Source organism: Plectropomus leopardus, chromosome 6 (genome assembly GCF_026936395.1).
Source record: "Plectropomus leopardus strain MGB_pleo_1.0 chromosome 6, ASM2693639v1, whole genome shotgun sequence".
Classification (NCBI taxonomy): Eukaryota; Metazoa; Chordata; class Actinopteri; order Perciformes; family Serranidae; genus Plectropomus; species Plectropomus leopardus.
Window position 1 is genome coordinate 3,042,316 of NC_142181.1, and position 263,930 is coordinate 3,306,245.

A 263,930-nucleotide genomic window follows, 5' to 3' on the forward strand; every position below is an offset into this window, starting at 1 on the left:
TGACGAGAGGTGAGGGTAGGAACGAAGATCGACCAGTAAATCGAGAGCTTTGCCTTTTGGCTCAGCTCCCTCTTCACCACGACAGACCAGTGTAGAGTCCGCATTCCTGCAGACGCTGCACCAATCCACCTGTCGATCTCCCGCTCCATCCTTCCCTCACTTGTGAACAAGACCCCGAGGTACTTAAACTCCTCCACTTGGGGCAGGACTTCGCCCCCGATCCGGAGGGGGCACGCCACCCTTTTCTGGCTGAGAACCATGCCCTCGGATTTGGAGGTGCTGATTCTCATCCTGGCCGCTTCACACTCGGCTGCGAACCGATCCAGTGAGAGCTGGAGGTCACGGCCCGATGAAGCCAACAGGACCACATCATCTGCAAAGAGCAGAGACCCAATCCTGAGGTCACCAAACCGGACCCCCTCAACACCCTGGCTGTGCCTAGAAATTCTGTACATAAAAGTTATGAACAGAATCGGTGACAAAGGGCAGCCCTGGTGGAGTCCAACCCTCACCGGAAACGAGTTTGACTTACTGCCGGCAATGCAGACGATGCTCTGGCACCGGTCATACAGGAAACGGACAGCCTGTATCAGGGGGTCCAAAACCCCATATTCCCGGAAATCCCCCACAGGACCCCCCGAGGGATACAGTCGAATGCTTCTCCAAGTTCACAAAGCACATGTGGACTGGTTGGGCAAACTCCCATGCACCCTCAAGGACCCTGCCAAAGGTCCAGAGCTGGTCCACAGTTTTACGACCGGGTGGAAATTGCATTGCTCCTCCTGAATCCGGGGTTCCACTATCTGGCAGACCCTCCTCTCTAGTACCCCCGAATAGACCTTACCAGGGAGGCTAAGGAGTGTGATCCCCTGTAGTTGAAACACACCCTCCGGTCCCCCTTCTTAAAAAGTGGGACCACCGCCCCAGTCTGCCAGTCCAAGGGCACTGCCCCCAATGTCCACACAATGTTGCAGAGTCGTGTCAACCACGACAGCCCCACAACATCCAGGGCCTTGAGGAACTCTGGGCGGACCTCGTCCGCCCCTGGGGCCCTGCCACTGAGGAGCTTTTTAACCACCTCGGCAACCTCAGCCCCAGAGATAGAGGAGCCCACCCCCGAGTCCCCAGGCCCTGCTTCCTCACCGGAAGGCGTGTCGGTAGTATTGAGGAGGTCTTCGAAGTATTCCTTCCACCGGAAGGCGTGTCGGTAGTATTGAGGAGGTCTTCGAAGTATTCCTTCCACCAATCCACAACGTCCCGAGTTGAGGTCAGCAGCGCCCCGTCCCCACCATACACAGTGTTGACAGAGAACTGTTTCTCCCTCCTGAGACGCCGGATGGTGGTCCAGAACCTCTTGGAAGCCATCCGGGAGTTGTTCTTTATGGCCTCACCAAACTCCTCCCACGCCCGGGTTTTTGCCTCGGTGACCACCACAGCCGCATTCCGCTTGGCCTGTCAGTACCTGTCTGCTGGAGTCCCACAGGCCAAGAAGGCCTGATATGACTCCTTCTTCAGCTTGACAGCACCCCTTACCGCCAGTATCCACCGGCGGGTTCGGGTGTTGCTGTACCGACAGGCACCGACCACCTTACGGTCACAGCACCGTTCGGCCGCCTCAGCAATGGAGGCACAGAACATGGCCCACATGGACTCAATGTACCCCGCCTCCCCCGGGTCATGGTTGAAGCTCTCCCGGAGGTGGGAGTTGAAGCTCCTTCTGATGGGAGACTCTGCCAGGGGGCGTCCTCCCCCACCATCAGAGCCAGCTCACCACCAGGTGGTGATCGGTTGACAGCTCCGCCCCTCTCTTCACCCGAGTGTCCAAGACATACGGCTGCAAGTCCAAAGATACGACTACAAAGTCGATCATTGAATTGCGGCCTAGGGTGTCCTGATGCCAAGTGCGCATATGGCCACCCTTATGCTTGAACATGGTGTTTGTTATGGACAATCTGTGGCGAGCACAGAAGTCCAATAACAAATAACAATACGGTGCCCCCATACCGTACGAGGTACCCATATCCCGAGAACGCCATTTCATCATGGTCTTGGTCTGGCCCCTCCCCTGAGACCCAGGCAACACAGCTCCCAGGGTCACAGGGGCACACAAACCCCTCAACCATGGTAAGGTGGCGATTCACGGTTAAATAAAATACAATAAATAAATCCCAAGTCATAACATATTGCTACTCTACAGTGAACCACTATGTCTACATTTTACGCTCCAGGTATCCTTCTGTGTCTGCATCTCATGGGCCCCCCTTGGCCTTGGGGCGGGGTCATCTGTACCCTCTAATCCCACCCTGTTGGCGGGTCTGAGCTGCTGTCCTGAGAGGGGGAGTTACACGTTTAGGGGGAGTTTTAGATGTCTTTGATGGCTTTGTTTCCTTTTGAAGAAGCAGTTTAGTTTCTTTGAGCTCTTCTTTCAGCTTGCGGATCTCCACCCTCTGCTCATTGACGGTTTCAATGATCGAACTTGCACTGCAGTCAAGTTTAATCATTTCCTTCTGAAAATGCACATCCTGATGTCTCAACGCTCTGAAGTCCCTCTCGTGGATCCTTTTATAATCACTGAGCTCTTTCTCGTAACGAGCGATTTTGAGCCGAAGTGCCGATTCAGTATCTTCATCTATCTGCACGTTGATATCGTTATCTAAGTAGCGTCTTTTGAGCTTTATGATACTGCTTTTTAGTTTTTTGTAGTCAGAGAGATGAGGCATGCAGGCTTGCAGATCCTCTTTCATGCGCAGCAGATTGATGCCCTGTTTCCTGGTCTCATCCCTTTGCCTAGCCATCGCTGGTGCTGTGCCCCTCTTTTCATACTCTAGTGTATTCTTCTTTTCAGTCAGGATGCGATTTTCTCGGAGGGCCTCATTCAGATTATCCTTTGTTTCATTGAACTTTAACTGCGTCATTTTGTGTGTGAGCTGTAGATCCTTGTAGTTGTCCTCCAATAGCTTTAATCTAACATCGAGAACAGCATTAATGTCCCTTACGTTTGACGACTCTTCTACCATGTCCCTCAGGTCCTTCCTTAAATCTGCTATCTCCACATTTTTACCCCTAATTAGTCTGTCTTTACTCTCCACAGTCTCCTCTAATGAAGATATCTGCTCAGTGAGACCCTTCCTCTCCCAAGCTGTTACTTCCTGCTTCAGTTTCCAGATCTCATACGACATGTCCTTGGACTTCAACCAGTGTGCATGACTTAGAGCCTCCTTTCTTTTTTGTACCTCAGCAATGGCTATTTCTTTTTCCCTTAGCTCTTGCTGTAATTTGCGCACTTCCCCATTAATCTGCTTCACCTCAGTGAGCTGTTGCTCCCTAAGTTCTTTCACATTGGCAGCGTGTTTTGCTTCCAGATCTTTAAGTAGCTGCTGTGTTTCTTGTTTTTGCTTCTCCCGCTCCTCCGCCAGCTTCCTGTCACAGATGGCTTGCAGTCTCAAGCAATCAGACTCAAGCTTCTGTGTCAGTTTTGTTACACCTTTTTCATGTCTATCCTGACTGTCACTTATCTTCTTTCGGAATCGTTCATCGGTTTTTGATTGTTTTTTATAACAGTCTTCCAATTGTTTCTCTAACTTGGCGTTGTCTTGTGCTTGTTTCTTATTTTTATCCTCACTAGTCTTTAGTTTGTTTCTCACCTCAACCTCCTTTTGGCTAGCAGTTTTCAGGTCTGCCTTGAGAGTCTTGTTTTCACTTTGCAGAGTCTCTATTTTACTGAGTTGGGTTTTAAAGACCTTCTGCCATTGCTCTCTTTCTAGTTCATATTTCTCAGTGAGCCGGCTCATCTTCCGCTTCAGGTACTCTGCTGTATCCTGTCTTTTTGGACGTGGTTGTGCCATTATGATGGGTCTATGTTAAAATTTGCACAAATTTAACAGATAATTCACTTAATTAGACAACCTAAAAATGCTATGTTGCTGCAATGGAAAACTATATCAAGATGGTTAAGTGTGATATGTGACTTGACAGTGAACATGACACACATCAAAGCCCTTAGAACTTCATTACATCATCACATTCCATGCATCTGTATGCTGTGGTGTGACATCATCGCATTCCATGCATCTGTATGCTGTGGTGTGACATCATCACATTCCATGCATCTGTGTGTGTGTGTGTGTGTGTGTGCGTGTGTGTGTGTGCATGTGTGTGAATGTGTGTGCATGTGTGTTTACTTAAATCCACTCATGTACTTCCATTGGCTGAAGATTTTCTTCTAGCACAGCATTAAAGTCACTGACAGGACGAAAATATTGCACTTTGCAGGACTCTACATTTGTTTAACAGCTGTATCCATTGTAGGTTGTTAGTCGCAAACACCTGGTTGGCCCTTACATTGTGATATATTATAAAGCAGAATAAGTATTTTGACTTTGTCACCACCTGAACGGGCTACAACATTAAACTACTGCTTTCATATTGATAAATTTTTTTATAATGCATATTTTTACTTTGAAATTTTGAGTGCTGGACTGGAAGTTCAGAGACCCAAAGTATTTACGATAAAATAAATTTGACATTATCAAATAATCACATCAGTAAACCTAGACAATATACATACAACAAAACAAAACAACAAGAAAGCAACAAATGTGGGGAAAAAGAAAAAAACAAAACAAAAACAAAATTGCTTAAAAAATACAACAATTATGTAAAAATGTTTTTTAAATATATAGTAATATTCCTTCTATTTCAAAAGGGCCTTCACGACCATTGTGGTCAATACTCGGACCCTAATAATTTATGACAATAAAATGTCTTTGGACATTTTTCCCTAGTTTTTCTTAAAATTATTTTCTAAACCTACTGACTTCTTGCGATTTGCAGGAAATGTCTTTTAATAATCAAACCAATTTGCTCAGGTTTCAAGGTTTAATCCTTTGAAACCTGGAGTAATATCATTTTTACAAGTTTATGTCGAGTTTGTTCGCTCGGCTCTGATGACTGTATGACCTGAAATATTTTTGAAATCTTCTCAATCATCGTGTGTCAGTCTTCTGAAGGCGCATGATTGAAGCATGCAGCCACAGCAGAATGACACCGTCAGAAACAAGAAAATAAAAATAAAGAACAACATAAATTTGATTTTTTTCCCCCTTGTTTATTTGATTTTGACTTTTAAGCAGATTACAAGAAAATATATATAAAGATTTGGTTTAAATAAATAAACAAAATTCTCACTCGTTTTTTTTGTTTTTCAGTTTTCCAGTTGGATGGTCCAATGAACGGATGATGGACCTAGAAGGGTGATAAGACACCACCATAAACAAACGGGACCTTGGTTCCCTGTAAAAATCCAAAGCAATTATTGGAGAGCAGTGAATCTTTGCAATCTAATAGTGCTCTCTGTGTTCTTTTCGAGCTTTTAAACTAATTCGTGATTGATCGCTAATTATCGGTGACGGAGTCCCTGGAGACAGCCGAACCCCTCCTTCCTTTTCACAGCGTGAAAGCGGCTATAACTTTCAAACAGTCGACTCTGCGCCTTGTTCTGGCAGCTCAATAGTCTTCAAGACGTTTGAATAATCATCTTGGCCTTTTTGCCAATAAAGAAGGTGGAGCCTCCCAACAATAAAGCACTGGAAACCCAATTGTGGACGTTGTGATGGTGTGAGGCGCAGGTAAATAGTGTCATGATCAGAAGTTCTTTGATTGTATCGTAATTTCCAGAAATATGTCCAGACCGATCGACTGTTGAACTTCAATCCTCAGCATGTACTTGTTGAGGCGTCGGATTGATAACCTCCGGTAATGACAGGAGGGTCTCTTAATAGCGCACCGATTGATGTTGGCTGTTTGGATGTGTATCACTCCTTGGCCCCGCCAACAAAAGCATCAACATGGAGCATCATCGATGGCAATGTATTTATTTTTTTCAAGGTCGGATCAATTGAGGGGCAGGTTTTGTCTTGGAAATCTATCCCCTCAGTTTGCACTGTGCTGCAGGATCCAGACTATAAAAGTGGAGCTGGTGTGCTGATGCTGCTCAGAGCTGCTGTGTTGCTCCAACAAGAGGAACTTCTGCTCGACCACACGGACCTGGTCCCAGCTGAGCAGGTAGGTCATGACCGCTCTGACTAATTAGTTCACTTAACCCCCTGCGGTATGCATTATTATGACGCATTATGATGCCAATTGGTAAAAAACAAATCATTGTAATATATGTTTTTTGTCAAAAAATAGACAAGACAATAGACAGATAAACATAATTTGAAGAAATTTTCAAAAAATATTTTTTGGGGATAGACTTTCTTACTTGAGCAGATTGGTGAGGACTGCTCCAACTAATAATTTCACTTAACCCTCTGTGGAGCACATTATCATGCCAGTTGGTAAGAATATATATATATATATATATATATATATATATATATATATATATATATATATATATATATATATATATATATATATATATATATATATGTTTATGGCTGTTTTCAGTTTGTTTATATTATTATTATTTTATTTTTTATATATAATATTTTTTAAATACATTTTTATATTTAATCTTGGTCACACTTCATGGACAGCAGTTAACATTAATACCTTAATACACTTTACATGTGATCAAAAATTGATATTTAATAGGTGAATTAATAAAAAAGTGTCTTTCCAAGGACCAGACATTAACTTCTGCTGGCCACGTTTAAGTTGGCAACTAGTGTTTTACAATAACGTGTTTATCCATGTAAGTATACTCCCCTGGCGTGCTTTATAGTTAAACATTTGCTTGCTTGCTACAGCTAATAAATGTGCAATTACTAAAAGTAAATGATCGCTGATAGGAACAAAATAACGAAATATATAGTTTTTAACCATCAATTGTTGTTTCCATGCTTTCCACCGTTTCCGTTTCCCTGAAACGTCACGCAAACGTCACAACTCGGCAACTCCAAATGTCCCAATGTCTCCTAATTACGACTTTGGAGGGCGGTCCGTGTGCTCGTAACTGCTTAATACGGTAAAAACGACGTTTCCGAGGAGCACGTGATAACAACCACAGACAGAGCACGCGTCATTTGGAAGTAATGACGTAATGGGATTAACGACGTGAACATGCCTGGGCGCGTTCTCGGGATGCTAACTTGTGTTAGCAGCATTAGCTGTTCAGTTTCAACAATGTTTGGATAAAAACGTGCGTGCAGGCTGGGATTAAACCGCGCCGTTGTGTCGGGAGATGCAGTCACTTAAACCAGCGGTGAGTAAGAGAAAACAGACGATAAAATATATATGTAAAGTGTTAAGCTAAACTCCGTTAGCCGTTAAGCTAGGCTAATTTATGCAGGTAAAGGTGCTTTTGGCCTCATACTGCCTGACTAGCGAAGAGCAAGTGTTTTGTCTGCGCACCTTGACGATGATTATTGAGCCGAATTTGATTCATTTGGTAAATTTTCTTGTTGATAATCATTGTTATGTGGCTGTTGTTCAATAGTCCTGAAGATTTAGCCAAAAGGAGAAGATATCTGACAGGATATAACAATGCATCTGATCAATAACACATACCGAAATCAGTATATCCACTTTTTTTTAATGATCATTAAGTCTCTTCTGTAGTGGAATTACCTGCATATTATACAAAGGCCTACTTTTAGCAGTAGCTATCTATGTATTTATCTATCTATGTATCTATCTATCTATATAAACTGACATGTACAAAACATCTACTTAAAATATTATTCTTATTGTCACAAAAAATTATTATATATAAATGTGTGTGTGTGTGTGTAAGCTAGGCAATAAGATATGGCTCCAAACAATAGCAAGAAAATAGTAAGAATAAGATACAATTAAATAATGGGAATAAATATTATGCATATTTTTCTGTAATAATTTTGAATATAGTTTCCTTGAACTTTTTCCTTTTTAATTTCCCCCCCTTTTTAAAATGTACTAATTTAGGCTACCAATTTCCTGCAATTTTTTTTTTTTTTTTTTTAAAGAAATCAAACCACATTTCTCAGGTTTCAGAGGTTCAGTGCTTGTGAATAGGGCCTGAATGCAGCACAAAAACATTGATGTCAATCCAGGTGTTAAAGGGTTAAAGCCAATATCAGCTGATTTAGGTTAAAGAAAAATCGTTTCCTCCAGAAAGATTTTTCTGACGGAAAGCTCTAAAGTTATCCCATGTGCTGTTTGATGTGAGTCAGTGGAGTAAATGTTACTGCACTTAACCAGTTACAATTATTTATGTGATGTTTTAATCTTTAATGACTAAAAGCAAAAACCCCCGAATCAAAATGATGTCATGGCAGACTTAATAATATTGGCATATGTGGTATATTGTTATCCAAAGACTTCATATAATATTGTATCGTGATGAAACTGGCAAAAGAGGATGCTGATTTGGTCAGTGTCTAAAATGATTCAGTGATGCGTGTTGCTGGAAAGCGCTATAGAAATAAATTATCTTGCCTGTGCTTTTCCTGCCATCACAACTCAAAAGCTAATCCAAATTACGACTTCATAATTGTGTACAATATTAACTATTTACTTTTGTCACAGAAAACCGTATTTGCAGTTAATGAACAAATAATCAATGTACTCAAGTGTTTTTTTTCACAAGGAAATTATGCAGTATTGATATGCAGCAATTAAATTTTACACAAACTAAAAGAAAGCTAAATGTTTCTCTAAGATTTTATTCTTTTTTTGTTGACTCTTTAAATTTTATTGTCAAGAGCTCCCATTCCAGCTGTTTGAATTACCCACATTTTTTAAAAATTGTTTGCTGTTCCCCACATTTCCTTTTTCCTTTGCTCTGTTGGATACTGGTTTACTTTATTTGCAAAATAAAAAGTAAATTAAATCCTTAATTTTCCCACTTTTCCACCGTTAAACACTATAAAACCTGCTTAGAATTACAATGTAGTATGGAAACAGCCTCCTGTGAAAAAAATATGCAGGAGGATTTCAGAAACCTTTCACAAAGGTTTTTGGAAGTGATTCTCTCGACAGACTGACTGCAATATGAGTTTAGTCCAAAGGGTGGTACTAGAGCTCCATGTGTGGGTTTACTTTATATGTACAGGCTGTTAAACAGCCACTGCAAAGAACAAGAGGGAAATCTTCAGCCCTATGTCTCTCTGTCTTGTACTTTATAGCACTCAAAGTCTGCAGTTTTAGCCCAAACACGCTTTATATCCAAAAGTTTGACATGTAACATGAAGAGAGCACTGATCTCTGTGTTATGTGCCACTATAGTGTGCAGTCGAGGTGAAAAACAGAACATGTTCAGACATTTGTTTATAATGATGTTTGGAGCATTTTGCCAATATGATAGCCTATAACCACGTCCATCAATGCCTGGCAACAAGAGATCAATACTTTCACAAAATCAATAAATTGTTTTATCAATGGGTGAAAGTGTTTCAGGGGGAGTATTAAAATTTCACGTCTGCTCACAATTAGTCAAACTTGGACACTGAAATTGATCTTTTTCCACCCTTTACTCGCCCAGCCTGCTGAGGAGATGCCGTATAAAGAGTGAAATTATGTTGTTCTTATCATTGTCCCAAGATAATGGAGTTAATTTAAGAAACAGTCCACTAAATCTATTGATTATTAGTTGGACAGCCAGGTTGGTGTTGCTTTCACTACGTTAGTCTTTTTGTGTGCCATCATTGCAAAACCCGGGGACACATATTGTTTCGGGAACTACCATAGAAGCAGTTTTGAGTATTTTGCAATGTGTTTAGGTTTCTTTTTGCGCGTTTGTTTGTGGACACATTTTCACCACAATATCATCATGATAGTGCAAATTGTCGTCATGAAACTTTACAGATGTGTTGTTGAGAACAAAATGAAGGCCGAGTATGAAGATGGGTATAGTCGGAGCAAGGACATGGAAGTAGACGTCAATGAAGTAGGGAAGGGGCCATCGGTCCCCCCATATTACGCCCTTGACCCACATTAACTGTGAGCGTCTGGTGCGATCCTGCTGCAAGATTGTCTCTAGTAGTTCAAATATGCAGCAAGTGCTGCTCATGATTGGAATTGTTGGATTATTGTAAATTTAAGGGTATGGTCGAGACCTGCTCCATATGAAAAGAAAAAAAAAATGTCCTGAGTAGAGCTACAAGAAATAGCCAGTCAATCGATTAGTTAACAGCTATTAAATTAATTACCATCTAGTAGGACTATCAATTTACTGCTTGAAACCTGAGCAAACTGGCTTAATCTCAAATCAAAAAACATAAAAGTTAGTACACAAGAAAAGAAAAATGGGTAAAAACAAAATAAGCCAACCAACCAACCAAACAAGGAAATGGCTTGAAAAAGTGCAAAAATGTAAAAGTAATTAACACAAAGTACATAACCATAAATACATCATTATTTTCTAAGAATTATTTTCGGGACATCTCTTGCCAAGTTGCTCATTGCCTTTTAAGTTTTCAGTCATGAGTTTCAAATGTTTAAACGCTTGTGAAAGGCGTTCAAACGTAACACAAGAAACTGATGTCAATCCAGGTTTCAAAGGGTTAATCATTTTAAGTAGTAAAAGTAGAAATTATTTCCTTGAAGCTTCTTAACTGTGAATATTTTCTGATTTCTTTTCTATTCTATGACAGTAATATAAATATATTTGTGTTGTGGCCAAAACAAAATATCTGAGGACGTCATCTTAGGCTTTTGGAAACACAATTTTCCTAATTTTCTGACATGTTATAGATCAAACAACTAATCAATCAGGAGAATAATTGACAGATTCAGATTCATTGACAGATAATTGTTAGTTGCAGCCATAGTCCTGAGATCACATTTGTTATGATTTCTCACTGTACAAATTTAAGTGAGTTGGTATGTGGTGATGTTTTTTTTAATGATATCCTACTTTATCAAAAGTGATCCTAAGGGCTTAAAGACAGGCACATTTTAAACCATTAGAGCGCAAATACACAGCACGTTACAACTTGAAGAGCCTCTTGGGAAACATGCAAGACATAAAACCCACAACATTTCTTGTATTTTAAGTGATATTTATTGCTTTATGTGTTCATAATTATTAGAAATGAGATCACAGTGAGCTAATTCTCAACATTGTGTTTGGAATTAATTTCTTATTATGCACTCTTGTGATAGGATCAATATAAGGTAGCGCCATACTTGAACACAGGCACCACACTGCTTAGCAAGTTCAACATGTCTGTTTGTTCTTTAGCTTCTTGTTATTGGTTTATTGACTGAGAGAACGAGAAAACAAACAACTGTCTTGCCACCATTATTGCTTTCCTACCCCCCTCCTTTGTGCAGTTAGGATTGGCTATATATCCCACACATCTGTGTTTGCACAGAGCAGGTTGATGGACACTGTTCCTTGGCGGCCCTGCCCTCCTCAGATGGCGTATGTGGTCGGCTGGTGGTCGTCAGGGAGGGTTAAGGTTGATGAACAGTTCGCCGTGTTTGTCTGACCCACTTCATTTCATCCCAGACAGGCTGTGGGGGCTGCAAGGTTGCGGCCGAGGGGGCAGCCGAGCCGGAGTCAATAACAGGGCTTTGTTCGGCGCTGGGGCTTTCTTCAGGATAGGCCCGAGCCAGACAATAGCTGGGGTCACAGGTCCTCGGAGACCCAGGGTGAAAGGGCTAATGAGTCAGTATTGAGCTAAGAGGAGCAGGCCAGTGTGGTCTGCAGCCGCAGGCTCAGATGCCTCTGACACGGCTGAGGCTAATTTGTCTCTTTTGTTCCTGACAGACTGCAGAGCCGGTTCGTTACAGTCTTATCAACGAGCATTTGGCTCATAACACCCCAAGTGTTGACTTCTCGGTGGCTATTCTTTGCAGTTACAAAGAGTTAACTAAAGAGTTGTTTAGTCATCCCAGAGCTGGAAGGCTTTTCATGGCTTTGTGGAAGCAGGAGCTTGACGTCATCCAAAGTCTGACAGTGTCCAGTTTCAAAAAGGACCTTTGCAAAACCCTATAGATATTAGTCAGTTACAAAATAGATGCAGACACTGGCAGCAGCAGGATGTTCCCCAAATTTACCTGCATTTGTGGTAAAAAAGAGCCTGAAGGCAAAGTTTCTCTTAGGGTTGGGCAAAATATTGATATTATATCAATATTGTGATATGAGAGTAGATATCGCCTTAGATTTTGGATATAGCAATAATGTAGTTGTTGTCCTCTGTTTTGGTTCAAAGGCTGCCCAGCCCATTTTTCTCCCCAAAGATTTGGATTTACCATGTTACCATGTGGGTTACTGGTCCGCATGGATCCACTGAGTATAAGATAATATTGACACCGAACCCTGGACTCTTGTCAAAACAGTCAGATTATTCCCGATCGGGGTAGATTATTTATTGTTTGGCCTTTGCCTGACTTGTGTCCTGGAACTGGTCTTGGGTGCTGTGACCCATGAAGAACTTGTGCATAACTGTGAATCGGAGAAGTTAGCACGTTTATTTTCTGTTAAACTTATTAAAATAAGCTAAGGTATCTATTTTGACCCCTACAATACAATCAGACTTTTCTCAATTGGATTAGATTAGATTTCATTTGGACCAAGCCTGACAGGGGTCCTGGGTCAAGTCTTGGGTACTCTTACCCATGAGGATCTTGTGCGCGACTATATTTTGGAGAACTTAATGCGGCTATTTTCTTTCAAACTTGTTAAAATAAACAAATGTATCCACTTTGACCCCCTACGTTACAATCAGACTCTTTTCAATTAGAATAGACTGAATATAGTTAGAACTGAGTCTGACTTAGGTCCTGGATCAAGTCTTGCGTACTCTTACCCCTGAAGAACTTGTGCAGGATTGTCAGTCAGAGAAGTTAGCGCGACTATTTTCTGTCAGTTATTAAAATAAGCTAATGTATCCATTTGTTTTGACCCCAACAATACAATCAGACCCTTCTTAGTTGGATTAGGCTGAATATAGTTAAGATCTAGCCTGACTTGGGTTCTGGATCGAGTCTTGGGTACTATGACCCATGAAAAACTTGTGCATGATTGTCGTTTGTAGAAGTTGTTCGGCTGTTTTCTTAAATACTTGTTAAAACGTAAAGCTAACGTATCAATTTTGACCCCGACTGGCGAAAGGAAGTTGAATCAAAGTGCTTGTTTGAAAGACAGGGCCACACAACATGTTGAGATTTGGGAAGTCGTGGCGTCAGCTCCTTTGCTAGCTTCTGCAACCCCAGATGTACCATAGATCCACACGGATATTGACATGTAACTTTGCAAAAGTCTAAAGGCCTGAGTGCACTTCAAAGAAAGTGCTTGTGTGATTGTCTGGAAACGATGCTGGAATTTCTTTCAAGTTCTGTCTTTTCATTCTCAACACAACTGCCTCCGTCACTTCTGGTGTGCACAACCTCGTGTAACGCCACGAACGCCTTTGAAGACAAGACTGTCCGAAAGCGTGTTCCCTTATCCCCTGTGAAGGATTCATCTCTTGGAGACTACAAAGACAGACAAAAGACACAGAGTTCTAGAGAGAGATCAGAGGAGGGGGAGGAGGTTATGACGGCAGACTTACTTCCTCGAGAGCAGTTTGGAACACTTTTGCCTTTAGATGTGATTCGGCAACATGTTGTACTACTTTGTCTCAAGCATGTTGAACCCTTAAATCCGGTGTAGTAAACTCTCCCGCATTTCCAGTGGTGGATGAAGTACCTTAAAGCCTGAGTAAAAGTGCAGATATCTTACCAAAAAAAGACTTTGGTAGAATTTAAAGTCACCTATTAGGATATTACTCGGGTAAAAGTCTTAAAGTATCTGATGTTTAAAGTGCGTAAGTAACAAAAGTAATTGATTAGATTAAAGATTTTGTTACTTCTACGTAACATATAGCTACTTAACCGAAACCTTTGAAACCTGTTTTTCTCGTGCTGCATTCAGATGCCTTTCTCAGGTGTTTTACCTTTGCAAATAGGTTGAATTCTCTTCAGAAACTTGAACTTGGTGAAAAAGTGACGAGAAAATGTTAAAAATTGGAGTGAGTGAGAAAAAGAGAGAAAAAAAGAACATTAGAAAATTGTGTGAAATGTTCAGAAATTATATATTGATGATTATTAAGATTATGTATTCAAAAATATGAGATTATATATCATTTTTAATTTTAGGGAGTTTCCTTGTTTTTTTACTTTCCTTTTCTGGTTAAATTTTAGGTAATTTTCTTGTAAATTTTTACTTATTTCTTGCTAATTTTCTGGGTAATGTCTTGTTAAGCTGCTAATATCCTTCCTCCAATGTTTTTGGAAGAAATCAAGCCAATTTGCTTTGGTTTCTAAGGGTTAAATGTGGACCCTATACTATAAGGAAAATTAGGTAATTTTTTTGTTTTGTTTTACAACTTAGAGGATTTAAAGAACAAAATCCCATTTTTCCATTCCTTCATTTCTCCATCCATCCATCCCCTCATCCTTATCGATGTGTTAGTAAGTAACTGAAATGCTTAGTGGAAATGTAATAGAGTAGGTACACATTTTATTTTAAGTGATGGTTGACAGAAATTTAAAACTCAAGTAAAGTAGATAAACTCTTAAAAATACTGCAGTACTGTACCAACTATTATTACTTTGTTCCAGGGATGATAACAATGAACTGAGGATCGATTAATGGGTCACAAAGACTTTAATTTGTTGATAGGCTTTGCAAAGCTGTCAAAGTATGGGCAATATGCTGCTGTTAACTCTTTGAAATAAGCAAAGTTTTTATGTTTATTTTTTTCTCTTTTTTGACCCGTAATCAATTATGGAAAATGCTTAGGATTTAAAACCCTTCCTTGTTACATTACAACACTGACTATTTCCTCCATGTTTACACTCCCAGAGCTAAATCTGACAGTCTTTCTGTGCGTGAGGCGCGACTGTGACTCCTTCAGGCCTGACCGGCCCCTCTCTTCCTTTGTTTGGCTTTGCGGCTTTTTAATTTTGATCCCCCCCCCCCCACCTCCCCATCACTCCATCAACCGGCTTCGACCCGGACACATGCGGCTCTGGCTTATCCAGCCGTGGCATTGACCTCTCATCTTCATACTGACCCGCTGTTTCCCATGACCTCTGACCTCTCGGGGTGAAGCCTGCAGCCGCCGTCTGGACCTCCTCCTCCACCTGGCCCCTATCTTCACCCTTCAGATGGTCCAGATGGATTACTCTCTGCTCAGGACGGGATTACATTGTTGACTCAACAAAGAGAATTCCCAAATTTCTCCAGGTCTGAGCAGCAGCCCTGACGACAGAATTATTTTTCATGTTTGCATTTTTTCCATTGAGCTCCAACTTGGCAGGCTTTGTGTTATTCCAGAGCATTTCTTTGAATTCAAATAGTAACTTCAGATGGTGTTTTTGTTTTTTTTTTCTTCAGAGTAGCACAATGCAGATGCCGGGGGAACTTTTCTCTGCCCGTCTCTCTTTCTTTCTCTCTCTGTCTGTCTGTCGCTCCGTGAACTCGCTGTCCTCATTCCATAGCCTGGTTTTCATACATAGTGTCCTGATAGTTTTTGCTGGGGAGAATCTGGGTCAGCGTGGGGAGCCTGAGATAGCTCAGGCAACAAGGCTGACTCGCTAAAAGAAAATACGTCACTCTCGGGCGTACAAAGACGGGAGAAATCAATGCGGCTCTGCCGCTTCAAAAACAGCAAATTCCACATTCCTGACATATCTGTCGGAAGAGTTTGAGCAACATCACTATGCATATCGGTGGGATCAGGAGCAACGTAGAGCCAAGCTTAGTTTAAAGAGGATGCTGTAAACTGCAGGTCCAGATGATATTTTTATCTCATGCAGAAAAGAAGCAGGAAATTGTTCACATAAACACATTTTATTTTGAAAACTGACTATCTGATTGCATTTGGAGTGACATGTTTTGGATTAGGTGTTACATCACTGAAGTCTAGACAAACATCTGACGGGCAGCAGCAAGCCTATTGTTTTGAGTAAGTTAATATTGAAATTATAGTCCTCAGCATACAATTTTCTTCACATTTTAAAAAAAGGTGTCAATTTTTACTCTGCTTTTCTGTCTCTTTTGTTCAGTGGATTGTTTTTTTTTTTTTCGTGCAAAGTGGTGCTTGCTCCGTGGACTTTGGTCCGAGCAGCATTCCTGATCCACGCTGAACCGAGAGTGAAGGGAGGGGAAGAGAGAAAGCTGCGAGGGAGGAGAGGAGGTAGACGGGGGGGGAGGCAAGAACAAGAGAGGAAGTGAGTGTTCATTACAAAGTGTGCCTCTCGGTTATGGGCATGCCCAGTAGAGTTCGCCTTGCAGCCTGAAATCCAGCCTCTAAATTTGAACAGGAGGGAGACGAGGTGACTGAGCACACTTTTGTTGCTGCTCTCTCTCTCTCCGGCTCTCTCTCTCTCTCTCGCAGTGTTATTTTCCCCTCCTCTCCCAGTAGTGGAGAGAGATTTTTTTTTTTTTTTTTGCTTTGGAAGAGCAAGAGGAGATTCACATTTTACCAAGTGCAAAATACAAGAGGGGAAGTAAAGACACTAAGAAGAAGAAGAGGAGAAAAAGAGTGACAGAATTCACCCGTCTTCTCTCCCTCATTCCCTCCTCAGCCAACGACTTTCACTTCAGAAATAGCGGAGGGACCAACTTCAAAAGGCAGTCAGGAAGGAGCTGGAGTGTGAAATCTGAGAAGAGAAGCAAGATGAGAGGCTGACCGGCGCTGTGTTTGCTATGCTGTCCAGGTCAGTGCCCAGGAAAACACCGCACAACTCCTCTTTTTCTCTCTTTCTCTTCCTTTACCTGCTTTTTACAAACTGTTTATTGTGTTAACAGCGCTTTCACATCTGCTCGCATACTCTGCGTTTAGAAAAATAGTGGGTGTAGTGGCGAGGGATTGTGTAACAGGACTGACTGACAGACTGAATGACAGAGCGTGCAGCCGTCTCCTCTCAGCGCTATCCGACCGCTGTCACCCCCACAGCCGAGCGAAAAGTGCTCAAACTCCAGCTGCTCCCCTTCAGATGTGGGAGCTGTTTTAGCTGATTGTCTCTGATGTTCACATGCGTACACGTGTTTGAGGGGAGGACAAACTCGCCGACTGCGGCCACGTGGTTACGATAAGGGAGAAATCACGGAGACGCACTGTAGGCTGGGTGCTCCCTCTCACTCACGTAGAGAGGGGGGGGTATTGCGGCGAAGGGGTACAAAGACATTAAATTTCAAGTTTTTGGGGCGAGACTTTTAAATGCATTTGTGGCAGAACTTCTTTTTGTGTGTGCACGCGATCACAAACAGGCTGCAGATTGAATGAGGCGCTCTGCTTAGTGAAATGACAGCTGGGAGAGCGGCTGTAATGGCTCAGAAATGTATGTTTTTAATTTAAGGATTATTTGATTCAATTAATTCTCTGGAAACCCACAGTCTTTTATTTTATTTTATGAATGAAGTAGTTAATAATATCTAATTATTAAATTTATTCCCTTCGTTTTGATGACACTTTTGCTTTATCGTAGCCCCAGAATTCAGTTATTTTACCATATTTAATCAGAGTGGATTTAAAATAATTCAATAACATGAAGTCAGAGTGGTTTTTCAGCCCCTGATTTGGCATCAAAGGCGGAGAGGTTTTTATTGATGACTGTTTATTTAATAGGAGAGCTCTCTGACAGCTCACCTGTCTGGGGCTGTCCTGCGTCTGAGGCACCCCCGAGGGCCTGTCCCATTAGCTATCCCAGCATGCCTTGCCACTGACAAGGAAGTGTCAGCAGTGGCCTCCCAAGAGACTGTTGTTGACAGGTTTATTATTCGTTGCTGTGGAAGTGGGGCTCACTTCACAAACTATGACACTAGGAGAGAGAAGAGTGGCTTTTATATATTTATCATTATTATTTTTTGTTGTTTATATTACATTCATTACGGTAATACAGCTTTTTATGTGACGATTTAATTTGTTGCAGACTGTTTCACTGCAGCAATCTTGGCAAACACTGATCTAATGTATACTGTCAGTATAGTGATTATTTCACAGATAATTAATGAATTGTTTTGGCCTATTATAATTTCCCAGAGTCAAAAAGTCAAAACCTTTATCATCATCAAATAAGACCAAAATAAAATCCTCACATTTTAAATGCTGAAACTAATGACAAAAATATGATTCATTGATAACAATAATCTAACTTACATTCATGAACATTATATGACTTGACTGTTAAATGTCTACCAAATATATACAGTACTAAATATAGATTTATATATACAATCCCATTGGGGTCCCACAGAAGTAAACATTTAATAAAAAAATAAGACAAATTTAAAATCCAAGGCGAAAAAGGAACAAGAAAACAGGAAAATTTGAAAAAAACTGAACAATCAACCAACAAAAAAATAAAAGCAAAGGTTAATAATAGTGAAAATTATGCTGGCAAAGTATCCTCACTATATCTAAATAGTCAGTAAAATATTTGATACAGCTCAGAAATTGAATTTGCGCAGATAGAATGATTAATATTTGGAATTCCTGGTCAGTAATAAGCAGCACTTTCGTATGTTTACAGAAATCGTGGCTGTTGCCGTCATCTCTGACATACCAGACGTACTGAAGCTGCCCTTCTGCTCTCATACTTGTGATGAGTGTTTCCTGAAAATCCGTTTCGTACGCACTTGGGCTCACGAAATCATCCGTACATGTAAACATTTTAAGGATGGATTAGACTTAATTTCCACTTTGATTAAAGACCCTCGACTCTCAGTCTCCCCAAAGAGAGAGACTTGTAATGTGAGATTATAGAAGTCCTTTTCATGGTTTATTGTTCATTGTAAGAACATTTAAGATATTTTAGTACAATTTTTCTTCATTTCTAAGGGTTTCAGGACTTTAATATATTTATATACACATTTTTGGCAAATTGTAGCACGTTTCTTTGGGACGAAGCTACAGGAAATGTTCTTTGTCAGAACAAGTTAAGAGTTTTATTCATCTCACAGATGTTCAACTCTGAAGGAGTATTTTTGGCGTCTTTTAAGTCTGGGCTGGGCACTTGTATTTGCACGAGACGACAAATAACAAAACATAGTACTAGAGTGGAAATCTTTTAACTCTTGTATACTTGCTCAAACTTCTTCAAAAATGTTTAATAGGAAATGTATCACAATATGATTCAAGCATGAAAGTTCATTTTTTACTTTAGATACAAGAAAAAAAAACCAACGAAAATCTAACTCGAGGTGCACTTTTTGCCAAATTGCTGAAAAAAGATTTTTTTGGGTTAAATTTCAATTTGGTTTAGAAATGAAGTTCTTTTAACTTTTTAAAGAATCTTTCTTTTCATGTAGTTTCTTCGAACTAAAGCAAACATATTAGCAACAACTAATCTACAAATTTCTTTTTCTCAATTTTTGTCCAGTTTGCTTTTTTCACAAAAAATAATAATAATTTTCTCGCCACGGTTAAAACCAGATGCACGGTGTCCTCTGTGGCTCTTCAGGAGCTTTTTAAATCTACAGCTTTGACAGAAAATCTGCGTTATAAACGGGGAGCATGAAGTCTGAAAGCTGTGGGCTCAAGATTTAATATAAAATGCTGTTAAGTTGCATTATGGGAAATGTAGGATCCAGAGCTTTTAAAGCTTTCCTCATGTGAGGGAATAAAAGTCAGAATAATACCTCAGCTTTAATAAATTGTCTGAGTGCCTCTTTTAGACTTAGGCTATGGTGCCATAATATATTAATATAATATAAAGAATATAATGTGTTTCTTTTCTTGGTTTGTAGCAGAGGACAGATAGAAAGTAAAAGGTAGTAAACATTAACAATAAGAGAGCGATAAACCACAGTCCGCACCGGTGCATCGACGTTGCAGAAAATGAATATTGAAAGTATTTCAAATATTCCAATTTAATATTGGAAATATTAAATAGAAATCTCTTTAATGACCATACTGAGAAAACAGCAATGAAAAACAAGTAATCATCATTATTATTATTATTATTATTATTATTTGCATTTTTCAATTTCTGTGGGGCAATAAAAAAAAATTAATGTTGTCTTTGTTTGTTTGTTTTTAAAGACTGTTAGTGAGACAGACTTTTTTTTAAATACAGCTACCAAACAGTTTAAATGGCCTTTCATGTTAATGGTAAAACAGGAAGAAGTAAATCAAAATCTCAAACCATGTGCTGTTATAATGCTTGAAATATCTTAGTATAACAACATATATCAGTTTATGACAGTGGAATTAGTAGTATTACCAGTACTAGTGTTATTTCCACGTGTGTATTGTAGATATTTATGTTACAGTATTTTAAAAACATCTCAGAAATGTTGAAAAATCACACTGATAGAATTTTTTTCATCAAATAAAAATGGAATAACATTATTTATATATTAATACCCATACTGAATATTAATCCCTTTTTATGCCATTAAAATTGTAAATTTTTTATTTTAGCATCACTACCTTTACCCTTACTTTAAGCGTCATTTAGGGGATCTTTTTTTAGCATGACTAACTGACTAACTGAATGGTAAAGATAGCTCAAATCAGCACATTATTCATCAAGATGTAGTGACTCAAAATATCTTCAACCAAACAGCTGAGCACGATGTTTCCCCTTTGAAACCTGAAGCAACATCACTTCCCTTATGCTGCTTTCAGATGCCTTTCAAAAGTATTTAAACCTTTGAACTCTGAGCATTGGTGCGATTTCTTTCAAAGGCATGAAGCAACTTGGTTAGAAATGTTCCACAAAATACAAGAAATTAGTAGGTTTGGAAAATTATATAAAAAAAAAAGCTAAGGAAAAATGTCTAGGGAAAAAAATGAAAAAAATCATAATGACATAATTAAAATTGCATTTAAATTATTTTCAAAGCACCTTTTCCAGGTCTTGTTTTTTCTTGCTTTCTTTCTTTATTTTTTTTTACATTTTTAAATATTTCTATTTTAATTGTTTTAAAACTAATTTTCAGGTAATTTATTTGTAACTTATTACTAATTTCCTGCAAATTTTTAGGTCATTTTTTTAGGTCATTCCTTATTTATTTGCTCCTTGCGTTCTCCCAATGTTTTTGAAATAAATCAAGCCAATTTGCTTTGTTTCAAAGGGTTAAAGGGATATTTTTGACAACACTAACAGGATATGTTAGCTGTAGTCTGCGTCCACGAGTATGAGGTCTTCGTGTTTTTTGGAGGCATTATTCAGGACATTTTTTTCTCATTCTGACCTTTATACTTAGAATAAATACACGAGAAAGTAACGAATCACTGAGTTGTCAGATGCTTCAGTCTGGCCATTTCTTAGCAGCAGTATACTTTCTCCATATGGAGCATTTGTAGGTGCTTACTGTATAACTTCAAATAAAAGCCTAGCCCCAATTAGTCGCCTGGTGTGGCTTCACATTTTGACGAATAAAGGCCTGTCTCAATCAGAGGCCGGCTAACATGTTAGTCAGCTCTCTATGGACATACGACACACGACGTTAGCTTGACGAGATTCTCCACAAATCAGTTAATCAGTTGATTTTACTGAAACCATGAGCACCAAAGACGAAGGTATTACCAGCATAGTAAACAAGAGAGACACAAAAAAGAGATTAGTAGATGTAGAGGACTGTTTTGTAAAGACAGAGGAAAAATGTCCAGTGAACTATATTCATATTTATATATGTAGAATTATTTTACAGAATTACTATGAATTTTAACTTTTATTTCAGATTGTTTCTCATTATTATTATTAATATTATTATTATTATTTTTTCTTTTATTAGGTTTGTTTTGTTTGTTTGTTTTTGGCAAAATTTCAGGGATTTTTTTGTACTTTTCAGTTTTCTTGCAAACTTCTGGGTCATTTCTTCTTTTGTAGCTCATGAGCTTCTTCCCATGTTTTTGACAAAAGAAAGCAAAAACAAATTGCTTTGGTTTCAGAGGGGTTAAAAAAATAATTTGATTTCACAGTTTTGTGTGAAAGGAATTAAAAGGCTGTCCCGTATAGACGCTAATCCCAAATATACGTCTGTGGAGCTCAGTGACTGAAGCAGATAATATCCTGGTCTGTTAATTGAAGTTTTACGGTATAACAGAACCATCAGGAGTTCATTTGTCAGGTTGACTCCCTTCTTCCTGGGAGACTGGGTTCCCATGCGTTCCTCGCTGGGTCCCTCCCCTGATGGCCCATCTGAGGCTCCATGATCCATCACACAGCAGGCGGCCATGTTTCCTGAAAGGGCCGTGAACTTGTTACCTCCCTCAGCCCGCCTGCCTGAATGTCAAGCCCATTTTTCTTTCCCCGTGTCCCCTTTTCTGTGGTCTTCCCCTTCCCAGGATTCCCAGTTTATTGAAATAATTGGTCGGCATTCAGCGCGACCAGGTTGCCAGTGCGGCTTTTGAATTGAGATATCAAGTCTGGTGCCACCATTTCCCTCTGACCTCCCTTTCACAGCTCCTTCCTCCGCCTCCCTCCGAGGTCGTGATGGGTCACCATCGTGACTGCGGCCTCTCAGTACAATGCCACGACATCCACGGTACATTATCTACAGTGGGTCAGCTGGCCCGGAGCTCCGTCTGTAGACTATTCTTCCCCGCTCCGTTGTCTCGGGGATCTCTGGATCCAGCCTGTTCGACATGGCACACATTCAAAATGGCAACCTCAAGGGGGGTTTTATTCCTCCAGCAGAATTCAATCACTTTTCTCTCTCCTCTTTCTGCCTCTCTGCTGAGTTATTCAGAGTTTAATGAGGGAGGGAAGATAAAGGGAAGCTTATGGTTTGCCGGATGATGGAGAGGCTGCCTTTTTGTTTCTGTTGGAGGAGCCACACAGCGAGCGTTCATGTGAAATGAGTTTTTTTTTTTACCAGAGGGGAAGGTGATTGAGATGTCTGAGAAAGAGCCAGGGAGTCTGGAGGAGCAGGGGTCATTAAAGTGTCAAAGGAGCCGCAGCTCTTCAAATAGTCCCCTTCATTTTCAAGTTGTGGTGTTTTTTGGCAACGTATGGAGGCGTAATCTGCCGCGAGGTTGTGTGATTATTAACATCAATGCGCTGATTTCAAAATCAAATAGTGATGTGCCTCGACACCTCCAGCGCCGTGCATCATTTTTAATGACTGCGCAGGATTATCCTCTTACATAAGAGAGTGTGGGCGCTTCGGAGACGGCTCCTGACAGTGTGGGAGGGCATCAGACCGGACCGGTGGGGGGAAGCGCCGTGCTGACGCTGTGATGACGGCGCCGTTGTTGTGAGGTCCGGCTCGGGTCGAAGTCCGTACTATGCATCAGCTGTCGGAGAGCGTGTTTGGTTTACCGGCTGCACGGGCGTCAGCAGAGACGCAGGGCTCCGCTGTCTGACATCAGAAACGACACTCGGAGAGAACGCAGAGGTAGAAGAGTTCAGATGGCTCACACACTCCTCTCTGTGTCACACACACACACACACACACACACACACACACACACACACACACACACACACACAATGACTCTGTCACTGAGGTCAGCTCTGGTCTATCTCTCTGGAGCTGTTTGTTACTTTTCCCCTCGAGCGCTTGTACCAGCCAGCTGCTGTTGATGCGCAGTTCCCAGAAAAAAAAAAAAAAAAAAAAAGGCTTGTTTGCAGTATACAAGGACGGTTTTAGTACGCCCTGAAAGGGAGTTTGACAGGTGAGGCGGGTCTTTTGGGGACGTAGATTATAATCACGCTTCACTACATCGCTCCTCAGGATGTATTTTTGTGCAGCAGTTCAGTTCGGGTGAGGCGGGCCTTTGCAGCAAAAAATAGGAATCAAAACAAAGGAAAAGAAAAACATAACGGGGCCTGAGATTCGTGCAGAATTTGCAACGCTGGTCCGGAAATTTGCTCTGTGTCCCAGCATCAGCAATCAATCATCAATCAATCAGTCAGACTTAACTCGTTAATCACTTTTCATACAAACAGACTGTAACACAAAGTCTGTCACACACACACACACACACACACACACACACACACACACACAGACATGCACACAAACACATGAATAAAAGCAAGACTTTGTGATTAATTAAAGCACCAAAAACTACCAAATGTGAAGAAACACTAGAGGCAAAATAAAACCTATAAATAGAAACATAAAAATTAATTAATAAGTAAAAAAGGAAGTAATAAAGGAATAGGTAGAATGTTTATCGTAATAATAAAAGATAAATAAGTGAAATACTGTAAATAAGAGTTAAATAAGAAAGTGGAAGTAAAATAAACAAATATTTAAAAAATAATAAAATGATTTTTGAAATAGTAAAACTGTGGAACATATGAAAATCTATAAATAAATAGTCAATAGATCAGATATATGGTGACTTCAATGATAGTCCTGATCGTAAAGCATCGTCAGAAAATATTTAAAAAAAATTGATGTTGTGATGGAGATGACAGTATTTAAAATGATGGATTAAAAAAATATAAATGTTCATTTACCCCTTGAAACCTGAGCAAATTGGCTTAATCTCTCTCTGAAACATGGTAGGAAGGCACTGATTACCTGAAGAGTTTTGAATCCACAATTCCTCTGTGAATTCGTGCACCTCTCGGAAATCCTTCGTACGTGGCCGCTCCCACGTGTAAGGGGCTCGCCTTTCCATTATCGCTTGCATAACACGCCTACGTCACCTTCGATTGGAAATATTGACGCCTCGTGTGGTGGCTGCAATAGAAATAAACCTGCTGATGTTTTGAACATCCATCGCCATGGTTACTGGGATGTTATCACCAGAGGAGAAGTCGCAGAACATCATTCAGTGGAAACGCAGTCATCTTGCAATTGTATTTTATCAACATTGAGAAAATATCGCTTCATTTTTGTGCAAATCTGTAAAAGGAAACCGTATAGTGTCAGAGGAGAAAATATTTGGCTAATATTTTTCTCTCAGATTTGCAATTGTGAACCCCAAATTATAAATCTTAGCTTTCCATCACTACGCTCATGGGTTTAGTACTTAATTTATTCTCTTAAAGTAATTTCTTAATGATACGAACCTGTCTCTCTGCAGACGTATACTCTGCAATCTCAAATCACGTTGCTTATATTATATTTCGCCCGTGTGTGTCTTTTAATGAAGTGCCGCTGGAGCTGAGATTTTATGAACTGACCTCCATAGTATCATAAAAAAGCTTTTTACGGTGAAATCATTCTTATCCTAGAAAATACCTTTAAGGGAACATTAACAGCTTTGTGTTTAACAAACAAAACCTGAAGTACATTATTTCAATCCAAGATCTGATTGGTGCCATTTCTTTCAACAACATGCGGAAAAAGGCACTAAGCAATTTGGTTTGAAATGTTCCACAAATTGCAATAAATGAGTACATTTTGAAAATTATTATTATTTTTTTAATGATCACAATATTTTAAAGTATGTTACAAAATTATTATAAGAATATCATATATTATAAGTACTTTTTCCAGGTAATTTCCATTGTTTTTTCTAACTTTATTTTCCTTGTTTTTAGTCAGGATGTACAATAATATTGTCACATTATTGGTATTGGCAGATATTGGTTTTAAAATGAAACATCGGAATCGGCCAACATGCTGATTTCGGCTGATATTACAAACAGATATATTTTAGTTTTTCTGATATTACATACATTAAAAAGCTTTGTGTTTTATGTCGCCATCAGCTGATGAGCCATCATGATAAGAGTATACATAATATGATGTTAATGATTCCAAAATATATAGCGATATATATCGATATACGTATTGATTACCGGCCAAATGAGTTGCAAACCAAATATCAACAAAAAATCTTGTGCATCTCTACTTTTTAGTTATTTTTTCTTTATTTTTTTAACAAATTTTTGGGTATTTTTGTTGTGCTTTTGTTAATTCCTTGATCATTTTTGGGTCTTTTTTTTCCTGTATTTTTTTTTTAAGAAATCGAGCCAATTTGCTCAGTTTCAAAGAGTTTAAAATGATTTAAATTTCACTCAAAGTTCACATGTAAAGTCTGGATTTTTGTGACCACCCCGACCTGCGTCCTGACAACAGTGCTGGGGGTTGCGTCAATGGTTTTACTCCCTTCAGATTTGGTCACACAATTGCAGCCTTGACAAAATTGATGGGATATGTAGGAATTTGGGGGTATTACATTTGTAGGAAAAACAGTTTGTGGAGGTAGCCTAAGAAATCACCTGTCAATCAAACTACAACAGTTTTTATTATTTTTATTTTCTAGGGAGCACTCCGATCTTTGTTCAGCGATGAGAGTCGTCACTGCTCGTACTCGTCCTCGCTCCGTTTCTTGTACACAAAGCAGAAATGTTGAACAGCCACTTCCTGTGCAGCAGAGGTTTTTAAAACCAGGAAAGGCCTCCGGGCAGCAAATGTAAATACATCCGAGATAGATAGAGAGCTGTGTGAAAATGTCAGTGAAAAGCTTTTATTTGAAAGATGAATATTCTCAAACTGACCACCGGGACTGGTTATTTTCCCCTCATTCAAGCCTCGGAGCAGAACCTGATGTTTGCTCCCGCCTCACGCCGCAGCCGTGTGGCGCATGTGAGTGTGCGTGGGTGGTGCCGTGGGTGTGCGTCTATCCGACTCCTGCCCCGTCTCTTTGTAGCTCTCTTCATCTCTGCCCGTCTCTCTCCAGCCTCGCTCCACCTTTTTTTCATACCCCTTCCCCGCTCCGTCTCGGCAGGGGTGAGAGTCGCAGGTTGACAGCCTCGCAGGTCTCCTCATTACGCCGCGTCTGAGCCTGCAGAGATTTATAGAGATGATAAAAGCAGTCTGGAGGGCAATAATGACCACGGGCTCTGATGCAGGAGAGGGGGGAGGACGAGGAGGACGAGGGGTGGAGGCGGGGAGGCAGGGCTCTGTCTGGCCGCTCGCTCTCTCTGATCGCTCACCGTGCTGCTTTAAATGACTTTGCCTCGTGCAAAATGAAACAGCAGAAAAAGTTACCTTCAGTGTCGTCTGCTGAATATATTCATATATTCAAATCCACATATTCACATATCTTTTTATATCTTTTATTCCAAATCCTCTGTTTCCTCGAATCCTCCAGGCAGCCGACAGCATGAGGCAAAATCCAGTTCATATTTTTATAAAGATATTACTTAATGCATTTTTTTCTTTGTTTTTCTTACTCAGTGCTTCTTTTTATGCATGTATTTCAGATATATGTAAGCCCATAAAAGCTCGTCGTATGAATAATTGCAGGTTTAGATTTCACAGGAAATCCGTAAGTGTTCGTATGTCAATAAGTGCCTTATTTTTGTGAATACATGTTTGGAAATTTATGGAATCAGACCAGACCCAGTAGCTAAATTTCCTGCGTGATGGCCCACAGCTTGAAAAATGAAAAAAAAATTGGATGTGTCGTGAATGCAGAGCAGAGGAGCTCCGGGTCGGGTGGCAGAGTTGGCTTCATATTCGTTGGTTACTGGGCAGGGCAGATATTTCCCTGCCATTTCTTAGTCGTAATATAAATACTTCTTAATACAACATTTGTGATGACTGCAAGCCAAAGTCATTCTGAAATAGCCTTTCAGATTTGCAAAATATTGTGTATTGATGGACACAATAAAAGGCTGATTTAGATCTATGCATTTGACCTAGTCTAGATAAAACTGCTGCACATAGACTGGTCAGATCTGGACTACATTAACAGATACTCCCTAATGTCTGTTTGAAGCCGTGTTTCAGGTTTGGGAAACATTTTGTCTCTTTGTAAAAAAAGATAAAAAGCTGAGTTGAAAATGAGTTCACTATACCTAACATCTGGTATATGTAGAAAACTATATGAAAAAATAAAACCTAGAATACATATAATATAATATATAATATGATATATAAATGATCATTGTATTTAGTTATCATTTAATAAACATTAATTCAACATTCTTTGCGCCTTTGGTTTTATATGGAGCTCATCACAGAACATTGTAGTAATCAATTGTTATTTTTGTGATTCACATGCACTAAAATTCACCAGAATGCAGGAAAAGTAATATTTTCCTGTTGGGGAACCACACACCCTCTGCTTAAAAAATGCCCTGACTGGGGCTATATTTCACGCTATTTTTCCGGCCTGAATGACTTTTCTATTGTCTAAACAGGGTGTGGCAACAATTACATCATTATTTCGCAAAAACAAAATTTTTTGAGACTAGTTACGAAAAAAGGGTCTTTTTATTATTATAATATTGAAACTTGAGGTTTGTGAAGCATACGTGTAAGCTGAAGTGAAAATATGTTGCCTCATCGGTCTTTTTCTGCTCACTGAGTATGGATGGATTCATGTTAAGCCACCGCACTATCTGTTATTATTTCCAATCAAAGGTGACGTAGGCGTGTAATGGAGCCATAATGGAAAGGCGAGCCCCTTATACGTGGAATGGCCACATATGCGGGATTTCTGGGAGCTGATAGTCCAAGATTTCACAGGGGAATTGTTGAATTAAAACTCCCAGATGATCTGCTGGACTTTTGAAGAGTTATGTGATGCAATAACAGCTCTTGAAGCTCCTGCTGCATCATGAGGGAGCCAGTTCCTGCTAACAAGCACGTAGCCATAGCATCATGTGACCTAGAAAAGCAGAAAAAGTATTGCCATTGCAGTTTTGCCAAATTTGGCTTTTTTGAATTGCCTGAAATGCCACCTCATGTAAAACTTTTTTTCAATAAATGGGAGTTTTTTTGTTTTAAAAGTTGACATGTTTCCATTTGGCATATTTTATATTTGCAATTTCGATTTGCGCAATTTGAGGGTTAATGGAAACCCACCTAGTGTCTGTCCACTGTCTGTCTCAGTTATCGATCAAGTGTCCCTTTCTAGCTGTCGTCTCACACTGGAGGACAGAGCACTTCAAACAGTTTCTATAATAGTTTTAACGTGCGACTCAGAGTTTGATCTTTTATTGAAAATCCGTGACTATGTAAAGTGCAATTAATCAGGTAATTATACCCATCTTTATTTTTATTGATTTTTTTCTGCCATTGTAATAGATAAGACATTTTTCAGAAAATTTATTACCCTTTTAAACCCATAATTCATGGTCAAACCCCTGACTGGGACAACAAACTAGTCTGTTCTATACTTACCCAGGGGAAAGGTAAAAAGCCTTTTCCTAGATATAACTGAGCTCAGTACAACATGAATAAGATTTTGACTTTTTGTCATACTTATTGAATTCAGCTCTTGAGAAACAGCCTTCCTACTGTCTCAGCCTGATCCTAATTCAAGAACTGAAAATGCTTTTTTTCCTCTCTCACTACCAGTGTTTATTTGTCTTAAGTAATCCACTATTTAAATACCAGTAAAATACAAAAATTAGCCTGCACAATTTCCGAATTTTGTATCAAATTCAAGTCTCAACCTTTATTCTTTTGCTACACAAATTAGCGCGTGTACGTGGGTTTTTTAAGCATAGGTAAACCTGCGAAATATAGGTGATAGACTTCATTCTCACTGCCAGTGAACACACCACTGCAGCACATGAGTCTGCCTTTCTGTCAGCTTTTTTTTTGTTTCTGTGTGTGTGTGTGTGTGTGTGTGTGTGTTGTTTTGTTGGTGTGTCCGTGCAATGTCACAGACAGGCAGGAGAACAAGGCAACACTAGACAGCAGCAGGAACAGAGGTCTTTGAAAACTTTTCAGTGGTTTCATCTCTTTATATATCTCTTACTTATTCGGTCTCTCAAACTCGGTGCAGACTAACTGGGAATAATGTTTGAGCGCTGCTTGAGAGGAGACGGATGGTAATTAACGAAAGCACGTCACTGCATCTTGCTGGTTAAGGAGCTTGAATAAGCGTGTTCACCCGGCTGTTGTGTTCCCATGAATGCCGATCTTCGCTGGAGGAGATAAAAACCTGTCTGCTGCAAAGTCATTTGACATGGATGTAAATGCCGATCGTACGCCTTATCATTGCATTAAAAAGCCAGATGTTAGAGGGTTTTTTTGCAGTTGGAATGAGTCTTTTGTGTATTTGTTCTGTTCTCAGAGTTGAGAAACCTCCGTGGAGAAGCCTGTGAGCACAGCAAAACAACTCCTGCTGATTACTCTTTTGCTCCAGAAGGCGGAGAAACAGATCAGAATTTCGCAATCTTGCAAATAAGAAGCTGATTTGTTTCTGATGAGACAAAGAGTATTGTGAGCAGCAACATTTCCTCTGGGTTTCTTCTTGACCTTGTTCCATTTAAATGTTTTTATTAACTCTAACTGTGAGCCCTCCTTGCACTGCCCCCCGCTGAGCAGCGCTAAAGTCATGCCTTGATTCCACCAGCAGCGTGTCAAAGACATTACGTCTGCAGCGCTGTTTCGCTCCGTCCTCCACACCGCTCTATATCCCATCAGGAGCGTTTCAGGTTCTGCTTATTGGTCATTTTCCCTTGATTTTTGTGATTCTACCGTGGCTGAGTAATCTTCATATATAAATGCTTTCCTTTTCTATTTAAATTGTATTTATTGATGTTTTTACACACTTTGTTGTGCTGCAGCCTACAGTCAAAACATTTTGGCCGTGTTAGGTCAAATAACATGCTCATCTTGATAATCATCGAGATCAGTATAAAAAATCCCAGTGGAACAGATAGAAGTGTTTTGGCTGTGCCTGTTAGCTGGTGGAAGGAGAAGGTCCGGTTGATGTGAAGTTTTAGTTAAGTGAAACATGATCTCGAGTTCGTGCAAAGTGTTTTATTTCGGAAAATTGACTGGATGCACCACTGCTTGACTCTCTGTCTGGTACAGAATGATCTGTGCAGCTTGACACGACTGCTGCAGAAATAGATTCGAGTCTAGAACGTACGAGATTGTCTCTGGAGGCCGTGCCGTGGACGTAACATGCCGTTGACGGACCCGGTGGACTTTGTACTGCGGGGTTAGAGAAGGACAACACTGATGCAAACATTTAGCTTGTTGCTAAACATGAAAGTCAGCTACTCTAAAAAATGGACTAATATGAGGTTTTGGAGGGCACTAAATAGTGCAATTAACAAAAAAAATTTTTAGGGGTATTTGTCTGTATTTATGTCCGTATATCTGTCTCCCCGTCCATCCGTCCGTCTGTCCGTCTATATGTGACATAAATATATATTTTTTTCACAGCTTTTTCAGTGCATTTTCCTCTTTTTGTGTGTGCTTATATTCAGGTATTTTTCTTGTAACTTTCCTACTATTTTTTAAGGGTTAAATGCATTACTGATGCAATACCAGAGAGGAAATATACTTTACCTGGCCAAAATGACCTGTCTAATTTTAGATTTAGATGTTGAGTTTCCATAATTTGGCAGGCACTGCACCCTGAAACACTTTGCCCATATCATATTTGTTGCTCATTTGCAGTGTAATCTAGGGAGCACACTAAGAGAGAGAAACTGAAAGAACAACTTTAGTGAAAGAGAAAGATGTCCTTTTAACCAGACCCAAAGGTGCTGATGCTTGGATGAGCTGTTGGAGTTTTTCCTGTCCCTTCCCTTTGTTTGGGCCTAGAACTGTTCACGTTATGAGCTTTTGGTCGAGGATGCTCTGAACGCTCAGCCTAAGGGTAAGTCAGACTTTGCTTTAGGGTAGCGGGTTTGCTTTCAGAGCTTTAAGTCCTTGAACAGCTTCTATTATCCTCTTTGGGTGACATCTGCACATGTCCGTCTGTCTCAGAGCGACATGAAGAGACACTCTCCTACTCTCAGAGAGCGGGAAAGGTAAACCAAACGCTCTAAAAATGAGCCATTTTGCCTGGACCCACTCACTCACTCCCGTGTCTCCCTCTTTGCTCCCAGTTCCATTTTGTGCTCCATTCATATGGTAATAGGGGTCAGGAGATGAGGGGGTTCTCACGTTCAATGTGAAACTTGGCCTTTTGTGTAGCCTCGGCTCAAGCTGCCGCGACAGAGGCAAGAGGTGAAATTGAATTCAGATGAAATTCCCCAGTGAGTCTGGCCCTGGGCTGGACTGCGCCAGACTGGACTGGACTGGCTTTGGTGCAGGGTGTGAACCGTGGCTCTCTGTTCGGGGAGGTCGTTGGCATGGTAAACCAGAAGCTGAGCTCAGACTGAAGGGAACTATGCCATCTCTAGCTCTCGGCATCATTATCATTTGATTGGCATGTTTAACAAAAGCATGAAGATATATGGATTTGAAGCGACCAGTACGGGATATTTTGCACCAACAAAATCTGTCTTGATTTAGATCTTGTGTTATCCACAACACAATAATTGTTCAATCATCAATTTTTTATGCCATAACAATCTTCTAAGAAGTGGTGAAAAAAAGCCTGTTGACTTGGATTTTAGACTTTTAAAAGGAAACTGAGTCAATTGAAAACAACTCTATTGCCGGAAAAGAAAGTTTATATGAAATGATACTGCAGAACCCCAGATTTCATTAAATAAGAACATTTTTGAAATTCTTGCAATATGGTTATGGTTAAGGAAAGGTCTTACTGATGGCAAATAAATGTTGGTTTAGGTTTGTGAAAGATCATGGTTACAGTTGGGATTACACTACATGTGGTTATGTTTAGGCAACAAAACCTTACGCAACCAACACTGGGACGTCAGCAAAAGCACATGCTGGCATAGATGATTAGGACTAGGCAAAAGAGGCTCATGGTGTAGAAAAAAATCACATTTGGACAGGAACTGAAGACCGGACTACTGCATGAAAGTCCGGGGACCTTTGTACTCCTTATATGATGTTGTTAGTGGCAGCGTTTCAACCCGTCACCCTCCAGTGGTGTATCACGCTGCCGCAGGTACCATCTGGCTGCCTGGTGGCGTAATAACACCACAAAGGTTTCTGTCCCACCGCATTCTCAGCTAATGAAGCCCAATGGCGTATCATGCGGATGTGAAAGGTGGCTTTTGGGCTCATGATCTTATTCGAAAATCACTGCAAAAGTGGCGTTATTTGACAACTTTAGGATAAGAATGGGCTGAAAGTACAGCTGAACCTGGTGGGAATATCATTAGTTTCCTGTTATTTGGTCATAAACCAAAGTTTTGGACAAACTAAAGTTATGACCTGACAGTCTTGCCGAATGAAAAGTTAAGAGATTACCAAAGTACTAATCGTGATGAGGGGAAGATGAATGTCTGTACCACATGTCATGGCACTCCGACCAATAGTGTACCCCTACACTATTGGTGAGGTAGGAGTAGTACTAGGTAGATGGGTTGGGTACCAATGGGGAAGTGGGTACAATCTCCTATATATTTCAATGGCTTTTTAGTTAATACTGTAAACCGTAAACGCCCAGAAAAAGAGGTGTTTACCCTGTATATTTGCATATATCCTCCACTACACCACTGACTCCATCCCCTAGATGTTGGTGAAAAAAAATAAGTCTAGGGATAACCAAAGTCAGTATGATTCACTGCCTCAAAACCACAAACGTCTGCACGACATTTAATAGCAACTGGTCCATTGGTTATTACGATATTTTAGTCTGCACCAAAATGATGGATAAACCAACCAACATTGCAAATGCAATTGTCCGCCTGTCCCCCTCAACACTCTTATTTTGCGCCAGACGACATACTGTAAACTTTACACTGCTTTGCTCATTGGCACTGATTGCTGGCTGGATGTAAATCATGACATTCCAATATGAACTTAATTCCTAATGACATCGAGCTAATTAAAAGCAGGCTAATGAAACTGTCCTAGGTGTATTACCTTTGCCTTGAGGCCAGGTGAAACAAGCTTCACTGGAGGTTTTATAGACCTGGATCCTTTGAGGCAAAGACTCCATGTCTCTATTGACAAACCAATATATTGTGAAATTTGGGCTGACCTGAATTTCACACCACCTCAGGGCTTGCTCAGTAAACTTTAAAAGTCCCTTCAAAAACAAAAAAAAAACTGTTTTGTCCTCTACTCTGGAGTGCGATCTATTATTTTTGTGGGTATTTTTGATTTACCAAGGTTTGAAGATTACCTCGGTACCACAGCATTTGATTTGTGATGCTTGAAGTGACAAAATACATTGAAAGGGATGCTTTGATAATTTTTAACCAGCTCTGGATCACAAAACTGTGGTTAGTGTGTATATAAATTGCACCCAGATCTCCCTGCAAATTTAAAAAAGCATCATCCGGCAGATTTTCACTGCCTCTTGGGCTGTTTCCCAAACTACAGACTATACTTTGTCATCATCGTCTGCTGTTGCCATAGACACAAAGACTATAGATCAAGAACAGATCAAGAAAGAGAGATGCCCATCTCTCCTACTGTCTTTCAAACTCTGATCATACAGTAAATCTTGGATGAGCTGACCAAATATATACCAAGATTCTGTTACTGCATTGTCTTTCCCTTGCTTAAAATGTTTTCAGAAACATATTTAAGTGCGCAGAACGTGGGTGCCATACTGTGTCCTTTATTGTACAAAAAGAGTTTTAAAAAAAACAACCCAAAATGGACATTAAACAGTAATACTAAGCAATGCTGATCAAGAACCAAGATTCTGTCTTGTCTCACGTAGCTATTGTAGTGCACTGTTTGGCTGTAATATGAGATTTTGTAAACAAGTGGTGGGCACCGTGCTGTTTCCTGTATTTTGAAAAACATAGACTGAAAAAAAAATGTGATTAAACAGTAAAACTAAACAGTGCAGATAAAATATAAACCAAGATTCTGCTACTGCTTTGCGTATTTCTTGCCTTTAATCTTTTCAGAAATGTACTTTACTGCACTCTTTGACTGTAATACAAGCGTTTCTGAACAGGAACTGGGCGCAATACTGTTTTGTACAAATGGAGACTGAAAAAAACGGATTTTAAATGGTAAAACTAAGCAGCGCTGAACAATTATGAACCAAGATTCTGCCACTGCTTTGTCTTATCTCCAGTTTTTTCAGAAACATAGTTTTGTCCACTGCATGGCTGTAATATGAGAATTTGTGAAGAAGACGTGGCTGCCATACTGTTTACTGTATTGTGCAAAGTAGAGACTGAAAAATACCAGATCAAATCGTAAAACTAAGCAGCGTTTCTGAAATATAAACCGAGATCCTGTTAGTATACTGTGTATTTCTTGCCTTAAATGTTTGAGTTTGTGAACAGGGAGTGGACGCCATAGTCTTTCCTTTATTTTGGAAAATGGAGACTGAAAAAAATTTGATCAAACAGTAAAACTAAGCAGTGCTACTTATTTCTCTCCTTAAATGTTTTTAGAAAGATATATTAGTGTGCAGTTTGACTGTAATACGAGAGTATTTGTTATTGGCTGTTCTCCTTATTGTTTTAATGGTTGAGCAACTCACATTATGTCACACACTAGCGGGAATGTTTGTTGGTCAGGGATGACCCGGTGCATTTTGTTAATTTTTGGTCTTCTACTCTTGTGCCTCAGTCCATTTTCTCTATTTTCTGTGAACATTTATCACTAATTTCAAAAATATTTGTGTCTTTCTGCTGCAGAGACAACACAATTTTATGAAAAGACTTTTCAGCAGTGAAATACATCTTTGAATAACCAAACAGCTACTTTAAAACATCACAACATAATAATCTGCAGACCTTGTGGGGAACTATTTTTCTACCCAGGTTTGCCACTGAACAGCCGATGAAACAGTTTACAGCAAGATGTATTGTATGAACTGTTTCTAATGCCTGAAAAAGACAAATTCCTCTTAAAATCTCAGCGCAGTGTTTATGTGGGAGAAATCAGATCCTGAAGGTTGCGGTTAGATAACTCAAAAGTAATTTTAAGAATGACCTTGCTGAGGTAGCGATGAATTTTATGAATAGACTCCATTCTGTGTGTGTAACCTTGAGTAGCAGTGAGAGCATTTACTCTTCAGAGACGAGAATTCAAGCCTTTGCCATCCTCCTTCAAAAACAAACGCTGTCCTTCAGGCCTCCTACAAGCATGAGTCAGAGTTGCTGTTTGTCACATTTATGAAAGACATTTGCAACACAAACATTTGCTCGAAAAAACCACCTTGTGTTTCTGACATGTGGAGTGTTGAAGGAATGCAGGTTTTGGAGTGTTAATGCAGCTTCACACAACCTTGAAACCATCCAGCGATGACAAAATGTCACTACTTTGCTATTAGCAGCAAAAGTTTCCAGCCTAGATTGAGATTTACATGTTTCATAGGCAGTTACTCTTCTTAACCACGCCACGTTTTCCTGTTCAGTGTCCCGTTTCTGAAAAGACAAAGAAATGAGAGGTGCTATTTTTCAAACTGCTTTCAACATCCACCCACGGCGGTAATTCTGGGAAATAGGAGACGGCTATTTCCAGCCAAACTAATGTTGTTGAGGGCCGCGGAGAGAGCAGCAGCATGCCCTCAGACTGATAAAAAAAGACACGAGACCAAAGCGTGTTAGAAAATTCATGGGCGCCTTGCATCATAATTCAATCATATTTGTTTATTTCTTAGTGAGGGGAGTTTGCTCTGGGTAAAATCCATCAAGCCTCTCAACGCAGTACACACACACACACACACACACACACACACACACACACACACACACATTATATATTAGGTGTCGGGGGCGCGGGGGTGTGGACGGTGCATGGGGTTCAAACAAAAATCCTGTTTACAGTAGGATCCTGTGTTTTCTATATAGGAGGAGCCCGAGCAACCTGCCATTCTAATATATTTACACTTGTACAGTGCAGCTGGAGTATGGAAGCAATTACAGGGCGGTCACATGTGGCTGCGGGCGGAAAGAAATGTAAACCAGCAGTATTGTTAAATATGATTAAACTACCCTGAATCCCCAAAGTGGTGTGGGTGTTGGGCGGTGCAGGCTGGGGAGGTCAAAGGTGAGATCCCACGGGTACGGCAGGGGTCTGAGCTGCTACTCGCCACCTGCACATGCATCTTTGATGCTTTGTTGTTACTGACGTTAGCTGTTAAATGTTCCCTAGCTAGCTGCTAACTGTGCATGTCTGTTGCTTGGTGTTGGACAGGTAGAGTACAGTGGGCCTTTTAGTGGCTTTTTCACAGGAAACAGCAGCCTGCTGTTGATGAAAATGACGCAGATTAAAGCAGTGAAACGATTATGTTGCATAAGAGCCCATCAGCAGATGAAAATGTTCCCATTTTACAAACCACAAATACATTTTTACGTTTCGTATGTATCATGTCAGCGTTTCTAAAATGACGTAATACATGAGCTGACTTTGTTGGGATGGTGGATGATGCGACACTCAGATGAGACGCCTGCAGAGCTGCAGACCCCTACAGACCCCTACAGACCACTGTTTGAAACCAGTCAGCACCAGTTTTAGCACCAAACCTGGGTGTTTTTTTGCAGCACATGACCGTGTTTCCCAGCAGCGTTTTAGCCACAAAACCTAGTCATTTTTTACTGACACATCGCGGCTCTTCCCAGTGACGTTTAAGCCATCAAACCTATTTTAGGTGTCACATTGCAGTGTTTGCCAGTGGTGTTTGAGCCACATAATCAATGTTTTTTTTTTTACTAAATCTGGGTGTGTTTAGCATCACATTGCAGTTTTTCACAGTGGTGTTTGAGCCCGAGTACATGGATGTTTTTTTAAAATCAATCCTGGATGATTTAAGCGTCACATTGTGTTGTTTCCTAATGGAGTTTGAGCCACAGAATCAGGATGTATTTTACCAAATCTGTCTCTTTTAAGCATCACGTTGCGGTGTTCCCCAGTGGCGTTTGAGCCTTTGTACCTGGGTGTTTTTAATGGCACATCATGGTGTTTATCAGTGGTGTTTCAGACAGTGAACGTGGGTGTTTTTTTGCCAAATCTGGGTGTTATAAGCTTCACATTGCAATGTTTTCCAGTGGCATTTTAGCCGCAGAAACTGTGTGTTTTAAGCGTCACATTGTGGCGTTTCTTAGTGGTGTTTGAGCCATCGAACTTGACAGACGCATTGTAGCGTTTGAGGCACTGAACCGAGGTGTTTTTCCGAGGCTGTTTCTGCTTTTCCAGTGGCTCGGGCCACTGCATGTGGGTATTTTAAGCCAAAGCATGATGTTTTCCTAACCTTGTCCGAGTGGTTTTTGTGCCCAAATCTAACCACACCTTCACCACAACGTTGCTGCGAAATGTAAAGTTTCAAGGTTTGCTCAACAAAACACTGAATAAAATATACATGCAGTGATCAGAAATAGACAATATGAAGATTTTTAAGTAAAAAAAAAATAATACTGAGATAAAAGAGGCTGAAAAACTCTGCAGGGGAACTGCAGAATTGGGTGATAAGTCTCTGTAGGAGTGACGCCTCTCACATTACAAACAGTCATCTGATTAACTGTTACAGCAATATTGAAGAATGCTTCAGAGCCTCTATAAACAAACTCACAATTTTTCATGATGATAAATGCCTTTCATGCTGCTCTTTCACTTCACTGACACTGAGTTAGTCTGCCGAGAGTTTGCAGTTCTGAGCAGAGCTTTTTACCCTCAAACTGATACTGAAATACAAAAACAACAAGGTGTATTTCTGGCCTTTTTGGATTTAACAGGAGAAAAATAAGCACCTTGTGGTTAAGTTTTAACCTTTACCCCTACCCCCTTTTCCTCCAAATACCCCAGTAAGCACATTTCCTTCATTAAAAAGGTCTTGAGTCATTTCTCATTTGTCGGGTAAAATGAGACACTAAAACTCCCCTCTGCATATGGAGTTTACAGATATCTGCTCATTGGTAAATATTCTGTAATCATGTGAGGTGAGCGAGCTGTGTCTGATGTTTACTGATAGAAATGACGGGCTCTGAGCAGCAGTTTGACACGGGCTGATGAAGAGAGGAGTAGATTTATTTATTCTTTTTTTACTGGCTGTTTCTCCTTGAATGCTGGAGCGGGGCCAAGCACCACAGATAGTGTTTATTTTGTCATGAGGCGTGTGAGAGGTGCATGCGAGCTGGAATGAATGTTGTTTTCTCCTCTGCGGCTGCTCCAGACCTCCAGCCCCGTGTCCTTCAGTCAGCAGGACTCTGAGCTTTGACAGCTCGGGACGGCTGCTTTTTCAGTGTCAAATTACGCCTGACATTTGTAACGGCCAATGTGTTTTTAGGGAAACGTAATGCAGAGTGAAATACATTTTCTATAAATATAATGACTAAATGTTGTGAATGAACATACCTGACAAGCTGCAAAATGTTAAAAAAGAGATCTGCAAATACAATTATAGTCTAGGTCATCAGTGTTCATCTGCGAAAATTTAATTTAACTATAGTGAGTAGAAAAACACAGTAAACTGATCAGTTAGGACAAGTGTGAGTTCTGTTTTGTTAACATGTTTAAGAAAATACAAATATGACTAGTCTGCAACCAGCAGAAACACAGATATGTAGCACAATATACTTGATTTATTGAAGATGCTAAAACTAAAAAAAGATTTTTTACTGAACTTGTCATTTTTAAGTTGCAACAACGTCACAAAATTAAGTATGTATAACTAAAATTTAAATAAACTTAACAGTTAGATACAAGTAAACAAACAGTTAGTAATAGTAAGGTTAATGTATATAAGTAATAGATTAATTTACACACACACACGTGCACACACAGCGTCAGTTGAACTAGATGTGGATGCAGATAAAATGTCTTTTTAAGCGTGGACTTCCTGCTGTACAGACTACAGTCTGAAAGTGTGAGGTGTGTTTCACGATACACACGTGGCTGAAGGCAGTTATCTTGCCGTGTGTCCCATTTAGCTTCGAGTTCATCATACTTCTTGCCTGTAGTTGCTCGAGTGTTTCATGTGTGAGCCTGCCCGGCCGGACAGATGATTGACAGCTGGTAATGAATTGTGCAGAAATGTGAGAGACCAGCACAGCGAGAGGAAGTGCAATGAGGGCAGATAGGCGAATGAGAGTGCAGTAAATTAAAGCAGAGCGAGAGAGTGGGGATAAGACTACTATCCCCAAGACTACTTTATTTCCTGGTGTAAAAATGACTGCTTCTCACCACAAACTACCGCCTCGTGTGACAGGTAATTATTTTGGCGGCCAGCAGACCTCCCTAAAGCCTCCCTGCCAACCCGATATCTGCACCCCTCTCAGGGGACCATCTGTGCTCAGCTACCCCAGATAAGTGAGAGGAATGTGGGGCAGCCATGCTGTGATGTTGGGGGGCTTGCCTGGAGCTTAGATCCTGGAGGCGCGGCTGAACCCGGACCTCGGACATAAAGGCAGAATAGAGGGGGATGAGTTTAGGGTGTGGCAGACAGCAGGAGGTTTTTGGAGAGGTCTGATGCAGGTGGTGTTTGTGTGCGTGAGATTGCTTCCTTTGCATTTTTACACAAACAAACAACAGCGTATGATTTTAGACTGCGTGCTTGCATAAAAGAGGTGACGAGTGTGACGTTTAACACAACAGCATGGGCCTGTTGTGTGACGTGAAACATACGTGTTGGCAGCGCTTTAGAGACAATAACAAAGGCAGAACTTGTCAATAACCATCATTTCTCATCCCTGTTGTTTGGCAGCTGATCTCATCCTCTGCGTGAAGGGTAAGGACCTCCCGAATCTAATTGTTTTCCCAATTTGCAAACTTTTAGCGCTGCTGTTCTACTTTGTTGAGTTAGCTGCTAACTGCTAGCAGTCAAATCGTCACAAAAATTTCTGATTTTTTTACAGTGTCTGGCTGTGATAAATGGCATCATGTTGCCTATTTAAAAAACAAAAGGCATGATGTTTTAAAGAAAGGAAACAACAAAAGTTGCCCCCAAACAAGAAAAACAACAACATAAGTCCGTCCCCGGTGGTTAAAGAATTATTCGGCACTTCTCCCCCTTTTGTCATGCCCCCCCTCCCCTCTCATAGATAGCGAACAGTCCCTAATTATGGTAAAAAGCTCTGGATACAGCGGTCCGAGCTAAGTCAAATCCTAGAAACCCTCCTGTTGGAAACTGAAATGTTAACAAAAGTTTAATGATTTTAAAAAATAAATTTTGCTGGTGTTGTAATGAAGACACATAACCTGTATTCTCCTTTTCATTCAGCCTATCACAAAACCTGTGTGCAGAAATCAAATGAAAAACTGACTCTATATCTGACTCTATAGCAAATGTGCACATTGTTTTCACAAGTGCACGACAAATATGTTTTTTTCATTTGTGCTTGCAAGCTTGGAAATGCAGGATTTTGATGTGCACACATGCACGAGGGTTTGGTAAAGACATGCTTCAACACCTGCAGATGGCCCCTGTGTTTTTATCTTCTGGTATTGATTTTTTGGCGCAGCTAGAAGCAGGTCAGCACTGCATGGAATCAGCACTCGATGGCCACCTCAGTGGTTTCTCATGCTAATTATTGCAGTGCTTTAGTCACCTTGCTACAAGACAATAGTGTGCCAGTTTTTGATGAACAGCACAGAGCCGGGCTGAATTTTAATGGTACACGTGCAGGAATTTGAAAGAGTTAGAAAGACAAGTGTGTTGCTTTCTGCTCAAAAGTTTATCGAAACTAGAGTTAATGAAGGAATACATATTTTGACACTACTTTGTCTGAGCGTGTCACTATTTTTGTATTTGGGACAGAAGGAAAATGACTGTAGATTTGTATGAAGTTCTGTTTGGACCAAAAAATGTTGGTACAGTTTTTGAGTTTATAGCGCATATTTGCATCTATCTGATGTCCTCGCTGCTGTTTAACATGCATTGACGCCTGTTCTTTCAGTCGGCAGAAGTCATGTTTAAATGCTAATGACATATCTGAACTGACGTGCAAAGTCAAACAACAGAGGCGATCGACAAAGTCAGACAAGAAAAACACCACAGTCAAACACAACACATGCACAAAGTAAAAAAAAATTACAATTATATAACTATGACAGTGATAGATGCTGTTTTAAACTAGAAAAGTATACTTTAAGGACACGACGTAGAACTGCAAAAAGTACTACTTATCACTGTGGACAAACCAGCGCAGGTGCTTCTTATCAGTCCAGACACTGTCTCAAGAGTGAATCTTAGTCTGCGTTTGAGGATGCTAAAGGGATTGTGTTGAAGTTTCACCGTGCAAAAAAACAGAAAATAACCCTGATGCATGTTTGCTTTCCCTTCTGCCACCTCTGTCACCATCTCCTTATTTGCACATTAACCGTCCGAAACCGGAGCAAATTGGCTTGATCACTGACAAAAACATGGAAAAAAGGCAAAGAGTTACAGACCAAGAAATGACCCAAAAATTAGCAAGAAATTTGTTAAAATCTACAAGAAAATTACCTGAAACTATCACAAAAAAAGAAAAGCAAATAAATAAAAAGGAAAAGAAAAAGGTGATAAAATTAAATGAAAAATAAATAAATAAATAATAATAACAATAATAATAATAATAATATATATTGTTGTAAACTACATTTTAATATATAGAGTAATTATTATTTGTATTATGTTATACGCAAGTTATTATATGTTGATATTTTCTCTACTTATGTCATCATTTTCTTATGATTCTCTCTCTTTTTAAAAACTAATTTCAGTTCATTTTCTTGTCTTTAACTTTTTTTCTTGCCACATTGTCAGATGCTTTTTTCCCTCCATGTTTCTGACAGAAATCAATCCAATGTTCTCATGTTTTTAATGGTTTAAATGCTTGTGAAAGGCATCTGAGTGCAGCACAAGAAAACTGATGTCAATCCAGGTTTCAAAGTGTTTAGCTTTGGCTCCAGAAACCCGAGCTGCATGTGTTAAATGTTATACAATTGTACAATTGGAGTCAGAAAAGTACCTGCAATAATGATGCAAAGCGATGCGAGCTGTCCTCTTCAGCTGCGTTTTCAACACTGCTCAAAAATCCGTGCTGTAAAAGTGTTGAATGCATCGTTACACTTTAGAAGAAAAGGCACTTTTTTATACAGCCATTCCTCTGTAACTGGTACGATTCTACTAATTAGACGTCCATCAAGAGGAAAGAGCCGCGGTGTCCACAGCATGCACCACTGCCACTGATGTTCTGTCAACAAACGTTTGCACTGGACCATCACCTTCTTCCTTTCTACTCCGCGTCCTGCTTTGACATTTTTTTAACGCTGCCACGCATTTCATTAACCGTGTCTGAGAGTTAACCGTTTCTGGCCATTTCACTTCTGTTCAGAGCTGAAGAAGCTTCTTGGATGAGAGGTGAAACGTCTTCAAGGAACTGAAACAAGTCCGGTTGTCACCGAAATTGCAACCAAGGCTAAAATTTGAAGGCAGCACTGACACTTGCTTTTTAAGGTTAAAACAATTAGCTTCTTTTTATTGTGGAATCGATCAGACGATTAGTAATAAGTAAAAATTAAAATGAACTTTGTAATGTTTGCGTTATTTTTGGTCACCAAATTAGTTTGACTGAGCGGTTGGGCTGTTCACATCCTGTCACTACAGTCGGGACTATTTTTAATGACGTCGCCTTGTTTCCACATCTCAGTAATTACATTTGTGAGTACAATGTTATCACAGCTGAAATAAACTATTCTTTGGAAATGCAGCGTGAAGCATAAATAATGGACCATTACAGCCCCACAAAGGTTGTTCTGTGATTTTTGTCCGACAGTAAGAAGACACAAGCATGGTGGAAATATAACGTCCTGAAACGTCACAGATGCAGAACTCCATAAAGAAAAAGAGTTGTTTGTTAACCCCCGGTGTGTGTGTGATTGACAGAGAGCCTCCGAAGCAAACAAACACCTTTTCTTTCACTGTGAGTCAGTGTGAGGCAGAAAGGTGTTCTTACACCAACTTGCTCACACATCAGTCAGTCAGTCAGCTCGCCGTCAGGTCATCCAAGCAGTCAGCCAGCGTTTCATCTGTTCAGTCAGTAAGTTCATGATTCAGCCGAGCAAGCAGCCAGCCAGTCAGTCTGGCAGCGAGCAGCGGTAGAGAGCATAAATAAAACATACTGTACAAGTGAAGGCTTTAGAAGTATCGAGCTCCTCGGTTCCTCCGGGCACCAGACAACTCATTTTCCCTCTCTTTCTCGCCATTTTTCTTCTTCAGACAACTTACTCTCACTGCATTACTTTATCTCGGCTCCCGCGCTCTCTCCGTCTCTTTATTCTGCGCCGTATGCACAGTGTGTTTGCAGATTTACAATCAGTGTTTATGATTTCCTCTGTTGAAACGTGTTTAATGTAGCCATCAACATAACTTTACATTAGTCATTTTCTGTCGTCTCAGGTTTTACATTACATTGCAAACACTATGAAAATACTCTCAAGCCTCATTCCCGCCACAGAAAACACCCACTAACATCTGGATTTTAATGCAATGGGAAAATGGAAAACCGGCATTCACACTAGAGTCAAATGACTCTGCAGTAGTTACAAGTATTTATCGCCTCCGACTCCGATTGGCATTGACAGAAACACAACACTCAGGTGAGTACGCTAATTTTAGCCCCTTAACCGGCGAGATGCAATGACGGGTTGCCACTTATTACCATCCGTCTCCTCCGAAGCATTACTAAAACATCGATCAAATTAGTTTGCACCGAGTTTAAAAGAGCTTCTGTATAAGTAGAAGCTAAATAAAGAGAACAGTCATTTTCACAGGCCTCCATGCTGCTTTCTGCTGTTAACCTGTTTCTCCAGCCTGTCCGTGACGTCGAACAGACACGTCAAAGCAACCCACACACACAAACTCGTCTGCTGCAGAGCCGTGTACACTCTGCTCTACTGGCAATGGAAAAGCAGTGTATAGCCTTTTTTAAGCTTTTTTAAAATAAAAAGAAAAGTTAACGCACAAGTTTTGTGGGAAAAGTGGTATTAGAGAGCTCCTTCCTTTGCCTAAAATGTTAAATAAGGAGTCTTAGCTTCGGGGTAATTTAGGGTCATTTTCTGAGAAACCTTAACGTTAGTGAGTTGGTGTGGTTGACCCCGTTTCTAGGTATGATGCATTGATTTAACAGATGTGTTTGGTTGTTACAAACATGCCTTTTTGTGAGCCTGCGAGGTGTGGACACTCAGAGGAAATTAAATTAACGGCGTCACAACATGAGACTGTGAAAGCACTTTTTGTGTGATCACATTGCTGCACTGTAACATTTTTCCAGTTGCCATAAATCTTACAGTTGTGATCACTTTCTTTCTGGTGTTATAGCGTTTTTGTGTCAGGTAAAATATGTGTTCATCTAATCTAATAATGAGATCAGCCACAAACATGTTCTCTGCACCATTTAATCACTAAATCAGACAAGTTAATTTTACTTAAAGAAATCTAGGAAACTGACTGCTTTGGAGATTTTAAGTACATATGACTATTAACTTCAATTTATTGTTGAGTTTACTCAAAATTTAGTCATGTTTACTTAATTGTGTGAAGTTGTTGAAACTTAAAAATGACAAGTTTAATTAAATCAATCTTTTTAAGTTTTAGCAACTTCAGTAAACCAAGTTTACTGTGTGATATATCTGTATTCTGTAGACCGTAAACTAGATGATCATATTTGTATATTATTAAACATGTTAACAAAACAGAACTTGCTGATCTCGTGACTTCATCAAGTTCATCAAGTTAAGTCAGAATAATTTAGTTTATTGACTTTGTTAACATTTAGAAAGAACAAGCTGATTTCACTTGTCATTTTTAGGTTGCAAAATTTTAAGTAATCTTAACAGATACATATTAATTAAATATAAATCAAGATGAATTGTTATATCTACTTTACTTTTTCATGGTAATCAGTTTCAAAGATTATTTTGATTAAGATCAACCTGTCAGATTTTACAGTGTAGCATGTCATTATCTCACTGTCATCCAGCATTTGGAGAATATTTCGCCTTCGGCTTTGTCTTTTTTCCATTTTCTCCTCTGCGTAAGAAACTCTTAAGCACCCTAAAAGTCCTCCTCTTTTCACCTTAGGTGCTCTCTTAAGGGCTAAAACACTTTATGAATAACTTGTACCTCTACTCGAACCTAGTCTTCACTTAAAGAGGAAATTCTTAGAAAACAACATAATTCTAAGAATTTTCTTAGAGTTTCGTCACTCTTTGTGAAGCATTGTGGACACGGCCCCAGATCACATACTGGAAACCGCCGTTTTCCACTTTAAGTGCATCGGGTTTCATTGTGTCATTTCGTTTCCATTCTCTCGTCGGCTGCCATCAGTGGAAAAACGTCCTTTCTTGTCCTCGTTCACACACACACTTCCTCTCGGCTTCCTCTCTCTGCTGAGCCGTTAAAAAACACTAACTGCGCTGCTCTATACGTGCCCCGGCAGAAGGTGCAGTATACTGTGGCGACTATAGCAACTTATGAGTTATAGCCCTGCAAGAGAGCCTGGAGCTGGAACAAACTCAAAGGAAGGAGAGGGGAGGGGTGTTTTCCGTTGGAGGTGTACAAGAGGAGGTGACACTGCACTGTGTGTGTGTGTGTGTGTGTGTGCGTGTGGGTACATTGTGTAGTATTACCCTGTAGACCCCGTGCGTCTGTCCTCCAGTTAACATGCCCCGTAAAACAGTGCTTATTGATCTGAGAAAGTTATTGGACAGGTGAAACACGTCCCGTCTCAACTCAAAATAATGATGATTTCAGTTATACAAGACAAAGTGACACATTTAGAGGACAAAGTCGTAAAAAACCTACAGGCTAAGGCCACGTTTGCACAGAAACGATCCACAGAAAACGGTATCGTTTTTTAAAAAATTCTGTGTTTAGACGACAATGTTTTGAAAACAAACGTTGTGCACATGAATCCGAAAAAACGACTAAAACATGCCAGGCCAGTAGTTGTGATTTTGTGATGAAACAAAACATGCACGTGCACAAACGCTTCCTTCTACGGAGCAGTGACATGTAAACATACTACAACGACTAATGCACGAACATTTGTACGTGTTTGTATTTGTACCTTCGTAGGCGTAAAGGTGATTTAGTAGTTGGCGCTTGTAAGTGATGCGTCTCTGCTGATCAGAGCGATGGTGCAGTAAATCTGTACTTTGCTGGAGTAGCGCTGTTAAATGGAGGAGGGTGAGCAGCACAAACAGCAGGCGCCATTGTCGTTTCTGTCCACCTACGACTTCCCTACGATACATCCATGACCTACGCACACGGCTGTGACTGAGACCGTAATGCACGTGTGCAAAAAGTCCCCATTGTCAGAGGAAACTGTATTGCCAAGTTACATGAAAACAAAAATGTTTACACTCTGGAGCCCATTTTCAAATCTTTCTGTTTTTTTAGGCACACAAAACGGTGTTTGCGTGTAAACGAACAGCCAAAACGTTACAAAAGATTGCTGTTTTCTCCTGAAATCTGTATAGGCGTGGCCTAAGACTGCTGACCAAAATCAAGTCTTCCAAGTCACGCCTAAAAAATTCAGGTCCATGAGTGTTAAGGGTGAAAATTACAGGAGTCTGATGGCTAAAATCACACCGTGTACTGGGAAAATATGGGGCGTGTAATGTTGGATTTCTCAAATAATGAATGAAAGCTCTGTGTATCTCAGTGCATGTCAGATTTTGAATGAGAAGGCTCAAAATGAAGATGCAAAAAGCTCCATGATAATTTTTTGTCTGTTTGAAGCAGTGTTAATATTGGCAGCGATTTCAGATTTTGTCTTAGTCTTATGCTGAAAATGCTTATTAGTCAGATTTTAGTCATTTTTATCCTTCACAGTTTTAGTTTTCAGCCTCCTGCAGACTGAGATTTTTGTGAAGTTTAGTGCAGCTCCAGTCTGAATCTAAACCTAAATAAACTTGAGTAAGACATCAGGTTTAATGTAAGTAGACTGCACGATGACATCACCTACCGAAACTCAGGCTACAACGCACGTCTATCGTGCGTGCGTCATTCATCTACGCCGCTGTAGTGGTAGAAAAAAATGTAAACAAACAAATCAAGCTGTGGCTTCTATTTATGTTTGTCAGTAAAAATCTAGAGAAGAGGAGGAGGAAGAAAGTGGACGATGGTTATCTTTCGTCTGAGGGCCGAAAATCACACAGTGTACACCAGGCTTTAGTTAAAAAAAAAACACACAAAAACTGACCATAGACTCACATCGACTAAGAAAAAGCTCTGAACTGCGAACTATGATGTGTACGATGTTGAACGGTTCAGGTTTGATTAAACATTTGCTAAAAGGCATTTAAACAAAGTTTTGTGTTGGAGTTTATTATATTATAAATTCTAAATATTGACAAAGATTTTCATTTTTACTTTGATTGTAAATGCATATCGTGTCCAAATATCTGTTATCGGTGTTATTGACTACTAATAATCGGTGTTAGCATCAGCCCTGAGAAACCAGTATTGGCTGACCCCTACGATGAAGTGTAGTACTGTGGAAGTAAAAGTACATAAAACAGGAAGATGGAAATAAGGAAACTTTGGATGATGCAACTTGGTGGTAAAACACAAAAAAACGTAACATCACCTGACTCCTCTCCTCTCCTCTCGTCTCCTTTCTTTCCTCTCCTCTCCTTTCCTCTCTTTCCTCTCCTCTCCTCCTCTCCTCTCCTCTCCTCTCCCTTCCTCTCTTTCCTCTCCTCTCCTCCTCTCCTCTCCTCTCCTCTCCCTTCCTCTCTTTCCTCTCCTCTCCTCCTCTCCTCTCCTCTCCTCTCCTCCTCCTCCTCCTCCTCCCTCCTCTCCTCTCCTCTCTCCTCCTCTCCTCTCCTCTCCTCTCCTCTCTCCTCCTCTCTCCTCCTCTCCTCTTCTCTCCTCTCCTCTCCTCTCCTCCTTCTCTCGTTCTTAATGCCATTACCATCCAGGACGGGAGTGGACCGCACTGGGCACAGCAGACGGCGTTGAGGAGGAGGAGGAGGAGGAGGAGGAGGAGGGGGGTGAAAGGAAAAACACTTTGTGGTGAAAAGTAAGAATAATGAAAATATAAAATTAATAATCACGCTTTGGGTGTTCGCGACCATCACTTCAAAAAAAAAAGAAAAAGAAAAAAAAACTTTGTTGCTGGATTACCGTGCAAACATTTCGGAAAATGAATGACACAAACACACACAGAGACAGGGAGAGGGAGAGAGTGGCGGACAAAAGGTGAGCACGGTTTGCCGATCTTACCCCTTCCATTCATCCATCCCTCCCTTCATCACCCCCCTCCTCCACCTCCGCCGTCCCCTCTGTCCGCTCTGTCATTCTCTCTGTCCCCTCTGCGCTCTCGCCTTTTGTCTGCGTCCGGCCAGAGTCTGGCGGACGCAGACAAAAGAATGCTGCCTGTCATGGAGAAAGAGCAAAGGTCTTGGCTTTCCGGAGGGGTAGGTGGAGGGGCGGCCGGGTGTCAGGGTTGGAAAGGCATTGTCAAAGCCGCGGTTATCCATTGTTGTTTCTGGGCTCGCTCCTGATCCGACGCCTACCTCGCCCATCTCTTCGGTCTCTGATTTCCTCCTCCGTCCACCTCTTTCCCCGGGCCTCCGTCTTTCTTCCGTGGGATGGGAGTGTAGAAAAAAGGGCAATGCGACAGATGTCTGGTACGACGCCGTTTCCCCGTTTCGCGGCACGGCTGCTTCGGTCTCGGTGGCGTTTCGCACCGTCTGCTCCTCCTCTTGTGGCGCTGGTCGTGAATACCCCCGAGGAGGTGCTGATGCCTCCGGTGAGGGTGCAAAGTTTGGGGTAGTTCAGGGTTGTTGCCCGCAGTCACTTTTTACAGTGTGATGATGATGCAGAAAGACTGGTGGAGGATGAGGTCTTTCTGAAGTCTGTTTCTTTGGCATTTAAGTAATATAACTATTATATGCTATTGTGTGCAAGGTAACTATACTCAGGTACTGTACTCATGTACACTCAGGTACTTGAATATTTACATTGTATGTTACTTTAAACCTTTGAAACCGGAAGAAATTGGCCTGATTTCTTTTAAAAACATGGAAGAAGAAGGCGATGAGCAGAAGAAATGCCCCAAAAATTAGAAGGAAATTATTAAAAAGTACAAGAAAATTACTTGAAAATTTGTATAAAAAAACCCCCCAAAAAACCCAACCCCAACAACAACCAAAAACCAGGCAAACAAGACTTGTCAAATAGTGCTTAAAAATCAATGTATTTATAACATAATTTTAAAATTAAGGTTTTTTTTTTATGAAGGTCTTTTTATTAATGTATGAGGAAAAAAGATAATATGTATAAATTCACATTCACTGTAAAGACATATTTCTCCCTATCCTTCATCACAAACCTTCCTCATCTTTTTTTTAAAGAATAATATTCTAAATCTACTAATGTCTTACAGTTTTTGCAACATTTCCCCATGTTTTTGTAAGGATTTTTCAGGGATTTTTCAAGGATTTTTTATTGGTTTATATGATTGTAAAAGGCTGAAAGCAGTGCAAAAAAGGGATGTCTCTCCAGCTTTCAAAGGGTTAAACTTCTTCCCCATTTCAGGGAAGAGTTGTACTTTCATCACTTCATTTATGTGATAGCTCTAGAAACTAACCAGATTATGTTTTAAAAACACACTATAATCTTAAAGTAAACCAGTGGTTTCCAACCTTTCTGGCTCTGGATCCATCACATATTTCTTCAAATGTATTTTATTTTAAATTTTGTCATAATTTTATTGTTGATCTTTTATGAACACGACATCTATAGCCTCTCTGTCCGTCCTGGACGAGGGATCCCTCCTCAGGTTTCGACCATCTTTTCTTTGTTAAATTAGTTTTTCCTCGTCCGCTGTCCTTATCCAAGGACACACGGATGTCGTTGTGACGCGCTGTGATTCGTGATATTGGGCTTTAGAAATAAAATTGAATTTACTAACTAAATTAAATAACTGCTTGAGCTAAAGTATCTTATATGATATAATAATAATAAATCTTGTTATAGATAATAGAAAAGTTTGCATATTAACCTCTCCCATTAATCATCTCATGACCCCTCAGATTCATCTTGAGGCCCTTCACAGGGGCCCGACTCCTAGGTTGGGAAACACAGGACTAAACCAGCTGGATATAAACTAGTTAAAACTAGCTCCACCTCAACCAGCTGCAACAGTTCATCAATGCTTTAACATTTTCACCAAATAAAATGCTAAATAAATAATGGAATATATCATAATCTATCGGTTTACCTGCATGTCCAGTACCTTTATATTTTTGATACTTAAAGTAAATTTTGTCACTAATACTTTTATACTTTTACTGAAGTAGGGTTTTGAATGCATGACCTTAACTTGTAATATATTTTCTTCTTCTTTTTTAATTAATTAATTTATTTTAATTGGAATACCACCAACCAATCTCTGCAAAATTTTCAGCATATTTGAAACAAATCCCAAAAAATGACATTTTATTCTTTCAATTCATGTTCTAGTTTACTACTAAAAATGATGGTTTGTCCTGTACTTTTTGGTGCATTATGCTAAATTGCTTTTACTGTAATTAATTTCTATCTATTCTAACCATTTTCCAGAATCAGCCTTTAAAAAAACTGCAGGTGTCGTGTGTGTTTGATTGTAATACTTTTTTGCTTTTTTAAAAGAAAATCTTAATCCGCAGCAGATTCGAGCCCTGTGGTCTCCTAAATATATATCTATAGAAGAGCCTTTACTTTGACAAGGTTACGGCAACACGACTTCCTGCTGTCAGCGCGCATTTGTGCAACAGTCGTTGTGTTTGAAAAGTTTTGGGGAAATCTCGGTCAGATTTCCGTCAGTTTTGCTGTCAGCTGAGAGACAAAAGTTCAAACCGTGACTCAGCCTTTCTTTGATTTGACTGTCGGCTACAAACCGGAGTTGACGGCTGATGTCAAACTGCAGCTGTTTGAATGATGAGCTGAATATCGGAGCTGAAGTTGTTGCCATACATTGACGATATTCAGAAAGAAACCCCTGCTGTGTGAGCAACACGTGGATTAGAGGCCAAATGTTTCCGATTTTAATAAGATTCCCCCCGTCCCTTAACTTTGCTCTGCTGTTGTTGCTTCTGCATATTTTGTCTCCTCTGCGTGTTGCTATGCAGCAGTCTGGGGACAAATTGATTATTCAGTCCGGAGCCCAGACAGCCAATTGTCTCCTGCGCTGCTTTGATTTGCTGAAATGTCATTGTGACTGATGCCAGCGGTGATAATTTCCTCAATGGCACAGTAAACACTAAATATTTACTGAGTGTTAATAGTCGGCGGCTCAGTCGGATTCAGATGGTAATATTTGTATCAAAGTGGGACGGAAAATAAATGGTGTATCGTGGCACAGAAATGGAAAAAGCTTCTCTGTGTTTAGAAGTTTATTAATTTTATATGTATAGTAGATTTAATCTGACATAAGAGGAAGATTTAATTTATTTATTACAGATTAAAACCTTTGACAAAACTGCACATTTTCAGATTATGAGCCATAATCTGCAATTTTAGAATAAAACAGTTATTGGTACAGATACCAAATCACCCCTGTTCATTCAAAAATGTTCGTTATAAATGGCTGAGGAGTGTTTTTCAGTGATTGTGTGTCCGTGACAGTCTGCATGCTTCATACTGTAGTTTCTCTTCTGAACCAGCAGATGGGGAAAGGAAACGTCTTAATGGGACGAATCAAAGCGAGCACAGCGAGGCTGATTGCAGCCCTCAGCCTCCGCTGTGACTGCCCGCCGCTCTGCTGGTGTTTCAGCAGACAAAACTTTTGTCGATGTGGTTGATGTCAAAATTCAGGAGCTTTAAATTTTTTCAAATGCTTTTTTTTATTTTTATTTTTCTGTTTTTATAATTCAGCTGCTGTTGCAGATTACTTATTGATGTTTCTCAAGAAGAAAAAGCAGAAATGTAGATACGATTTGCTTCTGTTGCAAGTACAATAATGTGTGCTTTTTCTTTTTACATTATTTTTGTAATTTTTTTATGATAAATACTTTTTTTGCTAAATGTTATAAAACAAAACATCCCTGATTTCTAAAATGAGGAAATGTTTTTTTTTTCCTACATCTTTTTCTCTTTATTTCATTTGTAAATACAAAATGATTCAGGTCAAATATTTAAAACTTCTAAATATAAATTATCATTATGAAAAAAACTAAAACAAATTACAGAAATCTGAATAAAGTTTCCAAACATTTAAAGCAAAAGCAAAAACTTTAAAAGGTTGTTTTCTACAGTGAAGATCTGTGTGTTATTTGGTAAGAAATTGATTAAATATGATTAAAACACAATACTTAATAATGATATTCATTAATAATTTACACTAAACTTTTGCTTGTTGTGCATAATTAAATCTGAATTTGATTTTGTAAAAGTATTGTAGATTATTATTAGATTGAAACTTTGCATTAATTCTCAGGTTATTTTAAGAAAAATCAGTCTCAGTTTCTGGTGTTTCCCCTCAAAGAAAACAAAAATATATGTCACAACATAGAACAATTTTATGAATTCTATACATTTACATACATTTACATTAATATGTATTATACATTGTTATGTAATTTATTTAGTAGCCACTCAATACTTTTTATAATCTAGTAATTATTAACAATATTAACGGAGGCTGGAGTGAAACAGCACTTTCACATTTCAGCTTTAATCGTCTGATTTTCGATGACGGTCGTGCCGCACGGCCCTCCGCTGCTGTAGGTTGATGAAGTTTAAGGTTGATTTAAATAGCGTCGGATGCAGGAAGGAGTCGGGGGGGTGGGGGTGGGGGGTGCAGGGAGGGGTTTGGAATCAGGTTACTCCGGTGCTTTAGAAGCGCACCACGCAGCTACAGGATAAGCGACACACACACACACACTCTCGCTCATATGCACACACTCTCTCTGAAAGGAGTGTCTCCGGGAGATGATTTCCTTCCCTGTGCGTCGTCCCCTCGCACCCCCGCCCTCACCCCTTGGCCCCTGCCTCCCGCCCCCCCCCACCATCCTCTCTGCTACGCAGTGTAAACACAGTGTTCCAGAGGAATGTTGGACTCCCTAACCTCCACTGCAGTTCACTCGGTTCAGCCTGGCCGCGCTGTGCTCCAGCATCAGCAGCAGCAGCCCCCTCCCCGCCTCCCCCTCGCCTCCCCTCCAGAACCCCTTCACTCCGCTCTCTATTTTTCCTTGCCTCGCTCCTTCTAATTGTCTCGCCTCTTTTCTTACCCCCTTTTTTCTCCCCTGTCCTTGTCCCTCACCACCACCGCCACCCAACCTCCTTTTTCTCCTCACCATTTCTTTCTCTACCCATTTCCACTTGTGTCGTTCACCTCACATCACTCCACAGCGTAGTGGTGGATTTTCGCTCTTTTTTTTCTCCCCCATCGCCTCCTTTATGTCTGGATCAACTCGCTGCCTTGATTGGCAGCTCAGAATCCAAACTGATGCGACTCGGGCGGAAAAACTTGCAACGCCAGTAAAGCGTTCTCTAGCAAACATGATAAATGCACTCATGTCAAATCTGCACACCTTGCTCAGACGCCATTGTGTGCAGAGCCTCGCACATGCACAGCCCACCTCTGCTGTGCATGTGCGCCCTCCCTCCCCCTCTCACCTCAGCCCACGGTGGACTGCGGTTCCTAGAAACAGGATACCAAGAGCCAGAGGCTTTAGTGTCTCTGCGCCGCGAGGTGTCTGAGGGAACAGAAAACAAGGGGTTACAAGTGCATCCGGTGTGATTAGCGAGGTGACAAGATGGCCAGGGAGGACATGTGCCTCTCGCAGCTTTTTTCCCCTGACTGTGGCGTTTTCGGCGTGCAGAGGTTCAGGGGGTTTAATTGCTGCAGGATAGAGCGGATTATAAATACATGCAGACGGTCATCGCAGGTCGTGCTGAATGAGAACGTCTGGGGGGAGTCGGAGGCTGTTTGTATGTTAGTAGATGCTGCTTGTGCTGCAGGGGCTAACAGCGCCGCCATCCCAGCCGGCAAATCAGCCGGCGCAGTTTTACAGTCAGTCCATCAGTCTGAGTCTCTGTCCGTCCACCGGCTAACCTGAGCAGCAGGGTCAGCAGGCAGCCAGCAGATAAGCACAGATAGCATGAATATAGATAGATCGGAGGAGAGTGTGTGTGTGTGTGTGTGTGTGTGTGTGTGTGATGGGGGGGGGGTTCTTTGAGGTCATGGCTGGCCATTTTTAGCATGCAAACTAAATCCGCTCACACTCAAAGGCATTAGTGCAAATTCATGCATTTTACATTTGCACGGACAGTTTTACATCTTTATATTAATTGGACTTTTTCCAAATCTGCACACACAGAGAGACGCAGACCAGCGTGAGCGTCAGAGCGAGCGATGCTGGAACAAGTTTTCAGATTTAATCCTTTAAAAATGTACCCACAGCACATAAAAATACCCTATTATAAACTAGGGGGTTAAACAATATAGGTTTTTCAGGGCAGATACTGATACCAATTATTAGTAGTTAATGCATTTTATTGAAATGCCTTTAGTAAATGTTTAATGAAAACTGAAATATTCAACGTCATAAACATAAAGTTCCCTGCAACTATAAAAAAGAGTCAAGTGAAAATTTTAATGAAAAAATGAATAATTAAAAATAGCTCTCTGAGAATTTAGTGAGTGAAAGTTCCTCCCATGCTGACACTTTTTTTGCACTTTTTAATTAATTAATTGTATTGGCGATCATTAAAATAAAATATCAATACAGATAATCGGCAAAATGCAAAATAGCCCAATAATCAACCAGGCGGATGATCTGTCGACCCCTTTTATAAACTAAAGTGCAGCATTCAAAGGTTTACCTCAGTAAAAGTACAGAACTGTCAGCAAATACATGTACTTTTATGTATTACTTTTGACTGCTGCACTTTATTTAAGCCGACATTAACTTTATTTTGTGTCGGTGCTTTATTGGCTGGTTGGGTCAGGACAGAGTGACATTAGTTGTGCACAAATATGAAGACAAATAATTCTGAGAACAGCATATTTTAAAAAGTTAGGTGGAGAAAATATTCACCGTTTTTTGTTGAAAGTAGAAACCTTCCTGCTCATAGATGATGAACGACTGCACTGAAAAAAAAACCTTTGTTTCAACTTAAAAAAGGTAGTGTCTGTGCTCCCTTAAACATTTAAAGTGACTGAATTTGAGAAGACAAGTTGAATCATTTCAAAATATCATCAAACTTGTCTTTAAAAATTAGTCAACTTTTTAAAGAAAAAAAACATAGTTTTTTTTACAGCGTGTATCTTATTCTTTAATAGAAAGTTTAAATATTACATATTTTGTATTTAATTGTCTTCACAGTGTATTTCTCTGATGCATTTTTGTATCCATGAAGAGTTTCTATGATATTTTGTCAATAATATTTTTCTTTTTTTTCCTTTCTTGTTCAAAGGATGACGATATGTTTATTTTGTTACACGGTAACCATGGTGAACTGTAGGTCACATGATTAATGAGTTAAGTGTATATAAGCAAACAACCTCGCTTTGATTTGACTCATAGAAAATGAGTGCTGATTACAAAACTTGAAGGGTTATAAACGTCATTTTTTGACGAAAGCTCTTAACAGAGATTTCATTTTCTGCACTCACACTTGAGTATATTATGTCGGGTCATTCGCGGTTCAAACTCGTCCCGTTTCAGTTTCAGTGCTCCAAAAAAGAAAGGTCACACAAATCTGCATCATCATCCTGACGTTATTCTCTCTGGTGATCTCGTCTCCATTAACATTAACCTTCACTGAAACTGTCCCCTGTCCCCTGTCTCCTCGTCCTTCCTGCCTTCTCCTCAGCCAATTGAGACCATCCTCGCGTTCGCCTTAATTTGCTTACACAAACCACCAGACGCCGCGCAATCAACCGGTCTGCAATTATGCATTCACTTTCCCTTTAGCTTGTGATCCCCGCGCCGTAGCCGTGAGCACGAAAGGCATCGTCAATTACTCAGGTGGCGTAATTGTTGCACGCGGGTAATGAAAAAGGATGCTGGTGCAGGAACATGTGGTTGCTTGCTCATTATGCTGACAGGAAAGAGGAACTTGGCTGACCTCTGCTGGGCTCTGACAGGCAGTGTTGCAGATGTTGATCACGCTTAATGATTTGATCCGGGATGTATACGTGTGCTCGCGAGGCTTCCTCTGGCTCCTGTTAACCGCAGAGATCATTAGAGCTGCGTCCTGCTGTCGTGCAGCAAATGGCATCAGTTCTGCAGCAGTGAATGTGGCGTACTTTTTCTGATAAAACAGCAGAATTATGAAATATTCAGATTTTATATACACAGATCTAAATGCATTAAAGAAAGTCTATTTTTGCATGTTTTCCGATTGGTTTTGCACGTGGAACCTCCTCATTGACTTTAAGAAAGAGCAGAATCCGAAGACTTTACTGAGATGGAAAAGAAGAATGATGGAGGGAGAGCAAGCGACAGAGAGAGTGAGGGAGAGAGAGAGAGAGGGGGAAGCAGATGGCTGGAAATATAGCCTGCTAAATTATTCATCTAGGCTGGAGTCTGGAGATAGATAGATGGATAGGAGCTGGCATGGACACTTTTATTAGGATTCCAAGAGCTGTGAGGAGAGTGGTTCAAAACACCGTGATTGCCTTTTGAGACTAAGAAAAGTAATTGCATCAGGTCGGGGAACAGCTATTTGCCAGAGGAATTAAATCTCTTGTATTAAATGAAACTTTAAGGACAGATAAGTGCACGGGCGTATTATACCGAACTCGATAGATGTGGGTTTTTTTTACCTGCAGTCATTTATTTCCTCGAATGTAACAAATAAGAAAAAACCTTTAGAAATGTGCGTAACTCCTTATGAGGTGATTCGGGACGCTGTGTGTTGTCTGAAAAAAAACGCCAGGAGCCCAAACGTCCCAGCTGCCCTCGACAGTTTGGGTTTCAGAACAAGTTGTCTCAACAGTGAGGTCGAATAAAAATGAAAAATGGCCGAGAGGGGAAGCAACCCGGTTCGTAAAATAAGATTTGTGGTAGGCATCTGCGGTGAGCGTCTGCCGCGGGAAGTCCACGAGTCCTTGACTGGGTTTCAGGGAGCAAAGTGAGGAAAGGACGAAGTTTGACACTATAATTCACCAGAATGTCTTTATCCTTAAAAGGCTATGAAATGTGACTTTTCTAATCGTGGTACTGTTAGATTTTAACACTTTTTCAGACATGTAGCTAAAGCGTTTGCACTGAAAACCTTTTATTTGCCTTCAGATTTGTGTTGTTTGCTTCTTTTCCCTTTTGTCTCAACGTATACAGACAGCAAATATTTTCTTCCTCTTAGCTCTGTGCATCATGTGCATCATATATGACTCTCCCAGATTCATGGACACACACACACAGAGATGCACACACACTCCTGTGCGGAGGGCTGCGGGGAAATAGAGCAGAGAGGAAGCTACGTGCCTTCGCCAAGCGAGGGCTGTCTGGTGTCATGGCAACCGGTGCAGATTACCCCACCCTCCATCAGTCAGAGAGAGAGGAGAGGAGAGAGGGATGTGCACACACATGTACACATTGAGACACACATAAAAAAAATGTTGCACGACATCCGAAATGCACTTTATTTTAAGTTGGCATCCTAAAGAATCAGTTAAGCGGTCAGCTTTTAGAACATTTTCTGCAATAGCGACGTGCAGCAAAAACCTGAATCGACAGGCGAGGACGCGGCAGAGGGAGGAAGGAAAGCAAACGAGGAAGGGAGGGCGATGATGAGAGTGGTGCAGGGAGAGGTTGAGATGTGTGGAGGGGCCATAAACATATAGTAGAGCTAAATACGTCTTGGGGATATACTGTTATTAAAAGCAGGAAGGTTATCCAACACGCAGCTTTACTGTGGGGGTGGACAGTTTGCGACGTGCTAACGCATTTCATGCCGCCAGAGTCCTATTGATGGGAGTTTAGCGGGAGATATTATTCTCTTAAGTGTGTGTGTGTGTGTGTAGGTTAGCGCTGCAGCCGGAGAGGAGAAGGAGGGATGCTGGGGCAGGAGAGCAGAGGCAGTGATGCATGGACGGGCTGACGGGGGGGAGAAAGGGAAGAAGATAATATTAGAGCCTGCATGAGGGTAGAACAGATTTTTGTAGCAAAAAAAAAAAAAAAAGCAAGAAAGATAGGGTGTGGAGGAGATAAATGGCACCAGCGTGAGGGGAAGAGAAAAAAAGAGATGGAGGGAGGGAGGGTGAGACAGAAAAGGAGGGGAACGAGGGGAGGGAGCCGGGGCCGTTTGAGGATATCGCCTCCTAAATTGACTGCGGCACAGCCATCGTCCACAGTTACATCACAGCTGAGCTCAAACTCAGGATGAACCCCCCTCTCTCTCTCCCTCTCTCCCTCTCTCTCTTTGTTTCTGCCAACCTTAAAGCGCTTCAAAGCCAACTTTTGACCGTATGGCAATTAAGCAGAGTAGACGGAGTGTGCGAGACGGGATGTATCATATTTTAATAGGATACATTGGATTCGACTGAAAATCCCGAGCAGTCGTTTTCTCTCCCTTTGTCTTTGTGCTGCAGTCGTCGGCGGCAACACGGTTGTAATCAGCCTCATTAAGACTCTCGTACACACTGTAAACACGGCACGGCGCCCGTTTGAGAGGCTGCGTCCTCCGCTCAGGAGCAGCCTGTGATTAGAAATCAATTAGCATCAGCGCCGTGACTGCTGATTTATCAACCTGTAACTCCGTCTGAAAGGAGGCAGGCCTGCAACGTTAAAAAAAGATGGGTGACAATATTTACAACCTTTATTTATGTGAAGTCGGACTTAATGCCCCGCTCCTTTGCAGCATTGTCCTGCGTCACACACACACACACACACACACACACACGACAAAACCACAGTCTGCAGCAGCTCTGCAGGAGCCACCAGGGTTCAGCACCCCGCTGAAGGGCACCTTGATATGTGTCAAAGTGTAGAACGGCACTAATTTACCTTCCTTTTTTTCCATACATTCAGATAATTCGGTGATTGAACCGACCTCAAACATGAACGCACACAAAGAGTTATTTTCTCCGAAAGGTTGGCGCACTTTTCTTTAATTTCTGGGTGGCAGCGGAGAATGTGTTGCTTTTCCTTCGATAAGAAGCTTAAAGCGATGGTTTGGATCTTTTGAAGTGGGGTTATGTGAGGCAGCTCTCCTCAGTCTCTGTATTACAAACAGTCGACGTTGCTGCAGACGGGGACAGCTGCAAAACGTATTTTAGCCACCTAAAAAAAAAAAAAAAAATCCATAATAGTGTACGTGTAATAATAATCAATAATAATAAACTTCATTTATGCAGCACTTTTCTTAACAAGGTTACAAAGTGCTGTTCAGAGAAATAAAACAACAATAAAATAAATGCAAACAACACAGTGATCACGTACAGAGGCCGCGGAGGGTTAATAAAACAGCAACAGCAACCTATTAAATACTCATAAATGCTTTTCTATGAAAGAGTCTGGAGAAGTGATTTAAAAGATGCTAATGGTGAAGCGAGTCAGATTTCAGCGGGTAAAGAGTTCCACGTGCAGTTTGAGGGCTTTTTCGTCACAAGCCGAGAAACAACGAGCAGAGCTGCATCCATCGATCTGAGGGAGCGCCGGGTACAGAGGGGTCAATAACTCTTTCATGTAATTTGGAGAATGGCCATGCAGAGATTTAAAAGTGATCATTAAAGTTTAAAATCAGCGCGGTAAGTCACAGGCAGCAGGTGTAAATTTGCTAAAACAGGAGTAATGTGTTCATATTTTTCAGTTGTTAAAATTTGGGCGGCTGCGTTCTGGACCAGTTGGAGTCAGTGAAGTGCATTACTGTGGTCAAGGCGGGAAAAAATAAAAGCATGTATAACCTTGTTTAAGTCTGGGGAATACGAGAAACATCTAATTTTGAGAGATCTTTTTACGCTTGTAGAAGCACGAGTGAACATTTTATATTTGGACAACAAAACAAAGCTCTTCATCTAATATTATACCAACAGTTGGGCTGCTTGAGTTAGTTGGATCTGTGGCTAAAATCTCAGTTTTGACATTGATAAATTCACAGATGCAGGTGCGGAGGTGATCTGAAGACTTGCTGGACTGGAGGGGGACATATAGCTGTGTGTCATCTGCATATCGGTGATTCGGAGTTTATATTTCACGTCTCCGTCAGACAGCCCTCTCCGACGTGAAAACGGTTCGCAGCTTCAGTTCCACGTTCATGCTCTTGTCAAAGCCACCAGACGACACCGAGAAAAACAGTCACTCGCTGAACACAGGACATGCAGCCCGATCTCGTTCCAAAGTCGCCAAATACCGCTGCTGTGTCAGTAATCGAGATAGCAACGCCAAAAATCACCTATAACGGCGGTATCAGTTTGTAATGCAGCCAGAGTTGGGGTGATAACAATTAATAAACTATTGATTAATCAGTCGTGGAGAAGTGATGCCACTATGTTTTTAGATGGAAAAAAAATCAATATACTACGTGCAAAGTATTTTTGTTTTTGATTTTCACAGTCTGGGATATGTCAGAGATTAGCAGCAGCTTCGATTGTGACAGGTCACCTTGCTGAAATAGCATGTATTTCCTCCATATGCCAAATATGGTCAAAATGACCTCACCAGGTAGAAAATAGTCAAAATGACAAATTCCAAGTCAAAAGCCCAGAATGACACCCAGAAATAATACAAGTCATGTTTTTCTGCTTTGATGGCTGTGGGATCAAAAATATCAGTTTGAATGGGTTTCAATGGAGCATTTTTTTGCATTTAACATTATGAATTTAACAATTTTGTTTGCAGGATGTATTTTAGACTTTAGCTGGAAAGATTAAACAAAAATGCACAGTCTTGCCACAATTGATGCCATATGCATAAACACAGCCAAAATATAAAGAATAAAAAGTGTGTTAAACTCAGCAAACAGTCCCTAAGTGTTAAACATTGTGTAATTAATAAAATAAATAATAATGGCTGCATTCAATTCAGGTGTTTCAAAGCTCTGAGATGGTGCACAAAAGCACACCTACATGGAACAGTGCCACGATTTAAAGGTCAAAATTCAACATTTAACTTTGTCCATATAAGGACAAACCACCCGAATATTTCCTCCCAGTTGGCTCAGTCAAAATGTCTCTAATTATGTAGATATTAACATGTTTTATCTCGTCCTCTCCTCAGGAGCAGCCAGACTGGAACCAACAGACAAACACCTGCCGCTGATCTGTAAGTACCGATGTGTCATACACTTTATATAGTTGAGCAGATGAAAGCGAGCGTGTAGGAGGGAGTCTGAGGTTTTGGGAGGACAGGCTGGTAGTGGTCTGCGTTTCTTATCGCTGTACGATAGTGACACAACATGAGAGAAAAGAGGCAGTGCAGATGTCACTTTAGTCTCAGAGGAGATCCTGATATGCACACACAATGGGCTTTAAGCACACACATTGCCCAGAATGCATTCTGTGTGTGCAATACAACAGTTTTTTTTTTAACATTATTTACATTGACTCTCTTATTTACTGTGACTCTCGCGCCAGAAACTGATGCAAACGGAAATACTGTATGTGTGATTAATAAGTGATTGGAGCCGACACTATCAGGGGATTTATCAAGAAGTTGATTCACGGTAAAAAAGAAAAAACAATTTTTAGTCGTAGAGTCTCAGCTGTGAGGATGTGCTGCCTTTCTTTCTTTTACTTCACAATCAGAAATACTTTATTGATCCCGAGGGGGAATTGTGGTTTGTTACAGTCGCTCTGATGCCAGCAGAGAGAATTATCGCATGTAGAAATAAATACAAAGTATATAAAAATAGCACAGTATGTAAATATTTTTAAAAAGTCTGTATAATATGCTGAGTAATAGACAATTAGCACTAATATGTGAATATTTAAATTATAATATGGATAATGTGCTGAGTTGTAAAATATAAAACTGTGCTTTATGCTACAATGCAACGTATAAAATTAGTATGTAAGTTCAAAATAAAATAAATATAAATATTTGTACAATGCCACAATGAAAAACAGAAATATGCATGAGTAAGAATAACAACAAGAATATGCATCACATGTTAAATATAGTCTATATTCAAGAGCTGGAAGAATATCAATTAACATTTGAATAATGGCACAGAGGATTGGTTGAAATATTGCATCAAATACTGCAGTTAAGATAGTGATACAAAGAATAAGCACACCTTAAAAACCTTATAGCACATTTGAAGTATAATGAATTAATCTAAATTAATTTAAAAGTAAATGGAATATATGTAACTTCTTGTTGGACAAAATGAGCAACTTGATTTTAGACTCTTGCTTGCTCAGGCTTGCTTATACATACTGAAGGGATTTTTTTTTGCTCACCCTGTTTGGAGAAGCAGGCTGGAGTCTGACACAGGAGCTTAGCAATGTGTTGCTGTGAATGGGGTCCAAAAACAAAATGTATTTTAGCCACCTAAAAAGAGTCTCACCTAAAATCAGTATCAGTTTGAATTTCTGCTTTATTGAAAGTATTTCTACTTCTCTACCTTTTTGTCAGACAACAAGAAAGTTGTTAACGGCATTAATTGCCCGTCTACGCTCTTGTCAAAGCCACCAGACTCCATTGACAAAAACAGTAATTTTAGCTCTCTGAACACAGGAGGTCACGCTGGTGTCCTGCTGCTTTGATCAGTTAGTTAGTTTGTGTTATTGTGTGATTTTGGTGAGTCCGAACTCATTCTTTGCAACACCAATGTCACACAATAACACAAACAAACTAACTTATTGAGGCAGCAGTAGACGAGTAGCTCCTGTGTTCAGCAATGCTAAATCACTATTTTTCACAATGGAGTTTGGCTTCAAAGAAAGCAATGTAACAGCTTCATTTTCACACTGGAAATCACCGTCTGACAGCAAGGTAAAGATGTGAAAATACTCTAAATATAGCAAACATTTAAACTGATAGGGATTCTTTTAGGTGCAGTAGATGCAGCAGTACATTGCTTTGCTTCAGTGTCGGACTTCAGCCAGCTTCTCCAAACTGGGGGCGTGCTGTCCGACATCTACTCAATGTAATTCACTGTCTATGGGTAAGTACCCCATACAACCCCACTTCAAAAAAACTGAACTATGTCTTTAACTTTAATTCAGCGCTTAGATTTGTGCACTCATTTTATTGTGTTTTTTACATTTTTCACACATTGTGGTTGTAATCCATTCTTTGTTATTGCTCAAACTCAGGAAGCATACGCGGCAGGGGGATCTATTTCACAATAAAAGCCCCTTTCAGGATCAGCGGGCTCTGCCGTATATCACTCTGAGCAGTGACATTTTCCCTTTTTAAAATGTTTTATTTGCGGCCGACACTTTATCCTCCTCCGTGCTGCAGTGGTCATGTCCCTTAAGTCTCCCCTTGCTTTCTCTGCCTTTCATCTACCGTCAAGAGGCCGTTTTAAATCTTGTGCAGACGCAGAGTTCGCACAGGTCCGACAGTCATTTTGAGCAGCGGCAAAGACCGAAGAGACGTCTGTTCAGCATGTCAGGTTCCTGCGTCCTCTCACTTTCTGTCTCTGTTCCCGACTGATGCAGCTGTTAGTGTTCGCTGGTCATCACCCTATAAATACAGCAGCTGACTGATGGGCCCTGCAGCAGCTGTCTGCTGTCCCATACAATGTGGACACATAATGTACACACGGATACAAATGTGCAAAAACACATGCAGGGTCTTTGTTGTTGTGGAGGAATTTTGCAGGCTCCTCCGAGTGGGAAGAGATCCAGCATTAGTCCAAAACCAGCCTCGTGTCTTTCTTTTTTTTCTCCTGTGATACAGTTTGCATAACAATCGCAGTGTCAACTGTTGGATCATTGGCTATAATTCAGTATATAAATGAGTCAAAAGTATAATGGGATTATTCGTCCAAAAACGCTCCAGGGTTTCCCTCACATTTATTTATTTGTGGTGGTCTGCCACAGTTAACCCTTTTGAAACCTGAGCAAATTAGATTTTTTTCAAAAACACGGGGAGAAGCAACTAAAGAAGAAATGTCCTCAAATTAGCATGAAATAAGTAAAAAAAATACAAGAAAATTACTAAAGATTAGTTAAAAAACAGAACAAAACAAATAAAAAATAAGAAAAAAAACAGTAAAAACAAGGCAAATGAGACTTTGAAAAAGTGCTTAAATAATTATAATAATTCCATAATATTATATTCAATATGTAATTATGAATATTATAAATATATTTTTCCCTTTTTTCTTTTCTTTTTCCTTGACATTTTTTCTTAGCTTTTTTAAAAATATGTTTCTAAAGTTGCTAATGTCTTGCAATTTGTCAAACATTTCTTTCCAAGTTGCTCATTACCTTTTTCCCCCCATATTTTTGAAAGAAATTTCACCGATTTGCTCAAAGTTTAAAGGTTTAGATACTTGTGAAGGCATCTGAAAGGGTTAAAACATCTATTGCCACAAATAGATTTTCTAACGCTAACTAGTTGTATTGGAGCTCTGAGCATACTGTTGTCACAGACGGAGCAGCAGAACACCACATGCAGTGAAAGTGAAGTTTAACCGTTCATTGTGCTGAGTCTAAAAGTTTGTTTTCACTGACTCTGCAGTCTGCTTCTCCTCTAATCCACTGATCTGATCAGCTCTGATCGCTGCTAAAGGATGAAAACAACTATGAGATTGGCCTGGGTTGCATTTAGGAACACACGCAGACAGGATAAAAACAAAAAAAAACACTGCACTTATTTAATTAATAGCCAGTTACAATAATGTCTGTCTGAAGTCCAGTTCAATGATTTTGTAATGTTCCTTTCTTGCTTTTATTTTTTATGTTTCGGCCGGTTTTATTTCAAGAAAGTCTTAAGTATTCCTCATCAAATGTGTTCTTGTCATGGTGGAAATATGTGTAAAAAATTGATTAAATCAGATTTAAAGATAATTTTTCTGCAAGAAATGCTTGAAATCAGCATCAAAGACTGTTAAAAACTAAATACCAAGGGCGAAACTGATATCTTCTTTAAAAAACAATTACAAATATGACCCTGACATATCATTTCAAGCTAATTTTGAAATGATGTTGCCAGAAAGATCCAACAGGAGCATTTCTCTCCTCTGTCTACCACACCTGACAACGGAGAGTGGCAGTGAAACAATGATGCGGATGTTGAGGATCCCACATTTATCCTCCCTATTCAGCACCGCAGCAGCTGCACAGACATAAGGAGAGGCATCATTACAGCAAACCAAAGCCTGTTAATAGGCCCGCGACGTGGGGGGCCTGCCGGCTCTGCACGGGGCTCACGAGAGGGGAGAGGAGAAGCAGGGCGGGAGAGCAAGGAGAGGTCAGGGGTTAGGGAGTAGGACAAGACGTGGGAGGAGTGTTTGGGACAGGATGAGCCGGGTGGAGAGGGAGAAGGAGTGAAAAGGAGTTTGTGTACAGCATTGGGTGTATTTTTATCTTTCCTGAATGAAACAGAATGAATGGATATGGGATTGCGTGCCAGTTTCTGCTGTGAAATGGCATTAACCCAGCAAACATTTAGATGATGAATAGATGTTGGCAGCCACGGTAAAAACCTGCGTAGGTATAGGATAAAAAAAAAAAAAAGCTGAGGTGTCTGCGTCTTTGCAGCCAATGACAAGCAATATATTTTAACCTAATTTTAATCTTAATTGCTATAATCGATAGTTTAGGATAAGTTTTTTTTTTATTATGTGAAAACAAAATTACAGTGTTATTGGGGGGCACTGTTATTTAATTATATTATTACAGTATTTTTTATTATTTTAATTATTTTTTAATTTTCTATACATTAGTACATTTACAGTATACACCTATTAATTAATTAAATTACATTATTAACTTTAAGTCTAAATAAAATTTAAACAGGTGAGTTATTATGGCAATATTTTAAAGCTATATCGTGATACACGGTATATATCGAATTATTTTTAAATGTCCTTTAAACTAATGTTAACTACTAAAATAAAAAAAATGAATAAACTGCAGTTACAATAAAGTTAAATAAAGTAGCTACTGTCACATAATAAAGTTGAATATGCTACTGTTAAAATAATATTTATTAAAATGTGGTTATAAGGAAGTTAAATAAAGTACTTTTATAATGACATTTTCAAAGCATTGTTACAATTAAATATATCAAAGCGAGACCCATGGTCTTATTTTGAAGGCTTGTCTCAGTCTGAAAGTGTTGATGTTTTTGTTGTGGACTTGAAGCTTCTGGCCAACCGTTGGATGTTAGCGTTTGAAACAGATACCGCGGCGCCTCTAACTGCAAGGACTCATTCACTGTTAGTGTACTGGTACTCGTACTGGTGCTCCGTGGTCACAAAATGTGACTAAATAGTGGCATTCGGAGCTCTGCAGATACAAACACAAACCTCACCTGCTCACACTGCTGTCGCTACAACTAATTAGGTTACAGTGTCGCCGTTAAACGTGATGATTTATTCTCTATAAACTAAAACAAACTGCAAACAAACAGCTCTCCAGTTCATACATATTAATATTATTTGCAAATCGCAGTGGTGCTCCGTGGTCACACAATGTAACTAAATAGTTACGGTCTGGAGCTCTGCAAAAGCCCTGCTTTGTGTGTGTGAGAGAGACAGAGAGGCATTCTCTGGCTTCTAAAATCAATACGACAATTTACAACCGATGTTCAGAGTATAGTCATTTTATATATCGCACGTGGAACAAGCTGCGATACCTCAAGTATGTTCGATATACCGCCGCCCCTGTGCCAAACCAATTAATGAAAATCCGTTGAGAAAAGTCGGAATATTTTACCAAAGTTCACACTCCTCACCTCGTGTCCAAACACACAGTTTTCTCCTGCATGGTTATAACCCACCACGTCATGAGAGCTGATAGCCGGTCTGCTTGGTACTGACATTTCTCACAGGTGTGAGACCTGCAGCGATACAACAGGACCTTTCCTGATCCAATTAGACTGAAAATAATTTGGACCCAGCCTGACTTGGGTCAGGGGTCGGGGCTTGATCACCTGGAACTAAGTGGGCTCATGACATGACCTATTCCACCTTCATTACCATGAATACATCCACTGTAGTTTATTTGAGTCTGTCATACACACACACACACGTACACACACACACACACACACACACACACACACACACACACACACACACACACACCATCCTGCTGCTGTAAATACTCACTCAAGCACAGGACTTGTGGTAATCCATAGTTGAAAATAGTTCCCAACAAATGAACTACTTACTTGTATGAGTAATGTTTGCTAAAAACTACAATGCCCAGCTGTTTTAGGAATAACTGAGCCTTTTTATGGAAGTGGAACTATATACACACACACACACACACACACACACACACACACACACATATATATATATATATATATATTTTATGAACCTTTTGTAAAGATTCAAAATGACTTTGGGATCAACTAACTGCAGTACAATTTGACGTCCCCCAGGGACGCACTGCGTTGACTTGCTGAATATGTGCAAGTGCAAATTCCTGGTACATTATTTTGTAATTGAGAGTTATTCTGCTGCGTAGCATTTCATCGTGTGGTTAGACAAACACATGCATCTATTAACCCTTAGGTTCCGCTTTAATATTTCTCACACTCGTATCTGCTTTTCAAAATCAAGCTTTAAAAAATATTATACTTTCATATTATTTTCTACTTTCATTGAGTTTTTTAACCAACATCAGTCCTAATCATAAATATCAAATATTCATTAATTTTCAGAATTTTAAGTCTTTAAGTGCCAGGTTTTTGTCATGATGCCGCTATGTTTTCAGATAAAAACAAAACAACTCCAAAATTTTTTTTAGTATACTACATGCAAAGTAGATTTTTCTTTTGATTATCACAAACCTGGGATATGTTAATGATTTGCAGCAACATTAAATGTGACAGTGCAGCTAGTGGAAATAGCATGTATTTTTGTATTATGCCAAATATGGTTAAAAAGAAAAATATGTCATTAGGCAAAAAAACAGTAAAAAAAAAAAAAAAGCACTTTCAATTTTCAGTTTCAATGTAACAATTTTGTTTCCACTGTGTATTTCTGACTTTTTGTGGGGCTGACCTGGAAATCACAAGATTAAACAAAAAAGCACAATCTTGCCAAAATTTATGCCAAATGCATGAACACAGCTAAAATGATTTTAAAAAAAAGAAGAATGAAAATCCCTAAGGGTTAATCAAACTGGCCTTGGATTGTATTTACTTGTCTCACCCCTACCTGAAGCATCAATAAAAAAAAACCAAAAAAACATTTTTCATCTGAACTAGGGGTCATGAAATAAGACAACATGAAACCAGCTTTTATTCATTTTTAATTAATTTTAAAAGTCCTATCATTATTCATTGTCCTGCTTTGATTTGGAGCATAATGCTGCTCTAAATTTTTGTTCCCATAGTTTGGGGCCTTAAAGGCAATGTAAACAGGAAGTATACCATGGCAACAGCCTGGGCCCTGTTTTTTTTTTTTTAGCCTAAATTTGTTTACATCTTGGCACATATTAGCAGCATTAATTTGCCAATTAGTTACTAGCAGTTCCTGCACCTAAAGGTGTACAGACAACTATCTCTGAATTATTATGAAACCGAAGATAACGTCTTACCTCTGCAGCTGTAAGTCACACTTAATATGAAAACATGTGTCATGATTTTACGGAGCTTTTCAAAAAGCCGTTCAGAATTTGATGCAAATTACAGCAATTTGGTGCCAAGGAGTTCCTTAATATCGTCCACGAGCTGTTTGTCACAGCCACTGCTTGGCTCCAACTGTTTTGGTAAGCAGGCCAAATGAGCCAAAATACAATAACTGCCTGTTGTTTTAAGACCACTGGCACGCACCTGTTCCTTTTATCTCCACCCGACGTCTCTCCTACTTGACCCCAATACCGAGCCATCGTTAATCAAAACAGGTGTGGAGGCAATTTATGTTATTTGACAAAAACAGATTTTTTTATGCATTGTTAATGTAAAAAAATGATTATTATATGACACAGTGGTGGCTGTTACCTGCAGTCTTTTGTGTTTCCGGTACATTTCTTTAGAGCTGTTTCCAACCATCATCATCATCACTACAGATGTAACGATCCTGCATTGATACATCGATTAAATGAGCAACGCAGCTGAGAGACAGACGATGAGGAGAACGTTATTTACTTGGGAATCAACAGTTTGTTTTCGGAGAAACTCGGGGTTAACAGGCAGAGCGCATGTCAAATGTAAACAAAAGCTGTACTCAGGAAACATGACGTACGTGCCGGGTATCTCACTTTGCTAACTTCTTGCAGCGACATTAGCTACTCTGTCAATGATAGACTGAAAAAATGAGCATGAAGACTGAAACTCATCCGTGCTGTTCTGTCAGGAGATGCAGTGACTTAAACCAGCAGTGAGTAAAAGAAAGCATAAATAAAACATGTAGATTGGTGAAGTTATGAATTAAGGAAAAGTCTGCTGACCGCTAAGCTAATGTATACAATGTAAAATGCCATCGGCTTATGCTAACATTGTTAGCATGTTGTATGTGTTGGGAGAAGTTTGTCTTCAGATAGCCCTGAAGTTTTTGATCATGGTCTGGGTTAAAATGAAAACATATACATATATATATATACAGAAAGTGTTTTTTGACAGAATGAACCAGTTTTGATTATTTCCAATTATTTATATATTCGTTTTCTCTTTTTTTGGCCAAAAGTAAAGAAAGAACAGATAATATCGGCTCGAATCGATCCCAGGTGTCTAAGTTGTATCGTGGCAGACTTTGTGAAGTCGTCAAATATCGTATCGTTGTCCACAATATCATATCATGATTAAACCAGTGATTTACATGCCTAATAATAACTAAACTCAACACGTATTTTTTATTATTATTTTAATGTACACACGTTAAATCAAAGAAAGGCTGTTGTAAATTCTCGAGTTTGTTACTTTTAACGGGGTGTATAGCAGTTGTGTTTCATGCATCTGGCAGCCTCTACAGTTTGTGCTTGTTGTGTGTGTGTGTGTGTGTGTGTGTGTGTGTGTGTGTGTGCATGCATGTGTTATCTGAGCCTCTTCTTGACCTTCACAAAGTGCACCACGCCACGCTCACAGTCCCATTGTGCGAAGTTGAGCATTCGCCTCTGCAGAGGAAAGGTGGAGCTCTGGGCGTGGCCTGCAGACATTTTGGGAAAGAACGTGATTTGCAAGGAAAATATGCACAGCGTGTATTTGTGTGTGTGTGTGTGTGTGTCTATCTCCTGCTGGTCCCGGCCGTCTGAAGGTCATGCCATCCCCATGCTCAGCTTCATGGAGAGCTGCCAATGCTGACGGCTGCTGCTGCTGCTGCTGCACTGTGTCTGGCTCCTGCTTCCCCCACTGCAGGGCATTGATTAAGTGGCACAGCTATGCCTCACCTGCTGCAACCAGCCAATACCAATACAGCAGACGCTCCAGCCAGCCAATACCAAAGCGGGGAAAGGTTCGGCGAGGCTGGAGACAAACTGGCAGCCAGCAGACGAGTGTTGTTGTTTTTTTCTTTTTGTCTCTGGTGAAAAAAAAGACAGACAGTATCATGGAGGAGGAGTAGAAGAAAGAGTGATAAGATGGAGGGTGAAGAAAGGGAGGGGGTAGAAAATGATGGGAAGAGTGAAGGGTAATGAAGCACGGCGAGATGGATGACAGAGGAGAGAGGGACAATGGCTGAGAAGGAGGGAGATATTGAAAGAGAAAGATGGGAAGAAAGACGAGAAAAAAACTGCTTTTGAAAAAAGCGACGGGGATGAGCAGACTGGAGGGAAACGGGCAAGGAGACTGTATTCATGATCACACACAAACCGACACACACACACACACACACACACAAATATTTTGAGCTTTTTTCAGGGTGCTTTAATGAAGCTGTCAAGATGAAAAATGAGCTAGTCAAATCTAATAACTCGAGAAGTTAAGAAGCAAACTTTTCATGCAGAACTGTGGAGAAAAGTGGATTCTGTGCTGATGAGTCGAGCAGAGGAGACGCAGAGTATTTGTCAGGAGCTGAAACATTGATCGTATAGGTTTAGTGCAGTAAACGTATGAGAGGGAATCACAGAAAACATTTGTTGTCGATTTGTTGTTTTAGCTATCAGACGTTTGCACAAAGCTTAAGCAACATTTTCAAAATGTGAATTACGACATGACTGCGTTTACACTGAGCGATGGACGTTCAAAACATAAGCAGCTTTATTTCTATTGCAGCCACCGCACCAGCCGTTAATTTTTCCAATCAAAGGCAACGTAGGCGTGTTATGCGAGTGATCACGGAAAGGCGAGCTCCTTATGCGTGGGTCGGCAACGTACGAGGGATTTCTGGGAGGTGAAAGTCCACGATTTCACAGAGGAATTATGGATTCAAATCTTCTGTCTTAAAAATGCTCAGACATGGGAAGTAAGATTTTATGAGTTATTTTTATGGCGTTGCATCGTAAAGTCTCACAGTAATTGGTAACATCTTTTTTTTGGTTAAATTATTTAATAAATTAATTTTTTTTAACTCATCATGATGGGAATCCAAACAGTGGAATCTCACATGCAGTTTGAGAAACACAAAACCGTCCCGAAATGCCAGATATTTCCCACTTCTGTCGGTAAAAAATGATAATATAAAATGTTCATTGTCGTCCATGTGTTTCACTTTAAAAAGGGTTGTTTTCTTCAAGATTTGACATGGATATTCTAACTTTTTCTTTTCAAAAGTCCTGTTTTATGTTACAATAAACATTTGGGCAAAATAAAATTGTCCTTCAATTTTGGTTATCAGAAAACTGGCCTGAAACTCTGATATAAACATGTTATTTTTGCCAGCACAATTTAAACAGAATAAATACCAGTTTTAATCTGCAATGATACGATAATCATCCAATGATAATTAGATGGAGCTGTTTAATTTTAATGGGCAGTCTCTGTCTGTCTGACCTTCACCATCTTCCTTACGTCTCAGATGCCGGAGCTGGCTGCTGAGGCTGGAGTTAATGTGTGTGAGAGTGTAAATGTGTGTGCGCACCTTTGGTTGGATGCATATGGGTATGTTGCTTGTGTGTTTGTGTGGGCGGGTGCGAATGCATGCAAGCAAATGCCATTTACTGAGTGTCAAATAAGGTAATTACAGACTGAGAACAGCTGCCCAGAGTCTAGATTTCTGTGGATATGCACAGCCATGTTAGACTATGTTTTTATATATATAAATGTGGGCACATCCTTAAACATGCATTCATATTAGGTTGTTTCCTCTGGTTGTTATTTAGGAAAGAAAAAGAGATTGTGTGTGGATGGGGTGGGGCAGGCAGTAGAAAAATAAGAGGACCAGACAGAGTCAGACAGACAGTCAGACAGAGAGGCGTTACCTCACACTCTCGTTGTAAATGGTCTTTCTTTGATTGTCAGCAACTCACATTCCCAGATGTATTATCCCATCTATATTATTAGTAATAGCTCACAGCCGTGCTTGTGCTATTTTGATCTGCCAACAGGGAATAAAAAGCTCCAATGATTTGATTTGTGTCTCTTTCTGAAGCGCTGATATCGCTTGAATATATACAGCGTGTTTGAATAGCGGCCCAGTGGTTTGAAGCTGCACATAGACAAAATGTACTGTCTTTTGTCTTATATGCAGCATTTTTAAAAATCTGACAACTTTTAAGCCAAAATATTTTGTTCCTGTTTGGGATAAAATAGACTGTAAAAGTAGCTTTAAATGTTAAAGCTCTCCATTAAGCAAGAGGGATGATATTTTAGATTTAGCACCTCTTTAAAAGAGAATGAAGCACCTTCTCAAATGACAGTCAGAGGACCTCCGTAATAAACGATATTAGATCTTTAAATGAGTACTCTAATGAAAAAGACCTTGACTTACCTGGGTGGAGGCAGATATGTGAAGGATGATAGCTTCCTTGTGTTTTGAGTTTTAGCTGAAAACGTAAAGCCATTGACCACCGTCAAAATTCAGATGTGGTAAAATTGTAACACAAACTGAAGAATGGATCTAAAATCTTTTCCACAGCTCTGTGTGATCATCCAGCACATTCTCATACCGAAGTTGTCAAATACTGCAGCTTTTGCAGTGCTTTCGGTGTAACAATGTCATATAAGTAGCGCAAGGGTCTCTTCATGGCGGAAGGGGCGATGGATGGATCCGACTAAACCTGGACTTTCATGTGGGAGTCCAGTGTTCGCTTCTTGTCTGAATGTGAGGGTTTTTTTCTATACCTATGTGCCCTTGCTCCTTAAATCTGTGCCAGCGTGTGCGTTTGTTAATGTCCCGGCATTGGTTGCCATGTGCTTTTTTCATACCAAGACATAACCAAGTGCAGCGGTAATCCCACCATGTGTATTTGTTGACATCATGGTAATGCCATCCCGAACGCCAACAGCGTAGAGTGTAATATGTAGACATGTAAAGCGGCAACATGTGACAACTTGGGATGAGAACGTGTTGGATTATCATAGATCACCCAGTCAGTCAGTCTCCTGGTCAGTGCACATTTCAGGGACAATTGGGACATTTCCTCTGGAGTTGCACATCACCTTCCTCCCATGTTTTTGACGGAAATCAAGACAATTTACTCAGGTTTCAAGGGAATAATAGATAAATTATACACTGCATAATTTACATTTTAATGACAGATTTTGAAAAAAAGGTAACATTTTGATTTTTGTATATAGTATATACACATACACGCAATGGTATTGCACCACAGTTACACATGACTTCCTGTGATATCTCCATGTTTGCACGGTGACATCATCATGTAAGTGTGAGAAATGTAAGGGGAGGAGTGAGGCTGCCAGACTGATATACTGACACAGAGAAACATTTCTGTCCTAACAGTTCATCCTCATCTCCTGACAGAACCTGCTGTAAGGTGACCCGACACACGTACAGCATGCACTCGTACTCTCTCTATCTAGTGCGCACACACACACACACACTGACATGAAACACTAGATGCATGTACAGGATGATATGCAGTGTTGCTGCACTCTTGTGAGACAACACAGATGTGTGAGATAGATGCAACTTTCAGACTTCAACAGTCCCGACAGCCTTGAACCTGCAGACTGTCTTTGCTCTGCCTGGTATGCATGCAGCTCTCATGTTTTTGTGGTGTGTGTGTGTGTGTATACTTTCTGTGTGTGTGTGTGTGTGTGTGTGTTGCAGTAACAGAACAAAGGATCCTTTTGTACAACAGGCCTGTGGCTTTAACGTCTCCTCCACAAATACATTGTGTGCTGCATGTATTTTCATGTATGCTCATGTGTGCTGCCCACATGTGTGTGTTTTCTCACTCATTGTTTATCAGAGGAGACTCGAGCTCGAGTTCAGTGTTTGCGTCCCTGTGGAGTGCAGCTTTCGCCCCGGGCCGGGCTGACTTTAGGCCTCCTGCTTTTTGTCAGACCCCACTCGCCTTTCTCTCCTCTGGCTATGATCCACCAGACTTCTGCTGCAGCTAATGCTAATCCTTCTCCTGACAGCTCCTTAAAACAGCTCCTCCACTGTTGTCGTGAAGGCAGCATTTTCAATTGGATTCTGTAAGATGCACGAAGAAAGGATTGTTGTGAGCTGACAGATCAAAAGTTTAGTGTAAAATATACTTGTGTCTTGAACAACAAAGAAAAACATCAGTAATGAGTCCACATACTTTACATGGACTTGATTTGGCTCCTGGCACCACATTAGCTGGATCCATTTCAGGCAGCAGTGCTGTTGTCATTTTTCAGATTTGGTTCAGGTGTCCAGAGTTCCACAATCTGTTTTCTGCATAGACGCTGTTAGGTGACAAAGTGTTGGAGCACTTCTCGCACTTGGAGTGAGATGAAACTCTCATGATTGAATCATTAGTAAAAAAAAGGCAGCAACTGTATGAGAAAATATTTTGTTTTCAAGGGTTCATTGCACAGAAAAACATTCAGAGGTTCCAGTGTCCGAAGTGTCGAATTTAGCAACACATTCTCATCCCAAGTTGTCACATATCGCTGCTTTGTCAGTGGACTTCCCTGGCCATATATTACGCTCTCCGTATCCTTCTGCTTCTGCTCTTGACTTTCGGGGATGTCGCAACCAACGCCTGGACGTCAACAAAAAGCACGTGGTTAAGATTAGGCAACAGAGGCACGGATGGTGAGAATTAGGCAACAAAAGTACATGGTTAGGTTTAGGAAATAACATCATGGTTTGGTTACACATTTAGACAAGAGGTGAATACTGGGCTTGAGGATGAAAGTCCGGGTTTGTTAGACCCACTGCTGCCTACCCTACAGGGACCCTCCAGCTGCTAATATTATGTTATTACAGGCAGCATTTCAACCCGATGTTGTCCAGCAGCGTTTTAAACAGCCATGACGGGTTCCACGTATCATACTGCCGCACCAGGTGCTGTCCGGCCGATGTTACCAACTGATGCTGCCGTAGGGCATAACATACTGCCACGAAAAATGACTTTTGGCTTTGGCATCTGATACCAAAGTGTTTGACGACTTTGTAATAGGAACAGGTTGGATTAAGTGACATCTATTGGCAGAAATGGAATATAATATCTATAATTATGATTTCTTTAGCGTATAACCACCTGAAAATAATAATCGTTGTCTTTTCATGACCTTAGAATGAGCCGTTTATATCTACTTAACAGGTTTGGATTTTGAAGTATTTGCCATTTTTGATATATTATTACTCTGTTTAAAGTGGCATTGCATTTGGTGATGAGCACATTATCACTTGTTTAGGACTCAAAACTCAAAGTGAAGGATTTGGAACTTGTCAATCTTGATTTTGGACTTGAGTGCAAAGTGGAAACAAGTGCAAAATATGACTTTGTATCTACAAAACTTTAAAGTGGCCCTAATATGGTTGTTGTGTTTTTCTGTTTTCTTTATTGTTTTGTGTAGTGTTTTTGTGCTTGTAAAAGGCCTCGTAAGTAATAAAGGCCAAAGTCTAAGCTAAACTGGCTGAAACAGGTTGTTTGAGTTTCAGGCAGTTTAAGGCATGTTACCAAAAACCCATTCAAAAAAACCCAGAGACTTTAAGACAAGGGAACTGGAAGTAATAAATGCTAACAGACTTCTGCGTTTTAGACTAACTACTTCACCACTCTATACAACAGAATGAGCCAGCTGACCTATCAGAACACACTGGGCTTCCAGCTGACCAATCAGAACACACTGGGCTTCTCGGGAGGCGGGACATAAGCTCAGACAGACTGTTTCAGACAGAGGTGCTGCAGAAAGGGCAGTATGAGACACATGATGTGTTTTTTGAACATTAAAGCATGTAACCCTATTCTAGTACACCCCCTAAAATACAAATAAAATCCCCAAAATTAGCATAATAGGGCCTCTTTAAGTGCAGAGAGGAGAGAGGCCTGAAAGGGTCCTTTTGAGTCCTCTCCTCCCAAAATGATACTGGCAAGGAATTCCTTCCTTGAAGGAATATGTACTCTGAGTGTCCAGTGTTTACACCACTTGACATTGAATTCAGTCCTTTTTAACATTGCCAAATTCTGACATTTGGTGCTGAAAACTTAAAGCTGCACATGCTCAGCTGCACTCGCATACTGTACAGTACACACACATACTCCTACAGTCGTGCAGCACTGAGAGTATGCACACACACGCTATACAGCCTATGTAATCCCATCGTCTGTGACTGCCCATCCCTGTGTCTTGTGTTTGTTTGTGTTGTATCTAGTTCCCGGTGCCATATGCTATCCGTAGCCAAAGGTATCACGCTCTGCGGCAGGCCCTCAGTAGCCTGCTGTTCTCAGGGCTCGGCTCTTCTTGTCCAAACAAAGACTGCACTGACAAACACAGTAAAGTATTAGAGTTCATGATGAAAGTTTCAGAGCAGCGACTCGCATATTGTTTTACTGATTCACTTTCCACACAGCTATGCACCTCCATCACAGCAGCCCCCCGAGCTCTGCTGCAGCCACCGGCTATCAGGAGGAGAGGCTTCCTTTGAAATCAGTGTGCATGTTCCACCGCTGCAGTGCATTAGCAATGCATTTTAGAGAATGCAGTGCTAATGCATTGCAGCAGTGGAGAACTGTACACTGATTTCAGTGCATGTCACAAATACAGCACAACACATTGATGTAATGCCGCTGGTGAGAAACAATTGTGCAGGTAACGTTTTGAAACTTGGATTGACACCATTTGTCTTGTGCTGCATTCACACGTCTTTCATAAGCTGTTTGACCCTTTGAAAACTGAGCAAATTGGTTTGATTTCTTTTGAAAAAACGGGGAACGATGCAAAGGCCAGCTTGGCAGGAAATGTCCCAAAAATTGCAAAATAATTTTACTTAAAAATTTGTTTTTTAAAAAAGAGGGGAAAATCAATGGATAGTAATCCACAAAAAGGAAAAAATATCCAGAAAACTACATTTACAATTCTAATAATTATGTTTTTAAAAGTACGTTACAGAAAAAAAATCTGTACTATATATATATATATATATATATATCTCCTTATGTGTCATTCGTGAGGTCAATTGTTTCCAAATCGAGGTACGTGTAGGGCAGCAAACTGTCACAGAAAACAAATGCTTTTAACTGTCTGTATTACGGGAAGCCAGATGGATCAAATCATGTCAACATTTACAAGTTCCTCACATCAGAAACATGCTTGAATATGAATGTTTCACTGTTGGACCAGGGCCATTCTTCTCACTTGATTTCCTATCATCTGCGGTCCATATGCTGAATGATAAGAACCATATCATAGCATATTATAAGGGATCTGCGTAGTAAGAGGAATTTCTAAGCAATTGTGGATTATTTACATTATCAAGGCTTTCCTAAATTCACTTGTATCACTTTTTATCACAAAACACTGCACATCATTTTTTTTTTAAATGACCATATATAGATACTAAAATAACTGCAGATAAAATTTGAATTAATTTCTTATCATTGTGACGTCAGCAGAGGTCATAATAATGACAACGTTGATCTTTTTTTGGCATTTTTGCTGCTATTACACAGTTAATAGTGAAAATAGAGCAGGGCGAGTGACTGAATGACAGGCAATCAATCAAAGGATACTGCAGTGAAACGGTCAGGGAGCCATGGTGGGCAGCCGGTAAGAAACGCTGCTGTGTGATATATATATATATATATATATATATATATATATATATATATATATATATATATATATATATATATATATATATATATATAGTGAAATCTAGGGCACACTCTGAGCCTTGGAGATAAAGTGCCAACCATGAACTGCAATATCCCAGTTATATTAATGTATAAAGTACAAGGTACATTTATTTGTCTTATTTTTTTTTTTAAACATAGTTTCAGAAAAAAATGAATTTAAAATTTGTCCCTAAATCCTGCTACATGTCTTGGTGGCGAAGGAGGAGTTTATGAGTCCCACAGTCTGGGAAAAGATGTGTGGTAAGCGTCCTCCGTCATGTCCAAGGCTAGAGACAGCTCGCCAAGGTATATAAGACAAAGCAAAGGCTCTGCATCAGGCGATCTTAAAATAGAAGATGCACCCTCCAGTTTCAAATCTGAAGTGTGGCGGCATTTGAGTCTGCAAATATTGCAAGAGGATGAACTACACAAATAGTACAACTAACACGATGCAGCATGTGAGCCGGCATCATGGTGAGGCGCTCCGGTCAGCCCCGCCTACGCGTGTTACTCCTTATGGGAGACTACACAACCGAACCACACTGACAAGCTGAACCCTGCTAGCCCAGACGAGTACAAGAGCCAAAGAGAGAGCCCAACTTATGACCGACACGAGGGAAAAGACCGTTTTTTGTTTTTTTTTACAGCAGGGGACATTGTGGATGTCCAGAAATGCATTCATTGCATAGTTTGTGTTTTTCATTTAAACCCTACATCAGAAATAAAAAGGGATTTTGTATAAGTTTTGTTTGAAATAATTAATAAAATCATAATTTTTCTGTATTCTTATTTTATATTTAAAAAAATATTGTGAATCCAGTGTCATGAATCGTATCAAATCGTGAGTTGAATGAACCATAACATCGTTACAAGTGTATATATATTGGAAGTGTATATGTATATATTTAAATATATATACACACACACACACACACACACACACAACAATATTTACTCTAGTACGTTGCTTCTTTCCGGAAGCTGCTCATGATGGGGATGACGGTCATTTTCATGGAGCTTCTGCCGTCGTCGTGTTTTTTACACACCAACAAATTCGCTAAGACCATAGTGTCTACGCTGTATCATGGATGTGTTAAGAATCTGGATACAGCCATGGAGGCGGGGCATCGTTTATGACACATGGAGCAAAAAAAACTCTTTTTTGGGGTAAGAAATGCCCAGATCTATAAGGAATGCGCTCTGAAAACTCATGGCGTGGTCAAATGTGCCCGAGCGGCTAACTTCTTCTGCAGAGTGACTGACTTCTGGTTTAGTGCTTTGCTAGCTTGAATGGCGATCTAAAAAATGTAATCTTTCATAATGATACTGAACTGGATGGCTTAAAGGTGCATTATGTAAGATCTGGGCATTGGTGTAAGATTGGCGTCAATATCACGAGCGTAGGGGTGTGACAAAGCCTCGGCGTTTGACGACTCGGGGACGAGAACAGGCTGTCGGTTTGTAGACGTGGGTTGTTGCGGCAGTCTTTGGTTTGACGACTAAAGATTTCACCACGTTTCTCTCACAGTTGTCAACTTTCATCTCAGACAGCTCAAAAATCACACAGTGTAAAATGTTACAGAGCTGCTGGAGTTCTGAAGGCGCAGACGGAAGACAAAACAGTGCAGTAAATGTGAAGCTGAAAGATGAGCTCTGAATGTTAATATAGACGTGTTGTACATTTGGACGCAAACGCACTGCTTCCAGGTACGAAGAAAGGCCAACATGGCTGCCAGACGCTGCATTACATCACCAGGGAGCCCTCCTCGTGGCTTTGGCAGTGGCCTTGGGTGTACTCAATAACTGAGTTAAACACCCCCCCGACTTATTTTATTTGACTTGAAGACGTGATTGGCGTGGCTGCTATTTTTGACTCTCTGCGGAAGTTTTTTAAAACATCTCTTCTCAACTCTGATGATTGTCCTGAAACCAACCTGTAATCATTTAATGCACTGTACTTGTTTAGAAAAAAAAAGAAACTCCTTCACACTGCTGTCCTAGAAATTCTCTTTCAACTTCTGTTGTGTATTCTGTTTGAAGCCCGGCTTGACAGCTTCATTTGTGAAGTGTCTCAATTAGGCAGAATATTTCTGCCGACATATCTCGACGCCCAGACTGTCTCACTAGAACATGAAAGCCCGGGCTTAAGGAAGTCATCACACACCTCGGCAGAGAGAGACAGTCACACACTCATGCGCGTGCACGCACACACGTGCACGCAAACACTAAAAATAGAGGCAGCTATCCTACTAACGCTGGTTAATGCTCCTCACCCCAGACAGTTGGATTTGCATCTCTTTAATGTGCTTTTTTCTCCTCTCTCCTTCCCTTCCCTGCGTTTCTCCTTTTTTCTCGCGCGCTCTGTCTTTCTGTCTTGTGTGAAACAGTCTGGTCTCTTATAGGAATTCTCAGGAGGGCTTGCGGTGCATGTTGGGAGGGAGCTTTTTGTATTAGAAAAGCAAGAAAAAAGCAGGCTGAAAAGATTTCAACAATTGTGGTAATTAGAGATTTTGGAAAGGCGAGACACCCTCACCACCACCTACCCCACCTCTCTCTCTCTCTGTCTCTCTCTCTCTCGCTCAGGTCTTTCAGGCCACTGTAATGGTCTCCATCTGGTCTGTGAGGGGGGGTAGGAAAGGTATTGAGTCCCTGGGCTGTATAGGACGGCCATCTGGGCCGGGCCACTCCCACAGCTCTGAGGCCACTTCTCAGCTGTCCCAACCGACCAGCCGACGGGCCCGCTGGCCTTCCACTCGCCGTGACCCCGTGTCAGGAACAATAACAACAATAGGTCCTGGCCCACTTATTCCATTAAGCCCATGTGAGTCTCCTAATAAATAGTCAGCATTGCAGTGAGGTAGTCGGCCGTGTCACCCTGTTAGCATGCAGTTAGCGTATTGCCATATTGCAAAAAGCATGTTGGTGCCAGTTGGGCTCCAGCCAGTGGACTTTGAGTTTATCAAGCTCAGGGGACGTATATTTAAGCAGAACTATGACCCTGTCATCAGCTAGACATGTCCCAAAAGATACCAATGTTACTGTATCATAATACTAATAGCAGTTATTTCAGAATCAGACTTTATCGTCATTATATAACGTTAACATACAATGAAATTATCAGCAGCAACTCAGTCTGGGGCAAAACATAAAATAGTAAAGTGCCAAGTGGTAAAATAGTGCAGTTTAAAGGGCAACAGTCATAATATATAATAAATAAATAGTGCCGTTAAAAAGCAATTGTGATAATTCATAAATGACAGCAGGATAATTCTGATTAATAACTTAAGTATTACATGAAACCAGAATTCAAATCTTACTCGTCATCGTACTAATTAACTCTGACTCGGAAAAGTGCAGTGGGACGGCCTTTCAAGTCGGAATTCCACATTAGAAAGTTGGGCGAGATCCACGTGGACCGAGTCGGTCGAATTGACGCCACAGCTGTACGCCGCCGCTCACTGTAAAAAATGACCTATTCATCAGTTTCTACTTTTATGTAGAGTTTGTGTGAAATGTGCCAAAACAACTTTGTGGTGGTTTTTCCACTCAGTCGAAACTACAGTTGATACTACTACTGTAAGGTCTAAAGATTGCCAAAAAGTTTTCTACGGGAGGCGGGTGTCTGGTGCTGCGGTAGCTCATGTAGGTCCTCATCATGGTTTTGATGTTCAGACACTAGCCAAAAAAAAAGTTGGAAAAACTGACAGAATTATCGACTTCTGACTTGCCGTGGAACGCCGCATTAATACAAATTATCATAACATAATCCTAAATTATATGCACTGCCTGGATCAAATCACAACTTTAACCAGCTATCGTCGGCTCAGTATACCGTTCTCCTTCAGTTAGTTCAGTGTTGTGTCTCTGTATTTCAGTTCAGACGCTCAAATATTACAGATCCAACTAATTTCTATCAAGTAAGCAGACTCTCGAGATGAGGGTTTATAATAATATATGGTAAACGCTTGACCAGACCACTCAAATGATGTTGAACCAAACACATAACAGAATCTAAGACCCAGAGCTCCAGCTGTTTATTTATTAAATAGCCCGCAGCAGTCGAAATGTCCGATAATCTAAACACAGTTTGATTTCCTCGAGATCTCACCAAATATAAACACTCCGTCCCGTTAGAGCTAACTGTACACAGTATATTTATTCATCCCATTTTAAATAAAGTTTCCTGCTGATCGGCTGGTCATAAGTAAATAATTTGAAATAAAGCTGCGTCGGGGTGTTTGTGGCAGTAGGTCTCATCAGACTGAACCCGTTCGGATTCTCTAAGCATGCTGTGTTTAGATTTTGGGGAGAAGGGGGTTATTGAAGTGTGGCCATGGAGGAAACCTCCACCAAAACCAGAGAATGAGATTCCCTCGCTTTGGTTACACTTCCCTCTTTGGGATCACAAGGATAAATAAATCCGGCCATTATATCCAGATCCTCTGTATCCAAATACGATTAAATAAAGATTATTCACAGATTTCATGAGACTGTCTAACCAATGACTATTCCCAAAAACAAATACATTATGGTCCGTAAAATGGCACTAAGGAGTGTTAATAATGCAATAGTTGAAGCTTAACCGAACCACATTTTTTTAAATAATGATAATTTAAAAAGGATTGTTGGTAATGAAGAAGCTACAGTTTCCTACAGAGAATTTTCACCTTTTTTTAGGTGATTGATTTAATTTTCTGGCCTCCGTTCTCTCATTTTGAGACACGGCAGGCAGCTGTTTCGACTAAAAACGCTCCGCTAAACCTTCTGTGCACTGCCAGCCCAGTGCCAAACATATTTTGTAGCTTATATTGACAATAATGACAATATAAAAGGTAATTTACGATGGACTAAAAATAATAATAGATAGTATTCTCTAATTTGGGTTTTCAGTATTTCATTTTAACCAGTATAAGTGTTGTAGACTTTGTTGAATCATTTCCAAACCACATCATCACACTGGCCGACTGCCTTATACCTGAATTTAATAAAAGGCTGGTTCTGGCTGAATAATTATAGACACGAGGTCCTGACACCATTTCCGGGCGAGCTGCAGTTTCTGAACCTTCTGTAACTCAGTGAAATCTTTAATATATTCGAAAACAGCGGTTCCTAACCTTTTTGGATCGTGATCCCTTAAAATGAAACCGTGGGCCTCATGCAGGAACTTTATACGAACAAATTGTCTCCTATTTTTGCTTGTATCCACAATTTGTTCTTACTTTGTGAGTAATCACTGATTTTTGGAATTCAGTGTTTTCGTACTTTTGCTCTTCTCTTAGCTAAGAGAACATTTTCGATCAGATAACAGAAAAACATCTCATTTTTCACAGACCACAAATTGTTGCCAAGCACAAGGAAAAATAAGTTTTACATTTGGGGAACATTTAAAAAAGGCATGAATGTCATTTAATCAAATTTAGATAATGTTTTAGTAATTATAGCGACTTGATCATTAAATTTCAGGGCTTGCTTGACTGTAATTTCACTTCACTTTCACAGCGGATCATCTGCTTCCGAACTGCCTTTTGATGATCGGATGAATTTGAATCAGAAATTGTTGCATACAAGTCGATTCCTCAGAGTCAGTGCCTTTTTTTCCTCACTGCGACGGCACAAAGTGGCAAACAGAGCATCTGAAAACGCCATGGCAACACGACGCTCCTTATCTCTTTTTCTCTCTCTATTTCCTATATATCATTTTGTCATCTACTGTAATCTAATAGGTTTTTACTTCTATTGCACGTCTGTCCGTCCTGGAAGAGGGATCCGTCCTTACTCGCTCTTCCTGAGGTTTCTACCATTTTTTCCCCATTATAGGGTTTTTTGGGGGGAGTTTTTCCGTAGTCGATGTGAGGGTCAAAGGACAGAGGGATTTCGGATGCTGTAAAGCTCTCTGGGAAAATTGTGATTTGTGATAATGGGCGTTATAAATAAAACTGAATTAAATTGTAAATATAGAGGACAGTTAGCGTAAAATGCAAAATGGACAAGACATACTGTCCACGTCTTCCAAGCCATCTGTGAGTCCATATGCGCTGGCACCTCTTTTTCTTGGAAGTTTCGGCAAACAGGATTACACAGATTATCAAGGCCTTGTTAGCATTGTTGCTAATACCTGCCTCGAAGCTTTCAAACTAATCTTAATGGACAATTGTCAATGTCAGGACAGTCCACAGGGACCGTTTTTACATGCTCAGTGTGAACCCTCAGGTCATGGTTTGACCATCGGACCGTACAGCGTGAGCACATTAATTGGAGCTTTACATCACGGACAATTTACTCTTACAGTTTAAATTTGAACTAATAACATTTCTAAAATCGTACAGTGTTTGCCCAGTTTAAGCAGCTCAACCAAAAACAGATTATTTCACTTTTGATAATTTTCTTGAAGGCCTGAAGGGTTGAAATGATCAAACATCTTATAAGAACGAGGACTCAGAGTGAAAATTACACATTTGTAACGTTTAAATCCACATGTAATAATCTGCCGCATTTGCCACATTTGATTAACGATTAATTTGTTAGCATACAAAAAAACCCAAAACAACAACTCACACTGAGTTTTTTTCAGCCTGCAATACGCCATCACACCTTGAAGTTTCTCCATTATACATTGTTTCCCAGTGCTTTCAAAAATGGTCTTTTTCATTGTCATTTTTATCTTTTTTCAACATCTGTTCTTCTCTGTCCTGCCATAGTGCTTAAACCTAAGATGTCTAGGGGCGTCTTGACAATTGTGTTGGTTTAAAACAAATATTGAATATACAAAATCAGAACATTTTTTTTTTTTAAAAACCCATCCTAATCGAAACAAATGACTGAACCACATACTGTTTAGTAAGGTTATGTCCCAAGGCTCACAAGTTATGGTTTTACTTCAGCCTTTTGCAATTTCCCAACTATTAAAGCTTCAACTCTGTCGAACAAAGTGCACTTTATTTGACTTAACTCAGAACTAAAAAGCAGCACTGTGATGCTAACTTGACCTCTCAGGACTGTCTGTACTAATTAGGATAAGTATTAGACCATGAAGAACTCATATGACTGTTGGACAAGAGTTGAAATGTTTGACATTGCTGCAGTAAATCTTACTGGTTCAGTTTTCACTTAATGTGAGTCAATTGATACATGGCATACCGACCTCGGAAATCTGCATTTTCCCTCCTTTTTTCCTCTGTTTTGTTATTTCAGACTGCAGCTCAAGGCTGACTGAGCACATTTAGCATGAGATCTGCCAGAAGAGTGATATTGTAGCTTTCTTCAGAATCGCCAGACTTTTCTAACAGATTGCTTTCTCCTGGATCTCAAATGAAATCAGGGAAATGAATTGGAGCTTGTTTGCTGTGGTGATTAAATACTAAACAAAAGGGATGGATACGCTTTGACAGATAAGAAAGTGTTGAGAATGGTTCAATTTCAGAATCAGGGAATCTTACGGGCCGGCATCAGTTGAGTGCACATGGTAAAGTCGTATTTTAGCAATTTGGCTGCTCTGTGATGCCTTTTTCTTACAAAAGGACACGAGATATCAAACATCTAGCCTCGTCCGCCTTAAGTTTGATGCTGAAGGCCACGTCTGTGATTAGAGACCCGGTTCCGCTTTTATCAATACATTACATTTGATCTTATTGATACTGCTATCGAGTCCCATGAGTCCTATAACGTAACATTACACTGGAGTTGAGTCACGTCATTTAGGTCCAATCATTGGTCCAAATACACTGAATATCCAATTTAGTTTTTGAACACAATTGAATTGCCAGCAAATACGTATTAAGCGAAGAGGAACACAACCTCTGTGCATCAAATTTTACCCAAATGCAGAACCTTTGACTGTGTTCTGGTTAAAAAAAAAGCAGCAGCAGTGGTAAACACACCCAAACTTCGTAGAAAGTCCCGTCAGTTAAAATAGTAATCAGTGTTAAAACCTGATTTGAAATCAGCAGGATAAGAGATTGTTAGCTAAAAAAACAAGGCTGCATAAGGTTTCTTTGTGATGTTTTCAAGGTCAGCTCACCAAAATGACTATTACAAAAAGTTAAATAAAATATCATCATGATGTGTTCAAATGTAACATCAAGAAAAAGAAAATCTAGTTTTTGGAGAGAAATTTAAATAATTGTTTGGGTGAGAAATGTGTTTACCCGGCAATATAAAATGGATAATAGAGATCGAACAACAACGTGTTTAGCGTCCTATCACGAGCTCTGATCATCTTAATATACATAATTAAAACTACTGATGCCAAGATTTTTCTAAGTAAATATTGAAATCAAAATATGAAAAAAACAAAACAAACTAAAACGTCTCCTTTCCACCACATAACAGCAAAGCATTGCATCGTTAAGGTGTCTCAATAACGGTATCAGTATAAATAAAAACTAACCATCCCCGTCCCTGTCTGTGATACATGAATTAACTATTTAAAATGTACGTGAATTGAGTGTAGGTTATGCACTCTAAATGTACCACATCCCGCACAGTTTGTCCGTCACCGATTGTGCCCGTTTGTAAGTCATTTCCTTTGGCCTCCGTGCGTCCTGTGAGCTCGCTTCTGTCTGTCTGTCCGCGGTCTGTCTGTTTGTGTCACCCCTGACTTTCCCTCTCTGTCTCACAACAGTCATCCAAGCTATACAGCCGCTCAGCCAGTGGAAGAACGTTGGGCACGGGGCCAGCCAGCCGGGGCGCCAGTTGGGCAGTCCATCAGTAGCATTAAAGACATGTTATCCACCCGAGTGTATCCGCCTGGCTTAGAGCCCTGATCCCCTGTCCGAGCCCCCCCATGCTGCCCCTCCGCTCACTCAGGGGCCCTGGGTAAAAGTGCACAGAGTCCCCTTCTTGCTTTATCAGCATGGCACCCAGGCATGCAGCCTGCTGCTTTAGGTCTCTTAAAACACGTACACAAATAAATGAGGAGGGTGCTGGAAATAACTACTTTCTAATCTCCAGCCAAGCTGCCCTGCTAGTCAGGTCATTGTCTTTAAAGGGACAGGGGACCCGAGAAAACAAGCCGCCGCTGACCTCCACTCAGATCCTTTTTAAAGAATACAAAGTCAGCAAAGTTCATTTAGCCGTCTTGCAGAAAACATGAAAGGTTTCGCCGAGGCTTTAAAGGACTGTTTGTTTCCTGTTAGACTCAGTCAGATAATGGTCTTTTTTTTCATCACAGCTAAAAATATTGCTGTTGGTCTTTTGATTCTGAATATACAGGATTCGTACTGCGTGTTGTCCTCATTCTATCTGCTTTAATATAATGGTCCCGGTTTTATGGATCCGCTGTTATTATTGCTGCTGAGTGGTTTGAAGTGTCACTTCAGGGGTCAGCTCTGAGGCACAAAGTATCACTCGGCAACCTTGTGCACATAAACACCATATCGAGCCCTTTAGCGGTTCCATATTAGCCGGATATTCACACTAAATTGCCATTTTGTTCCCACTCCATTATTCAGTACGCCTTTGCCATTAGCCTTTTAATCGTTTTGTGTGTGTGTGTGTGTGTGTGTGTGTGTGTGTGTGTGTGATCGATGTATCCAGCCAACTATGTCATTTTCAGATTTTCAGTCGAGGCTCCAAATAGAGTGCAGATAGCATAACCAATTACAAAGACCCATTTCTGGTATTTGGGCGGCTGTGGCTCATAGGTAGAGCGGGTCGCGGTTCGATCCCCGGCTCCTCCTGACAACATGTCGAAGTATCCTCGGGTTAGACACTGAACCCCAAATTGCCCCCAATGCTGCGTCATAGGAGTGTGAGTGTGTGTGAATGGTTAATGAGTAGCAGGTAGCACCCTGTACGGGAGCCTAGGCCACCAGTGTGTGAATGTGTGAATGAGACATGTAGTGAAAACGCGCTTTGAGTGGTCAGAAGACCAGAAAAGTGCTAAACAAGTGCAGTCCATTTACCGTTTTATTTAGAATACATGTTGCTGAGGCTTTTCAAAGACCATTGCTGGTTAAGGTGTCGTGAGAGAGGCAAATAATAGCTAGTCAGTGAGGTCTAGAGTTCCTTGCTGCCATGTGACGCCGATTGGGGTAAGCAGTGGAAAATGGATGGATGGAGGGTTTTTAATTTCAGTCAATGTTGATATACCCGTCACAGTGGTGTCCTGAGTCTCCAACAGACGAGCAGGATGTTAGAAACAGGCTGGCATCTGACAAAAAACTCACGGTTCCTTGTATGCAGACTGGCTAATGCAAGCCAGGCAGGTCGACCGCATCTGTGGGATAAGGGTGGACGTCTAGAGGACAAATGTGGACTTAATGGGTCTTAAAGACATTTAAACATGCAAAAACTATTGAGTTAGAAAAGAGAAAGAGCTTAAGGTAAAGGGAGATGGAGCAGGTGTAGCCAGGACAAAAATCATCACCGTCGCCATGTCTCTTATTTGTTTTGCTTCTGTCTTCAGTCAGCTTGCTTCCTGATTGGCTGTCGTCCTGTTCCATGTGACGATCCACAGAGTGCTCGCTCGTCTGTCCTCGGTGTTCCCCACACACAACAGGATTTCCGATCGTAAATATTGAACGTGAACACTCAATATTTACGATTTCAAATCAGGGTGGCCCGATGGTCTTCTGAGCAGATCTGGGAGGGTAAAATAATTAAATTATCGTGTATTAAATTAAAGAGAAGGTGTGATTTTTGTAGCCGTAATTTAACTAACTTAGACGGTAAACTGAAATATTGAATCTTATGACGACACCAGCATTGTGTGTAGATGTTTTGATATGATGATGATGGTAAATGAATGGTGACTTTTGGTCTTGGTTACTCTTGTTAGTAATCTAGTTAGTAAGTCCATTGTTACAACACTCACCAGCTCCAGTTTGGTCAAAATAAATCCTTAATCCACTGAGTTAGAAAAAAAAGTGTCATTATTCCCCACAGTCTCTCTCTGCCTGCTGACCGCCGGCTCTTTACAGTCCTGTAACGTCTCCCTCCATCACTAGGTGTTGCTGTGTCTTTCAGCTCAGCTGCCTGATCCACCAGTAGAGAATGGTGACCGAGCTCTGGTGGTGCATGCTGTGCACTAAATACAATGAGTTTAATAGAAATAGGAGCACCCGTGTATACGACGATATTAAAAAACATGCCTTCTGGATTTCTAAATACCCTGGTATACTGTAATATCCTGGATTTTAAGGTCCATGTTATGCTCATTTTCAGTTCAAACTTGTCTTTTTGGTTTCTAGTGAAACATGTTTACATGCTTTAACATAAAAAAACACTTTATTTTTGTCATACTGTCTGCCTGATTATAGATGTGTTCACCGTCTGTCTCAAACACAGTTTTAGCTCATGTCCCTTTAAGTCCTCTCCTGAAAAATGCTGGATCGGTCAGCGTTTTCAGGTCTTCCAAAATCTGTCTATCTAACTGTTAATGGCACTGTACTGGCACCCTCTACCTTTGTAGACCTTTATTTCACTGAGCATTGAGCCTTTTGACAGTGTTTACTCGTGCTTAATAATAAAAAATGTAATTTTTTACATTATGGTACTTGGATATGGAGGATAACTTACTAGTTGTAGGTTTCAAGTGTTGTCTCTTTGGTTGCTTCAACTAAAATTGTTTCTGTTCACAGGTGAAATCTTGAAAGACTTTGCGGCTGAAGATGAGAGCCTTTGAGGAGATACAGAGAAAGTAAGGTAATTAACCTTTGCCATAGTGAATGGCTGAAAACGTCTCTGACGAGGTCTAACCTTAATAGCTAGCATCTTATCCACCAACATGTAGGTGTTCCACCTTGAAAACACAGCATTCACTGATTTTGAATACTGGCTTATGCAAACTTGAAAATCAATGGATTTCCTGCCTCCATTGAACCACCTACACATCTCTGCAGTCACTATCTGACAATGATATGCAGCAATAAAAGGGGATGATTTAAAAGGAACAACAGTATCCGCTTAAAATTCACAATTGCTCCACTCATTACAAAATGTTTCTAGCAATAATGTAAAGGGTTCAATTATTCAACAAGGCAAACATTTTCATTTGGGGCATCACGAGCATCGCAGCTTGATGTTGGAGCTCATTCAGTCATGTTTTTGCAATGAAAAGTCTGCGGCTGGAACTTTTCTTTTGGTCTACTGTTAAGAGTTAGAAATTGTTCATAATACAAACAAAGCACATTGATGCACGTGTGTGTGTATGTGTGTGTGTGTGTGTGTGTGTGTGTGTGTGTGTGCACGCGCTGTACAGGGAGACAGCTCAGACGCGGTGTTCGGTGGGGGGCATTAAGCGTCTTGGGCAATTTGGGTCGATAACGTGAGCTTTTCTTTCGGACTGTGCGCTTTGACGTTGGTGTTTCATGTTTTTTTATTCAGAGCTAGTCGACGTTATTTTTTAGGGTTTGAGGATATTTAGGGATTGGACGTGACCTCAGCAGGGGGGTCTGGGGAAAATATTTGATGTTTTTTCATGCACTCTGGCGCCTTTATTTTCATGCACAGTACGCATCTAAATCATTGAAACATTGAAATGTGTACCTCAGAAAGTGTCAGAAATGGGGGAGCTTCAAAACTGCTATCATTAAACATGTATTAACTAGAGTTATATTTATGTGAACAGTTTGGCATGTAACTAATTACTCAAGTGCTGTACCTAAGTACAGTTTTAAGGTTCATGTACTTGAATATTTACATTTTATGGTAGTTTGTGGGCTACTTCTACTCCTCTTCATTTCACTTTTTACTGCACTACATTTATGTGACAGATTTAGTTACTTTATAGATTCAGATTATCAATACAAAATAGTAATCAATTATGATGTAAGATGAATCTACCCAGCAGTAGGCTCATATTTAAAATGAGCTCCACCTTTACTGGCTGCAATATTAAAGTGATGAACACATTAATGCATCAATGATTTTAATATATATATGCTGTAGTATCGGAAATGGGCCATTCTGCATAATAACTGCTTCAGAAATACTAATGTTAATATTTAAAAAATAATTTTATACTAATAAAATTGCTTTATTTCAAGGATACTTTGATTCTAATACTTTTGATCTTATACTTGAATGATATTTTGAATGCAGGACTTCAACTGTAAACAGAGTATTTCTACACTTTTGCTGCTTTACTTTAGTAAAGGATCTGAGTACTTTTTCCACAGCTGTATGTTATATATGGGAATATTAAATGGGTTTTCTTTCACTCATAGAGCGTGTTTTCAGACTTGGTTGATGCAGTTTATTGTGTGTTCACGGTTCAGCTCTCCGTCACCTGCAGCTGTCTGTCCCTCTCTCTCTCTGCTGTCATTTCGAGGACAAAGTCCGTCAGCGCTCGGAGTTTTCACCGATAGTAAAATGGATATGTGTATTGTTTTAGCTCGTTTTGCATAACATCATGTAACTTGACTTCTGACAGTAAACGTTAGTTGGTTCAGTGTGTTTTGGCCACAGTCTAAAGAGAACAATAACAGCAGTTCACTCTTTTGTCAGTTTGTACTGATGTGTTGCAGTACTGGACAGGGAAACGGTCTTTGACCTCGGAGCCCTATAAACTCTCCAATTGTTCAGGTTTGGCCTCCGCTGCGTTCACCGACAATGCGAAATTACAAAATTCCTTTTTCTTTGTCCACAATAATTGCTCAAAGTGAGAATTATCCAGAGCTAAAGGTGCCTATGTTAGGCGCTGATGGGGCGGGCAGCGCGTTTGGGGAGCAATAAGGATACAGCATTAGTCCCTTTTAAAACATTAAACCCTCCACGCAGAGGCTGGATGGAGGCAAGAATTAGAGAAATGAGAGGAGGGAAATAATGAGAAGAAATGAAAAAATTAAAATACTCAAGAGGTTTTGGCAGGAGGAATGCGGCTCAAGTTTTCAAGTTCATCACTTTTTAGTTTCTCCTTTATCATGTCCAATACACACGTATTGAGTTTTATTTATTATAAAAAAAAGTAACACATTCTTCCTCTTACAAATAAAAAGTTGGATTTGGGAGCATTCAGACTAACTCAAATCAACTTACTCAATGGGTTTGCTTTTTTCTTGGTCTCTTAAGGTAAATGGTGAGTGGTGGTGCACTTGAATAGCGCCTTCCTAGTCGTTTGACAGCTCAAAGCGCTTTCACATCACCAGTCACATTCAGCCATTCACACGCAAACACGCACTCTCGTGATCGAGGCCACCGTACAAGGTACTACCTGCTACTCAGTTTTTAAACATTTATACACACTCAACAGCCATTAGTGCAATTTGGGGTTCAGTATCTTGCCCAAGGATAGTTCAACATGCAGACTGGAGGGGCTGGGGATCAAACCGCTGATCTTATGATTAGTGGACGACCCGCTGTACCTCGCTTTGCTATGACCAGGCGCTTATTTTATGTTTGCAAACTTGAGGTGAATATTTCTGTAAAACACAATATGAGTCATCCCACTGACATGATGACTCTTCTTGCTTTGTGCCACAGTTACAGTACCTTCGGATGTTTAGTTCTGCCGTCTGATTTTACAGCTTTAAACTGGGAAATGAAACAGGATGTTAATCAAGCACGGCAGTGTCAAAGCCAAATATGACAATCCATCACCACAACTTTGTACTGCACTACAAGACCATTATTGGACTCCCTTTACTGGTGTTTAATCACTAAAATATATACTGTTTTGCTAATCAGTTAGAAGGGGAACTATGTTTCACCAAAATCTAGCTAATTATTTATAACTTTTAGTAGCAGATCAGGTTAGAAAATGATACCTGTGTCAAGGCTTTGACTTGATCTTGTTCATGAGACACTTCAGGATGTCACCGTGGTCACTGGTGGTGGTGGTGGTGAAGAGAGTTTACTAAGTGCATGATGGGATGATGGAGCAGGACTGGGCACTGCTGTGATGCAGGCTGGAGGATTGGGTAGAGTCGGGTTGCACCTAAATGTTTGTACCTAAATGACAATAGCAGAGAGGAGAACAGTTTTAGAGTTTGAATGCAACGATACGGTCGGCTTATGGGAAGATGGTGGCACAATCTGGCTGGTTTAAGTTGGAGTGACGCTCAGTCTGCTGACGGAGAAGCCAGAGAGACTTGTGAATGAATGAGAGTTGAGAGACTGAATGTCCATCAAGTTCTCATCCCAACTCGTCTCGTGTTTTTGCAGTGGACTTCAGCATCTACATATCACGAATTAGGTGTCCCTCTGTGTCTGTTGTTTATGCTCAGTATTGTCGTAACAGACATGGCTGGAAATGTCCCGATTAGTTTTGTTCCAAATAACAAACAACAACAAACGCCCTGTCATGGTTTTTAAAAAAACTGGTTTTGTGCCAACAAATACAGCTCGAAACGTCAGTGTGTTGCAAAAAGTACCGGCTTTGAACAAGTGGCCTGTACCCGGCTGCCATCTCTCTTAGGTGTCACGCCATCCACCATCCCGCCCTCCTGACGACAGACTCAGCTCATATATGTACTTTAGACGATTCATTGCCAACATTTTATTTTGGCGCCTAGGCTTTGCAAGAAGTCTCAGATCAGAAAGCACTTTTTTTTGTAAGGCAATGAAAAATGACATGTTTTGTCATTTAGTTTGGAGGACCTTTTGAAAATAGTAACTCTTTCCTGTCCCAATTATTGGGAAAGCGATATCATGCAGCACGATGGATTGATGTCTTGTAAACTCTTCTTCAGCGTCTTGTTTCCGTGGTCTTTTCACGGGTTCTCGTCTGTCTGTTCTCACCAGCACCAATGTCCTCTCTCTTCTTGTTTAGTCTTCATGATGGCGAGATTGACACTTTGTACTCCCAATAGCTCACTTTGCCTGCCACTGTATCCGTCGCCTTGTGCATTTGTCACTTTGAATAGTCTCTCACAGTAAGCCTTTTCAGAGTTTCAATATCATTCACATATACTTGCCACCATCGTTACGTTAACCTTTACATTCATTCATTTGAAAGCCAATGGTTCTCAAGTGTTGCTGTTCGAGTGGATGGCTGCTACTTCCATGCAACGCTTTCTATGGAAGTTCATGTGTTCAGTAACACATGTGGGTATTCTTACTCCATCTTTCCTTGCCAAATACCTCTCAGGGGTATTGTGTGTTCTGGAGTGCTGCTGCAGATTCAGGGGAAGAAACCATTGTTCTTCTTGAGGGCTTAAAGAGCTGGAGGAAGTCATAGACAGCACCGCTCCCCCTCCTCCTTCCTGTCTTTGCCTTCTTCCCTCACCCGTTATCATCTGTCTATGAAACAAAGTGCATCACAATGTTCCCATATGGCCAAATGCACCAGAGAACCTCGAGTACTTTGCATGATAAATGATTCACAGTTGGAGAATAAGTACAGCTGTAGAATGCTCTTCGCTGATAAATTGTGTTTCTATAATAAAAGGCTGATATCGACCTTTTATGAAGAGGCGTGTGCACCATCCAGTCACGGTTGTCCACTTTTGAAATAGGTGTGATATGGCTTTATTGATTGCATATTTAATGTATGACTGTTTGTTTGTAGGATCAGAATGATGCATTGGATCATTTTTTTGAATTCTGTTGAACTGGTGCATTGTTTGACAGGATTACCCTAATTTACGAATATACTTGTCGTCAGCACTAAAGGCCCACGTTGTTGAAGGTACGATACTGAAGCCTTAATCTGTTATCCATTACTAATACAGTCTACAGTGAAAAAACTGTCTTGTAACCCATCAGTTTTTGGTCTAATGACGCTAAAGCCTCCACTGAGGGCCAATATTTCGGGTGGGTCAGGTGTAGCTAGTAGATTTCCATGGCCAAGAGTTCCTCTTCTGTACCTTGGCAATTTTGGCAAATGAATCAAAGGTCAACAGATTATCGGTTTGGCTGATTATTGGGGCCGATATTTGGCATTTTGCTGATCATCTGTATCAGCATTTTATTTTAGTGATCCCTGATAAAATTAATTACTTAAAAAGTGCAAAGAAATTGTCAGCATGGGAGGAACTTTTAATTTGTAAAACCTCAGGGAGCTATTTTGATTTATTCATTTTTAATTACATTTTTACTTGACTTTGTAAAAAAAAAAACGTTGCTGGGAACTTTCCGTATATAATGTTGAAAGTTTCAGTTTTTCTTAAACATTTGCTAGAGGCAATTTTTGCAATTTAGGACGTTTCTAGGATTACAGAACATTTAGTGGATTTTAGGTCATTTGTCAGATTATAGGAAATTTCCACAAATTTAGGACGTTTGTAGGATTTAATGACATTTTTAGGATTTTGGGATCTCTGTCAGGGGTTGTGGGGGATCCTCCACTGGCACTTTTTGATTAGCAAGCTCTATTTTGATGCTGTTCATGCATTTTGGCATCTTTTGCATACTAAAGTACAAACCAATCCTCAGTGTGGATCACTTTATTTTTTACTGTGTATAAGAAAATGGTTTGTGGTCCACTTGGCACCCTATCAGCGGCCTGATTTGGCCCGCGGGCCATAAGTTGAGTATCACTACTGTAAGCCATCCAAAACTACATTTCCAGGGATGCTCTCCATATTTGCATTACTCTCTACCTGCAGCGCTCCTCCCTTTCTCTTCCCCCTGCCTACCTCCTCCCCTCCTCTAGTCTCCAGGGACTCTTTTACTATTCCCTCTGTCCTCCTCCTCTGCACCTCACTTAACGGTTTGCCCTCCTCTTTCAATCTCTTTTTTCCTTTCTCTCCATTTCTGTCTTCTTTTCCGTTCATGCCAGCAGTCGTCCCTCCCCCCTTCCTTTCAGCTCCCTATACTCCGTTTTCTATAAGTAATGCAGCCTCCCACTCTGCCTGCATCTGGAGCCGCTGCTGAGCCATCTTCTGAAATTCCTGGCATGTTTCTTCACTGGGCCAGGCATCCTCCGGCTGGCTGTCTCCACTCACAATCCAGCAGCATAAATTACACTGTGTCCTCACACAACCTATGCACAGTTAAAAAAGGCAAACACTACAGTATATGCTGTGAACGTCGACCAGCTGGTATTTTTCCATGCTGAATAAAACGAGCGGTTGTGTTTCGTGACATGCGCACTTTTTAGTCTTACGTGCCGAGGCTGTGAAGACTGACAGAAGGAGTAATATCAGTATTAAATCATATATTCAAACACTAGACTTACAATATATTTCAACAAAAAGCTTTTTATTAACCCTTTGAAACCTGGATCAACTTCATTTTTTTGTTTCTTTTTTTTTTTTGCTGCATTCAGATTTCTTTCAAAAGCAGTTAAACCTTTGAAACCTGAAAAAAATGGTTCGTTTTCTTTAGAAAAGATGGGAGAAAAAGGCAATGAGCAACTTGGCAAGAAAATTACCTTAAATTTTGCATAAAAAAGGAGGAAAACTATACAGATAATTTGATATTTAGGATCATGTTATAAAAAATATATATTATTTAATTTTTTTAATTTAATTTTAAGAAATAATGCAATTTTGTTTTGGGAGAAAAAGGCAGTGAGCAACTTGGCAAGAAAATTACCTTAAATTTTGCATAAAAAAGGAGGAAAACTATACAGATAATTTGATATTTAAAATCATGTTATAAAAAATATATATTATTTAATTTTTTTTATTTAATTTTAAGAAATAATGCAATTTTGTTTGGGGGGGAAAAGGCAGTTAGCAACTTGGCAAGAAATGTCCCACAAATTAGAAGAAATAAATAAAATGAGACAAGAAAATTACCCGAAATCTTGCTTAAAAGAAGGAGGCAATGTTGAGAAAACAATATAGATCATTTTATGTTTAAAATCATGTTACATGGTTTAATTTCTAGCACTTTTTGTGGGTATTTCCTTGTTTCTTTTTTCCTTTTTTCTCTTTTTTTAATTGAAGTTAATTTTTGCTTTTTAAGTTCTTGCTAATTTTGGGGCTATTTCTTAAGTTGATCATTGCCAACTTCCCGTGTTTTCAAGCCAATTTGCTCAGGTCTCAAAGGGTTAACTAAAATCTGCGAAATCCATGTCAGAAATGATTCGAAACATCCTCGCCATGCAAAATTCTCCACAGACACATGTAGCTTTCCTTCTTTCTTTCATCCTCCTCTTCCACTGAGCCATGCAGATGTGCAGCATCTTCCCATGTGTTTCTGAACAGGCCCAGCATGCGAAGTTCATTACTAAATAAGTAGCCATCCATGTGTTATTTATCTTTTCTCTCCTTCTCCTTTGTTTAATTTAGCAAAGGCCACCCCTTCGCTGTAATGGCAGCCTCCTAGCACATCCTGTGGCTCTCTGCCATTTACATGTACAGGGAGGGCTTCCTGGCATGACTTGAGTCAGAGCTCCCGCTGTACTGAGCTGTAACGCAGTTTGATTAAAGCAAACCTGGTTTGGATAAACCAAGACGGCCGTTCGCAGAGACTGCTCTCATTATGAGAACGTTTACAGTTAATAATGCACCATTAACACTGAATTATGATTTATTCAAAACGTCACTGACAGCATCTTGCCAATTATTGTAGCAGTTTAAAAAATACCGTAAATCTTTGCCAGAAGTCACATGCTAAGTACTCAGTGTTCCCGCTGATCCTTAAAAAGTAATAATAATAATATAAATGTTTGTATAGCACCTTTCATACAAGAAATGCAGCCCAAAGAAAGCTTTGCAACAAAGACATTACATGCACCAAGTGCTTCACATCAAAAGACAGAGAAGACATAAAAACACACTAAAACATGCATTTAAAAATAAGATAAGATGAGAATTGAAAACAGAATGCATCATCATGGAAAAAAACCCACTTGATAATAAGTAAGTTAAAAATAAGGATAAAAATTGAATGCACAGAAAACATAAGATGGAAAATAAAATGAAACCCATTATCAATACTAATATAAAATAAGGATAAAAATAGAGTGTATAAAATGTATAAAATTAAGGAAAATACAACATTTCAAAGAGATGTAGCAGTGCAAAATAAAAAGTGCAAAATAAAACGCAAGCAGTAATGTCAGCGCTTATTAAAGGCTAAGGTGAAGAGATAAATCTTAAAAGGCATTGATTTAATTAATCTAAAAATAAAGCCTTAATTGGTATTAAATTGACTTAAACTAATCTTTCCAAAGTCCTAAAAATACTCAGACATGGGAAGTAGGATTTTATTAATCTTTTTTTTTTTTTGAATTGTACAATCTCAAAATGATTGGTAACTTCTATCTATTATTTTGTTGTTGTTAAATAATTTAATAAATTTGCTTCTTAAACTGGTCATGATGGGAATTAAAGCAGTTGAATCTCACATGCAGTAAAAACCACAAAATGGACAAAAGTGCCAAATATTTCCCACTTGAGCTGCTAAACCTAAAAGTTACTTTTATGATAATGTGACAAAAGGTTGATTTTCCTTTTTTTTAATCAACAACATTTGACGCAAATATTCTTTTTTCACTGGATGTAAGACATTTAATGTTTTATGTGATACAAAATATTTGGACATACTAAAATTTCCCTGAGAAAATGAGTCTTAACATTAATTCCAAGTGGCTTTAATAAAGTCTTAAAAAGTCTCAAATCTAACTTGCCTCAGGCTGCAGGAAGTGTGGTACTTGGATGCAGATTCTACATGTATTGAGATTTTTATATATTATGATTTTACAAATGTAAAAATAAAATTAACACTAGATCGTCAGGAAACATTGAATCATATACTTTTAGAGACCGAATATCATGACTCATTAGGCACATTTCCAAAAACAATGCACAGCACATTTCAGTCAGACTGTCTTTCATTTCAGCAGCACTTTATACTGCCGAGAAACGTGGTGAATAAACTAATAACTGTTTATATGGTTTTATATTTTAACAGTTTTATTCCAATAAGGCACTTTGTGACCTTGCTCAGTGAAAGGAGCTGTATTAAATAAACTTCACTCCCACACTTACAAAAATGTACATGTTGAATAGAATTATATATATATATATATATATATATATATATACATACTCTTACACTGCAGTGTTTCCTATATTCAGTATTTATTTCTGTTGGCTGCCACAATATCAGCATTGACTGCAACAAATTTATTTTCTACATTTTATTCACTATATAAAATGGGCACAATCTTTTTTGTCATTGTAGAGCTGCATGCAGCGCTTTGATTTGTTTAGCCTCTCGTCTCCGTTCATTGGACCACAAATGACACAAAACTCATCTATTGTGAGTTAGCATAACCTGTGGTCCCCTTGTTTTGCTTTCTGCAGCTAAGAGACGTTTTGTTGGGAGAATAAATGAGACAGTCCAGAGACAGTCACATTTTAAACTGAGCCCAGCACAGAGTTTTCAGTGGGCTGGATCTAACGTGTGTAACTGCAGCAACAGAAAGTTTACTGTTGCGGCGATGGCGGTTGTGCCGGCTGAATTTGAGTTCCTGCAGACAGAAGGTGTGTGTTCTTGGATTGTCCATCATTTTTTCTTTTCTCACGTTACCGTGGATTTCCATCACCACAGCTGCGGTTTTGCTCCGTGCTCCCTCATCCGTAAACTCCCGCCAGTTGCGGTTTGAGTGCGGCATGGCGCAGCGCTGCCGGAGTAGCAAGACCGAGTTTCCGCAGTAATTACAGAATCACGTGCATTATATCAGCACAGAAGCTAATTAGTAATAACTCACCATCCACTCCCAAAACTCCTGATATGGTGTTCCACGCCATTTCCTTTCTATGGTTGTGTGTGTCATAAATAATTTTGTGGTTTTCCATAATTAGCTTCTCCTCGTCCATGTTGTCAGTGACCTCTGAAAACCTCTGACCTGTTGACTCCAGGCCTGAATCTGCTCATTGTGACGTTTTATTAATGTAGTTATGTGAAATATGATCGGAGGTCAACATGCAGTGTTTTATTCTGAAAATTAACCCGATGGTTAAATGTTGCGTCACTGTCTGACTTCCTGTCTGCTCTGTGCTTCATTCGGCTGAATTGATGCAAAGTGCTCCGGCATTTGGCAAAATAGAAGCACTGGGTATCTGATCCGAAAGGGTCCGGCCTGCCGGAGCTGGGCCGGAGTCGATTTGCAGCTCAGCGGAGTCAGCGGAGGTTAACACAGAGATGAACGTGTGATCTATTTGCTCCGTCTGACGTGGCGGATCGGAGCCGGGCCGAACACGGATCTGGTGGAAATTATCCGACAACATTGTTTTTCTCGAAACAGATTTGAAATCATGTTATATTACCACAATAAAAGCGGCAACTTCTTTCCATCTCTGCATTTAAATTTTATCAATTCAGGCATTTAAAAAATATAATTTCAAAAACGGATACTTAAGTGAATAGATTTTCTTTCCTCCATCTCTGCTGGGTAATGCAGGCTGTGTACATAGTGCATCTTTGTGACGCTCCCAAACCTCGGCTCTTTCTTCAAGCTGCCATCTCTGTTTATAAAAGGTGCATCACAAAGGCAAGTTTAGGATCTATCACCAAAGTGAATGAGAAGCAGCAGATTCAGTTTTAAGTAAATAGAGTGGATGATGGATAGTATGGTCAGGACCGGGCATTACGTGTTCTGAAATAACATAAACTGTCAATGCAATTTATTTTCTGCACGCTGCAGTCTGGGTGTAAACTCTCAGCTCGGTTACTGACTCAGTAAATCGAGAAATAATGACGCTCAGCAGCCCCACAACACTACTATATGCAGCACATTTTGTCAGTGTTTGGCTTCGTCAAACTCATGCAGATGCAAACACATTTTCTTACAGATGATTCTCGATAATTTAAACAAAGGTTTGTTTGAAATGACATTTCAGAAACAAAATACCATGGAGAAAAAATGACTTCAACTAAATCAGCATGTAACCAACTTCTGCATCATTAGCTTCTCAAACGGCTACAAGTAGTACGAATGATTTAAGAGCCCAGTACTCAAACATAGTCAAAAAGGCTCACTTTCTACATCTTTGTGATGGTTGAATTGTGCTGCATCTAACAGTTTTTGTAACTCTCCGAAACGGATGATCTAAAAATCATGGCCACTCGAGGAGTGATAGCCGAGGCGTGTAAAGTTGACAAAAAAGGCATGGTTCAAGCTTGCTTTATTTATTTTTTCCACATTACTACTGAAGGGACTTTGTGTGTGCACAAATAAAGGCAACAAAAGCGTCCAGAAGTGTGTGCCGTTATCCCCGTTTGAACAGTTTTCATGTCTCCCTCTGTATGAGGCTTTTCACCTCAAACAGTTTCCATGAAAGCACTTCAGCTAGCATCAGCAGTTTAACATTTTCCTAAACTTGAAATTCGCTTTGCCCATCTCTGTTGTATTTTAATGCCCGGCGTGTCTCACACCCTGTAAAGGTGATAGGAGAGCACAAACAAGTGACTTCCATACAGATGAGGCAGTTCAAAGGACGTTGTTGGTATTGTGGTGGCACTTTGGTCTCGGACTGGAGTGCATTTCCTCGAGGAGCTGTTTTTTCGTGCACTTTTGTGATTAGCACAGCTGTTGCTGAGCAGTGTGACAGCTTATGTGGACGGCTGAGAACATAATGAGTCATCACCACACCCTGTGATCTTTACTCTCCTCCCAGCCCTTCTGTTTATTGTGCCCCTGCGCCTTTCGAAACAAAAAAACAGGTGTGTTTAATGCAGTCCATGTGCCCCAAACCTACAAATTTACCATCATCACTGTGCAATAAAATTGGGTCTCTAGTAGGGATGATAACAATTAATCATGAACGATTAATTGGTCATTAAGAATTTAATGTGTGAAATTTAATCGATTAATCAATAAGCTATGAAATGCTGTCAAAATATGTACAATATGTTGCTTTGAGCTTTGACTGAGGATGAAATGCTTTTTTTTAAATAAGCAAAGTTTTTATGTGTTTTTTTTTCAAAAGGACGATTAATCGATCATTAATTTTACCAATAAATTGCTTACAATTTGCAACCCTAGTCCTTAGGCTTAATGATTGACTTATTGATTGGTTTCTTTTAACTTTTGTGTCACGCACACAATGTACCCAACCCTCATGGGTTTATAAAACACCAAAAATTAAAGTTGCAGCAGTCAAATAATTCATTACGTTTCATTTCATTACAAAGATTACAGATTATTTTACAGCTCGGTCCTAAACAACATATTCTGCCGTCTTTTGGCAATTTTAGCAAAGAAATTTGCAACAAAAAGGTTCCCTTCCTGAAGCACAACACAAGTTTGTCATATTCATCTAACCAAGAGAAAAAGCACGAACTGACGACGTTTTACATTCCTCATGTTCGTTCCCGAACGTTACTCTGATATTTGTCCTATGTTCAAATTATACGTCACATAGGATTCGACACTGTAACCATCCTTTATAAGACAATAAGTCGGTAATTTTGGCTCATACAGACCATTTTTCTTTATACATGAGAAACATCTTGCTCCTTATCTCCTGAATATCACGAGATATCAAAGAGAAACATACAGCCATCATGTTCCAGCTGGCTATATTACACTCCAGGCATCCGACAGTGTCTGCTGCTGACGTCCCGGGACGCCAACACCGTGATGTCATCACAATTATATAGTTGCATTACATGGTTATGTTTAGGCAACACAAGCACATGGCAGCCAACGTCAAGACCTCAACAAACGCACATGCTGCCACAGATCGAGGATTAGGCAACAGGGTTTAGGCAAAAGAGGATTAAAAAAACATCACACTGAGACGGGAAGGGAACACCGGACTCCCACATGAAAGTCCAGGGTTTGTTGAACCCAATCACTACCCCTCCTGGTAGGGAACTTTGTGCACCTTATTTAATGTTGGTACTGGCAGCGTTCGAACCTGACGCCATCTGGTGGCGTATCATGCAGACGCGACGGGTTCCATCCAGCTGTGTTCTCATCAAACGCAGACTGTCTGCGATTGATGCTTCCACGCCGGGTGCCGGGTACAGTTCTACTGTTGCGCATTGCCTTCTTCCCATGTTTTTGAAAGTAATCAAACCATCATGCTCAGGTGTCAAAGGGTCGAACATGTAAATTTGATGCATTTGTGGTTTGCAGAAATGTAAAATGCCAACATTTTCTGCTGGAGACGGGGCTGCCGTCAGACACTCTGCTGATAGCCCCTGCCTCGTTCACAGCTCTCACGACGATCAGGCAAGCCTCAGCTTTTAGCTTTGGTAAATCATACAGCAGGGAGCCTCACATCTACTTAATTTTAAAGCACAGTCCCGAGAAGCCATGGAAACAACCAGGAATTGCATACCCACATAACAGGGGTCACAGTCTTCCACAGTGGAAAGAGCTCCTTGGCATTCATCTTGATCATTTTGTGGGATGATTGCATGCAAAGATTGCTTCCTTTTTCTGAAAAGCTTGTCTCCGTTTTACTTCATTCTGGCCTCGAAATAATCCCGCTCTCTCCTTTCTGACAGTCGGACATTTCTTTTTGTGTTTCTGTCTCTGGGTCAACGCCAGACTGCCTTGCTGTCGGCACTTTCTAATTTTTTGTCAGCAAACTTGTAGCGTAAATGTCACAATGTTCCTTCTGATCAATGCCAATGCCACGACTGCTGAAACTTCTGTAATAACCAACAGTAAGCGAGGAGGCTTGTAAACACCTTTTTGGGTGCGGACTGTGGCTTAAACAGGCTCTGAAGCAATAAAGGAATCTTGTCCTGAGACAGAAGATTGAACAAAAGCACAGATTTTCTCTCTTGTATTCATCTCACAACTCTGCAGCAGCAACAGCAGCACCCAGACAGTGTCTGACAAATGCATGATGGGTACTGGTGTGGCGGGTACGGAGTGGGGGGTGGGGGGAGTGGCAGAAAATCGACTGGCAGAGTAACGAATGGCAGGCAGCCAGGTTTTCAGCTCACAGTGGCTGTCCTTCATGGGGGACTGGTAAACGAAAACGACAGAAGGAGAGGAGAGAAGCAGAGAAACAGGGAAGGGTTATTTAAAGTACCCCAAATCCTGCAAACAGGGGACTTACAAAGGAAGCAGGTCAGATTCGGAGAAACAAATAGTTGTTAGAGAAAGACGATGATTTATGTCACCTCCCAGTCTTTGTCAATTTGTCCTTTTAAAGTTTGCAGCCTAAATTATAACGTTTGTAGTCGCGGTGCATTCACCTTCTCTCGGTCTGACGTAAAAAAGGATCTGATCCAAAACTTTCAAAAGTAATTATTAGTTTATTAACTTGTTTGACTGATGGCTTTTATCTTTTGGCCTCATTTTTGTTTGAAAACTCTTCAGTGCAGCAGCCAGTGACACCTGAGCTCGTTGCTAAAATAATTTCATCAGATAAAATTAAGCAAACCTCTGAAATTCAACACTGTTCATATCTCTCTGTACAAGAACTTTGCTAAGAGAAAATTTAGCATAAAATGAGAACAATTATAGTTTAAAATGGGTGTCTTTATTTTTTTTTGGTGAGAGAGACACAGCGGGGACCCCCTGTGACATATATGAAATTAACCTGCATAAACTGGGTCTGCGGTTATGTGTAGGGCAGCTTTGTGCACACCTTTATATGGTGGCTATTATAATAATAATAATAATAATTATTGATTAATTCATATGATTATACATCATGTGTCATGAGTGTTAGCAAGTCATCAATGTTGTAAATGTAATTTTTACAGTTAATTTTTACAGAATCAAAATCTGACTTTATTGTCATTATATGTAAAAAATACAACAAAATTATCAACAGCAACTCTGTCTGGTACAAAATATCAAGAAGTAAAGTGCCAAGTAATAAAAATTTAAAAGACAACAGTCATAATAAATAAATAACAGCGCAGTTAAAAAGTAAAAAAGATAAATGACAGTGAAGTAGTAGTCTAATAACTAATAACTTAACCAGAATTAAATTCTACTAATATGTTAGAGACATGTTAAAGTGTATTTTCAGTCATATTTTAATCAAAATAATAATAGTTTCAAGCAATAATTTGGCAGCCTCCCCTGCAGTAACTCTGAGAACCCCCTATGGGTCCTGGTGCCCCCATTAAAGATCTGCAATGTAAAGGCAATGAAAACCTATTTTCCCCGTCAGTTTCTATGACATTAACACAGTTTAGGGTTTTTTTTTGGCAAATTGTTTTGGTTATTGCATGTTTTCTCTGTCTTTTCAGCGTATCCATGTGGGTGGGGCTTTATTGGAATAGGAGTTCATCACATACTTTTGAGCTCCAGTCGATGTAGCAATTTAAATAACAATCTGATGACAGTTATCGGCTGTTAATTTATTGCCACTGTCATTTCCAAATAGTCCTCATGAAACACATTTGCTTTTGATTGTTAAACTCTTAATAAATAATCACTGTGGATGGTTTTTCCTAAGTTTGTCTTTGATTGTTCTTTAGTAAATCATAAATATGTAAGAGAGAAAGAAGTGCAATATTTTTTTTTCCAAATCTGCCAAATTTGACACTTGTGTCATTTTATTTATTAATTTATTTTTTTGCCTCATCTAAGCTCCTTTTCTTTTGTATTTTATTGTAACATTTAAGAAATTACATTACTTTTAGTCAAATTTTTAGTTTTGATTATAATTTTTATTCCAAAACATGAGCATTCATTTCACATATGAATGTTAGCCAATCAAGGTGCTACATTGAGCTCAGGTAAACTTTAATAAATTATGCATTGGCTAGAAAAAAAAGTCAAGTTGGCTAGTTGCAAACTGAAGAAGACGCTCGTATGACAATGCAAATTTTTTCAGGAAACTCAAGCAAGTTAAGGTTACCAGCTTAACTCTAACCCTCGATTGCCTCGAGCTTCAGACATTTAATCATAAACTTATGATTTACTGTAAAATAACATACATACCTGACCTGAAATAACTTTGACGGTCAAAGACAGCAAAACAGATTCCTATTCTTCTGATGAAGAATATAACAAGACCTGGTGAATGGAGGGGGATGAGAAAATACTGAAAGATGACAATAAGGAACTGGCTGTAGGAGAAAAAATTACAAAGCCTATGTTTCGAGGTCAAGCTTTCCTACAGTTTGAATACAAATGTTTTATTCTGTATGCAGAAGACAGCCCTCACACCTTCAGTTTTCGTGACTGTGAGCATAATCCATAACTCCCACACTAACAAATGAATTAACTGTATACACAAGTTAGCAAAATGCACACAATGTTTTATATATATATATATATATATATATATATATATATATATATATATGCCCACATTAGCTGCTTCAGCAAGTTTTGCTGATTTAATTACTTGTCATGATTGCTTAGGTTTATTTATTTCCAGCACGTTCTCACTCCAAACTCGTCACATGGCGCTGCTCTGTCGGGACCTTCTGCGTCTACCTATGACGTTTTAGGTATCCTTGTGTGTCAGCTGTTTACGCTTGGGGATACGGTGACGTCAACAAATGCACATTGTAGGAAAGTCAGTAGGTTAAAACAACAAAAGTCAGCTCTTAGTAAGCTCACTCCTTATATTAAGTGGTTGCCTGCAGCGTTATTACCCGGTGTTGTCCTTCAGCGGTTCATGCACATGGGACAGATTTCATCTGTCAATGTTGTCAAGTGACGCTGCCCGTGCACGTTGCATGTGGATGCACCTGCGGTCATCTGGCTGTCCACCGACATATGATGGCAACACCACTGGTTCTGTCCGACTGCATAAGAAGCAACCTGTCCGGTGCAGCTCTTGCTCGGGTTGATCATCTGTTGATCTGTTGCCACTGACATGGTAATTTTTTTTGTTGTTTTTACCGTTAATATTTTATTAAGCTTTTTTCACTTAAACAGTGTCACCCATGGTCATTAAATCACATGACTCATACATATAAATATGAAACAACATATCAGGTAATAGAATAATTATACATCATAATGTTTAAATGCTGCTGATGATTGTGTTTGTCCTGTTTTTTATGTGACTGTGAAACTGATTTGCCCTTCTGGGATAAACAAAGTTGTCTGAATCTGAATTGACTGATGCCGTCCGTGCGTGTTGCATGTGGACGCAGACGCTGGCTTTTGGCTCGTACGCTGAAAGCACTGACAGAGCTGCGCCGTTTGACGAGTTGGGAACGAGAACGGGTTGTTATTTCTTGCAGCCTGACATTTAGTTTACGCAGACGTTACACTCAGGTTAAACCAGCAACACTGAGGACAAGTAAGAGGTGTCATTAAGACGGCGAAATAAAACTTTGAACTTGGTTCAGGTGGAATAAAAGGAGGCGATAAAATGATAACGATATCAATTGCGATATAACTTTTCCTCGATTGAAATATGGGAGTTAGTCGATAGAATGCGGATAGAACGCACTCCAGCCATGTCGGCTCCGCTCTCAATCTCCACCGGTGTCTTCGCCAATGTCTCTGCTGCTGTCTCCGAGTGTCCTCTCCACTCTCATGGTCCGCCGGTGTCTCCGCCGGTGTCTTCGCATGTCTGCGTCGCTCTTATTGTCCTCCGGTGTCAACGCCTATGTCTCTGCGGATGTCTCTGAATGTCCTCTCCGCTCTCATTCTCCGCCAGTGTCTCCGCCGGTGTCTCTGCAGGTGTCTCCAAACGTCCGCTCTGCTCTCGTTCTTCGCTGGTGTCTCCGAATGTCCATTTCGCTCTCATTCTCTGCCGGTGTGAGCGACCGCCGTCTCCACCCTCCCTCCTTCTGCTCCGTGTGTGACGGGGACACGATGAGAGGACATGATCAGAGGACACGCTGGACGTGGTTTGAGTTCAGGTGTAGTGAGTTTCCAGCTCGGTTCTGCTGAAAGAATAAACTGATATCTGATGTTTGATGTAAATGTGCAGCGATCACAGCAGAGCCGTGACTTAGGGACGGTTCTGTAGCTGCTGCTTCCTGACAGTTTGGGGAACGTTCCTCTCTGTAGTTCCACTAGAACTCAAACACAGTATTATTTTCAGCATTATTTTTGTACAATTCAAGTTGACATAAGAAGATGAGAGGGACCCCCCCCCCCCCAATAAGTTATTGGTTATTGGTATCTTATCGACCATGAGAAGCTGGAAATTATGGGTTTATCGGTATCGGCTGAAACAATCATCACCGTGCATCACTGGTTATGATATCTTCTTATCTCACTTAGGAGTCAAAGGGAGCCTTTAAGCTTGACAGAAATAGTGATTTGATGTGTATCATGATATTTATCGATATCGACTGATATGAAAAAAATGATGGTGATAAGACTTTTTTCCATATCGCACAGCCCTATAAGAAATTAATCAGGAATTAATATTAATTCACATCCTAATCAACTAAACCGAAAGAAACGTTCTCAGACAATAAAGCGTGAGTTATAATTTGATTTGAATAAAGTGGGATGAAGTCTGGTGCGATATTTCATGGTCAGACAGAGACTTCCATCATTATTTGGAAAATAAATCCCGTGTTGGTGATATCTGTGAGGAGAATAAAGTCCAGCTGCGTACAGACAGAGCAGGTGATCTCAGGGCCTGTGTGACCTGCAGGGAAACACTGCAGCATCCATTTCATACCGTAGCACGCTCTGTGTTCGGCTGTTTTCAGGATCACTGTGAATTTCAATACCTCCATGACTACTCCATGCTGCAATTGCAAAGTTAAATTAGTCCTCGTGCCTGATTGGACGGTGGTGAGAATTCTGCCTGGCACTTGATTGGTTATGTGCCGCTGTCTGCCTCTGAAAAACTGGTCTGCATGACTCTGCTCACAGGCAGATTTGTCCGCAGGGCTTTTGGGTTTTGCCGGCCAATCCCAGTTTATAAAACACAATAAAAAACAGCCATTATTTAACCATCCAGATACTACGCAGATACTACTGCAATATTTAAATGTAAAGAGTTTTTGCAAGAGACTGCGGTTCTTCAGGCTAGAAATAAAAACATATTGTTCGACTAATTTGGATTTGCCATTTTATAATGCATGTTATTTTATTACACAGCCTGTTAATGAACCCTTAGGGGCTGTTTGGCGCTTTTCAGTCTTCATTTTTCGATCACTTTGGCTGTGTTCGTGCATATGGCAAAACATTTGGCAAGATTGTGTTTTTTTTTTTTGTTAAATCTTGGAATTTCCAGCTTAGCTCCTACAATAAGTCTAAAATACACCGTGGAAACAAAATTGCTATATTCAGACTGTTAAGTGCAAAAAATGTGCCATTGAAACCCATTCAAACTGCAATTTACGATCCTACAGTCATCATAGCATTAACAAAAACATGCATTGTATTAATCCTGCTTGTCATTCTGAGCTTTTCACTTGGAATTTGTAATTTTTACTATTTTTCACCTGATGACGTTATTTTTACTGTGCAGTCACAATCTGTGTTTCTGCAATTCAGTGACATATCCCAGGCTGTGATCATTAAAAAAAGTCTACTTAGCATGTAGTTTATTGAAAATTAAAGTTTTATTTAATCTTAAAAATATAGTGGCATCATGACAAAACTCTGGCATTTTAAAGGTTAAAATTCTAAAAAATTCATGAATATTTGATATTTTTTAATTAGGACTGATGTTGGATAAAAGAATAGAATAAAAATGAACCCAGTGAAAGTAGAAAATAATATAAATGTATTATATTATTTAAAGATACGAGTGTTTGTAATATTACAGCGGGCCCTCGGGGTTTAATATCAAACATAACTCAGTTTGTGGTCCACCGACCTGTTCTCATCTCCACGGCGTCAAATACAGAAACCTGATCAGTGGCCACGAACATCCAAAACCCAGTGCTGCAGTGGAGGGTATACGCAGGTTATAGCCAGCTCTTCACAGTACAACCACCAATACCTACCTAGTAGTACATAGACGTACCCGGTTAAACCATCAAAGGACTTTCACCTTGGTGGCGCTGTTTGTGTCCTGTGTGAAACTAAAGTTAGCGTTATTTAACAAAAAAATTTTAAAAAAACTACACAATGTAGTCAAAGTACCAAACAAACTTGTTAAGTTACTTTATTAGATGAATTTACATAACAAGAAGTTATTCGTGATTTTTTTGTAAACTTAGCCAAGTAGTTTTGTTGCCTGAAGTTACATTTCCTGTGAACACTGAGGTTTTAAAAAGAACTGAGGTGCTCAGTGTGTGTCGAGTTAATTGTGGTAAAACAAGATGCTCAGTGGTGGGTTAAATGCTTGAACAAAAACAAAACACTGAGACAAAAGGGACCGGCTTACCAAGAAGTGGTGAAGTGGTTTTTTGAAGTACTCACAGGCGAGAAGGGAGGAAAAGAAAGGCAGGAAAAAACGCAGACGTGTTTCAGCACAGCTGCCTTCGTCAGAGCGCTGTTGCAGGAGTTTACATGCATGTTGATACCAATTATGTCACAAAGAGCATCCAACATCAAATTATCAAAAAATATATGAATGTATAGAGCTATAATTTTATTATTCAGGTTGTTACGGAGTTATGGGGAAAAATAGATGGGTGAGGAAAAAAAGATGAATATTTTCCATTTTCTCCTGAAACGTTTGCACTCTCCTGAGAAATATAACTGTGATACTGCGAGCTGTGTCATGAGCCACCATGTGATGAACCTTGGTCAAGCCAGCCAGGAGCCGCATGTCTGAGGAAGTGTTATTATGCCTCTGTGAGAGGCAAAGGTCCTGAAAGATACATACACACATATTCTTACATGTCCTTTATGTATATATAGATTTTTTTCATAAGCTTATGAACTTGTGCACTTAGAAAATAGAAAACTGATCCATGAGTGGAGTTTGTCCACACTGTAACAAGTCGTAGCTCAGTGCTGCTGTCACATATCTTCTTTTTTCCTTGAGAAAGGACAAATTTAAAATGTAATATGCAGCTGATGCTATGAAAGCCTTGATGCACACGCTGAAACGACCGGGAGCTCACGCACAATGCAGCGTTGCAAAAATCATCATTTTTCGCCTCCAAACCTCCTTAAACCCCACAGCTCGTTTGATCGTCATAATAATCTAATGCGCCGTAATTTACATGCATCATTTTCATATTTTCGACATGCCATAAATAGACCTCCCACAGGCTGGAGCTGCCGATGCTCCCTGACAGGCATGGCCGAGCACCAAATGAAGACCGCCGAGTGTGGCAGCGGCTTTTATTTTCCTAGTAAATGTACGACTTCCTGTGAGAATTAAAACACTCTTCAAACATTATAATCCCATTAGGAGCGCAGATTAATGCTCTACAATCTGTATCTATGTACAAAAATGTCATTAGCTCTACACATGCCTCATTGAATATGCTATATTGTAATGTAACAATTAGCATATACTCATTGTTCTTATCGTGCCCTTCTGAGCACCGCTTCAAAAAGTGTTATCGGAGCTTCTTTTCCGGCTCTCTGCTCTGCACAGCACGCTTTGATTTTGCTCCTTTGCTTTCACTGAGCTTATCGGCAACTGGCACAAAGTGAGCCATTGCTATAGCAGCGTCCAATCAGCTGCAAACACACGCTCCCCACTTCCTGGTCTTTATCGACCCGTGACATCTGATTGGACTGAGAGGAGCACAAATGCCCCCTTCCTCTCATCCACGCTCTGTCGTCCTTTTCTGAAATGGCTGACAGGTCCATGTTTATTATTCCTACCTTGTTATGGGTTTATTTTGTATAATTTCTTCACATTTCCTGAATGGCAGAGCAAATAAGATTACATTTAAATAATCCCTCGCGGACCTTTGGGGTCATTACGGCAGGGAAATAATAATAAAGGGAGACAACACAGAAAAACGTTCAGGGGTTAGTGCAGTAAGACGGTAAGAATCGGGGAAACGGGGCTAACGTCATTATGAAGATGTGTCTCTGAGACAGACGGGCGGACGGGACAGACAGTAGACAGCGGTGGTAATGGCACTCGGCTCTCAGCGGCGGCACCAGCTGTGCCCGATCCAAATGGGCACCGACAGCGATTCAGGCCAAGCAGGGTCAGATGAGGACACAAACACCGAGGAGGGAGGGGGCGGAGGGGATGGGCGGCGGGGCGGGCAGAGAGATGGAGAGAGGAGGAAGAACGAGGAGGAAGGCGAGAGGGATTGTGAGGAAGGAGGGAGGGAGGAGGAGAGGAGAGAGTGAGGGAGCGTTTGGTACGACGAGGGAAACAAAAGAACAGCAAGAAAGGCAAACAAAAGGCTGGGCGGCAGGGTTGGACCGATGAATCTGTTTGCTGATATACGAGGCCAATAATGACTTTGTGGTGAACGCAGATGTCATGAAATCATCGTCCACCTCCCGAATGATTGATTTGATGCAGATTTCATTGTATTACATAATATAAGGAATCTGCATGTTCGGTAAAAAGCTCAAGTGTCCAGTTCGGTCGCCCAGATTTTGGTAGCAGTACGTTTTTTGTTTTTTTTTAAAATATGGAGCAAAATCATTTTTCCTCAAAAGCCCTTTTTTTTCTTTTCCTTTAGCAAAAGAAACCAAACGTCCTTCAGTGTTTTATGATGTCTGAAGAAGAGTAGCCGTGCAAAACCTTGAGCTGCTGTAAATAAAGCAGCCTTGAAGTTATTCCACATTGGACGATTCTGCAAATCGTAAATTGCGTCCAGAGCAAACGTTCAGTCCCACTTCAGGAAGTAATGCAAACTACTATTGCGATCTGAAGAGCGTGGGTGTAAGGGTTGTTATTGAACAGACCTTAATATTTGCTTTTTTATTGACTGTAACCACAATCTTTGCTTTAACAACTGTGTGCTTCCTACTTCTAACCAACCTTGAGTCTTTAACACCTGAGCAAGTTGGCTTTATTTCTTTGAAAAACGTGGCAAGAGGGCAGCTCAGCAAGACATGACTGGAAGATCAGCAAGAAATTGGTAAAAAGTTATTAGAAAATGATCTGAAATTAACAAAAAAGAGGAAGAAAAAAGAAATTCCCAGAAAAAAGTGCTAAACTCAAACTAATATATATATATATATATATATATATATATATATATATATATATAAATATTTATAATAAATATTTATAAAAACCTTATTTAAATCTATAATTTCCATAATCATAATCATATTTCTTGATACGATATAATATTTATATTTCATGATCTTTCTATAAAGATTTCATGATCTTGATATTTTTCCTAGTTATTTGATAATTTGATAACTTTCTTGTTGCCTTTTAAGTCAACCAAATGAAACCAAATGAATTTGCTCCGGTTTCAAAGGGTTAAAGCTTGTTAAGGGCATCTGAATGCGACACAAGAGACGTGATGATGAGCCAGGTTTCAAAGGGTTAACTGAAGGTTTTTGTTGCGTCTTGGCCACACTCGAACTATAGCACATTGTTTGCCATAACCGCGATTAATCCCATAATCTCCTGAATGTTACTCAGACTTTTGCATAACTGCCCATTTTTGTCTGGTGATTTGATTTGTTAAATAATCCAAAACTTGAACCAATGACCTGAACAAAGATTTGTTGGATGAAGTAACTCTGCAGATGAAGAAAAGTAAAAAGATAATTAGACATCCGATGGCCGATTTTGGTACTTGACGGTTTTTTCGTTCCTGCGGTCGTTGCCGGTAAAGTATTCCCAGCTCTGCACTGGTAGCAGTTTGAATGTTGTTTCTGAGCATTTGCCAACCTGACGGGCGTATGAGTCATCAAGAATAGAAGATTTCTACAAAATAGAAATTCGTGGGTAGTCAGTAGATGTTGTGCTTTTCTTCCCTAATTCACATAATATGAAAACAATATGTTACATTTGCATACGTATCATATCAGTGTTTCTAAAGTGACGTATATGAGGTGAGGACGGAGGTGGAGGACGTGGTGGATGGTTGGACACCTAAGCAACAGCAACAAACATCAAAAATTTGTTGTTTTTTAGTGAGTCATTGCTATGTTTCCGATGGCTTTCTAGCCCCAAAATTTGGGTGTTTTTAGCGAAATGTTGCTGTTTTATCCGGTTGGGAAAGTGGCTGTACTTCATATTGAAACAGGTAGGTATGCAGTTCAAGAATTAGAAAATGAGTATTACTTTGTTGTGTATCATCTTTTTTTTTTTTTAATATTTGTGAGGAATTTGTTTCGAAATACAAAGATTGAGGTAGAATTGATAAATATTGACGACTCGCAGTGACTGACCTGGCTGTTTGAGAAAGAGACATTTAAGATAGCTACTTATTTAGAGAAAGTTTGGGCCATGAAGAAGGGAGCATTGTTCCAGAGGGTCTACAATGTGAATTTAGGTATTTTTATTTGCCTTTTTTAATAGTTTTGTTCAGCTGTAATTATGTTCGGCCAGCCACACCGGAAGTTTTTTTGTCATGTACTGATGTATTCGTATTGTGGATTGTTGTTCTCTGTTTTGTAGAGCTGTCATATAATCCCGTGGGGGATGGGCCACTAGGTGGCATGACGCTAAAATAAAAGACCCTAACCCTAACCCTAGTCCTGTGCCAAAACAAGATCTTTTCCCAACCATAACCATAAAAGTGGTTTTAATTTATCACACATTAACCACAGCGTTGTTGAAATGTACATTTTCAACATATACGCCACATAATAACGGCCAAATGTAACAAATCTGTGGTTTGAAGAAACCTAGTAACTTAGAGAAAGATTTTCTGGTGATTAGGTTGTTTTTTCATTTTCATGCACTCACTCTTTTGCTGTTTGCATTGGCAAAAAGCATTGCTGCACAGCAAAGACTGAGTGCATTATTATCCAATACAAATTTTTAGGGATACTGAAATTTTTCCCCACCTTGCTGAGACTAGTTTTTGAAGATATGCAGGCTGTAAAAGGTAATGGCATTCAACTCTTCGGTCAACTTCTAGGGAAGTGAATATAGTTTATTAGGGTGACAGTTAGGTGGAAGTTCGCTGGTAATCAAGTCAAAATGATTTAAAACTCGTTCCTTATTAGCTCGCTCTTGGATGAATCTTTATCTACCAGAGGGACTAACTCGTTCCAATTTCTATCTGCGCTTCCAATCGTGTCTGCCTGCAGCTCCAGATTCAATCCTCTTAGCTTTGTCTTTTCCCAGCACAACAGAAACATTCCCAAGACCGGAGCCAAACGAGATCACTGATAAATGTTAAAACCCTTATGAGGAAAGCACTGTCAGAGGGGAGACTACCCGTCCAAGCCAACAGATGCTGATTAGTGGCCTTTGCAGAGGGCGCCGCTCTCTCCGAGGGGTCGATTGCCAGAGAATAAATTAGTGACCGTGCAATAAATTAGTGACTGTGCAGTACAAGAATGTTAAGGAGCCTGGGCATCCCAACGAAGATTAGCAAAACAATTGATAAATTCACTCTGCTGTGGTCCTCAGCAGGTGCTTTTATGACTGTGATCCTCGTTTGGTAAATATTTGCGTGCTTTTGTGATGGTAGTTGAATCCTAACAGCAGTTCTGGTTTTAGATTTTCAGTCTTTTATACTTGTACTCAGGTGCTCTCTTCACCACCAGGAGTCATTGGCTGTTTTTTGTATTCAAACTGGGACATTGCAAAAGGTTGGGAATTGAATTTTTTTTTTTTTTTTGAGGAAGCAACAGTACGCTAACCTGCCTCGTCTGCTTCCAAACAGAGTTTCTCATTGGCTGTAAATCCTGCAGAATAACCTGCAGAGCTTTTGTTGCTGCATCATATTCTAGTTTATTGAGGCGTCTGCGGTGGAGAGATTGATCCCTTTGCTTCCTGTATGGTGGCATTTTTATTGAAAGTCGGTGCAAAATGACTAAACATGATAAAAATTAGGGGAAAAAAACTGATTTAGGGGGAATAAGAGAACAACCAAACAAGATCCAGATGCAGACGTGCGTTGCTAAGTTCTAATTATCACAATTAGAGACTTTGGGGTTTTGCCCCGGGTTTGCACAAATCCTGATAAATGGGATCTGGGACCGTCTACTTGGGGGTCCGCGACATGAAAATGTTTGAGAATCTCAAATGCAAAACTTCAAAAAAAAAAAAAAAAAAACTGAGGCGGAGTGTAGCTCTGCTCTCCAGCGTTAGACGAGCGGTATTGGTCGGTTGCGGTGCCGCCATTTTATGTCAAATGGACTCTGGGGAAGATTAGGAGATACTTTTGTCAGACGGGCCGTGGATGAATAGAGAGAAAGAAAGGGGAAATTTAGAGAGTTTGAGAAAGAAAGAGGCAGAGCAAATGAAACTGGACGATGAAGAGCCATGGGGAGACGGAGTGAAAGAAAAGGGGCTCGAGAGGGAGGGAGAGGTAAGCGATAGAGAGAAGGCCAAATGTGTCTGGGAAAGTTTTGGAGCTGAGGTGCATTGTGGGAGAGCAGACAGTGTGTCTGGGGGGTCTGAGGTGTGGATTAATGCCAGCGATTGGAGGAGGGCTGCCGCAGTTGTGCGTGAGCAGAATATCAGACGGAGGGAGAAGAGAGAGAAGAGAGGAGAGAAGATGGAAAGGGTGCAGACACCGAATTTTGGAAAAGGGTGATATTCTACGCCTGAAGACACTAAAGACAAGCCGCTCGCACTGCATGAAAGAAAGTGCCAGTAAACTTCAACAAAAATGTAAAACAGCCCACTTATAGAGCCCTCATTTGCATGGAGTTTAGTTTATAAAGAGCTGTTTAAATTAAAAGTTGGATAAGGACTAATCCTGAAGTCTTAAAGTAGGAGGAAAACGCTCCGACTAATAATTCTATAAGATTTCAAACTGCCTGCAGAGAGCTGCTGCAGTCAGACCATCCAGCCATGCTCACAGTCCAAGATAGTAAAACTCAGGACTGGGTGCATCATGTACATTTCAGGCAGAACCCATAATCCATCATCTATGAAATGGCACCGTGCAACTTTCATTTCTGTATGAGAAGCAATTTGAAAGGATTACAAGGACTGCAGCAAACACATCTTTTGAACCCCCGACTCCAGCTAAAGGCTCGACACAGTAAAATTTCATTACAGCAAGATTATTGTGGATCTTCTCTGAGTTTAAGGCATTTATTTGTTTTTTTATTCCCTGAAGAAAACTGCATACTAGTTATCTGTGTGCTTGAGGTCGTACTGGAGTCAGTGTGTCAAGGCCAATGAAGGATGGTCTAATCTGCGTTGCACTTTGAAATCCTGTTTTGAAATGTGCTACATAAAGTTATTATGGTTATTATGATTCTTATTATGATCAGAACTACTGTTGTTAGAGATCATAAGAAAAGAGGAAATGCAGGTCAAATAGGGTTTTGCCTTCCACTCAATAAGAGGGATAACTCAATCGGATGTTTGCCTGGTTTTGTACAATTAAGACGTAAAACTTCTGTGAACAGCCCGGGCTTCAATTTGCTTGAATCATTGAACTCAACGGGCTTATATTTGTCACAGGTGTCTGTACGGGACAAGCTTTTAATTCCTTTCCCAGAAAACCTGCTCAGCAAAGATGGAAACATAATCAATATATTTAACCTTTTGAGACCTCGGCAAATCAGCTTTATTTTTTTCAAAAACATGGGAAGAAGGTAATGAGTAGTAAACGAAGAAATGACCCAGAGGTGCATAAGAAATCTGTGAAAAGCACAAGAAAATTGAAAGTTTGCCCAAAAGAATCCAAACAAACAAATACAGAATAAAACAAAAACGAGTGTTAAAAAAAAAAAGAAGAAAGAAATGACCTGCAAAGACAAGCTTAAAAATTATAATAATAATTATTATTATTACGTAATCATTATGAATATAGTTCACTGGACTTTTTTTCCTGGCTTTTTAAAAAAAATAGTCCTCTACATCTAATTTTCTGCATTTCTCTTGTTTACAATGCCAGTATTCCTGTCTTCTTTGGTGCTCATGGTTTCAGTAAAATTATCTGAATGATTGAAATGTAAAGCATTTTACTAAGCTAAAGACGTAAGCAGAATGTTCGTATAGACACAATGAACAACCAGGTTTTTTACACGTCCAAAGAACTATTATAAAAATGAACTGCGAGGTAACCAGACCGGCCTCTAATTGAGACAGGCCTTTATTTTTCAAAATGTGAAGCCACACCTGGCCAGTAGAAGGGACTGGGTGTTTAATTGGTACTGGGCTTTTATTTGAAGTTTTACTGTATTTACACCAGCAGGAGTTTGAGTCATAGGGTGGATAATTGATCAATCCGGTCAGAGCTGATTTGATCTGATCAGATCGATGGATGAAAGCAGCAGCTGCTGCAGAGGCGAGCGAAAGTTAACTTTTAGTCCCGACACAACTGATGAGCATGTGTCATTTTTACTGCGCCTGGTGTTCTGCTGCTCCGTCTTTGCCCAGAGTATGCTCTGCAGTCTGAGAGTGTGGTGCAGTTTATAACATTGCAACAATTTATAACAGTTTGCAAACTCTGTAGAGAAAAGTTTATACAGTATTCAGACTGCTCAGCTTCAGGGGACACACCACATGAGTTTGTACGTTCACCAACAGCTCATAGCGTGTTAGCTCACACAGCTTCATGTAGCATCCTCCTCATTGGCTCTTCTGTTTCCAAACAGGAAGAAAAAAGTGAAATACTCCAGACTGTTTGTTAAGCATACCCCAGGTTGACAGATGATTGCAAAAGTCGGATGCAAAACTCAGAACCCACTGGCCATCATGTGACAGTAGGAGGGTTTCCATTAGCCCTCAAATTGCGCAAAATGAAATTGGAAATATAGAAACATGTCAGTTTTGTTAGAGTTTTTACGCTCGCAAGAGGTGGTACTCCAGGCGATGATTAAAAAAAACATTTCACAAAACTGCAATAGAAGCACTTTTTGGGCTTTTCTAGGTCGCATGATGCTATGGCTTTGTGGTTGTCGGTAAGAACAGGCTCCCTCATGACTCTTCAGAAGTTGATCATGTGGAAGTCAAGTCCTCCTCTGTGCGCTGGTCATACAGAATGGATGTTTTGGCTAATTGCTATAAAAGAAAGATGAAAAAAGATTAGAAACGCCAATTAAAAGTTAAATTGCTTCAATCCTTTTGCTCTCCAAACAAAGTGTTAACCTTTATGCAACCAAAGCTCACTCAAATATAATTAGTCAAAACTACTCAAACTACAGACGGAAACTCGAATGTTTCCAATACCAAAATATTTGCCGCCCACAGGTTCTGCATCCATATGCAGATATCTGTTTATATATGTTTATAGAGAATATTGCTGCTTAGATTTGTAATCATTTACAAGCTCTGGGCCAACTATATTCGTCTGGTAGAAGATTCATGGTTCATTTTTGAGCTTCTTAAAGCTTCTATTTCTGAGTTTGAAAATTGCAAATCAAACTAAACCTTGAGAAAAGGGCAGCTTTTTTGTACATTATGGAAATTGGTACTTCTTTGTGCTTAGATTGTTCGTGCATGGAGATTCATTTTTGACCTTTTGGATAATGAATCACCAGCTCAACCTTCACTTACTAGATTATTTCTAGAGCTTTTGACCTGCTTCAGCATTTTTTGTCCTTGAAATACAGTAAAATACAGTGTGTCACCTCGACGTGGCCGACTTATTTCTGGAAATTTTGATCACATTGCACCTTTCTTCCTTACATTGAGCTTCCTTAGGTTTCACTTTCGGACGAAACTTGGAAACCTTTTGATACAAACTAGTACGTTAACACTGAGTTTAGAATATTCTGACCTTATTTTGTGAGAATGTGTAACAGCAGATTTGCCAGCAGATTTGCTGTGTTGATTTAGGCAAACTGCACATAAAATATTCCCCTTATAAATGGAATTTTAATGCAGTTTTTAACATTAATACCACACATATTGTAGTTGTTTGTTGGCAACAGTAATGGCGACCATGTTGTTTACAGAAGTTGAGTGTTAATAATCGCGGTGTCCCAGGTTGCTTTGTGTCTCATGCTTGTTATCACTTTTGTTTTGTGATTTTGTGAATTACTAATCGCTACAAGCTTTCCCAAACCTTACCTGAGTGGTTTTAGTTGCCTTCTCATAACTTACTTTATTTATTAGACAAAGATGATGGAAGATCCATCAACAGTTACGTTTTTGAAGACTTCAATCCTTTTCCCCAACACTTAATTACCAGTGAAAATAAAAAAGGAAAATCCTTGGAGAATTGCAGATAATCAAGTTTGTGCCTCCCACAATGATGTGGGAGATTTCACTTTTTTCTGTAATCTGATATTAACCGTTTGAAACCTGAGCACATTGGTTCTCCAAGGACGGCTCCAAACATGCGTCTCTTGGGCAAAGTCCGGATTTTTATGACCCATCCGCCGCCCCAAATTCCTCCTCACAAGACACCCGTGGATTGTTGCCTCGTTCCATCACCAGGGATGAGTATCGAGAACTGGTATTAATTTGAACTGGTACACGATTGGGTCGGTGCTTAAGTACCGACAATCTCCATTACAAACGGTGCTGCTGTCGGTATTTATGACATAAACTGTGTAACGTTAATTCATTCTAACGTATCTGACGTATGATGTTTATTGTTATGCTGCTTCTGGCTGTTCGGCTCATGGTAGTAGTCGTTAGGCGAAGGTCGGACACCACCGAGTGGTCGAGAGTGCGGCCTCACTTTTGTAAAAGTCACAACGGTGCAGTTAAATGAAATGTGTGCCAAAGTTTAGTTGCAAGTTCAGCATTTCATAAATATAAAGCAGTGCAGCCTGGCAAAACTAAAGATGCAGGCAGTACTCATTAACACTGATAAGGCTGTAGCTAATAGCTTTGTCACAGTTGTTGTCATGGATTCATGAAAATTATTATTTTTTCTCCAATTTTAGTAAATGCTTACACTTTCCACTTTCAGAAAACTCACTGAATTAAACTGAAAAAGAAAACTGAAAATTGAAGATTAAACTTAACTCAAATTTCTGTCATATGTTTATGGCCTGGCCATTTTTCTTCTAAATTTTGCCAATGCTCACTGACGGTGGCGTGTCTTGAGTTTCCCTTGCAAGGCTAGTTATTTACTAGAAATCCAAAAGTTTTGGAGGAAAATCGAGAATTTAACAGTGTGTGACAAGATTTGTTTTCTTTAACTGCCAACTCTAGAAAGTTAAAGTACCAAATAATCATGAATAGCCCACTGTAGAGTAGCCACATTGTGTAAAACATATTAACAAATACTAATTTAAACATGTAATGTTGATGGACTGATTTAGACTCAGTAGGCCGTGTTACGTTAACTACATGGCTCAAATATGTTTTGTGGCCCCAGACAGGTATTTTAAATTATTTTTGGGCAAGAATGGCTCTTTTGATTGTAGGTTGCTGCCCTCTGCCATGGACGATGTCAGTAAAACAGCAGCCTCTGCTCCGTTCTCAGTAGATGGAAGTCAAACCCAAGTCCCGCCCGTTTACCGTCACGAAACGAGGGGAGATGAGAGGAAAAAAAGCAGAACGTCACAGAGCTGCTGCCAAGTTTATCCTGAAAGACAGCCCTTCACTTCAGTGGAGTGAAGTTGGTTTAGGTTTGCTAGAAAGCTGCTGATAGGTATGCTGAAAATAAAGTTTAAGCTGCCCTAATAACAATCAACATTAATTAACAAGAACTATAGTGATGTTCTTCTAATTTGTTTTGTTTTTTTTTACTTGAAGAAAACTGTGAAGATTCGCATGATAAGTTATATCGTAGAGAAATCTTGCAGTTTGTGAAAGTCGGGTCAGTCAAAAAAAAAAAAAAGATAAGTTATACAGGACAGAGGAGAAACCTGCAGCTCCTGTAAGTTTGTCTAAATAATTTTCAAAGATTTAAATACCCAGTGTCACATGAGAAATTGTACAAATCATTACGAAGACCAGTTTCAGGCAAAAACAAAATAACAAGATTTTTTTTTCCCGAAGCTCTCCTATCATGTCTTTATTTTAGTATCGAGAAATATCGATAAGAGTATCAATACCAATAAGAATAAGAAGCTTTTATTATCATTGCACAGAATACAAAGGGATGAGATGTGCTACATTATTGTCTGTGCCTTTAAAATAAAGAATAACAAATATAGAAATATAAAAAAATATAGAAGTTGTAATGATAAACATGACATGAACCAGATGCAGACACTAGAAAACACTTAAACAATATAGAAGTATAAAGATATAAACCAGGTACAGACACTTATACACAGAGGACAAAAACAGAAAGAACACAGTAATCCACAGGAGGTAAAATGAGCTTGTTGTATTCTTGGTAACGGTATCGATATGGTTAAAATCTTGATGATGATCACAGCCTTTCAAATACGTGGGATACGTATGAATTTGGGTTCGTTACTTTTGGTTAGAAAACATACGAACAGTTTGTAAGAACAGCCTGAAATAGGCGATTACAGCTCTGCTGTTAGGAGTTGTTGTTGAGTCTTTTTCCCCAAAGACTGTACAGTATTTATTTCTTTTAGGAAAACTGAGCTTCAGTAATTCCAGTATTACACTCCAGTTTTGTAATAAGGATCTGTGGAAAAATTACGGATCCGACAGTAGAGGAAGTTTTGTAATAGGCCTTACTAATAAGAAGTTTAGCTTTTGGAAAAAAAAAGGTTTTAAAAAGTTCATGTTCAGTTAGAGCTTGAGGCAGTTGTGCTGAAATATGAAGCCGAATATGATACAGTCAGTTTTGCCTCGGAAAAAAAAGGTTTAGTTTAGTTAAAATTTGGTTACGAATGCAGGCGGGTCTTCGGGTCTCAGCCCATGGCTGCAGCTGAATCCATAATTACCCAGATGAGTAGATCCATTTTATTTCGGGCGATCTATTCCTTACACTCGAATAGACAGAATTCCTGTAATGTGATGTCAGCATGCAGCATGCCCCTGTTTACCAAACCAGCCAGTCGGTGACGCCTCCAACCAAAGAATACCAAAGAGATGAGGGAGGGAAAGAGCTTATTTTGGTGAGTCCAGCTTTCCGTGGAAGGAGACGGCTCGTGTTGTACTTTCAAGTTTTAATTCTGCGAAATATCTCTCCCCTCCACTCGAATTTAATTTGGGCAAACAGGGTAAACTTGCAGCACCTCACTGGAGTATGTGTATCTTTGCTCCTGCAGCTTAAATTGAAGCTGTCTCTGTGTCTCTGAGTGCTGTATTGATTCACTTGGCACCCACTTATGTCCTATAATGGAACAGAGCTCATGTGCTGTCACCAGCGTTTGGAGAACTGACCCTACCTATTAATTCTGCGACTAAAAAAACACGACAAACAAGTCCAGCCGTTCTGGTTTTGCCCGAATGTCGGCCACTCTCACGGTCCTGTTACTGGAGCGGGGAAGTTCTTAGAAAATATCAGTGACAGAGGAGGTTTTTCGCAGTATTATGATACAGTCAAATCTGGAGCTGCTCCCGAGCTGTGAAAGGCAGGCATATGGAGAAATGGTCTGTATCTGTGCCTCAGTAAACCAGAGCCAAGTCCCGAAATGACTCCTTCTTTTCTATTCGCAGCTGAGGCTAACTAAAGATTGGTATTTGTTTTTGGTGCATGGAAGCTTTCCAAGAAATGTGTGCATGTGTGTGTGTGTATTTCTGTATATGCACTTTTGTTCATGAGTGTGTACGTGCGAGCCAGTCAGTCTGCTTCTGGCTGTGTGGGACGCTCTGGGAGACGAGGATACAAGTGTGTGTGTCCAAGTGTTTATGTGTCGGAGTAGTGGGGCGTTTTGGGAAGAGAAGGACTGAGTGAGTAGTAGCTATACCTGGACTGTCTCTTGCGTTTTGGGAGGTGTTGGTGGTGGTGGGGGGGGTAAGACGAGGAAGAAGAGGAAGAAGGAGTGTGCAGGGAGGAGGAGGAGGAGGAGGGGAAAAAAAGGGATAGGAGAAGAAGGGAAGGGGAGAGGTTCAGGGGTGACAGGAGGATGGCTTCATGGCTGCATTTTCCCTTCGCCGAATTTCCACACTCCCCTTTCCCTTTTTTGTTTGCCTTATTCAGCTGAGCGAGTGAGCGAGTCAAACAGACAAGGAGAGTTTGCAGTTTGCAAGACTGAGAAAAGAGAGAAAAATCAAGCCAATTTTTTCCGATTTTTTTTTTTTTTTTAAGGCTGGGATTTTGGCTGTCTTACAAACAGATGTTGCTTGTCATTTGCTCGTAGTGCAGGGGAAGCAGCTTTTACAGGCTGAGAGATTACCTCTCGCTTATTTATAGTTATTATTACTAGCGTGCGGTGAAGCGAAATTATAAAAACACCAAAAAGAAACTAGTTTGTTTTGCTGTTATCGTTTACTTTTTCCCCCTCCGTCTCTATCCCCACACCAGCCCTCTTCCCTTTTGCTTTTTTCTTTTGTCTCTCTCTTTCCCACCCTCTCCCCGAGCTCCCTTTCGGGCTGGTTTTGTTACTGTAGTTGCATGTTTGAGCTGGGGTTTTTTTTTTTGTTGGGTTTTTTCTGATGGGCCACAGTGGACATGACTGCCTATACCTTCTGCCAAGCACCGTAGGCCCTGCAGAGTAGAGCACATTTGGAAACTTAACATAAAGGCGGTAAGTCATCGTGCTACCAATGAGCTTTTTCCACTTTGCTTGTGTCATGTTTGCTGTGTTTGTCACATGGTTTTTGCTGCGATGTTTACCGAACATTAGCTGTGGTGAAAGGGCCCCGAAACTGAACGCTACCTGTTGGGGGCTAGCCGGGGCTATCTGTTTACACTGTGTGATATTATGAAGTGCTAACGACACACCACTTCCTCACCTCTCACTTCTTCACCTCTGTTGACCCCCCCTCCCGCCCTCCTCGCTACCTCTGCACATACACACACATCACCTCTGTTGCTGGGTAGATTTGGGCGGGTAGCGCCGCTGGGTTTGGCCGCCGGTGTTGTTCAAGTGCCGAACAATGCAGGTGGCGGCCCTCTTTAGCTGGTCTCATCGGGGAGTCTTCCTCACACACACACACGGACACACACACATCGGTGCAGAGGTGGTGGCAGCGTTGGCTGGCAGGGTGCTCGCGGACCCCGCTGACCTCTTTGTTCGGGCCAATCTCAAGGTGTCTTTCAGCCTCGCTGGCAAAGACCCACTGACATACTTTAAGCAACTTGGCAACAGCTTCAAAGTCAGACGTCTCATTTAAATTCAGGCGGGGGGACGAGAGGGAGAAAGAGAACTTCAGATGGAGTCTGAAAGTTGAAATTGGACGACTCACTCTTTCTTTTCTCATCTCTGAGTTTTACAAGTTTTACTTTGTCGCTCTGAGGTGCAGAGCGACGACTCTATTCACGTTAGACAGGAATGTGCTGAAACTCTGTTTTAACATTTGAGCAAAGCTTGAAAAGCTTGTGATGTGAAGCGAGTGAAGAGAGAATTGTTTTAAAGTTCTCAAATATGTAAAATTACTTCATCACACAAAAAAGTCCAAGAGAACAGAAGGCGGTTTGTCGCCCATTTGTTTATTTTTTCTGCTGTTATTAGTTGTTTTTTAATTATAACAATTAATGGGTTCATGTATTTGAGAATCTGGGAGTGTAGTTCTGTTAAGAAATGTTTTTACAATATTACAGATTCATCACTGTAAAATCTGACAAGTTAATCTTCCTTAAAATAATCCTGGAAACCAATGGCCTTGAAAAATACAGTAAATATGACTATAAATATTGATAGTTGTTTTATATATAAGAGTTAAGTTTACTTAACTTAATTTTGTGAAGTTGTTTCAACCTAAAAATGACAAGTGAAATTACCTTGTTCTTTTTTAAGTGTCAGCAACTTCAGTAAATCAAGTTAGTCTGACTTAACCTGATCCTGACAAAGAAGATTTAGCCAATGATGACGTTAGGAGATCTACGAGTTCTGTTTCGTTAACATTTTTAAGAAAATACAAAAATGATTGACTAGTTTGTGACCAGCAGAATGCAGATATAGTAAACTTGGTTTACTAAAGTTGCTAAAACTTGGAAAGATTGATTTAATTAAACTTTTTAAATGCAACAACCTCTCAAAATCAAATAAACGTCACTGCATTTTTAGTAAACTTAAAAATGAGATAAAAATAAACAGAAATTAAGACTAGTACTTGGATTTACTTACATTTTTTCAAGGCGATTTGTTTCCTAGACTGTTTTTTAAAAGTAAAATCAACTTGTCAGATTTTACAGTGTACTTTTAGTCTTCACCTTGTCAACCTTTTATGTAACTTTAGGTTTTATTTCTAATTGAATTGAAACACAACATAAAAAAAATCTAATCAAAGGAGTCACGTAGGATCATATTTTCAGATATCACTCACAGTGTTTACTGTACAGTCAGGCGACTGTGTCATCACAAAGTCCCGTCAAATATCCACCGGCGTTAATGAAGCAAAACTCCTACACAGCCTTTTATGAGAGCAATTTTCCTGCAATTTATTTTCAGGAGTTTACATTACTTCTGTCTCGTTGAGCTCGGCCACACGCCTCTTAAAACACCACTTGAATTTTTCCACCTATCACTCAGTGAAACGACGCTCTGGCGGCGAGGGAGCGCCGTGATAAACAAGTGTTGGCACAATAATAACAACCTGTGAGCAAATAATAAAGGAGAGGTAGGAAGTTCAGTGTGTGTTGGCTTGGAAATAATGCAGTGCATTGTGGGATATGGAGAAACCGTGTGAAGACGTTGAGTGAAGTATGATCACCCAAAAAATGTCTGTTATGTGGTGAATAATATTTTGTAATTGTGGGAAATAACCTTTCTGACAGTTGTGTTTTATTTTAATTTGAACACTTTTGCTTTGTTATATTCGAAAAAAACACTAATGGGGGATTTTTTTTAGATATTAGGAGACTTCATCATTTTTGTTGAATATTAGGCAAAATAACTGCATCTAATTTTCAGCATAAGTGGTGTTAACATTTGTGTGTTAGGCTTTAAAACGACAGAGCCAAACTTGAACTGGTGCTGTAAGTATGAAAAAGCTTTGCTCGTTTCCTCCGTCCCGTCGCGCTGATGGACGTGTGAAGTCATCTGCTCACAGAACCCGAACCCGTAGATCCGAACTTGTGTTAACTGACACCACAAGCTTGTATCTACAGGTCTGCGTCTGTGCAGCTCCAACGACCCGAGCAGCATCAGCAGAAAATACAGCCGGGGCCGCTCGCCAGCTCTCACCAACTTTATTAACCATTTCCCTGTCACACATACCAGCAGCACTGCTTCGCTCTGATCAAGGAAGTAGTCATCGCTACGAATGCTCCGTCTGTCCCGGGATCAGATTTCATCTTAAAGTTTTAGGTTCTCATTCAAATCCAAAACATGTTTTCAACCTTCTGAAAAATCTCAGATATCAGTGTTTGTGTCCCAGAGTCGTGTCGAGGTTGTGCAGATTCTTTGACACTTTTTTCACACTTTGTCTTCTCCAAAAAGAGACTTTGAGGGGTTAAGAAAAGGCCGGCGACGAGTCAATTAGGAAGGAAAATATAATTATAGCTCCCGCATTTCCACGTGCACATTTCCAATGTTAGTTTGTGGCAAACTCTCGAGGAGACAGAGCTATTTCAGTCAGCAGTCAATTAGCCGAAGCGTGGCCTTTCTAGTGTTAATGAAGGAGACATCGGCCCAATTAGAGAATGCATAGTGGCGACGCTTGTTTTCTCACAAATGGCCATTACCTCCCAGATGTTAAAAGTTTAAAAATGAGCAACTGCGAGGCTTCTCTTTAAGGGAGAAAATCTGATCAGCCTTCGTGGGGTGGGGAGTCGTTTGTGTGTTTTGGGGTCAGTGATGTAAGGAGAAGATTTGGTGTTTATCTGCTTTGTGTATGCAGATCTAAGATGCAAAGTTGGAGCACTACAGCAGCTCCTAATATGTTATAATCACTATTGCGTCAGGAATTAAAGGCATCAACTTTAATTTTCAGCCTTGTTTTCAAATGTCCGCCTTTTTTTTTTTTTTAAATCCCTGACCCCCCCCGAGCCATGAAGCCCTGGTGTCCAGGTCTGCTTGCTCCCAGGTTGAGGTAGTAGGTTGTATAGTTGAGAATTACACCCCGGGAGATAACTGTACAACCTCCTAGCTTTCCCTGAGGTACGCATGGCGCTCTGCACAGCTGGATCAATACCATCAAATGTTATTACCGTATGAGTCTCACAAAAAAAAAGAAAAAAAGGCAAAAAACGAGACATAGCGTATGCTCCACATAGTCAATAACAATCCAGACTGTTTGCTGATGGAGGGTTTCTGCTTTTGGGTCTGTGACGCCAGTGTGTTAGTCCAAGTGTGTGTGTGTGTGTGTGTGTGTGTGTGTGTGTGTGTGTGTGTCTTCGTGCATCTCAGGTCTCTGCAGACTGATACTGATATTTATGGGTACATATAAAAATATAAATCTTCTTTGTCTTTTTTGTTTATCTATCTTTTACAGGACAAAATATGATCTTAAAAAAGATGCGTTGAGTGTTTTCATCTGATTTTTATTCCTGCTGGAGTTTTGATTTTTATGTATTGTTATGGCTGCAAAAACAAAACTTTTATTATTGATTAATCTGCCTGTTTTTTTTTTTTAAATAATTGATTTAATCATTTGGTCCATCAAATGTGAGGAAAACCCATCACGGTTTCCCCCAAATGATGCCTTTGAGTTGCTTATCTTGTTTGAATTTTAGCCCAAAATCAAAAGATATTAGAATTTAGTGACACAGAAAAGCTGCAATATTCACGTTCATGAAAAAAAAGTTGAGTTTTGTTTGTTTGTTTTTGTTTTTCCTGCTTGACAGTTTACTTCAACAAATAATCAATTATTGACTAAACATTTTCAGGCAACTAACTAATTGTTTTATCTCTAATTACTTCATATATATTATTACCAGTGCGTTATTAAGATGTAGTGACCATGCTGTAGAAGTGGATTGGCTGGTTAGTTTAGGGACTGTCGGTTATGAGTGAGAGGAGAGGGGGCGTAGAAGTGAAGCACTGGGGAAGGCATTATGTTTTTGATTTGGCAGTTTGACTTTAAATGGTTGTGTTTTGTATTTATTTTAAATACCTTCAGAACCCCCAAACTTGTGTGTGAAAGGTTGTTTTCTGTAAAAAATATCCCTAATCACAGCATTTATCACAGCCAGAAACTGTGAAATATGGTTATTTTCTGTAAGAGGGCGTCATGCATTTCCCCCCAGGGAGGGTGCACCATCTGCTCTCCTACTCTGATAAATTAGGAACAGTCCCTTAGCAGCAAAAGTCCAAAACTGGCATCTCTTTATGTTGTTGTTTGTGTTCAGACGAGGTCGACCGATTTAGTTTTTCAGGGCCGACACTGATTATTAGTAGTTTACGAGACCGATAAACAATATTTGGAACCGATATGCATTTACAGCAAAAATGAAAAACTTTGTGTCAATATTTAAAATTTGGAATAAAACAAAACTCTGACACAAAACTTTGTGTAAACGCCTTTAACAAAATCAAAATCAAAACTTTCAGCATCGTATACAGAAAGTTCCCTGCAACTTTTTTTGATAAAGTCAAGTGAAAATGTAAATAAAAAATGAATAAATGAAAATAGCTCCCTGAGGTTTTACTCCCTAATTCATCAGTTTTATCTGCGATTGTTAAAATAACGCTCTGACACAGGTTATCGGCAAATCGCCAAATATTGTCTCCAATAATCGGCCAGGCTGATAATCTGTGGCCCCTTACTGCAGGTGTGTGTTTATGTGTGTGTCAGTTGTCAGCAGAGCAGTGTTTATCCGGCTGATCTGACGTCAGTAAAGAGTTGCTGTGTGTGTAGCAGCCAGGTAGATCAGAAGCTGCGTATTGTTTCAGAGCTGATGGCACTGACATGTGAGAGCTTTTAACCACGATCTGCGTCTCAAACATCAGTTCGCTTCCACTCCGAGGTGACGTTTTATTCTCCGCTCACTGATAACCTCATTATCGCTGATGGTTGTGTGGAAGAAGTCCGGCAGCTTCAGCTCTTGTTGTGCGCGTGTGATGACAGAAAAGCGGCTTGTAAAAGATATCAGGCACAAAAGAGGAAAAAAGAAAAGAGTTTGAGACTGGAACAGGAGTCTCAGACAGCAGCGTCCGTTTCCACGCGGTAAAATCAGTTGTCACCGTGAACAATTCTTGTCACAATATTTCCAATCAGCAGACGCAGACTGCGTGGAAACTGCTGCTGTCAAAATGTCTGACTCGTGAAATATTGTGACAGTCAGGGAGGAATGGGAAATCTGCTGGAAATTAACAATGACATCGACGCACAGAAAATTCTTCAAATAATACAACATTTCATTGTGTTGGCTTTTTAAACACATTTATCAGATTCATTATTTGTTTATTTCCCACGTTCATTGTGAATCATTTCAAACTTTTCAGTGTAATAAAAAGTGACTTACACTGTAAAATCTGACACCTTGATTTTACTTAAAGACATCTAGGACACCCATTGCCTTTAAAAATGTCAGTAAATATGACCAACTTAATTTATGTTTACATCTAAATGTTAACTTTACTTAGATTTTAGTTAAATTGACTTAATTTTGTGAAGCAGCTTAAAAATGACAAGTTTAATTTCATCAGTCATTATAAGTTTAAGAAACTTCTATCAGTCAAGTTTAATAAGCTTTATATTTGTATTCTGCTGGTCCCAAACTAGTCAACCATATTTGTATTTTCTAAAACATTTTAACAAAACCGAACTCACAGATCTCCTTCATCATTGGCGAAATCTTCAAATTAAGTCAGATTAACTTGATTTACTGAAGTTGCTGACACTGAAAAAAGAGCGAGGTAATTTCAGATGTTATTTTTAAGTTGCAACAACTTCACAAAATTAAGTTCAGTGAACTTAACATTTAGATATAAAACATAAATTAAGATTAATAGCTGTATTTACTTAACTTTATCCAGGCAATAAGTTTCCAAGATTATTTTAAGGAAGATCAACTTGTCAGATTTTACAGAGATGAATCTGTAATATTATAAAAACATTTCCTACTACACTCCCAAATTCTCAAATGTATAAATCCACTAATCATAAAAATGACAAAAACAACTACTAACAGCAGAAAAAAGTGTGCTAAAGTAATTTTACATATTTAAGAACATTAAAACAATTCTCTCTTTTCTCACTTTACATCAGGAGCTTTTCAAGCTCCAATGTTAAAAAAGAGTTTCAGCTCAGAGCAACAAAGTAAAACGTGTTAAACACTGAAAGAAGAACAAGGTAATTTCACTTGTCATTTTAAACTTGCAACAAAGTCACAAAATTAAGTAAATACAGCTAAGAATATATAAATGTTACTTTGTAACCAGCAGCAGTTAACTTTGCTTGTTATTTTGTGTGTGTGTGTGTGTGTGTGTGTGTGTGTGTGTGTGTGTGTGTGCATGAACAGATATGTGTCTATTTAAGTATGCTTACATATATGTTTGTCTTTATGCATATATGTAGGTGTATGTATATCCATATGTTTCACTATATTCTAGAAATAAAGTTTTATTATTATTATTAATTAAATTTGTTTGAACTTAGGAGGACTGATTTAGTTAAACTTGTTGCAACCACTTTTCAAAATTAGGCAAATATGTCTAAATTTTGAGTAAACTTAACGTCAGGATATATATAAAATAAACTTAAATTAAGACTAATAGTTATTTTTACTGTCTTTTTTAAAGGCAGTCGGTTTGAAAGATTATTTTTAGTAGGATCAACTCGTATTTTACTGTGAATCTGAGCTGAAATCAATCCGAGCAGCTTCTGATGCTCTTTCTCTTTAACTCCATCTGACATTTCACCACCAAGAAGAACTCCGTCTTCAGCTCTGCTCTTAGAAATGTAGTATTTTTTAGCTGGTGGGAGTATGAGAATGAAGGTGGCCTGTCTCTGCTGGATTTACAGCCTCTAACACTCCCAGCACAGCAGCACTGTGTGTGTGTGTGTGTGTGTGTGTGTGTGTGTGTGTGTGTGTGTGTGTGTGTGTGTGTGTGTGTGTGTGTGTGTGTTAACCTTTACATGGTATATACTGAGAACATACAGAGGCCTGGCAGTCGCCCGCCTTCCCGTCTACCAGGACGTGTCTGTGCGTGTGTGTGTGTGTGTGAGTGTGTGTGTGAGTGTGTGTGTAGCCGAGGTAATAGGTAGAGGAGCAAAAGACTGCCCCCTGTTGGTTACCTCTGTGAAGTGTCCAGCTGTTGCAGGTTCATATTTGGTGACTTGGCAAATGATGGAGGATATGAAACAGGTGATTTCTTTTTATTTTATTGGTATATGCGGCAATCCTAAAGTGAGGTGCAGGACTGCTGGTTTTTAGATGTGTGTGTGTGCATGCACATGTCTGTGTGTGTGAGTGTGCGAGTGCTGCGTGATGCATTAATCCAAACCAGAGCAGAAAGTGAGGGCATCCAGCTTTGTGGGGTTCGTGCGGTCTGTCTTGTCCTTCATTTTCCTCCCTATTTTCTGCTTCTTTTTTTTTTTCCCTCCTTCCATCGATCCACAAATTGCAGCCTTCGTATTATAAGGTCAAATCTGCGTTCTGATTGGTTTGGAGATATTAGGCTTGAAAGTTTTTGCAGTCTAAATAGAGACAATGATAGGAACCTTTTGTTCTCTAAATAAAAAGTCAACAAATGTTAATAAGTTGTCACAGAATAAGAATATATGACAGTGTTCAAAATGTAAGATACAACCTCAGAAAAAAGAGGGGATGAAGTAGTTTTTTGTTGTTGTTGTTTTTTTGTTTTAGATAAAGTATACCTAAAATTAAAGTTTGAAATACTCGTAATAACATAAAACATAACAATTGTTGCAGAAATCCAGTAGTAATAAGTTTGCTGGGTGATATGGAGAAAATCAAAAACAGCTAGAACAGTCTTGATAAGTTCATAAAGTTAAAACATTCAGCCTGGCTTGATTTCTCTTAAACAATATGGGAAGAGAGCAATGAGCAACTTAACAAGAAATGGCCCAAAAAAATAGCAAACAAAATTGTAAATTTACTAGAAATTTTCCTGAAAGTAAAAAAAACAAAGTAAAACAAGAAAAGATCATCCTAAGAAAGTGCATTTTTTTTCATTTTTGTCACATAATTTTAAATATATAATAAGGGGAATTATAAATACAGTTTTCTGACATTTTTACCCTGTTTTTTGACAATAGCCCCCCCGCTAGTTAATTTTCAAATCATTTCCTCGTCCTCTACTAATTTAATTTCATTTATACATTTCTTGCCAAGTTGCTCATCATGTTTTTCTTGTGCTTTTTTAAAAGAAATCAGTGTTCACAGGTTTGAAAGGTTTGTGAAAGCCGTGTGAATGTAACACAAGAAAAATGAGGATCGCGGTGTTAAAGGGTTAAAAACCAGTAAAAGACAACACGATTTTACGATGTCCAAAAGACGATGTCTAGTCTCATATCACGATTATTGCGTAATTTAAATATATTGCCCAGCCCTCTTGCTAAATTGCATCAGCACCGTTGCCATAGCAATGACCCCGTGACCTGTGCGACGCCTCTTCCCTTCGTCCCATCGATCAGATGTGACAGCTGTCAATCACTCTGGACAAAGCGCCGATGCTTAAGCTATACAGCGAGTGTGTTCTGCTTTTCACCCTGGCCTGCTCGGTGCTCACACACACACACACACACACACGTACGCAGCATCCACAGTGTGTGTTTGTTTTGTACCTCTCCGGCTCTGCGGCCCGGTGCTGTGTGCTTATTTGCAGTGCTGCTGCTGTTTTCTGGGATGCGTGGGCTAGCGTGACAGATCTGGGTCTCTGTTGATGTACTACTTGGCTAGCCGGGGCCGATTCCCGGCCATTACCGGCAGATAACAAACACTTACAGAGAGTGAAACGGCATCGGTAAATCAGCGGCGATGAGCCGTCACTCACCTGGATGCAAAGTTTTTGCACCAAAATGAATCTTGATTATTTACATTTCACAGCATTTTTTTTTCTGTTTGTGCATAGTTGGTGTAAATCTATACCTGTGTACTTAATGTGTGTGTGCATACATTGTGCACGTGTGTGTGTGTGTGTGTGTGTGTGTGTGTGTGTGTGTGTGTGTGTGTGTGTGTGTGTGTGCAGGAGTGTGTGAGCCTTTGTCTGCCTGCTGCAGGAGCTCGTGGTTAAAGCCGGCTAATATTAGTGAAGACTGGCTCTATCTGGACACAAAGCAGGTGGTAAATGAGGATAGCTGCACTGTGTGTGTGTGTGTATGTGTGTGTGTGTGTGTGTGTGTGTTTGTACGTGTGTCAACAGGGAGATTTTAAAAGTGGTGGCGTCAGTGTTTTTCAGTGGTGCTGGTGCTGGTGGTGGGGGGAGCAGAGAGCCGTGGATCCAGATGCACGGTTTTCTCCGGCAACTGCAGCTGTATAGAGATAGAAAAACGGCACAATGCGCCGTCTGCCAGACAGCAGTCAAAGAGGATTGGAGATTAGCCGGGGTGCAGACACAGTCGGTCGATCAGTCAGTCAGTCGGGGCGGGAGGGAGCCGAAGAAAAGCAAGAGGGCAGTGTGGTCTCAGGGATTTTTCTCTCTTTTTTTTCCTCCCCTTTTCCCAGTCTCTCCGGGCCCCGTCGCTGATTTGAGCCCGCAGCCGGTTGTACGTCGTCGCTCTCCTTCTCTGCTCCATCTGTCCCTCCCCCATCATCTCTCCTCTTTCTCTCCTTCCTCCCTCCCTCTCTCTCACTACCTCTCTTTCTCTCTCTCTCTCTCTCATACCAAAGCCTGGGGGAGCCAGTGGAGATTAAATGTAGCCTCTATAAGCCAAAGCACATCATGTAGCAATGTTTCTATGGTCCCTTCTCTCTCACACTCTTTCTCTCCCCCTCTCTCCCCCTCTCTCTCTCTCTCTCTCTCTCTCTCTCTCTCTCTCTCTCTCTCGGTCGGTCTGTCTCCCCTTCCTCCTCTGAAGCGGTAGTGTGAATGATGTCGGCTCGTGTGAGACGCAGAGTAAGAGGAAAGAAAGAAAAGAGAGTGCAAGGACTGGAAAAGTGGATTTTTTTGTTTTTTGTTTTTTTCTCCTACTTGCATGCAGGAGAGAACAGAGGATTTGTTTTATGGGTGGAAAACGGACAACGGCAAGGTGGAAAAAACAACGAAAGGAGGACTACTTTCTCTCTACCTCCTTCCCTCCCTCCTCCTCCCCCCTCCTCACCTCTCTCTCTCTCCCTCTCTCCTGTCTGATACAGAGGAAAAGTGGGCCTCTGGCTGTAAGCGATTACAGCTGTGAGGCAAATTAATGGATGATATTTCTTTCCCCCTTTTTTCATTTAAAGAGAAAAAAGAAACGCAGCCGATCAACACGAGAAGAGAAAAAAGAGCCAGAGGGGGGAAAAGAAAGAGTAAAGGAAAGATTGAGAGAAAGAGGTGGAGTGCTAATATTGGGGAGAAGGAGGAGGAGGTGGGGGGTGGAGGAGGTGGTGGGGGGGGTTATGGTTTTTTCCTGTCTTCCCTCCTTTCCAGCTCTGCATGTGATTGAAAGACAGAGAAAACAATGCGAAGGAAAAAGGGCGAGGAAGAGAGAAAGCGGAGCGAGACAAGAGATCAGCAGGCGTTTTGTCCTTTAACTTGGATTTGTGCGTGTGTGTGTGTGTGAGACAGAGTGTGTGTGAGAGTGTGTGTGTGCATTTTTTCCCTCGCCAACCTGCTTCGGACCTGCAGGTTCAAGTAAAAAAAAAAAAAAAAGTAAGTATAGGCTCGGGTGTAAGGAAAGGCAAATGAGTGTGTCACTGTTTTGTGTATGCAATGCATGCCAGTGTGTGTGTGTGTGTGAGTGCACGCTGTGTGTGTGTGTGTGTGTGTGTGTGTGTGTGTGTGTGCATGGTGTGTGTGTGTGTGTGTGTGTGTGTGTGTGTGTGTGTGTGCCGCCCCCCCCCCCTCCTCTCCCTTCGGTGAGGCAGCATACTGGTATGCTTCACAGGCACTGTGGCCCCGGCTGCAAGCACTGATTCCATGGCTCGATGCTCGCTCTTTTTATTTTTTGTGGCTCTTTCTGACTCATTCGCTCTTTATGTCTCTCGCTCTCTCTCTCTCTCACACACACACACACACACACACACACACACACTCTCCCTTACCTGTTCTATCTAACCTTTAAGTATCACTTCCCCTTTCAGCGTTTTCTGGGAAGAGGAATCCTTTCGCCGACTCTGTCTCGCGACTCTCCTCCCCAGACTGCTCACTCTCGCTGTGTGTGTGTGTGTGTGTGTGTGTGTGTGTGTGTGTGTGTGTGTGTGTGAGTGTACAAGAGAGCGAAGAGATAGAGGGAGAGAGAGCATGCACATGGTTCATTCCGGCTCGGTCCTACCACCCATCCTCATGCCTTTTCTTTCTCGTCTCCGTCCGCCGCCTCTCTTGCCGTTTATTTCGCCTGACTTTGAGCAGCTCGCCGGACGAGCCGACATCTTCCTCGTGTCGCTTTTTTCTTTCTTTTTTTTAAAAAAAAAAAAAAAAAACCTTCCCCTGAGCATAACTGGAATCTCGTGCTGCGAGTAAAAAAAAAAATCTGAGCTTTCTCTTTCTCTCTGTCTCTTTTTCTCTTTCCCCTCCCGAGCAGGAAGCGAGCGAGGAGAACAACGGGCAAAGGGGGCATCCTGGATCCGAAGGGGAGGGTGAGTCGATACCAACAAATACTCTTCCTCTCCACTTCCCTCTCAGCTACCCATCTGTTTCCTAAGCTTTAGACCACCATGGTAGCATGAAGGAGCCGCCGAGCTTTGTTATCTGGCTCGTCTTTTCTCCGTGCAGCCTCTCCGGAGGATTTAGAAACCGTGCTGAACGGGGATTTGAAATGATAGAGCGTGCATCGAATGATTTTATTAACCGATGTGACAGTCGGATGTGCATGCAAGTCATCATGTCAGAGGGATTGTTTGATGCTGTGCGGTCCTACAGCTTCAGATTTCGATGCTGTGATCGATGCATCCGGGCTGTTTTTTTTTGTCTCGGCCGTCAGCAGCGATGATTAGCAATCATCGGCTGATTTCGATTTTCCCCGCGACGGCAGGAGATCTTTAGGCATCCTGTACGGCAGCAGGCTCTGTACCTGATGGCAGGAGGCATTTTTCAAAGTGCTGTATTGTTCAGATGAGGTGGGGGAGGGGGCGAGGGAGAAGCAGAGAGAGAGAGAGGGAGAGTTGGGGGGAGGCTGGCCAATGTTGTGTCTGGCTGAGGCTTGCACTTGTTGTATGTTCACGAGCAAACATGGGGGCAGTGGAGATAGCAATGCTCAATTAATGCACGTAGTTTGGGAGTGTGTGTCGGGCGCAGAGCTGCGTGCCTGTGACCGGCAGAGCTCGCCGTGTGTGATGCTCAGACGCTTCGAGTCCTCATTTGACTCGGAGACGAGTTTGGAAGCTTTCTTGCTCCGAGATTTCTTTTGAAAGCGTCCGGGGAGGTTGAAGGCAGCTCTGCGCTGCGGCGGAGGAGCCCGAGTGAAGACGCACCTCTCTCCGTCCCTGAGACCCTAACTTGTGACGTTGTGCTTTCATGTCCACGGGTTAGGCTCTCGGGAGCTGAGAGGGATGCACGGCCAGCGCGATCTCCCACACGTTGCTGCCTCGAACAATGGCGATCAGAGAGGGAAGGCCATGGCGCAGTGAGCTAAGGCGTTCACCGCACGCTCGCCATGTCACACTTTTCACTTTGGCTCACACCCTGCTGTATGTCGCTTGTCACCTGTGCCTCTCTCCGTCTGCTGCACCGTCGCAGGCGATGAAATGCAGATGAAGGAGATGGTCTGGTTTTTAGCGGTGGATCCTCTGGGGTTAGGAGGATGAGGATGTGGTGGCACGAATGCTGTTTTAAGAGTCACGTGACAAAGTTAAGGCAGGATGAGCTAAGGCATCTTGATGTACGACAGGAAATAATCACCTTTTAGCAGCAGAGCCCTCGCTGTATCAGTCTCAAACATTGACATTGAGTGCTAACCTAAATTTAACCATCAAATATCAGCCGGTCTGCGACGCCGACCTTTAAGTGATGCCACTTGTTTGCTCACATATGAGCTAAGCTAATGTAGCATTTTGATGCAGACGAATGTTTTTTACTCTGTTTTACAGTGAATCCGTTTGACGCTGCACGCTCTAAACGCTGTTTTAAATAATAATGTTTTAAATAGTTTCTGGTAACTGCTGAATTCCTGCAGCTGTCAGCATCTAGGCTAATTATGTAGCACGCAGGTAGCACAGGTGCCTTTAAAAAGCATCTGCAAAGGGAATTGATTGCAGTGCCATTGATTATCTGCATCCAGAGCTGCTGGCTGACAACAATTAATAATGCTGGTTAAAAAAAACAACATCTAAACAGCTGGTTAGCATCAGAAGCTAATGCGAGACAGTGGTAATGCTGCTGTGATAGCTTCATGCACAAGTGGAAACTGTGAAGACGCATCTGTCGGCGTGATGGCTCTTTGTTTCTGCAGCCAGCCTGTGTGCGTGCGTGTGTGTGTGTGTGTGTGTGTGTGTGAGTGTGTGTGTGTGTGTACCTTTCTGACTTGAGAGCAGCACAGACTAATGTTGAGAGCGTGACCATGACAGCTCTGTACATTATGTGCTTGACCTCAGTGAACCCTCGGCGATGTCAGAGCTCACTCGCTCATGCTAACACACATGTGAAGGTGGCAGCAGGAACAGGCTCACGGGAGGGGGGGTCAACCAGCAATGTCCAGCGTGAATAATCAGCAGCGGCGCCTTTTGCCGCCAGACGACGACACCGCCACCGTGATTCACATGTGAAGTGCTTCTTGAATGCTGTTTGATTTAGCTGCAGCCGGAGTGGCAGCTCACTTTGTCGTCCATAGTAACAACTTTGAACTGATGAATCAACTTTGAGCGAAGCAGCTCATGGCGGCTCTTTGGGGCACGTTTTCATTCGAGATTCTTTTCTTTTTTTCCCCATTTGTTGTTCAGGTTCACCACGGCGTCCTCTCCTTGTGCCTTGCAGACATTCCTCTCACAAGATTTAACAGAGAGTTTCGATACTTGACTGACGCTCATCACACCGTGGCTAATATCTGGTATTAACGGGGCGTGCCGTGAATATTGACGATAACTCGTTTTCACGGACGCTTCCCTTCATTTTGAACTCGGTGCACTTGTGGATCGAAGAATTTAGGAAGTGGATATTGGGTGTAAGACATGAGTTGTGCTGCTGTCGGCTTGACAGAGATGCATATGGAAAACATATTTGGGGGTTGGTGTTGTTCATGATGCTAGAAATGTCATCATTACATATTTATACTCACACATGCTGAAATTCAAAGATTGTGCGCACAGATTGAGCCTGTCGTCTCAAATCAACGAGGCCCTGAAGCTTTGTTTGTTTAGCTGTTTTTGACGTTACTCTTGGTCTTTATAAGTCATTTTCTCTCCATCAGCACCGTTTATTTTGTCGCACTCAAGTGATGCAAAAGACGCTTCATTGTGTTTTAATTTATCAGCCGAGATCGAACCCGGAGAAGCTTCCATCCTTAGTATGGATTTTAACTTGAACCCCCTTTGCGCTGCTAATCTGCTGCTCTAGCAATGCTCTTATGTAACGTCCCTGTCAGCCTCGTCTCGGTCTTCTCCTACCGTCTCTCCGCCACAAAATCGTTTTTTATTTGTTCAGTTCGGTGGACAAACACTGACCTGGAGCGAGTAAGTGTCTAGCCGGTAAGCTCGAAAAAGGGTCTGCAGGCTCCATTGTTCGGCTGCTCCGCAGACTGTCTGTACACTGTGTCCCCGTGGCCGAGGCAGATGTGGAGGGTAGACAGAGAGACGGGCAGACAGCTGCTTCATCGCCCCAAATGTTGATTGAATGATTTCACCGAAAAGATAAACTCCCGATCGACGTCGTCGACTCGTGACATGATGTGATGTTTGCATCTGGAGAAACTGTGCTGAGTTTTGGCCTGATCTCACATTTCGGACAGATTTAAGCATTGATTGGTTTGTCTTAACCCGCAGCAGGTGATGACACCTGCGACTCTGTGATCCTGCACCAAGAGGTGACAGATTCACCCGTTTACAGTTCCCACTGAGGTCTAAAGGCAGCTTTGTGGCTAAAAATATCCGCTATTCCCACAAAGGTTGATTCCAAAAACAGGCACTGATGATTGATTACAGTCCTCTTTAAGGTGGACTTTTTTTAAGGTGGAGCGCTGGAAGTCGATGATCTGGTCATAGAGGGAGTTTGAGTGCGTGATAGTTCATGTGAAGGGTGTGTTGGATGAGTTGCTGCAGGGTGACGCCCAAAGCGCCTCAAGAAAGCCCGTTTGGGTAAGAATCAAATTATCGATCGCGGCGATCGATTGCCACGTTGACAAAAAACCGTCGAACGTGGCGACGGCCGGCTGGCGACGAGCCGAGGCGTCTCTTTGTGGTTTCTCTCCGTGTTGAGTTTACAGTCACCATTCTGCAGTTTTTCCTGCCACTCCCTTCAACACGCCGCCTCGGCTCAGCTGCAGGCGGGTGAAGCACACTCATCAATAATCGGAGCTGGTCAGCGCGCATGTGTGTGTGTGTGTGTGTGTGTGTGTGTGTGTGTGTGTGTGCTGCCTACAGTATCTGTCAGCATGTCTGTAATGTCTGTGTGTGTGTGTGTGTGTGTGTGTGTGTGTTTAGCAGTTCTTCCCACTGCGGAGGGGTTCACTACCCATCCTTCCAGGCTGTCGCTGGAACAAGATGGCGTCGCAGCTCCACGTGGGCCCTCCCGCGCTGGTTAATGCCCATTACTATGGCACCGAAAAGCCATCGGTACACCTGGGGCGTATTTACTCGCCACATATTTGAAATTTCTGAGGCAGCTTCTCAGTTCTGTAGCTTGGCTGACTTGAAAAGATTTAGGATTTGGGGCAGATCCATCGCTTTTATTGTTTTTGCTTGTTGGTTTTTTCACTTTCTGTGTTTCAGCTGCCAAAGTTTTGTCTAAAATCTGGACGGTTTTAACAGTGCTGGTCGGGCGAACGAGTACGATTTCAGCATGACTCGTCTGTATCTGTTTGTGTGTGTGAGTGTGTGTGTGTGTGTGTGTGTGTGTGTGTGTGTGTGTGTGTGTGTCCTGACTAAGGCTAAGGCCAGTTTTAAAGAAGATCAGGAATTGTGCGCACAGCCACATCACACCAGCAGATTAACCAGACTACACACTAACCTCATTAATCTGAGAGACTGATGTCACCAACAATGTGTCAGCACTCACACACACTCACTCACACACACACACACACACTCACACACTCTCACACACACACGTATTTGAAAGTGTTGCCTTTGTCTCCACCTGATAGAAGGCCAGGTAGCGCTGCGTGGAGGTCGAGGCCGTGTCAGTGTTTGTCCCGCTGCGGATCCTGTTGGATTGAGAGACAGGCTGGAAATCCCCCTGATGAATCAACATTTAACACTTTGCTGCCACGTCAACCCAAAAGCTGCTTTTTTTTGTTGGATGTTTGAAGGAAAAATAGCTTAAGCACGCTGGCTGCGGTTAACATTTAGGATAATTTTCTGCCTCAGCAGCCTTGATACCAGGAAGCTGTGCAGATGTGATCAGCTATTGTGTCTGCAGACGCAGATTTGATTTGCAGGTTTTGGTTTCTCATCCTTTTTTCTTCAACCGAGCTGGCAAGTTTTTGGAGGGCTGCGTCTGTAATCTGTTTGATGATGATGATGATGATGACGGGCATGTCACACAGCAGCTGGATCAGGACGAGATATTATAGCACGAACAAATCCCACACAGCTCGAGACTCAGACTGAGTTCTTAAGGACGATGTTGAAACATTTACATACCTGTTTGATCATATAGATATTTATTTATTTTGAACGAACAAACAGAAAAAGATAAAAAATTAAACAAAATGGCAATAACAACATTGGATGATGACCTATACTACAAATAAGCAACGAGAAATGACATCTTACATGTTCGAAAAGAAGCAGGAGGAAGTTTAAACGTGTCGTTTCCTCAAATAATCAGGAATCATGTTAATTCATGATCTGCATCCCTAACATATATACACGTACTTAAATATTTACACACACACACTTACAGACATCCAAACATGCACACACATATACATACATACATATATATATATATATATATATGTCCCACTGACTTTACACATACACACATATTCATGTATATTAAACATACATATGTACACGTGTACCACGACATACAACCAAATACGAATCTTCGCAGTATGGAAATTACTTCTTTTTTTTCAAATTCTATAAATTTTTCTAATTTTTTTGTCTGAATCTTTATCTACGACTGCAGCAATAAGTGGATTAATCGATTGGTCGGTTAACAAAAAAACATTTGCAACTTTTTTTGAGGTATCAATCATTCATAAAGCAAAATTCAATTCAGTTTTTTTTTATTCAACATGTTCTGCATCCAGCTGCTCATATGTGAGAATCTGATGCTTTTTTTCGTCATACGTGATAGTAAACCGAATATTTTTGGGGTTTTGGAACGTTGGTCAGACAAAACAAGGCTTTTGACGTCATCACACACATTTTTGCAATTTTTGGTAATTTTATAAACAAAGCGATTAACAGAAAATGAAAATTGTTGCTCTACTCTACTTCAGTTAGCTTTTAATTTGACTATTTTGTAATCGGAACAAATGCAACACGATAAATAGTGTTTAGCTGTAGGTACGATTGTCTCTTATACAAGCAAACATGCACAGTATCTTTAAAAGGAAAACTACAATACTAAATACATCACGTGCATATGCTGCATACTACTAAACAGCATACTGTGCAATATTGACATCTGAGACCAATTTACCCTCCATCAAATTTCACTCAAGGGCTGTTTTTGTGTTGATTTGTAACCTTCGTCTCTCTTCAACTTTTCAATATGTTGTCAAAGTTTATGATTCAAGTTCAAATACGTTTATTTCATCAGCTTTGACTGTGTATTATCATCTAGTTGATCATTTGACCTTGTTCAGCTCAATGATGCTAAATTTTCTGCATATTTTATTCATACGGTGATGTAACCCTCAAGTTTATGTCACCATTGTTATACTAAGATATGGAACAATTTTGTGATTTTTTTTTTTTTATTTTTGTGGTTTGCTCATTTATCAGGTCAAATCACAAAAAACGTCTACAATGAGTGTTGACCAGATAAATCCAGGGCTGCAGTGACAGCTATGAAGAAGTGCATGAAATGAATCTATATCCTTTTATTGTGTCGGATCACGCAGAGTAACGTATGTGATTTGATTTATTTGAGGTTAGAAGATTTAGAGAAATTTCATGTTTTCTTCTGCAATTTAATTCCATTTTGTGTTGGCGGTTGTTTGCTTTATAATGTCAAGATGTTTAAAATAATGTGTAATAATACAGTTTATGCTTTTGTAATAAATATAGCAGTGACGTGAGAGCGCTACAGTTAGCCCAGTGTTCTCTTCAGAGGCCTGCCGCCGAAATAGAGACGTCTTACACTCGTGTCTAAATAAAGCCTGGATGCTGTCATTCCACATGATTGTCAATTCTTTCATCCGTCACGCTTATTAATAGAAGCTCTGAATGAGTTGTGGGAATTTTTCAAAACAGACATGTCATCTGACATGTTTTATATCTTATCTTTTGAGGTATTTTTATACCTTTATTTAAGTTCAGTCTGTTTCAGCGAGATTTAATCTTTTGGAGTGATTTTTGTTTCCGCAGAGCTGCCAAGACATATTACAACATCCAGACCACAAAGACGTCGGACAGAAAATGGACCAAAATAAAGACATTAATAAACAGTTGACAAGCAAGTTCCCAGCAGCTTCGTGCTCGCAGTCCAGTTTGATCTGATATTGGATGTATACATTTGTGTATGTTTGTTAAATGTGTTATAATATATACTTAATAATGTTTTTCATAGTAATTAGACCTACGTATATATGGTAAATATTTAATTGCAAATATTCATTTTATTTCAGGTATGCAGATATTCATACATGTGTGATGTTTTGGACATGCTGTATGTGCTGCACGCTCTGAGACGGATGTTGAATTGCTTTGTCTTTCCGTCTCTTACAGACCAGGTCAGGACATGTCGGGGAGCGGTCCGTGAACATGAGACGGCTATGAAGCAAACTGCCCGCACACACACACATTACTGAGATACTAGGATGCTTTCCATGGTCACTTAAATGTCTTATTTGTAATAAAAAAGTATTTGATGCCAATAAAAATATATATATTTTTTAAATGTCATCTTTTTGTATTATTTCAAGAAATACTGTACAAGTAACACTGTATAATCCTGAGTAAATGTTAGTATTTGCCATCTTTTAGCACTTATTCACTATGCTAAGTGATTCCAAGGTTTATGCTACTTACTTAATTCTATGTAAGTGTACTCTCCATGCTAACACTTTAGCATACATTAGCCTATTCTGTGTGAAATTACACTCCAAGCTAACACTCTAGCATAAACTAGCCTGTTCTATACGAATGTACTCTCCATGCTAACACTTTAGCATATTCTATATTGGCCTTTTCAAAGTGAATGTACTCTACATGCTAACTTTTTAGCATAAGCTACATTAGCCTTTTCAAAGTGAATGTACTCTACATGCTAACGTTTTAGCATAAGCTACATTAGCCTTTTCAATGTGGATGTACTTGACATGCTTAAACTTTAGCATACACTTTTCTTTGTGAATTTACACTTCATGCTAACACTTTAGCACACTCTATTCTGTGTGAATGTACACACAATGCTAACACTTTAGGGCACTCTATTCTGTGTAAATGTACGCTCAATGCTAACACTTTAGCATACATTAGCGTATTTAATGTGAATGTACACTCCATGGTAACACTTTAGCATACACTAATCTATGTTAATGTACTCGCCATGCTAACACTTTAGTATACTTAATTCTATGTAAATGTACTGTCCATGCTCAAACTTTAGCATACATTAGCCTTCTCTATATGAATGCACTCTCCATGCTAACACTTTAGCATACATTAGCTTTTTCAATGTGAATTTACACTCCATGCTAACATTTTAGCATATGCTACATTAACCTATTCTATGGGAATGTACTCTTTATGCTAACACTTTACGGCACACATCTTTATGTGAATGTACACTCCCTGCTAACACTTTAGCGCACTCTGTTCTGTGTGAATGTAGACTCAGTGCTAACACTAGCATACATTAGCCTATTCAATGTGAATGTACTCTCAATGCTAACACTTTAGCTCACTCTTTTCTATGTGAATGTAAACTCCATGCTAACACTTTAGCATACATTAGTCTATTCTGTTAATGTACATCCCATGCTAAAACTTTAGCATGCACAATTTCGGAGTGAATGTACACTCCGTGCTAAAACAAAAGTTTAGCCAACAGTGTGCTAAATTATATTGGTGGTAGCACTTTAGCACGCGTGGTGCTAAGTAATGGAAGGCTCAATGCTAACATTTAAGCATGTTAACATCATTAAAAAGTGATAGTGCTGGTGTATTACATGCTAAGATTTTAGGGTACACTATTGTGGGAAATGCTGCTTCATGCTAACATGTTAGCTTTGAGTGGTAAAGGCTTCACATTAAACTTTATGACATTTATAAGGGTATTGCATGATTTAGTAATATTTACACTATTCTGACTCCTTGCTGGCACTTTAATATTAGCATTAAAGATACTCATGATGTTGACATTATCAAACATCATGTCTCTATGCTAACATCCCCCCTCACGTTTTCTCAGATGCTGCAAATAATCGATCAATGACTTTCATTCCAAAAGTACTTTTTACGGCCTCCATTAAACCTCAACCTGCCTCAGTGATTCACCACATTTCCGAGAATGAATTTCGACACCCCAAGAGTTCTCGCCTGGACTTGTTAAAAGCGGCTTTTGGTTTTACATTGGATAAAGTGATAACGACAGTAAAACAAGCAAAGTACTGTCGGGTTTATGCAGAGAGAGGGTTAGAAACGGCATCAAAGTTAGATTTTCTGACTGTTAAAATGCCGTACGCCTATTTCAGAGCATACGTGTTAAAGCTGTGTTGCATTACAGGCATTGGAGTAGGCCTGCTGAAAAAACTCAGAGCTTAGATTGTGTTTTTCCAAAGATTTATCAGCATTTTATGTAAATTCATTGTTGTTGAGATGCTCTCTGTTGCAAAAACAAGGTTTTCTCATATTCCATCAGAGCTGTTTTCTCTGCAGCATCATATATCTGCAGTACATTTTGTTATATGGACGTATTTAATGGGTAAACGTAAATGCAACAGAGAAAAGTATCACTCCATTCACTACCACTCTGCAGTAAATTTTCCTGTAAAATTAAAGTAAACTAGTGGCAGCTGTAGTTGCCAGCATCCTACAGTTATTTTACAAAGTCACTACCGTAAATTACTTCAACAGTATATAACTGCTGATTTTATTGCAGTATTCTACAGTGGCATGTGAGGTTTACGGGGTAATAATGGCTCAAAAAAGCATCAAGATGTACGTCATTTTGCTATATTTTGGAAAAACTTTACATTACTACTATTTTTACAGCAATTTCACAGAAATAAATGTTCACATAAGATTACAGTAAACTACTGGCAGCTGTAGTTGCCAGCATTCAACCATAAATTGCTTCGATATTATACCACCCTTAAATTTATTACACTATTTTACAATAGAGTGTGACAGTCTTTGGGCTTACAGTATAATATTGGCTCCAAAAAGCGTCAAGATTTACGGTGATTTACTGTTTTGTTTTTTGGAAAAGCTGTACATAACTGAGAATTTTGCAGTATTTTTGCAACAATTTCACTAAAAAAAACTATCTCCGTAACATTACAGCATCCTGCAGTAGAGTATGAGGTTCTGGCTCCAAAAAGCACAAAGATTTACAGTGTTTTACTGCATTAAAAAAAAAACTGTGTAAGAATTTGCCATATTTTTACAGCAATTAATTTTAAAACCCTCCCAAGTAAACTTAACACTTTATTTCTGTTAGTGTTTCGGGTAAAGAGGTGTGTGCCTTTCTTTCGTGCCGGTTTCCTGTGTTTTCTCTCTGTGTGCTTTTCCAGGTGCCACCTCCCCTCCTCACCGTGCACACGGTGATCGAGCACACCTGTGCTGAATCTGCTGATCAGGAGCACGCAGCATTTAAGCACTGAAGAAGCCAAAGCTGCAGCCGGTGTGTCAGCGTGGCAGAGTGTGTGCTGTGTGTCAGATTGCAGACTAAAGAAACTAGTCGAAGCACGCTGCAATCTGTGATCTTTACTCCTGTTTTGGAGGGAGGGTGGTCAAATCTTTGTGTTTATTAATTCAGTCTTTTATTTAATTTAGGGACTCTTTTTTGTACACTTAATTGCAAATAATTAACATATTTATGTGCCTTTTTCCTTTTCTTTCCCTCCCAATTCATTTCCAGTGTCACTGCCCTCACCCCTGAGCCTAAACGGGAAATAAACACCCTCATTTGATTTAGACAAAACAGGACACTGAATGTTTGAGTGCTTGGTAACTTACAGACAGCAGCATGAGATCTGGGTTTGTTTTAAAAAAAAATGTAAAATGAAGAAAATTGTCCTGAAATCTTGTTAATGTGGTAATTTCAGATGGACATAATTGACTTTTATTCTTAAATGACATTCACATCAATATGCATTTAGGCTGAAGCATGAAGGATCTTTTGTTCAAATACAGCTGTAAACTGCAGATACAGAGGGGGTTATTTGTCATCTTGTTTTGTGAAATTATTTGTAGTTTTTACCTAAAAAAAGATGATAAGAAATAGATCCCAATGCATTTTCTAGTGCCTTTTTTTCACTCTTTATTATTAACGTAAGTGTGTGTTTGCTGAGGTTTATCAGGTCGTCAGTGGATTCATTTTTGTAAACTGATGCCTCCCCACAAAAAACAAAAAAATACAAGAATGAAGTAATAATCCAAAAATATCCTGAGAAGCACTTTGAAACCTGGAGTGACGTCGCTTTGCTTGTGCTGCTTTCAGATTCCTTTTACAAGTATTTTAACCTTTGAGCAAATTATCTCAGAGACATAAGAAGAAAGGGAATAAGTAACTTGGTAAGAAATGTTGAGGGATATTTAGAAAATAAAAATCAAGGGAAAAAAAGAAGAAAGACAGAAAAACTATATTCTGATACTCAGTCATTATAATTTTTTATGCACCTTTTCAGGTCTTGTTTGTTTGTGGTTTTAATGTCTTTTATTTTCTTTTGACTAATTTCTGGGGTATTTTCTTAATTTCATGCTGACTTTTGTGTTGTGTCTTTTTTTGTTGTTGTTGACTTCTGCACATGTTTTTGAAAGAAATCAAGGACTAATATAGACTTATATAGATTATATTTATTATATGTTGTGACTTCAGCTCAGTTTGGAGTGAAGTGAAAACACACACACACACACACACACACACACACACACACACACACACACACACACGGTACGTTTCTGTCTCTTTGTTTCCAAACCCTTTTGATTTCCCTCTCACCTCGACATGACTTCATCTTATCTCGTGAGCTGCCTCGGTGTGTGGTCGCCATGGAGCTCTCTGATTTTTAGAAAACAAACAGTAGGCTGTGGTTATTTAAAGCCGGAGAAAACACCACGGTTTTTTTAATAGGACGTATCGATGCAGACTTCTGAAATTAGCTGCAGTCACACATTTTAAGGAGCTGTGACGCAGATAAACTGTGTTTTCTCAATTTCAATAAGTTTCACATCAACTAAAGATGCAGATAAACATCAAATCGTGTGTTTTTACCAACAGTTTTGATTATTATTGACCAAGATAATGATTTTAACATGCAAACAGCTGTCACAAAGATCACATCTGTACAAAAAAATAAAATGTGATTGTTGGAAGAGATATGCAGAGAGAGTGTACCAACAGCACGGAGCCGAATCTCGATCTCATTTGACATGATTTTTTTTTTTTTTTTTCACTCATCGCTCTGTCTCTCGCTCTCTCTATCCCTCCATCGCTCACTCGCTCTGCCTGTAAATCCATGCTGAGATTTGGCTCACACACACTGGAGCTCTCTGCAGCCGAAAGTAGGCCAAAAGCCATCTGAGGACAGGGCTCAGAGAGGGAGAGAGAGAGGGAGGCAGGGACAGGCGGGTGAGGAAAAAACGACTGAGAGGAGCTGTCTCATAGAGGACATGAAGAAGGACATGATTTATGTCATTTGCACCTTTAAGTCCTATTTATCGCCTGAATTGTGGCTCTTTTTTTTGAGATTATGCAACACGTTTAAAGGTCTTTGTGAACAGGCTGGGACCAACACGTCTTTAAGGCCTGATCATGACGGGGTTTTTGACTTTTAATATAAGATTTTTATGAATTTATGAAAACTCTGTTGTCCACAAATGTGAAAATTTGCCTTCAGTGTCACCATAAAAGACATAAAAGACATCCCCTAAGCACATAAAAACACAAAATAAAAACAACAGCAATGCACTCCATGCAAAAAGTATAAAAATAGGCCTCAGTGATGCACATTCGAGCAGATATAATTTACAATAAATGAATATTCACGTAGAATCATCATGATGTGCAAAGACAATATTATGAAATCTGTGCAAAATACAATATTTATGACCTTTTCTGGGATGGTTCATGTCCAGAATATCACCTCCGACACTTCTGAGCAAAATCTGAAAAGATCTTTCTGTTGAAAACTAAAATAAAATGAAAAAATATTTGCTTATTTGTGTGAAATCTGATCAGTTAAGTCACATATGAAGGTCTACATTAAAGCTGTGTGTTGTGAGGGAACTCCATCACTTTGCTGGTTTAAAAATTAGGTTTGTGTGGGACATTTCGAGGGTTAAACGCTGCCTCTGTTTCATTAATAAACAAAAATAACGTGTTTTAGTTGTTGCAGTAAACAGCTAAAATAAAAGCATCTAAAACCAGCTTAGACTCTTAATGTGCTGATAAATACTTTATTGTTTTCAGCCAACATCTTTACATAAGAAACGATCTTTAGAACAGTTATTTTTCGAATATTAAAAAAGGATGTGGATTTTTATATATTTGAAAACTGCAGGGGCCTCACTGCAGGTCAATAAAGTTGACTTTTGCAAAGACATTGTTTAAAAAGACGTCAATTATTGTTTTTTCTCATTATTAATGCTCAGCACCATCACTTGTTTACGAGCTCTCACTATTTCAAGGGTACGTTCTTAAACTCGTCTGTCCGTATTTGCTCCGATGATCATTATAATACAGCAGAGAATGTGTCCTCATGTCTTTGTTGAAGACAGTCGTGTCTGTGTGTCTCTCTCTGTTACTCTCAGGCCAACACACTTTTTTCTTTTTCCCTCCGCAGCATGACAATTTCTTCACATTCAGACAGATACGAGTCCTCCACGCTGCGTTCACTGCTGCATTATGAACTTTTCCCCTTTTCATATCATTTTTATTCTCATTATATAAGCCGGCGTCGTCAGAGGAAGGTGTGAAATGTAAATAATGAAAAGTGCATGCTGTTATTCAACAATTAAGGAATGAATAAATTCTTCTTTCATAAGGATGTTGTTTTCTATAAGACTCGGCATACACAAACTATTCATTTGTTCTTCTTTTATAAAAGCTCAACGTGTTCTTTGTTCTCTCGTCGGCTGCAAACTTTTCTCAACAACTTTGACCTCCACAACGAATCTGTCAGAGTTTGTCTTCACTGCTTTTCTGTCTCAAAGCAGCTCATCCCACTTATGTAACAGGGGAACTAAGTTAACCCAAAGCTCCCAAAATGTCTCGTTTCCGAACACAAAACCTGGTTGTGACTAAAATAAAAGACGTGTTAGAATCACCTGATTTCATTAAAAGACGCAGTAAATCTGTCTCAGATTTCCAGCTCAGAAATTTAACTTAATTAAATTTCACATTATTGAATCCCTAATTCTGCACCAGACCTCGTTTATCTAAATGAGAAACAATAAATCAGGTTGTTTTCCTTCAGATTCAATCAAACTCTTTCTTTCCTCTGGAAAGTGAAAATATCTAGTTTGTCGTAGAATTCAATTAATCATATAGGAACATAATTATTATTTATTATTATTATTAGGTGGTTATTGTAGACTGCATCATTTAATCTTTAATGCTGAGAATGCTGATTATTCTCATTTCATTAGGTTAGATGAAACTGGGTGATATTCACTATTACTAAATATATTCAGCTTTTAAAAAAGATTTTATCATTCTGATGCAATAAACTAATACTGTTGTCCCCTCCCCGTATAAATATGTGGTTTTGACACCTAAACTATTTATTCAAATGTTTAGCATTACCTAAATATTAATCTGTTTAGCATAACCCAAATACGAGACTTTGATTCAATTTAAATACAAATGATACGTTTTTTTAAAAAAATATATTTGTTTGAATGTCTTTTAAGTTTATGTTGTTGTGGTTTCTTGTTTTGGATTTCTGGATTTCCAGTCTGAACAACACATTTACCCTCCGATACAAATAAAGAAACCTCAAACCTTGAACCTTGAACCTTGAATATGATATATTCATTATTACCCAAATATGCTGTACCTAAACATTTTGCATATTATAATAATACAAAACAATAATATGAAGCAAATGCAAATCTTCATTGCCAACCTCAAACCTTGAACCTTGAGCCTTGAATATAACCTGTTCAGCATTACCAAAATATGATGCTTTGATACTATTTTAATGCTAGATGATGATGTTTTATGTATTTGTTTTCACGTCTTTTAAATCTGTATTGTTGTGATATCCTGTTTTAAATTGCTGGATTTCTTGACTGAAAAACAAATTTACCCTCTGATACAAATAAAGAAACCTTAAACCTTAAACCTTAAACCTTAAACCTTGAGCCTGGAATCTAACCTGTTTATCATTACACATTTTTTGTAGCTGTTACCTAAACATCATACGCTGATACTATTTTAACACTAGTTGATGCTTTTTTATGTATTTGTTTTAACATCTTATAAATCTGTATTTTTGTTTACTCTTAGCTACAAATAAAGAAACCTTGAACCTTGAATATGATCTATTCAGCATTACCCAAATATGCTGTACCTAAACATTTTACATATTTGTAATCATTAAAAAACATTAATATGAAGCAAATGCAAAATCTTTATTGCCAACCTTGAACCTTGCACCTTGAGCCTTGAATATAACCTGTTAATCATGACCTAAATATGATACTTTGATAATATTTTAATACTAGATTATGCTTTTTTACGTATTTGTTTTAATGTCTTTAAATCTATATTGTTGTGATGTCTTGTTTTGGATTGCTGGATTTCATGTCTGCAAAACAGATTTACCCTCTGATACAAATAAAGAAACCTCAAACCTCAAACCTTGAACTTTGAATATTACCCATCAAGCATTACCCAAATGAAATTTGTTTGGCATTTCCTACAAATGACCTGTTTTGCATTATCCAAATATGATGCTTTGATACTTTTTTAATACTTGATGATACATTTTTGTGTATTTGTTTTAATGTCTTTTACGTCTGCGTTTATGTCTGTGTTGTGATGTCTTGTTTTGGATTGTTTTGGAGCACATTTACCCTCTGATACAAATAAAGAAACCTTAAACCTTGAACCTTGAACACTGAATATTACCTATTTAGCGTTACCCAAAGATGTTGTACTTAAACATTTTGCATATTTGTAATAATACAAAACATTTCTATAAAGTATTTGCAAAATCTTCATTACAAACCTTTAACCTTGAGCCTTGAATATGACCTGTTTATCATTTGTACCTGTTCAGCATTACCTAAACATGATACTTCAATACTTTTTTAATAAGAGGTGATGCTTTTATATGTATTTGTTTTAACGTATTTGTTTTCAGGTCTTTATTTTGTGATTTCTTGTTTTGGATTTCTGGATTTCCTGTCTGCACAGCAGCTTTACCCTCTGATACAAATAAAGAAACCTCAAACCTTGAACCTTGAACCTTGAATATGATCCATTTAACATTACCCAAATATGTTGGACCTAAACATTTTATACAAAACATTAATATGAAGCATTTGCAAAATCTTCATTGCCAACCTAAACCTTTTGAATTCTGTTAAAGCATTACCTAAATATGACATTTGATACTATTTTAATACTAGATGATACTTCTTTATGTATTTATTTGAATGTATTTTAAACCTGTATTGTTGTGATGTCTTGTTCTGGATTACTGGATTTCCTGTCTGTACAAATAATAAGATTTTTTTTTGGCTTTTCATGCCTTTATTAGTGCAGGACTACCTCTACTCACTGAGCTGGAGGCCGTCCCCAACCTTGAATCTTGAATATTACCCAAATAAAATGTGTTCAGCGTTACCTTAATATGTTGCATTTTTGCAATAATACAAAACATTAATATGAAGCATCTGCAAAATCTTCATTGCCAGTCTTAAACCTTGAACCTTGAGTCTTGAAAATAACCTGTTAAGCATTACCTAAATATCATATTTGATACTATTTTAACACTAGTTTATACTTCTTTATGTATTTATTTGAATGTATTTTAAATCTGTATTGTTGTGATGTCTTGTTCTGGATAACTGGATTTCCTGTCTGTACAAATAAAGAAACCTTGAACCTTGAATCTTGAATATAGCCTGTTTTGTATTACCCAAAAGAAATCTGTTCGGCGTTACCTAAACATGTTGCATTCTTTGTAATAATACAAACATTTATATCAAGTATCTGCAAAATCTTTATTGCCAGCGTTTTTTTTTTTGCAGCTCAATGTCAGTTTTTTTTCAATGTGAAGTCATGACAACAACAGCATAATTAAAGTATTCACAACCGTTTTTCATCGCGTCGGAGGCGAGAGATGTCGGGGTCACGGCGAGCACGGTCAGGTTTAAGTAAAGCAGCTACACATTTAGGAAATAGTTGAGTTTAAGGTTAAATATTTAATTATTTTCACATAAACAAAACATGCACTCAGCCCTCCGGTGTCAAAATAAGCATTTATTGAATCATATGTTTATTGTCACATTAGTACCTGCATTGTCACCGAATAATGCAACTGACAAAAATAGATTTTGTGCGTTAATGGCTGTAATTTGAAAGAGACAAATTAGGATTTTGGAGAGGTGAAAAGCTCCTGAATAGCTTCATTCAGTCTATCATGGGTTCCTTTTTGTGGCACTTTTCACTAAATATGTAATTCATAAAAAAACTTCAATAAAATGTCAAAAGTGTCACTTGTATTGTTTAATTTTTTTATCCTTTTTTCATGGTTTGCAAAGCACTTAGGTTTACAAAAAATGCTATTATTATTAGAAGTATTGAAAGCAAATTGAGTTCAACATGCAGTGCAGGATTTGTTGAAATGCAGAATGACCGAGAAAAGAAAAACACTTAAGAATATAAGGAGATTAATGGAATAATAGCAAATATTACAGTGGATTTTGAGAATTGTTGCCTATATATCTATTCATGGCCACAGTGTGTGTTAATACAGACAGTTTAAAACAACATTCATTTATTTGTCGCACTCTTGGCCTCGGGCTGATTTAAGCATTTTATTATCTTGTGTATGTTTTGTTTATTTGTTTATTGATTCGGCAAAAGATGAAATTAAATCCACACATGCGTCCTCTCATCCAGGGAGGGATTGTACATAGAAACAATATTGAATACATGTTTAAAAGTGGGGTAGGATTTGATAAATATTCACTTCCTTCTGCTTCTTTTTGGACATTAAATACATACTTTTGTTTACTGAATATATCCGGTGGGCACTCTGGTGTTGTTTTTGCTGCTCATATTTTATTTGGCGTGTTTGAAATAATCCACTGTATCTCTTTGGTCAGTCACAGCGCTGCAGTCGGTCAACAACGCCATAAATCTTACACAAACATGTCTGATATCACAGACACATCTGGGTGATCTGGCACTTCCGGCAATGTCATCAGAGCAGAGACAGTTTTAGGGTGAATTTTGAGGTGTTACAACAATAAATATGGATTTATTAATCAGTAAAATCATGTTTAACATGCAGTTATTATAAAACTTTGCTTATTTGAATGTTTTATAACTTTAAAATTCAACATTTGTTTCACATTCAGGCCTGATCTGAGCCAAATCTGGCATTTATGGCTCAGTCCTGTTATATTACTGATCATATCAGCACAGTTTTAGGGCGAGTTTTGCCATGTTGATACATTACCAGGACAAAAATAAGTGCAACCTGACATGAGGTTCAGTGGCTGAATATATAACATGTGATCAGTGTGACATATCAGACCACTTATAAGACATAAAAATACAGTGAGGTTATTTTAATGGACTTGTCTTGATCAGTATTCAGTTTTCGTGGTTATTTATGTCCACACAGGTCCTTTGTTAGATTTTTAGTGAACTTTGAGAACGAGATCTGCAGTGTCGAAGCCACAGTGTGCAGCAGGCCATCTTAACAGAGCTGACAGGAGCTGAGGGGACGTTAAAATGGAGGACTGTCTTCGTGTGTTGCACCATCTGTTTTATAAAATCAATTTTGTTTCAACAAAAATGCATCAGATGACAGCGTGACGATGTGAAAATGGGTTTCGGCTCACTGTTTAGCTGACTGGTCGGATACTTAATGGTTTTGGTTCACTCTTATTGCTCTCATGTTGTTGTTTTTGGAAGCTGTTTAATAATAATAATAATAATAATAATAATAATAATAATAATAATGATGATGATGATGATGATGATGATGATAATAATAATAATGATAACAATAACAACAATAATAAAAATCTTTATTTGAATGGCACCTTTAATAAAAGAACATGCTTTACATAGAAGACAGAAAGACAAAATAAAACCTGCATGAAAAAATAAAATAAGATCAGAATCTTCAGATGGATAAATCCAAATGATAAAACTAGTAAAATGGAGATAAAAGAATAAAAACAGTAAAACAATAGCATCTGCTACCTGACATCTAAGGACTCTTTAGGTTTTTGCATGGACAATAGCTGAATTATTATTTTTGTTGATTTATTAATTTATTTTGTACTAACCACCTTGTACATATGTACACACACACACACACACACACACACACACACATATATTGTTTTTAGTGTCTTGTCAGATGCTTTGAAATTTCTGTATGCCTGTTTGTTATAGAGTCTGAATGATCATAAAGGATTCTTGAAACTTAAATTAAAAAAATAAGTATAAAAACAGAAAGCACAGGATGCATAACATCAGATGGGAAAATAAAACCCATTGAAATAACGTTTATGAAAATAAGGGTAAAAATAGAGTTTATAAAATGCATAAAATGAAAGAAAATAAAACATTTTAAAGAAATGCAGCAAAGCAGGGCAGTTGAGTCGGAGCTTATTAAAGACGAAAGTGAAAAGATAAGTTTTTAATTTTAGTGTGTTCTGAAGTTTTGGGGCGTAACTCACGAATGCTGCATCCCCAGTTTTCTTTTGGCTGTTTTTGGGAACCTCCAAATACCAGCTGCAGATGTCACTAAGTGGTGAACACGGAGGAGCATTTGGTAGCAAAAGTTGGTGGAGACCAAAAACAGAGATAAAAGGATGTTAATGTTAGAATAACACTGAACGAGTGCAGAAACAGTATAATGTCAATGTGGCTCCACACCTGCAGGATGTGTAATTAGGCAACTGGTTGCTAAGAAATTAGCTATTCAGCTAAAAAATGTTGACATGTAGTTGTGTTACGTGTAGTTTCTACTGACCCCTAAATTTCCAATAATCAAAATATTTTTAATAAAAAATATTTTAAAATATTGCCAGTTGCCCCTGGTGTCTTAAACCACCTTTCATATTCACAAATGGGACATGGGCCAAACTAAAAATACATAAATAAAAAAACCGAAGTGCATCAAATAAATTCTGCCCAAAATTGGTGTGTGATATTTTAGGTATTTCTTATCACTCTGCTGTATGTGTTCAAGTTTGTTCTGAGTTTTGAATAAGTTATTTGATATTATACATCACTGAAAATGAGGTCTTGCTCTCAATGATTCCTTGAGATTTAAATTAAAGGTGAATGAATGAACTACAAAAAAGAGGGCTTGACCTCCTGATTGACAGCTGTGTGAGCCAATCAGCATTGTTCACAATCAATTGCGCTGCTCGTGATTGGTCGGACGGCAGGAACTTGATTCTGCTCTTGCACAGACTCGGGCTCCGAACGATGTCACCAGCAGCCGTATCCGGCATATTTCGGGGTTTTTTTTGTGCAGTGAGAGGAAATAGAGACGTGTCGTCCACCTCCTCTGTCCGAATATAAACCACTTAACAAGAGACGTGTTTATAGACAGTTATGAGCATTGATGGTACAAGTACATTTGTCCTGGTATTGTTGAAATAAACAAAGTACAATCCCAAGAACAAAATGACAAATGTTGAGTACAGAGGCTGCGTGCCTGCATATTTCCAGATTGTTAGCACATTAGCAGATGTGTTTTAACAACCTGCCCTGTGAGCAGTTTGTCTTATTGCACAAATACCACAAAAATAACACCTTGTTGTGGTTGTAGGACTAGTCAAACACCAATGGTTGGTCAGTGGCCCCGCATGTCAAATAATGAAGCTCTGGTGCCCCTCCTGCATCAGTTTTGGGCACTCAGGGACGGCGTGTCGATTTCTTTTCCTTACATGCATTGTTCCTTTTCAAAATAAACATCCGTTTTCACAAGAATTGTACAGGTTTCACTCATTAACCCCTTGAAACCTGAGCAAACTGGTGTGATTTCTTTTAAAGACATGAGAAGGGGGCAATGAGCAAGGAAAGAAGAAATGACCCCAAAATGAGCAAGACATTAATAAAAAAATTACAGAGAAATTACCAGAAAGTAAGTAAAAAAACAACAAAAACGAAAAACCCAAACAAACAGGAAAGCAGAAGTAAAACTCCAAAGTGACCTTGATTGGAGGTGCTTTAAAATTAAAATAATTCTGTAAAATAATATAAATATTTATCTATGATAATAATAATTTTATCGTTTAATAGAAATGTTCTCCTTAGCTTTAAAAAACAACAACAAACTAAATCTGTTCATTTCTTGGAATTTATGAAACATTTCTTATATAGTTGCTCATTGCCTTTTTCCTGCGTTTTCAAATAAATCAATTTGCTCTGGGGTTCAGGGGGTTAAATGCATATAGTGTCTTTTCAAAATAAACTTAGGACGTAAATAAAGTACTTTTTGTAGTTTTTTGGTTTACATCCAACTGTGATGTCAGCCAGTGGTTTGTGGACTCCTGTTCTGAGCTCTCGAGCTCAGTATTTTTAATTTTTTGACAGTATTTTGTTTTTTTAGGAGCCAGAAGTCACAAATTTGGACGAGAGGCTGGAGCTGTGGAGCGAGGGGTGGATCTGACTCGAAGCAGCAGACAGCCTGTTACTTTAAGCAGCTCCAACCTTGAATATGCGTAATTTTGGGCCTTAATAAAATGTGTGCGAGTTATTTAAAAAAAAAAAATCACTCTACAGTTGTCATGAATGTTGACATTAGCTGAGGCTTCGGGGGTTTTTTTTGTACAAGGCTCTAAACATATTTTTTCTGCTGTAAATTTGGAAAAATAACATGGAGGTCTATGGAGATTGACTCACTTTTGGAGCCAGCCTCAAGTGGCCATTAGTGGAACTGCAGTTTTTAGCGCTTCTGCATTTGCTTCATTTTTAAGCCTCGGAGGTTGATGCTTGTCCAGACTATGTCGTTTCTGAGCAACACTTTCTCATCCCAAGTTGCCACATGTTGTCGCTTTTCAGTGGACTTCTGCGTCTACATAATACTTTTTAGTATCCTTCTGCGTCTGCTGTTGGCGTTCAGGAACGGCGCTGCTGTGACGTAAACATATGCACACGGTTGGTTTTCGCTTCATGTGGTTATGTTTACAAAACGATATGATATGACATACTTTATAGTCGGGGAAATTTGTCTTGAACTCAGTGTTGCACAGATATTGCCTCCACACTTACAGTAAAATAATGCAATACAATAACTTTTAGACAACAAAAGCACAAAAGCACACGCCAGGATGTCAGCAAGAGCACCTGCTGGCACCGATAGTTAGTATCAGAAAAACGATCATGGTGCGGTGTAGAAAAAAAAACGTCACATTGAGACGGGAAGCGAACACTGGACTCCAGCATAAAAATCCTGGATTTTTTTGACCATACACGCCTCTATCGCCGCCCTACAGGTGCCCTCAAACTTATACTCCTTATATTACGTTGTTTCTCGCAGCGTTTCAACCTGACAACCATCCAGTGGCGTATTGGGCACCTGCAACAGGTTCCTTCAACACATTCTCACTCCGAGCTTATCACATGGTGACGTTCGGTCACGTTTTAGGTATCGTCAAGCTACGACGTGCCGGGATGCCGCTACAGAAATGCATGTGGTGGGATGACGCAACTCGTTAACATGATGTTAAAAAATGCACGTGTGGTGGAAAGAGGCGGCATGTATGGTCCGTGTGTTCACACAACAGTGCAGAGTGTCACAATGGTTGGGATTAGGCAACACAGATGGTTCGGTTTAGGGCACATGGTAAGGTGTATAAAACACACACACACACACACACACACACACTCAAGACATGATTGGTCAAAGTCAGTTGTTTGTGTGACCTGTCCACCTCAAAACTCACACTCCTTAATATTGTGGTTACACCACCTGTTTTCACTCTGAACTTGACTCTGAAGCGTCAAAGCTTGACGTGGCATCGATACCGAACACGTTAAAGGTTGACGTGGACGATCACTGCCCGACCGTCACCGTGTGACGACTTTGGATCGAGACTGGGTTGGTTCTGTCCGGTCACGTTTGCAGCTGACGCCGTTTATCAGTGAATCATGTGGATTCAGAAGAGGCCTTTTGGCTTCGGGATTGTCCGCCGATAACGCTGTCAAAGCGTCGATATTTGAGGACTTTCTTCACGGGTGAAAAACTGAGAGACATCTTAACAACTGGTCCCTCCAGATTTAATACCTGAAAATACGTCCCTCTCGCTCCCATCGAGACTCATTTTATCGTCTCTCTGTCTGTCTCTCCCTCCGTTTCTTTCTCTGTCTCTTTCTTCCTCTGTCTCCCTATCTGTCTCTCACTCTGTCTCTCCCTCTGTTTTCCTCTGGCTCTTGCTCGATGTCTTCTTCTGTCTCTTTCTCTGTCTCCCTCTGTCTCCTCCTCCGTCTCCTCTGTCTCGTCCTCTGTCTCTCCCTCTGTCTTTTTTCTCTGTCTCTTTCTTTGTCTTTCCCTCTGTTTCTTTCTCTTTCTATGTTTCTTCCTCTGTCTCTCTATCTGTTTATTCCTCTGTCTCTCCCTCCGTCTCTTCCTCTGTCTCTCTTTCTGTCTCTCCCTCTGTTTCTTCCTCTGTCTCTCTATCTGTCTCTCCCTCTGTCTCTGTCTCTCCCTCTGTCTCTCTGTCTGTGTCTCCCTCTGTCTCTCCCTCTGTGTCTCCCTCTGTCTCTCCCTCTGTTTCTTCCTCTGTCTCTCCCTCTGTCTCTCTATCTGTCTTTCCCTCTGTCTCTCTGTCTCTGTCTCTCCCTCTGTCTCTCCCTCTGTGTCTCCCTCTGTCTCTCCCTCTGTCTCTCCCTCTGTCTGTCTCTGTGTCTCCCTCTGTCTCTCCCTCTGTTTCTTCCTCTGTCTCTCCCTCTGTCTCTGTCTCTCCCTCTGTCTCTCTGTCTGTGTCTCCCTCTGTCTCTCCCTCTGTCTGTCTCTGTCTCTCCCCTCTAGTCTTCAAGTAGTTTCAGGGGCTCCTCAGGACGTAAAAAGCAGCTTTTATTTCAGCCAGTTCCCGCTGTAATGAAACTGTAATGATGCCCGTTCGCTGCTGCCAGAACAAACCCACTGACCTCGAGGTAGCGCATGGTATGAAGGCCCCGTCCCTCCAGCGCCGAGCGGGGCTCCAAAGAGGGCCACCTGGAGCGTCGGCTGGGCCGTCCCCCCGAACCCTGTCAGGAGCCGGCCGAGGGGAGGAGTGAGGGGAGACAGAGAGATACAGGACGGGCGAGGAGAGAGGAAAACAAGAGGGAGATATTTCCATCTCAACCCAAATACCACCCACCTCTTCATATCTTATTTCTCGTCCTCCGCCCCCTCCCATCCTCTCCATGTTTCTTTTTTTCTTTTCTCTCCTCTGCTCTTTTTCTTTTTCACAGCATACAGTAAGCTGAACATACACACGTGTGCACATGGACATGTATATTTTGCTCGTGCTGAACTATGCAAGCGGTGGTAGCAGTTAAGCGAGGGAGTGATATTTTCCGTGTACTCTACAAGGGCACGACTATCCGTTTCAAATTGGAATAGCTGCCTCCTGTTCCATAATCATTTCCACCTTGGCCACAGCAGCAGTTTCTCTGTGCTACTGTAAGGCAGAGGCTCACTCCTCCGAACGTATACATGCCACAGTATATACGGTTAAAGTCCGTTCATTCATGAAGCTGATAACGGACGACTCAGCAGCTGAGCGGACTCGGATCTCTGTTATTCGTCTTTTGATGTCGACTTACTGTTTTTAGCAATTAGCAGCTATTCTGATTTAACAAACATGTTTCTGTTGATATACACATATGACTGTTATCACCACATACATAAACTGCAGTATTTGCTTGTAACATTACACGCTATCATAAATGACATTTATTATTTTTATGTGTATTAGAATTATGTTATTGTTGCTGTGCATCTCTCCCCTCTTATCTTCCTCCCTCTCTTTCTCTTTTCTCTCTCTCTTTCTTTCTATATATCATTTTGTGATCTACTGTAGACCACAAACTGTTGCCCAGCGGAAGAAAAAATAAGTTTTACATTTGAGGAACATTTTAAAAATGCACAAATATCATTTAATCAAATTTAAATCATGTTTTAGTGTAATTATAGCAACTTGATTATTAAATTTCAGCTTGCTTGACTGTAATTTCACTTATTGTGCAGTGTGCAGGGAGGAGCGAGGGCAGATCATCTGCTCCCGAACTGCCTTTGGATGATCGGACGAATTTCTGACATCAGAAATTGTGGTCGGCCGTCGCCGGCTGTCGCACAGTTGAGCCACGAGTCGATTTCCCGAAGTCAGTGCCTTTTTATTCTCACTGCGCCGGCACAAAGTGGCAAACAGAGACGCCATGGCAACTTGATGCTCCTTATCTCTGTCTCTCTCGCTCTCCTATATATCATTTTGTCATCTACTGTAATTTAATTGTTTTTTACGACATCTATTGCACATTTGTCCGTCCTGGATGAGGGATCCGTCCTCAGTCGCTCTTCCTGAGGTTTCTACCATTTTTTCCCCATTATAGTTTTTTTCCGGGGAGTCAATGTGAGGCTCAAAGGACAGACGGATGTCTCTGTGCTGTAAATCCCTCTGAGGCAAACTGTGTTTTGTAACAATGGACTTTATAAATAAAATTGACTTGATTTGACTTCTGTTTGCCAAAATGTAGATAATAGCAGGTTATTCAGTATGATGCAGTACAACAGCCCTATAGTGTTGACAGACACTCAACATATAAAGTCTATATGATGATGTGCAATCTATTTTTTAGTCTAATTATTTAATTTGCTGTGCAAAAAGATAAATGCACTCACTGATCATTCTCCAAAAAAGAGCAACAAGAATCCTTCACAACGTCAGATTTCAGGATCACACAAACATGTTATTTTTTAAAGTCAATATTATTAAAATTCGTGGATCTTGTGCGATTCCAAACAGCACAAATAATGTTTAAGGCTAAAAATAGTTCACTGCCAGCAAATGATCAAAGAGATTTCTGTGATGGAGATGGGGGTCATAATCTAAGGGGAAAATTCAATTTTAAAATTGTGTGGACAACTGCAAAAACTTCTTGTATTTCAGGGTTAGGGTTGTTGATTTTTGTTTTTTACTTTCCTTTTTTGGTAATTTCACTACTTTACCACTTTCACTTATTCTTTATTTATAATTTTACAAATTTTTGGGTCATGTCCTCCCGTGTTATTAACCCTTGTGTTGTCTTGACTTAAATTTTAAACCCCAAATTTATTTTGCATGAAGAAACAACCTGTCATTCATCACAAACTTTGTGAATATTGAGGTTATCCCTCTTCACTGTGCAGAAAGACTGCTTTAAATTGTTTTCTTTACTAAAGTGGAGGTTTATTTATTTATTAATTATTATTATTAGGTAAAAACATATTTTTTTAGCAAGATATACCCCTTGTATAGCCTAAGAAAGTAGAAAAATGTGCACAAAGTCATTTTGAATGCATTTTATTGTAGAGAAACAGTAAGTCTTTAGCAACAAAGTATATTATACTGCACAATGAAGACTTTGACTGCAAAATAACAAAAACCTCACAACAAAATTAAACAACGACTATGAGTAAGAATAAAATGAGACAATAGATACAACACAAAAACACGAAGAACATAAATCAATCAACTCTAAGTTAACCATGTGGGACAGTTTGCAAGTTAGTGTGCATGGACTTTACAGATGTATTTCTGTGTGTGTGTGTGTGTGTGTGTGTGTATGCACGTGCGTGCCTGTGCATATGTTTTTGTGTATGCTACATAGTGAGGACTACACAAAAGTATTTTTGCAGCAGAGTGAGGACATTTTTGAAAAGTGAGGACATTTTGACCTGTCCTCACTTCTTCAGCTGTTTGAGGTTTGACTCTTGGTTTTAGGGTTCAGGATGCAATTAGGGTTAGAGTTAGGCATTTAGATGTGATGGTTGAGGACAGGGTAAATGGCGAGGGAATGCACTGTGTCAGTGAAGGTCCTCACAAAGACATAAGTACAAGGATGTGTGTGTTTGTGTGTGGTTTTTGTGGTATGAAATAAAACTGCCGGGTCAAAAATGACCCCCAGGACAAGATTTTTACCCTGCTGTTGTACAGCTTTCATGGAAATATGAACAAAGGCAATGTTTCATTGTTTTTCTCATGTTGAGGCCATTCTCGGAAAAGTAATCAAATATCAAAAAAATGAATAAATAAATAAAAGAAAAGATCATTTATGGGGTTTTCTATGCAGTTAAACATACCAGAAGACCCCTAAAATGACATAAGGGTTTAAAGAAATCGGGCTTAGGTTTCAAAGGTTTAAAGATACTGAATAATATGAATAACTAGTGAGGTATCATTGACGGCCTGCAGAAACCGGGATCAGCTGGATCCTGCAGTCATGTGATCTGAGGAGAGATTTTACCTCCGTTCATTTGACTTCACACCGCTCTCTGTTCCCAGAGGTAAACAGGAGGCCTGACCTCCCTGTACGTCCTCTCTCCCCCTCTCTTTCTCTCTCTCTCCTCCCTCGCTGAAGTCAGATCCCTTCATAATAAATGACAGTTGAGGATAATAGCCTGCTGTTGCCATAGAAACCGGAAAGCAGATCTTTGCGCTCCTCTGTTTTCTCTCTCTCTTTCTGTCTCTCTCTCTGCTGGAAAATGACAGTCGAATCTGAACTCCGTGGCCTCCCCCTCTCCCTCCCTCCCTCTCTCCTTTCTCACCCTCTCTCTCCTCCCTCTGTGATCCTGCCTTTTTTTCATACCCTCCTTCCCCATTTTTTTAAAAAAAATCTTTTGCTCTTCGTCTCTCCCCTTCCCTCCCCTCCTCTCTCCGTACTACCTCAGCCCCCACGCTGCTTCCCCTCAAAGCTTAATCTGCGCTCGCTGAGCCGCCGAGTGCTACACATGCAGAAAGCGGGGTCACGTTGAGTTTATGCTTGTGTCTGCGTGTTGTTTGCCGCCGTCATATCTGAGGAATGGGGCTGGGTTGAAATACAAGTGATTATATGACGAACGGAGCATGGAAAAATGCCCCCTTACACTCCCCGGTCCCCCCAACCCTCCAGCTGCCGATGCTATTGTCATAGACGTGGACGCTCCTTCTGCCGGTTCCCAGTTAGCACTGTTTGGTTCTAAAAACGTTCTGAGAATTGTACAATGCAATGTTTTAATAACGTTTTCTTTTAGTTTAGGTAACATTCTCTAAGTACATTACATTACATTTTAATAAAACAATGGACTGTAATCTCTGTCCTCAATAACATGTTTTTAATGTTTAAGATGTTCTTCCTTTGTTCTCATGTAACATTGTGGGAATGTTTCATGAAGAACGTTTTATGATCTGTCACCTTTTAACGTCACCAAAACATCATTAAAACATTCTTTGAACATTAGATTAAAATGGTTTCTTTAAAACAACATTGCAACGTGTATGTAACATTAGCCAATGTTGTAGGAACTAGGAAAACAGTTACCCTTCAAACTCCGAATATATCGAAACCAAGCGAGCAATTTTTGGTTCTTAAAACATTCTGAGCAACAGATTCAATGTTTAAGTAACGTTTCAGCGATGTTCTTCTTAAAGTTAGGATAACATTCTCTATTAATATAAAAATTTGGGTTTTTTTACATGTCACATTACATTACATTTTCATTTAAACTTTGATCTGTAATGTCAGTCCTCAATAACATGTTCTGAATGTTGCTTTTGAACTGTTTTTCCTTTGTTCTCATCTAACATTGTGGGAACGTTTCATAAAACAAGGTTCTATGATCTGTCACCTCTCAACGTCACCAAAACATCCTCGCAATGTTGCAGTTAAAACGTCACATCTTAGTCAACAACATTTAACCCTACAGGAACATTGTTTAAAATGATAAACATTATTAAAACGTTCTTTGTACATTGGATTAAATTGTTTTCTTTAAAACATTATTGCAACTTTAAGTTAACATTAGCCAGTGTTACGGGAATGTTCTCTGCTCACTGGGAAAACAGTTTACAGTACACAAACCCTCCAAACTCCGAATATATCCAACCCAGCGAGCAATTTTTGGTTCGTAAAACATTCTGAGAATGGTACCATGCAAGAAATTCAGTGTTTAAGTAACATTTCAGCGATGTTCTTCTTAAAGTTAGGATAACAATCTCTATTAATATAAAAATTTGGGTTTTTTTACATTTTCATTAAACTTTGTTCTGTAATGTCAGTCTTCTATAACATGTTCTGACTGTTGCTTTTAAAATGTTCATCCTTCATTCTCATGTAACATTGTGGGAACGTTTTATTAATGAGCCTTCTATGATCTGTCACCTCTCAACGTCACCAAAACATCTTCGCAATGTTGCAGTTAAGTCAACTGCAACATTTAACCTTACAGGAACATTGTTTGAAATGATAAACTTCCTTAAAACGTTCTTTGAACGTTTGAATGAAATGCTTTATTTAAAACATTATTAAAACATGTAGGTAACGTTAGTCAGTGTTGTGGGAACGTTCCCTGCTCGCTGGATTGCTCCATCCAGAACAGCCTGATGGGGTCCGTGTCACTTTTAAGTTTCGGGGGGAACTTTGAGTGTTCTTTCCAGCAGCACATAATGTATCATCAAAGCCGGGATTAAAAGGTTTTTTTTCCTCCTCTTCGTCTTTTTTTTTCATGGAGGAGCAGCTTTGGCTGCTGGAAGATTTAAGCTTATTAGCTTAAAGAGCAGGGGAAGGGAGTTTTCAACTGATGTATGGCAGACTTCAAAGATGGTTTAATCTGTCGGTACACATGCCCTGTACAGGCTGAAATACTGGGGAGCCATGTTTCTTCCAAATGACTTCCTCTAGCTACCCCACCGTCGCTCGGGGTTTTCTGTTTGTCAGTGTGTCTAGACAGCTGAGATGGCTCTTCCTGCGCGTTAACACCATTTCCCCTGGCTAACACTGAATTTTTTTAGCTGCTGCGAGTGATGAAAGTACAATGTGTTTCATGTACTCCGTTGTTTTGTAAGATGTACCGAATCTTTTCAGCTCATTGCATAATTGCCGCTTATTTTTATGCTGCTGCAAGTGGGACGTTCAAAGGCAAAAAAGGGGGGGATTGAAGCAGCTGTTTTCACACGTCTGGTAAACTTTTACCTCCCGTTCATCGCCAATTCTTTTTATTTTAACTCCAAGTGTAAGTTCAGTTGTGTTGCATAAGATCAACACGGTCGAACAAAATTTTCACTTCCCGTATTTATTCCTGATCACCACAAAGAGCAGATGTCGGCGTGATTGATAGCCGTCATTACGGATTAGAAACACACTCACAGTCACTCCCTGTTAATACACCGCACCGATTCATGTGTGCTTAGCAGGAGGCCTCTAATGATCATTTTTCATGATAGATTATGGAGTTTTACTCTGGATTAGCGTGACGATTTAGGTGAGTCTGTTTCAGGGTTCATTTGTTTTGCAAAAATGCGTGGTTACGGTTTGACGGAGGACAACGAGACATAAGAACAGCCGTGTAATGTAATGAGGTAGTTTTATTTTATAGTTTTTTATAGAGATTTTATATTTCTGTCAACTTTTACTTTTATTTCTTTTAATAAAATGTTTTCTTTTAATCCAATTTATTTCCCCCAAGGATCATAGTTATTTATTACAAAATATGGAAGAAAGGGGGAACGAACTGAAAATTAAAGAATGGGACGGATGGAAAAAAATAAAAATTTTTCTTGAAGTTGTGTAAAAAAGCCTTTTTTTCAATCATAATGCACGCTCCATTTTTAACATAGCATGTTACGACAAATAATAACTCTGACCCCTTGGTTTTTATTAAAGAACATTTAATACTTCAGTAAATTTATTTTATGATAAAATTACTTCTGATACTTAAGTACCAAAAATATCAGATACTTTAAAACTAAGTAACCATGGCGATGGATGTCCAAAACAGTGGCACATTTATTTCTATTGCAGCCACTCAATAAAGCCGATCTAATGTCGCTATAATTTCTTTGTCTCGTGTAAGAATTAAGAAGATCTCCATCTCTTCTTCTGTGTTCGAAACCATCCCCTCATTCACTCACTCACTATTCACTATGTAGTCTGTATTGAATAGTGTACTTTATAGGGAATAACCAAACGAGATTTCGGACACTACTTTTTTTCCCACGGAAATACACGACCACTTTGCACTGTGGAAGCTGGGAGTTGAATGTAGTATACATCATGTACACTCAAATTTTCTGTGCATTTTATAGTGCACTGTGTAGTGGATGAAATTAACAGCAGAGAATTCGGACACCACTACAAAATGGGCGAATACACTATATAGTGCACTAAATCCGTGATAGGGGACGGTTTCAGACACAGCTATAGAGTCATGTTTTCAATAATGTCAAGTGACTTTGTTGAACTTTGTCTTCTTCTTTGTGTTTAATGGCGGTTGGCATCCATAAAGTCACATTATCGCCACCCGGTGTTGCACATCATATGAGCTATAAAAGATACAAGAAATATGGCTTTTTTCAAATCGCCTATAATACCACCTCATAGGAGCGTTAAAAACTTTTTTACGCTAAACTGGAGTTGTTGTTTTTTTTAAATTGGCGTGTTTCCATTAGGCGTATTTTGTATTCCCGATTTCATTTCGTGCAGTTTGAGGGTTAATGGAAACGTGCCTAGTGTTTTCCCCTTTTCCTAGTATTCTTCTGCTCCTGTTCTCCCTCTGTTTGCGTGTGTGTGTGCGTGTGCATGTGTGTGTGTGTGTGTTTGTGTGTGTGTGTTTGGAGGGCATGGCCACTGCAATCAAGCACCTGGCAGTGCTTCACACCTGCAGCTCATCTCCTCCTCAGCAGCCTCAGTATAAGAGCCCACACTTCACCTCCACTTTATTCAGTCTTCTCCAGTGGCTGCTGCTGTCGGCTGCTCTAAACTATTTATTTTTCTACGTATTTAACTCCTTATCACATGATGTGGAGCGCAAAAAATACATACAAAACAACAGAACAATGGCACACGGCAGTTTAAACTACAGCTGATGTTGATTTAGCCTTTCGATTTCGCTCCTGAGAGTGTCTGCACACTTTTACAAGCAGCTCAGAGAGGACTCAGTAAGAAGAAACAGCCTGCCTGTCTTCTGTCTCCGTCCACTCTGTCTTGACCCTTCTGCTGCCAAACCAGCTCTACCAATAAACTCACTGAACTTTTACTCCGCTCGAGTCTCCTTCTGGGCTCCAAATATGACGACAAACCGAAACACACTTTTTCATGTGGTGACGTGTGTGCGTGTCCCATCTCCATTTCAAGGTTTTAAAAACTGTCCCCGCTTGATTTTTGTTATTGAATTGCGCTGTCATAACCGATGACGTATTTAAGGATGTCTAAAACTAGTTCATCATTTCAAACAGGAAATATGTCAGACTGTTCAAACATGTTACAAAGCGCCCGTCATCCTATCGTATTACAGAGCGCCCAGTCTGATGGATTATTATGTGAAGTACCTGTACGTCAGCGGCTGAATTAAAAAGCATGATACGCTCAGTCTGTGCTCCATGACTGGAAGAAAAGATTTTATTTGAAAATCTCTACGAGAAAAGATTCTGAAAAAAAACCCTGCAGCCTCTCCTCAGACAATGCTCTGGAGTCCTGGAAATCTGCTCTTGAATTGTTGTTGCAGCAAGCACGAATTTTACTTATTTAACGTTAAGTGTGACATTGTGATTTCCTGCATCTGACAGACTGTGTGTGTGTGTGTGTGTGTGTGTGTCACATGTCTATGAAGAGCTGTTAAGTGCTCTAGAAATAGAATCTCTCTCTCTTACACACACACACACACACACACACACAAGCAGAAGATTTGTTTCCCAGCACTCTATTGTGATTCCATTATCTTTTACGATCTGATTAACCTTACATCAGGATGTTGAAATAGCTAATTCCTACTTTACATTGTTGTTTTAGTCTTTCTCCAAAGCTACAGCGTCTGTCATCTCTGGCTCACAGATCATATAATGATGCTGAAGCCCGATATGTACGAGATCTATCATGACAGTGACGCCTGAGTCGCATAACCAACCCAGCAGGCAGGTTTGATTTTTAATTTTTTTTTTAATTAATCTCGTTATCTTGGGAAAACAAAGCCCGTGTTGTCGAGATAACGACATCATTTTGTGATGATTAAGAAAACAAAACATGAGGCTCGTCACTGTGATAAGCATGGGGAGGACACGCCATGCCGCGTGCTATTTTTGCTTGTTTTGTGTTTTTGCATCTCTGAAAATTGTCATTACCTTGACAAATGTGCTTTGTTTTCCCACGATTATGAGCAAAATAAGTCGTTATCAGGATAAAACAATAATCTCAAGATAATATTATATTATATTATAATAAATAAGTTGTGATCCCGAGAAAACAACCAGAATATATGTCGTTATCACGAGAAAACTGAGAAAATTAAATGCATAGAAAGATGTCCTTTTAGGGCTTCTGTACTGACCACTGCAACACTGATAAATGCTAATAGATGCTAATACTGACTTCAAGCTCTCGTTGCAAAACTGGCGTGCCGAGATGGCATTTTTTCCTCAGCCATGACCTCGACCACATTCCCTTCCTCCCCTTTTTCTCTAGATTTTTTCCAGACACACATAAATGCCGCTAAAGAGAGAGCTTTTTCTCTACCACTACAGCGGCGTAGATGGATGGTACACGCCGCCGACGTTTTGTCCGATGGACTCAGGTTGATGTCGTACCCAAGTTCATTAAGATCGATGTCGCAGAGTGTGAATGGTAAATGGACTGTACTTGTATAACGCTTTTCTAGTCTTTTCTAGTCCACTCAAAGCGCTTTCACACTACATTCTCACATTCACCTATTCACACACACATTCACACACGTGGCCGAGGCTACCGTACAAGGTGCCACCTGCTACTCAGTAATCATTCACACGCACTCACATTCTGATGATGCGGCATCGGGAGCAATTTAGGGGTTCAGTATCTTGTTCAACAATACTTCAACATGTTGCCCGGAGGAGCCAGGGATCGAACCGCTGACTTTCTGATTAGAGGACGACCTCTACCTCTGAGCCACAGCTGCCCAAAGAGTGCAGCTACACTAAAAAGTCAAAAAGTCATTTTTATTGTCAATTCTGGCGTGTTTGTTGGACGTACAGGAATTGAAATTATGAGAATAGAAAAACAAAGAGAAAAAACTAAAAATATATACATAAATTAAATAATTGAGCAATAGAAAGAAAGAAAATATAGACATACCTGCATATAAACATATGTTTGGACATATAGACATAAAACTTTTAAGACTGCAAAAATCTCGGTCTGCAGGAAGATTAAGATCCAAGATTCTCTGTTTGAAGTTTGAAGTTGAAGAAAGAAAGAAAAGGATCATAGTGCCGTGTGACATTGAATCCCAGCGGTCAGATTTAAAGATGGACAAACTGTAACATTCATCTGTTTGTTGACCTCCAGCTGAGGATCACTTGTACGCCAAGACAAGAGTCTCCTGACTGAACATTTGTTATCGTGTTTGGAAATCACATTAGCCTCTAAGTTCGATATAAAGCGTATGTTCTGTATCTGCAGTCCACATCTCATTTCCCTGAAAGGCAGAGGGAGGACTCTAACGAGCAGAGGTATACGGTGTCTCAGAAGGTGTGCGGCCAAATTTAGCTTATCTACAAATTTGGAGACTCGGGTGGAGGTTAGAGGTGTGGAAAGTGCTTTAAAGTTGGTCCAGTTTGTCTGAGGGCGGTAAGATTCAAAAGGTTCAGGTTTGGTCTCCTGTCATTCCCCATTTTTCTCTTCTGAAAAGAGTTCGAAAAGAGGAAGACATGGCAGCATCACCTGCTGAGACATTAAAAACACTCACACAGTAGACAGAGGACAGTTGGCGGTGAGAAAGGACCTGAGAAGGATCGATAAATCGATAAATCAACACGTTCTCATTCAAAGTCGTCACATCTGTCCACAGAGGACTTTTGCGTCTACATAATATGTTTCAAGTATCCTTCTGTGTCTGAATCGGGTTTTATAAAGTACATTTACATACAAGGAATTTCATTTGGCGTTTTGGTACAAAACAGTTAACACAGAGGAAGAATAAAACTTTAAATAGAATGAGATATAAGATAACATCAAAAATGTAATATGAACTATAAAATGAAAAATAGAATATAAAGAACACAAGATGCACGTACAAAAACGCCAATGGAGGAATTGTACAGTTGCGCAGACGTTAAAGTTGCAGTGCAAATATGTTCGGTCTAAATTAACCCACAGTGTGCAGTCCAGTGTGCGTTAATGTAACTTTTTCTTTTTCGTTCTGGGATGACGCTACCGTGATGTCAACAATGCACATGGTGGCGTGAAAGGTTAGGATTATATGAAGGATGTGCATAGTAAGGTGAAGAAAAAACAATTACAATCACATGGGAAGTGAACACTAGACTCCCACATGAAAGTTTGGGGTTTGTTGGACCCTCATGCTCCTTATATTACGTCATTATCAGCAGCGTTTTCACCTGATGACGTTTTGTGGTGTTTGATGGCTGCATTCTCAAGTGATATAATAATATTAATAATATTATAATAATAATAATACGACTGGTTCCATCCCGCCACGTTTTCAGCAGATGCCGTTTAGCAGCGTATCACGTGGATGCAAAAGATGCCTTTTGGCTTCAGATTTCTATGCCAAAAACACTATTAAAGCGGCGATATTTCCCGACTTTGGAATAAAAATGGGCTGTCATTTCACGCCACATTTGGGGAAAACATGCAGGATATGTGAGCTAGAACTGGACCAGATCTAAGTTACTGTCCGTAAAAATATTTTGCCTTTAGCTCTAGGAATGAGAGACTTCTTCATAACTGCTCCCTCTCAATTTAATACCTGAAAACACTCATTTTACCGTCTCTTTCTCTGTCCAGCTGTCTGTATAACAACAACACGAGCCACGCGAATGCTTTTTAGTGTCAGGATTGTACGCCAAAAGCACCGTCAAAGCCGTGATATTTGACGAGTTTGGAATGACAAAGACTGGATAAATAAGACCCTTCAAGGAAAATAGAAGTGAAAGTATGATAATCACACCTTTTATAACAGTAAACCTGCAAATAACAACTTACACGTCGTGTGCTACAGTGAGCAGTCGTCCCTGTGGTGATGTTTCCACGGTGGTAAATCAATGATAATCTCTCACTACCCGTACACGTCTACAGACTGAGGATATTAACATATGAGCAAATCTGTGGTCATAAACAGGAGTTGTGTGTGAGTGTGATTGTCGGTTAAACCAGGATCCTCAGCTTAAATATTTGTCCCATTCCCGCTCTGAGACACAGAGACTAATTGCTGTAAAAATACAGCAAAAATTCATACAGTATTATACATTTTTCTGAAAAAAAGCAGTAAAACACTGTAAATCTTTATGCATTTTGGAGCCAGTGTTACACTGTAAACCTCACACTGAATACCATAATTTTACAGGAAAAATATTTTTTTTGTGAAAGTAAAAAATACAACCAAATTCTAACAGTTATGTATGATTTTTCCAAAATACAGTAAAAACATGGTAAATCTTGATGCTTTTTTGGAGCCAATACTACACTCTAAACCTATCAACTGTCGCACTCTCATAGAATACTGTAACAAATTTAATGTTCGTATAATATTGGGGCGATTTACAGTATTGACACTAAAATAACCAAAGAATGTTTACTGTCATTTTATGCGAACATTTATTGCAGTCAAAGTGCTGTAAAAAATAGTAGTGATGTACAAAATACAGCAATACATGGCAAATTTTGATGTTTTTTTTGATGATACAAAAAAAGAAAAAAAAAATACTGTTATAAATTTAACAGTAATATACTGTTGAAGTAATTTACGGTCGTGACTCTGTAAAATAACTGTCGGATGCTGGTAACTACAGCCACTAGTAGTTTACCATAATTTTTACGGTGTAGACTTTCATGAAATAATTTTCTGTGCAGTGCAGCTGCTATTTATATAAATTATTTTTTAAAAAGCTAGGAAAAAAATCAAGAAAAACAATTTTTTTTAAAAATGTAGCATTGCTGTAATTTTAAAGATTTTTTTATGGTCATTACATTTTTTTTTTTTTTTTAACTTAACCATTTTTGGTGATTTTTTGTTTGTTGCTGCTGTTGCTAAATTCTGCATCTTCCCTCTAAATTTCTGATTGTATTTGTTAGTTGTATCATATCTTCAACATCACAAACGATGGATGTTGGAAATGAAGGGCAGGTGTGTGTGTGTGTGTGTGTGTGTGTGTGTGTGTGTGTACAGAGGCAGGCTGGGAATGCTGTGTGTGGCAACTGGCCTCCTTTGATCTCGCCCTCTCCCTTGTCCCATTTCAAAAGAATCCCCTAAGAAGAAAAGTGTGTGTGCTGGAGGGGAAGGAAAAAAGGTAGGGGGAGGAAGAAGAGGAGGAGGAGGAGGAGGGAGGGGAACGGGGCGAGGACCACTGAAGTGTGAAGAGTGTGCAACTTTCTCCCACTGTCTTTCATTGCTCTCCCACTCTAAGAATGCTATTATGTCTGTGGAAAGTGGGAGAACGAGCATGCATTTGGGCTCTCTCTCTTCCTCCTTAGTTTCTTAATATAGGAAGCTGGTTCCCACAGGCTGAACAATACGTTAGCCAAGCGGAGCAGCATTGTCTGAGGGGAGGATTTGGTGGAACTGAAACTATACGGCCATACAGGAGCTGCTTATGGCTGCAGGGGACATAGGAGCTCTATAGTGCAGACGGAGACGCGACCAATGCAGCTTTCACAAAGACAATTTTAACTGGAAGCGAACAACGTTCTAGCAAAAGTCCAAAAGATGCTGTTTGGACACATTATAGATCATAAAAACTCTGCTGTATCATTTTTAAGGTGTGTTTTTTATTAGCCAAAAACAGCCAATTTTACCTTTAAAACCTGGGCTAATTGGTTGGGAATAAAGTCATAAATATTATTTTTTAAATAGTAAAATGTACAAGAAAACTTTTTGAAAAATCCCACAAAAATCTTTCAAACAAAAAACCTTGGAAAGTTTAATTAAGAAAAAAAATGCAAAAAAAGGCAAGGAAATTACATGAAAAAGAGCTTAAAAATAACAATAATTCAGTAAAATAATATAAAATTTAATTGTGATCATTCTAAATAAAGTTCTCTTGACATTTTAAGATAGTATATAAAAAATAATATTTTTTTAAATCTTTCAAATCTTGCAGTTTGAGCAAAATTTTCTGAAAGTAGTCAAACCACTTTGCTGAAGGTTCAAAGGTTAAAAAACTTGTGCGTGTGGATGCAGCTCAAGAAAAGCGATCACAATCCAGGTGGTCCAGGGTTAATATTTTGAAAGTAAATATAAATTAAAATTACTAATAGTTAATTTTACTTTCCTTTTTCAAGGCAGTCGATTACACCAACATTTTGATCAGTAATTACATATCATTTAATTATATTAATTACATTTATTTTGTAATTCTGCCTGCGGCTTATCATTATCACTGTAATATTTGCATTACAGTGGTGGATGGAAAATCACACAGATTTGCATTTTCTGATTCAGATTTTCTGAAAATTCGGTCAAAAACTAACTTCTGTCATACACTTCATACTGTATTATTGGATTGACTCTCGAGTGAGTGTCAAGAGGACGTGTTGTGTTTGAAACCAGCTATATGATCCTCTGTAGCACACTCAAAGCTCTTTACAAAGACCTTTGTGAAGAGATGCTGTCTCTCTCTCTGTCTCTCTCTCTGTCTGTCTCTCTCTCTGTCTCTCTCTCTGTCTCTCTGAAGTCGGGCCGGCCGCTAATAAGCCAAAGGCTGACACATATAGAGGAACAGCGGAGGAGGAAATTACAGATGCTATCAGCCAAGTTCAAGAACATGATTTTTTTTTCTACTCCCTCTCCCTCTCTCTCCTTGTCTCTCCTCCTTCCTGTGATTCTTCTCCGCTCTTTCTTCTACCACGGGCTGCTGCACAAACGCCAGTCAGCAAGGTATGCAAGTCTCCATTCACAGCGGCCAGCAAGGGGTCCCTCACTTTAAATTGGCCTCACTGTTCACGGGATTTGGAGCCCCCCTCCCACTCTTCCAGCTCGCCGCCCCGCCAGTCCCTCGCCTCCACCTCAAACGCCGCCCCGCTCCACACAGCGAAACATGACTTTCAACTTGTGTGTGTGTATATGGGTTCACCGGCGTATGACGACGCCGTCCCGCCATTTCTGAGTAGTTAAAACCTTTAAAAGATGTATAAAATTTGTCCATATTTGTACAATCAGCATGTCATGTCTTTATGAGGACTATTCATCATAGATATATTAGGATATTTAAATGTCTAAGAGCAAAAAAAAAGGCATTTTTTTGCCAATTTAACCCTTTGAAACACCTTTCACAAGCAAATAAACCTTTGAAACATAAGCAAAATTGGTTTGATTTTATTTCAAAAACACTTGTGAAAAAAGCAGTCAGCAACTTGGTATGAAAAGTCCTGCAGCTGCTAAAAACTGTGTGTAAGGTGACAAGAAAATGACCTGAAGATTAGCTTTATTTGATCACTTTTTTTCAGGTCATTTCCTGTTCTTGTTTTATTAGGTTTGTTATAGGTAACTGACTTGCAGATTTTTAAATAATTTATTGCATATTTTTGTGTCATTTCTTGTTAAGTTGCTCACTGTCTATTTTGAATGTTTTAGTTTTGTGGAAAATCAAGCCAATTTGCTCAGATTTTAAAAGGGTCAGACTGATAAGACATCTCTGATATGTTCTTCTGCAATTTTGCATTTTTTTTAACCTTCCTGGGATTTTCTCCCCAGTTTGAAACCCAGATTCTTGTTAATATTAATGTGTTTGCTGGTGTCTTACTGGTTTCCAATTCAGTAAATACTGTCAACTGTATAACGGTTCCTTTTCTGAAGTATTTCTTGTGGCTCATTATATTCTTCTCAGACTTACACACTAAGACTGCAACAGTCCAGCTGAAATGAGCTGAAGTCTACATCAGCCAGTACAGGTGCTTAATGGGTACACCTGCACACAACAGAGGCACTATTTTTTTATTTTTATATTTTTTTCCTTTTACCTCTGCCAGGCGTAAACCTACATTTGGTCATGTGTGAGTGTGTGTATCTGTCTACAAATTACCTCAAAAACTACTGGAACTATCGAACTAATAATTAGTGTGCAAATTTACCTCACTGTTTTACTCACTGTTTTCTGCAGCCATTGACTGCTGACTGGATGCCCTGAAGCAGGCTCGTGAACTACAGTGATAGCATCAGGTCTATTTTTTTTTCTGCAAGCCACAAGCACATCTGACGGGAAAACACGGTAATACTCTACTCTGGACAATACAAAGGACTAATTGATGTGATATACATGATCTGATCATGATAAATAATAAAATATGCATCCAGTGCTTCCACAGTGCTTGTCAGTTGTGTCTAAACAGAGAGGGAGAGGGATGAGCAGACACACACAGACAGACAGGCACACAGAGATACACACACACACACACGCACACACAGCACTAGGTCAAAACAACTTTATAAAATAAATGAGTTTTTTTTTTTTTAAATCTTTATATCCTTACAGGTAAATTTGTCCAAACATCTTACTCTTGCATACAGTTCCCTCTGTCCTCCTCTGGGAGATTTTTTTTTTTTTTTCAGCGGGGGGGCTGACACTCCTGTGGCCCTGCAGCTGCAGTTTGGGCTTCCTCACCAGTTCTCAAGGGGCAAATAAAACCCTTTTATATCTTTGAAGGAGGGCGGCATTCAGGCTGTCATGCAGACACTCAGATGAAACGCAGCGCAGCCACACAGTCACAGGCTGCCACAGGCTGAATGAACAGCAGCCGTTAAAAAATCGCAGCCTCTCAGCCAGGTGGCTCTCGAAGTTTTTTTCTGTTTTTTTTTTACAGATGGGTGAATCTACAAATCTCCAAATTAACAGAGTCAAATGTGATAATACATGGAATAACTTAAATAAGGTTTTTTTGGGTTTTAGACTTTTTAACAAACCGCAGTCAGTCTGTCAGTCTTGGTGTCCTCATGTCTTCCACTGTGACCATAAACACCGGCGCCCCACAAGGATGCATGCTCGGTCCACTGCTGTACATCCTTTTCACACATGACTGCCCCCCCCCCCGTTATCCTTCCAACCACATCATAAAATTTGCAGATGATACTACGGTGCTTGGCCTCATCCCAAACAACGACGAGTCTGCATAAAGGAGGGAGGTACGAGAATTAGCAGCGTGGTACAGCAGCCACAATCTGGCTCTCAACATCAAAAAGACCAGAGAAATGATTGTGGACTTTCGCAGGACAGAACGCCCCACCCTCTCCCCTCTCCACAGAAATGGTGAGGCAGTGGAGCGAGTCTCCAGCAACAAGTCCCTGACTGTGACTGAGGACCTTTTCCTGGAGCAGAAACACAAATTCAGTGATCAGAAAAGCTCAACAGCGTCTGTCCTACCTCCGATAACTAAAACAAGCAAACCCACCACAGAAGCTTCTGGTAAATTTCTACCACTGTGCCATTAAGACTGTGCTGACCTGCTGTCTGTCAGTGTGGTTCACCAGCTGCACGAAAGCAGAGCAGCACGTGCTCCAAAAGGTGATAAAATCTGCGGGGAAATCATCGGGGCCCCTCGACCCGATATCGCCACAGTCTGCACCTCCAGCTGCCTGCGCCGAGCCCACAGCATCATCAGGGACCACTCCCACCCAGCTCATCACCTGTTCACCCTGCTGCCCTCAGGGGAAAGATACAGGTCCGTCCGGGCACGGTCCACCCGGATCAGAAACAGTCAGGCTGCTTAACCCTTTGAAACCTGGACTTACATCAGTTTTCTTGTGCTACGTTCAAACAAACTTTCACAAGCGTAATGTAATTTCTAACATAAACATTGGAAGAAAAGCAATCAGCAAACTGAAATGTCACCGCAAAAATTACAAAGATAATGATAATAATAATAATACTTTTAAGTACTAATATAATTTATTTAGAAATTATTTCTTTTCAATATTGATTAATGATTACTCATTTATTTAAATGTAAATTAATAATCATTTTATTTATTTAATAAAATTAAAATTATCATTATTTAATTACACATTTTTTAAATTATAATTTATTTCAAATTGTGTTGAAAAATAGTATTATAATTTCTATTTATTAATTTTATTTTATCACTTTTACCAGATCTTTTTCCTGTTTTGGTTCTTTTACTTTTTTACTTTTCTGTGCTAATTTCAGGTAATTTTCTTGCAGATTTTTTTTTCCATTTTCTTGCTAATTTGTGCGTCATTTACGTATTTTTGTGAGATATCAAGCTAATGCGCTTCAGTTTCAAAGGGTTAATAACATCCCCAGTCCATAGTCACCGCTCTTCCCACACTGCACCGCGTAGATCTCCAGATATGAACTTTTTCACTGACATTAAACAGCACACGTGCACACTCTGCACTTTTACATCTTTATGTATTTATTTATTTGAATTATCATGTGTTGTGTTATATGTTTTCACTGCCTAAGAGATGCTGCTATGTCTCGTTGTTTTATGCAATGACAATAAAGAAACTTGACTTGAACAACATCTTGTTCCTCAGATTTTATCTGAAGGCTCAGGGTCGTTAGTTTTTCAGAGCGGAGGCATCAAGCTAATTATTCCCCGTCAAGGAGGGCTGCATGGCGGCGGCGCAACAAGTTTTCCTTTAAGGATCAGCTTGAGTTTCCTCTAATTTATGACTAATGACCGTATTATTCTATGTGACACTGTAATTATTCATAGGGGAAATGTTTGATTGCCTTTAATGCACACTCTGTCATTAGAGAAATTGTTTCTTCTTTTCTTCAAGCAATTACTTGCAGCTGAAGTGAGTTGCATGAGTGTTTCTTTTTATTCTAGATCATTAAAACATGTGAGATAATGATTATATTTTAATGATTCTTTGGAAGTTATAGCTATCAGCTGCTTTTTATATTCTGTTCCCATGTCAGCTCACTCCTACATAGGAATTAGTGAGAAATCTGTCACGACTGCATATTCTTACGTCTGTAGCTAAAATCTCTTTCACACTATAATTAGCACGCAGATTTTTGAAAAACAGGTTTACCTGATTAAAATAGGCTGTAGACTGCTTTCCCATTGCCAGTAGAGCAGAGCTGTGTGCACGGCGCAGATGACCGTGTGTGTGTGTGTGTGTGTGTGTGTGTGTGTGTGTGTGTGTGTGTGTGTGTGTGTGTGTGTGTGTTTGGGGGGGGGTAAACATGATGTATGATGTAGTGTGTTTATTTTAATTACTTCACAGATTCATTATTATTTGCCATTTAAAATGTGAATTAAAGCGTCTTATTTTAAATAACAATCATTGTAATCTCACAATCTCTCTAAGTTTGTGCCGGAGTTGTGCCCACAAGCGTGCATGTGGCCCTGCAGCAGCAGCAGACTGCAGCCAGCTGCCATGCGACATGCTGCAGGCGTCTGCGCTTGGTTGCAGACACTGTTTGTTTTTCTAACAGATAGGTGCCGGGGTTGTTTAATGCTCAGATGAACCACACACCCGATACAATCACTGTGTGTGTGTGTGGTGTGTGTGTGTGTGTGTGTGTGTGTGTGCGTGTGTGTGCGCCATGTCAGCCACGTCAGGCCACGCGAATGACATACCACCACAATCACACCATAAAAGGGCTCATATTACAGACTATTTATATCCAATTGCGTGGAACTACATAAACAGTCTTGCCGTAGGTGTTTTGTAGCTTTTTTTCTTTCTTTTTTTTTTTTAGTTTTCTTTGCGCCTGCCTGACTAAATGTGCCTTTTCAACCCGCCCACATGGAGATAAGCACAATCACAGGGCACTTATCAGTCACTACAGACACTGAGGAAACCCACAGGGACTTTATCCAAACAGTCATTTGTCTACCACACTATTCACTGCAGGGACTACACACAAAAACACAAATACATACAGCGTATATACAAATATATGTATAAATATATATATATGCACATTCTGCAGCTGTAAACCTTAAACTTGATGCAGCAGATTTAAACATCACAATCAACACTGAGTTTTCTGTAAACAAACAGCACAACAAATTCATACAACATTCAGACATATGCACAGGCCTAATTAGCCTGTAATGAAGAAGACGTATAAATCACTTAAGTTCTGGAAAAATAGTAAGATAAATTTTACTGTTTGAATATTATCTGTGATAAAAACCAACAGACTGATGTATTAATGAGCTGTAATATACCAGCAGTGTAACAGACTTTGGTATGATATGAGGGAATTACACCTCACGCCTGGATTGTTTGGAGCAGTCGTTCTGAAACAGGAAGCGTTTCCCTCCTTGGCCCGGTTCGTTTGGGTGTATGTGAACACAGCAATCACTCCCTGATGCCGAACAAAACAAGTGAGTCGAGATTGCTTAAGAGAAGGTGGTCTGGCTTCCGATCGAACCCTGGAGCGGTTCGTTTGTGGTTCGAAAGAAAATGAACCAACTGCAGGATTTTATAAGAGACGTGTGACTTCATCATTTCAACAGCTAAACCAATAATAAATCCATCTACTAATGGTGAAATCTGTCCGCGATCTCATAATTGATCATGATAAAGGCCAGCGGCGCTGCTATGGTCAAGTGCATCAGCGTTACATAAATATTTATTTATTTATTTATATACAGACAGATTCCTCTGCTGAGCAAAGTTTTTCAAAATCTAAGCTTATTAAAACATCCCTGCGCTCAACAATAGGACAGAAACTTCTGACTGACCGCTCAGAAGCCGTCACATAATGACTTGATCGACCCGACAGCAGGTGATGAAGACGTGTGTCTGTCGAGACTCCAGCAGCCGCTGAAAAATGTCTTTGAGCAGAACAACGAAGCACCCACAGCGGCCCTGATTACATGATCAATTTACAGTCTGATAACAGGCGCCTTACAATGCTTAAAATTCATTTCATCATTTCTCTGTGAGCTCTTTGCAACATCAAACAACATAAATATAAACTTCTGTCATTCACCTGAATTCAGCTCCACCACGCAGGTCCTGATGATGCAGGAGGACAAACGCAGAAACACTTCAATCAACAGTTTTCTGTCCGTCAGCTGAACCTCATGTTTGGATCGTCTCAGTGAACATGAACCAAATCAGAACTTAAATGCAAAAATGTAACCCCCCCCCTCCTTTATCTGGACCACATGAACCGATCTACAGGTGTGAAAACAACCTCAGACACTCATCTGGCTTCGTGTTACGGCCCTCTGGTTAATATCTGCTTGTAGTGTAAATACTCGCCCAACCAGGGAGCAGCTAGAGGTTTTACATGATCAAAAGCTGCCTGACATTCAGGTGACCGAGCAAATCTCACCGAGGCCCTGAGCCGTTAAGTGAAGGGATACAAAACGGTAGAGAAATTTTTTTACAAAAACTCCTGCAGTACCCCCCTAACTCCAGGAACCTCTGCAGTTCCCTCTTTGTCGCGGGTCGTGGAAATCTTGGCCTGAATAACCACATCAGCCACCCTTACAAACACTGGAAACGGACAAAATGAAGGTGCTAAATTAAAGGTTGTTTATTGTCACAAAAATAAACAATATGTGGCAAAAACAGAAAAAAACAAAGCAAACAAATGCTGAAGAGAGCCGACACCCGATGGGCTGAGTCCGATCAGAGAGCGAGAGACAGTATGTCACCGCTGCGTTACTGTGATGCCTTCAGAGGAAAATACATGAACCACAAATTGCACACCAATATGGGGGTGGAGGAGTGGATAGTCCTCACAGTCTAATACCAAAACAATCAGAAGTCCTTAAAGGTCCAAGAAGAGATTGTGAAAGTGAGCAAAGAGAAAGTCTGACCCCTGTCATTATTCCTGGACCAACACTTAAAAATACCGAAGTCACACAGCAGTAACACGCACAAATAAATAAAGTGATGCGGCGGCGGTCCGGGAGTTCCCGTCACAGCTATGACGTCATAACCAGGAAACTACTATCAAACCGAGCGTCTCTCCAGGAGTCAGTCTCGAGTCGACAGCAGGCCAGAATATGTGGAGGAGACGAAGAAAACCTGAGATAAGTTTGGTAATGTAATGATTTATTTGTTTCTTAAAGGTAAATCCTGAAGGGACGGGAGTTGGAAACTGACAATAATCTCTATATGCAAAACATCAGTTACAACAGCTTGTTTTTAACAGGCTGAATTTGCACTTGCATGTTAATTTGCATTGTCCCTGTTAAAGAAACTACATTAATATATAAATAATCTGTTTGAAATATTCGGTGAACACTAACAAAGCTGCAGTAATGTAACGTACAGCCCTCTGGACGTTTAAAATCAGTAAAAGCACAAGAACTATGGTAATTACAACGCCTACATCGTATAATTGAATCTGAATGAAGCTACATTTATGGTGTTTTGGAAATCGCAATATAGACACATAGGTAAAGACGATAATTGATAATGTGGAAAGAGCATATGAAAACAAACTTCTGGGTGTGATTTAAGACCACAAAGTCTGCTGCAAAACCAACTACGAAAGAACAAAGCCGGGAAAGAGCGACATTATTCTGGGGATAATAAGGCACGTACTGGATGACAAATCACTGTGCAATCTGTATCCGTCACTACCACGTCTGAATCACCGCGTGGGAGTTTGGGGTAACACTCACAAAAACAACTGGCAATATGCACACTTCAATCAGGGGGGCACATAATGTGGGATATAAGGAGAACACGAACACTGTTTTTAAAGTCATACAGATGCATACATTTGGTCAAGTTTAAAACTGCAATAATTAGAAACGCCCTACAAATATCCTAAAAATCACAAACATCCTAAAATTTTAGTAACATCCTTAAATCCTAGAAACGTCCTGTAATCCTAAAAAACTTTCTAAAACCCTTAAAATGTCCTAAAACCTGAGACATGTCCTTAAATCCAAAAAACGTTCCAAAATCCTAAAAAACCTGCTCAAATCCAAGAAATTACCTAAAACCCTATGAAGGGTGGATTGTGGAGCGGGTTGGGTTAAAACGGTTAAAACGAAGCACAAATGTAAATCTATTAAAAAAAAAAAAAAAAAAAATATAGAAAAAATGTGACATTTTTTGGCAGGTATGGACAAGAAGAGGATGTGTTTGGGATGTTTATATTATTATATATTATTATATATATCTAACACTGGTGGATATTTGGATTGATAATAAACCTTTGATAGTTATTTATGTAATCAATTTCGTGGCAGGAAAACTAGGAATGGTTGAGTGTGCACTAACTGTAAATGAATTTGGGAATGTGTTGACATAATATATTTATGCTAAAAGAAAAACAATGAAAAAGGGGTTGGAATATAAAAGTTTCACTACTCCTTTTGGGACACTACTTTTGTTTTGTTTGGTTCAAAATAAAATCATTCATTCATTCAAGGTTAGAATAAAAGATAACAAATGCCCAAATATTCTGCGTTTCAGTATTTTAAAGTCAGACAGGAGGACGAAGCTGTGAAGGAGCTCACAGCCCTCATGGCCAATATGTCCATAAGAGGACAACCCCACAAAGACATCTCACCAGAGGACCTCTCCCTCCAAAGCGGGCTTTCCCCAAAACACTCAAATGTTGAGTCACACAGCAGCAAACCGGACGTCCAGGGGAAACGGTTAAGAAAAAGAAAGTGGTTGGATGACGCTGCAGAACAACACGACCACATGTACATGCCAGCAATTCCATGTTGATGAGTCACACGGTTATTTTAAGATTTTAGACGTTTACACGCATTTTCTTCTGCACTTTCAGCCCAAACAGAAAGAGGAGAGAGCCGGACCTGCAGGCCAACGAGGGACAGCTCTGTGTCTCTGCGGAGAACCTCACATGGGCAGAGACACAGCAGACGGCCTGAGAGGACAAAGGAAGTCAAACAGGTTCTCTAATGGCGCCTGGAATTAATTTAAATTAAATCAACTCCCCAGAAAAGTGGACAACATTTCCAACCAGCGGGAAACGTTCCCACAACATTGGCTAACCTTCAGGTTGTAATAATGTTTTAAAGGAAATACTTTAATCTAATGTTCAAAGAACGTTTTAAGGATGTTTATTATTTGAAATAATGTTCCTGTTTATAGCTGACTGAGATGTAACATTTTAACTGCAACATTATGAGGATGTTTTGGTGATGCTGAGAGGTGATAAATCATAGAACGTTCCCACAATGTTACATGAAAACAAAGGAAGAACATTTTAAAAGCAACATTCACAACATGTTGAGGGCTGAGATTACAGAGCATGTTTTAATGAAAATGTAATGTAATGTGATAGGTTAACAATGTTTTGTTTTTTTTTAATTTAAGGTTTATTGAGAGTTTTACCCTTTAAGAAGAACGTTCTGGGAACTAAAATAAAATGTTACTAAAAAGTTGTATTATACCATTCTCAGAACGTTTTTAGAACCAAAAATTGCTTGCTGGGGTAGATATATTTAGAGTTTGGAGGGTTCGTGTTGAATGTTTTGTTACGCAAGAGATTCAAACAAGAGGAGGACACAGAGAGGACAAGAGGAGGACACAGAGAGGACAAGAGGAGGACACAGAGAGGACAGAGAAGAGACAAGAGGAGGACGCGGAGACAACAGGAGGCGTGACAGGGCAGATGGAGGTCCATTCTCCGGTGGTAACACACACTTTAAATCTCTTTTTTATAGAGAAATAATGATCATAATATGTTTTGTTATCACACAGTTACAGTGTCAACCTGCTAATGTGTGCAATAAATGCTCATCGCACAGGTCAACAACAAGGGAACAGACGGACTGATGAGTCGCCGTCCCCCCAGCAGGACATCACACTCGCTACTGATGAAAAGGAACCTGTTCAAGAGGAACAGCAGAGCTTCAGCTCAGCGTCATTAAGCTGTTTAAATTAATAAAAAACACAATGATTCAGCCCGTTCTTGTTCCAAATACCACCACTTTTGCAGTGCGTTTGGCGTAAGATCCTGGGTTTTTTTGTGTTATTTTATCTAAAAACATAGTGGCATCATGACAAAAAACCTGTCATTTAAAGGGTTAAAATCCTGAAAATTTATGAATATTTAATATTTATGATTAGGACTGATGTGGTTTAAAAACCAACTTAATTAAAGTTTATATTAATAATAATGTAAAATATTTTAAATCTTGATTTTGAAAAGCACATTGTGTGTGTGTGTGCTGTTAAAGAGGGCCCTGAGGGTTAATCCTATCATGATCCTGGGTATTTTGTTTATATTTTGGATCTTGTTTTGGGGTTTTCTGTGTGTTTTTTCCTTATTTCATGTATTCATCCATGTTTCTGTTTCCTGTTTTATTTTGTAGATCCACTCCTCACGTGTCCTGTCTGATTTGACTTCCTGTCTCTGTGTTTTTTCGGCCTGTTTGCTGTCACACCTGTCTTCTATCAGGGTAATTTGTCCTCGTCTGTTACGAGAGTCTCCCCTGCACACCTGACCACGTCACTGCTTTTGTCCACCAGCTCCTGCAGCTGCGTCTTGTTCTGCTGATCAGCTCTCCGTGTATTTATTCCTGCGTCTTTCTCTTTGTCAGTTTGTCTGTGATCCTCACTGTGTTCATGATGTCCCTTTGTTATCTGTTTCCTCCTTCCTGGTTTGGTTTTGAGTCAAATTTCTTTTATATTTTGTTACCTGCTTTTTTAGAGATTTTGCACATACATTTTTCTTTAAACCACCTTTCTGCGTCCTGCTCTGCATTTCAGTCCTTTCCTGACCCGATACTTAACATAAAAACTTCAGTTCTTTATTTGTATTCATTTAACTTTTATTTTTACCAGAAAAACCTCTTGACATTAAAAATAATCCTTCTCAAGAGTGTCCTGACCGAGACAGGCTGCAACAAAAGTTACAGACAGACAATAAAACATAAAAATAAAAATAAAGTTACCACAAGAAAGGACTAAAAAGTATGTTAATAATGCTATAAATAAACCATAAAAACAAGACAGTTAAAAACAGCTGAGATGCACCCTGGCATTGACATGTAGAAGATGACATCCAAAAGTCCTGCAATAATGATTTAAAAAGGCCTCGAGGATGAAAACAGTGCAGCTGTAAGTCTGTCTGCAGAAGCTTCAACATACATGTGGAGCTGAACACATAAAGGCTCTTTTATCAAACTCTGTACTAACTCATAGACAATAAGAACAAGCTCTGAAGCATTGCCATTTTCAATTTTCTGCATAATGTAGACACATGAAATTGACTGGAAGTAGGTCAAAAATAGCTTTGTAAATCAGAGAAAACCAATAAAACGTCTACACAGTTTCAAAGATAATCACTGTGTTATTCACACTGGAGATTTCTGAGTTTGCCTCCGTCTATAGTGCATCTTATTGATCATGTTCTGAGAATATTCATCTCAGGAGGGTGCCAATATTCTGTTTTCTGAAGATACTTGTTGTGATGACAAATACGATATAAAATATATTAAGCAATTTGTTTTTAAAAGCATCACTTCTAACACTGGTGTGAGTCTGCCATTTATGAAAAATGATCAACTCATGTTTTTGTTGATTTAAAAAACAGACAAATTATCAACATTTTTACCACTGAATGATTTACTTATTCTAAATATAAATAAAAAAAACAAAATAAAATAATAAAAAGATGATATAATAATAATAATAATAATAATAATAATAATAATAACAAAATATCCTTATCATTTCCTTATGTATCCTAATTTTTTTTGCTAATGATTATGAGTGCACTTAGACTACACTTCACAATACTTTCAGTGTTTTGTGCACCTTATATTAAATATATTTCAAATTTCCTGAATGACGTCATATTCAAGTGTTTGTAATATTAGCATAATTTAACAACAAGCAAAAAACAAAGGTATTAGCTGACCTGTCCAGACCGGTATCAGTCTGAGCTCGGACTTGTTGGATTTTAGTCACAGTGAATCAGCTCTCGGCGTTCACACGCAGTCTGCCTGACAACAGGCTCTCACACTGCAGCCTACCTGTAGCTCCTGCCAGTTTTGGCATGTGTGTGTTTGTGCCCTGTGGGAAATTAACTCATGTGAGTGAAGCGTCAGTGGGAGGTGTGTGTGAGTCTGTAATAGGTGTGTAAACAATTAATTATGTTGTCCCCTGTGATGAATATCATCAGGATGTGATTGCTTCTCTACGCCTGTTCCAGACAATTACTGAACAACCTATAGATTTACTATTTATGTATTTTCAGTTATATTTCACTTTGTTTTTTTATATTCTACATTAATTTTAATAATAAGAGAATATTGCACAACTTGCTACTGATTGTGTGAGTGTTGTTTGTTTGTTTGATGTGCTCGACAGACAAATTGACTCTGCTGTGTGACCTGATTTCACTTTATCTCTCAACAGTCCAGTGATTTTCTGGGCCAAATGAAAAGCCCAGAGCAGTTTCTGAAGAACGTTGTCAAACTTTCCCAATATAGAAATACAGTTTAACAAAACACATTCTCATCCCGAGTCGTCACATGTTGCCACTCCGCAACGGACTTCTGCGTCCACATATTAACTTTTACGTTTCCTTCTGCGTCTGCTGTTGACGTGCGGCGATGCTACCATGATGTCAACAAATGTCCATGTTGGGATGACGCTGCACACGGTTATGTTTATAAAACACAAGCACATGGCAACCAGCGCCAAGACGTCAACAAAAGCACATGCTGGCACAGATAGTTAGGATGAGGGGGCACATAAGGTGTGGAAAGACACATTCACATTAACTCCCACATGAAAGTCCGTGGTATGTTGGATCCATCCACCACACGTCCTGCCCGCCCTAGAGTGACCTTCACGCCCATTTTATCACATCATTACCAGCAGCCTGATGCCATTCTGTGTGAAATCAAATGAAGGCACCCGTTCACATATCAGGCTGCCACGGCAGAGCATGGAAGAGCACGCTGATGCAAAAGGTCACTTTTTGCCAAAAGTACCGTCAAAGTGGCTGTATTTGGTGACTTCAGATTTATATGCATAAGAAGGGACTTTTGACATTTCTTACTTTCAGTTAGCGTTGTAGTCAAGACCACACTAACTGAGACCGAGACCAGAGTGTGTCGAGACTGAAACAAGACCAAGACCAAAACGATATATATATATATTTTCTATGAAGGGTGGCAGCCATTATAAGTGACGAAAAAAAGCAAACTCCAGATGGCTTACGTGTTTGGCTGGATTTGAAGAATGATGTTTTACATGCAATCACAGTAATTATGTTAACAAATATATCCGGTGTGGTCTCCACTGGTGTCGATTAAAAATCAGGAGTCTGCTATGTCCGAAGCAAAATGCGTCCAAGATGAGACCAACACCCTCTAAAAGTGGTCTCGAGACCCGTCTCAAGCACTAAAACACTACTTTCAGTGAGTTCTTGAAACAATCTTATATTTTATAGCCAACTTTTAAAGTTGTGTTAATCAATATCTTATAAACAAATAGTCACATGACTAAATCTAATGTGTTATGTTTGTTCTGCTGCCACCTAGACGCCAAAAATTGATTATTACAATTTTTAACTGTGAATTTTCACAATACGAAAAATGGTTAAAAACTTGTCAAAAATCCAAAAAAACGCTGGAAATTCAGAGTGCAAAGATCTCGGTAAAGTGTGCAGCTCTGTAGAGGCACACAGCAGTTTCTACAGTGTGAAGAATTCCAGTTGTGCAGTCAGCCAGCGATGCTCACTGTGCAGCCAGATGCAAACACAATATTTCTTTTTTCTATGATTATTTTTATCAAAATGAGCTCTCAGCAGGTACAGAAAAGCCTTACGTCTCGCTAATGGACAGAGTGGCTCAGAAAACCTCGTCTTCTGGCACAATGCAACTACTGTACAAAAACATCTCCATCTTTATAATTACACTCTTTTCACAGCTCTTTTTCAGAATAGCCTAATACATTATATTCAATCGCTCAGCTTATTTTAATCAATCATACAGCTCAGTGAAGTTAAATTGATGCTCAATTATGATTTTGTGTCGTGCAGCAGACCAGGCGCTCAGAAATACTGTCTGCTCGCACCAAGACCCCCTCAGACCCCCACCCACTGTGGTTCTCCTCGCTTTGGCCCCTTAATAACTACCAAAAAAAAAAGCGCCCTTTTCTTCACTCTTGCCATTCATACACTTCCTCCTTGTAGTTTCACCTCGATTTTTTTTTCCTCTCGGTCTGTGCGGCCCTTTCCCGCTCGCTCCTTTTATTCCTTTATTTGCCCTCACGTCCCCACCTCTCAGCCCATCTCTCGCTCTTTACGCCTCCGCCCTCTTCACTCGGCTGCCATGCTGAGCCAATCCGCCGCCGCTATCTTCTTTACATGAAGGCCCACCGATATATTTTGTGGAGTGAAGTGGCCGTTCACTGCGCAGATTAGTGAGTCTGGGCCAGACTTTTGAGTTTCCAGGGAAAACTAAATCCCTGTGAAGTCCCAAAGGAGCATCGAGTCGAGCATCACTGCACACGGCATCAGTTTCTCACACGCGGCCTTCTTATCTTTTCATAGCGCCACAGAAAACGGTTAAACACGAGGTTAAAAGTAAAGAATGAACCACTGCTGAACGGAATAATTTTTTAAATATTTGTTTATTGTTGAAGGGTGGCACCGTGGTGCAATGTTAAGCTGACAGCAAGAGGTTTTCGGATTTTAGTGTGGAGTTTGTGAAGTGTCAGCATGGTTTTTCTCCGACACGTTCTCACTCTGAAGTTGTCACGTGGTGCTTTCTGTCAGGGCCTTCCACGTCTACCTATGACGTTTAAGGTAACCTTCTGCATCAGCTGTTAATCCTCCGGGATGCCGTTAAGGTTATGGTGATGTAGACAAATGCACATGGTGGGATGAGGCAGCACAATCCTTACGCCTGATTCACATTGCATACTGAAGCATTGTGTGAGAGACTTTTTTTTTTTCCGGCAGCCATTGTAACAAGTTAGAGCATCCACTCTGCCTGCATGAGCAGCGCAGGTCAGGTGCGTCACCGCTGTGTGTCAAGGTCAAGGTCAAGGTCACTGTGACCATCTGTGTCCATCTAATTCCCATAATCACAAAATCTCAAAAAGGCCTTGAGGGAATTTCTTCTAATTTGGCACAAAAGTCCACTTGGAATTAAGAATGAACTAATTAGAACTTTGTGGTCAAAGGTCAAGGTCACTATGGACTTAAATCTTTCTCTATCTTGTAGAGGCACTGAGGGAATTTCTTCAAATTTGGCACAAAAGTCCACTTGGAATTAAGAATGAACTAATTAGAACTTTGTTGGTCAAAGTTAAAGGTCAAGGTCACTATGGACTTAAGTCTTTCTCTATCTTGTAAAGGCCCTGGGGGGATTTCTTCAAATTTGGCACAAACGTCCACTTGGAATTAAGAATGAACTGGTTAAAGTCAAAGGTCAAGGTCACTGTGGTCTCATGAAACATAAAAATTAATTTGATAATTTTGACATAATTTCATAAAAACTGTCTAAAAGGATGAAATGATGATGCACTAACGTTTTAAATTTTAAAAGTCTAAGGTCACGGTCACTGTGACATCATAATTATATGCAGAAAGGATACAGTAGAAGTAGCTAATGTAGCTTTTAGCCTCAAACAGAGATTCAGAAGATACACGAGAATGAACATGGTTGATAAACTCGCTTTTTTCTAACTCCCCAACTTTTTTTGTTTTTTCATTTCTAAACTTAGAGTCTGACATCAGATTGTCACACAACTTTTCTCACATACGGCGACACTCCCCAAGCCCTGTTCACACATCCTGATGTGTAAAAACAAGGTGAAAACTAAGAGGGAAATTATTTCTCATTAAAGAATAAAAGTCAATTTTTCCAGCCTCAAAATCACTCTGCCTTTTTTTAACCATACTTTAACCTTCCTGTTTAAAATGTATAAGCAGTATATAAACACTGTAGAGGAAAAGTACATTTATAAGTGTCTTCAACTATATATGAACAATTATTTAATGATTGGGCAGTAAAAATATCGCTGCAACTCAAGGTCTTCAGATGCCTTTTAGAAGCATTTTAACCACTGAAACTTAAGAAAATTGGTTTGATTTTTTTTTCACAACCAATGAAAGATGGCAATGGGCAAGAAATGACAAAAAATTACCTGAAACTTAATTTTTAAAAAGACAAAAGAGTAAATTATGAGAGAAAAATAAAATAAAATACAAATTAGGTCCAGAAAGGTATTTTAATATTATGTATCTAAAATAGTGTTACAGAATAAAAATAATATATATGTAAAATTATATGTTTTTTTTAGTGTTTTATTTTTCAGATCATTTCCTTGCGCATTGTGGTTTAGGTTTTTTTTTTTTTTTTTTACTTTACTCTTCTTTCTAATTTTTTAGGGTTTTTTTGGAAATGTGGGTCATTTCTCTTTCGAGGTTGCTTAATGCCTTCTTTGCATGTTTTTGAATGAAATCAAGCCCATTTGTTCACATTTCAAAGGGTTAAGAAATCTTTATCATGAGTTATAAACTATTTCTTAACAATGTATAAACTGATTATAAATGCTTAGAGGGAGATAAAATAAAGTTTTACCCCCATAATCAATCAAATGTTTTCAACTATTTTTACACTTTACTAGATATGAAGATAGAAATGTAAAATGGAGAATCAATAACTGAGAAAGAGGCTGTTTTTCTTTGATTTCAGCGTTTATACGTTGCATGTAATAAAATATCCTGTGAAATCCGCTGGGGAGGAAGTATTTCACACAAGAAAAACATGATCTCAATGATCATAATCATCACTCACAGTCATCAAATTATAAAAGTGACACACAAGAACACACAGTGTGCAGGATGCATGGTCGCACGCACACACACACACACACACCCACACACACGAACCAGGGGGGAGCTTAGTGGGGTGAATTTAGCCAGTTATGCCAGCCAGCAGTACTTTAGGAATGATTATGTTATCTATTTAGACAGATCTCCGGGGGGAAATATTTGAAGCCATAAAACTGCCAGTTCTCTGTTCTCCCCGCCCCTGTGTGTTTGTGTCCATGCATGTGTGTGTGTGTGTGTGTGTGTGTGTGTGTCTGGGCGAGTTGGGTGACATTGCTGAGCGCAATGAGCCGATGGCATCTGAAGGCTATTAGCATGGAGAGAATACATTCCGGAACTGGACGGCCAATACAAACACTCGGCTCGCCGTAATGAGGCGTGACTAGACTGCTCTGTTACCATGGAGACCCTCAACAAGCCGGTGTCGCTCTCTCTGGCTCTCTCTCTTATTTCTCACTTTAAACACCCATTTGGGTGAATCTCATTTGCAGGCCGGATTAAAGACTGTGCTTAAGTAGTCAGATGTTGGGGAAGGGGCTGCTGTCGTTCGAGTCGTTATTTTGAGGTTTTTAAAGGCTGTTAGACGCTGAGGAACATGGAAATGTTTTGCATCATTATCCAAGGTCTTTACATTTGATCTCATTAACCCTTTAACAGGCATTTTAAATGCACAAATGATTTTTGTGATCAAATTGCTTGACTAAAAGCTTGGCAACACCCACTTCTTTTATTTTATACGGATGTTTTTATATGTATGTTTGAATAGTATTTTAATTATATTGTAAGTAGTCAGTTCTATTATATTAAATTGACTTTTTTCTATCATACATTTTAAACAGATTTTGTTGCTATATTCATTATTATTTGGATTCATTTTAGTTTGTTAATGCACTTATTTTGTGAAATTATTTTTGTTTTCATATTTGTATTATATGACATTGACAATTTGTTTTATTTTTTTACCATATAGTCTTATTTTTTCTAGATTTATTTGATTTGTATCTACTCATTTTTTATGTTTATTGTAAAGAGTTTCTTATATTGTCAGATTTCTATTGTATTACATTGACTTTTGCACTTTTACAATGAATTATATTGGGAAATATTCGCCAGCGGGCAGCTGGATTGCACCTGCTGCGGCAGGTTGGTACGTGGATGTTCAGCATCAGTCGATAATGCGGCTGAATTGAACCTGTCACTTTTGCTTTTGTCAGGTTGCTGCCAGTAATGCTGTAATATAAGTAGCAACAAAACAAATCCTGGACTTTTATGCAGGAGTCCAGTGTTCACTTTCTATCTGAATGTGGTGTTTTTTTGGTTTTTTTTACACTTTACCATGTGCCCTTTTGCCTAAACATAACCATCAGTGCCAGCATGTGCGTTTGTTGGTGCTTGCATTGGTTGCCATGTGCTTGTGTTGCCTAAACATAACCACGTGCAGCATCAACCCACCATGTGCATTTGTTGACATCACGGTCGTGCCATCCTGGAACGCCAACAGCAGACGCAGAGGGATATTTAGAGCATCATATGCAGACAGGGAAGTTCACTGCAAAGTGGCAATATGTGACGACTTGAGATGAGAATGCGCTGGAGTTTTTGGAAGAAATCAAACCAAATTTCTCAGAGGTTTATTGCTGGTGAAACATGTCTGAATGCATCACAAAAAAAGATATTAAATCAGGTGTTAAAGGGGCAAAACAATACAAAAATCATATTTATCCTCTGGAAAAAAAAGATTCAAAGGGGCATGAAAAATATTTTGCATCTTAATTTGAACTTCCTGATTTCTGAACACTTTTCAATAATGAAGCTTTGCTCGCCGTCCTGATTTGCATCAGCTGATAAACAACAGTTTGGTTCTGCTGTAGTGGATTTCGGACGCATCCTAAATAAATGTTTGAAGCCGCCTTGTTTCCTCCACAGTTCGGACTTGCCTCCTCTTCTTCTTCTTGCCCTCTAGCATAACTCAGAGACCTCTCTCGAGTTCACCTGTCTGAACTCAAACAACCCAGGCCCGGACCAGGCCAGGCCAGTGAAGGATTTACTCCGTCAGGTACATTCCACCCTCTTGGCCAATCTTGTGTTTATTTCCAAGGAGGGCTCTCTTTCCCAGGTCTCTCTTGGCCTCAGAGCGAAGGCTCTTGGCTGAGGTCCACGCTGCACAAAGGGCCCGGGCATTCCAGCTGTCTGCCTTTAATCCAGTGTGTCAGCTCGTGTTAATGTTGCAGCGTGAAATCTGAGGGCGCAGAGCGGCGTGGAATATCTACAAGAAAAAAACCCACCCTAAGAATTCCTCTGGAAAAGGCCACCGAGCATCGGGCTGCGGCCAGCGGTCTGCTGGCGGTAGAGTTAATGGGTGGTGGATATAGCAGGTTGAGGTTGATTGTATATGTGTGTGTTTGTGTGTGTGTGTAGGTGCCTGACAGGCAGGTGGTGGGAAGGTAACATTTTGGGATTTCTAAACGGAGCTACCCACCATCCCACCGAGGAGGATGCTGGTCTAATCAAAAGGAAAAGCGAAGAAAAAAGAGGAGCCCATGGACTAATGTGAGACTAAATCAGCATTTCCGCTCCTCCTCAGGACCCCTGCGGTCCGCTCTGACACACAATAGAGGAATGACACGCTTCTCTGGACGGTTAATTATCTTAGACACACACACACACTGACACCACACTCGTGTACGTGCATGGACCACAGACACAAATGCAGATGAACGTATGCACGCTGCAACACACCCATCTAAATTTGTGCATGCACGCACACACACACAACATCATTCCACACCCTGTCTGTCTCGCCTCGCTCACTTCCACCCAAATCCGGCTTTATTCACCAAAACTCATTGTCTGTGATATTTGCTGCAAGCGATATCTATTCATTCAGAGTGGAACCGTGCATATAGATACTGTAACTCACACTATTGACTTCATGCGTGTGTACATAAGTGCACACTCACTGTCTTCCTCTGTCCACTTTTTTATTTAAACAAATGGGAATCCAAAACAGGACAAAAGACAGATACAGGTGACGTGCCTCTGTGCCACCCAGGACGTCCCGCTGCTCTGCCAACCTCTGCCGTAAAGAGCTTTACGCAGATTTGGATTTTATCGCTTCATAACGCAGCTTTGCAGACGTTGTTCTTTGCTCTCACCTGCTGCTGCATGAACACGCCTTCTCCGATGTTTTGGTGGCTTCAAGGTGAAACTTTTACAGTTTGTCAAAGCAGCGTAAATCTAATTATTCTCTGTTATTGTGTTTTTCCACTCAACGTCGATGACGTGCAGTGACACAGAGGTAACTGTGATTGCTAACTGAAGTCCAGTGATCCTCAGTCAGTAAAATATATTTGGCCCCCCCGTCTTTCCGCTGCCGTAAAGCTGCTGGATTTTGGACAATATTGTGCTTCTCAATGGCAGCTTGTAAGCTGTGTCAGAGGATGCTATCTGTAAATCCTCTGACAACCTTCTGTCCTCTATCACTTTTGACCTTCGGTTTGCGTCCGAACGCCTGGTGGGGTGTGGTTTGTCGAGGCTGGCTGCTGGTGCATCAGAGGCTGTGCGACCTCGGACCTCCGGGTTTGCCGCTAAATGCTTTACGTTTAGGTGATATTTCATGTTTGAAGTACTCTGATGGTATAAAAATTAATGCCACAAAGCCACTGTGGCCTTCAACGACGCACCATGGGACGCGTTCAATGCGTTTTTAAAAATTCTGTGATTAAATAATAGAAATTAACCCATTATTTTGACAGCTATATACATATATATATATATATATATATATATATATATATATATATATATATATATATATATATATATATATACATATATATATAGCATTACACTGCCAGTATAATCATGCTTGAACCCCAGAGCATCCTTATGTGTCTGAAGGGTTCCTGTTCACTTGCTTTAAGACTGATATTTAAAAGAAAAACAAACCCTGAAGTGAGTGGGAGAATAAACAGGGACGGGACAGTGTGTGAGACGCGCAGGTGTCACAGACGGAGCCTGGCAGAACTCAGCAGGCTACTTAAATGCTTCATCTACAGATACAGAGTGAGCAGACGTTGTGCACCGCGTCTTTTTTCTGATGACGCTGCAAGTTTGCAAAGGCCGAGATGTTTTTTTTGTTTTTTTTCTCTTCTCCAGGAGCCACAGGGTGAGGTTCTCATTATCACATCAGTGTCATCTTTCTCTGTTTTCATCCAAAAGCCAGGTCACACCCCTCAGAGACAGAGGAAGACACGACACACACACACACACAGAGTCCTCACATCTACACGAGTTCAGAGCCTGCTATCAGACAGACCCATCATTTATTTGTATGCGTGGTGCAGCATTGTCAGGGCAGGTGTCTACCGCTGCATTATGCCGCCGCCTAACTGTCATCGTTTGAACCCGACTCGCTCAACAGGTTGAGTGGTCGCTCATGAAGCAGAGCTCAAGTGGCCGGCGCAGAGCGACGCAGAGGGGTTTCATTTCACCCCGCAAATGCTTTATTTGAAATGTAACCGTGGCCTCATTCCAGACCGCTGAATCACCCGCCCACTTTTTAAATTCGCTCCTGCGACTCAGAGGTCTGGTGTCGCCCTTGTCGGCAGCTCGTCCCAGATTGGAGAAAACAACTGAGCCAATCAGAGCGATTGTAGGTGGGACTGAAGTCTGCGATGTTATCAGGCTTTGTCATGGACGATTATGAGTACCTCAAACTGAGCTGCAAACTGTGAAAAAAATCCATCTTTGCTACTTTAAAAAAAAAAGTATATTCAAATGTCAAGTATTATTTTAATTCATTATATATATATATATAACATTTATATATAAGATTCAACATATAACATTTATTATATATAAGATTTAACATTTAGATTCACATATAGCATTTAGATTTAGCATATAACATTTAAATTTAACATTTAACATTTAGATTCAACATATAACATTTATTATATATAAGATTTAACATTTAGATTTAACATATTTATAATATATAAGATTTAACATATAACATTTAGATTTAGCATATAACATTAGATTTAAGATTTAACATTTAGATTTAACATATACCATTTAAATGGAAGATTTCATATTTAACATGAATGAATCGATGGATGGATGGATGGATGGATGGATGGATGGATAGTGTACCTCTGTCCAAAAAAGTCTCTTTATTCCCGCCGCAACAACCTTTTTAAACAACGCAAAATACTCACTAGTAGTTTAATGTAGCTTTGCACACGTGTTTTTATTGATCTATGGAACTGATGTGTGATTTTACGTGAGTCTCATCAGTGTGATTGCTTTTATTTAAAAAAAAATGTTTCATGTTGTTTGAGCTCCTAATCAGAAATCGCTTCCTGTCCCCCATCTGCAGGTCTTGGCTTTGACGTGATGCCATGTGCAAACAACCTGTACTTTATGCCCGCTATGGTGACAGTGACATTGGGGAGACCGTGTCCTTTATTAGTGAGGAGACGTGATGGAGAAAGAAGAGAGAAAAACAAAAAGAGGGCACTGTCAGCCTGAGTGATGGTTATGACTGAATGGTAAAGAAATGGCCATTCAGCCTGATTATCAGGCTAATTGAACCAATTAAGTTTGTCATGGCAAAGTGCCAGAGCCTCTGAGGAGTCTGTAACCATGACAGCAAAGGGCTTCCTCACACTTGCAAAGCCTTTGTTCAAATGTCCTTTTTCAGTTGTATTATAATTTCCTTTCTTTAGCATGTCTCGTATTCAGGTGTGTGCGGCCGCCCTCGTGCTATCAGCTCAGATCTGATACTTTCTCATACAGCGCAGTACGTAACAAGATCTGATCTTTTTCATGGATGTCTAAACGGAAACCTGTTTTCCAAAAAAAGCAACGCAAATATGACCTCTTGAGTCCATAATGAGAGAAAGAAGTCATGCTAAAAAATACCTAAAAAACCCTAATTTTCAGTTATATTCCTTGACCTCTCATGTTGACCTTTGACATGCAGTTTGAAGAGCAACTCGGCCGAGTTTCTTTCAAGTTCATTTCACCTCTTTGTGTCCTGGATGTTGAAAGAACAGTCTCAAAGTCTGTTCTTAGACCCTCTGCTATCTGGGCCTCTCATCTGCACTCTAGATGCCGACTCCAATGCAAGCCAACCTGCTCTAAACACACACAAAAAAAGGAGGCGAGGAGGTAGAGGGACTGGGAGGGAGAGAAAGAGCCAGACAGGACAAAGCTGGGAGTGGGGAGAAACTGAACACAGTGTCTGTTGTGTGTATGAAGGGAGGACTTGGCACAAACACTGGTCGGTCTGTAAGAGTATCCTGTGCTGCTCCCTGCTCCATGCCTGCCTCCTCAATACTGTCTTTGTCCTCCCACTGTGCACAGTGACACTGAGAATCCACACACAGCAACACCTGGCCCCTGCAACGCTCTGTCTCTGCTCTGCTTTAACACAGGAGGAGGCCGGACAGGACAGGACAATGCGGGACAACACTAGATGAGACAGGATAGGACAGCATACCAAATGCAGGGAACTGTCCTTTACAGGCAAACTACAGCTCTGATCATTAGATCTAACACCTAGCCTACTGCTGCCTTCCAGCTCCGCGGAAATATCGTATTTACGAGTTACGAGCATGAATGGTCCTCCAAAGTTGTTATTAGGGGGAAATTGGGAAGTTTCGATGATACCCGAGTTGCTGAGTTTTAAGGGCAGCAGAGATGATGGAAAGCATGGAAACAGTGGGCAGGTTTCCATTCACCCTCAAATGCACAAATTGAAACTGTGAATATAAAATATGCCAAATGGAGACACGACAATTTTGAAAAAACTTTAACGCTCACATGAGGAGGTATTTCAGGTGATTCTAAAACAGCCATATTTTGCAAAACTGCAATGGAAATACTTTTTTCGCTTCTCTGGGTCACATGATGCTGTGGCTATGTGCTTGGTGATATTGCATCACATAACTCTTCAAAAGTTGAGCGAACCATCGGGAAGTTTTGAATCCACAATTCCTCTTTGAAATCGTGGACTAACGGCTCCCAGAAATTCCTCATATGTGGCTGCTCTCACATATAAAAGGGCTGCCTTTCAATTATCACTCGCATAACACGGCAACGTCACCTTCGATTGGAAATAATGACGGCTGGTGCGGTGGCTGCAATAGAAATAAAACGTTGAATGTTTTGAACATCCATTGCCATGGTTACTGGAGTGTTACCACCAGAGGAGAAGTCGCAGAACATCACTCAGAGGAAACGCCGTCATCTGGCAATTGTGTTTTATCAACATTTTTAAAAATATTGCTTAATTTTTTTGCACAAATCTCTAATGGAAACCCGCCAATATTTCATTATTATGTTCCTAGTAGCTGTCATTTACTTTTAATAGTTGCACATTTTAGTATATGCATCCATGAGCTGTAGCCGGCAGACACTTTTAAATATAAGCATAAGCATGCCAGGCGAATATACTCACATTGATAACGTTATTTTATAACAAAGGTTGCAGATTGACATCTTTAATGCATAAAAAAGTTCAAAAATTTGTCTACTAAGTCTACTGTCATGGGATATGCGTGAAGATAAATGTGCGCAGCCTGACAGGCTGTTCACACCAGCATGTCAAACCATTAAAGACCAGCAAGAACTGGGTCAGGCCCATCTAAGACCATCTAAAACCAGTTAAAACCAACTAAGACCAGCTACCAGCACAAGCCGATTTTTAGCTGTTTTTTTTAGCAGGGTGCTGATTGATGGTGGGAAGGTAGCACCCAATGTGTTTTTTTGGAGATTTCTAGCTTTACAAATTCTGCTACAGCTGGACAGAAGGTTGGTTAAAGCTTCTAGTTATAAAACAATAATAAAAACATTTAGTTAAACAATGAGATAAACAAAGTTATCAGCTATCAACAGGTTTTCTAAATTCAAACTCTCAAGACTACTATAACACTATAAGTGTTTTGTGTTCACGGTAACATATCTAATTTTTATTTGCACATATTTGTGAATGTTGGGGTGGGAAGGGGACTGTGCCCTGATTATTTTAAGCTACAATTACATTTTTTAATGATCAGTTAGGGTGAGAAATGGGGATAATAATGTTAATTTCTGAACTGATGTTTTGTATCTTCCTGCTCAGGAACTGCAGGCGTAAAGTAGCAGCTTTGCTGAACCTGGTACAAAGCATCTCTCCTTGTTTTATTTAAGGTTAATATTTTATTCTGCACTGCTGCTGTCTAAATAAACATTACATTAATCATGTCCTCTCTAACAACACAGTGCTAAACTGATGGCCGAGCTACAAGTGGGCCTCCGCTCTCCGTCTTGGTATCCTTTGGCAGCCATCTTGTGTCAGCTTCCTGTGCTGAAGTAGAGGAGGATTTTTACTGAATAGAGAAGAAACAGGTTCCTGCCATCGCAACAGAGACAGAGAGGGTGACAGTCAGAGGAGGAAGGGGAGGGCTGCTGCAGAGAGAGAGAGAGAGAGGGCCTGCGAGGGGGCAAAGTAATGGAGAGTTGGTGGTGGGCGGCAGTTTTCTTTTAGCAACCTGATCTGAGCTGGGAGCGGAGCAGGGCGAGATAAAAGGAGAAAGGAGCGTTGTCCGAGCCCAGCTACAGGAAAAGGACGATTAGAGCAGAGCCCGGTATCAGGTATGCAGGCCAGCTATCTGAGCCAATCACATTGCGGGTACATTAGGCCAGACGGCAGCTTGACTCCACTGCACTAACCTCACCATCCCCCAACCACTCCACCCCCCTCTCCTCCCAACCCTCTCTGTCCCTTGATATTGCACTCCTCCTCTCTCTTTCTCTCCCATCCTCAGCTCTTTTTATCCTGTTGCTCCTCTCCCGCCCTCCGCTCAGTATGGTTACATTATTGACTCTTTGTCTCAAACTACTGTATGCTCGCTCAAAAAAAAACAGTAAGGAAAAGTTAATACATTCAAACTAATTTATTATTCGGTCTGAACATTTACTGTCTCAGTTTCACAGATTTCTTTAAAGTTCCACTCATTCATTTTTTTGTATTAACGATGGATCAGATCACAATTTGTAATGTGAAAGACGTCGTTTGTATTTACACTTATAGAACTGCAGAGCAACACTCTGCAGCACATTTTGGCGTCACTGGGTGTTTTGTTGTTTAAGACGAGAACGGTCCCACTAAATACAGAAATCATTCCTTCGTATTTTTAAAACAATTGGCTTTTATATGATTACACTGTGAAAACGATCCTCGTGTACACGTATCCGCAAAAACTCTGTAGTATGCATGCCAGGCCAGTAGTCGGCAGTGTTACTTTGTAATGACACACCATAGAAGAACACGTGTCTGCTCATTAAAGCGCTCTTCTACAGAGCGGTGAGTATAAACAAACAAGAAGACGATGGCGAATGTACGCACGAGAACCGGGGTGGCAATCTGTCTGAAACGTAATGCACGTGCACGAAGTGTGGCGGTGATGTCACCCTTCTCACACTTTACCAGTAGCGTTTTCAAAAAACTACACTCTGGAACCAGGTTTCAAAAGTTTGTGTTTTCAGGATCCCAAAACGCTGTTTCATGTGAACAAAAGGCCAAACTGCAGCAAAAGTTTAGCGTGTCATATGAGAATTGTTGTCATGCAAACAGTCCTTTAGTGTTTCAGCCAATAACTGAACTCTTTTTGGTTTTCCATTTCCAGCCAAAGCATGCAGCTTTAGTTTCCAGTAAAAGAAAAGCTCTGATGAAGTCACGCTACCTGCTCAGTTCACCGCCTCCAAATGTCCAAACAAATGAGTAAATGTAGATTTTATAGTGACATACAATATAACTGTAAAGCAACTAGTGACATATAAGACAGTGGGCAAGACCATTTCAGTTTTGCTATTTAACATCTGACAAAAATATTTTAATCCAGTTTTTCTGGGGTTTTTTTCTAAGCTTACCACCAGACAAGAACTTCAAAAAAGGACAATTCTGCAAAATCTAGAATAACCAGCTTGTTCTCATAATGAAGTCGTTTTTTGACAGTGCTTCTGGAGTAAGATCACAATGCCAAAAAGCCACCTTTTGTGTTGTGGACAGACTCTGGTGAGAACGTGGTTGGACAGAACCGGTCGTGACTGCTGGTAATATAAGGAGCGCGAGGGGTGGTGGATGCATCCAACAAACCCCGGACTTTCATGCAGGAGTCCGGTGTTTGCTTTCCGCCTAAATGTGTTTCTTTTCTACACTTTACCACCTCTCTCTGCCTAACCATTAGTGTCAGCATGTGCTTTTTTTTGCCAAACATAACCTTGAACTAGTGTGCACGTTTTTAGAACCAAAAAGTTCTTGCAGGGCCTGCACTTCAGCAATGCGGGCTTTAAAACTTCTTACTATCACAATTAATAGCATAGGCAACTCTATGCATGTGAATTGAAAAAAATTAAAGCAGTTTTCATTCTCTCTTGATATATTTGTAGTTGCCAACGGGCCCTAAATCTGATAATTCTCAGTAGGCACGTTTATTCTTTTGTTTTTGGTGAAGTATGTTGTGGGTGCTGTGCGGGGTAGTGTGACCTGCCACTGCCGCCTCAGAACAATAGATTGTGTCTGCTGTCTGTGTAATGAGGGAAGTTCTCCCCAGTGATGAACCCTCATCCATTTAATTTTAGACACTCTGCGCGCCCGCTGCCCCGCCTTGCTGACAATCTCCTGTGGTTAATGAAAACATAACAGACTGTTTAGCTGATCTGGGCAAGATCCCCATCATCTCCCACTCATACCAGCCAAATCTACTGCCGGCCCACCCCCTTCGCTCTCACCCAAACTCTCCCCTCTGTCCCCCCGCTTCTCTGTCTCCCCTTTGCTTCATTTACAATGCTCCCCTGTCACCCCCCTGGCCCTCCACATGCCTGAATGTCAGCCAAACCTATTCTGCTCCCCGCCTCTATATCCTCTGGGCTTCTTCTATCTTCCCCATCACTCCTCAGCCTCCATTCACTTGTCTTCCACTTTCTCACCCATCCTCGGGCTCTCTCATCCCTCATGCCACAAAATTTTGTCCCCATCCAAACCATAATTTGTCCTCAATTTGTCCGCCTCCAACCTTGGTACTACTTTTGCCCCGATGCCTCCCCTTTCCCCCTCACTTGTCATTTTCTACTTGTGCTCGTCTCTGTTTCCCCCCTTCCTCCATCCCCTCACCATCACTCTCTCTCCTCCCTTATCTCTCCGCACCCCCATTTTCCAGCCTTTTTCTGCTCTACTGTTTGCCGATTCACTGGCTCAGTCCATTTTTCCCCGACAGCCCAGTCTGGGGAGGCTGCCTAGTCCCTCTGAATGCAGCCTGGGAGACATGAAGACCTGCCAGCTTCCGATGTCATTACTGGAACACAACACGGTCAGACAGGCAGACGCGAACACACACACCAACACGCCATGCACATTTCTGCACACGCACAAAGGCATGCACATAAGCCAACACATGCACAGGGATGCAGTGAAACAGGAACCCACCAGAACACAGTTTATGTAGTTTTGTATCAGCAGGAAAAGTTAACTCATTAACACTATTGAGAACTTTATAGTACGTTACAAAAAGACAAGAAATTTAGAGCTGCTACATGCAACATTTTACTCTGGTTTATCTCAACGTCATCATTTTGGACAGAATATTTAATAAACATGCCCATCACCTGTTTTTACCATTGTGAACACTGTACATTTGGAGGGAAACTGTCTAACAGATCAAAGGGATTTGGCTACCTGAAACAAGAAGTTGGAACCGTTCTTTGGTTACAAATCAAACAGCAATAATCTTGGGGGTTTTATAGAGTATAAAGATCCACACTGAGGCAAGTACCGACAGATGCCCAACAAGTTACCTGCCAAATCTAGGGATATACAATTTTTATAATACCAGTACTAAAACCATAGTATTAAAATGTTACTGGTACTTAAATTGTGCCTGAACTGAAAAAAAATCACTGTCAACAACATTGAAGAGCAGCTTTAATTTACTGCAAAGGCAAATATATCTACTAATTTAAAGTGACAATATAGATGTATATACACACAACAAAATATCAACAAATTCCCATAATAACTCAACATGATAACTAAAACCTAACTCAACTACAAGTGTTGCGCTACCATTAAACATTAAACACTGACACGAATGGTTAGGATTAGGCAACAAGGGCACAAATGATTAAGTTTTGAAAAAAGAGGCACATGAGGTGTAGCAAAAAAAGCCTATCACATTCAGACAGGAAGACACTGAAAATTCAGGGTTTGCTGGATCCATATATCCCCATAGGGCCCTTATATGCCCCTGATATTGTGTTTTTACTGGCAGTGTTTAAACCTGCTGGCGTATCATGCAGACGTAACAAGCATTTGTAATACCCACAAGTATTTATGATTTAATATCTGGGTATGGGTACAGGTATAAAAAAATAAATTTGAGGCACGCTTTGGTGAAAAAAAATTGTGTGGAGATTGTAAATCCCTTTGAGGCAAATTTGTTATTTTGAGGCAAGAGAAGCACTCTATGATCACCAACATCCCCGAGATTTAGAGCTTTGCACCCACACAGTCCTCATAAAGCTGATGGGCTGAGTTTTTTACTTTTGAAGTCTGACTGTTAAACTTTCTCTTAGAAAAAAAAAAACTTTGATTGTTGCATTTTTATTAAAGAATATTTATTGTCAGGTATGTGTTTGCGTAACTGGACCCATAAAGGTCTGTAGGTAGGCGAACATGAGCAGATGCTGTTTGGCACAAATGAAGAAGAGAGCACTGTTCCTCCTTGGCAAATCAAAAAAAACTTTTAACTGTCACGAATAGACAGATGTTGGACAAATATGTGAAGCAACATGGCTCATAGAAAAATCTTAAAAGTCTCAACATAAATAGATGTTTCACCAACAATAGTTTCATTAATGTACTGGCTACAGGTATCACATTAAAAAAAAAACACCATCTTGGTTAATATTACTGTATTTTTCCTGCTGACACGACAGTAAATGAGAGTAGATGTCAGTTTTTAGCCGTATTCTACATGAAACTCTACCCATCCTCGTCCTCTTTTGTTCTCACCAGACTTTCTCAGAAGAGTCTCCGCAGACGCATCATGCTTGAGTTGATGTGATTAGTTTTAAGGCTTATAGGATATAGATGAAAGGATACAGACGGAAGCCCTCTGTTGGCTTTTCCCACTGACAGTTGAATAGGCACTCTGTGGCTTTGAGAGTACCCCACACTTAATTTGCTGTGGCAGGCTTAGATAGCATATGACTTAAGATGGCCACCTCGCAGAGAGGTGCAGCAATACAGTGATCAGTATGTTAGAAAGAGGCGACTGAACTCACCCACTGTGCATTAAAAAAGCTGCTGTATTGTTAGGTAATAACTATGTAGAAAGAGGGACATGTCGTTGAAAATCACCCGTGGAGTCCCACAGGACTCAATTCTTGGTACATTGCTTTTTTTCAGTGTATGTGCTGTTAAATCTGTTGATCCAACATCCAATACGATAAATCTCTGCTACTGCAGATACAACAAGTCATGACAGTGTATCTGCTTTGTAGTTGTAGTTTTTGGGTAACAATGTTACCTTTTTGGAACAGATATAGATGACCAGCGGGGACAAAAAGTCCCCGCTGGTCATCTATACTAAGTTTACTATCTATATTAAGGTTAAGAATTCACTTCATTAACACTCATATCAACCGTACCAATAATTACTCATAAGAACTGAATAATAGTTTGCATTAACCCTTTAAAAGCTGCAGTGACATCACCTTGCAGACATCATCATTTAACCTCTGAACCCTCAGAACATTTGATTTATTTCAAATGCAAAAAAAAAAAAAAAATGCGACGAGCAACTTGGTGAGAAATGTTCCACAAACTATAAGAAAAACAAACAAAAACATCTAGAGAAAAAAGGGAAAAAAGCCAAGGGAAATTTATAAGTATCATAATTACATATTTAAAATTATGTTACAGAGTATCAACATTTTTCAGCACTTCTTTCAGCTCATTTCCTTCTGTTTTTGTAACTTCTTTAAATTAATTTTTGTGTCATTTCTTCCTCTTTTGCTTGTTGTCTTCTTCCCATGTTTTTTATAGAAATGAAACCTATTTGCCTACATTTAAACGGTTAATGTACATGAAGTACATAAAAATAGGCCTATTGTATTAGAACGGGCAAATTAGGAAAGACATGAAGAATATTTTTGCTCCCTGTGTGGATCTAAAACTCGCACAATGCACCGTTGGACCATGTTGACGCTTTTTTCCCTTTTCATGTGACGGTGAGGAGGAATTTCTCGATAGCAGGCAGTGACAATATTTGTTGGAGATGCACAGCTCGAGCTGAAAACCCATGATGTACAATGAAAATAAAGTAACTTTAATGAAGTACAACCAATAAGATGAGTAAGATGAGTTTCAGAAGCTTTGTTGGTGTATCGTAAAGATCTTATATGAAAATGTTCATATGTTTCATACTGTATGTATAAAAACTACATTCATTTAAAGGCCCTGAGTTTTTTCTTTGTTGTTTTTTTGTGTGAAAATGGAAGTTATGCAAATTCAAACTTATTATTCATTCCTGCTATTTAGCAGTAACTTCTGTTCTTCATTTCCCTCTGCGAGCATATTAGCACATTTCTGTCTGCAGCACGAAGATCGTCCTTGGGTCTCCTCCATGTTCTGTCAGTCTCTCGCTTTGCCAAGAAACACTGAACTGTGTCACTAATTAGAATTAAAATATATTTAATTAGAATGGAAACTGTGTCTGTGTCTGGAGAGAAAGTCTGCCACCTATTGCAGGTTGATTCAGCCGCAGTAGTTATTAGAGCCAATCATTGTGGGTGCAATGTTGTGGCCCCACGGGTCCTCTGAAAGGATAAAGTCAGATGAAAAGAGAACCGGTACGGCAAATAAATAGAGAGTATGAACATAATCAAATATATTCGGCGCTGAAGAGGGAAAAAAGAGCAGCCCAGTCCTCTGAAGAATTACAATCATAGTAGACGATGTATTACCTCACGATCTACATCCAACGTTTGATACTGCAGGAAGTGGAGTTGCCTGTATGTGGAAAGTAAGGCCAAATCCACACTAAAACATTTTCATTTGAAAATGGTGCTCTAAAACTAAAATCATCTCTATACATACTATATGAGCGTTTTTGCATTATTTTAGAAATGATCTCTGTCCAAAACGCATATCAGCTGACCATTCACGCATACGGGGCTTATGTGTACCAGACGATCACTACTCTGTATGTATATATGGTTGCTTAGTTACAGACAATCAGTGTTGTCAGATTGATAACGAGAGGCTTAAAATTATCGCATTTTGAGAAAAATGACCGTACGCCAGTCACGATCACGAGAAAGAATAGGTTTGATTTATAACTCTTATAATCAAGTATTTAAATGACTTTTTGATATATCTACAAATATACCTGTTTTCCACCACCTCAGAGAGAAGCTGCCTACATTCCCAGTCCTCTCCGTCTGGTGCTGGCGGCCGAGGGCAAAATTATCGTACAAATACAGCAATTATCATACATGTGTACTTCATAATCATTTTAAAGCACTTTTTTCAGGTCATTTACTTGTTTGTTTTACATTTTTCTTTCTTTTTTGTAACCTTATTGCAAATTTTTGAGTCAATTCTATTTAAGTTGCTCATTGCCTTTTCCCATGTTTTTTAAAGAAATCCAGCCATTTTCTCAGGTTTCAAAGGGTTAATCTGGAACAGGGGGCCAACCATGATCTCCTGCAAGAACGCTGGACTCCCATCATGTCTACCTCACGACACTGATGGACACTGAGTAAATCATCATTATCCTGTCATGTTTTGGGTGTCATGTGTTGGTTTTGTGTTGTATTTCCTGTTTTATTTTGTAGTTTGTATCCTTGTGTGTCATGTTTGCCTTTCCGCTTCCTCCCCATGGTGCATTTTCCCTCCTTTTTTGATGGCCCTGATGAGTTTCACCTGTACCTGTTTAGCCTTGTATGTTTTCGTCCTCCTCTCTTTCTCTGATCACACCCTGTGTATTTAAGTCCCTGTTTTCCCCTCACGTTGTCACACGTTTGTCCCTGCCTCTGGTTTTTTAATTCTTAGTTTAGTTATTATCTTTATGTTTACCCGTGTTGCACTGCCTGCAGTTTGTTAGATTATTTGAGCTCTGGGTTTTATCAGCTATTCTTAAAGTTCGCTTTTTGTTTAAATCAGTCCAGCTGCCTCTTTGTCTGCTTTTAGGTTCACTTTTTTCACCAGCTACCATAAGCAATCGAGTTTCCGAAGGGTGACATTTCTCTGCAGGCCGATGCAAAAGTTTGCATTGTCCTGGTTCCCTAAACAAAAAGCCTAAGGGATTTTTCCCTTTGATTTTTGATTGTTGCAGAAAATAAGCTCTGTGGCAAACAAATGTTTGACACTTACACATTTTGATCAGCCAGAAATCTTCACAAATCAACCTCACTTTTAAGGATTTTTGATGCCTTAATGCAATCACCACAAGTAAAAAGCTAAAGTTAGGCTACAAATGAACTATCCAGCTTGGTTGCCAGCTGAACATTCAGAAAGGACATTTTCCCGTTACAAAACTGATGTAAAATGGACATCTGCTAGGCTGCTATGCTAGGTGGAAATGTTTTAATTTGTCGCAATAATCCCTGCTGAAAAAAAAACAGCTAAAAAGCAGCTTATGCGGGCAGCTGGTTTAAGTTGTTTTTTGCTGGTTTTAGTTGGTCTTTGATAGTTATGATCCAGTTCTTGCTGGTCTTTGGTGGCTTGACATGCTAGTATAATTAGCCTGTGAAGTTTTTATCTTTATGCATAACACATGACAGAAGACTTAACTAATTTATGCCCTTTGCTTCTCATACGTCCCCCTCATGATGCTCATTTCTTCATACTCAAAGACATTTGAATTTTACTGGAAGTTCAGTGGACAAACCAGCTAGAGACACCATCACAAGCTGGTACGACCAGCTAAACCACCAAAAATTATGTGAAAACATACCTTAAAGTGGTCAAAAAAGATGGACAACCAGCTTTACATTTAAAACTGGTCAAACTGGGTTTTTTCAGCAGGGATGGCAGGGGGCTGCTGACACATTGTTAAGTTTTGGGAAGAAGCCAGCTTACAATTATATCCTGCTCACTCTGTTCTGGTAAGGCTCAAAAGGTATTCGCTTGGATTAGACATGTTTTCATCATGTTTAAAGCAGACTTACTTCACAGCCAGGTGGATCAGCCATCAGCCAGTCAGAGCTGACAATTACGGGAAAAGAGGAAGTTTCAACTTTATACAAATGTCCACTGACGCGTGGGAATGAAACCAATGGGATGCACCCAAAGGATGCCAACTGGAACTAAAGGCTAAAATGTATTGTACATATTGAAAGGTAAATTAATGAATGAATCTTTATTTGGAACATGTAAAACAACAACAACAACAAAAAAAACACACAAGCCTTACAGGAATTGCAATGAACAAAAACAAAAAATAAATACATAAATAAAGGCCTATCCAAAACCTATACATCAATCACAATTACAAATACTGAAGCCACTTAAACTTAAATCTCGCATGTTCAAAAAGGAGTAGAAGGAAGTACACACTTATTTAATCCTACCTCATACATATTCTACATAAACAACTTCACAGTACGCTGCTAAACTAGAAATTATGTATGTGAGTATCCACTGGAAAACTTAACTTGCACCAGTAATTTGGTAATGTCAGGAAATTAGGTGATTAACAACACTGCTTAAGGCTACAGACTCAAGAGAGGCAAGACGCAGCCTGCCACCTTAAAATCCTCACGTGAACAAGCAGTAACACTTATACCCTGTTTCCACACACACGGGCCGGTTTGGCTTAATTTGGTTTGGCTTGTCAGCCCAGTGAAACGCTGATTTGCGTCTCTGTTACTTGAAGGTGTGTCTTGAGTGATGACACTTAAAAGCAGCAGACTGATCCACAGCTTAAGTCTCCCATTATTCGGCAGGTTACGGGGGTTTACCTGTTGGAGGTGAGCTGTTTGCAGCTCCTCATTTAACGTCTCGCTGTGGCCGTTTCTACTCTTCCTCCCTGCCGAATTAGTTGACTTTTAGTGACTGGACGATGGCCGCTAACAAAGTTCTGCCAAATCAGTGATAAATCAATTTCTTATAAATCGTCCACAATAAATGTCACCGTTATCTTTTTATGTAAAAGCTTTTATTGTGAAGCAGCCAAAATAAGGAAATATTGTGTTTCATCAGCAGTAACTCATCAGACTCCTGTATCCAGCATCAAACAGTAAAATAAAGCAGCTATCTAAAGTACAAACAGGAGCGCGACTAAACTCTAAACCACAAAGATTCAGTCAGAAGCTACAAAAGTACTGAGAGATAACCAAACATACGCTTTAAAACGCCTTTCTCTCTCTGGTCTCCTGCACAGACAGATCACCCTTTTTTCTTTCTGAAGTTGTGAAACACCACTGCTTTGTCTGTGGTTTTAGCATAAGATACTGACGCCAAAAGCCACCTATTGCGGCGTTATGATACAACGTTTGTAACATGACTGGATGGAGCCTTTTGTTTGTGGCGTTATGACACAACAGCGGTCAGCTGGACGGCATCTGGCATAGAGGTATGATACGCAGACATCAGGTGATAACAGATCAGCTGCTGCAGCCGTATGATCAGCATTGGACGGCATTAGGATTTTAAAACAGATATTTTTCCCATTCGGGTTAAGAATCTCAGGCCAAGACAGTCAGCAGTGAGAGCACAAAGTTGCAGACAGAGACAAAATGGGTGCTGCCTGATCCTAACAATGTAGTTTTGTTGACATCCCAGTGCTGGATACAACATCCCAGGACGTCAACAGCAGACGACAGGGTACCTAGAGCCTAGAGAGTCTGCGCAGTAGAAAACACCAAAACACCTATCCAACTGATCGTGAGCAGCTCCACTGAATGCTAGTACATCGATTGGCTGTCGCAGCTGTCAATCATTACAGAAAATCCCCTTTTGTAGAATTGAATGACTCATTAAAACCAAACTTATTATAAAAACCAACACTTGAACAAACATCAGGGTGATGAGAACCGTGCACATCAGTCCGTGCACATCAGTGATTGTTAATGTCTCACTCACAGCCTAATATTTTTTCAACTAATACCTGCTAAACTTAACTCAGGAGTTGTTTTCCGCATTAAAATCTCATTGATGGACTGCTTTTTTTTTGCTGCAACCCCAGTTTGCAGTATAGATCCAGCAGACCTCAAAGACGCTTTTCAGGCTATTTTTACTGAGAAGGCAACAATCAAGTGAATATCTAAATATCAATCTCAAATTAAGTGCCGACATAAATATATGCAAACCTATCACTGTTAAGTGTCTCATCTGGCCCTCATATACTTACAGTATTTGAAGACAGATTAAGATCAAAGATATTTCCAAGTTCTTAAAGGAGTGACGGAGGTGAGTAACAGATCAAACAGGTCAGGTCTTGCTGCTCAGTCAGGGTCTAAAATTAGCATTTACTGTAAGTCCTGTAAGCACCAGGAAGAAAATCGGGTTTTTTTTTCATTTCATCCACCTTTTAAGAGGTAGATTGCAATGCTACTCGCTCTGCATTGCCAAGCTGTGTGTCATATGCACATGAGAGAGGACACATGTAAAGCTATTACTATTATGAAATATAAAGGAATTAAATCATAGTCAACAAAGACGTATTTGTCAGTATAACAGAGCTGCCATCAGTGGCCATCACAGAGAGCTGATCGGTCTAAAGTCTACACGGAAGAGTTAGTTAAAAAACGGGGGACCGACAGAAGGTTAGAGAGGATTGATGTGCTGTTGATGAACAGCGTTGTGATCTCAGGCTTGAAAAGAAGATGAAGGTTTTGTTTCTGTACATTTCAAGACACATTTGACGTGTGATCCTCCTCAGATTCCTCTCAGGGCCGGAGCATTACGCTGTTCATCTTTCGATAACTGTGTCACTACATTTCATTATATCTTATCTTAAAACACACACAGGTTACTCTCAGTCTTGGTTTGGGTAACGATGTGTCTACAATGAGTAGACACCGTGCAACAATGGTTGTGTGTTTGGCTCTGAGCGCTGACAAAAGGCAAGTTTCCATTAACTCTTAAATTGCACAAATTGTAATTGCAACTATGAAATACGCCAAATTGAAACAAGCCAGATTCTCACAATAAATAGGTGGTATTTCAGGTGATTCAAAATAGCCATATTTTGCAAAACTGCAGCTGCTTTTGTCACATGATGCCGTGGTTATGTGCTTGTCAGTAGGAGCCGGCTCCCTCAGGCATGATGCAGCCGGAGCTACAAAAGGTGTTATTGCATCACATAACTCTTCAATCCATCAAAAGATTTGAATCGGCAATTCCTCTGTGAAATCATGAACTCTCACCTTGCCTTTCTATCATCACTCATCGCTACGTGGCCTTGGATCGGAAGTAATGACGGCTAGTGCGGTGGATGCAATAGAAATAAAGCTGCTGATATCACCAGAGGAGAAGTCGTATAACTTCACTCAGTGGAAACACAGTCATCATAACTGTGTTTTAATAAAGGATTGAATGCTTTTCCATTGTGGGACTAAAAAAGGATTATTTTATTTTAGGATTATCTTAATGCTGATTTTAACTTTTTCCCATTAAATACAGAAGCCAGATGTTAGAAGGTGTTAGTGTTGTTTTTTCCAGGGGGATAAGGGCTTTAAAATCACCAACTTTCAAAAATTTCTTCTCTCTTTTTTTTTCGCAAAAATTGGCCATGTTCTTAATTCACGCCATCGGTTTGGTGAGGTCATAAAAATTAAATCACAGAGTGGGGCAGTATTATTGGGTTTCGTGTTTTAAAAAAAACAGAAAAATGGTTGTAATGGCAGTTCTTCCTTATGGAAATATAGTCAAACCTCTTTATCACGGGTTCAAGACTAAACAAGGCCAGGATGAGCAGCATATGACATACTTACATATGAAAAACACATATCTGCCTTTTATCCAACATCTATTTTAAAACCAGTTCTTTTTTGACATTTTGAACAAAAATCTTCTGTAATTATTCACGTTTAAGAAATAGCTTTTCTTGCTTCAGTGAATCATTATTTTCGTCTTCAGAAAATGTGAATATTTCTACACTCAGAGAAGCTCTGTCTTAAAAAGAAAAAAGAGATTAAAAAAAGAAATAAAAAAACTGCGGATTGTAATTTAGTGGTGATTTACTGAAGAAAAAATACTGTTGGTGATTCTATTTTTTTGTGTTTTTTTTGTCCCTGACCTTAATCATGGCACAGTGTGAAACAATTTATGGATTACAGGAAAGACGTGTAGACCCACCACATCCACTCAGCTCATACTCATCCTTTCTAAATCCCATCGGCTAAATCATGCCACTTCCTCTGAACCTTTGTTTGTTTAATTCTGTCTGCGACATCCATCCCACGCAGCACAACATCAGACTGATCAATCACCACGCTGCCTCACACTGCTGCCATTGTCAGCGCCCTCCCAGAGTCAAGGAACACACTGACAACCTCTGTTTGCATCCTTTCTCTGGGCCTCGAACGGCTCATATAGTCCCCTCTTTGTCCGCCCCGCCCGTATTGATGGAATCTGAAAGTAAGCAGATTTGCAACGGATATTAACAGTAGGCTCGCAGAACAATGGCGCGGAGAAGCATGGCACAGGGTTGAGAACAAATGTGTCCTTTATGTCCAGGCCTTGTTCTGAGAACAGAGGGGAGGAGAGGATAGGGAGATGTATGAGGAGGGGTGTATTCTCACACACTGCAGATGGAAATGAGAATATATGCACACACACACGCACACACACACACGCAAATCTAAGTCAGACACCACCATGAGCTCATGTTGACAGCCAGACTCTCTCGGAAGGCCTAGCGTGCTGACGGAGATTAAAGGAGGACATCATACAGTCACACACACACACTCACACACACACACATCAAACATATTCTGCTCCTCCAAACAAGCAGCTGGGGAGTCTGAGCTGAACATCTATATCTTCAGCTACAGTAGTCTTCCACTCCTCACTGCCAATAAGGGAGGCTTTACTCCTCCCCGGATGGCTCCATCCTTCCATCCCTCTGACAGCATCATGGGGGGTTTTATTGGTTGAAGCCGCAGGGGGTCTCTTCACACACACACACACACACACACACACACACACACACTCAGCTCCCACTCTTGCCTGCAGTAATGCAACACCTCCGTGGGGTCAAAGGAAAACTGCACTGACACGCGTATTTTACATCTTTCTTCTCCGAGGCGTCGACTCAGCGGCGAGATGCACGCGCTTTTGTTGTCACGTCGCACAACACGTCTTTGTTGGTCAGCATTTTTGGCTTTTGTTATGATAAAAAACAGAAGAAACCATATTTTTACAGTCTTGTTGGATGAGTTGTTACAGCAACTCAGCGACCAGTCAACAGCTTCCATACATCAGTCAGGTCAAGTCAAGGCTTTTTTTTTTGTAATATAAAGCCCATTTTCACAAATCACAATTTGCCTCAGGATATGACATCTCAGGAGGAGCGACTGAGGAGGGATCTGTCTTCCAGGACAGACAGACGTGCAATAGATGTTGTAAAAAACAATTTAATTACAGTAGATGACAAAATGATATATAGGAAAGAGAGAGAGAAAAGAGAAAGATGTGGTGTTATTATACGCCAGCCGATAGCTGGACTGCACCTGCCACGTCTGCATGATCCACGGCAGGACAGAGGCAGTTAAAACACTGCCAGTGACAACGTAAAATAAGGAACGTAAAGGAGCCTATAGGGCAGGGCGCAATAGGCGGTAAATGGATCCAACAAACCTCGGACTTTCATGCAGGAGTCTGGTGTTTGTTTCCGGTCTGAATGTGATGGGGTTTTTATTCCACACCTTGCTACATGCCTCTTTCCCCTAATCCTAACCATCCACGCCTGCATATGCATTCATTGACGTCCCGACGTTGGTTGCCTAATCCCACCATGTGCTCATGTTGACATCACGGTAGTGGAACGTAAAGAGTAGACGCAGAAGGATACCCAGAGTGTGATATGTAGACGTGGAAGTCCACAGCAAAGCGGCAACATGTGATGACTTGGGATGTGAACGTGTTCAATAATCTATGAAATAATCAAACTCCTCTCCCTACTCTGTTGCCTTTTAGCATTTCTTATGGCCTTACTGCATGTGAATTAAAACAGCCAATCAAAAATGTTAAAATTTTTCAGTAAAAATCTTGTTTCAACAAAAACATGCACAAATAGTTCATTAGTAAGCCTAAATTTATGTTTAAATTGCACCGTAATGGTGGAAAAGTTATGATTTTTGTCTCCAATGACTCACAGATGCAGAAAATGATGAAAACCCTCTATCACGAATCCAGGGTCAGAACTGAAACAAACATGAACAGTAACTAAAGTAGCACCTAAATTAATGTCTGACTTTGGCCGATTCTCTATCAGTTTACTGTAGATTCAAAGCTGACAGCGAAATATTAACGGCAGCTTCCTGTGCCCGAGGGGAACATCGTTTCACTAAGTGATGAGTAATACATTCTCCTTTTTATACACTCCTGTGAAGAAGCAGACAGGTGTTGACATGGACATGTATTTGCGTTGACAGTTTACAGCAGTCGTAGGGTTTTTATTTCCATGGGGCAAAGCTGGAGGGCAAATAGATACGGATGTGCTTTTTTTTCAGGTTTGAGAATGATGTATGTGTGTGTCACTTTTATGCCCTGAGGGAAAACAGTCATTTTATTAATGCATACATCTGTAAATCTGTAAATCCTAAAATACTCAAAATATAAATGAGTGAAGTTGGAAAAAACAACAAAAAACCCAACATGTTAATTCAAAAACATAGATTCAAGATTCCTTTATTGTCGTTCAGATTGCATACCAGACAGGCACACAGCTTAACAAAATTTCATTGCACTTGGCTCAAGATGCTAAAATCAGTAATAAAAATTAAATAATCTATGTTTCTACATATGTAAAGGGTGGCTTTATCCAAAAATACATGAATTAATGAACACAAACACAGAAGCAACTGAGGTGAAGGAAAGTTGAAAGCTGAAGACATAAAAATGATGCGTCTAGTTGCCAAGAGCCCTCTGTGAATATCAGCCATCATTAAAAAGTGCTACATGGGGATTTTTAAACGTGGCAGGAGTACAGTGTCTGCAGAGAGTGCAAATACACAGGAGCTACAACTGGACTGTAATGAAGCGGTTTTAAATACAAACAGCAAAAAAAAATAAAAAAAAATACAAACAGCACATGTAATCGTGGAACCAATTCAATTAAATTTTATTCATAAAGCTTAAGCTCACAAATCACAATTTGCCTCAGAGGGCTTCATAGCATACGACATCCATCTGTCCTTTGACCTTTACAGTGGACAAGGAGAACTCCCTGCCAAAAAAACCTTTAGAGGGTAAAAAAGAAAACCTCAGGAAGAGCAACTGGGGAGGGATCCCTCTTCCAGGACTAGGGATGGGGATCATTTTTTATCAATACTGATGCCATTATTTTTTGTCTTTATCGATGCCACTTTCAATACTTTTCTTTTATTTGGTGGACAGACAAGGCGACAATACGTTTTTAACAAAATTGGTGAGGTGAAATGTCTAGAATCTAAAAAATGTTAAAAAAATGAAAAAAATTAAAACAATAGCAAAATTATATCAGCAGCACCAAATGAAAAAACATTTTCCATCTTTAATATCCATCTTATATTGTTTGGAAAACAAATTTGTCACCCAAATGACTGATATTATTCAAGCTTCTCACCAACAATAATATTACTGAGCCGACCTTGAACACATCACAATGAAATCTTATGGAGCCTTGTTTATTTATTTATTTTCAACATTGGATTACCATTTTTAATGACAGGACTTGCTACAAAGTTTGAATTTGATTGTATTTAAATGATGTGATTTGACTAGAGATGTAATTTTATGTTATAGGACAAATGGGACTCTAAAGCATTATCGATAAGCTCAAACTTTATATTTTTGGGTTTTGACAAAAGCGAAACTGGGTCCTCAATAGAACTGGGCTTTGATCCCCCGTCCTTTCCAGGACAGACAGAATATAAATATTAATAAAAGTAATTTCTAATCACATATTAGTGGACAGTATATCAAAGTAATAGCATATGTTATATTGTGATAAATAATGTGTATAATATTGTGTAACAATAATAACTATATGTGTATAAGTTTATATCAGCCTAACTAGGGGCTGGTTCTGGGCAAGTCTGAGCCAGCCCTAACTATAAGTTTTATCAAAGAGGAAACGATTCAAGGATTTTTTATTGTTATTCCAGCCATGCAAATACATGAGAAGAACAAAATGAGGTACTCAGATCTCAGTGATCTCTAAAAAAAAATAAATATGTATGATAAATAAAACCCTTAGTAGGCAAAAAAGTAATTAAATACTTTTGAGTCTACTTGTAAACGTGGAAATCAATGTGCACTTTGGAGCACTGTGGGTGTGCGTCAGAAAGGTTGGTGGTCAAATTATAAAGCCACAGCAGAGACAGATGGTGAGCTCTCCCTAATTTATTTACCAGTCGAGGGAAGAAAATCAGATGGAGACGAAGAGAATGTGAGCGTGTGTGTGTCAACAAGCTCAGTGATATAAATATTATTCAAGACTCAATTTCCAAAAGTAATTGAAACTGATAGTGAGATGAAGTCAGTAGTAAAACAAAGTGCAAACACATCATTTCAAATTAATTAAAACACAAGCCTTGTCTTTATTTTATTTTATTATTATTATTTTTCAAGTCATTTGAGATAATAGAATGTGCAAGACTCAGTGCTGCCCAAAAAGCTTTTCAGAAATTAAAATCCAATCAGGGCCAATCAGGAATCTGCACTGTAATTGACAATGTGAGCAGCCAATCCAACACGTTCTCATCCCAACTCGTCACATGGTGGCGCTCTGTCAGTGACTTTTCACATCTAGTTATGATGTTTTAAGTATTCTTCTGCGTCAGCTGTTCATGTTTCGGGATACCGTTATCGTAATGTCAACAAATGCACATGTGGTAGAATAAAGCAGCACGGTCCCTCTGTGTGCACAACAGCGCGGACTGTCACAGTGGTTGGGTTTAGGCAAAAGAGGCACATGGTTAAGGTGTAGAAAAGAACCCAAAACACACACACACATCCACACGAGAAACAAACTCTGCACTCCTGCATCAGTGTCAGTTTTTTGTGGAACCCATCCACCTGTAAGTGCACTTGTGCTCCTTACATTATGTGATTACCTGCAGCGTTATTACCTGACGATGTCCTTTAGCATTTCGCGTGCTTGTGACCGGTTCTATCTGTCTGTGTTCGTAAGTGGCGCCGCCCGTGCACGTTGCATTTGGATGTGCCCAGTGTATGGTAACATGCTGCTAGTTCTATCCGAATGCGTTTTCATCTGACGGTTGGATGCAGAAGGTGGCTTTTGGCGCCGAAAGCACTGACAGAGCTATTCGGTGAGTTGGGGGTGAGAACCCAGAGAACAACAGTAGCCGTGCTGCACCTGTTGCACTTATAAACTCTGAAGTTTCAACAAATCCATGTTTGATTTGTTCCACATTCAAACACGTATAGTTAAGTAACAGCTCTACTCTGAAATAATTACTACTTGTAAGATAATTGTATGGTGAGAGGGTGGTCCATGATATTAAAGCTATCTTGCTATTAGATTACTATTTATGGAAATGTAGTGCAAATATTACCTCATTAGTGAGATGAGTAACAAAGGTTAATTTGCTGCATAATGGCATATTCCTCTTTACCTGCAGCATGCAGTAAAGAAAGGATAAAAAAATCAGTTGTGCCAATAAACTGCAGAATCCTGTGAGTTGAAAAGGTAAATGTGTTTACCCATCATCTTCAGTGACTGAGCAAAATGAGACACGGATATGGTATTTATATAACAATAAAAAAGGAACATAGTTACGGCTGGATGGGATGTGTTTTTCAATGTATAATTTCCTGGTTTACTTTGACATATTGAAGCTTTCATACATGCTTTTGAGAGCAGCAAAAACACTGAGAGACAAAGTAGGATGCCACCACACTGACAAAAAGAATAGTTTTAAAATGATTTCTCTTCAGGGTGTCAGTTAGCTAGTGGCAGTAACCAGCCAATGAGCCTTGTTGCTAGGAGAGATGAACCTCCAATCCCTTCTATTGGCCAGAAAGACCAGGGTGTGCATCCAATAAAAGCCCCACAGCAGCTGGACAGTGGTAGCCATCCACACGCAATTATTGTGGTGCCTTGGACTGATGTTGGAGTGGACTGAAAAGTACCTGTTGGTAAAGGTTAACAATGAATTTGATTGTGTATGTCTGCTGGAGGAAAAGAGTGTGTTAAGGTTTGTGTGTGTACATGCACGTGCATCTTTGTTCATTTGCATGCAAATATTGCAGAATTAATTGTAAAATTAAAGATTACAACTTTGTTCTGATATTGAGTTGCATAGTCTATTTGTTTATGATCTTAAAGCTTAACATAGTTACGCTTCACCCTGTTCATACCACTTTATCTCCGCCCCTTAATGCACTTACAGCTGCTAACAACATAACAACCCATTACCCAGTGAGTGCCCAATTTTAAGAACTTTGTGGGGCTTTGGTATTCAGTTCTTACTTATACATGTCTTCCTACTGTATTTCAAAAACCATCATGATCATTATCATTGAAAGACCACATTGAGTCAAAGTACTAAATATGTTCTTTCAACATATCCTCATTGAATGGTTCGTATGACATACTACGAAAATGCACACACAAGAGTTCATATGACATCCTACGAATCAGTGCCCCAAAAATGATGCTCTCAGGTGAAGCCCCCTGTGCACATTATATATACAGTAGATGCAACCGGTGCCATCCGGCCGTCCACTGGCGTATGATGACAATGTCACAAATTATTTTCGAGCGAATTCTGGTTGGACATGGAACGTTGGAGTGAGAAAAGGCTGCTTGGTCATGACTTGGTCTCAGTTTAGGTTGTCTTGACTACAACACTGATTGATATATTTCGAAAAAGAGGTACTAGACTTTAAGATGGCACCCATCCACTACCATTAAAGTTTCTCACTTGGCCCATCCAGCCTTCTACTAATATGCATTATGGTCTTTCTTCTTTTTTTTTTTTTTGGCATTTTTGTTGATAGGACACTTAGATAGACCAGAAGGTGGAAGGGGTTGGGGGTTGACATGCGGCAAATTTCTCTGTCTATATAGGGCGCACACTCCAGGAGGGGTAAAGGTTGGCTTGTCATTCAACAAACTTTTAAGATTAAGAAGACATCACACACATGCAGGTGTTTTCTGTGCACCGGAGGAGTTCTCAGAAATCTTAATGACTTACCAAGTCATGATACAAGGACGCGTAATAACTGACCTATCAACACACTTGCAGACATCGCTTTTAAAATGTTTGCCGATGAGGAAAAATTCTTGGGGGACAAGGGGTTTCTGTTTTAGCTTTTCAGTTAACAAAAAGTGTTAAGAGATATCAGTATTTGCCAAATAGAATTCAGTAGTCACAAAATGTTCTGGTACCAGCGTCACTGTGGTTACAAACTGCCATGTAAGTTTTGACACAACTCTGAAAATAATGTATATCATCCTTTTAATGACGGGACTAAAGAAACAATTTCTGTTGAAGCAGGCGTGTAGCAGGGTGGTGTTAGGACCTGGAGTCTCAGATCTCAGCAGTGATTACTATTTTGTAGACAATTTTGTAGACAAGAAAATGTACTCTTTTACCTTTCGATATATGGTGATATACAGTACATCTCTCATGGGAGTTTATCCTCAAATTAAGACATAAAGAAGATTAAATAGAATCTCTCATCTAAAAAAAACGTAGTCTGCCTCGCTTTCTGCTCATTTTCAGGGATATGTTGCAATACCCATCAAGCACTAGAAACTTTTAAGTCTTCTAAATCTTTCTGAAGGGCAAAAAGGCAAAGTCAGAGCTCCCTGAGGGGCTGCCTCTTGCTTCTGTCTGTGTGTCTGACAAGGTCAGAGCAGTGATTCCTCAAGCAGACAGTGAGAGTCTGAACTCAGCCCAAAGCATCACCCTGTGATACTGTCAGAGACATATAATACCAATATTCAACAATACTAATGGCCCCTCACTGCAACACTACAATTATACAAGGTACAAGGTAGATTTATAAGTCATTTTTTAAGTTTTAAGTTAACTTTAATTTTCCTTGATCCTGTTACATCTTTGGAGTTGAAGGGTGAGTTGATTAAAGTCAACAGCTGCGATAAAAATTACATCCAGTTGCTTGGGCGTGTTGCTGCTGATGGCATCATACAAATAAATAAGTTTGCATCGGAGTCTTATGTCCTGTCAGCTCTGAACAAGGTCCGCCCATCCGGCGCAACAGCCTGATCGGGGATGTTAGGGGTTAACCATGTCTTTGTGAAGACGTGTGCATAGCAGTCTCTGATTTCCCGTTGCTGAGTGAGCCTCAATCGCATCGGATCCACTTTATTCTCCTGCGAGCGGACGTTAGCCAGAAGAAGGTTTGGTGGAGGAACGGTCGGGTCAGCCTCGCCCTGATGCCGGCTCTCCTTCCTCTCTTATCTTTCGGTTTCTTTTCTCCCCTCTGGTCTGACTGGCTGCTCGGCATATGCCATTGTTGTGGATCCTCTGGCGGTCTGCTGCATTCAGTCCAAACTCCACACAACTTTTCCAGATGTTGATAAGTGCTTCTTTTTCGTAAAAAAAAATAAAATAAAATAAAAAAAAAAAAGTCATGCTTTAGCAGAAGGGGCCATGGAGTCGAAAAAATAGAAAATTATATCAAAAAAGTAGCAAGGATTTGAGGAGCTACGACCCTGTTTTGCTCCGTCCTCCACGCAGAGGACTTAAAATGTCATGGGAAAAAAATAAGCCAGAAAAAACTATTATGTGTTTAAATTATGCCACAGAGTTATTAAAAAATAAGCACTTTTCAGATTATTTCATTGTTTCTTTTTGGTCTTTCTTTTTTCTTGCTGCTAATTAATTGCAATTTCCTTGTGTTTTTCACTACTTTTTGGTCATTCTGGGGTATTTTCTTAAGTTCCCATGCTTTTAAAGAAATCAAGCCACTTTGCACAGGTTTAAGAGAAATAAAAATTCAGCAAAATCTAATTTCTGATGAACTTAAGTACAGAAAGAAACTTGTTTTTTGCAGAATATTTTAAGACTTTACATGTTACAATTGCACAAGCACACACACACACACACACACACACAGAAGAAATTGATATAATTGCCAGATATGAGTGTGGTGGCAAAGCATCACTGCTTTATGTTACACTGTCTGCTTTGTAATGAGAAGGAACTCATCCGGCTCTGCCACTCCATAGGGTCTCCATATCAGCTGAGTGTGGAAAAGCACGTGTCCTGGCTGAGCTCCTGTTCAAACCAGTGTAATCCTCCTTTACTGTGATGGTAATTGTCCTTCAGTGGAGCATGATGGTAAAGCAACGCTCTGAGGACCGTCACGCTTTGTCAGGCTGAGTACTCTCCGCTTTGTTATTCTCTGCTCCGACTCGTCTCTGTTGTTCTTGTTTCTCTCTCACAGGCTTCCACCTGTTCTTGACCTCGCACTGTCTGCCTTCAGTCTGTTGACCTTTGACCCCGACCAATCAGAAACAGTCAGGAACCTCTTGACCACCTCTTGACCTGTGGAGAGTTAGACAAGCGGTTTGTTGTTGTTGTGGTGCGTGTGTGTGTACGTGTGTGTGTGCGTGCGTGTGTGTCCTGCAGTCTGACCTTTCTGACCTTTGACTGTTGGCTGCATTAGAAAGCAACCAGGAGCTCCCTTGCCTACAGTTTCTTTCCACGCACGCGTGTGTGTGTGTGTGTGTGTGTGCAGGTGTACTGTGCAGGTGTACTGCAGGCATTAAAAAAACCTCCCACAGGTCAGCAGAGGGTACTTAAAAATACACCGAGCTTTGTCTTCAGTTCTAAGAAATACACATCCAGCAGCAGATTTTGGATTTCCTGCTGAATTTATTGACTGTGTTGAACACTCAGGTCTAAAATATCTCAAAAAATATTGGGCTGCTGTTAAACTGTGTACATTTATGGTCCTCAGAAGATGAACCTTTGTGATTTTGTTGATCCCTCAACATTTAACGTAGCGCCACCAACAGGTCAGAGTTCTCACTTATCAATGGTTTTTCTTGGTTATTTCTTCATCAACTAGAAGGATTTCAGCATTCATGGTTCCCTATTAAAAAAGCATCGCATTTGTTAAAAATATGATTACTCTCGTAAGCATGCAAAACGTTATAATTTTATTCTGATGTATACCGAAGTATTTAAAAGCATTGGCAGGTTGCATCAGTTGTAAATTATATTTATCAATACAGTTGTTATAATATTTGGTTTGGCATCATAGATAAGTGGTTTTTAAGTTTACATTGTGTTGATTTCCCTTTTTTTCCCCCATTCCTTTGTGGCATTGTTTCTCAAGCTCTTGGGTTTAAAACAAATAAACAGAGGAAACTGTTGACACAGACTGGGTAGCTGAGAAGATTAAGACTGATTTCCCCTTGTCAGAATGCTTATTTTGGTGTTAGGACTCAAAAGTAATCAGAGATTAAACTTCTGTCATAAATCTAAGTATTGGACAATTTGAAATGCTGACATGATGATGTTGTGAGAGAAAAAGTCAGGTGATCTCCAACATCTGTAGGAAATTTATGGTAATCCATCCAATTATTGTAAAGATATTTAATTCTGGAGCAAAGTGGAAGACCAGCCAACCAGAAGGCAGACGTTGCCATCCCCGGGGCCACGATGCAAGCAAGTCAGCCTTCAGTGGACCAAAATAATTATTACTAACACAAATGCATAGAGACGAACTCTGTAATGTGTTTGACTTGTATGAATTGTTTAAATTATGTGCTCTATCCGTACATGGTGTGCATGTGTTTGTACACTGTGTGTTGGCAGCTAACAAGCTCTGACTCCAGACTGATTTAATCCCACCACAGTGATGATATCACATCACACTCAGCTCCTCTTTAATGCTGACGGCTCAGCTCTTCTCCGTCAAACATCTGGTGACATAACACAAGCCTCTGCAGGTCAGTTCAGTTCAAATCCTCGTATGATGCCGGCCTACTAATGTGCTGATTCACAGTTACAGTCCTTTTTTTTTCCTGTAAGCTTGTCTCATTTAAAGAAAATCTGAGCTCTTCTAAACTCATCTGAACCCAAAACACGGGGCTGCAGCAGTAGTAAAATGACACAGATCCAGCAGTCTGACTGTATCTTTAATAAAACATCACCTGATATGACTGCTGCAGAACCACTCCTGCCCCCTGGTGGCTGTCTCTGACACACACACAGCTGTGTCGGGTCTCACTCTGAGCCCTGTGAAAGCTGTTTTCCAAAGTGGATCGTCTTTCCTCAGCGACCAGAGGCCCGTCTGAGGGGCCGACAAGCCCAGCGGAGCCGAGTTTAGCTTCAATAATGAGTAGAAGTTACATATTACGGCTCACAGACGACTTCCACGTTGTCCAAACTGCCCACAAAGGAGTGCACTATTTTTAGGGTAGATCATTTTCATCCATTATCGGCTCTGTGTGGGCGCTTTAGCAACATGCACTTCCTGACCAGGACAGGACTGTTTATCTACGACCCCTGACCCCCACCTCCAAACTCTAAGTCACTCCTCAGCGAACACGTGCGCTCTCTCTCTCCCACCCTTCATCAGCCCGTCGGTCAGTCTGAACTTTCAGCTGATAAGGTGCTGCCCCCAGCTGTACATGACAAAATTATATTCTGCAGGACACCTGACAAAATGCTCACCATGACATTTTCAAAATGAGTTTGAAAATATGAGTTATTATTCTAATTAAACCTAACATAAATAACGTTTAAACATAACTTCACATCCTCAGTAAAGGCCTATATTAATGTACTACTGTTCTAATTTACTCATTTTAAAGGCTAATATTGCACTTTTTACTCCATTATGTTACAGCTTTAGTTTCCTACAGATTAGATGTTTGATACAAACTGAATTATATTATATCATAAAATGCTGGATGATGCATTGTGGATGAAAATGCACAGCACTATATAGATTACAAAGTTAGCTCAAGCTTCACTTGTTTCAACATTTAAATGGTACTTACTCTGAAACTTGAATCGTCATCAGCTATCTGACCCTTTGAAATCTGAGCAAATTTATTTGATTTCTGCAAAAACAGGCAATGATCATCTTGGCAGGATGTGTCCCACAAATTGCAAGAAATTAGTGAAATGTAACAAAAAACATCACCTAAAAATGAGTTTTGAAAAAAAAGGGAAGATTGGCAAAATCATCAAAGAAAATAAGGGGAAAGTTTCAGACAACTTGTTTATAATTACTTTAATTTTGTATCTATGTTACGGAACAAATATATTATAAAAGATGGAAATACAAACTTTAAAAACAAATTTGTTTAGCAGTTTTAAGGGGTTTTTTTTGGTGGTTTTTGCTTTTTTTTCTTATTTTCAGGGGAGAAAAAATTCAACTTTTTTTTTTTTTTTTTTTTACAAATTTCTTGATAATTTTTGGATCATGTTGTGTTAAGTTGCTTGTTGCCTTCTCCCTGTGTTTATGAGAGAAATCAAAACACTTTGCAGGGTGTTGGAGACATCGGCTGTGGAGATGTCTGCCTTCTCTTCAATATAATGGAACTAGATGGCACTCAGCTTGTGGTGCTCAAAGCACACACAAAAAATTAATGCAGGAAGTATTTTACCAACCACCAGCTGCCATTTATTTCCATTATATTGGAAAGAAGGCAGACATCTCCACAGCCAAAATCTCCACCACTTGGCATCTCACACCAAAAAGAGGGGAAATGTGTATTTTTGATTTGGAGGGGGTGAACTGTTCCTTTTAGAAAAACTAAAGTAGTAGCAGCAAAGTGTACCTTAACTAAGGGAAGTAAAAATAGTTATCAGGGAGAATGGACCCTTTCAGAGGTCTGAGTTGCAGATGTATATACAGTACATTATATGATTAGAAAAATCATTATTGAACATATGAACATATTTAATTTAAATGTAACTGTTTTAGCCGGATTTAGGGGAGAACTGTCTTTAATGTTAAACTTGTGCTTGTAGTGGAGTATTTTTAAATTGTGGAACTGCTATTTTTACCTAAAGAGTAACTAAACCCCCCACTTGTGATAAAAGTCTCAAAATGGGAAGGGCTGGGAGGGCAGCTAAGACACACCCAATCACCCATGCGTGCCACATCTCAATCCACAGTACCTCCCTGCCCCTCACACACGCACAAAGTAGTCAGTTAGTAAGAGTTTGGCACTTTGCATTGCCTTCATTTTTCAGTCCCAGAGGTTGCCACTTACCCTAAACACACTTTCTATCCTGCTCACAAAACATGATTCACTGCTGTCAAATTGATTACGTGTATATCGCATTTTTAAAACAGAATGTTTCATCTTTGGTCCATCTGGCTCTCTTTCGAGCTTGACTCATACCCAGGACTAAAAGTAAGGAATAACTGGCCTCTGCTTTTTCAATTTGTGCCATTCTTTTTTTAATTTTTTATTTTTTCTGTTGGTCTTTTTGGCTGCCTTTTTTATGGGAATGCAATATTAAAATGCTGGAGAACATTTTTTTTGTATATACCAAGGAAGCTTTGGTGTATTATGGATACCATACAAAAAACAAATACTACTGTTGAGTGATGAATGTGTGGATTGAGCAAGTAGATGGTCGTCTCTCTGTGTTAGTCGTCTGCTGGAGCCGTCCTGACTGACAGCTGCCTCGGCTGTTGCCTCAGAGGCAGTGCACATTACCTGCCCTCCAAAAATACAGTCTGAAGACCTCCAGGCACAAAACTCTTCTTCCTTCTTTGAAAACAAAAAGTTCCCCTTCAGTCCAGCCCTTGGGCTCATCTTTAGACAGAAAGGCCCTGTCCCCTGGAGCCATCCTCTCCATACTGCAGATATCTTAAGTTAAAATAAAAAGAGTTAATGCATAAAGAGAAACTGCCTACTTTTTCTGTAAATGACCTTTTCTTGACCAACAGTTCAACAGTGCACAATCAACCCACCTGAACTCTTAGAAATGCATCTATCCCAAGTGAGGGGCCTGTCACATGTGGATAGTTTGGACAGACATGTATTACCGTACAAGTCTTTTTAATGAAAGGCACAAATACAGACAACTCTTTGTTCTTAAACAGAGGCCACACTGGAAACTTAATTTTTAGAGCCAGAAACTGACCAAGCCATCTCTGAGTCACTTGTGTTGTTCAATATTCCTCTCAGACCCTCTTAGTCATGTTTCCAGCCATAAAACCTGACATAAAGCTGCACCAATCGATATTTTATGTGAACAATGGAACAAACCATTATTTGTAATGTGACAGGGGTCACTTGTAGTGTTGAACCCAGAGAGAATTATCACTGGACTCTGCACTTTCCCTCTGCTCTGCACAACTTTTTGGTGTCTTTGAGCTCATTGTTTCGGTTTTACAGCCTGTGTTTTTTTTGTTTTGGTTCAGTCTCCCAGCTCTCATCAGCCTCATTTAGGAAAACAACGTTAAAGTGTCTTTAGACAGATACAATGAACAATGAACTACAATCAACTCTCTTTGATCCATTTTTAGGGTTTCTCAGATTTCTTAATCTTAATCTTGTTAATAAGAGGGGAGAACATACAAAAACATTAAAATAACATCAATCAAATTAAAATACAGATCCAGAGACACACCTTGGAAATGTTTTTAAAAAAAGCCACGTAATTGTTTAATACTGTGCAATAATGACAAAAACTGTCTCCAAATGTGCTTCCTTGAGTCAGCATTTCAGCATTTTCTCCAGCTTTTTACTCACTCAATCTTGTAACATAGCTAAGATGTTTGGCAGCAACATCATGAAATACTTATTTGTAGTTTAAAAAAGAAAACAAGTTGAGAAAACTTAAAAGTTCAAGCACATTACCTTCAACAAGATTTAAGGTTTTGAATTTATCCAACCTGGAACTTTTATTTCTGATAAGTTACTCTTAAGTAAAGAAACTCAGACATGTCTAATGTACCCACTATGAATTCACAGCTTAAGAATTTGCTCTGATTTATTTTCTTTGTCATTTTGGCTTTTATTGTATGAAGGTTTTAAATGTACTGATAGCTGTGATGATATGCAAAAATTAAAATGTGTCCTTTTTCTCCGTTTGATTCCCAGAACTCCAGTGTGTTACACAGTGAGGTGCAGGGAAGTGGTCTTTCTTGTTTTTGGTTTCCAGAGAGAAGACCATGTGAGAAACGTGTATAAAAAGACACTGAAAAGAAGGATTTCTGGACAGTTTTTAACAAAATGCATTGCATGCTGGGAAACATAAGCTACTAGGATAACATTGATTCTTAATGACTTAGTTTGATGGACATTTAGTCAACTGAAAGTGGTAATTAAACAATTTAAAATTCACAAACTTTTCTAATTACACTGTGTTGAAATCAAAAGAAAAATTAATTTACTGTAAAGTGTTGTGTAATTTAACAGTACAAAGGATAAAGTAAACACAGAGTGAAAACTATTTTTCCTGCATTCTCCAACTCAAGAGCACAACTTAAAAGAACATTATGGTTCTGTAATGAATCCCAGATTAAAATTCAAAATTAATTAAAGTCCTTCACTTTAATTGAAACAAGACTTTCATCATTTGTTGGCACAAGTTTAGGATAACGTGCAAAAATGGCATGAAAAAGAAACGGTCTGGTATGTATTCCAAAGCTGCATTAAAAAATCAGAGTAAAATATGTTGTCCAAAATCATATAAAAAAGCGATAGTATAGTATGTCCTCCAAAATGTTAAAAGATTTCATAGGAGAGCATGTAATACAAAATTATATAAAAAAGTCATACTCAACATCATTACACAAAATCACATAAAAAGTGATAGTATAGTATGTCACCCAAAATATTTCTCTTGTTGTGTTTCCTGTTTTATTTTGTATTTTCCCTCCTCCTGTGTCATGTCTGGTTTTACTTCCTGTCTTTGTGTGTTTCCCTGAGTCATTTCCCCTGCCTTGTTTGTCCCCTCTGGTTAGTCTTTCCTGCACACCTGTTTCTGTTTCAGTCTCGGTGGCTTCACGCCTGTGGCTGCAGCACAGCTTCATCAGCTGGCCTGTGTTTCCCTGCTGGTCCTGCGTCCACCTGCCCAGGTCTGTGTCATTGTTTTGTTTACTTCCTCACGCATATCTATACCTGTGTGTTTCCTTTGTCCTCTGTCAGTTAGTCTGTTGTTGTTGTTGCAGTGTGCTGCCATGTCCCTGCTGTTCACCCTGCTGTATCCTGCTGTGTTCCTGCTGTGTCCTCACTTATCTGGTTGGTTTCAGTCCAGGTTTTCTTCATGTGTCTTTTGTACTCTGTTTGTTGTTTTTGGACATTAGAGGCATTAAAGGCTCACCTGTTTGTGTGGTTTGTGTTCTGCATTTGGGTCCCCCCTCACCTCACTCCTTCACAGTACACTAAGTCATCACAGGTTGCAGCAAAAACTGAATATGTCATGAAAAAAACTTCTTAATACAGCATGTCATCAGACATCAAGATAAAAATCTTAGTATTATCTAGCATCAAACACCAAGAAATCTGCTGGAAAAAAGGGCATAATTTTGTATGTCTTTTAATAAAAAAATGAAAAAAATGTCATGGTAGAGTCTGACATAGAAAATCATGAACAAACATAGTAAAGTATTTCTTCAAAAATGCTGTACTATAGTATCTCGTCAAAAAATCATGAGAAAAAAACATGAAAAAATGTGAAAGTACACTGTTGTCAAAAATCATGAACAATTTTCATAGTACAGTATGTTGGCAAAAAATCACACAAAAAAACCCATCATACTATAGTATATTGTCAAAAATGTTGATTAAAAGACATTCTTAAATATGTGGTTAAATGTCATGAAAAAACACCACACCATAGGATGTCATCATACATTTTGGAAATAGGTCATACTGTATCATGTCATCAAAAATCTTGAAAAAAAGTATATTATGTCGTCACAAATCAAAAAAAACGACAGTGTAGTATGTCATTGAATATCATGAAAAAAAGTGTTTCATCAAAAATCATTAAAAAAGAAGCAATACTAAGTATTTTGTCAAAAAATGACAAAACACCATACTAAAATCTGTGGTGAAATATGACAAAACACCGTACAATTGTATGTTGTAGAAAATCATGACAGAACATCATACTATACTTTGTCGTCCAAAATCATGAAAAAATGCATAGTATAGTGTGGCGTTTTTGGCCATTTTTTCAACATGCTAAATTATGATGTTTTTGGCCTTTTTTTCCCACATTGTATACTATGACATGACTGCAAGCTGTAATATGTTGTTTTCAGCCATTTATTTTTTTGTTTTTGGCCCTTTTCTGGTCTTTACTTCTACTTTGTATGGTAACACGTGTCTCTGCAAGGTATAATATGTAGTCTGCCATTTTTACATGTCAAAATCTGACATCTTTCAACATACTATACCAAGGCCTTTTTTGGCCAGTTTTTGACATGCTAAATTATGACAGTTTTGGTGTATTTGGGTCTTTAGTTCCACTTTGTATAGTATCAGGCATCTCTACAAGGTATAATATGTCATTTTCAGTCATTTTTATAACTTAAACTTAAACTTAAAGTTTGACATTTTTTGACATAGTGCACTATTGTGTTTTTGGTCATTTTTTGGACATGCTAAATTATGTTTTTGGCCCTTTGTTTCCTTTTTTCCACTGTGTGTTATATGACGCATCTCTATAAGGTATAATAAGTCGTGTTCAACCAATTTTATGACATGTCAAAATTTGACATTTTTTCAACATACTATACTATGGCTTTTCTATCCATTTTTTTGACATGCTAAATTATGAAAGGGTTTTTTAATGGCTTTTTTTCCACATTGTATACTATGATGCATATCTACAGACTATGATATGTCACTTTCAGCCATTTTTATGACTTGTCAAAATTTGACATTCACAAAAAAAAACAGGTTTGATGATGCCCGTCCTCCCCCCAAGCTCCTCTCATGACTCCCCTCCCCCTGCTTAATCACCTCAAACTTCATCGCCCATTCCTCTCCCCCTACCTCCCTTCCCACCACCTTTCATCCCCCATCCGCCATCCTCACCCTGGTTTTTCCGCCACAGGTCGCCCTGTGAAAAACTTCATGCCTAAGAAGAAACACCCCAAAACACAGTGAGTACAGACCAGTGGCTTTGACCTCACATGTCATGAAGTCACTGGACAAGCTCGTCCTGAGGCGCAGTCGTCGAGCCATCATTGGACCCCCAACAGTTCGCTTACCAGCCCCGTATCTTTGCACAGGGCTTATACTCACCCGGAGGAGGCAGGCAGCACTGTGAGAGTTTTGCAGTGCCTTTAACACCATAAAACCTCAACAGTAAGATGCTGGACATGCAGGTGGATGCTCCACTAGTGGTCTGGATTAACAGCTACCTCACAGGGCGCCCACAGCACGTGAGGCTGCAGTGTTAGACACCATAGTGAGCAGCACTGGGGGACCACAAGGGACGGTTATGTCTCCCTTCCTGTTCACACTCTACACGTCAGACTTCAGATTCAGCTCTCGGTCCTGCAGAAGTTTTCAGGCGACTCTGCCATCGTGGGCTGCATCAGCAGGAGTCAGGAGGCTGAGTACAGAAGAGTGCTGGACAGGTTTGTGGAGTGGCATTGACTAAACCACCTGCAGCTCAACGCCACAAAGTCGAAGGATTTGGTGGTTACCTGGGCGTCCATATGGAAATCAATCTGGACTGGACTAAAAAAGGTGCTGTGTAGAAGAAAGGTCAGAGCCGCCAGCATTTTCTCAGACTCAAATCCTTCAGTGTCTGCAGAACCACGCTGCAGATGCTCCATCACTCGGTGGTGGCCAGCATCATCTTTAAGACTCAATAAGCTCATCAGGAAAGCTGTTTCTGTGGAACTGGAGTCTTTAGTGGAAATATCAGAGCGGAGGATGCTGAGGAAACTGCTCGGTATAATGCACAACATCTCTCACCCCTGCACGCCACGTTGGACCTCAAAACGCCGCAGGAGGTCTTTTCTACCTGTGACAATTGAACTCTACAACTCCCCCTCATCCTGCAGGAAGGAAAACTGAAGTATATTTTGTGCAATAGTACTTTACTTATGTTTTCGTACAGTTCAAAACTCCATGTGCATTATTACTTTTTACTTTTAAACATTATTATTAGACACTTTGTATTTTAGTTTCACTTATCTTATGCACTGTATTTTTGGAGCAATCTGGAACAAGAATTTTCTTCGGTATTAATAAAGTTCTGTCTTATCTTATCTTATCTTATCTTAAAATGTCACAGTATAAAGTATGTTGTCAAAAATGACCCCAAAACATTCTTGTATAATATGACATCAAAAATAACTCCAAACTGTCATAGTCTTGTATGTATCAGAATCTGAATATTTTTATTGTCATTGTAGAGATGAATACAACAGAATTCTTTTGCACTGCTGAGCGGAGATCAATACAACAAAAAAGTGTATAAGATAAAATAATAGAGAAAAAAAAGTTGTTTTAAAACATATCAACATGCATATCCACACACTCAATCAGTCACACATACGTACAAAGTACCTTCATATACATAGTACTGCACACAGAGTATGGCACAAGGATATAAAGTGTGTTTGGAGAGTGTGCTGTGTGTTTAGTGCAGTGTTCAGGGAGGCGACGCCTGTAGGACAGAAACTTTTCTTAAGTCTGTTTGTTTCAGGGCGACAGGTGAGTGTTATTTCCTGGGCTGCATTTATGACCATTTGCAGGACCTGCTGCAGTACCACACCACATACTGTGCTCTGACATTTTGGGGTCATTTTTGAGTAAATACTCCACTATGACGTTTGGAGGTAATATTGAGTCATTTTTTACGACATACTGTAGTATATTATGTTTTTTTTTTTTCTGACATGCCATATTATGGTGTTTTTGGCTGTTTTTGCAACATTCTACTCTATGGTGTGTTTGGCAACCATTTTAAGTGCTTTTCAGCTGTTTTTGAGAAATACAAAATTTTGACATTTTTCTCCATACTGTAGTATTGCATTTTTGGTCGTTTTATCGACATGCCATATTAACGTGTTTTTGGCCATTTTTGCAACATTCTATGCTATGGTGTGTTTCGGCACACTGTTTTATGCTGTTTTCAGCAGTTTTTGCATGTCAACTTTTGACAATCTTAATCATAATCTCAATCATACTATAGTATTGCCTTTTCATTTTTTTTTGTTTTTTTTTGACATGCCATATTATGGTGTTTTTGCTGTTTTTGGAACACTCTATGCTATGGTGTCTTTGCAAGCTGTTTCATAAGGTTTTCAGCTGTTTTTGGGACATGTCAACTTTTGACATTTTTCATCATACTAAAGCATTGCCTTTTCAGTCATTTTTTTGACATGCCATATGGTGTTTTAGCCGTTTGTGCAAAATTTTATGCTATGCTATGTCTTTCTCAAGCTATTTCATAAGGTTCTCAGCTGTTTTTTGAACAAGTAAAATTTTGCCATTTTTCACCATAATAGTATTCCATTTTGGTCATTTTTTTGACATGGCATATTATGATGTTTTTGGCTGTTTTTCAATATTCTATACTATGGTGAGTATAAGCACGCTATTTAATGTGGTTTTCTGCTAAGTTTGGGACATGTCAAATTTTGACATTTTTTGCCAGCTATAGTATTTCCTTTTCTGTCATTTTTTGTGAAATTCATTTTTTGTGAAATTCTATGCGATGGCTTCTTTCTGCACGCTATTTTATAAGGTTTTCAGCTTTTGGGACATGTCAGCTTTTGGCATTTTCTCTATACTAAAGTATTGCCTTTTTGGTCATTTTTTCCAACATGCCATATTATAGTGTTTTTGGCTGTTTCTTCTATTCTATGGTGTGTATATGCATGCTATTTAATGTGGTTTTCAGCTGTTTTTAGGACCTGTAAAATTTTGACATTTTTTCACCATACTATAGTATTGCATTTCTAGGTTGTTTTTATGACATGCCATATTATGGCGTTTTTGGCTGTTTTTGCAACATTGTATGCTATGGCGCGTCTCGGCACACTATTTTGTGCGGTTATCAGCTGTTTTAAGGACATGTCAATTTTGACATTTTTTGCTATACTATAGTATAGCATTTTTGGTCATTGTTTTGACATGCCATAATATGGATTTTTTTTCCATTGTTGCAACATTCTATGTTATGGCGTGTCTCAGCGTGCTATTCTGTGCACTTTTCAGTTGTTTTTGGGACATGGGAAATTTTGACATTTTTCACAATACTTTAGTGTTGCATTTTTTTGGTTGTTTTTTCAACATACCATAGTTCTTGGCCGTTTTGTAACATTCTATGCTATAGGATGTTTCGGCATACTATTTTATAAGGATTTCACCATACTTTAGTTTTGCTTTTTGTTAAAAAAAATATGTGATATTTGTTTTCTTATTTATTGTTGTGTTTTCTGATTTGGGGTTGTGTTTTGTTAAATGTGGTTGTGTGTTTTGATTTGAGATTGTGCTTTGTGATTTGTCCTTGTATTTTGGACTTCAGCACCAATGTAAAAATCCTCATGATTTAGTGTGTAAAAGAAAATGGCCAAAAACACAATGATATATTATGTCTTACAACACTCAAATTTTGATAGCTTCTACAAACAGCTAGACACGACACAATACCCTGCAGAGATGAGTAAAAGCATAAAAAGTAGGAAAAGAGGCCAAAAAATGATAAAAAAAAAAAAAAAAAAAAGAAAAAAGGTCTTGGCTGCTCAAAAATATGGCTGATAACGGCTTAGAATAACTTGAAAAGCACGTCATAGAAAAAAAACCTCATAATTTGTATGTAAAAAATGGACAAGAAGGCAATGGTCAACTATGTTGAAAAAAGTCAAAATTTGACTGCTCCAAAAAAACAACTGTAAATAACAAAGAATACCTTCTAGAGACACGTAATAGCATGCAAAGTGGGAATAAACGTCAAAAAAAGCCAAAAAACCTCATATTTCAGAATTTTAAAAAAAATGGACAAGAACACAATAGTATAGTATGTTGAAAAAAGCCCAATTTTGGCCGCTCCTGAAAATGGCTAAAAACGGCATAAAATGACTTCTAGAGACACGTAATAGCATACAAAATGAGAATAAACGTCAAAAAAAGCCAAAAAAGATCATATTTCAGAATGTCAAAAAAATGGACAAGAAGGCAATAGTATAGTATGTCGAAAAAAGTCAAATTTTGGCCACTCCTATCAACAGCTAAAAACGGCATAGAATAGCTTCTAGAGAGGCATAATAGCATACAAAGTGCGAATAAACTTTAAAAAAAAGGCGAAAAAGATCATTTTTCAGAATGTCAAAACAATGGACACCAAGGCAATAGTATAGTATGTTGGAAAAAAGTCAAATTTTGACAGCACCTAAAAATAGCTAAAAATGGCATAGAATAGCTTCTAAAGAGGCGTAATAGCATACAAAGTGGGAATAAACGTCACAAAAAGCCCAAAAACCTCATATTTCAGAATGTCGAAAAAATGGACACCAAGGCAATAGTATAGTATGTCGAAAAAAGTCAAATTTTTGCCGCTCCTAAAAAAATGCTAAAAACTGCATAAAATGACTTCTAGAGACACGTAATACAAACAAAATGAGAATAAACGTCAAAAAAAGCCAAAAAAGATCATATTTCAGAATGTCAAAAAAATGGACACCAAGGCAATAGTATAGAATGTCGAAAAATGTAAAATTTTGGCCGCTCCTAAAAATAGCTAAAAATGGCATAGAATAGCTTCTAGAGACGCAGAATAGCAAACAAAGTTAGAATAACGTCGAAAAAAGCCAAAAAAAAATAATTTTTCAGAATGTCAGAAAGATGGACAACAAGGAAATAGTATAGTATGTCGAAAAAAAGTCAAATTGTTGCCGCTCCTAAAAACTGATAAAAACTGCATAAAATGGCTCCTAGAGACGCGTAATATCATACAAGGTGGGAATAAATGTCAAAAAAAAGCCAAAAAAAACATATTTCAGAATGTCAAAAAAAATGGACAAGAAGGCAATAGTATAGTATGTCGAAAAAAGTCAAATTTTGGCCGCTCCTAAAAATAGCTAAAAATGGCATAGAATAGCTTGTAAAGAGGCGTAATAGCATACAAAGTGGGAATAAACGTCAAAAAAAGCCAAAAACCTCATATTTCAGAATGTCAAAAAATGGACACCAAGGCAATAGTATAGTATGTCAAAAAGTCAAATTTTGGCCGCTCCTAAAACAGCTAAAATGGCATAGAATACCTTCTAGAGGCATAATAGCATACAAAGTTAGAATAAACGTCAAAAAAGCCAAAAAACCTCATATTTCAGAATGTCAGAAAGATGGACAACAAGGAAATAGTATAGTATGTCGAAAAAAAGTCAAATTGTTGCCGCTCCTAAAAATAGATAAAAACGGCATAGAATAGCTCATAGAGACGCATAATAGCATACAAAGTGGGAATAAACATTAAAAAAAAGCCAAAAAACCTCATATTTCAGAATGTCAAAAAAATGGACACCAAGGCAATAGTATAGTATGTCGAAAAATGTCAAATTTTGGCCGCTCCTAAAAATAGCTAAAAATGGCATAGAATAGCTTGTAAAGAGGCGTAATAGCATACAAAGTGGGAATAAACGTCAAAAAAAGCCAAAAAAAACTCATATTTCAGAATGTCAAAAAAATGGACACCAAGGCAATAGTATAGTATGTCGAAAAATGTCAAATTTTGGCCGCTCCTAAAAACAGCTAAAAACGGCATAGAATAGCTTCTAGAGACGCGTAATAGCATACAAAGTGGGAATAAACGTCAAAAAAGCCAAAAAACCTCATATTTCAGAATGTCAAAAAAATGGACACCAAGGCAATAGTATAGTATGTCGAAAAAAGTCAAATTTTGGCCGCTCCTAAAAATAGCTAAAAATGGCATAGAATAGCTTCTAGAGACGCATAATTGCATACAAAGTGGAATAAACGTCAAAAAAAGCCAAAAACCTCATATTTCAGAATGTCAAAAAAATGGACACTAAGGCAATAGTATAGTATGTCGAAAAATGTCAAATTTTGGCCGCTCCTAAAAATAGCTAAAAATGGCATAGAATAGCTTGTAAAGAGGCGTAATAGCATACAAAGTGGGAATAAACGTCAAAAAAAGCCAAAAAACCTCATATTTCAGAATGTCAAAAAAATGGACACCAAGGCAATAGTATAGTATGTCGAAAAATGTCAAATTTTGGCCGCTCCTAAAAATAGCTAAAAATGGCATAGAATAGCTTGTAAAGAGGCGTAATAGCATACAAAGTGGGAATAAACGTCAAAAAAAGCCAAAAAACCTCATATTTCAGAATGTCAAAAAAATGGACACCAAGGCAATAGTATAGTATGTCGAAAAATGTCAAATTTTGGCCGCTCCTAAAAACAGCTAAAAATGGCATAGAATACCTTCTAGACACGCATAATAGCATACAAAGTTAGAATAAACGTCAAAAAAAGCCAAAAAAAACTAATTTCTCAGAATGTCAAAAAAATGGACACCAAGGCAATAGTATAGTATGTCGAAAAAATGTCAAATTTTGGCGCTCCTAAAATAGCTAAAAATGGCATAGAATAGCTTCTAGAGACGCGTAATAGCATACAAAGTGGGAATAAACGTCAAAAAAGCCAAAAACCTCATATTTCAGAATGTCAAAAAAATGGACACCAAGGCAATAGTATAGTATGTCGAAAAAAGTCAAATTTTGGCCGCTCCTAAAAATAGCTAAAAATGGCATAGAATAGCTTGTAAAGAGGCGTAATAGCATACAAAGTGGGAATAAACGTCAAAAAAAGCCAAAAAACCTCATATTTCAGAATGTCAAAAAATGGACACCAAGGCAATAGTATAGTATGTCGAAAAAAGTCAAATTTTGGCCGCTCCTAAAAATAGCTAAAAACGGCATAGAATAGCTTGTAGAGACGCGTAATAGCATACAAAGTGGGAATAAACATCAAAAAAGGCCAAAAAACCTCATATTTCAGAATGTCAAAAAAATGGACACTAAGGCAATAGTATAGTATGTCGAAAAATGTCAAATTTTGGCCGCTCCTAAAAACAGCTAAGAATGGCATAGAATACCTTCTAGACACGCATAATAGCATACAAAGTTAGAACAAACGTCAAAAAAGCCAAAAAACCTCATTTTTCAGAATGTCAAAAAATGGACACCAAGGCAATAGTATAGTATGTCGAAAAAGTCAAATTTTGGCCGCTCCTAAAAATAGCTAAAATGGCATAGAATAGCTTGTAGAGAGGCGTAATAGCATACAAAGTGGGAATTAACGTCAAAAAAAGCCAAAAAAACTCATTTTTCAGAATGTCAAAAAAATGGACACCAAGGCAATAGTATAGTATGTCGAAAAAAGTCAAATTTCGGCCGCTCCTAAAAACAGCTAAAAACAGCATAGAATAGCTTTTAGAGACGCATAGTAGTATACAAAGTTAGAATAACGTCAAAAAAAAGCCAAAAAAACTGATTTTTCAGAATGTCAAAAAAATGGACACCAAGGCAATAGTATAGTATGTTAAAAAAAGTCAAATTTTGGCCGCTCCTAAAAATAGCTAAAAATGGCATAGAATAGCTTCTAGAGACGCATAATACCATACAAAGTTAGAATAAACGTCAAAAAAAGCCAAAAAACCTCATATTTCAGAATGTCAAAAAAATGGACACCAAGGCAATAGTATAGTATGTCGAAAAAAGTCAAATTTTGGCCGCTCCTAAAAATAGCTAAAAACGGCATAGAATAGCTTCTAGAGACGCGTAATAGCATACAAAGTGGGAATAAACGTCAAAAAAGCCAAAAACCTCATATTTCAGAATGTCAAAAAATGGACACCAAGGCAATAGTATAGTATGTCGAAAAAGTCAAATTTTGGCCGCTCATAAAAATAGCTAAAAATGGCATAGAATAGCTTCTAGAGACACGTAATAGCATACAAAGTGGGAATAAACGTCAAAAAAGCCAAAAACCTCATATTTCAGAATGTCAAAAAATGGACACCAAGGCAATAGTATAGTATGTCGAAAAAGTCAAATTTTGGCCGCTCCTAAAAATAGCTAAAATGGCATAGAATAGCTTGTAGAGAGGCGTAATAGCATACAAAGTGGAATAAACGTCACAAAAAGCCCAAAAACCTCATATTTCAGAATGTCAAAAAAATGGACACCAAGGCAATAGTATAGTATGTCGAAAAAAGTCAAATTTTGGCCGCTCCTAAAAATAGCTAAAAACGGCATAGAATAGCTTCTAGAGACGCGTAATAGCATACAAAGTGGGAATAAACATCAAAAAAGCCAAAAAACCTCATATTTCAGAATGTCAAAAAAATGGACACCAAGGCAATAGTATAGTATGTCGAAAAATGTCAAATTTTGGCCGCTCCTAAAAACAGCTAAAAATGGCATAGAATAGCTTGTAAAGAGGCGTAATAGCATACAAAGTGGAATAAACGTCAAAAAAGCCAAAAACCTCATATTTCAGAATGTCAAAAAATGGACACCAAGGCAATAGTATAGTATGTCGAAAAATGTCAAATTTTGGCCGCTCTAAAAATAGCTAAAATGGCATAGAATAGCTTGTAAAGAGGCGTAATAGCATACAAAGTGGGAATAAACGTCAAAAAAAGCCAAAAACCTCATATTTCAGAATGTCAAAAAAATGGACACCAAGGCAATAGTATAGTATGTCGAAAAAAGTCAAATTTTGGCCGCTCCTAAAAATAGCTAAAAATGGCATAGAATAGCTTGTAAAGAGGCGTAATAGCATACAAAGTGGGAATAAACGTCAAAAAAAGCCAAAAAACCTCATATTTCAGAATGTCAAAAAAATGGACACCAAGGCAATAGTATAGTATGTCGAAAAATGTCAAATTTTGGCCGCTCCTAAAAACAGCTAAAAATGGCATAGAATACCTTCTAGACACGCATAATAGCATACAAAGTTAGAATAAACGTCAAAAAAAGCCAAAAAACCTCATATTTCAGAATGTCAAAAAAATGGACACCAAGGCAATAGTATAGTATGTCGAAAAAAGTCAAATTTTGGCCGCTCCTAAAAATAGCTAAAAATGGCATAGAATAGCTTGTAAAGAGGCGTAATAGCATACAAAGTGGGAATAAACGTCAAAAAAAGCCAAAAAACCTCATATTTCAGAATGTCAAAAAAATGGACACCAAGGCAATAGTATAGTATGTCGAAAAAAGTCAAATTTTGGCCGCTCCTAAAAACAGCTAAAAACGGCATAGAATACCTTCTAGAGATGCATAATAGCATACAAAGTTAGAATAAACGTCAAAAAAAGCCAAAAAACCTCATATTTCAGAATGTCAAAAAAATGGACACCAAGGCAATAGTATAGTATGTCGAAAAAAGTCAAATTTTGGCCGCTCCTAAAAATAGCTAAAAATGGCATAGAATAGCTTCTAGAGACGCATAATAGCATACAAAGTGGGAATAAACGTCAATAAAGCCAAAAAACCTCATATTTCAGAATGTCAAAAAAATGGACACCAAGGCAATAGTATAGTATGTCGAAAAAAGTCAAATTTTGGCCGCTCCTAAAAATAGCTAAAAATGGCATAGAATAGCTTATAGAGACGCGTAATAGCATACAAAGTGGGAATAAACGTCAAAAAAAGCCAAAAAACCTCATATTTCAGAATGTCAAAAAAATGGACACCAAGGCAATAGTATAGTATGTCGAAAAAAGTCAAATTTTGGCCGCTCCTAAAAATAGCTAAAAATGGCATAGAATAGCTTATAGAGACGCGTAATAGCATACAAAGTGGGAATAAACGTCAAAAAAAGCCAAAAAACCTCATATTTCAGAATGTCAAAAAAATGGACACCAAGGCAATAGTATAGTATGTCGAAAAAAGTCAAATTTTGGCCGCTCATAAAAATAGCTAAAAAATGGCATAGAATAGCTTATAGAGACGCGTAATAGCATACAAAGTGGAATAAACGTCAAAAAAGCCAAAAACCTCATATTTCAGAATGTCAAAAAATGGACACCAAGGCAATAGTATAGTATGTCGAAAAAGTCAAATTTTGGCCGCTCCTAAAAATAGCTAAAAACGGCATAGAATAGCTTCTAGAGACGCGTAATAGCATACAAAGTGGGAATAAACGGCAAAGAAAGCCAAAAAACCTCATATTTCAGAATGTCAAAAAAATGGACACCAAGGCAATAGTATAGTATGTCGAAAAATGTCAAATTTTGGCCGCTCCTAAAAATAGCTAAAAATGGCATAGAATAGCTTGTAAAGAGGCGTAATAGCATACAAAGTGGGAATAAACGTCAAAAAAAGCCAAAAAACCTCATATTTCAGAATGTCAAAAAAATGGACACCAAGGCAATAGTATAGTATGTCGAAAAAAGTCAAATTTTGGCCGCTCCTAAAAATAGCTAAAAACGGCATAGAATAGCTTCTAGAGACGCGTAATAGCATACAAAGTGGAAATAAACATCAAAAAAAGCCAAAAAACCTCATATTTCAGAATGTCAAAAAAATGGACACCAAGGCAATAGTATAGTATGTCGAAAAATGTCAAATTTTGGCCGCTCCTAAAAATAGCTAAAAATGGCATAGAATAGCTTGTAAAGAGGCGTAATAGCATACAAAGTGGGAATAAACGTCAAAAAAAGCCAAAAAAACCTCATATTTCAGAATGTCAAAAAAATGGACACCAAGGCAATAGTATAGTATGTCGAAAAATGTCAAATTTTGGCCGCTCCTAAAAATAGCTAAAAACGGCATAGAATAGCTTGTAGAGACGCATAATAGCATACAAAGTGGGAATAAACGTCAAAAAAAGCCAAAAAACCTCATATTTCAGAATGTCAAAAAAATGGACACCAAGGCAATAGTATAGTATGTCGAAAAAAGTCAAATTTTGGCCGCTCCTAAAATAGCTAAAATGGCATAGAATAGCTTGTAAAGAGGCGTAATAGCATACAAAGTGGGAATAAACGTCAAAAAAAGCCAAAAAACTCATAATTCCAAATTTCCAAAAAATGGACACCAAGGCAATAGTATAGTATGTCGAAAAATGTCAAATTTTGGCCGCTCCTAAAAATAGCTAAAAATGGCATAGAATAGCTTTTAGAGACGCGTAATAGCATACAAAGGGGGAATAAACACCAAAAAAGCCAAAAAACCTCATATTTCAGAATGTCAAAAAAATGGACACCAAGGCAATAGTATAGTATGTCGAAAAATGTCAAATTTTGGCCGCTCCTAAAAATAGCTAAAAACGGCATAGAATAGCTTCTAGAGACGCGTAATAGCATACAAAGTGGGAATAAACGTCAAAAAAAGCCAAAAAACCTCATATTTCAGAATGTCAAAAAAATGGACACCAAGGCAATAGTATAGTATGTCGAAAAAGTCAAATTTTGGCCGCTCCTAAAATAGCTAAAAATGGCATAGAATAGCTTCTAGAGACGCATAATAGCATACAAAGTTAGAATAAATGTCAAAAAAAGCAAAAAAACATAATTTTTCAGAATGTCAAAAAAAATGGATAAGAAGGCAATGGTATAGTATGTCGAAAAAAGTCAAATTTTGGCCGCTCCTAAAAATAGCTAAAAATGGCATAGAATAGCTTCTAGAGACGCAGAATAGCAAACAAAGTTAGAATAACGGCGAAAAAAGCCAAAAACCTCATATTTCAGAATGTCAAAAAATGGACACCAAGGCAATAGTATAGTATGTCGAAAAAGTCAAATTTTGGCCGCTCCTAAAAATAGCTAAAAACGGCATAGAATAGCTTCTAGAGACGCGTAATAGCATACAAAGTGGGAATAAACATCAAAAAAGCCAAAAAACCTCATATTTCAGAATGTCAAAAAAATGGACACCAAGGCAATAGTATAGTATGTCGAAAAAGTCAAATTTTGGCCGCTCCTAAAAATAGCTAAAATGGCATAGAATAGCTTGTAGAGAGGCGTAATAGCATACAAAGTGGGAATAAACGTCAAAAAAGCCAAAAACCTCATATTTCAGAATGTCAAAAAATGGACACCAAGGCAATAGTATAGTATGTCGAAAAAAGTCAAATTTTGGCCGCTCCTAAAAATAGCTAAAATGGCATAGAATAGCTTCTAGAGAGGCGTAATAGCATACAAAGTGGGAATAAACGTCAAAAAAGCCAAAAAACCTCATATTTCAGAATGTCAAAAAATGGACACCAAGGCAATAGTATAGTATGTCGAAAAAAGTCAAATTTTGGCCGCTCCTAAAATAGCTAAAAATGGCATAGAATAGCTTGTAGAGACGCGTAATAGCATACAAAGTGGGAATAAACGTCAAAAAGCCAAAAAACCTCATATTTCAGAATGTCAAAAAATGGACACCAAGGCAATAGTATAGTATGTCGAAAAAAGTCAAATTTTGGCCGCTCCTAAAAATAGCTAAAAACGGCATAGAATAGCTTCTAGAGACGCGTAATAGCATACAAAGTGGGAATAAACGTCAAAAAAAGCCAAAAAACCTCATATTTCAGAATGTCAAAAAAATGGACACCAAGGCAATAGTATAGTATGTCGAAAAATGTCAAATTTTGGCGCTCCTAAAATAGCTAAAATGGCATAGAATAGCTTCTAGAGACGTAATAGCATACAAAGTGGGAATAAACGTCAAAAAAAGCCAAAAAACCTCATATTTCAGAATGTCAAAAAATGGACACCAAGGCAATAGTATAGTATGTCGAAAAAGTCAAATTTTGGCAGCTCCTAAAATAGCTAAAAATGGCATAGAATAGCTTGTAGAGAGGCGTAATAGCATACAAAGTGGGAATAAACGTCAAAAAAGCCAAAAACCTCATATTTCAGAATGTCAAAAAATGGACACCAAGGCAATAGTATAGTATGTCGAAAAAAGTCAAATTTCGGCCGCTCCTAAAAACAGCTAAAAATGGCATAGAATACCATCTAGAGATGCGTAATAGCATACAAAGTTAGAATAAACGTCAAAAAAAGCCAAAAAACCTCATATTTCAGAATGTCAAAAAAATGGACACCAAGGCAATAGTATAGTATGTCGAAAAAAGTCAAATTTTGGCCGCTCCTAAAAATAGCTAAAAATGGCATAGAATAGCTTCTAGAGACGCGTAATAGCATACAAAGTGGGAATAAACGTCAAAAAAAGCCAAAAACCTCATATTTCAGAATGTCAAAAAATGGACACCAAGGCAATAGTATAGTATGTCGAAAAAGTCAAATTTTGGCCGCTCCTAAAAATAGCTAAAATGGCATAGAATAGCTTCTAGAGAGGCGTAATAGCATACAAAGTTAGAATAAACGTCAAAAAAGCCAAAAAACCTCATATTTCAGAATGTCAAAAAATGGACACCAAGGCAATAGTATAGTATGTCGAAAAAGTCAAATTTTGGCCGCTCCTAAAAATAGCTAAAATGGCATAGAATAGCTTCTAGAGGCGTAATAGCATACAAAGTGGGAATAAACGTCAAAAAAAGCCAAAAAACCTCATATTTCAGAATGTCAAAAAATGGACACCAAGGCAATAGTATAGTATGTCGAAAAATGTCAAATTTTGGCCGCTCCTAAAAATAGCTAAAAACGGCATAGAATAGCTCATAGAGACGCATAATAGCATACAAAGTGGGAATAAACATTAAAAAAAAGCCAAAAAACCTCATATTTCAGAATGTCAAAAATGGACACCAAGGCAATAGTATAGTATGTCGAAAAAAGTCAAATTTTGGCCGCTCCTAAAAACAGCTAAAAACGGCATAGAATAGCTTGTAGAGACGCGTAATAGCATACAAAGTGGGAATAAACATCAAAAAAAGCCAAACAAACTAATTTTTCAGAATGTCAAAAAAATGGACACCAAGGCAATAGTATAGTATGTCGAAAAATGTCAAATTTTGGCCGCTCCTAAAAATACCTAAAATGGCATAGAATAGCTTGTAAAGAGGCGTAATAGCATACAAAGTGGGAATAAACGTCAAAAAAAGCCAAAAAACCTCATATTTCAGAATGTCAAAAAAATGGACACCAAGGCAATAGTATAGTATGTCGAAAAATGTCAAATTTTGGCCGCTCCTTAAAATAGCTAAAAATGGCATAGAATACCTTGTAAAGACGCATAATAGCATACAAAGTTAGAACAAACGACAAAGAAAGCCAAAAAACCTCATATTTCAGAATGTCAAAAAAATGGACACCAAGGCAATAGTATAGTATGTCGAAAAATGTCAAATTTTGGCCGCTCCTAAAAATAGCTAAAAATGGCATAGAATAGCTTGTAAAGAGGCGTAATAGCATACAAAGTGGGAATAAACGTCAAAAAAAGCCAAAAAAACCTCATATTTCAGAATGTCAAAAAAATGGACACCAAGGCAATAGTATAGTATGTCGAAAAAAGTCAAATTTTGGCCGCTCCTAAAAATAGCTAAAAACGGCATAGAATAGCTTATAGAGACGCGTAATAGCATACAAAGTGGGAATAAACGTCAAAAAAGCCAAAAAACCTCATATTTCAGAATGTCAAAAAATGGACACCAAGGCAATAGTGTAGAATGTCGCGAAAAAAGTCAAATTTTGGCCGCTCCTAAAAACAGCTAAAAACGGCATAGAATAGCTTCTAGAGACGCGTAATAGCATACAAAGTGGGAATAAACGTCAAAAAAAGCCAAAAAACCTCATATTTCAGAATGTCAAAAAAATGGACACCAAGGCAATAGTATAGTATGTCGAAAAATGTCAAATTTTGGCCGCTCCTAAAAACAGCTAAAAATGGAATAGAATAGCTTCTAGAGACGTAATAGCATACAAAGTGGAATAAACGTCAAAAAAGCCAAAAAACCTCATATTTCAGAATGTCAAAAAATGGACACCAAGGCAATAGTATAGTATGTCGAAAAATGTCAAATTTTGGCCGCTCCTAAAATAGCTAAAATGGCATAGAATAGCTTGTAAAGAGGCGTAATAGCATACAAAGTGGGAATAAACGTCAAAAAAAGCCAAAAAAACTCATATTTCAGAATGTCAAAAAAATGGACACCAAGGCAATAGTATAGTATGTCGAAAGAAGTCAAATTTTGGCTGCTCCTAAAAATAGCTAAAAATGGCATAGAATAGCTTGTAAAGACGTAATAGCATACAAAGTGGGAATAAACATCAAAAAAGCCAAAAACCTCATATTTCAGAATGTCAAAAAATGGACACCAAGGCAATAGTATAGTATGTCGAAAAAGTCAAATTTTGGCGCTCCTAAAATAGCTAAAAATGGCATAGAATAGCTTGTAGAGAGGCGTAATAGCATACAAAGTGGAATAAACGATCAAAAAAGCCAAAAACCTCATATTTCAGAATGTCAAAAAATGGACACAAAGGCAATAGTATAGTATGTCGAAAAATGTCAAATTTTGGCCGCTCCTAAAAATAGCTAAAAACGGCATAGAATAGCTTCTAGAGACGCGTAATAGCATACAAAGTGGGAATAAACGTCAAAAAAAGCCAAAAAACCTCATATTTCAGAATGTCAAAAAATGGACACCAAGGCAATAGTATAGTATGTCGAAAAAGTCAAATTTTGGCCGCTCCTAAAATAGCTAAAAATGGCATAGAATAGCTTCTAGAGGCGTAATAGCATACAAAGTGGGAATAAACGTCAAAAAAGCCAAAAAACCTCATATTTCAGAATGTCAAAAAATGGACACCAAGGCAATAGTATAGTATGTCGAAAAAGTCAAATTTTGGCGCTCCTAAAATAGCTAAAAATGGCATAGAATAGCTTCTAGAGGCGTAATAGCATACAAAGTGGAATAAACGCCAAAAAAGCCAAAAACCTCATATTTCAGAATGTCAAAAAATGGACACCAAGGCAATAGTATAGTATGTCGAAAATGTCAAATTTTGGCGCTCCTAAAAATAGCTAAAATGGCATAGAATAGCTTATAGAGGCGTAATAGCATACAAAGTGGGAATAAACGTCAAAAAGCCAAAAAACCTCATATTTCAGAATGTCAAAAAATGGACACCAAGGCAATAGTATAGTATGTCGAAAAAGTCAAATTTTGGCCGCTCCTAAAATAGCTAAAATGGCATAGAATAGCTTCTAGAGAGGCGTAATAGCATACAAAGTTAGAATAAACGTCAAAAAAGCCAAAAACCTCATATTTCAGAATGTCAAAAAATGGACACCAAGGCAATAGTATAGTATGTCGAAAAAGTCAAATTTTGGCCGCTCCTAAAAATAGCTAAAAATGGCATAGAATAGCTTATAGAGGCGTAATAGCATACAAAGTGGGAATAAACGTCAAAAAAGCCAAAAACCTCATATTTCAGAATGTCAAAAATGGACACCAAGGCAATAGTATAGTATGTCGAAAAAGTCAAATTTTGGCCGCTCCTAAAATAGCTAAAAATGGCATAGAATAGCTTCTAGAGACGCGTAATAGCATACAAAGTGGAATAAACATCAAAAAAAGCCAAAAACCTCATATTTCAGAATGTCAAAAAATGGACACCAAGGCAATAGTATAGTATGTCGAAAAAGTCAAATTTTGGCCGCTCCTAAAAATAGCTAAAATGGCATAGAATAGCTTGTAGAGACGCGTAATAGCATACAAAGTGGGAATAAACGTCAAAAAAGCCAAAAACCTCATATTTCAGAATGTCAAAAAATGGACACCAAGGCAATAGTATAGTATGTCGAAAAAAGTCAAATTTTGGCCGCTCCTAAAAATAGCTAAAAATGGCATAGAATAGCTTCTAGAGACGCGTAATAGCATACAAAGTGGGAATAAACGACAAAAAAAGCCAAAAAAACCCATATTTCAGAATGTCAAAAAGATGGACACCAAGGCAATAGTATAGTATGTCGAAAAAAGTCAAATTTTGGCCGCTCCTAAAAATAGCTAAAAATGGCATAGAATAGCTTATAGAGACGCGTAATAGCATACAAAGTGGGAATAAACGTCAAAAAAAGCCAAAAACCTCATATTTCAGAATGTCAAAAAAATGGACACCAAGGCAATAGTATAGTATGTCGAAAAAAGTCAAATTTCAGCCGCTTCTAAAAACAGCTAAAAATGGCATAGAATAGCTTGTAGAGAGGCGTAATAGCATACAAAGTGGGAATAAACATCAAAAAAGCCAAAAAACCTCATATTTCAGAATGTCAAAAAAATGGACACCAAGGCAATAGTATAGTATGTCGAAAAAAGTCAAATTTTGGCCGCTCCTAAAAACAGCTAAAAACGGCATAGAATAGCTTGTAGAGACGCGTAATAGCATACAAAGTGGGAATAAACATCAAAAAAAGCCAAAAAACCTCATATTTCAGAATGTCAAAAAAAATGGACAAGAAGGCAATAGTATAGTATGTCGAAAAATGTCAAATTTTGGCCGCTCCTAAAAACAGCTAAAAATGGCATAGAATACCTTCTAGACACGCATAATAGCATACAAAGTTAGAATAAACGTCAAAAAAAGCCAAAACAACTAATTTCTCAGAATGTCAAAAAAATGGACACCAAGGCAATAGTATAGTATGTCGAAAAAAGTCAAATTTTGGCCGCTCCTAAAAATAGCTAAAAATGGCATAGAATAGCTTCTAGAGAAGCGTAATAGCAAACAAAGTGGGAATAAACGTCAAAAAGCCAAAAAACCTCATATTTCAGAATGTCAAAAAAATGGACACCAAGGCAATAGTATAGTATGTCGAAAAATGTCAAATTTTGGCCGCTCCTAAAATAGCTAAAATGGCATAGAATACCTTCTAGACACGCATAATAGCATACAAAGTTAGAATAAACGTCAAAAAAAGCCAAAAAACCTCATATTTCAGAATGTCAAAAAAATGGACACCAAGGCAATAGTATAGTATGTCGAAAAAAGTCAAATTTTGGCCGCTCCTAAAATAGCTAAAAATGGCATAGAATAGCTTCTAGAGAGGCGTAATAGCATACAAAGTTAGAATAAACGTCAAAAAAGCCAAAAAAACTCATATTTCAGAATGTCAAAAAAATGGACACCAAGGCAATAGTATAGTATGTTAAAAAAAAGTCAAATTTTGGCCGCTCCTAAAAATAGCTAAAAATGGCATAGAATAGCTTCTAGAGACGCGTAATAGCATACAAAGTGGGAATAAACGTCAAAAAAAGCCAAAAAACCTCATATTTCAGAATGTCAAAAAAATGGACACCAAGGCAATAGTATAGTATGTCGAAAAATGTCAAATTTTGGCCGCTCCTTAAAATAGCTAAAAATGGCATAGAATAGCTTGTAAAGAGGCGTAATAGCATACAAAGTGGGAATAAACGCCAAAAAAGCCAAAAACCTCATATTTCAGAATGTCAAAAAAATGGACACCAAGGCAATAGTATAGTATGTCGAAAAATGTCAAATTTTGGCCGCTCCTAAAAATAGCTAAAAATGGCATAGAATAGCTTATAGAGACGCGTAATAGCATACAAAGTGGGAATAAACATCAAAAAAAGCCAAAAAACCTCATATTTCAGAATGTCAAAAAATGGACACCAAGGCAATAGTATAGTATGTCGAAAAATGTCAAATTTTGGCCGCTCCTAAAATAGCTAAAAATGGCATAGAATACCTTCTAGACACGCATAATAGCATACAAAGTGGGAATAAACGTCAAAAAAAGCCAAAAAACCTCATATTTCAGAATGTCAAAAAAATGGACACCAAGGCAATAGTATAGTATGTCGAAAAAAGTCAAATTTTGGCCGCTCCTAAAAATAGCTAAAAATGGCATAGAATAGCTTCTAGAGACGCGTAATAGCATACAAAGTGGGAATAAACGTCAAAAAAAGCCAAAAAACCTCATATTTCAGAATGTCAAAAAAATGGACACCAAGGCAATAGTATAGTATGTCGAAAAATGTCAAATTTAGTCAGCTCTAAAAATAGCTAAAACGGCATAGAATAGCTTCTAGAGAGGCGTAATAGCATACAAAGTGGGAATAAACATCAAAAAAGCCAAAAAACCTCATATTTCAGAATGTCAAAAAAATGGACACCAAGGCAATAGTATAGTATGTCGAAAAAAGTCAAATTTTGGCCGCTCCTAAAAACAGCTAAAAACGGCATAGAATAGCTTGTAGAGACGCGTAATAGCATACAAAGTGGGAATAAACATCAAAAAAAGCCAAAAAACCTCATATTTCAGAATGTCAAAAAATGGAAAACAAGGCAATAGTATAGTATGTCGAAAAATGTCAAATTTTGGCCGCTCCTAAAAACAGCTAAAAATGGCATAGAATACCTTCTAGACACGCATAATAGCATACAAAGTTAGAACAAACGTCAAAAAAAGCCAAACAAACTAATTTTTCAGAATGTCAAAAAAATGGACACCAAGGCAATAGTATAGTATGTCGAAAAAAGTCAAATTTTGGCCGCTCCTAAAAATAGCTAAAAATGGCATAGAATAGCTTGTAAAGAGGCGTAATAGCATACAAAGTGGGAATAAACGTCAAAAAAGCCAAAAAACCTCATATTTCAGAATGTCAAAAAATGGACACCAAGGCAATAGTATAGTATGTCGAAAAAGTCAAATTTTGGCCGCTCCTAAAATAGCTAAAATGGCATAGAATAGCTTATAGAGGCGTAATAGCATACAAAGTTAGAATAAACGTCAAAAAAAGCCAAAAAACCTCATATTTCAGAATGTCAAAAAAATGGACACCAAGGCAATAGTATAGTATGTCGAAAAATGTCAAATTTTGGCCGCTCCTAAAAACAGCTAAAAATGGCATAGAATACCTTCTAGACACGCATAATAGCATACAAAGTGGGAATAAACGTCAAAAAAAGCCAAAAAACCTCATATTTCAGAATGTCAAAAAAATGGACACCAAGGCAATAGTATAGTATGTCGAAAAAAGTCAAATTTTGGCCGCTCCTAAAAATAGCTAAAAATGGCATAGAATAGCTTATAGAGACGCGTAATAGCATACAAAGTGGGAATAAACGTCAAAAAAGCCAAAAAACCTCATATTTCAGAATGTCAAAAAAACGGACACCAAGGCAATAGTATAGTATGTCGAAAAAAGTCAAATTTTGGCCGCTCATAAAAATAGCTAAAAAATGGCATAGAATAGCTTGTAGAGAGGCGTAATAGCATACAAAGTGGGAATAAACGTCAAAAAAAGCCAAAAACCTCATATTTCAGAATGTCAAAAATGGACACCAAGGCAATAGTATAGTATGTCGAAAAAGTCAAATTTTGGCAGCTCCTAAAATAGCTAAAAATGGCATAGAATAGCTTGTATAGAGACGCTGTAATAGCATACAAAGTGGGAATAAACGTCAAAAAAGCCAAAAACCTCATATTTCAGAATGTCAAAAAATGGACACCAAGGCAATAGTATAGTATGTCGAAAAATGTCAAATTTTGGCCGCTCCTAAAATAGCTAAAATGGCATAGAATAGCTTATAGAGACGCGTAATAGCATACAAAGTGGGAATAAACGCAAAAAAGCCAAAAACCTCATATTTCAGCATGACAAAAAAATGGACACCAAGGCAATAGTATAGTATGTCGAAAAAAGTCAAATTTTGGCCGCTCCTAAAAATAGCTAAAAATGGCATAGAATAGCTTATAGAGACGCGTAATAGCATACAAAGTGGGAATAAACGTCAAAAAAAGCCAAAAAAACCTCATATTTCAGAATGTCAAAAATGGACACCAAGGCAATAGTATAGTATGTCGAAAAAGTCAAATTTTGGCAGCTCCTAAAATAGCTAAAAATGGCATAGAATAGCTTCTAGAGACGCGTAATAGCATACAAAGTGGGAATAAACGTCAAAAAAGCCAAAAACCTCATATTTCAGAATGTCAAAAAATGGACACCAAGGCAATAGTATAGTATGTCGAAAAAGTCAAATTTTGGCGCTCTAAAAACAGCTAAAATGGCATAGAATAGCTTATAGAGACGCGTAATAGCATACAAAGTGGGAATAAACGTCAAAAAAGCCAAAAACCTCATATTTCAGAATGTCAAAAAATGGACACCAAGGCAATAGTATAGTATGTCGAAAAATGTCAAATTTTGGCAGCTCCTAAAATAGCTAAAAACGGCATAGAATAGCTTGTAAAGATGCGTAATAGCATACAAAGTTAGAATAAACGTCAAAAAAAGCCAAAAAACCTCATATTTCAGAATGTCAAAAAAATGGACACCAAGGCAATAGTATAGTATGTCGAAAAAAGTCAAATTTTGGCCGCTCCTAAAATAGCTAAAATGGCATAGAATAGCTTATAGAGACGCGTAATAGCATACAAAGTGGGAATAAACGTCAAAAAGCCAAAAACCTCATATTTCAGAATGTCAAAAAATGGACACCAAGGCAATAGTATAGTATGTCGAAAAAGTCAAATTTTGGCCGCTCCTAAAAATAGCTAAAATGGCATAGAATAGCTTGTAGAGAGGCGTAATAGCATACAAAGTGGGAATAAACATCAAAAAAGCCAAAAACCTCATATTTCAGAATGTCAAAAAATGGACACCAAGGCAATAGTATAGTATGTCGAAAAAGTCAAATTTTGGCCGCTCCTAAAATAGCTAAAAATGGCATAGAATAGCTTGTAGAGAGGCGTAATAGCATACAAAGTGGAATAAACGATCAAAAAAGCCAAAAACCTCATATTTCAGAATGTCAAAAATGGACACCAAGGCAATAGTATAGTATGTCGAAAAAGTCAAATTTTGGCAGCTCCTAAAAATAGCTAAAATGGCATAGAATAGCTTATAGAGACGTAATAGCATACAAAGTGGGAATAAACGTCAAAAAAGCCAAAAAACCTCATATTTCAGAATGTCAAAAAATGGACACCAAGGCAATAGTATAGTATGTCGAAAAATGTCAAATTTCAGCAGCTCCTAAAATAGCTAAAATGGCATAGAATAGCTTGTAGAGAGGCGTAATAGCATACAAAGTGGAATAAACGCCAAAAAAGCCAAAAAACCTCATATTTCAGAATGTCAAAAAATGGACACCAAGGCAATAGTATAGTATGTCGAAAATGTCAAATTTTGGCCGCTCCTAAAAATAGCTAAAATGGCATAGAATAGCTTATAGAGACGCGTAATAGCATACAAAGTGGGAATAAACGCCAAAAAAGCCAAAAACCTCATATTTCAGAATGTCAAAAAATGGACACCAAGGCAATAGTATAGTATGTCGAAAAAGTCAAATTTTGGCCGCTCCTAAAAATAGCTAAAATGGCATAGAATAGCTTGTAGAGAGGCGTAATAGCATACAAAGTGGAATAAACGCCAAAAAAAGCCAAAAACCTCATATTTCAGAATGTCAAAAAATGGACACCAAGGCAATAGTATAGTATGTCGAAAAAGTCAAATTTTGGCAGCTCCTAAAATAGCTAAAAATGGCATAGAATAGCTTATAGAGACGCGTAATAGCATACAAAGTGGGAATAAACGTCAAAAAAAGCCAAAAAACCTCATATTTCAGAATGTCAAAAAAATGGACACCAAGGCAATAGTATAGTATGTCGAAAAATGTCAAATTTTGGCCGCTCCTAAAAATAGCTAAAAATGGCATAGAATAGCTTCTAGAGACGCGTAATAGCATACACAGTGGGAATAAACGTCAAAAAAAGCCAAAAACCTCATATTTCAGAATGTCAAAAAATGGACACCAAGGCAATAGTATAGTATGTCGAAAAATGTCAAATTTTGGCCGCTCCTAAAATAGCTAAAAATGGCATAGAATAGCTTGTAGAGACGCGTAATAGCATACAAAGTGGGAATAAACGCCAAAAAAGCCAAAAACCTCATATTTCAGAATGTCAAAAAATGGACACCAAGGCAATAGTATAGTATGTCGAAAAAGTCAAATTTTGGCCGCTCCTAAAAATAGCTAAAATGGCATAGAATAGCTTGTAGAGAGGCGTAATAGCATACAAAGTGGGAATAAACGCCAAAAAAGCCAAAAACCTCATATTTCAGAATGTCAAAAATGGACACCAAGGCAATAGTATAGTATGTCGAAAAAAGTCAAATTTTGGCCGCTCCTAAAAATAGCTAAAAATGGCATAGAATAGCTTATAGAGACGCGTAATAGCATACAAAGTGGGAATAAACGTCAAAAAAAGCCAAAAAACCTCATATTTCAGAATGTCAAAAAAATGGACACCAAGGCAATAGTATAGTATGTCGAAAAAAGTCAAATTTTGGCCGCTCCTAAAAATAGCTAAAAACAGCATAGAATAGCTTGTAGAGACGCGTAATAGCATACAAAGTGGGAATAAACATCAAAAAAAGCCAAAAAACCTCATATTTCAGAATGTCAAAAAAATGGACACTAAGGCAATAGTATAGTATGTCGAAAAATGTCAAATTTTGGCCGCTCCTAAAAACAGCTAAAAATGGCATAGAATAGCTTCTAGACACGCATAATAGCATACAAAGTTAGAATAAACGTCAAAAAAAGCCAAAAAACCTCATATTTCAGAATGTCAAAAAAATGGACACCAAGGCAATAGTATAGTATGTCGAAAAAAGTCAAATTTTGGCCGCTCCTAAAATAGCTAAAATGGCATAGAATAGCTTCTAGAGACGCGTAATATCATACAAGGTGGGAATAAATGTAAAAAAAAAGCCAAAAAAAACATATTTCAGAATGTCAAAAAAAATGGACACCAAGGCAATAGTATAGTATGTCGAAAAAAGTCAAATTTTGGCCGCTCCTAAAAATAGCTAAAAATGGCATAGAATAGCTTGTAAAGAGGCGTAATAGCATACAAAGTGGGAATAAACGTCAAAAAAAGCCAAAAAAACCTCATATTTCAGAATGTCAAAAAATGGACACCAAGGCAATAGTATAGTATGTCGAAAAATGTCAAATTTTGGCCGCTCCTAAAAATAGCTAAAAATGGCATAGAATAGATTATAGATACGCGTAATAGCATACAAAGTGGGAATAAACATCAAAAAAAGCCAAAAAACCTCATATTTCAGAATGTCAAAAAAATGGACACCAAGGCAATAGTATAGTATGTCGAAAAATGTCAAATTTTGGCCGCTCCTAAAAACAGCTAAAAATGGCATAGAATACCTTCTAGACACGCATAATAGCATACAAAGTTAGAATAAACGTCAAAAAAAGCCAAAAAACCTCATATTTCAGAATGTCAAAAAAATGGACACCAAGGCAATAGTATAGTATGTCGAAAAAAAGTCAAATTTTGGCAGCTCTAAAAATAGCTAAAATGGCATAGAATAGCTTATAGAAACGGCGTAATAGCATACAAAGTGGGAATAAACGTCAAAAAAGCCAAAAAACCTCATATTTCAGAATGTCAAAAAAATGGACACCAAGGCAATAGTATAGTATGTCGAAAAAAGTCAAATTTTGGCCGCTCCTAAAAATAGCTAAAAACGGCATAGAATAGCTTGTAGAGACGCGTAATAGCATACAAAGTGGGAATAAACGTCAAAAAAGCCAAAAACCTCATATTTCAGAATGTCAAAAAATGGACACCAAGGCAATAGTATAGTATGTCGAAAAAAGTCAAATTTTGGCCGCTCCTAAAAATAGCTAAAAATGGCATAGAATAGCTTGTAAAGAGGCGTAATAGCATACAAAGTGGGAATAAACGTCAAAAAAAGCCAAAAAACCTCATATTTCAGAATGTCAAAAAAATGGACACCAAGGCAATAGTATAGTATGTCGAAAAATGTCAAATTTTGGCCGCTCCTAAAAATAGCTAAAAATGGCATAGAATAGCTTGTAAAGAGGCGTAATAGCATACAAAGTGGGAATAAACATCAAAAAAGCCAAAAACCTCATATTTCAGAATGTCGAAAAAATGGACACCAAGGCAATAGTATAGTATGTCGAAAAAAGTCAAATTTTTGCCGCTCCTAAAAATAGCTAAAATGGCAAAGAAAAGCTTGTAAAGAGGCGTAATAGCATACAAAGTGGGAATAAACGTCAAAAAAAGCCAAAAAAAACTCATATTTCAGAATGTCAAAAAAATGGACACCAAGGCAATAGTATAGTATGTCGAAAAAAGTCACATTTTGGCCGCTCCTAAAAATAGCTAAAAACGGCATAGAATAGCTTGTAACGAGGCGTAATAGCATACAAAGTGGGAATAAACGTCAAAAAAAGCCAAAAAACCTCATATTTCAGAATGTCAAAAAAATGGACACCAAGGCAATAGTATAGTATGTCGAAAAAAGTCAAATTTTGGCCGCTCCTAAAAACAGCTAAAAACGGCATAGAATAGCTTGTAAAGAGGCGTAATAGCATACAAAGTTAGAATAAACATCAAAAAAAGCCAAAAAACCTCATATTTCAGAATGTCAAAAAAATGGACACCAAGGCAATAGTATAGTATGTCGAAAAAAGTCAAATTTTGGCCGCTCCTAAAAACAGCTAAAAACGGCATAAAATGGCTTCTAGATACGCGTAATAGCATACAAAGTTAGAATAAATGTCAAAAAAAAGCCAAAAAAACTCATTTTTCAGAATGTCAAAAAAATGGACAAGAAGGCAATAGTATAGTATGTCGAAAAAAGTCAAATTTTGGCCGCTCCTAAAAACAGCTAAAAACAGCATAGAATAGCTTGTAAAGAGGCGTAATAGCATATAAAGTGGGAATTAACGTCAAAAAAAGCCAAAAAACCTCATATTTCAGAATGTCAAAAAAATCTGAATCAGAATCAGAAACAGAAAAAGATTTATTGCCAGGTATAGTTAACACAATATGAGGAATTTCTTCTGGTGGGTTGGTGCAACATAAATATAGAAAAAGAAAACAGATAAAATAGAAGATACAAATATAAAATATAAAATATAAAAAGTACGAGTCTTACAGTGCAAAACAAAACAAGTAACACAAGTAACAGTGTAACAGTGCAAGAAACAGAATCATGGAATTAAAGTATATACAAGAATGGTTGGAGTGCAAGATATATATTGATATTCACATTGAAATTCACATTTATACAGGTTTGAGTGCAATTTTATGGTGTGGATGTGCCGCATGAACAGCAGCAGTGCCGGTGATGTGCATTAATGAACACGTTAATGTAACGTACAGTCTATGAGGAGCGTGCGTCAGTGGGGGACCTGGGCCTTGTTTATGAGGCCGGTGGCAGACGGGAAGAAACTGTTCTTGTGGCATGAGGTTCTGGTCTTGATGGACCAAAGCCTCCTGCCACAGGGGAGTGATTGAAAGAGTTTGTGTCCAGGGTGGGAGGGATCGGCCACAATCTTACCTGCACGCCTCAGAGTCCTGGAGGCGTACAGGTCCTGGAGGGAGGGCAGGCTGCAGCCGATGACCTTTTCAGCAGAGCGGATGATACGCTGCAGCCTGCGCTTGTCCTTGGCAGTAGCTGCAGCGTACCAGATGGTGATGGAGGAGGTGAGGATGGACTCGATGATGGAGGTGTAGAAGTGCACCATCATCTTCACTGGCAGGTTGAATTTCCTCAGCTGCCGCAGGAAGTACAGCTGAGGAAGTTCAACCTGCCAGTGAAGATGGACACCAAGGCAATAGTATAGTATGTCGAAAAAAGTCAAATTTCGGCCGCTCCTAAAAACAGCTAAATATGGCATAGAATACCTTCTAGACACGCATAATAGCATGCAAAGTTAGAATAAACGTCAAAAAAAGCCGAAAAAGAACATATTTCAGAATGTCAATAAAATGGACACCAAGGCAAGAGTATAGTATGTCGAAAAAAGTCAAATTTTGGCTGCTCCTAAAAATAGCTAAAAACGGCATAGAATAGCTTGTAGAGAGGCGTAATAGCATACAAAGTTAGAATAAACGTCAAAAAAGCCAAAAAAGAACATATTTCAGAATGTCAAAAAAATTGCCAAGAAGGCAATAGTATAGTATGTTAAAAAAAGTCAAATTTTGGCCGCTCCTAAAAATAGCTAAAAACGGCATAGAATAGCTTGTAGAGAGGCGTAATAGCATACAAAGTTAGAATAAACGTCAAAAAAGCCAAAAAAAACTCATTTTTCAGAATGTCAAAAAAATGGACACCAAGGCAATAGTATAGTATGTCGAAAAAAGTCAAATTTTGGCCGCTCCTAAAAACAGCTAAAAACGGCATAGAATAGCTTATAAAGAGGCGTAATAGCATACAAAGTGGGAATAAACGTCAAAAAAGCCCAAAAAGAACATATTTCTCAGAATGTCAAAAAAATGGACACCAAGGCAATAGTATAGTATGTCAAAAAAAGTCAAATTTTAGCCGCTCCTAAAAACAGCTAAAAACGGCATAGAATAGCTTCTAGAGAGGCGTAATAGCATACAAAGTGGGAATAAACGTCAAAAAAAGCCGAAAAAGAACATATTTCAGAATGTCAAAAAAATGGACACCAAGGCAATAGTATAGTATGTCGAAAAAAGTCAAATTTCAGCCGCTCCTAAAAATAGCTAAAAACGGCATAGAATAGCTTGTAAAGAGGCGTAATAGCATACAAAGTGGGAATTAACGTCAAAAAAAAGCCAAAAAACCTCATATTTCAGAATGTCAAAAAAATGGACACCAAGGCAATAGTATAGTATGTCGAAAAAAGTCAAATTTTGGCCGCTCCTAAAAACAGCTAAAAATGGCATAGAATACCTTCTAGACACGCATAATAGCATACAAAGTGGGAATAAACGTCAAAAAAAGCCAAAAAAAAATCATTTTTCAGAATGTCAAAAAAATGGACAAGAAGGCAATAGTATAGTATGTCGAAAAAAGTCAAATTTTGGCCGCTCCTAAAAACAGCTAAAAACGGCATAGAATAGCTTCTAGAGACGCGTAATAGCATACAAAGTGGGAATAAACGTCAAAAAAAGCCAAAAAAGAACATATTTCAGAATGTCAAAAAAATGGACACCAAGGCAATAGTATAGTATGTCGAAAAAAGTCAAATTTTGGCCGCAACTAAAAACAGCTAAAAACTGCATAAAATGTCTCCTAGAGAGGCGTAATAGCATACAAAGTGGGAATAAACGTAAAAAAAAGCCAAAAAAACTGATTTTTCAGAATGTCAAAAAAATGGACACCAAGGCAATAGTATAGTATGTCGTAAAAAGTCAAATTTTGGCCGCTCCTAAAAATAGCTAAAAATGGCATAGAATAGCTTGTAAAGAGGCGTAATAGCATACAAAGTGGGAATAAACTTAAAAAAGCCAAAAAACCTCATATTTCAGAATGTCAAAAAAATGGACACCAAGGCAATAGTATAGTATGTCGAAAAAAGTCAAATTTTGGCCGCTCCTAAAAACAGCTAAAAACGGCATAGAATAGCTAGTAAAGAGGGGTAATAGCATACAAAGTGGGAATAAAAGTCAAAAAAAGCCCAAAAAACTCATATTTCAGAATGTCAAAAACATGGACACCAAGGCAATAGTATAGTATGTCGAAAAAAGTCAAATTTCGGCCGCTCCTAAAAACAGTTAAAAATGGCATAGAATAGCTTCTAGAGATGCATAATAGCATACAAAGTGAGAATAAATGTCAAAAAAAGCCAAAAAAACTCATTTTTCAGAATGTCAAAAAAATGGACACCAAGGCAATAGTATAGTATGTCGAAAAAAGTCAAATTTTGGCCGCTCCTAAAAATAGCTAAAAATGGCATAGAATAGCTTGTAAAGAGGCGTAATAGCATACAAAGTGGGAATTAACGTTAAAAAAATGCCGAAAAAGAACATATTTCAGAATGTCAAAAAAATGGACACCAAGGCAATAGTATAGTATGTCGAAAAAAGTCAAATTTTGGCCGCTCCTAAAAATAGCTAAAACGGCATAGAATAGCTAGTAAAGAGGGTAATAGCATACAAAGTGGGAATAAACGTCAAAAAAGCCCAAAAGAACATATTTCAGAATGTCAAAAAAATGGACACCAAGGCAATAGTATAGTATGTCGAAAAAAGTCAAATTTTGGCCGCTCCTAAAAATAGCTAAAAGCGGCATAAAATGGCTTCTAGAGATGCATAATAGCATACAAAGTGGGAATAAACGTCAAAAAAATGCCGAAAAAGAACATATTTCAGAATGTCAAAAAAATGGACACCAAGGCAATAGTATAGTATGTCGAAAAAAGTCAAATTTTGGCCGCTCCTAAAAATAGCTAAAATTGGCATAGAATAGCTTGTAAAGAGGTGTAATAGCATACAAAGTTAGAATAAACGTCAAAAAAGCCAAAAAAACCTCATATTTCAGAATGTCAAAAAAAATGGACACCAAGGCAATAGTATAGTATGTCGAAAAAAGTCAAATTTCGGCCGCTCCTAAAAACAGCTAAAAATGGCATAGAATACCTTCTAGAGATGCATAATAGCATACAAAGTTAGAATAAACGTAAAAAAAAAGCCAAAAAACCTCATATTTCAGAATGTCAAAAAATTGACACCAAGGCAATAGTATAGTATGTCGAAAAAAGTCAAATTTTGGCCGCTCCTAAAAACAGCTAAAAACGGCATAGAATAGCTTGTAAAGAGGCGTAATAGCATACAAAGTGGGAATGAACGTTTAAAAAATGCCGAAAAAGAACATATTTCAGAATGTCAAAAAAATGGACACCAAGGCAATAGTATAGTATGTCGAAAAAAGTCAAATTTCGGCCGCTCCTAAAAATAGCTAAAAATGGCATAGAATACCTTCTAGAGATGCATAATAGCATACAAAGTTAGAATAAACGTCAAAAAAAAGCCAAAAAACCTCATATTTCAGAATGTCAAAAAAATGGACACCAAGGCAATAGTATAGTATGTCGAAAAAGGTCAAATTTTGGCCGCTCCTAAAAACAGCTAAAAACGGCATAGAATAGCTTCTAGAGATGCATAATAGCATACAAAGTTAGAATAAACGTTAAAAAAATGCCGAAAAAGAACATATTTCAGAATGTCAAAAAAATGGACACCAAGGCAATAGTATAGTATGTTGAAAAAAGTCAAATTTTGGCCACTCCTAAAAATAGCTAAAAGCGGCATAAAATGGCTTCTAGAGATGCATAATAGCATACAAAGTGGGAATAAACGTCAAAAAAAGCCAAAAAACCTCATATGTTAGAATATCAAAGACATGGCCAACAAGGCAATAGTATAGTATGTCAAATAACGTCAAATTTTGGCCACTCCTAAAAATAGCTAACAACGGCATAGAATAGCTTCTAGAGACGTATAATAGCATACAAAGCGAGAATAAATGTTTAAAAAAGCCAAAAAAAACTCATAATTTATAAAATCAAACAAATGGCCAAGAAGGCAATAGTATAGTATGTCGAAAAAAAGTCAAATTTTGGCCGCTCCTAAAAACAGCTAAAAGCGGCATAAAATGGCTTCTAGAGACGCGTAATAGCATACAATATGGAAATAAACGTCAAAAAAAGCCAAATACCTCATAATTTACAGCCCTGCGATGGTCTGGCGAACTGTCCAGGGTGTACCCCGTCTTCCGCCCAATGACAGCTGGGATTGCCTCCAGCCCCGCCGCGACCCTTACGAGGACAAGCAGTTACAGAAAATGACTGACTGACCTCATCATTTATAATGTCAAAAAAATGGCCAAGAAGGCAATAGCACAGTATGTAGAAAAACATTAAATTTTGGCCGCTCCTAAAAACAGCTAAATACGGCATAAAATAGCTTGAAGAGACGCATAATAGCATACAAAGTGGGAATAAACGCCCAGTTTTCGCCTCAGCGACCACCATAGCTGCACTCCACTTGGCCTGTCGGGACCTGTCTGCTGCCTCCGGAGTCCCACAGGCCAATAAGGCCCAATAGGATTCTTTCTTCAGCTTGACAGCATCCCTTACTGCCGGTGTCCACCAACGGGTTCGGGTGTTGCTGCCCCGACAGACACCGACCACCTTACAGCCACAGCACCGGTCGGCCACCTCAGCAATGGAGGCACGGCCCACTCGGACCCAATGTCCCCCGCCTCCCCCGGGGACATCGTCGAAGCTCTGCTGGAGGTGGGAGTTGAAGCTTCTTCTGACGGGAGACTCTGCCAGACGTTCCCAGCAGACCCTCATAATGCGTTTGGGTCTGCCAGGTCTGACCGGCGTCCTCCCCCAACACCGGAGCCAACTCACCACCAGGTGGTGAGCGGTTTACAGCTCTGCCCCTCCCCCCTCCCTGAGCTACCACCCCATTGTGGTGGAGGGGTTTGCGTGTCCCAGTGATCCTAGGAGCTCAGTTGTAGGGGACTTTATGCCCCTGGTAGGGTCACCCATGGCAAACAGGTCCTGGGGGAGGGACCAGACAAAGTGTAGTTAATCGGACCCCTTATGATGAGTCAGAAAGACGGTCCAAAGTGTCCCTCGCCCTGACGCGGGTCACCGGGGGCCCCCCCTGGAGCCAGGCCTGTGGGTGGGGCTCGATGGTGAGCTCCTAGTGGCCGGTCCTGTACCCATGGGGCCCGGTTGGGCACAGCCCGAAGAGGCGACGTGGGACCTCCTTCCAATGGGCTCATCACCCGTAGGGGGAGCCAAAGGGGGTGGGTGCCGTGTGAGTTTGGCGGCAGCCGAAGGCGGGGACCTTGGCGGTCCGATCCTCGGCTGCAGAAGCAGAAGAACGTCTCTGGTGGGGAAGGAGCCTGAGCTGGTGCGCGAGGTTGAGACGTTCCGTCTAGATATAGTCGGCCTCACCTCGACACACAGCGTGGGCTCCAGAACCAGTCTACTCGAGAGGGGTTGGACTCTCTTTCACTCTGGAGTTGCCACTGGTGAGAGACGCCAGGCAGGGGTGGCAATACTTATTGCCCCCCGGC

General features: G+C 39.3%; 2 long non-coding RNA genes across 5 annotated transcripts; both read left to right on the forward strand.

Moving 5' to 3' along the window:
* Positions 1-7,064: 7,064 nt before the first annotated feature.
* Positions 7,065-144,562, forward strand: LOC121943221 (uncharacterized). 4 transcript variants are annotated; one of them, XR_015776751.1, is made up of 6 exons: positions 7,065-7,207; positions 16,507-16,638; positions 61,733-61,777; positions 90,324-90,387; positions 136,920-136,974; positions 143,446-144,562. It is a non-coding gene; the product is annotated as an uncharacterized LOC121943221 (long non-coding RNA). The 4 variants fall into 4 exon arrangements; XR_015776750.1 differs by lacking the exon at positions 7,065-7,207 and having other exon boundaries at positions 16,111-16,638; XR_015776752.1 differs by lacking the exons at positions 7,065-7,207; positions 16,507-16,638; positions 61,733-61,777; positions 90,324-90,387 and adding an exon at positions 122,733-124,933.
* Positions 144,563-230,071: 85,509 nt separating this feature from the next.
* LOC148189293 (uncharacterized) lies at positions 230,072-233,402 on the forward strand. The gene is made up of 4 exons (XR_015776754.1): positions 230,072-230,239; positions 230,333-230,402; positions 232,228-232,276; positions 232,406-233,402. It is a non-coding gene; the product is annotated as an uncharacterized LOC148189293 (long non-coding RNA).
* The last annotated feature ends 30,528 nt before the right edge of the window (positions 233,403-263,930 follow it).